The sequence below is a fragment of the Thalassophryne amazonica genome, chromosome 19 (genome assembly GCF_902500255.1).
Source record: "Thalassophryne amazonica chromosome 19, fThaAma1.1, whole genome shotgun sequence".
Classification (NCBI taxonomy): Eukaryota; Metazoa; Chordata; class Actinopteri; order Batrachoidiformes; family Batrachoididae; genus Thalassophryne; species Thalassophryne amazonica.
Window position 1 is genome coordinate 45,616,952 of NC_047121.1, and position 288,358 is coordinate 45,905,309.

The following is a 288,358-nucleotide window of genomic DNA, read 5'->3' on the forward strand; positions in this document are numbered from 1 at the left end:
GGCTGTCCCTGATTTGCTGTTAACCACACAGATTATGGTTAGAGTTGGAGTAATATAAATTATCTTACTAATGAGCACAAAACACTGAGCTTCAGCTGCCTGGGTGAAACAAAACACGCAAGCAAGAAACCTTAAACGTTTTTTTAAATCCATATTCTGTTTTCACATTGTAGCAGTGGCTTTATGAGACACTTAGTTGTTGCTTACCTGTGCCTCTGCAGAATGAGCAGTTAAAAATAAAACAAACAAAAAAACAGGATTAAGGCCAAAAGAATTATTTTGCAGTATATTGAATTATTAGTGGCGTTGCCAAATGTCAGTTGCAGTGAAGAAGCAGATATATTTTAATCAGGCAGGGTAGTCAAGCTGTGACTTTAGAAGAAAGAGGTCAGCTAATTGTAGAGTTTGACGTCATGTTTGGTTTCTCTATCCCTATTTGATGCAACTGCCTTGCAGTTTCTTTTATCTCTTGCTTTTCTCTCTCTCACTTGCTAAAATGGAAAAAAAAATACTGAAAGATCTTGGAATTCTCAGTGTTCTAAATTTTTCTTTGACTTCCTCGTAGTTGTTCCTTCAACAACAGCCTCCAGTGTCACACAGTACTCATCACTCATATTCCAGCAAGTCTGCACAGACTTCAGTACTGAAATTCAGTGACCTTATTCATTATTACGCCAACATGTGCATATTATTGTATGGACACGAGAGTATGTCGGTCTGTGATTCATATCTCAATCAGCTTTGTAAAATATGACTAGCAAGAAGCACAGTAACGTCCCACCCACATGTGACGGGGTCAGGTTGCAAACACAGAGCCAAATTTCTTTTGGTTCTTCTAATTACGGTTTTAACAGCAACGGGGGGGGGGGGGGGGGGGATTGAGGATATACATTGTAAATTATGTTTGACAAGGTGGGGTTTGCGGTTTTGTCGTGGCTTGTCTTTAGTTATTACTCATACTTCCTTCTGCCGTAGATAAGGCCTGCTGGTGAACATACTATGGTGAGCGCTGGCGCAGGGCCCTTATCGCCAGCATTGATTTAGGGCAAGAACCCAGTGACAGAGGTCATTGTGCAGTAAAGCTATCCATCACTCAGGTTTGATTTCTGCTCAGACCTGTCTCCAGGTTGTCTGCACACAGGTAGGTGGTTCACAAGAAGTAGAGGCCACAGGAGGGTGGCAGTAGCAGCAGTGGACTATGATGTGGACAGTGTTTTGAGGAGCACCGGATAACACTAACAGTGTCCGGGTGTTGTTTTGTTTTTATTTTTATTTTATTTTTTATTTATTTTTATTTTTTTATGAGAGATTAAACCTTAGTGGATATTCATAGTGATCCATTTTTTACAGCCAGACTGATCTAATTTTCCAGGAAATGTCTATGGCTGCAGCCATTTTTATCATTTTATTTGGCTCATTTGACTGAGCAATAGACAACGTGTCACGAAATCCTCCCACTTTTGTAGGAAATCTGGTTGGGAATGTACTGTTTGTCACGTTTGTGGCGTAAAAGTTTCCCAACCTGATGTTTTGTCTTCTGTCGTAGAGTTTTCAACATGTTTAAAACCCAGCGTCATTGTAGCATGATGAAAAAGCTAATCTTGTAGAGGCTGCATTCAACATCAAGCAACATTGGCAAACATTTTTATCCCCTGCAGTGAGACACTCGTCCAAAAATGTTTGTCATTGTCAGCATGTGAGAGTAAACGTTTAACATTACTGCAGACCTTACTACTGCTAAGTGGCATGACATTGCCATCATCACCGTCTTGTAACTTTAATGGTGACTGTTGAATGTGTTGGTGTATCACTGCCACCAGCTTGTCAGGAAAACTTCTGCAATAAAAATATTATTCAAGTAAAACTACAAAAGTCTTATCAAAATCAATCAAAATATACTTAACATATAAGATCAGTGGCATAGTGAAATGCAACCATTTTAATCTAATAATGCCAGTCTAATAATGTTTCATATTTATCACATTTAGTATAATTTCTATGTTTGTATTGTTCAGAAACTAGATATGATTGGACTGCTAGAGTACACCAGAATGCACCTCAGAGCTTGTAGAACTTCAGAGTTCCTTGCAGGATGTCCTCCAGCCCCCTATTGTTTGCTTTGGGCTTTCGTTCCTTGCAAACGCTTTCTGGTCACCGCTTTGGTCTCACTTATTTACCCCAGTTTCATCACTGTTTATTCTAACAGTGTGCTGTGGGACATTAAAACTAATGACAGGATTCTTTGTGCATTTTATAATAATGTAATTTAAAATTGTTGAAACACTGTTTCCTATATTTGGTTATATAATTAATGAATGCTGTAATTAAATGAGTCATACTGCATTTAAAAGTGTGACACACTTCTCAAAAAGAAAAAAAAAAAGCTGACAAGCTGTCCTTGGGAATTTTATTTATTATTTTGTTTGTGGGTGAGTGGGGGTGTTTATTTGAGACTGTCACATTTTCCGCTCTTTAAATTCAAGGTACATCTGAACCTGTGGTAAATAAATTTACAGTCAGAAACACAGAAGGTGAGTGTTTTCCCCTTTGGGAGTGTAGCCCCCTGATGTTAGAAGATGAGTATTTATTGCTTTTAAATGTTGTTCATAGCCTCCGTGGTTAGACTTGTAACTTTTGGCTTAAATGTTCTGTTTATCCTGGGAAGAAATTAGAGAATGTATACTTTCAAATGTGCTATGAGTCATATTATTGATTTGACAAGCAGATAATTTATTGGGCTTTTTTTCTCTAGCTTCTGCAAAAGTTGGAATCTGTTAGCGATTCTCTTGGAACGGTGGTGTGTAAATGGCGGCGAACTGGCAGTGCTGAATCCTGAGGGGGGAAGTATGCCTGACCAAATGCAAAGGTCCCTTTTTGGTTTTGCTGAAACACGTAGCGGTATTCTAGCGGTGTTAAACTCCAACCCTCTGGAGGAAAGCCTAAGTAGCTCATTACACTTCAGTCTGTAATCAAACCCATGTCAGGTTGTTTGAGAACCTGGATTTGTGTGGTGGATTTCAGTTAAATGCAAGGGCGGCTTAAACTTTTTTATGGTTTTCTTCTTAAATTAAAGGGTTTTTCCCCCCCACCCATTCCATTCAAAAATGTGTCATATCCTTTTACGCAAATTTTGATGCGGTAAATTAGTAAGGAGAGTTCTTACACTGTGAATATGTTGATTTATAATTTAAGGTTATCTTGTTGGGGATTGTGGGTGTCTTTGACTCTTTAAAAAAAAAAAAAAAAAAGTTGTCTGGAATCCCCCCTCCCCCCATTCGTAAGATGATGTGTTTTTGCAATTCAAATATTTGCTCATTCTCTTCTCCATTGCAAAGCTCCCTTTGAAGCAGAAGAGTTCTATCAGGACCGATGACAGCGTGAGTGTGCAGCGTGACAGCACAAGAGGCAGTGCTGGACTATTTCTAACTGCATATTTAAATACCAAGGAAATCCAAAATCAAAAATGCATGCAAATGATGGCATGTTTTGCATGCTGATATTTTTGTGATTTGGTTCTTGCATATTCAGGTGGTGTTCAGAACATGCCTGGCTTTAGCAACATTAATAAGAATTACTTCACGTCTTCACCAAATCCTTGATCTTCTTCTGGGGGTGGAAGGCCTGCAAATTGGTAGATTTACTTTTAATGAAAGCTTTAACATTTTTTATGGACTGTTTTTAAGTAGAGTGTCATATTTTAAGTCCAAAGCATGAATATTTCCCTTTTAATATAGTTTTCTGTTTGTCATTATGGAAGTAACTGACCTGTTTCTAGATTCATCAGTAATGCATGAATACACAGCTATTCTTTCATTTAGTTAATATATATATATATATATATATATATATATATATATATATATATATATATATATGATGACTAACTGCACTCTCAACTTCAATGTGCAATATTCATAGTGCACAGCATTGTGCAATACAATGAATTTCAATAATTCAGCTGTTGATTTAAAAAAAACTCTTATGTCCTTATGCATATGTTGTCACCTTAATTAGTATGGTTTGTAGTTTGTTTTTTTGTTTTGTTTTTACGTTATCTCTTGTTTAACTGTACCACTTGGGCTGCTACTAATTTTGTTGCGCTCTGTGTAATGACAATAGAGAAATCTATCTGGATGCAATAATTATATTAGCCATAAAGTACTGTATGACCCATATTTGTTTGGGCGCGTTGGGAAATGCATGTGGAGTCATTTACACAAACAACACATGAAGACGAAGCCCTCCAAATTGTCTTAAGGCCAGTCTACACTCCTTAAAGTATAAAAAATACAGTATGAAATAATTAATTGAATTGTCATCTGTATGAGTAGCTCTTGCTCCTTGCACCCTATAATTCCATCCTCTCTACCCTCCCCCCCTCCTCTCACCACATTTTTCCTTTTTTTCTCCTAAACAGCAATTAATCTCATTTTTAGTCCAATTTCCAGCCCTCTGCTGGAGTCAGAGCGAGTCCCCTGTTTTGTTCCTATTTGGCTTGGTTCCTCTGCATAGTCATTAAGGGCCCAATTAATGTCACCCTTTAGCTGAAGAGTGCTCATTTTTTATTGGGGAGCTGACAGTCACCGCCATGAGTGCCGCAGTGTAATATGCATTAATTGCCCCGTAACACTGGTAATTACCAGTTCTTCAAGCCTCTCAGTAAACTGTCATGTCCAGACACGACTGCTTTGAAATAGATTACTCATTAGGGAGACCTGCCCTGTTTTCCAATGGGGCTTGCTGGCTTGGCATAAAAAAAAAAAAAAAAAAAAAAAAAAAATCTAGTGCCTGAACAAATAGTTGCCAAGAGCAATTTCCTATTACAACTTCCCAGTGATGGCTTTTCTCTTTCTTTCCTTTTTTTTTTTGTTTGTTTTTTTGTTTCCAGCTTCAGATGGCATTCCAGGTGACACCTGAGGTAAAGATCCTATGTAGAGTCCCGTGGCATTTCTTGCTCATTGTAATTTTTATTTATTTATTTATTACCTCCCTAGTTTTAAGAGATGAATGAATGCACACATTTGAAATTCACTTTTGGCTATTTTAGCTGATTGAATTTTAATAATGTTAATGATTTTATTTCTGTTGAATCGCAATAATTCACAACCGAGTGCTTCATGGCATCGGTAACAAATTTAAAAATTCACTTGGAAAAACTGACATTGGAAGCAGCAGTGGAAAGAGACATTAATAAAATAGACATCATTAAACAGAATCACACTCATGAAGTCATTAAAAACAGGATCCTAGATTAGAATAATAATAGTAAGAGTCACAACAATTTGAAGTGAAAGGATCAGAAGGCTGATCACTCTACACACTGAGATATAAGCTTACTATATTATAAATGTTTATTCTCAGCTACACATGCAGTGAACTTTGAGGGACAATACATACTCGGCTAAAGTGTTGGGTTTTTTGTTAGTTTTTTTTTGTTTTTTTTACTACAGAGCAGTTAAAATAATTATTGAACCATCATCATTTTTCTCAATAAATATATTTTTGAATGAATGAATGAATAAGTTTTATTCAGCACATGCATAAACAAAGTACCAACATAACAGTTTTCTTACTAACAAAACAAAACAAAAAAAAATACAATAAAGAAAACAGGAGAAAATACAACAATAACTCAGTTTCCCAATTGGGTGCTGCTGAAAGGGCGTGGGCTGAAGCAAAAGCTTATAAACGCTCACCCCCTACATCAGTTACTATACACATTTAAATACACTCAGAACAAGGTAACAATCAGAAAAATAACGTAACTGAACAGAACAAAATAATCAATAATATGATGTGCAAATGACCAAAAAGAACCACAAAAACAGTTAGCCTAATATAGCCTACTATAGTAAGAAATTACATTGTTTTTATAGTCTTTTGACACCTACCAATGTACCAGATGATACTATCAGAACAATTATTCCAGATTCTAACACCTTTTACAGAAATACAATGACTTTTAGCAGTAGTTCAAATCTTTCTTCTCTCAAATATCAGTGTTACTCGCAAATGATAACTGGACACCCTCATTTTAACAACTCCTGAACGTGTAGAAGCAAAAGTTTAATTTTAACTTTTTACATGGTCTGTATCGTAAATAATCCACCAAATCTTGAAATTTCAAAATACACAGACAAGCAAACAATTGCTTTGTTGGTTCGTAATATGTTTTTTTTTTTTTTTTACTTATAACTCTTATAGCTTTCTTTTGTAACAAGTGCTTCATGGCTTTTAAAGGTGCTGTTGACATGAAATTTTCACCAGATGTCAGTAACAACCAAAGTAATCCATAGATGCAAAGAAACCAAACAATTAAGTACAGAAATTAAGTTATGTGTAATAAAATGGAAGGACACAGGAAAAAATATTGAACACGCTTATTGAAATTTATTTAATACTTCATACAAAAGCCTTTGTTGGTAATGACAGCTTCAAGACACCTCCTGTATGGAGAAACTAATCATGTATTGCTCAGGTGTGACTTTGGCCCATTCTTCCACACAGTCTTCAAATACTGAATTAGCTGATATTAATTTGCAGTGACAAGGGACAGGGGTGCTTTCTAATTACTGTTAGATTTCAGCTGGTGTTTTAGCTTTCTTTTCATGTCCTTTCTTTCTTCATGTGTTAAATACTTTTTTCCTGTCATTTGACATTATTACACATAACTTAGTTTCTGTATTTGTTTGGTTTCTTTGTATGTATGAATTATTTTGGCTATTAACATCTTGTGAAAATTTCAGAATAGCACCTTTAGAAATGTTTACTGTGTTCGGTACTTAATTTGCCCACTGTATATGACTTTATTATGACTTCTTTGTGACTTGAAGATATGAAGTCATTTTGTCCCTCAATCAATCGCAAATATTTACTTAAGAACATTGTATCTCAGGTATATCTTTTGCCTGAACTTGATCATTGACCAATCCATTCCAGCTTGTTTGTCTGTTAGTAGGATACTTCAAAAGGTAATGAATGTATTTCAAAGAAATTTGGTGAGCAGATAGATAATGGTCCGTAAAACAAGTGGCTAAATGTTGGAGGAGGTCCTTCATATAATGACGGACTGAGATCCAGAAGAATGTTTGACACATAGCACCATTTTACTCAAAAGTTGTGAGAGCATGTTGATTAAATTTTGAGCAAATGGATAATGTCTTAAACAGAGGGATTTAATTTAAGCCAGAGCATATGTGGCCTTGGTGAAGGTGTGTGCTCTCCGAGTGCCTTCTAGTTAATTGTTTTGCACTCTCACACACGTACGCACACACAGATTGTGTGACATGTAGGGCAATGAAGAGTATACTGATAACTCCAAACCAGATAATGTATGTAAAGAGGGGAAAAACATAAATATGAATATATGTTGCACCTTTTTCTGTATTATAAACTCTTTAATGTGGGATTTTTGTGCAGTGTTGGAATGTACTTTTTATTATTGACACCTATTCTTGTTTATTTTGTTTTTGTGCAGGAAACCTATATTCTGGAAAGTCCTGTACTTATAGCAAAACATTATTTTTACCTGCTTTAATGCAGCATTGCCCATAGGGTGTGTTTGTCCTCTACTCAGTGTGTCATAATTTTTTTTTTTTTTTTTTTTTTTGCATTTCACGGCCCCTATACAAAGTTCAGCACAGTGTTCTTGTTCAAATATTGATGCTGCCTTTGTTCGAATCTGCCCGTTTGCAAACTGCAGAATCTTGGTTTTAAACATTTGCTTCCTCAGAACATGTCTTGCGTACACAGAGAAACAGCAATTGATAGTGAATGCAAATGAATTTAAAGAAACCGTTTTAAGAGGACAAAAGCAGGGGATGGAGGTGAGTGTTATTCACAGCTGCTCTGTGATAAGATCTGATAAAGGAGTGACCAAATCAAACAGCGTGAGCAATCACACATCCTCTGCACAGAAAGGTGTTGGCCTGCTCAGTCATGCTCAAAACAATATTTGGATTTCACCACAGCTTTCTAAACGCTGAAAATTCACACCAGGTTCTACTTTTGTCACCCCCCCTTTCTGTACTACTTTTTTGTGCCATTATGCATGTGCTACGGCTGGGAAGAGAACATACTGTAAAGACAGTCATAGAAAATGTACAGCGCACACACGGAGGGCTTCACGAAGGTGCTGCTTTTGTTTTATCTTCCTTATAGCACCTGCTCCAGGCAATCTGCTCACACTTGTCTCAAATGAATATTGTCACGGCCTTTCAGATTCTCAGCCAGCGATGTGCTAATGAAAGGAGATGGTACAATTTGAACTGACCAGGTAGCAGCCAGCAGTGCACAGCTGAGAGAGCGAGGGATGGGGACACACCCCGCCTTGAAACAAAAGACAAGCCAACCGTCGGCTGATAAACCCATTACCCTTCTCATTAATACCCCGCAGACCTCCACATGTGTGCATTTGTGTGTGCGTTTATCTGTTTGTCTTGGTCGAGCACTTATCGAATTGTTTATGACAGGCCTAATTGGGCTAATGAAGACATTAAGATTACCTGTCAGCTGTGTGTATCCAGACTCCCGATCTGTCTGACAACTCCTGACAAGTGAGGCACCCCGTAGCATCCGTCATGATGGAGCATTCCCAGGCCGTAATGGGGACAATAGGGGCCACTCTAATTTGATGTGGACAGCCTTAACTGTGTGCATCAGCCTCCCTCTGCGTGTGTGCGCGCCTTAAGTATAACAGAGGGTTGGGGGCTGTGTGCTTGGCCAGGCTAATGGAGTCCCCTTTGGCAGTCTGACAAAGCGATGAGGCTGTTTGAGGAGAAAAGTGAAAGCGCCTCCAAGAGTTTAAGAACATGAGAGGAGGTGCTCAGGGTGACGGCCTTGGCAGATTGAGTGACAAGAGAGGAGCACTGACATCTGTATGTTCATAGATGGTCACCATGCTGCTTTATCAGGCTCACACAAACTATGTAACACAGGGAGGGACTAAAATATTGCTTCTGGGCTATTTTATATAAATTAGAAAGCATTTTCAGACATACTAAATTGTAAAAATAAGAAATGATTATAGGCACATTAATATATTAAGGATAAGTTTGTTTTAATCAAAATTTCCCGTCTCTGGAGTGCTGCCTTCACCTTTGGTGATTTTGTCTATTGTTTTTTGAAAAATTACTTTAGGAAGGAGTGGACAAGTGCAAATGGGGCAGCCGCCGTAGGAGTTAAAAAAAAAAAAAAAAGTCCACCGTATGTTCAAAATGGCAACAAAATAATACTAGCAGCTGTAATCGTCAGCTGTTTAGTGGTACAACACTGTTTGAAGAAATATGGCCAACTATTTGTTTTCTTCCCAATATGCCGTTTATACGGACCTTGGTCTAGAGGTTAGAGAGCTACCTATCGAAGTTGGTGCTGGTGAGTTTACTGCAGCTGTCACACATGTTAAATAATCCCTATAGAATTTTAATAATATCACCAGCAAAATAAGTTGTAACTATTCCAAACATGCAAGAATGTCTTAAAAACCACACTATGCAGCTTTAAGGTTGGGGGAAAAACTATTATTTTGGCAGAAGCAGCAGTTGTCCTTTTGAAAACCCACATATTTCCTTTTCAACAATTTGTATAGTCAACAATTGTCAATTGTCAAAGATGAGTAGGACACTCATGCTTGATTGCTACCAGTGTTCTAAGATGAGAATGGTTGAAAAAGTGTGAAATTATCCTTTTATACCATGTTTCTGGACTATAAGTCTGTTTTATTTTTTTACTTGTTTGGCTGGTCCCACAGATTTTATTTCAAAGCAGTGTGTATATGGAAAAAAAAACTGCGTTATCATCGATGACCACAAGAGTGTGCCATCTCACAAGCTGCTCCTGTATACTGATCTGAAAGAGGTACTGTCTGTTCCACAGTCCACTGGCAGTGACGGTACTGCTAGCTTTGCGGTACTGCACCATTAATATGGATGCCAACCTCTGTAAAATAAAATGTGGCTGAGGACGTGCTGGCACACATTCTTAATTTCACCTCAGAGTAAAATTAATAAATCATGCTCTCAAACTGAAAGACCACTCTCTTGAATAAGAAGTAGAAATAATTTTTGTACTCTAGAATAAAGACTGAATAACCTTATTGCCACTCTGCGCTGCACTTGTTTTAACTTTGTGGGACAGCCATAAACAGTAACAATTGAAGATTGCTAAGCAAACTGTATGTTGGAAAGTGTATAGGAGTTTTAAAAAGTTTAATTACATTAATGAGGTAAACATGCACATTTAACTTTTTCTTGTCATTTTCATCTATTCAGTGTTGACAAGCTTACTCTTGCATTTCAATAACATAATTAGCTTCTGCTCTGTAATGCAGTGTTCATGGTATAAATAAGTAATGCGCGTAACACCAATGTGTGTGTGTGTGTATATTCCTCTTCTGACGCTTTTTTTGGATAGATTGTGACTAATATTGTGGTGCAGCATAGGCTAGAAATACAATAGTCTTTATGTTGCTTTTAAATTCACTTATGTCATTTATTAAGCTATTTGTTGTTTTGCTTTTTTCTTTTAGGTACATTGATTTTTGTGTATTGTACGATTTTTAGCAGCATGATACTGTCTTAAAGACTGTGCTTCTGCATATCTGTATCAAGCCACCCTGCTCTTCTCTCCTGTGTGGGCATTGTGTGGGGCTTTGCAGTGTCATCGCTATGACAGATCAACGCTGTCAGCCCAGGAGATCTCTCTGTTTGTTTGTTCTACTCCAAAAGGGGTTAAACTGTCAAGTTGACAACTCGCGAGACCCTTCGACTCAGCCCTGCTGCTTTCTTGCACGTCTCTCTCTCTCTCTCTCTCTCTCTCTCTCTCTCTCCTCTGCCCCCCCTAACTCTCTCCACCTTCATCCCCAAACAAGTGGAAATCAATATCACATTGCCTGAGGATCACTGTTTGGTGTGGGCCTGACCCCTAGATGTCCCCCATTCTGCTTCTTTCATTACATGTAGCCCAGTATTTAGCTTCCATCCTGATCTCTCGCCTAATTAGTTTCGATAAGCTCCAACTCCCCTCTCTCTTCCCCCCCTCTCCCCCACGTCTTCCCCTCTCTCTTACATGTGCACTTATACAAACTCCACCGGCGCACCACCGTTTACTTTCTTACCCTGTGCAGGGACACTCTGGGCTGGGAGTAATAAAAAGACAAATCCCAACATGCGCACAGAAGCCCTTAGTGATTCTTGATCTTGGATTATTGTTTTGTTTGCACAGCAAATTTTTAAAAATGACAATGAAATTAGATTTGCACTCCAGATGATCAGTGAAAACACTGGGGATATCCCACTGGATACAAAACTAAACGGTGCTCTGTGGTGGGCGTGCTGCTGAGGCTACATTCTCTATTCCGTAGTTTTCCACTTGGCCTCCACAGTGGCCAGTGTCTGTTCAGTTGTCCAGCTTCCAGTGCAGACACTGACAGAGATGCCTTTGATAATAATATTTTTAATATATTTAAGTTGCCATCCATTTAATTCCTGGCTTTTTTTTTTTGTTTTGTTTTTTTGCTTTCTAAGGCTTAACCTTGGGAGTGTATTAAAAACACACGTAACATGTAGTTCCAGTGACTTGTCGGCTAGAGGTTTTTCTCTCTCTGTATGTGTGTTTCTGTATGTGCCACCCACATGTCCAGGTGCCGCCACCACGCCGGCTGGCCCATCGACCACTGACAAGCCCCAACGACATGTCGGCCCCCCGCTCTGCTCCCCCCCGGGGCTAAAATTACCCTCAGGAATGTAACACTGCCGAATAAGGCCGAGATTTTCTGTAACCTTTAGTTTCTATCCATCTGAAAGAGAAAAAAAAATGCGCCTCCCCAAAATGAGACTGCGCCATATTATTTTTTTGGGGGGGGGGCTCACAAGCCAAGCTTGATAACAGGGATACTGTTAGTTGACATCAATATTTCTGTTCACATCAACAAGCCCAACATTGTTTCTTTTCTTTCTCTCGCTCTTTCTTTCTTTCTTTTTGTGTGTCTGGTGATGATCGCAATGGCAAACTACAAATAATCGATGCAACAGCTGAAAAATCCCCCCCACCGCCCAAATTTCTCGTTATGTCTCTTATTTTTGGTTTAAGCAGACAGATGGGCATTCACAATAATTCATTAGGTGTGTGGAGTAGTTCTAAGCAGTGGAGTCTGGGTGAAGAAGTTCACTGGGCCGGGTGCTGACATGTTGATTTAGTGGTGGTAACACAACTGCACTTCCAAAGGTGCTGACTTGGACGAAAGCCAGGCCCCCTTTTTCTCCCAGAGAGACATTAGAGGCCACACTCTAATTTTGGGGCAGGGTTCTACTCATGGATGCAGAGGTCAGAAGGTCTTGCACAACAAACATTCACACCTGCTGCTCCATTCCCAGCGTTTGATTCAGCAGTTACTGAAGTGGGAGCAAAATTTAAGCTATTTCACTAATTTATGAACTTGATGTTACAAGCATATGGCTGTATGGTGTTTCCCCTGGAAAACAAACAGCAATGAAGTGTGACTATAAAAATAAGAAATGTACTTTGTGTAAATAAGAAATGTATGAAATTTGTGTAAAGTTTTATGCATAGCAACTAGATTTAGCACTGTTTTGTACAGGGAAGTTAGGCTTTTGCTGTTTTATACACTGTCTTAAAGTAAGTTTAATGTGGTTCAGCTTGAGACGTTATTATTGGTGTTGAGTCAGAGTGTTTGGGTTTGTGATTGTCCTCGATGAAGATCCAAAGTTTCAATGATTTTCTGGACTTAGCCTTCAGAAGTGTATCTGACGTAATGTTCATGTATCTGGGTCCTCGACCTTTGAGACCTGGGAAGAACGCGTAGTCATGAGGTTGCTGGACAAATGTGTTTAGTGATGCCAGAGTTTTGCAAGAGAATGAAGGTTTGAGTCTTTAGGGTCCTGCTGTTTCCTGTCTTAAATTATGGTTTTGATACTTAGGATACGAACCAGTGACCTAAGGCATCCACAGGATCTCCTTGGTGCTAGGTCCCTGTGGATGATACCTCTGGACTGACTTTATGTCGAACAAAGGGTCACTTAGGGAGATTCAGATGAGGAATATGACTTGAGTTGTGAGGTGTGGTCAAGTAGTGCGTTTCTGTGGACATGATCCATCACACAGGTGTCTCAGTGATGAGCACCCCAGTAACTGGAAAAGGGGTTTCCACACTTTTTACCTAGCTGTGGCAGATAGATGGCTCCTTTCAAGAGGAAGGGATGAATGGGTTGTCTACCTGCATGATTTTCATCGAGGTTCCAAGGAGGCTCCATAGTGAATGAGGAGATGAGCAGCACCAGCACATGCTCCTAGATTTGCACTGAGACCTAGTATAGAACTGTTGTAAACTGATAGTTAGCTAAACTAATCACTAGCTTTACTGGATAGAAACTAGCTGAACATGAGAAACTGTTTTTGTTTTTTTTTGCTGGTTGTCAGAAGCCACCTGTGTATCATTGGGTTTCTGACAGAAACAAGATAATTTAAAGACATATCATGGATTGTTACCTTCGCCAAGGAGGTTGTGTTTTCGGTCACGTTTGTTTGTTTGTCTGTCTGTCAGCAGGATAACTCAAAAAGTTTGAATGGATTTTGATGAAATTTTGTGGCTAAATGACAAGAGGAACAAGTGATTAAATTTTAGTGGTGATCCGGATCACGATCCGGATCCCGATGCTAACGGGTTAGCATGTCTATGGCATTTTCAATGTGAAAAGTTAGCATTAAGCATTTGCAGCTGTCATCACGTTCGGGTGCATTTGTTTTCAAAATTGTAATATTTCTTACATTTATTTTGTTTATATATTAATAATCTAATGATATTATATACAATTTTAGAGAAAAGAGTCAAAAAGAAATAGATCACTGTGCCAAGGAGGGAATCTCTTTAGGGTCAGTGACCCTATGGCCTTGTTTAGAGAAGTGTTTCATAATGTTAAAAAATTCTATATTTGCAGTTTAGTTGAATAATAAATTGAATTTTTTCTCTTATTTGATTTTGTCTATAAGCACATGCAATATCAATATCAGTGCTCAGATGACGGTAGCTTCTGGGAAAGGTGCAAGTTGCAATAAACTGCGATGCCAAGCGCTAAGGATACATGCTATCCAGTCACAGCAGATGAACTTTTTTACTACTGAGCAAACATCATTGTTAGACTTTTTTAGGTTCAATGATTCCACGGCGTGTAGATGTTATGGCATCAGTGACCCCTGGCCTTGGCGGAGGTTTGCACTCTCTGAGTGCTTCTAGTTATGAATTATAATGGACATATCCTAACTTTTTTGTGTCATTTATAAATTAAATAATAATTTAATCATTAAAAATCTATTTGATATTGAAAAGTTGGTTTCAGTCTGAGATTATTAACTTGTAATATGGCAGCACTTTGCGCTACTCAAGCATGTTTATTTCCACAACTTTACATGAGAAAACAATGCATGTGTATTTTAGACTTGCATCAAATGACCTTGCACATAACATGATATCGCACATGTACGAGTACCTGCCGTCCCCCTTTGGAACATGAGGCTTACAGGCGCCTGGTCAGGCTGAGGTTGTACTAGCAAGCGCAGATAAGGTTACACTACAAACTGTTGTTGATTAAGGCCGGGTTGTAGCGAGGGATCATCCTAAATTGAAAACACATTAGCCAGCAGGGTTAAGGGCAGGATTAGGACCAGTGCTACATGGGGTGAGGAGCACAACAGACACAAAGGGCCGTCCCTCTGCCCGCCTTTGAATGTGTTCCCCCAGAGACAGGTGGCAATTATCGGCCAGAGCTGCTGGGAGTTCAAAATAACAGGTTAAAGAGCATGTATCCCCACGGAGGTGGTCCTCTGTCTATAGATCCTCACAGCCCCCAGCCCTGCTCGCCTGCCACCACCACATGGATCTTCCTGTCTCCAAGCGAGACCATGGGGACTCGTCAAAGACCAAAGGGCCCTCTGGACAGATCTCCAAATTAGCACTGTAGCCAGCATTTTGTTTTGGACCCTAATAAGCTTCATCTGAGAACAGTGTTGCCTTTCTTGTGATCAGATACCCAGTCGGGCCACGGAGACGTAATACTTATGACATTTAATCAGTGCTGATAGTGACATTGTAGAACTTGTGTAGTTTTTGAAAATGAGCATTATAAAAATTGATGCGGGGATGCATTGTGAACCACAAAAATGAAATTGATGTAAACTGTGCTGATAAGGTGTTATATGGGCTTTTGCTTTCATTTTATAGACAATTTTGTTAAATTCGGCTGAAGTTAAAATACAATGGGAGATTATTTTCTGTTTTGGAGCAGCGTGATTTCATTGATCGGAATGGGCAGGTGATCATGCACAGTGGTCCACGTAGCTGTGCGTTAGGAGAGCATGGTACATGAGCACTGTGCACCACGACGAGGTGCACAGATCTGCTCACATTCTGGCAAAGCCACCACAGAGAGTCGCACATATACTATGTGGAGTATTTCTTGTGTACGGACCACACCCCACATCATACATCTTATTTTTGCATTTTATTTTCATTACATTTACTTTGTATTATTTTAACAGATGTCTTTGCGATTATTTCATCAGTGGTCTCTTGAAATAATTGTCCACTTGAATCTGCATTGGGAAGCTCGGGTATTTGGATGCTCGACTGCAGTGTAAACTAAAAATTAAAATACAATGCAGATTGTTTTAGTGTTTGCTGACCTCTTTAAAATTCCATCTGGAAATATGATATGCATTCATAATCCAATGAAAGCATACTGTATTCTTCAGCAGAACACAGTTTTCAGATGTTAATAGATACATTGTAGCTTTGTGTGAGTGATCTTATTATAACTATAGACTTTCGCAAATTGACTGCACACAGTATCATAGTGAGCATACCCAGTAGCTCCCTTGTCATGTTGCTTGCAACTGACAGTGACCTGGTGGAAAATTGTGTATAATACTCTAACACACACCTTTAGACTACTGAATACCTAATCTTTGGAATCAGGATCACCAGTCTGCAAATTGGAGACCTGCTACCAGACACGAGGAAAAATAAATGCAGACCGCAAGAATTTTTGATGGACATCAGATCCAATTTTCACCTTGAGGACTTAAAAAAAAATTATCCAAGCTAGCAAGAAGATATAGTCTGCATTGTCTTATACTGCTTAAAGAGACATTACACAACCCTAATGCAAAATATTTTTACCACGTTTTATACAGCCAAAATCTGGGACTGTGAAAGATTTTGGAAGGCAGCAATTTACTTCAAAACGTTTATCAAATATGCAATACGGTTCTCCTGAAAAAGTGCATTCGTTAGCCTTTTCCCATGGTCATGTTACAAAAATTGCAATATATTGTAATGTCTAATTGCAGTACTTGTAGAATTGCATTTCTTAAGTGTTGTGGTGCGTATCAAATCCACCAAATTATAATGATGCCTATCGTATCTGCATAACTGAAGCTGTCGGCCCGTTTTTGTCATTTATAATACCGTTTAAGAGGCTGGGGAGTCGATATAGGCACGTTTCTAAATGTTAACCCTTATGTTGGTTATGTATGTTATGCTGTTCAGACCAGTTTCTGAACAAAAAACAGACTAAACCAAGAGCAGATCACATCTTGTTTAGTTTTGCTCCACATACAAAGCAGGCAAGACTGTGTCAAAGAGTGCTGAACCGTGAAGCTGTAGATCTTTGAGGGAACCAGCAGGCAACACAAGTCGCCCACTTGTTCCTCAGGTATGTGTTGCTAATGTAGCCACATGCTCAGTAAACTGACTTAACTAATTCCACGCCCAGAGTAAAATCCTCTCTCCGGCTGGAGGATGTTTGGTCAGGTAAATTGTACAAACAGGTCTGAACGAGCCACATATTTTTCAGCAGTACTATAGGTTGTGATTTTTTAATTAGTACTATAATTCGTTTGTTGCTTGCAGCACGTGTGCTTATTCAGTAGATTTGAATGACACAGAATTGACTTGTCGGGTTGTGATTGTTAAAGGATGAGATTTGGGTTAATGTGAGAAGGGAGCAGGGCTGATGGGTCTGTAGACTGCAAAAACAGTGGGAGATTTAAAAAAAGAGTGTGTTTTTTGTGTATTGCTTTTCTAAAGACTGGTATAGTGGAGATGCTTTTGGGCATTTTTTTGTTTTTTGGAATATATAATTATACACTTATTTTTTCAAATTTGCTTAATAAATAGGTAAACCTACAATTAGTATTTGAAATGTCATTAAATTGCAGGTTTTCTGATTTTACATATCTGTAAATTGTGCCTGTAAACTCTATTGAATAATCTATGATGGTAAAGTGATGCAATTTTCTAACTTAATTTACTCCCCCTTCTTCTCCTCCTGCCTTGTGGCTCCATCCTCGGCATCCTTCTCCCTACATACCCTGGGTCCCTCCTCTGCACATGTCCAAACCATCTCAATCTCACCTCTCTGACTTTGTCTCCAAACTGTCCCATCTGAGTTGTCCCTCTGATATGTTCATTCCTAATTCTGTCCATCCTCGTCACTCCCAAAGAGAATCACAACTTCAACTCTGCTACCTCCAACTTTGCCTCCTGTCTTTTTGCTAGTGCCACCACCTGTAAGCCATACAACATAGCTGGTCTTGCTACTGTCTTGTAGACTTTTCCCTTCACTGTTGCAGATACTATACAGTGGTACGCAGTATAAAGGACAGATATACGCAATGGAATTTTACGTTCTTTTCACAAATTGCTACAACTGTTATTCTGGTTCGGAATGACATTTATGCCATTTATACTATGCAAGGGCAGGGGTGGTGGCTGAGTGGTTAGTGCGCTTGCTTCCAGTGCGGAAAGTTACATTCTCCCTGTCATGTGAAGTTGCGTCAGGAAGGACATCATAAAACTTGTGCCAAATCAATGTGCAGATGCACGTTGGGTCTGCGACCCAGAGTGAAAACAAGGGAGAAGCCAAAGGGACTTACTTTATACTATGCTAACAACAGCTGGCTTCTTCCTTTGGGTTTCTTTCTATGCTGCGCTTTGTGCTGTATGTGCTGCTGCTCCCAGTGGTGAACAAAATATGAGCAGAGGCAGTGTCAGTGTGCTGTAGCACCGTAAAAATGTATATTTAAAAAAATCTGAAGAGGATTTGTGGTTTTTCATGAAATATTTCTCTGTGCATGATATAGCGTGCAGGAGCCTTAAACCCCCGTCACACATATGCCAATTGAGGGGGAATTGCGACAGAATGACGCATCCAGCCACAATCGGCAAATATTGACTTGCGGTCCGAAGACTTGCGGATGGCAGTCTGTGAGCATCTACATTTGGTCCAATTTACTTAGCTGTCCCAAGTGCGTTGCACATGTTCAAAACATTCTTGGCACCATCGAGATGGAATGCACATCTGATGGTGGTCTATATGAAGTTTTGCATCATGTGATCACAGTCTGCGTATTCTGAGAGCATCAGAACAGTATCTGAAACAATTACGGTTGATTGAGCTCTAAGATCAATCGGTCACAGCAAAGCCTTCCAGTGTGTTGTGGGATCTCCGCCTCCACTGGACCCCTACCCAGGAAATGTTGATATGTAATAACATGTACAGTAGTGTTCAGAATAATAGTAGTGCTATGTGACTAAAAAGTAATCCAGTTTTGAGTATATTTCTTATTGTTACATGGGAAACAAGGTACCAGTAGATTCAGTAGCTTCTCACAAATCCAACAAGACCAAGCATTCATGATATGCACACTCTTAAGGCTATGAAATTGGGCTATTATTAAAAAAAAAAAAAAGAAGTAGAAAAGGGATGTTCACAATAATAGTAGTGTGGCATTCAGTCAGTGAGTTTGTCAATTTTGTGGAACAAACAGGTGTGAATCAGGTGTCCCCTATTTAAGGATGAAGCCAGCACCTGTTGAACATGCTTTTCTCTTTAAAAGCCTGAGGAAAATGGGACGTTCAAGACATTGTTCAGAAGAACAGTGTAGTTTGATTAAAAAGTTGATTGGAGAGGGGGAAACTTATACGCAGGTGCAAAAAATTATAGGCTGTTCATCTACAATGATCTCCAATGCTGTAAAATGGACAAAAAAAAAAAACCAGAGACGCATGGAAGAAAACAGAAAACAACCATCAAAATCGATAGAAGAATAACCAGAATGGCAAAGGCTCACCCATTGATCAGCTCCAGGATGATCAAAGACAGTCTGGAGTTACCTGTAAGTGCTTTGACAGTTAGAAGACGCCTGTGTGAAGCTAATTTATTTGCAAGAATCCCCCGCAAAGTCCCTCTGTTAAATAAAAGGCATGCGCAGAAGAGGTTACAATTTGCCAAAGAACACATCATCTGGCCAAAGGAGAAATGGAGGAATATTTTGTGGACTGATGAGAGTAAAATTGTACTTTTTGGGTCCAAGGGCCACAGACAGTTTGTGAGATGACCCCCAAACTCTGAATTCAAGCCACAGTTCACAGTGAAAACAGTGAAGCATGGTGGTGCAAGCATCATGATATGGGCATGTTTCTCCTACTATGGTGTTGGGCCTATATATCGCATACCAGGTATCATGGATCAGTTTGGATATGTCAAAATACTTGAAGAGGTCATGTTGCCTTATGCTGAAGAGGACATGCCCTTGAAATGGGTGTTTCAACAAGACAATGACCCTAAGCACACTAGTAAATGAGCCAAATCTTGGTTCCAAATCAACAAGATTAATGCCTCGCAGATGTGAAAAATCATGAAAAACTGTGGTTATACAACTAAATACTAGTTTAGTGATTCACAGGATTGCTAAAAAAGCAGTTTGAACATAATAGTTTTGAGTTTGTAGCGTCAACAGCAGATGCTACTATTATTGTGAACCCCCCCTTTTCTAGTTTTTTTTTTTTTTTTACTAATAGCCCAATTTCATAGCCTTAAGAGTGTGCATATCATGAATGCTTGGTCTTGTTGGATTTGTGAGAATCTACTGAATCTACTGGTACCTTGTTTCCCATGTAACAATAAGAAATATACTCAAAACCTGGATTAATCTTTTAGTCACATAGCACTACTGCTATTCTGAACACTACTGTATGTGGCACACATTCATCAGATACAGTGAATGTGAACAGCGCACAATCAAACTGAAAGGACATGTGCAGCTGCAACTCTCCGTGGTCTCATGCGCAGTAATGCGTCACAGCAATGTGGGTCCACTTAATGTAGGAGCATTTGGATAGGATAAGCATCAGTAATGTCACCGCAGAGACTGTGCCCAGAGGCCGTAGTGGCTCCTGATTCAATGAGGCCGGACATTAGGATAACCGTCCATGAGGACATGTGCTTGTGCCTTTTGGTTATGATGGTGTGTCCAGCACTTGTACCCTGCCATACCTCAACTCACCTTCCTGTCAGAAATGTACACAACAAAGAAAGTCACATAAAAAGTACCTAGGCAGGAATATCATTTTTTAAAATATATTATCATAATTGGTAAGAAAGCAATGTACAGTAGACTATCTGAGTTTTGTTGTTGTTTGTTCACTGTTATCAACCATGACCAAAGGCATCTCACACCTGCATCTGTATATCTAGAATGTACTTAATGTTGGTTAGTAAATACAACCCAACCGTTACTGTGGTAGTAAAAGTAAGAGAGTCAGTAGTTTGGACACGGCACCATCTTACCTGTTTTCTGACCCTTATGTTCACAAAGAAGCACATACCCAATTGTGCCACGGAAATTTTTATTTTGCAGTGGCAGACTTTTTCTAACAGGCTGTTTCTTCAGTTACCTGAGTCCAGCTGCATCATGGGATAGCACATTGTTGTCCATTTTCACGCTATGGCATAGATCAGTCAGGTACTGTTTGACTACTAGTGAAAATGCATACCGATGCATTCAGATACCCTGCAGATTGTGACTTACTGCTTCTTGACTACTATATGGTACGCAACTACGCATGTTTGGATGTAGACAGAGTATCATATAGAAGAGGACGTCACATTGAAGACAACTGTTTATAATGAGTGTGACTGGCTGATTGTTTGGAAAACTTGGATGCTAGTCTGGCACAAGTGGTCCGGTGGGACAGAAAACAAGGAGGTAGTCGTGGATGTGCAAAGCTCACTTTCTTCTGGGCTTCTGCAGTCCTGTACTGCTCATAGAACTTAGCACCCTTGCTGATGGAGCTTAGCGTCGTGGAGGCACTATAGTTTCGTAGATGTCTGGATAGATATTGAAACTCTTGAATGAGGCCTTGTGGATGCCCTTAAAAGTGTAAATGCCTCTTATTAGAATTGGACAACTTGATTTTAACACTATAATAGACTGTAAAGTCGGTTTGGACTGGGATAAATTGTAGTCCAGGTAGGGTCTGTTTTCGGTGTGTTTAGTTTCAACTTTTTTTTAGTTTCAAGGATGCAGGGTTTTAAGGTCGTGGAATTTAACTTATGCCAAAAAAAAAACCTTTAGTTCTTAGTTTTCTTGAAATCAAACCCAGATACGAGGTCTGTTAGAAAAGTATCCGACCTTTTTATTTTTTCAAAAACCATATGGATTTGAATCACGTGTGATTGCATCAGCCAAGCTTGAACCTTCGTGCGCATGCGTGAGTTTTTCACGCTTGTCGGTTGCGTCATTCGCCTGTGAGCAGGGTTTGTGTGAGCAGTGGTCCACCCCTCTCGTCGGATTTTTATTGCAAATAAATGTCTGAACGATTTGGAGCTTTGCTGCATCAGTTTTTTCCAAAACTGTGAGACCTCCAGGTGGACACCATTCGGAAAATTCTGTTGGCTTTCAGGGATGATTTTATGGGGATTACACAGATTAAGGAGTGCTCCAGCCGGTTTAAAGCCCGCCCACAGCTGCTGAGAGCGCTGTACACTCAGAGCGGCGATCGACAGGCTGAATCAACCAGGTCATTTCCAACGTGAAGGCTTTGTTGATCCGGGACGTCGTCTGACTTACACAAAAATGGCAGGAGACGTGGACATCAGTACTTTTTCGGCACATTCCACTGTTACAGGAGTTTTTTTCATGGAAAGAAAAGCAGACGGATGCGCCACCGTGCCGCTCATGGCGTGGCACAAAACCACGTCCGTGTTGGTCTCACAGGACGGCTTTGAGATGGCTTTCAGATGGCTGTCGGGGGTTTTCGTCGTGTGACTAACCGAGAAATTGTGGATGAGCTGGACATGCCAGAACATGTCCTGTGAGGCTTCATCACAGCGTTGCTTTGCACCATGCAGCACCGCCGCAACGCGTGGAAAAAACTCACGCATGCGCACGAAGGTTCAAGCTTGGCTGATGCAATCACACGTAATTCAAATCCATATGGTTTTTGAAAAAAATTAAAAGGTCGGATACTTTCTAACAGACCTCGTAAATATTTACTTATTTAGTTCTGGTGAAATGTCAGAGCTCCTGACATCTTCTTCGTCCTATTTATAGTCATAGATAACCCATGCGGTGTAGAAATGTGGCCTCTTTTTATTGTTTCCTTTGTTTTGGGATCCTTTTTTTTTTTTTTTGTCAAATATGCCACAGCTAGAAAAATAGCTGTGCACAACGGTAGTTCCTTTAGGGCTTTGCAAGTGTTTGTTTTAGGACACATCAACACAGAGAAGTGTGATGCCGGCCCCCAAAGCACAAGAAACATAGAATATTAATGGCAAATGACAAGTCGGCTCTGATGCTTCAAGGATTTCATGCTTTCACGGATGCGCATTTGGGTGTATTGTTTAAGGCGTCTGGGGTGTAATCCGCACTCTCAGGTCTGCAGCAGCAGCCTCAGGATTTAGCTCTAGTTAAGCCTCCATGTGTGCTATTTATTTTAGATTGGGTTATATGTGTGCATTATCCAAATTTGTTCTTTACCATTGAGTGTGAGAGAAGCTTGACACGGCCCCTGTTATAAACGAGGAGCGGGACACAAAGCGGCACCTCAGCGATTATATATCCCTTCTCCTGTCTTTCTGCTTTCCTGTGACACTGTGAGATGGAGAAGAAAGCCTCGAGTAAAATGAGGTGCGAGCATGTCTACCCTGTGAATTCCTGTTTTGCTATGGAACTTTTTTGAAAGATGAACTTTTTTGTCAGCTTTCATGGTGTATGTCATCAGAGTTGATGTTCTCTCTAGCTCTCTCTCTCTCTCTCTCTCTCTCCCTCCCCCCCCCATTTCCCCCCTTCTTTTTTGGTCTACAGTGACCTTCTGGGTTTCATTTTTGGAAGAAGTCAGCAGCAGCAAAGAGAATAGTGCGTACATCTCAGAAAAACAGTAGAAAACTTATTCTAACATGATTGCTGCCTGCCTGCACAAGGTTTTTTTGGCTGACATTATCTCGTATGAGACATGTAGTGAGATAGATACGGAAGATGGGTATAGGAAATTTAAGAATTAATTTTTTTTTTTTTTGCATATTCTGCTCTATATACAGTGTAATTGCATATTAAATCTGCAGTCAAAAACAGACCGTTATTAATCACATCCAAAAATTTATTGCATTTATTAATTTGATTTGGATGAAATACCAGTATAGAACCTTTTTTTCTGTAGACATGAATATCAGATACACTTTTGATTTAGCTAACCCTTTAGGAGCTACATGTTTCTATACCTTTGCTATCCCTGGTACAAATGATTGGCAGGGGTTATCCACTAGTAATGTACTTCCTGTTCTGGTAATGGTGTAGGGCTCATATAGCAAAAATGTAGGTGAGTGAATTGTAATGTGCATGAATTGGTCCATAGCTTGTATAAGCAGTGACTATGCTATCCTCTTTTAACTTGCCAAATTAAAAGAGCACATAACGACGACTTGATTAATCCATATTTTGGTTTGCTGCACTAGTAAGGCCCTTCGGCTACTCCCTTGTTTGTACTCGGGGTCGCCACAGCAAATCCAAGGTGGATCTGCATGTTGAATTGGCACAGGTTTTACGCCGAATGCCCTTCCTGACGCAACTCCACATTACATGGAGAAATGTGGCAGGGGGTGTGATTTGAACCCGGAGCTTTCTGAACTGAAACCAAGTGCATTAACCACTTGGCCACCACCCTGCTGGTTTGCTGCACTAAATCAAGGCAATTTTGGTTTGCCTATGTAATACCACGCGGACATGTCTGATACCTGCTACATGAATTAAGTAAAATTACAAACTGGTGTGGTTAAAATCAGATGTGGTTTGTCTGCCACCTGCTGAATACTGGGTATGTTGTGCGCTAATTTGTTTGGGCTGTCTACCAGCAAATACCTTTATATTAGAGCCAGCTACCAACTTAAGCTAGAAACTGCAGGAAAAAATATGATGGCCGCTGTTTGGGCAAATGTGATAATATATACACCAGAATGGGAAGGAAAACCTGAATTAAAAAAAGGATAGAATGTGCAGCTGTGGTTAATACTAAAACTTTTCATTGGTGTTGCAAATTAGTGTTGCTAAGTTCCAAATGTTTCAAACATTTACCAGACCCATACTTCAAAACATTGTTCCATAGTCTGTATCAAAAGGAAGCCATCAGGCACTGTGCTAAATGGGGTCTAATTTCATATGCAACTGTTTTGAAAGAAATGTTTCAAAATGTTCCACTTGATTTGCCTCCTTTTGTGTAGGAAAATAATAAAACAGAAGTGAATGAATGGCTACAGTTGGCACAGGGTCTGTACATGCACCATTATATCCTTCCTCGTTGGCTTTTTCTTGGGGGTGAATACTGTATACAGTCTGTCTCTTTCAGACCGGCGAGCAAACAGAGATTTTTGCCAAATGACAGCCAAGGAAACAATACTTCATATTTCTGCCTTTGTGTTTAAAGAGCAGCTCTGTGTGTTCCAGATAAAGCGTTGGTACTCGTGGTCTGCAGAGGCCCATCAGTCACCGTGGTGCTGGTGGCTTGTGATAAGTGGTTCCTTATAGATAACCTAGACAGTAGGCTTCTTTTTATAGGTTCACTGTCCCTCACATAACCTTGTTTTTTTCACCCCAGCACTATTTATTTTCTTTCACTTAGTACTGTCACCTTCAGCTTTCAAATTCCTTCCTACACTTGGACATCTTTTAGCCGTTTTCCAATTCCAAAATGGCAATAAATGCATTTCCATGTTGGTGATGGTCATCAGGGTCAAATTTGGTCATCACAGAGATAAAGTGACTTGTAAAACGTACACAGTACGGGTTTATACAGCATTGTCAGCTCTAATGCATTTGGGTTATTGAACACTGTCCTGGTTTAGTATGACCTCTGTTCTTACAAAGTGCAGAATAATCCTGATAAAAGAATTTTGCTGATTTTTATTTGGAACTAAGCTTTTTATTCTGTGACACTAATGGGCAAAGTCCTTCTGTGTTCCCCTTTCCGTGCGTTTCCTGGATGGTGTGCTAAATAATAGCTCATGTTGCAAAATCGCTAAATTATTATAAGCAAAACTGCAGACATAAATGGTACTTTCACATTAAAAGTACTGAATCACTTCCCACTATGTGTATTATCTCCTGTTATCTGTTAATTTTGGCTTAACAAAGGTTTCCCAGTGGAACCACCCTGCCTTACCAGCGTAGTATCTCTTATTTGTCTATTTTACTGCTGGTTTTGTTCAATGTATTAGTACCCATAAGTCACCTGTAAATCATACTGACTTTGCAAACACGAAGGATGCTACTGGTTGTAAAACACCCACTGGAAGCTATATAAGACAGTGGAAAAGTCTAAAATAAAGTGTTAATAAACAAAAGAAGGCATTGCATTCCAAGAGGAATAAAACTAGACTAGCGCTTGGAGGGGAATATGAACTTTGGTGAACATTGAATATGGAGCTTTAGCTCCATTGAATATGGAGCTAAAGGGCCCATCACACAACATCATGCAGAGAAGCCCATCACACACATCACACTCATCATGCAGGTGGATATAAGCCTAGTAACCGTGAAAACCTTGGGGAATCCACCTGGCAGATCTATGTGCAAGCATTCTGGGGTGTGCCATGAATCATATGAATGCAGTGTGTGCACACAATTAAAATGAAATTGTCATTTCAGCACTAGAAATACATTCACGAGTGCACAAATTAGCCATAATTGGATGCTTAAATTAACCAAGAAGGAGTTTTATAAAAGGCCATATTTATAACACAAAGTAGATATCAATACCTTCAAAATGGAATCAGTTTGAAGAGTTTTATTTACTGCCCACATGACCTTTTCTTCTAATAAAATTCAACCACAAAATGCTTTTTTGAGATTTCAAAGGTTTCTCCCACAATAACTGTTTACCACAGATATGCCAAATTTACATATTTCATAGCCAGTATAGCTGGCATTAAGGTGCCAAGAAATGGAAAGGCTTCTTTGAGTGTAATGGTATGCTTCAGTGTCTCAAACATGGATGCTCACAGTAGTCATTGTAATATTTTCCATAGTTTGAGCATACATAAACTTCACAGTTTAGTGTCAGTGTCTGTTGTTTGACTATAGTCCACATCTGGGTGTCCATGACTGCCACAGAAAATTTCAGGCCTCTAAGTCCATTATTTGCTGAGATATTCTACCTTGAACATGGCTCCAGAAATGATGGCCATAATTTTTGCCTAAAAAAACGGCAGACCCCATGCACACTAAATTGGCCATATCTCAGAAACTACTTGGCCTACAGGCCTCAAACTTCAGATTCGTTGTCTGGGAATATTTTATTAAAATTTAAAGAAAATCTGAGACAAAGTGCGTGAGGTCCTCGTTGAATTGACATGGAATGAACCTTATTTGTTATGGTTTTTACAGACTAATGAATAATAATTACATTGTGTACTTATGTAATTTTTATAGGCTTGGTTGAGCAAGGAAATGGTACCTATACAACTGATCATGCTCAGAGGAGTGATCAACTTTTATTAATGTATTTATTTATTTTTAATTACTGGTATTGATTGCGTGGTGAATTAATTGAACCACTTGAAAAAAAAATACACTTGAAACTGCTCCTGCAGTGTACCCATGACCATAAATTTATTGCATTGTAATTTTTACAAGTATGTTTGCAGTTACTCTTTTTATATCAACAAGAAATATGTTGCATCTTTCATTCATGTTTACTTAGTTATCACTTTAATAGCACACCTTGAATCACAAATGTCTTTTTTTCATGATGTTTCACTGCTCACCTCATTCGTGTCTGTTGTACAGCAGCAACAGCACCAGATGACAAGTATGCTGTTTGTTCTCATTGGTCACGCACAGGAAACAGTTTCAGAACAAAATCTTGCCAAGTATCATATTTCCTGGAGAAAACACTGTATTTTATGTATACTTACTATCAGCAATTTGCCTCCATATCTGACATTAACAGCATGATACTGTTTTAATCTTCAATCAACTCAGTGGGATTATTTATGACTCAAGCCGTATATTCATAAGTGCCATTGTTACATCTTTAATTGGAAAAATGTTTGCCGTCATGAATTTGTCAACCTACTTCTCCTATACATTTCCATAGATTTTTGAATTGGCCCATTGGTGTGGCAGTGATAATGGAAATCTGTGTGGGGTCATTTGTGAACCCAGAAAGTATATACTTTTAAACATTATAGACTATGATTTTATTGTAATGTTTCACTTCTAATCACTATATTGTAATTATTTGCAGTAAATCATGGCTAGCATATGTGGAACAGTAAGATTTACTGCTACAGATGCGTTAAGGCAGATAGTTAATGCCCAAAGTGAGGTGATAGACTGAATGATGGTAAAGCCAGAGCTTGTGGACGAGCCTGGGGAAGAACCAGAGGCCAAGAACTGCCCCAGTCAGCCGACCACATGATCAATGTGTAGGAAACAATGGACCTCCTAACCAGGATAGGATTTGCAGGCCATGCACAGGAAAAAATGAAACATGGGAAAGAAATTGTCATCCTTTAGATCAGTGTCTTTAGTCAGTCTTTTTTACATTACTAAATGGCTAAAAACCATAATTGATTACATTACAGCATTTTAAAATATCTGTCACACATAAAGGAAATAGTTTAAGTATGGTAAACAAACAAAGCCACTGGAGAAAAAACAACTCTAACCCTTTGTAAAATATAATTGGGTCATAAATGACCCCACTTGGTCATTTTATTCACTAAAATACCTTGGTTGCACAATGGTTAACTTTATACTATCAGTCACCTTTTATTGATTTGGTTTTTCCCCAGTAAAAAAGTTTAAACAGTTTGGTTCAGTATGTAAGACTTCTGCATGGTTGTATATCACAGTATGCTTTGTGATTATGTACTTCAAGTGTCTGAATTTTAATACCAGATGAAGAGGTATTTGCTTTTGTGAACTTTGCTTTGTATTTCACTCTTAATTCACTTCTGAGTACTGTTGCCAGAAACGCTGAAAGAGATACAAGTACATCAGAGTCTTTCCTCACTGGCCTGGTATTTGTTAGCGAACTTCGTCAGGACTCTGTCCCCTCGTATCTTTGTTCCCAAGCAGCTCTCTCCTCTACTACTCCTGTCTGGTTTGAGTTTCACATTTCTTGGCTGTCTGATTGCCTGATAGCTTAAACATCTCTGCCTGCCTGTCCCTTAGTGGGAGTGTGTAATCAAAGACACATGAGGAGCACTGCGTCTGACCTCCCGAATTTTGCTCATCAATTCCGCGGGTTAATGTGCAAGATCTTTTGGGGCAACAGATTTGTCTTTTCAAGCTCTGTCAGGTTTATAAATGATTAGGGAAGAAAAATGCATTGCGTACTAACCACTTTTAAAACTTTGAAGAAAAAATTTGCACTCGACAACTAATAATATTATTTCTCCTGTTTATATTTGTTTTTTCTTCTTCTATTATGATTTTTTTTAATGAACTCGACCTTTGTGACAAGGGTTCAAAGAGTTACCAGGGTAATAACATGATCCAAATTCCACCTCCATCTGCTGTCGATGTTTCGTTTCATCACACGTGGGAAGTTAAAACGAAGGATACCCAATCCTTTCCTTTGGGCTGATGCACGATAACGGGCTAACATTTCTAAACCACTGAAATAAACTCTGTGCAGACTTTAGGCCGCTGAGCCGCCCTCTTTGATTGGCCGCCACAGAGATGTCAGAAAAATCTATTTCTCATTGTGAGCAATATCTCTATCAGCTGACATGTTTGTTGCCACATGAATGTCCCCATGTTAAACCCAGTATCTGTCTCTTCAATGACGGCAGTTTGTTTTAAATGACCACTCTTATTTTTTGTAATGGTCGTCTCTGTGTCATAGAGGTTACAAGTGAAAGGGCAGAATAGAGCTGTCTGGCGAAAGGCCTCTGATAGAAAGTGCCACTTCAATTTGAGCGCAGCTGCAGCTAAGCCTCGGCTGGCTCACTGTCCGGCCCGACACTTCACATTCCTATCTTCTCCGACTGGAATGGATGTGAAAACTGTTAACTTTAAACAGTTTTGGTTTGACTTTTTCTGATCCCTTCTCCTTTTTCTTTTATTTTAATGTTTTCTTACCGACATAAACATCATTCACATGCCATTTTAAATTCACAGCTTTTATTATTATTATTATTTAAGCTTGTCCAAATCAAACCTGTGAATGTTGAGGTCATACAAAATGTCTTGAATTAAGATTATTAAATCTAGAAATAGACATATCGAATACTTAAGAAATTAACCATTAAAACACGGTAAATTATCTAATAGTTGTAAATCTAAAGTTTTTTTATCTTTGTACACTGCAAATTATTTGGGTCTTACCAAGATTAAAAAAAACTTTAGATTTAGAAGTGTTAGATAATTTAGCTTGTTTTAAAGGTTAATTTTATTTTAAGTGTTTATCATGCTTATTTTAATTCAAGACATCTTGTCAAGTGAAATTATCCATGCAGCAAGATAATTTCCCTCAGATTTAGTGTTTTTATCTTGTTTTTAGACACCCTTTTTTTGCAGTGTCAATTTACATACATCTTTATTTCCATATAAAGTTTGAAAATAATAGTCACAAAATAGATTTTGGGTTCTTAGTTGCTATTTCACATATTCAGATGGTCAACAGTTTATAGATGCCAAGTTTACTGGGTTTTTGTTATTGTTTGTTTGTTTTTTACAGGTTGGAAGATTCCAGAACATTCCAAAAATTGATAGAATTACTTTAGTAAACTTTTAGACTTGCTAATTGGCAGAATTACATGTTAATTGGGACATCTTTGGCTGTATTTAAGGGCCTACCTGCAGAACCAGCACTTTCTTGTGTTTAAGAGCAAGATAAGAATTAAGCCAAGGCACCTGAAACAACATTTTGAATGTCAACGAGTCATTTTACCTCTCAGGAACTATCTCTAAAGATTTGTGGTATTACAAGCAACGGTACAATATATTATACAAAAAATAAGAGATTTGGTTCCATGCAGTCTTTGGGAAAGGACACAATCACAACCTGAATTAATGACCCTTTTTCTTCAAGCTCAAGGAATCATTTACATCACTGTCAACAAAACGGATAATGAACAACAAAAATTAAACTAGTCAATTATTGTAAAACTTTAAAAAAAAAAATTATAAAACATTGTCAACAAATGTTGTCATCACCTTTTTGTTTCTTTCTCTTTTTAATTTTATTTTAAGGTGGAAAAATATCATGATTTCTTTTTGGTGGTCTCCTGCAGTTTTTAAGCATTTTATTATTCAAATAATCATTAGAAATTGTGATGCTACTGTATTTACCACTTAAAACTACTTTAGTTTTAATGTTTTATAATGGGTTTGTAACTTGATAATTGATCATTTGACTAGTCTCTTTAATAAAACTGGGAAAAAAGTAATTTTGTTTAGACTTTTCCCCCCCCATGTTGGCAAAATGTAGACCAAAAAACAAACAAACAAACTTGAGCACTCCAGTGCTGTCAAAATTGTGAAATGCCTGATTTTTGTTCATTTAATTTTTTTTTCCTTCTTGCTGTATGCAAGATTTTTGAAGCTGGTTCCACTGGGCTGCACTGGTCTAAACCTGCGCCTTGGGTAAATTGATGATGAGACATTTTATCAGGTTTTCCCTTCATCCTTTGAGCTGCTGACAGTTCTCGGCTGTCCCTGATTTGCTGTTACCACACAGATTATGGTTAGAGTTGGAGTAATATAAATTATCTTACTAATGAGCACAAAACACTGAGCTTCAGCTGCCTGGGTGAAACAAAACACGCAAGCAAGAAACCTTAAACGTTTTTTTAAATCCATATTCTGTTTTCACATTGTAGCAGTGGCTTTATGAGACACTTAGTTGTTGCTTACCTGTGCCTCTGCAGAATGAGCAGTTAAAAATAAACAAACAAAAAACAGGATTAAGGCCAAAGAATTATTTTGCAGTATATTGAATTATTAGTGGCGTTGCCAAATGTCAGTTGCAGTGAAGAAGCAGATATATTTTAATCAGGCAGGGTAGTCAAGCTGTGACTTTAGAAGAAAGAGGTCAGCTAATTGTAGAGTTTGACGTCATGTTTGGTTTCTCTATCCCTATTTGATGCAACTGCCTTGCAGTTTCTTTTATCTCTTGCTTTTCTCTCTCTCCACTTGCTAAAATGGAAAAAAAAATACTGAAAGATCTTGGAATTCTCAGTGTTCTAAATTTTTCTTTGACTTCCTCGTAGTTGTTCCTTCAACAACAGCCTCCAGTGTCACACAGTACTCATCACTCATATTCCAGCAAGTCTGCACAGACTTCAGTACTGAAATTCAGTGACCTTATTCATTATTACGCCAACATGTGCATATTATTGTATGGACACGAGAGTATGTCGGTCTGTGATTCATATCTCAATCAGCTTTGTAAAATATGACTACAAGAAGCACAGTAACGTCCCACCCACATGTGACGGGTCAGGTTGCAAACACAGAGCCAAATTTCTTTTGGTTCTTCTAATTACGGTTTTAACAGCAACGGGGGGGGGGGGGGGGGGGGGGATTGATTGAGGATATACATTGTAAATTATGTTTGACAAGGTGGGGTTTGCGGTTTTGTCGTGGCTTGTCTTTAGTTATTACTCATACTTCCTTCTGCCGTAGATAAGGCCTGCTGGTGAACATACTATGGTGAGCGCTGGCGCAGGGCCCTTATCGCCAGCATTGATTTAGGGCAAGAACCCAGTGACAGAGGTCATTGTGCAGTAAAGCTATCCATCACTCAGGTTTGATTTCTGCTCAGACCTGTCTCCAGGTTGTCTGCACACAGGTAGGTGGTTCACAAGAAGTAGAGGCCACAGGAGGGTGGCAGTAGCAGCAGTGGACTATGATGTGGACAGTGTTTTGAGGAGCACCGGATAACACTAACAGTGTCCGGGTGTTGTTTTGTTTTTATTTTTATTTTATTTTTATTTATTTTTATTTTTTATGAGAGATTAAACCTTAGTGGATATTCATAGTGATCCATTTTTTACAGCCAGACTGATCTAATTTTCCAGGAAATGTCTATGGCTGCAGCCATTTTTATCATTTTATTTGGCTCATTTGACTGAGCAATAGACAACGTGTCACGAAATCCTCCCACTTTTGTAGGAAATCTGGTTGGGAATGTACTGTTTGTCACGTTTGTGGCGTAAAAGTTTCCCAACCTGATGTTTTGTCTTCTGTCGTAGAGTTTTCAACATGTTTAAAACCCAGCGTCATTGTAGCATGATGAAAAAGCTAATCTTGTAGAGGCTGCATTCAACATCAAGCAACATTGGCAAACATTTTATCCCCTGCAGTGAGACACTCGTCCAAAAATGTTTGTCATTGTCAGCATGTGAGAGTAAACGTTTAACATTACTGCAGACCTTACTATGCTAAGTGGCATGACATTGCCATCATCCGTCTTGTAACTTTAATGGTGACTGTTGAATGTGTTGGTGTATCACTGCCACCAGCTTGTCAGGAAAACTTCTGCAATAAAAATATTATTCAAGTAAAACTACAAAAGTCTTATCAAAATCAATCAAAATATACTTAACATATAAGATCAGTGGCATAGTGAAATGCAACCATTTTAATCTAATAATGCCAGTCTAATAATGTTTCATATTTATCACATTTAGTATAATTTCTATGTTTGTATTGTTCAGAAACTAGATATGATTGGACTGCTAGAGTACACCAGAATGCACCTCAGAGCTTGTAGAACTTCAGAGTTCCTTGCAGGATGTCCTCCAGCCCCTATTGTTTGCTTTGGGCTTTCGTTCCTTGCAAACGCTTTCTGGTCACCGCTTTGGTCTCACTTATTTACCCCAGTTTCATCACTGTTTATTCTAACAGTGTGCTGTGGGACATTAAAACTAATGACAGGATTCTTTGTGCATTTTATAATAATGTAATTTAAAATTGTTGAAACACTGTTTCCTATATTTGGTTATATAATTAATGAATGCTGTAATTAAATGAGTCATACTGCATTTAAAAGTGTGACACACTTCTCAAAAAGAAAAAAAAAAAGCTGACAAGCTGTCCTTGGGAATTTTATTTATTATTTGTTTGTGGGTGAGTGGGGGTGTTTATTTGAGACTGTCACATTTTCCGCTCTTTAAATTCAAGGTACATCTGAACCTGTGGTAAATAAATTTACAGTCAGAAAACAGAAGGTGAGTGTTTTCCCCTTTGGGAGTGTAGCCCCTGATGTTAGAAGATGAGTATTTAGCTTTTAAATTGTTCATAGCCTCCGTGGTTAGACTTGTAACTTTTGGCTTAAATGTTCTGTTTATCCTGGGAAGAAATTAGAGAATGTATACTTTCAAATGTGCTATGAGTCATATTATTGATTTGACAAGCAGATAATTTATTGGGCTTTTTTCTCTAGCTTCTGCAAAAGTTGGAATCTGTTAGCGATTCTCTTGGAACGGTGGTGTGTAAATGGCGGCGAACTGGCAGTGCTGAATCCTGAGGGGGGAAGTATGCCTGACCAAATGCAAAGGTCCCTTTTTGGTTTTGCTGAAACACGTAGCGGTATTCTAGCGGTGTTAAACTCCAACCCTCTGGAGGAAAGCCTAAGTAGCTCATTACACTTCAGTCTGTAATCAAACCCATGTCAGGTTGTTTGAGAACCTGGATTTGTGTGGTGGATTTCAGTTAAATGCAAGGGCGGCTTAAACTTTTTTATGGTTTTCTTCTTAAATTAAAGGGTTTTTCCCCCCACCCATTCCATTCAAAAATGTGTCATATCCTTTTACGCAAATTTTGATGCGGTAAATTAGTAAGGAGAGTTCTTACACTGTGAATATGTTGATTTATAATTTAAGGTTATCTTGTTGGGGATTGTGGTGTCTTTGACTCTTTAAAAAAAAAAAAAAAAGTTGTCTGGAATCCCCCCTCCCCCCATTCGTAAGATGATGTGTTTTTGCAATTCAAATATTTGCTCATTCTCTTCTCCATTGCAAAGCTCCCTTTGAAGCAGAAGAGTTCTATCAGGACCGATGACAGCGTGAGTGTGCAGCGTGACAGCACAAGAGGCAGTGCTGGACTATTTCTAACTGCATATTTAAATACCAAGGAAATCCAAAATCAAAAATGCATGCAAATGATGGCATGTTTTGCATGCTGATATTTTTGTGATTTGGTTCTTGCATAATTCAGGTGGTGTTCAGACATGCCTGGCTTTAGCAACATTAATAAGAATTACGTCACGTCTTCACCAATCCTTGATCTTCTTCTGGGGGTGGAGGCCTGCAAATTGGTAGATTTACTTTTAATGAAAGCTTTAACATTTTTTATGGACTGTTTTTATAAGTAGAGTGTCATATTTTAAGTCCAAAGCATGAATATTTCCCTTTTATATAGTTTTCTGTTGTCATTATGGAAGTAACTGACTGTTTCTAGATTCATCCGTAATGCATGAATACACAGCTATTCTTTCATTTAGTTAATATATATATATATATAATATATATATATATATATATATATATATATATATATATATATATGATGACCTAACTGCACTCTCAACTTCAATGTGCAATATTCATAGTGCACAGCATTGTGCAATACAATGAATTTCAATAATTCAGCTGTTGATTTAAAAAAAACTCTTATGTCCTTATGCATATGTTGTCACCTTAATTAGTATGGTTTGTAGTTTGTTTTTTTGTTTTGTTTTTACGTATCTCCTTGTTTAACTGTACCACTTGGGCTGCTACTAATTTTGTTGCGCTCTGTGTAATGACAATAGAGAAATCTATCTGGATGCAATAATTATATTAGCCATAAAGTACTGTAATGACCCATTTTGTTTGGGCGCGTTGGGAAATGCATGTGGAGCATTTACACAAACAACACATGAAGCGAAGCCCTCCAAATTGTCTTAAGGCCAGTCTACACTCCTTAAAGTATAAAAAATACAGTATGAAATTAATTAATTGATTGTCCTCTGTATGAGTAGCTCTTGCTCCTTGCACCCTATAATTCCATCCTCTCTACCTCCCCCCCTCCTCTCACCACAATTTTTCCTTTTTTTCTCCTAAACAGCAATTTAATCTCATTTTTAGTCCAATTTCCAGCCCTCTGCTGGAGTCAGAGCGAGTCCCCTGTTTTGTTCCTATTTGGCTTGGTTCCTCTGCATAGTCATTAAGGGCCCAATTAATGTCACCCTTAGCTGAAGAGTGCTCATTTTTATTGGGGAGCCTGACAGTCACCGCCCCATGAGTGCCGCAGTGTAATATGCATTAATTGCCCGTAACACTGGTAATTACCAGTTCTTCAAGCCTCTCAGTAAACTGTCATGTCCAGACACGACTGCTTGAAATAGATTACTCATTAGGGAGACCTGCCCTGTTTTCCAATGGGGCTTGCTGGCTTGGCATAAAAAAAAAAAAAAAAAAAAAAAAAAAAAATCTAGTGCCTGAAACAATAGTTGCCAAGAGCAATTTCCTATTACAACTTCCCAGTGATGGCTTTTCTCTTTCTTTCCTTTTTTTTTTTGTTTGTTTTTTTGTTTCCAGCTTCAGATGGCATTCCAGGTGACACCTGAGGTAAAGATCCTATGTAGAGCTCCCGTGGCATTTCTTGCCATTGTAATTTTTATTTATTTATTTATTACATCCCTAGTTTTAAGAGATGAATGATGCACCATTTGAAATTCACTTTTGGCTATTTAGCTGATTGAATTTTAATAATGTTAATGATTTTATTTCTGTGAATCGCAATAATTCACAACCGAGTGCTTCATGGCATCGGTAACAAATTTAAAAATTCACTTGGAAAAACTGACATTGGAAGCAGCAGTGGAAAGAGACATTAATAAAATAGACATCATTAAACAGAATCACACTCATGAAGTCATTAAAAACAGGATCCTAGATTAGAATAATAATAGTAAGAGTCACAACAATTTGAAGTGAAAGGATCAGAAGGCTGATCACTCTACACACTGAGATATAAGCTTACTATATTATAAATGTTTATTCTCAGCTACACATGCAGTGAACTTTGAGGGACAATACATACTCGGCTAAAGTGTTGGGTTTTTTGTTAGTTTTTTTTTGTTTTTTTTACTACAGAGCAGTTAAAATAATTATTGAACCATCATCATTTTTCTCAATAAATATATTTTTGAATGAATGAATGAATAAGTTTTATTCAGCACATGCATAAACAAAGTACCAACATAACAGTTTTCTTACTAACAAAACAAAACAAAAAAAAAATACAATAAAGAAAACAGGAGAAAATACAACAATAACTCAGTTTCCCAATTGGGTGCTGCTGAAAGGGCGTGGGCTGAAGCAAAAGCTTATAACGCTCACCCCCTACATCAGTTACTATACACATTTAAATACACTCAGAACAAGGTAACAATCAGAAAATAACGTAACTGAACAGAACAAAATAATCAAATATGATGTGCAAATGACCAAAAAGAACCACAAAAACAGTTAGCCTAATATAGCCTACTATAGTAAGAAATTACATTGTTTTATAGTCTTTTGACACCTACCAATGTACCAGATGATACTATCAGAACAATTATTCCAGATTCTAACACCTTTTACAGAATACAATGACTTTTAGCAGTAGTTCAAATCTTTCTTCTCTCAAATATCAGTGTTACTCGCAAATGATAACTGGACACCCTCATTTTAACAACTCCTGAACGTGTAGAGCAAAAGTTTAATTTTAACTTTTTACATGGTCTGTATCGTAAAATAATCCACCAAATCTTGAAATTTCAAAATACACAGACAAGCAAACAATTGCTTTGTTGGTTCGTAATATGTTTTTTTTTTTTTTTACTTATAACTCTTATAGCTTTCTTTTGTAACAAGTGCTTCATGGCTTTTAAAGGTGCTGTGACATGAAATTTCACCAGATGTCAGTAACAACCAAAGTAATCCATAGATGCAAAGAAACCAAACAATTAAGTACAGAAATTAGTTATGTGTAATAAAATGGAAGGACACAGGAAAAAAATATTGAACACGCTTATTGAAATTTATTTAATACTTCATACAAAAGCCTTTGTTGGTAATGACAGCTTCAAGACACCTCCTGTATGGAGAAACTAATCATGTATTGCTCAGGTGTGACTTTGGCCCATTCTTCCACACAGTCTTCAAATACTGAATTAGCTGATATTAATTTGCAGTGACAGGGACAGGGGTGCTTTCTAATTACTGTTAGATTTCAGCTGTGTTTTAGCTTTCTTTCATGTCCTTTCTTTCTTCATGTGTAATACTTTTTTCCTGTCATTTTGACATTATTACACATAACTTAGTTTCTGTATTTGTTTTGGTTTCTTTGTATGTATGAATTATTTTGGCTATTAACATCTTGTGAAATTCAGAATAGCACCTTTAGAAATGTTACTGTGTTCGGTACTTAATTGCCCACTGTATATGACTTTATTATGACTCTCTTGGTGACCTGAAGATATGAAGGTCATTTTGTCCCTCAATCAATCGCAAATATTTTACTTAAGAACATTGTATCTCAGGTATATCTTTTGCCTGAACTTGATCATTGACCAATCCATTCCAGCTTGTTTGTCTGTTAGTAGGATACTTCAAAAGGTAATGAATGTATTTCAAAGAAATTTGGTGAGCAGATAGATAATGGTCCGTAAAACAAGTGGCTAATGTTGGAGGAGGTCCTTCATATAATGACGGACTGAGATCCAGAAGAATGTTTGACCACATAGCCACCATTTTACTCAAAAAGTTGTGAGAGCATGTTGATTAAATTTTGAGCAAATGGATAAGTCCTTTAAACAGAGGGAGTTAATTTAAGCCAGAGCATATGTGGCCTTGGTGAAGGTGTGTGCTCTCCGAGTGCCTTCTAGTTAATTGTTTTGCACTCTCCACACGTACGCACACACAGATTGTGTGACATGTAGGGCAATGAAGAGTATACTGATAACTCCAAACCAGATAATGTATGTAAAGAGGGGAAAAACATAAATATGAATATATGTTGCACCTTTTTCTGTATTATAAACTCTTTAATGTGGGATTTTTGTGCAGTGTTGGAATGTACTTTTTATTATTGACACTATTCTTGTTTATTTTGTTTTTGTGCAGGAAACCTATATTCTGGAAAGTCCTGTACTTATAGCAAAACATTATTTTTACCTGCTTTAATGCAGCATTGCCCATAGGGTGTGTTTGTCCTCTACTCAGTGTGTCATAATTTTTTTTTTTTTTTTTTTTTTTTGCATTTCACGGCCCCTATACAAAGTTCAGCACAGTGTTCTTGTTCAAATATTGATGCTGCCTTTGTTCGAATCTGCCCGTTTGCAAACTGCAGAATCTTGGTTTTAAACATTTGCTTCCTCAGAACATGTCTTGCGTACACAGAGAAACAGCAATTGATAGTGAATGCAAATGAATTTAAAGAAACCGTTTAAGAGGACAAAAGCAGGGGATGGAGTGAGTGTTATTCACAGCTGCTCTGTGATAAGATCTGATAAAGGAGTGACCAAATCAAACAGCGTGAGCAATCACACATCCTCTGCACAGAAAGGTGTTGGCCTGCTCAGTCATGCTCAAAACAATATTTGGATTTCACCACAGCTTTCTAAACGCTGAAAATTCACACCAGGTTCTACTTTGTCACCCCCCCTTTCTGTACTACTTTTTTGTGCCATTATGCATGTGCTACGGCTGGGAAGAGAACATACTGTAAGACAGTCATAGAAAATGTACAGCGCACACACGGAGGCTTCACGAAGGTGCTGCTTTTGTTTTATTCTTCCTTATAGCACCTGCTCCAGGCAATCTGCTCACACTTGTCTCAATGAATATTGTCACGGCCTTTCAGATTCTCAGCCAGCGATGTGCTAATGAAAGGAGATGGTACAATTTGAACTGACCAGGTAGCAGCCAGCAGTGCACAGCTGAGAGAGCGAGGGATGGGGACAACCCCCGCCTATGAAACAAAAGACAAGCCAACCGTCGGCTGATAAACCCATTACCCTTCTCATTAATACCCCGCAGACCTCCACATGTGTGCATTTGTGTGTGCGTTTATCTGTTTGTCTTGGTCGAGCACTTATCGAATTGTTTATGACAGGCCTAATTGGGCTAATTGAAGACATTAAGATTACCTGTCAGCTGTGTGTATCCAGACTCCCGATCTGTCTGACAACTCCTGACAAGTGAGGCACCCCGTAGCATCCGTCATGATGGAGCATTCCCAGGCCGTAATGGGGACAATAGGGGCCACTCTAATTTGATGTGGACAGCCTTAACTGTGTGCATCAGCCTCCCTCTGCGTGTGTGCGCGCCTTAAGTATAACAGAGGGTTGGGGGCTGTGTGCTTGGCCAGGCTAATGGAGTCCCCTTTGGCAGTCTGACAAAGCGATGAGGCTGTTTGAGGAGAAAAGTGAAAGCGCCTCCAAGAGTTTAAGAACATGAGAGGAGGTGCTCAGGGTGACGGCCTTGGCAGATTGAGTGACAAGAGAGGAGCACTGACATCTGTAGTTCATAGATGGTCACCATGCTGCTTTATCAGGCTCACACAAACTATGTAACACAGGGGAGTGGACTAAAATATTGCTTCTGGGCTATTTATAATAAATTAGAAAGCATTTTCAGACATACTAAATTGTAAAAATAAGAAATGATTATAGGCACATTAATATATTAAGGATAAGTTTGTTTTAATCAAAATTTCCCGTCTCTGAGATGCTGCCTTCACCTTTGGTGATTTTGTCTATTGTTTTTTGAAAAAATTACTTTAGGAAGGAGTGGAACAAGTGCAAATGGGGCAGCCGCCGTAGGAGTTAAAAAAAAAAAAAAAGTCCACCGTATGTTCAAAATGGCAACAAAATAATACTAGCAGCTGTAATCGTCAGCTGTTTAGTGGTACAACACTGTTTGAAGAAATATGGCCAACTATTTGTTTTCTTCCCAATATGCCGTTTATACGGGACCTTGGTCTAGAGTGTTAGAGAGCTACCTATCGAAGTTGGTGGCTGGTGAGTTTACTGCAGCTGTCACACATGTTAAATAATCCCTATAGAATTTTAATAATATCACCAGCAAAATAAGTTGTCAACTATTCCAAACATGCAAGAATGTCTAAAAACCACACTATGCAGCTTTAAGGTTGGGGAGAAAAACTATTATTTTGGCAGAAAGCAGCAGTTGTCCTTTTGGAAACCCACATATTCCTTTTCAACAATTGTATAGTTCAACAATTGTCAATTGTCAAAGATGAGTAGGACACTCATGCTTGATTGCTACCAGTGTCTAAGATGAGAATGGTTGAAAAAGTGTGAAATTATCCTTTTATACCATGTTTTCTGGACTATAAGTCTGTTTTATTTTTTACTTGTTTGGCTGGTCCCACAGATTTTATTTCAAAGCAGTGTGTATATGGAAAAAAAAACTGCGTTATCATCGATGACCACAAGAGTGTGCCATCTCACAAGCTGCTCCTGTATACTGATCTGAAAGAGGTACTGTCTGTTCCACAGTCCACTGGCAGTGACGGTACTGCTAGCTTTGCGGTACTGCACCATTAATATGGATGCCAACCTCTGTAAAATAAAATGTGGCTGAGGACGTGCTGGCACACATTCTTAATTTCACCTCAGAGTAAAATTAATAAATCATGCTCTCAAACTGAAAGACCACTCTCTTGAATAAGAAGTAGAAATAATTTTTGTACTCTAGAATAAAGACTGAATAACCTTATTGCCACTCTGCGCTGCACTTGTTTTAACTTTGTGGGACAGCCATAAACAGTAACAATTGAAGATGGCTAAGCAAACTGTAATGTTGGAAAAGTGTATAGGAGTTTTAAAAAGTTTAATTACATTTAATGAGGTAAACATGCACATTTAACTTTTTCTTGTCATTTTCATCTATTCAGTGTTGACAAAGCTTACTCTTGCATTTCAATAACATAAATTAGCTTCTGCTCTGTAATGCAGTGTTCATGGTATAAATAAGTAATGCGGTAACACCAAGTGTGTGTGTGTATATTCCTCTTCTGACGCTTTTTTGGATAGATGTGACTAATATTGTGGTGCAGCATAGGCTAGAAAATACAATAGTCTTTATGTTGCTTTTAAATTCACTTATGTCATTTATTAAGCTATTTGTTGTTTTGCTTTTTTCTTTTAGGTACATTGATTTTTGTGTATTGTACGATTTTTAGCAGCATGATACTGTCTTAAAGACTGTGCTTCTGCATATCTGTATCAAGCCACCCTGCTCTTCTCTCCTGTGTGGGCATTGTGTGGGGCTTTGCAGTGTCATCGCTATGACAGATCAACGCTGTCAGCCCAGGAGATCTCTCTGTTTGTTTGTTCTACTCCAAAAGGGGTTAAACTGTCAAGTTGACAACTCGCGAGACCCTTCGACTCAGCCCTGCTGCTTTCTTGCACGTCTCTCTCTCTCTCTCTCTCTCTCTCTCTCTCTCTCTCCTCTGCCCCCCCTAACTCTCTCCACCTTCATCCCCAAACAAGTGGAAATCAATATCACATTGCCTGAGGATCACTGTTTGGTGTGGGCCTGACCCCTAGATGTCCCCCATTCTGCTTCTTTCATTACATGTAGCCCAGTATTTAGCTTCCATCCTGATCTCTCGCCTAATTAGTTTCGATAAGCTCCAACTCCCTCTCTCTTCCCCCCCTCTCCCCCACGTCTTCCCCTCTCTCTTACATGTGCACTTATACAAACTCCACCGGCGCACCACCGTTTACTTTCTTACCCTGTGCAGGGACACTCTGGGCTGGGAGTAATAAAAGACAAATCCCAACATGCGCACAGAAGCCCTTAGTGATTCTTGATCTTGGATTATTGTTTTGTTTGCACAGCAAATTTTTAAAAATGACAATGAAATTAGATTTGCACTCCAGATGATCAGTGAAAACACTGGGGATATCCACTGGATACAAAACTAAACGGTGCTCTGTGGTGGGCGTGCTGCTGAGGCTACATTCTCTATTCCGTAGTTTTCCACTTGGCCTCCACAGTGGCCAGTGTCTGTTCAGTTGTCCAGCTTCCAGTGCAGACACTGACAGAGAATGCCTTTGATAATAATATTTTTAATATATTTAAGTTGCCATCCATTAATTCCTGGCTTTTTTTTTTTGTTTTGTTTTTTTTGCTTTCTAAGGCTTAACCTTGGGAGTGTATTAAAAACACACGTAACATGTAGTTCCAGTGACTTGTCGCTAGAGGTTTTTCTCTCTCTGTATGTGTGTTTCTGTATGTGCCACCCACATGTCCAGGTGCCGCCACCACGCCGGCTGGCCCATCGACCACTGACAAGCCCCAACGACATGTCGGCCCCCCGCTCTGCTCCCCCCGGGGCTAAAATTACCCTCAGGAATGTAAACACTGCCGAATAAGGCCGAGATTTTCTGTAACCTTTAGTTTCTATCCATCTGAAAGAGAAAAAAAAATGCGCCTCCCCAAAATGAGACTGCGCCATATTATTTTTTTGGGGGGGGGGGGCTCACAAGCCAAGCTTGATAACAGGGATACTGTTAGTTGACATCAATATTTCTGTTCACATCAACAAGCCCAACATTGTTTCTTTTCTTTCTCTCGCTCTTTCTTTCTTTCTTTTTGTGTGTCTGGTGATGATCGCAATGGCAAACTACAAATAATCGATGCAACAGCTGAAAAATCCCCCCCACCGCCCAAATTTCTCGTTATGTCTCTTATTTTTGGTTTAAGCAGACAGATGGGCATTCACAATAATTCATTAGGTGTGTGGAGTAGTTCTAAGCAGTGGAGTCTGGGTGAAGAAGTTCACTGGGCCGGGTGCTGACATGTTGATTTAGTGGTGGTAACACAACTGCACTTCCAAAGGTGCTGACTTGGACGAAAGCCAGGCCCCCTTTTTCTCCCAGAGAGACATTAGAGGCCACACTCTAATTTTGGGGCAGGGTTCTACTCATGGATGCAGAGGTCAGAAGGTCTTGCACAACAAACATTCACACCTGCTGCTCCATTCCCAGCGTTTGATTCAGCAGTTACTGAAGTGGGAGCAAAATTTAAGCTATTTCACTAATTTATGAACTTGATGTTACAAGCATATGGCTGTATGGTGTTTCCCCTGGAAAAACAAACAGCAATGAAGTGTGACTATAAAAATAAGAAATGTACTTTGTGTAAATAAGAAATGTATGAAATTTGTGTAAAGTTTTATGCATAGCAACTAGATTTAGCACTGTTTTGTACAGGGGAAGTTAGGCTTTTGCTGTTTTATACACTGTCTTAAAGTAAGTTTAATGTGGTTCAGCTTGAGACGTTATTATTGGTGTTGAGTCAGAGTGTTTGGGTTTGTGATTGTCCTCGATGAAGATCCAAAGTTTCAATGATTTTCTGGACTTAGCCTTCAGAAGTGTATCTGACGTAATGTTCATGTATCTGGGTCCTCGACCTTTGAGACCTGGGAAGAACGCGTAGTCATGAGGTTGCTGGACAAATGTGTTTAGTGATGCCAGAGTTTTGCAAGAGAATGAAGGTTTGAGTCTTTAGGGTCCTGCTGTTTCCTGTCTTAAATTATGGTTTTGATACTTAGGATACGAACCAGTGACCTAAGGCATCCACAGGATCTCCTTGGTGCTAGGTCCCTGTGGATGATACCTCTGGACTGACTTTATGTCGAACAAAGGGTCACTTAGGGAGATTCAGATGAGGAATATGACTTGAGTTGTGAGGTGTGGTCAAGTAGTGCGTTTCTGTGGACATGATCCATCACACAGGTGTCTCAGTGATGAGCACCCCAGTAACTGGAAAAGGGGTTTCCACACTTTTTACCTAGCTGTGGCAGATAGATGGCTCCTTTCAAGAGGAAGGGATGAATGGTTGTCTACCTGCCATGATTTTCATCTGAGGTTCCAAGGAGGCTCCATAGTGAATGAGGAGATGAGCAGCACCAGCACATGCTCCTAGATTTGCACTGAGACCTAGCTATAGAAACTGTTGTAACTGATAGTTAGCTAAACTAATCACCTAGCTTTACTGGATAGAAACTAGCTGAACATGAGAAACTGTTTTTGTTTTTTTGTGCTGGTTGTCAGAAGCCACCTGTGTATCATTGGGTTTCTGACAGAAAACAAGATAATTTAAAGACATATCATGGATTGTTACCTTCGCCAAGGAGGTTGTGTTTTCGGGTCACGTTGTTTGTTTGTCTGTCTGTCAGCAGGATACTCAAAAGTTTGAATGGATTTTGATTGAAATTTTGTGGCTAAAATGACAAGAGGAACAAGTGGATTAAATTTTAGTGGTGTGATCCGGATCCGATCCGGATCCCGATGCTAACGGGTTAGCATGTCTATGGCATTTTCAATGTGAAAGTTAGCATTAAGCATTTGCAGCTGTCATCACGTTCGGGTTGCATTGTTTTCAATTGTAATATTTCTTACATTTATTTTGTTTATATATTAATAATCTAATGATTATTATATACAATTTTAGAGAAAGAGTCAAAAGAAATAGATCACTGTGCCAAGGAGGGAATCTCTTTAGGGTCAGTGACCCTATGGCCTTGTTTAGAGAAGTGTTTCATAAATGTTAAAAAATTCATATATTTGCAGTTTAGTGAATAATAAATTGAATTTTTCTCTTATTTGATTTTGTCTATAAGCACATGCAATATCAATATCAGTGCTCAGATGACGGTAGCTTCTGGGAAAGGTGCAAGTTGCAATAAACTGCGATGCCAAGCGCTAAGGATACATGCTATCCAGTCACAGCAGATGAAACTTTTTTTACTACTGAGCAAACATCATTGTTAGACTTTTTTAGGTTCAATGATTCCACGGCGTGTAGATGTTATGGCATCAGTGACCCCATGGCCTTGGCGGAGGTTTGCACTCTCTGAGTGCTTCTAGTTATGAATTATAATGGACATATCCTAACTTTTTTGTGTCATTTATAAATTAAATAATAATTTAATCATTAAAAATCTATTTGGATATGAAAGTTGGTTTCAGTCTGAGATTATTAACTTGTAATATGGCAGCACTTTGCGCTACTCAAGCATGTTTATTTCCACAACTTTACATGAGAAAACAATGCATGTGTATTTTAGACTTGCATCAAATGACCTTGCACATAAACATGATATCGCACATGTACGAGTACTGCCGTCCCCCTTTGGAACATGAGGCTTACAGGCGCCTGGTCAGGCTGAGGTTGTACTAGCAAGCGCAGATAAGGTTACACTACAAACTGTTGTTGATTAAGGCCGTGGTTGTAGCGAGGGATCATCCTAAATTGAAAACACATTAGCCAGCAGGGTTAAGGGCAGGATTAGGACCAGTGCTACATGGGGTGAGGAGCACAACAGACACAAAATGGCCGTCCCTCTGCCAGCCTTTGAATGTGTTTCCCCCAGAGACAGGTGGCAATTATCGGCCAGAGCTGCTGGGAGTTCAAAATAACAGGTTAAAGAAGCATGTATCCCCCGACGAGGTGGTCCTCTGTCTATAGATCCTCCCAGCCCCCTAGCCTGCTCGCCTGCCACCACCACATGGAGCTTCCTGTCTCCAAGCAGAGACATGGGGACTCGTCAAAGACCAAAGGGCCCTCTGGACAGATCTCCAAATTAGCACTGTAGCCAGCATTTTGTTTTGGACCCTAATAAGCTTCATCTGAGAACAGTGTTGCCTTTCTTGTGATCAGATACCCAGTCGGGCCACGGAGACGTAATACTTATGACATTTAATCAGTGCTGATAGTGACATTGTAGAACTTGGTGTAGTTTTTGAAAATGAGCATTAAAAAATTGATGCGGGGATGCATTGTGAACCACAAAAATGAATAATCTGATGTAAACTGTGCTGATAAGGTGTTATATGGGTCTTTTGCTTTCATTTTATAGACAATTTTGTTATAAATTAGGCTGAAGTTAAAATACAATGGAGATTATTTTCTGTTTTGGAGCAGCGTGATTTCATTGATCGGAATGGGCAGTGATCATGCACAGTGGTCCACAGTAGCTGTGCGTTAGGAGAGCATGGGTACATGAGCACTGTGGCACCACGACGAGGTGCACAGATCTGCTCATCATTCTGGCAAAAGCACCACAGAGTCGCACATATACTATGTGGAGTATTTCTTGTGTACTGGACCACACCCACATCATACATCTTATTTTTGCATTTTATTTTCATTACATTTACTTTGTATTATTTTAACAGATGTCTTTGCGATTATTTCATCAGTGTCTCTTGAAATAATGTCCACTTGAATCTGCATTGGGAAGCTCGGTTATTTTGATGCTCGACTGCAGTGTAAACTAAAATTAAAATACAATGCAGATTGTTTTAGTGTTTGCTGACCTCTTTAAATTCCATCTGGAAATATGATATGCATTCATAATCCAATGAAAAGCATACTGTATTCTTCAGCAGAACACAGTTTTCAGATGTTAATAGATACATTGTAGCTTTGTAGTGATATCTTATTATAACTATAGACTTTCGCAAATTGACTGCACACAGTATCATAGTGAGCATACCCAGTAGCTCCCTTGTCATGTTGCTTGCAACTGACAGTGACCTGGTGGAAAATTGTGTATAATACTCTAACACACACCTTTAGACTACTGAATACCTAATCTTTGGAATCAGGATCACAGTCTGCAAATTGGAGACCTGCTACACAGACACGAGGAAAAAATAAATGCAGACCGCAAGAATTTTTGATGGACATCAGATCCAATTTTCACCTTGAGGACTTAAAAAAAAAATTATCCAAGCTAGCAAGAAGATATAGTCTGCATTGTCTTATACTGCTTAAAGAGACATTACACAACCCTAATGCAAAATATTTTTACCACGTTTTATACAGCCAAAATCTGGGACTGTGAAAGATTTTGGAAGGCAGCAATTTACTTCAAAACGTTTATCAAATATGCAATACGGTTCTCCTGAAAAAGTGCATTCGTTAGCCTTTTCCCATGGTCATGTTACAAAAATTGCAATATATTGTAATGTCTAATTGCAGTACTTGTAGAATTGCATTTCTTAAGTGTTGTGGTGCGTATCAAATCCACCAAATTATAATGATGCCTATCGTATCTGCATAACTGAAGCTGTCGGCCCGTTTTTGTCATTTATAATACCGTTTAAGAGGCTGGGGGTCGATATAGGGCACGTTTCTAAATGTTAACCCTTATGTTGGTTATGTATGTTATGCTGTTCAGACCAGTTTTCTGAACAAAAAACAGACTAAACCAAGAGCAGATCACATCTTGTTTAGTTTTGCTCCACATTACAAAGCAGGCAAGACTGTGTCAAAGAGTGCTGAACCGTGAAAGCTGTAGATCTTTGAGGGAACCAGCAGGCAACACAAGTCGCCCACTTGTTCCTCAGGTATGTGTTGCTAATGTAGCCACATGCTCAGTAAACTGACTTAACTAATTCCACGCCCAGAGTAAAATCCTCTCTCCGGCTGGAGGATGTTTGGTCAGGTAAATTGTACAAACAGGTCTGAACGAGCCACATATTTTTCAGCAGTACTATAGGTTGTGATTTTTTTTAATTAGTACTATAATTCGTTTGTTGCTTGCAGCACGTGTGCTTATTCAGTAGATTTGAATGACACAGAATTGACTTGTCGGGTTGTGATTGTTAAAGGATGAGATTTGGGTTAATGTGAGAAGGGAGCAGGGCTGATGGGGTCTGTAGACCTGCAAAAACAGTGGGAGATTTAAAAAAAAAGTGTGTTTTTTGTGTATTGCTTTTCTAAAGACTGGTATAGTGGAGATGCTTTTGGGCATTTTTTTGTTTTTTGGAATATATAATATACACTTATTTTTTCAAATTTGCTTAATAAATAGGTAAACCTACAATTAGTATTTGAAATGTCATTAAATTGCAGGTTTTCTGATTTTACATATCTGTAAATTGTGCCTGTAAACTCTATTGAATAATCTATGATGGTAAAGTGATGCAATTTTCTAACTTAATTTACTCCCCCTTCTTCTCCTCCTGCCTTGTGGCTCCATCCTCGGCATCCTTCTCCCTACATACCCTGGGTCCCTCCTCTGCACATGTCCAAACCATCTCAATCTCACCTCTCTGACTTTGTCTCCAAACTGTCCCATCTGAGTTGTCCCTCTGATATGTTCATTCCTAATTCTGTCCATCCTCGTCACTCCCAAAGAGAATCACAACTTCAACTCTGCCACCTCCAACTTTGCCTCCTGTCTTTTTGCTAGTGCCACCACCTGTAAGCCATACAACATAGCTGGTCTTGCTACTGTCTTGTAGACTTTTCCCTTCACTGTTGCAGATACTATACAGTGGTACGCAGTATAAAGGACAGATATACGCAATGGAATTTTACGTTCTTTCACAAATTGCTACAACTGTTATTCTGGTTCGGAATGACATTTATGCCATTTATACTATGCAAGGGCAGGGGTGGTGGCTGAGTGGTTAGTGCGCTTGCTTCCAGTGCGGAAAGTTACATTCTCCCTGTCATGTGAAGTTGCGTCAGGAAGGACATCATAAAACTTGTGCCAAATCAATGTGCAGATGCACGTTGGGTCTGCGACCCAGAGTGAAAACAAGGGAGAAGCCAAAGGGACTTACTTTATACTATGCTAACAACAGCTGGCTTCTTCCTTTGGGTTTCTTTCTATGCTGCGCTTTGTGCTGTATGTGCTGCTGCTCCCAGTGGTGAACAAAATATGAGCAGAGGCAGTGTCAGTGTGCTGTAGCACCGTAAAAATGTATATTTAAAAAATCTGAAGAGGATTTGTGGTTTTTCATGAAATATTTCTCTGTGCATGATATAGCGTGCAGGAGCCTTAAACCCCCGTCACACATATGCCAATTGAGGGGGAATTGCGACAGAATGACGCATCCAGCCACAATCGGCAAATATTGACTTGCGGTCCGAAGACTTGCGGATGGCAGTCTGTGAGCATCTACATATTTGGTCCAATTTACTTAGCTGTCCCAAGTGCGTTGCACATGTTCAAAACATTCTTGGCACCATCGAGATGGAATGCACATCTGATGGTGGTCTATATGAAGTTTTTGCATCATGTGATCACAGTCTGCGTATTCTGAGAGCATCAGAACAGTATCTGAAACAATTACGGTTGATTGAGCTCTAAGATCAATCGGTCACAGCAAAGCCTTCCAGTGTGTTGTGGGATCTCCGCCTCCACTGGACCCCTACCCAGGAAATGTTGATATGTAATAACATGTACAGTAGTGTTCAGAATAATAGTAGTGCTATGTGACTAAAAAGATTAATCCAGGTTTTGAGTATATTTCTTATTGTTACATGGGAAACAAGGTACCAGTAGATTCAGTAGCTTCTCACAAATCCAACAAGACCAAGCATTCATGATATGCACACTCTTAAGGCTATGAAATTGGGCTATTATTAAAAAAAAAAAAAAGAAGTAGAAAAGGGATGTTCACAATAATAGTAGTGTGGCATTCAGTCAGTGAGTTTGTCAATTTTGTGGAACAAACAGGTGTGAATCAGGTGTCCCCTATTTAAGGATGAAGCCAGCACCTGTTGAACATGCTTTTCTCTTTAAAAGCCTGAGGAAAATGGGACGTTCAAGACATTGTTCAGAAGAACAGTGTAGTTTGATTAAAAAGTTGATTGGAGAGGGGGAAACTTATACGCAGGTGCAAAAAAATTATAGGCTGTTCATCTACAATGATCTCCAATGCTGTAAAATGGACAAAAAAAAAAAAAACCAGAGACGCATGGAAGAAAACAGAAAACAACCATCAAAATCGATAGAAGAATAACCAGAATGGCAAAGGCTCACCCATTGATCAGCTCCAGGATGATCAAAGACAGTCTGGAGTTACCTGTAAGTGCTTTGACAGTTAGAAGACACCTGTGTGAAGCTAATTTATTTGCAAGAATCCCCCGCAAAGTCCCTCTGTTAAATAAAAGGCATGCGCAGAAGAGGTTACAATTTGCCAAAGAACACATCATCTGGCCAAAGGAGAAATGGAGGAATATTTTGTGGACTGATGAGAGTAAAATTGTACTTTTTGGGTCCAAGGGCCACAGACAGTTTGTGAGATGACCCCCAAACTCTGAATTCAAGCCACAGTTCACAGTGAAAACAGTGAAGCATGGTGGTGCAAGCATCATGATATGGGCATGTTTCTCCTACTATGGTGTTGGGCCTATATATCGCATACCAGGTATCATGGATCAGTTTGGATATGTCAAAATACTTGAAGAGGTCATGTTGCCTTATGCTGAAGAGGACATGCCCTTGAAATGGGTGTTTCAACAAGACAATGACCCTAAGCACACTAGTAAATGAGCCAAATCTTGGTTCCAAATCAACAAGATTAATGCCTCGCAGATGTGAAGAAATCATGAAAAACTGTGGTTATACAACTAAATACTAGTTTAGTGATTCACAGGATTGCTAAAAAAGCAGTTTGAACATAATAGTTTTGAGTTTGTAGCGTCAACAGCAGATGCTACTATTATTGTGAACACCCCCTTTTCTACTTTTTTTTTTTTTTTTTTTACTAATAGCCCAATTTCATAGCCTTAAGAGTGTGCATATCATGAATGCTTGGTCTTGTTGGATTTGTGAGAATCTACTGAATCTACTGGTACCTTGTTTCCCATGTAACAATAAGAAATATACTCAAAACCTGGATTAATCTTTTTAGTCACATAGCACTACTGCTATTCTGAACACTACTGTATGTGGCACACATTCATCAGATACAGTGAATGTGAACAGCGCACAATCAAACTGAAAGGACCATGTGCAGCTGCAACTCTCCGTGGTCTCATGCGCAGTAATGCGTCACAGCACACATCAGGCACTGAGATGAACGGATCTCACCGCTGTAATATGCATATTATGATCTGATCACCATCTGATCACCTGATCACCATCTAAACTCTGTAGGAGGTGTGATGTGGAACTGTGTCCAGCACAGAACCACGATCACAGCGCAGAGCACATAGGAACCATACCACAGGCTGTGGTGAAAAGCCTCTTAACCTGGCTGCAAAAATAAAATCCCATGTGAGAATCCAACTGACATCATGGTGTACAGAGTTGTGTTGTGCTCCTGAAGTGAGCAAAAAAGAAAAAAGAAGTTGAAGTTCGCTGGGAAGGCTGCGTCTGATGCATGGTGTGACTGCCAGCAAACTTTCAGCAAAGGTGTCCAGTGGCTCGCGCATGCGCGTTTAGTGGCTCATGCAGCCTTTATGAACACACAGACACAGCTGGGTGATAATTTCAGCCCCACGTGTGTGCACGTGAGGAGCACAGCGCTGCCTCCCAGTCCGGTCCCGTGTTTGCCATCCAGAAGTGTGGACATTGAGTGGTCTTCAGTGCCTTTTATGGCCATCTGACAGCAGTCTGTCTCATCTAAACTGTTGTCTACATGCGCTTTGGATGCCATCATGCAGGTATGGGTGAGGTAGTCTGGATGCGTTCTGACACTGCTGACCACTCCTTGTTTCCTCACAGCTGCGTCCGATTATGACAATATTTGCCATTTCGGCCTAGTTTCTGCTCATTCTTGCTATGTGTGACAGGGGCTTTAGTGTTGTGGACTGCAACACCAGGAAGAGGCCAAGGGGATTCCCATGTATCACCTGGCTGTGACACATAGATGATTAGTTTTGGGAGGTGGGGCTGGACGTGTAGTCAGGACCAAGGATAGTTCCTTAGTATGGTGCTTATGCGGCCATATGACACCAATGCATGCTGCCGCAGCTGACCTGATCTTTATCAAGGAAAAAAAATTCCAGATTTTGATTGGTTTACTTCACAAATATGTATTTCTCATTTTCTTAACAGTCAGTATTGATGTGTGTGTGTACTAATGTGCCACATCGAACATTCCCCTGTTTTCAGTGATTCTACTGTCATTCAATGATAAAATTAATGTTTTGTGTGTTGGAATTTCTAAATTGGTGGAACAAATTAGCTAATGAAATAATTTTATTTCAAAATTTCAGCCTTCAGGTGGAGCCGTTTGGTCCAAATAAGTTTAAAAGTTGTTAATGACTATGTCTAATGTAGTCTAGATAATGCTTGCAGCTTTACCTTTGTAGCATCTAGCTGTTATAGCCATTGATAATTGTAAAGTTATTTTAAAAACCTAAATAAAAATATTTTTTGACCAATATGCAGTCTGTTTTTTCTGCTATAAGGTGTACACAAGCCCTGGCGGTGGTGGTTGTAGCTATCAGATAAACCAAAGTTGTTCTCTTGCTAATTTCATGCTTATATTGGCATCCTGCCACATTAAATTACCTCCTGCCACAACAGCCACAATAAAACTCGCACATGCTCAAGCAACCTGCCCTCCATCACTCGTGTTTAACTCTTTCTCGTGATCTCACCCAACACCATGCAACAGACACTTGCACACATAAAAGTCAGTCCCTGCCTCCAGTGGTGACAAAAGAAGACAAACCACATCCATATCGCATTCCATTTCCATACCCCATTCAAATAAAACATAAAAGTGTCATTCAGAATTATACTTGGAGGAGGATGTTTTACTGTTTATTGCCCCAGTTCCCCCCTTAATTATGGTGCTGGTGTAGATTTGGGCAACTCATTTAACAAATGATTGTCTGCTGCAGCTGCCTTGTATTTGTGCTTTACATATCTAAGTGGAAGGAATTGAACTTATCTGTGATTGCTATTAGGAAGTGATTGTGGGGAGAGGTGGCGTTCCCTTTTCTTAGCTGCTGTCATGTTAATTACTTGTATGATGGCGGTTGATTCTTCCATTCAACCCCTATTACTTACAGACAGAGTGATTGGCCTCAAAATTGGCATTAAATTTTTTTATAGCAAAGGTAAAGGTTGAGGAGTTTTATTTTCAACACTATTTGGGGCATATGTGACATACACTTTGACAGATCCCAGAATTGCCCTGGCAAGATCGACCATAGGTCATTGTTGAGATCAGTCGGTCCAAATGTCAAATTTCTATAGTATTACAACCTTCATTATCAAAGGTACTATTCACCAGAATTTTTAAAGTACTCACACTGGATGCATAGTGACTATCTGGGGACTGTTTCAGCTTTGCAGAACCTGGGTTGGTGCTAGAAATGGATTAAAGTGACTTTACGTGCCTTGCCTGCACTTGTCTTTGGGCCCTTAAAATACCATCGTAATCATAATGTAGACGGATTGTAGACTGTTAGAATACAGCAATTACTGTCATATTGAGTCCTCCTTTTGTCTGTTTTTTTATTATATTACAAATATCTGAAAATATCTGTTTTGATGAAAGGAGAACCCATAAACTATTTACATGATTTTAAATTTTTGCTTGACTAATCTTGACAGTACTAGTACTTTCATTTGTCATTTCCCACTATGCCATGGGACAGCATTCTGTTAGCAAACATGGTCATTTACTGCCAGTGATGGCATTTATTCTGATAGAGTGTGTGTGTGTTCTTATAATGCGTATTCCCCACAATATTTTTGTGATGTAAAATGTGTTGACCCATATGACTTGGGGCCCCTGGCGTTAAACCCAGACAAGCCTGTTCATTAATCCGCCTCTGGGCACTGCCCTTTCCAGCTCTTCATGTGCACAAACATTACACAACTCTTTCCTCATTTTATGTATAAATTCTTACATGGCAGCTGTCTGTACTGTGCAGGCGAACCATGAAAGAATAGTCTATATGTCACAAGCACAAAACCGTTCTGTCTTTTCCCAGTTTGCACAGTTCATTTGTCTCCTACAGACAATTTTCCTTCTTAACGTCTCAACCAAATGCTGTCTATGTTTTCCTTCTTTAGAGAAGTTGAGCAGGTTCCATACCTGCATTTCAGGCAGAAGACTGACTAAACCTAATGTTTGGCAGTGCTTCAGTTGTCCTGCGTTTTGACCTGATGTATGGGTGCTGAAAACAAAGAGGCCTTTGTGGAGGGACCTTAGAGACACAGAGTTCACCCTCAGGTGCAGGCTTATGCTGTCTAAATCATTTGAGGCATTTGTTTGAAATAGGTTTGTGAGGAATGTCAAAAGAATTGAGGGTATGTTAAAGTTGAGCATGCAGTGCTTGTGGAAAGTATTCACAGCGCTTTGCTTTTTCCACATTTTGTTATGTTACAGCCTTATTCCAAAATGGAGTGAATTCATTTTGTACCTCAAAATTCTCCTCACAACACCCCATAATGACAAAATGAAAAAAAAAATCTCTATTAACTAATAAATCACATGTATATAAGAATTCACATCCTTTGCTCAATACCTTGTTGATGCACCTTTGGCAGCAATTACAGCCTCAGGCTTGGCGCACCTATCTTTGGGTAGTTTTGTCCATTCCTCTTTGCAGCACCTCTCAAGCTCCGTCAGGTTGAATGGGTTGCGTCGGTGCACAGCCATTTTCAGACCTCTCCAGAGATGTTCAATCGGATTCAGGTGTGGGCTCTGGCTGGGTCGCTCAAGGACATTCACAGAGTTGTCCTGAAACCACACCTTTGATATCTTTGCTGTGTGCTTAGGGTCATTGTCCTGCTGAAAGATGAACTGCTGCCTCAGTCTGAGGTCAAGAGCGCACTGGAGCAGGTTTTCCATCCAGGATATCTCTGTATGTTGCTGCATTCATCTTTCCCACTGGAAAGATGAATGGTGGATGCACCTGAACTCAATTTTGAGCTTCATGCCAAAGACTGTGAATACTTATGTACATGTGATTTCTTTTTTTTTTTTTTTTTTTTTAATAAATTTCCAAAAATTTCAAGAAAATGTTTTTCCACATTGTCATTATGGTGTATTATGTGTAGAATTTTGGGTGAAAAAATTTATTTCATCCATTTTGGAATAAGGCTGTAAGCATAACAAAATGTAGAAAAAGTGAAGTGCTGTGAATACTTTCCAGATCCTGTACTTTCATCTTGGTCTCATCTCATGTCGTGTGTTGGCAGGACTGCACGGCCTGTAATTTCAGTAATGCTTTTCTCATAAAACGTGGCAGATGAAATTATGTTCAGTGGGAATCTTAAATCTACTATCTGACCGCTAGCAACATGTGGTGTAGAAGTGAAATTAAGGAAGTGTTTTTTTGTACATTTTCTTACTTTAATGAATAATGTTTAATTGCATTTTTAAGTCTAAAAACCAGAGTATGTGCGTTCATGACTTTTGTGTGTGTGTGTCTGTGTGTGTATGTTTGTTGAGAATCATCAGGCTCCGTTTTGGCCTCTGAACTTTTCCCATCCCCCTCACTGTTATTGTATCTATTCCTAGTCTCTGATTTTTTTTTTTTTTTTTTTAACCTCAAGGTCCCTGCACTATTGACTTGTATTAATTCTGAGTAGGATTCAGAGTCCATTTATTTTCTTGACCGTATGGAAAGGCCATGGTGACATGGCTCCCCTGTGTTTATAATTTTGCGTGTTTCAATTTGTGCCTAGTCTCCCTAGACAGACCCGGGACATGATGTATCGCATACCGCTGCCTTATCTGTTGATGTACAGTTTTAACCTTTTCAGAAGGTTGCCTCTACACTGAAGATCGCTCGCCGCTTTACAACTTCGTCTCGCCGTCCAGACCACAGGAAATAGATACAGCGCATCGGCTGAATAAAAAGAAGAGCGTAACCCCTTTTCCAAAGTCATCTAATGTAAATGTTTAGGTTTTGTTTCCATAACATTTCCATATTAAGAGTTGGCGGCCATGTGGAGCAGTGGACCATGGGTGTATTGGGGAGGGGCTTGATTTTTGTGTAGTGCTGAGAGGTTGAGCTATGCGAGTGACTTTGTGGTGAACTTGCAGTGCATCTGTGGATTTTCTGCAGGGCTGTTAGCTTTGGCCTGTTTGCTCACAGATAGAGCACCGTAAATCATACACAGTAAAATGTAGAATGCAGGATGGGGCGCAGAAGCATGTACTGCTTTAAGGGCCTCTTGGTGGGTGATGTGTGTGTGTGTAGTCATATTTTTTTTTCTTGCTTGCATCTGACTGTCTGTCTCCATAAAAGTACTGTATGTAGAACATAGACTGCCTCAAGGCCCAGACACCACAGTACATGCACAAGTAATGATGTCACCACAGCCAGTTCTTGCACAAGCATTAACCTTTTACCCAAGTGCCCCTTTGAGGGCGATTTTGGCCATGTTGCAGTGGTTATCATTTTACCTTCCTTTATATAATGTTTAGGTGGGTGGCACTGTATCTCAGTGGTCAACACTGTTGCCTCAAAAAGATGTTGAGGGATTTGAACCCCCACTTATGTGTAGTTTGTAAGTTCTTCCTGAGTCTCCGTTGGTTCCTGTGGGGTATCCCAGGGTTTCCCCTACTGTTGTATATTCCTGCTGGGCCAAAGCGGGGGGGGGGGGCTATAATTTTAGGCCTGACCATCAGGCCAGCGACAGACAGTCTTCCTCCTGTGGTCCAGTTCTAAATGACTACAGGTATATCTGTCTTTTGATGTCATAACTGGAGAAAATTAAAATTTTGTGGCGAGATTGGCCTCGAGTCAAGGAAGTATTGAGTGAAGTGGATCCTTATGTAGATATGTAGAGCTCAGTTGGATAACACCTTTGGTTGATTTCTAGTCATGCTACCTGTTTGTGACCTTGGACAAGATACTTCATTAGTATTGTCTGAGTCCACCAGGTTCCAGGTGTTGTACTGGTGCCCTATCAAGGACTTGAAAACTTTCATCCAGGGATACACATGGGCACCATTGGGCCTCAGGGCTGTTAAGACTGATGACATGAAGTTCCAAGATCTAGAAATATATTTATATGTATCTCATAGGTTTCATTGTTACCTGTAGTTTATTAGAACAGTAGCTGGGTTTCGATCAAAGATTAGCTCAATAGTTTAGCAACATTTTGAAAATGTTGCCAAACAGAATTGTGAAAAAGTGTTTCCACTAACTGATGGAATGTGACTGCTGGGTTCTGTGTTCTCACAATAACTATCATTTCAGCGAGGCTCTCACAAAAACTTTAAATCCAGTAGTCACAATGACGGAACAGTAAGTCCAGCAAAATATTGCCATGTTTTGTTTTTGTTTGTTTTTGTAAAATCAAGTGTGGCTGTAATGTTTAACCATCTGTCCATCTCTTACTTTGTCCACATATACTGCGTTGTATATTTTTAACATCACCGTGTGATATTTTCTATGCGTCATGTGACTTGTATTAATAAAAAAAAGTGTTTCATGCCTCTTTACTTCACTTAGTATAGTTGAAAACAGAAAACTGGTCTGTTGGGATTTGGCAGTGATGTGACTGCTCTTTATCACAAGTGTGTCTTTGGTGCGGAGAATGCTGTGAACCGCAGCGTTAAGCATGGCTAATTGACATTACATTTAAACTTACTTTGTGCAAATGACATTAGGAGTTATTCTTGATGCAGTTTTTAACACAAATGTTACAAAGAGCTTCACAAATAAAATAAAGGGATAATGAGATTTTTTTTTATGCACATTAAAACAGTATCTCTATCACACCACTTGGACAATAATGAAGCAGTGGAGCATGTAAAATGTCTTTTCCCACAATAACACCTTTAGCAGTGTGATAGAGTAGTGTCCTGTCCTAGATGTCCTCATTTCTCACCTAGAGTGCTGAGATCATCTCCAGTCCTCACAGTGTCATTTTCTGACATTTTAATCTCAAATAAAATGATTGTAATAATAAAACCATTGTGTTTTGAATCTGTATTTCAACAGGGAGTGATTGATTGCAACTTAAGGTTTTATGCACTTTACCTTGGAGTTGAACTTCTGCTGCTCTCTGTGGCTCCTTAGCTAGCTTCCTGCACAAACCTCCGGAGACCCCGCAATGTTGTTAACTGTCTGAGGATTAAGTGTCTGGACCAGAGCACCGTCAGCCCCCTGAAACTGGTTTTACATGTGGGCGGCTAAGGTGTAACTGTGACGTCTTTATGCATGGCAGCTAATGTTCAAAGAATATGTATGATATATATGAGGCACAGAGAGACTACAGTGGCTCTTTGAGTTATAATAAATAGCTTGAAAGATGATTTATTGCTTTTGTGAGGCGAAGCGCTGAGATACTCCCAGTGAGGAGCTTCATTTTAATTGTTTCTGCACCTTTCAGCAAACCTTGGGCTGTACAGCGGTGTCTGTAACACGCAATACCAACAAACAGATGAGAAGGAGCGAACAACAAGAAAAAGGACAGGGGAAAAAAACATTTAAATTGCCTGAACTTGACTTCTCAGTTGCTTGTCAAGTTGTTATTTATAGCCCTTTGGAAACTGCAGTGCTCGCCAACTAAGGCAAAGTTGCTTTGGCTTTCAAAGTGGATGTGAATGCAACAGCTGGACACTGCTGGACCAGTTAATATTCACAAACAGATGCAGTGTTTAAGATTTAAACTTTGTCTTGAACTCCATGTGCTCTGCCATAATTCTGATGAAAGGTTCCGGATGCCTTGGTGGAGCTTTGTTATTTTGCAGATTATTGTTATTTCAGTGCTGTTGTAATGAGATCGAGTGTGTGTCACGCTCTTCCAGGGGGCTTTTTGTTTCCTGGAAGTTAACAGAAGGAATATATAGTTATGTTCAGTATTAATCTTTTCATCTCTTCACGTCTTATTCCAATATGCGTCATTAGTATAGAGGTTATTGGGGGTGTACCAGTTCACCTATATGAACCAGACATTGAGTTTAAAGTAAAAGATGCAAATGCACCGATACAGACGCCTGAGTCAACCTAAATGCACTATGAACTGTTTGATGGCTCAGTTTTTAATACTATGAACCAGTTATTACACTGCTATTTATGCGTCTTCAAAGTCTCGTAAAGGTTCAAAGCTCAGTGTGACCCTCATGATACTGGTCACACTAATGTTAACTTTGCCTGCCAGCTAAAAACTAAAACATGTCAGATAGTGGTCGTTTGAACTTGCGCGCAGTTCAGTTTATTATTGTCCTACCGATTCAGAGCAGGAATTTTTCCATGCTATGCTTTTTATGGTGGTGCTCCCCCCAGTGGCAACACAAACATGCTACAACACGCTAGGTCTATGATCCTTAATGAAATAATGTATTTGAAGGTGAGCAAAGTCACTTTTGGCTTATTCTGATGTCTGTGTTAAATGCAGACTTGTATCACACCAAATCAAGTAATAAAAAGTGTTGTCCCTGTAGCGCATCGTCACCCATGTATCTGGATGCGTATCAGATTGTCTTATAAGGGAGAGGTGCACATCTCTAGAGGTTTCATGTTCTGCTTAGCAGATGTCAAACAAACATCTGCATGCATTTGGTAAATCTGAGCGTTTAAAATATTTATCTACAAGTGGTGGAACTGATCACAGTTGATCTGTAATCCATACGTACTCCCACCCAATCACCCACCCAATCGTCCGGGAATGCATGTGAGCCACAGATTAATTCTGCAGTTTGTGTTATTTTGAGTCATGGTGACTTTAGTCCATGAGCCAGTCAAGAATTTTGACCTAATCTGTACCACTTAAGGGGGAAAAAAAAAAAAAGAAACAACACTTAGAATCTAGCCTCAGTGTATCATGGTCTACACAAAAATGTATGATCGCCATCCCAGGGTAGTAGCTGTAGCCAGGTAAGGGTCAATGAAGAATTACACAGAGGTCAAACTTTAAAATGCTCCAATCATTGAAATCATTGAAAACTATATCACATTATTTGTCTGATCATAACAATTCCAAAAAGGTATAGTTTGGCCATCTCTATGATGGAATGTTCTGGCATTGAGTAAAAACAGCAAAAATTGTGACAAAGGTCAATTTCAGTTTGTACATGGGTCAAAAGTTGCTCCAATTTCAGCAAAAAAAATGATGCAAATTATTGGTTGAAATAAAAGGATTAAAAAAATGGAACAGTTTTTACTGTATTGAATGCTTTGTCTCCAAAGTAAAGGTCAAACAAGGTCAACATCCATTGGATTGTATGACATGTGACATATGTTACCCTGTAACATAAGTAAACATGACAGATGGTGCGAACTATTCTTTTTTTTTTTTTTTTTTTTTTTAGAGCTCTATTAACCCAAACAATAATTTGCATAATTTTTTACTGAAATTGGAGCAGCTTTAATATTTGACCCCTGTACAAATTGAAATTGACCATTGTCACCATTTTTTTCTGTTTTGACCCCATAACTCCAGAACATTCGTCATAGATAGTCCAAACTATACCTTTTTGGAATCGTTGTGAACAGACAAGTAATGTGATATAGTTTTCAACATGATTGGAGCATTTTTAAAGTTTGACCTCTGTGTAATTCTTCATTGATCCCTACCTGGCTACAGCTACCACCCTGGGATGGCTATCATAGATTTTTGTGTAGGCCATGATACACAGAGGCTGGATTCTAAGTGTTGTTGTTTTTTTTCCCCTTAAGTGGTACCGAAAACCTGCTTGGCCCATGGACTACTTGTTTTTAAATGTGATAACATCAGACAATATCTATATTGGCTGATAAGAAGGTGAGGTGTCTACATCCTCATCACTTGCTGGGAAAAAAGAAGTTGAAGTTATAAACTCAGATCTTTTTTTTTTTTTTTTTTGTCCTTTTTCATACTTTTTACAGACTTTTTATTCACTGATACTGTTGATTGCAATTTAATACAACAATTTATTTTATTTTTTTTGCATTGGATACCTTGTTTTCATTCTGGACCACAGGTGAAAGATCCTTATCTTCATTACTCATTAAGTTATATTTTAAAAGAAAGTAAGTAGCATTTGTCTTTTTTTTTTATTTATTTTTTGCTGATCTGAAAAATCATCTGATGCGTGGCTTAAAGAACCGTATCCAATCCAAACTGTAGCTTTTGTGATCCATGACACATTTACCTACCTAGGAGTGTAAAACTCATCACTTCCAAGCTGTTTGAAATCACAAAATATTCTTTTTTTGTTTCATATGTGCAGGTTTGGCCCCGGCCTTGTTATTTACTGGTACGGCTTTATCAGCGAGCTGGACTGCCAGAGAGACCGAGGTATTCTGCTCAAAGACTGCTTCCCGACAGACATCGTCACGCTATGCCACGCCAAGGAACAGGAATCAGAATGAGAACAAAGTGATTAAAAAGTTATGCAGTAGGTAGAAAAGAAAATTCCAGATGGGAGAATGAAGAAAATGAAGGGAGAGGAAAGCAATGAGGCGGGAAGGATGGGAGAGGTAACACAAAGCAAGAGTGGATACAGAGAACGGGAAGTAATTTGGCTTTCCTGCCGTCTGAGACTACTGGCAAAAATTTGTCCTGAACTCCAAATGACCCCATTTCTCTGCATGTATGTACACACGAACATTCTGTGACGGCTTCGGGTCAGGCTCGTACCCATGTGTGAAAACACACTGCGCTGGATGCTTTTCCTGCTTGTGGACAACTCCTGGTCCCTATGCGGCCTCTTGAAATGGACAGTCGAGGAGAACGCTTGGGGCCAACGCAGGACATCAGGCCCTTCCTTATCACACCCAAAGCCCTGGCCTTTGTCACTTCTCCCTCGTCCATTTCACGAGCAGATAAGAGAAGTGCGGCCTGGGGTCTGGGTGGACGCCTGTCTCACCTGCGTCACTCGGTGCCCATCAATCACTCTCCGAGGGGTAAACAGGATCATTTCTGATTACAACTTAGTCCAAAATGAACTCCTTTACTTCACATTTGCTGTTTATTTAAGGTGAAGAGGACTCACACCCCCACTTCCCCTCACAATATATTGTATTCAATAAGCTAGTCCAGTCAGGCAGATCATAAAAAGTTCACGCTGCAGTCAATCATTTTATCATAGCAGGATGACACTGACTACACATTTTCACAACTTACTACCTGTAATTACAATTTGGATTATTGTGGATTCATTTTAGAAGTCACTCTGTGCCTACTGCCCTCCAAATTTGGTTAAAATTGCACAACAGAAAAATGTTGTAATCCTCTGAGTTAGCACATGCATATTACGTTTCACTATCATAATGTACACTGTGCATAATATGTTGTGTAAATAGGTCATAAATTAAGTCACACCAGCTAGGCACATGTTTAACCTCATTGAATGTGAATTAAAGCAATCATTTGTATACATGCATTCATTATTAATAAACATGGTTTCATTCAACACTTTGAATATTTTCTTGTTGTGACGTAAATCATTAATTTACAATGTGCTTCATGTGTTTGACCCACTTGTGCACCTGTGGTGACGCAGGCGAACGTGAATTCCAGAGAAGAGTGCGAATGTGCAATCACGCAACAGCTGTGTTGCACATCTTTACAACTGCAACTGTTGTTATGAGCAGATACTAATGGAAGAAACACAGCCAGGCTTGGGGAAACCAGAAGTGAGCATAAAGTTGAGTGATGCTTTTAGAGGCAGATGTGAACTGTCTGTAGGGGGTCCTTGTCCTGTCCTCTTCTTTATGGCACTCAAAACGGTAAGAGGAAAGGGGAACGTGAAGAACCTGCCACCAGCTCATAGAATACATCTTATATTGAGGTAATAATTTTATACTGTAGCTCCTAACTGTTGTGCTATTAAAATTGAGAAAAGAAGGGAATTTTTTTTTTTCTTTCTTTTTCTCTGTCCTAGAATAAGTAGGCTCAGTGGGATAGGAGTAGGACTACCAATATGTAGACATGGGTTTGATTAACACTCATTCCCTACCTGTCTGTGTGCTTGGACAAGACCCTTCATTTGGATTGTCCCAGTACACCCAGCCATAAATGGATATCAGCCTTAGCTGAAGAAGTAACTTGTTTTGGACCAGCGGCCCATCCACAGGGAGTTGTAAAATCTCATCCGCTGCACATTACTGAATCCAGAGGTAAGCACCGGCATCAATGGGCCTCAGGACCTGTATGTATACAGAATTTATTTCTTCTAACTGTTGCACTATTAAAAGCAAGTAAAAAACAGTTTCTATTTCCTGTCAATATTGTACAGCAGGTAGATCATTCGAATAAGAGTTGAGCTACCAGTAAGCAGACCTGAATTCAATTCCTGGTCATACTGTGTGTGTGTGTGTGTGTGTGTCCGTGTCCTTGGACAGTACACTGAATTTGCATTGTCTCAGTCTAAGCAGCTGTACGGTGCACCTGGAAATTATTCACAATGCTTCACCTTTTCCACATTTTATGTTACAGCCTCATTCCAAAATGTATTTTTTTCATCCCTCAAAATTCTACACACAATACCCCATAATGACTATGTGAAAAAAAGTTTTATTGAAATTTTTCCAAATTTATTTTTAAAAAAAATACTAAGAAATTGACATATGGAGAAGTATTCACAGCCTTTGCCATGAAGCTTAAACTTGAGCTCAAGTGCATCCTGTTTCCACTGATCATCTTTGAGATGTTTCTGCAGCTTAATTGGAGTCCACCTGGTGTAAATTTGGTTGATTGGGCATGATTTGGAAAGACACACACCTGTCTACATATAAGGTCCCACAGTTGACAGTGCATGTCAGAGTACAGATCAAGCATGAAGTCAAAGGAATTGTCTGTTGACCTCTGAGACAGGATTGTCTCGAGGCACAAATCTGGCAAAGGGTACAGAAACATTTCTGCTGCTTTAAAGGACCCAATGAGCACAGTGGCCTCCATCATCCATAATGGAAAAAGTTCAGATCCACCAGGACTCTTCCTAGAGCTGGCCGCCCATCTAAACTGAGCAATCAGGGGAGAAGGACCTTAATCAGGGAAGTGACCAAGAACCCGATGGTCACTATATCAGAGGTCCAGCATTCCTCTGTGGAGAGAGGAGAACCTTCCACAAGGACAGCCATCTCTGCAGCAATCCACCAATCAGGCCTGTGTGGTTGAGTGGCCAGATGGAATCCACTCCTTAGTAAAAGGCACATGGCAGCCCACCTGAGTTTGCCAAAAGGCACCTGAAGAACTCTTGTTCTTCTGTCTTGACCCTTGACGAGAAGACCCTTGTTCTTCTCTACAAGGGTCAAGACAGACGTCACTACCAGAGCAAGAATTTTAGCTGAGGAAGCTTCTGCAATTTGAAGCAAAACGTCCTTGTGTCAAGCAACCCAGTTCAGTCGAAGATTCAAGTTTCTCTACTATGACCATGAGAAACGAAAAATTTCTGGTCTGATGAGACAAAGATTAAACTATTTGGCACGAATGCCAGGCATCATGTTTGGCAGAAACCAGGGACCATCCCTAGGATGAAGCATGGTGGTGGCAGCATCATGCTGTGGGGACCTGCTCCAGAGCACTTTTGACCTCAGACTGAGGTGACTGTTCATCTTTCAGCAGGACAATGGCCCTAAGCACACAGCCAATATAACAAAGGCTTCAGGACAACTCTGTGAATGCTCTTGAATGGCCCAGCCAGAGCCCAGACCTGAATCAGATTGAACATCTCTGGAGAGATTTGAAAATGGCTGTGCACCGACACTCCCCATCCAACCTGATGGAGCTTGAGAGGTGCTGCAAAGAGGAATGGACAAAACTGCCCAAAGATAGGTGCGCCAAGCTTGTGGCATCATATTCAAGAAGACTTGAGGCTGTAATTGCTGCCAAAGGTGCATCAACAAAAGTATTGATCAAAGGGTGTAAATACTTATGTACATGTCATTTCTTAGTTTTTTATTTTTAATAAATTTGCAAAAATTTAAAAAAAAAAAACTTTCATGTTGTCATTATGGGGTGTTGTGAGGAGAATTTTGAGGGACAAAATGAATTCCCTCCATTTTGAAATAAGGCTGTAACATAACAAAATGTAGAAAAACTGAAGTGCTGTGAATAGTTTTCAGATGCACTGTTGTAAATGGGGACCGGTGTAGGCTGTGGAAGTTACCTGTGATGGATGTTGACGTGGAGTCTCCTTCGTTAAACGCTGCGGTATCTTGGGATAAGCCCCGGCACCAGTGGTCCTTAGGGCCTGTATAAGACTTACTTCTACTTTCTGTGTCAGTATTATTTGTGTCCTCTGTATGTCAGTGTCAGAGAATAATGAAAGCATAACTTGATTCACTGCAACAATAATTTCCAAAACTGGCACTGTCCTGTTCTGTTATTAAGGACAGACACCCCTCCCCCATTTAGAATAAAAATAACTGTTAATGTGTTTGTTCTGCTGTGCACATGCACATTTCGAGAGAGATGGCATGTGAGGGTTAAATACCACGAAAGTGTTGCTTGATTTGTTACTCTTAAACCTGTAACCCTAAGCTGGTGCACATCTAGGCCTTGATCCTTCCATGAGCAGGCCAGTGGGTCACCGAGGGGTCGCTAGGCGGCCATGGCTTCCTCTGTCATCTCCCCCACCCCCAACACCACCAGCTCCATGTGGTACAAAACAACTGTCCCCATGTGTCCTGTTAAACTCGGCCCTATTCCCTGCTTGTGGAATGCTTAGACATCAGTTTATGGCTCCTGTTGGACTCAAAAACAGGGCTGTTTTACTCGGGGAAAAGACAATTCTCTGTTGAATAAGAACAGAAGAAAAGAACGGGGAAAACAGCAGATTCAGTTCCTCCCATGTTTCAAGCCTTCCTGTCATTGTTGTCCAAGATGGCTGTCTCACAAGAGGAGCTGGGGTCAGCACCTATAAATTAGTTTCTGTATACAATGCAAACAAAATAAACTTCTTTTTAAAAACCTACTTCAAAGGAGAAGGCTCGCCCTTACCAAAAAGTAGTACATGCAAGTATGTTTCAAGTATACTTCCAGTTTACTTTTTATATACTTATCAGTACTTATCAGCGTCACTTGACAAACTCTCCATGATGCAAGTGGAAATCTCAAAAAAGGTTAAATCCGATTTTTTTTAAATTGCGCCCCTCTCTTTTTATATTCATTGTTCTTGCTGCAAGAATGGTGTGCTCCAAATAAGGCCAGTTTGGAGAGTTAGCATCCTGGACCAGAACACCAGCGTTCTGGAGGTATTTGATCCTCAGAAGGTGCACAGCATCCATCTAGTATGTCGGCAATTGAGATGCACGCCATTTACCATAAAGTGTTTTTCCACCCCTCAAAGCGCTTTACAGTGATGACTTACAAATGCACACAGAGGCTACACAAGATGCTACACATTGGTAGGTTCAAGGATATCTTCATGGGTTTCTTCTTGCTTTGAGTTTCAATCAGCTGGACACGAGCCCACCTCTCTAACCTCCATCACTTTGCCTTTTTTTTCCATTTTATATGTATACACTAGCAGATGATGTACAACACTACGCTACACTTTGTGCAAAAGAAAGAAGCCTGTTAGTACCGTCAAAAAAAACATTTGTGTTTTAGTCAGTATTGAAATATTGGTTCTGCAACTCCCATGTGTCAGATTATCTTGATTCCATTCACAGCAGCCGCTCTGGCCCCGGCCCACAGGTTATTCAGAGTCCACTATCCACTTAGATGTACATCTTGGCCCAATCATCTAGATCCTGCTGTTTTATGCGTCTTAATCCAAGCTGCGAGCTTAAACACCGAAATGTAGAATAAGAAAGATGGACAGAACCAGAGAGACTGAAAGGTAAGTTCTAGCCCTCCAGCAGACCACCAAACAGACTTCCTCCACGTTTCTGTTATTTATGTAGTGAGAGCTCTGGCCTGCATCGCCTGCTCCAGGCAGCATAAAGCTTTTAGGAGAGATCCTCTCGCACTCTCTCCCTGAGCCAGCGCGACATCACGGGCTGGAAATAAATAAAAGTTCTCCTGTAAATCAGAGGAACCTGTTTGAAATTATGAAACGTTTTAGTTTTTAACGTGGGCTTGAATAACAGCACTGAGGAAATGCCGTCTGTTTTAAGTTTGTTTTGATGTAATTTTTACGGAAATGTTAACTCTTCACCTTCGCAACTTTAAGGCAAATAGGTGCTTCCTGTTTGACTGTATGGTTGTGAGAGATGGATGTTAATCACTGACCTAAGATCCTGGTTCTAAATCTGGGATCTGAGTCCCAAAGATCACAGGGGGTGCATGAGGTTTTGTCTACTTAGACTGTTTCAGATATAAGGGGAGGAGGCGGGTGCCTCCAAGGAAAAAAGTAGGGTACCACTTACCTAAGTTAACAACTGGACATTTTCGGTACAAGGTCTCTTCAGAGTAGACTTGTATCCATTGGAATGGCTTTGTGTTAACAACAAGCAAACTGTTACAAAAGGAGACACTGATGATGTGTACCACTTGTACTGTGAGGCAACATCAACTATGACAATTTGGACATGTGGTGCACTTGTCTGGACAGTAACTTCCCATTTGGTCTACTTTCATTTCATCTACACCCGATTTTGATAGTTTTCACTTTTCGTCTACCTTTGTCTAAAAGTACAGTTTTTATTATTTTATTATGTTTATGCAGAACAAAGGTGTGAAAGCTTTCATCCTTTGATTAAGCTTTGAGTAATAATTAGATTAAACACATACAGTAGTGTTCAGAATAATAGTAGTGCTATGTGACTATAAAGATTAATCCAGGTTGTGAGTATATTTCTTATTGTTACATGGGAAACAAGGTACCAGTAGATTCAGTAGATTCTCACAAATCCAACAAGACCAAGCATTCATGATATGCACACTCTTAAGGCTATGAAATTGGGCTATTAGTAAAAAAAAGTAGCAAAGGGGGTGTTCACAATAATAGTAGCATCTGCTGTTGACGCTACAAACTCAAAACTATGTTCAAACTGCTTTTTTAGCAATCCTGTGAATCACTAAACTAGTATTTAGTTGTATAACCACAGTTTTTCATGATTTCTTCACATCTGTGAGGCATTAATTTTGGTGGCTTGGAACCAAGATTTTCTCATTTACTAGTGTGCTTAGGGTCATTGTCTTGTTGAAACACCCATTTCAAGGGCATGTCCTCTTCAGCATAAGGCAACATGACCTCTTCAATTATTCTGACATCCAAACTGATCCATGATACCTGGTATGCGATATATAGGCCCAACACCATAGTAGGAGAAACATGCCCATATCATGATGCTTGCACCACCATGCTTCACTGTCTTCATTGTGAACTGTGGCTTGAATTCAGAGTTTGGGGGTCGTCTCATAAACTGTCTGCGGCCCTTGGACCCAAAAAGAACAATTTTACTCTCATCAGTCCACAAAATATTCCTCCATTTCTCTTTAGGCCAGTTGATGTGTTCTTTGGCAAATTGTAACCTCTTCTGCACGTCTTTTATTTAACAGAGGAACTTTGCGGGGATTCTTGCAAATAAATTAGCTTCACACAGGCGTCTTCTAACTGTCACAGCACTTACAGGTAACTCCAGACTGTCTTTGATCATCCTGGAGCTGATCAATGGGTGAGCCTTTGCCATTCTGGTTATTCTTCTATCCATTTTGATGGTTGTTTTCCGTTTTTTCCACGCGTCTCTGTTTTTTTTGTTTGTTTGTTTTTGTCCATTTTAAAGCATTGGTGATCATTGTAGATGAACAGCCTATAATTTTTTGCATCTGCGTATACGTTTTCCCCTCTCCAATCAACTTTTTAATCAAACTACGCTGTTCTTCTGAACAATGTCTTGAACGTCCTTTCAAAGAGAAAAGCATGTTCAACAGGTGCTGGCTTCATCCTTAAATAGGGGAAACCTGATTCACACCTGTTTGTTCCACAAAATTGACAAACTCACTGACTGAATGCCACACTACTATTATTGTGAACACCCCCTTTTCTACTTTTTTTTTTTTCCAATAGCCCAGTTTCATAGCCTTAAGAGTGTGCATATCATGAATGCTTGGTCTTGGTGGATTTGTGAGAATCTACTGAATCTACTGGTACCTTGTTTCCATGTAACAATAAGAAATATACTCAAAACCTGGATTTATCATTTTAGTCACATAGCACTACTATTATTCTGAACACTACTGTATGTGTGACTGATAATTATCACACCTTAGCAAATCACTTTACATATCCAACATGTTATTACAAAATTCCATATGGCAGTATCACTACTCTTTGATTTATTTACAAGTTCAACACTTTTGGGTAGTAGACAAACTAGGAGTAGACGATAGAGGAACAAAATGAGTGTAGATGAAATGGTCGTAGACCAAATGGAAGAGTTGACTAGGACAAAATGGGAATTTCAGTGTAGACCAAATGGGAATAAACTGTCTGGACATGATCCAGGACACAGGCATTTCAGTAGTGAGGAACCCAGCAGATAGAAAAGGCTAACGAGACACCCACGTGACACTTGACTGCAACAGGTTTTAGATAACCCCAAGTGTTTCCTTCATGTGTTAAATGAGGAAACAGGTCTCACCAAACCTGACCAGTTTGCCACTTTAAATAGGTAAGTGAGTATTTGTTTGACAGGATGCGGATCAGATTGACAGAAATGCTGAAATTATATTAAAGCACTAACTTTAGTCGGGGTGTTGTGTTGTCTTTACTTGGCCATGGCTAACTCTACAACAGACAAATGCTACGCCATTCATTGGTTATCACCGTGGACTCTACCTCATATTATGTGGATTCAGTTCTTTTGCAGGGTTTGTTTTCCAACTGAACCGAGACCTTTTTTGTCCTGCAGGAAAAAAAATAAAATAAACAGAATTATAACACTGATGCAAAAACCAGTTTTGGTTTAAGATTACGTTTGGGTTCCAGTCTGTGTAGTCGTCTAACATTATTCACTTTTGAGTCTCACGTTGGAGAAGTACAGTATTCTCTCAGTTTGTGATCTGATGGTTGGCTAACTTGGGTGGTCATATGATGCCCATCTCAGAACATTGAAACAGGAGTGGCATGTAGCAGCACAGAAGTAAAAACCATCTTTTAGTCCTGGTGGGATTAATTTAGTAATGTGAGTCACTGACTGTGAGTGAAAGAGAGACAGCCAAGAGCTGTGAACAAGAAAGAAAAAGTCCAAAGTCGCCCCGAAAAATCATTCCTGACAATGACGTGACATGGGATCACTCAGGGCCTGACCAGTGAAATATGCCCATTTTTGACAGTCGTAAATGAGTTGCTCGGAAAAGCAGCCAAAGACTGTTCTTGCAGCTGGAGCCAGTTTCTGTCAAAAGGAACAGCTTGGCAGTGGAAACCTACATATCTGTGAGAGGATACGATGTTACAGTGAAAGGTGTTGACTGGGCTTGTTGCTAATTGAGGTATTCCATTTAGAGCCAAGCATCCATTCGTAAAAAACTGAGGCGCTTGCTGTGTAACCCCCGTCTTCAAATAAACTCAGGAAGCATTTGTGAAGTTCCTTCCAGTGAGACCTGATCCACCATGTGTCTGTGATTACTGCTGGTGCCTGAGTCAGTCCTGACTTTAGCCAAGATGTCATACATCAGGCGTGTTTTCAGTAAGTATATTTGCATGCCAGCTTTGATTTGTCCTTCTCGTTTTAACGTGTATTGTCGGCGAGGAAAAGGAGGAGGGGTACCGCAGAGGACTGTGGGGAGTTTTGGAGGGAGTGTGCACTTGTGGTTTGAACCACAGGGGTGACAGCCTGCACAGAGGTTGCCTGCTCTGGCGTCGGCCACCGGAAAGGTCAGCCCTCCTGAGGGGCGGTAGGACTGAGATAGAGGTGACCCAGAAACTGTCATCCTGTATTCTCAGCAAGAGTCCCGAACAGGTCCGGTAACCTCCCCCAGGTACGGGCCGGTGTGAGGAGAACAGCGGGGTGCCACTAAACACACAGGACGAATTGTGCCAACGACATTCTTAAAGATTAGAGCTGTGTGGTAGGAAAAACTCTGGAGCTAGACTCACTCTTTCCCTTGTCCTCTGTTTCTGAGCACGATGGCCTGATGAGAGCTGTCACGCGCTTTTTATAAAGTAAGCACGCTGAGCGAGAGAGGGAGGCGGGGCTACTTTACAGTGGCGAGCTGAGTGTAGTTATTGTGGGACGCATCGACCGCAAGCTTCGATTGGTGCGGAGAGGAAGCCTTGACTCCAGGACGTAATCAGACCCACTAATCCCCTTGATAACGGCAGGTCTGGCCTCGCGCTCGCATAAGGATCCTTGCGTTTGTCCAAACAAGCCTTCTCAGCGTTTATCACAACCCCAATAAGTCCTGGCCAGAAATTGCAGCGTGACATGAGACGACTCCTCCGTTATGTTCAGCTTAATTCTGGAAATATTTGAAAGCGCACATGTGATTGGTTATTTTATTGAATTGTTGCCCCTGGCAACATAATATTTTTGTGCGAGGAAATAGTGAAGGGCAGGGATGGGGGCGCTGACTAGCTGCAGGAGTTCTGAAAAAGGAATAAACAGTGAGGAGGAAGAGTCTGAGTGAAGGGGTTATTTTTTTTGGGGGGGGGGGAGTGCTTTATGAGTATTTTGTTGGGTCTTCGCTGAGCTGAGCAATTAAGTGTTTGGATGAAAGCACAGTGTTAGCTCCAGCACTGCTCCACCGGACAGATGTGGACCATTTATCACTTTTACAACTCAGTCTCACCCCAAAACACTCCACGCCGGGGCAGATACGACCACGCTGCTGCCATGTCCTTGAGCTTCTGGTGACAAGTACATATACACTTCCATCCAAACACATGAGGGCAGTGAAGGATCCATGTAGCACTTCATTTTAATAGTACTGATGGTGTCCTCTTCACGGTGGGGAGGGTCACTTTAAAAGTGTATTCCAGCTACGGTACCTAATCTGCAACCTAATATTAGTATCATAAAATTAAAACATCATGTAGTCAGGTTATATGTTACTTGTGGATTATTTATGTACCAGATGCCTGTATGCAAATGGTGTAATGTCACCAATATCATCAGTGTTGGTAGAAAAAAAGAAAAAAAAGATTAATTCCATTGTGATGTTTCCCTTTCAATGTAAGCATGGACTGTAACAACTTTAATGATAATCATATGATAAATGGGTTGTATTTATGTGTGATTATATATATATATATATATATATATATATATATATATATATATATATATATATATATATATATATATATATATATATATATATATACCATATTTGCCCATCAGAGAGCCCAGGGCCAAGCATCAGCCCACCTCCATTTTTAGAAGAAAGTTGGTTAAATTTCAACTTGAAATTAAATTAAATTACATGGAATACGTTTTATGAATTAGAAAAGGCCAAAAATAGACACAGTCAGAGGGGTTATTTGTAATGGAATTAGATATTTTATTGAAATTGGCATTCCGATGTACATGATCTTGTCCATGCTTGTGCATCAGCCCACCCCCTCTATACTGGCCTGCCTGCAGTCCAGACCTGTCGCCCACTGAAAATTTGTGGCGCATTATGAAGCGCAAAATATGACAACAAAGACCCCGGAGTGTTGAACAACCGTTGTCGTACATCAAGCAAGAATGGGAAAAAATTCCACCTACGAAGCTTCAACAATTAGTGTCCTCAGTTCCCAAATGCTTATTGAGTGTTGTTAGAAGGAAAGGTGATGTAACACATTGGTAAACATATCACTGTCCCAGCTTTTTTGAAACATGTTGCAGGCATCCATTTCAAAATTAGCAAATATTTGCACAAAAACAATAAAGTTTATCAGTTTGAACATTAAATATCTTGTCTTTGTGGTGTATTCAATTGAATATAGGTTGAAGAGGATTTGCAAATCACTGTATTCTGTAATTATTTACATTTTACACAGCTGTGTTTGTGTCGTATTGTACTGGCCAGTACACTTGCAAAGAAATTATTATTGTGGAATTAAAAAATATACAGTGCCTCTGGAAAGTATTCACAGCGCTTCACTTTTTCCACATTTTATGTTACAGCCTTATTCCAAAATGGAATAAATTCATTTCTGTTCCCTCAAAATTCTACTCACAACACCCCATAATGAAAAAATGAAAAAAGGTTTTTGTTTGTTTTGTTTTTTTTTAATTTTTGCAAATTTATTAAAAATAAAAAACTAAGAAATCACGTTTACTTAAGTATTCACACCCTTTGCTCATTACTTTCTTGATGCATCTCTAGCAGCAATTATAGCCGCACCTATCTTTGGGCAGTTTGTCCATTCCTTTTTGCAGCACCTCACAAGCTCCATTTGGTTGGATGGGAAGTGTCGGTACACAGCCTTTTTCAGATCTCTCCAGTGATGTTCAATCAATTTCAGGTCTGGGCTCTGGCTGGAAAACTCAAGAACATTCACAGAGTTGTCCTGAAGCCACTCCTTTGATATCTTGGCTGTGTGCTTAGGGTCATTGTCCTGCTGAAAGATGAACTTCTGCCTCAGTCTGAGGTCAAGAGCGCTCTGGAGCAGGTTTTCATCCAGGATGTCTCTGTACATTTCTGCATTCATCTTTCCCTCAATCATGACTAGTCTCCCAGTTCCTGCTGCTGACAAACATGCCCACAGCATGATGCTGCCACCACCATGCTTCACTGTAGGGATGGTGCCTGGTTTCCTAGTCTTCCTAGTGTCTTTCCTAGTGCCTGGTTTTCTTAGTCTTGATCCAGGATAACTGCAAACTCAGGTGCTCCGATTCCTCACTCAAATTCCCTCATATTGCAAGTCTGCAATTTGAAAGGCATATAGAGCTCTGAAGCGATGACATCACTTCCGCTCAACAACCACTCAGCTAGTTCTACACAAACAGTTGCGAGGGAGAAAAAAATGCCATCGCAATAGCCTTGGTAGTATTGTTTCTTTTAAGTTAAAATGACTACAGCAAGGCAAAAACCATGACAAATCTGATCGTGTGGAAAGCTGTAATTATTTTCTGGGAGACTGAGGAATTGTGCGAGTATACATGAAAGAAGTTATATCATTGTGGTAAGTGTGGCTGTTTTACATTCTGTTTTATCATTGTGGGTGCTGGAGTCCTCTGCCGTCATCTGTACTGCTCAATGCTGAGACAGACACGACTAGATCTACATCTGGCTGCAGCATGGTGTTTAATTCTTCATAATTTTATTGATTTAAATATTTCTGTAGATATATTTATGATCTGTAATGAGCGAGTCGACCGATTGGATGATAAAGCTTGCTGTAAAATTGGTGCCCTTCAAACGATTAACCCTGGCGAAGGAAGCTTTGTAGATACAGGTGTGTTTGCAAGCGCAAGAAGGTCATAGGATTGAGTCCCACCAGTGGCCTTTCTGTGTGCATTTTGCATGTTCTTCCCATATCTGTGTGGCTTCCTCCCACAAGACATGCAGGTTAGGTGGATTGGAAAATTTAAATCTGGCGTACCCAATCAGTCGGTCGATCGCAGGCTGAGTTTCAGTCGATCGCAATGGCAGCAATGCACCAATAAGGATGCCAGCTGCCGTTAAATGCCAGAGAAGAAGAAGAGCTCTTCTTTTATGGTGGAGTAGAAAAAAATTTATAATTTTCATCATGGATTATTTTTTCATTTATTCGATTGGCAAATCCATCTGTCTTATCTGTAGTGTAAATCTGGCTTTACTGAAGAAAGGGAATTTGAAACGGCATTTCAAGACTGTTCACAAGAAACATGATGCTAACCTCTAATGCTAAATGCTAACTCTGCTAAATACCCTCTGCTTGCCCAAAAAGTTAAGGAATTAAAAAGTCTGCTTGCAGCACAACGCTCCATAAATATGGAAGCGTGATTAATGTGGCGAACAAGATTGCAGTGTTCTGTTCAGGCCAGGAGTCTGAAGATGCATTTATTCTGTGCGCAGTTGGAGGAGACACACCAGAGCACACAGATGTTAGGAGGCTCAGCAGAGGTACATTTCTGGAATGGTTTTTTGAGTTGTTGCCCAAAATGAAAAGATTTCTGAAAGATTCAAGCCATGCTTAATATGCACAGTTTTGGGATTTGAAAGCAAGTTTAAAAGCAAGTTACACCGATCAAACAGGTGGCAACAGTGTGACCTGCAGAACTTTCCACACATGGACACAGAACTTTAGCAGCAGGACTAAAACTGGGCAGAGCGTAAGAGTGCACATTATGATGATCATGTGCAGAGCATCTTGTCAGAATTTGACAGTCTCTTTACTGACTTTGCATCCATTGAGCCTGTTGTCATTTTTCTCTGTTTTCCATTTGGGGACAATGTATACTCAACAAAAATATAAATGCAACACTTTTGGTTTTGCTCCCATTTTGTATGAGATGAACTCAAAGATCTAAAACTTTTTCCACATACACAATATCACCATTTCCCTCAAATATTGTTCACATACCAGTTGAAATCTGTGATAGTGAGCACTTCTCCTTTGCTGAGATTATCCATCCCACCTCACAGCTGTGCCATACCAAGATGCTGATTAGACACCATGATTACTGCACAGGTGTGCCTTAGACTGCCCACAATAAAAGGCCACTCTGAAAGGAGCAGTTTTGTTTTATTGGGGGGGGGACACCAGTCAGTATCTGGTGTGACCACCATTTGCCTCATGCAGTGCAACACATCTCCTTCGCATCATCCGTGAAGAGAACACCTCTCCAACGTGCCAAACACCAGCGAATGTGAGCATTTGCCCACTCAAGTCGGTTACGACGACGAACTGGAGTCAGGTCGAGACCCCGATGAGGATGACGAGCATGCAGATGAGCTTCCCTGAGACGGTTTCTGACAGTTTGTGCAGAAATTCTTTGGTTATGCAAACCAATTGTTTCAGCAGCTGTCCGAGTGGCTGGTCTCAGACGATCTTGGAGGTGAACATGCTGGATGTGGAGGTCCTGGGCTGGTGTGGTTACACGTGGTCTGCGGTTGTGAGGCTGGTTGGATGTACTGCCAAATTCTCTGAAACGACTTTGGAGATGGCTTATGGTAGAGACATGAACATTCAATACACGAGCAACAGCTCTGGTTGACATTCCTGCTGTCAGCATGCCAACTGCACGCTCCCTCAAATCTTGTGACATCTGTGGCATTGTGCTGTGTGATAAAAATGCACCTTTCAGAGTGGCCTTTTATTGTGGGCAGTCTAAGGCACACCTGTGCACTAATCATGGTGTCTAATCAACATCTTGGTATGGCACACCTGTGAGGTGGGATGGATTATCTCAGCAAAGGAGAAGTGCTCACTATCACAGATTTAGACTGGTTTGTGAACAATATTTGAGAGAAATGGTGATATTGTGTATGTGGAAAAAGTTTTAGATCTTTGAGTTCATCTCATACAAAATGGGAGCAAAACCAAAAGTGTTGCGTTTATATTTTTGTTGAGTTAGATATGGACTGGATAATGTCCAAAGTGGCGTCACTCTTCAACCTGGATAGCTGTGCTATTGAGAATGAGATGCTCATACTGAAAAATGACATTAAACTCAAATCCAGAGCAACACCTGGAATCTAATGCAGAAAGAGAGTGACTGAGTGCCTGCTTACGGCTACACTCAGCTTCTACTGTCCGGACTATGAGAGACCAGCTTCCTCCTCTCGGTGCCAGAAGACCCACTAAGGTAGGGAACAACTTTTCCAACTTGAGGCCAGTCCTGGGCCTACTTGTGTTTATTCTTTTCACCATTCACATTTACGTCAATAATGCATTAGTAATGTTAAAACGTTTTGCCAGAAAATTGTGTTATTATATTGATGCACAATAAATTGTGGCTACGATGTGGCGTTCGATATGGCTTGGTAGATCTCGATACACTGTCGACTTTAAAAATAGATCTTGGTTCAAAGTTGTCCGTAGGTGTGAATGTGTTTGTCTATTTGTGGCTCTGCAACAGACTGGCATCCTGTCCAGGGTGTACCCCGCCTCACACCCTATGGCTGCTGTGATGGGCTCCAGCCACCCATGACTCAATCTTGGATAAGTGGTTCAAGACGTGTGTGTGTGTGTGTGTGTGTGTGTGTGTGTGTGTGTGTGCGGCACCTGTTGAACACTGCCATCTTATCATTACATGCATGATTCAAATTAACTTGTATATTATTGGACTTACTTGCTATTGGGTTCTTTCATTTCCAAAGCTTGGGTCCAGTGGCCAATGAGGCCGCCGCTGCTTGAATCATAAAAAGAAGCGGTTCCCTGCTCTCATGTGCTGATATTTTGTCTGTTTTTCTATGTTTGATGTTGACATTGAGCTCTTCCATCTGCTTATTTTAAAGTGGTCCAACTCTATCGCCAGACAGCCGCATTAAATTTAACCAATCAGCTTCTTTCAATGTGCAGCAGAGACAGTGCATTTCTGAGGGTCGGAAGAGTTGCATCATAAAGCGTCTGTGTTGTTTGATTACCCATAATTCCTTGCACTAGCCAGAGCTCCTGCAGCTGTGCAGGGCCACAGATGGAAAACATAGGCTTTACTTAGCAACAGCAGAGTGGTGACAGGTTGTGTCCTTGTGCAGAAAATCATGCGTTTCTTAAAATGCTCTCCATTTTTGCTTTTTGCTCAATCCTTAATTTACTTTAAAAAAAATCATAAAAATTAAAATTGCATGCGCTGGGTGTAATGTCATGCACTGTGTGTCTGTGAACCTGTTGCTGCACAGCTAAGCAGCAGATGCACAAAACATGCAGCAGCGACTTTTCTGCAAACTTTCTATAAGTCGGAGCGCGCGCACACTGCAGATGAGTCGTCTGGTATCTTCCCAATCCCGCAGGGACGATCGCCAGGTCACACACACGAGGGAAGCTTGAATGGGCCGATGTGATGTTGTCATTCAAATGCAATGGATCACTTGAACTGCGCTGCACTGTTGTAATGACCCTGTGTAAAGGACCTGTAATGCGCTTTTCCCATTGGGTTTGGAGGGAAACCCAATGCCGGTCCATTCAGGTGCGCAATAAAGTGCTTTTCACTTTCTGAGGACTTCCTGTCTCCAGTGGCGTTCTCCATTAACTCCTCGCAGACAGACAAGAGCCTTTCTATTGGCCCAGGCGCTCTTTATCGCAGCAGTTATTCCCCGTAGGTGCAGCGCTACCTGGCCCGTAGATAAGATAGCACAACCGGCTGCCTGTCATTATTGGCAGATGAAGGCTATCGGAATATTGACAAGAGTTATCACTCTGTGTTGGGAAACAACAAGCTTGGACTTGTGAGACAGTCGTGCACAGGGCTTTTATTGTGTAGGGGAGACATGAAAAGCTTGCTGCTTCCTTGTGGTCACACACCCAGAGAGCCGGTGTCACAGCCTCTCCCTCCTCCTCCTCCTGCTCGGTCACTATTTACTCCCCCCAGCTGCAGTGATGTGCTAAAAAACTTCTCGACACCAGATATTGCTTTCATCACCACAGCTACTGGCTGCTAACAGGGCCGTGCTAACAGTCTGCCCGCCTGCTGTGGACTCATGGTCATACTTGGACATGACTTTTGCAGTAATTTGGCATGACAATAACCAAAGAGTTGAACCTGAATACATTTATGCTCTGAAAAGAAAAAAAAAGTTTAATATTTGTGATTTTTTTTTTGTGCATTTAATTTGATAATTCTCTGAAATTGTACACTACAAAAATTTGAAATGTTTATAAAATAAATACAACTAATCTTAAACAAATTCAAAGTATATGCATTGAATTTGTTTAAGATTACTTATATTTGTTTTATAAAAATGTATTTTTTTTTTAAATATAACTAATCTCTCATCTTAAATAAATTCAAGGTGTCTTCAAGTTTTACTTGTCAAAAATATTTGTTCGTCAAGATGTCATCATATGCTACTTCTTTCAAGGCATCTTAAGTTAAGAAATGCTTATTTTGTTAAAATAATTTTTGCTTGATTAGATCATTTTTGTCTTATTTTTGAGCCCTGATGTTTTTTGCAGTGCATCAGGCTGTAGATTTTCCAAACTGTATCAGAATAAATCATACAAATTATTTCATTTTGTGTGCATTTAAAGTTTTTTTTTTTTTCCTATTTTAAAATCGATTTAAACACCTGTGAATCTGCTTTTTACAGTATAGGCAAACATAGTGATTAGAGTAATTAACTTAGAATCTTGTTTTTATTTATTTTTGTATTTATGAGTATTTTCTGAAGATTAAACATATATAACATGTCTCTTTTTCAACTTCTCTGTCATCAGAGTATTTTGAAAAATAAGTAGAAATTTGAGCTCCTGTGTGAGACGATAATGTTACAGGTTGTGTCATTTCAGTCTCGATCTTCAGGTGGGTCGTGATTAGTGATGTCCGTGTTCCTCCGACTGCACGACTTCTTCTCGAACCCTCTGGATGTGCCTCTTCTGACTGTCTCTGTCTCTCTATCATACGTGTTGCATATTTTGAATTACTGAGTTTTGTTTCGTTCTCTCTCTCACTGTTTGTGTCTGTCTTTGTGTGTCTCTGTTTCTCTTATACATGCTGTGGTTCCATGTTTTGAATTACTCAGATTTGTCTCTCTTTTTGTTGTCTCTGTCTCCCCACCTCCCAGAGTCTCTCTGTCTCTTCCTCTTTGTGTGTCTCTGAGTGTCTGTCTCTGTCTCTCTCCCCAAGTCTCTGTCTTGGTCTGTATGTCTCTCACTTTCTGAGCCGATGACCCGTTGCTCTGAGTTTCTGTCTCTTTGTGTGTTTGTCTCTCTCTCTCTCTCTCTCTGTCTCTTGCTCTGAGCCTGTCTTTCTCTCTCTAAGCCTCTCATTCTGTATGTCTCTGTCTCTCCCTTAACTAGACCGCCTCTGTGTCTCACTGTCTTTAAGTCTCTGACATTCTGTCTCTCTCTCTCTTTGTGCCTCTGTGTTGCTGTGTTTGCATCTCTGTCTCTGTCTCTCTCTCTCTGTTTATCTGTCTCTAACTTTCTGTCTCATTCTGTGTGTCTCTGTCTGTCTGTCTCGCGCAAACTTTCTGTCTCACTCTGTCTCTCCGTCTCTCTCACATGTTGCAGTTGCAGTTGAGTTTTGCTCATGTCTTCAGGACCGGGAACCCATCCACAGGTCTCCTGATGCAGAGTGCGGTACTTTCTGTGTTTTACTGTGTGGACATGGCCACCTGATAGCTTCATGAAGACATTTAAACCTGTGAGGACAGTGTGGAGGTCACAGCTTTACCTGAAATTCTGCAGGATGGACTACGGGAACAACATTGGGCATTTTTTTTATTATAAAGAAGAAGATGTGATGAGCACTTTGAATATTTGTCACAAAAAAACAAAACAAAACAAAACAAAAACGAGTGAAAGCACAAACACCACAGACGTGAAGCGTTTTCTACTCCAGATTGTCTATAGCACAGTTACTTTGGCTTCCAGAAGGGGTCGCCAGTGTGCGTAAAAGTACGTCTGGAGAGGAGATCACCATTTCTCTCTCTCTCTCTCTCTCTCTCTCTCTCTCTCTCTCTCTCTCTCTCTCTCTCTCTCTCTCTCTCTCTCTCTCTCTCTCTCTCTCCAGCGCACATTTTTGGCAAATACACATTTAGGATTGTTAATAGATTTAAAAGTATTCGTTTCCTGTGCGTAATTATCAGCAGAGCGATTAAATTAAATTAAATCAGACCCTTTCTGTCTTATTTACAGTTCTGGTGAAATGTCTCACTTTTCCGCCCTCAGATACCCGCAACATATTTCTATAACCCCCTTAAAAAAAGAAAAGAAAAAAAGTCGCAAATAATAAAGAAATTACTGTGAGGGGGAATAATAAATTAAGACAATCGGTGCTTTCCGGGGCTGAGTGCTCTGCCTCCTTATAATGAAATAATGGCAGATTTATTTGCGGATCATTTGGGGTTTTCGAGCCATAAACTGTGATTATTTCAGTGGAGAAAAAAAAATAAAAAATAAGCGGTCAAACGCTGATAACCTGCGGGCAGCACTGAAGAAGGCAACATAATGAGGAAAAAAGACGGTTGGGCCTCAGGCTTGCCTAATTAAATCTTAACTGATTGAAATAAAGGTTTGAATACCTCAAGGCTTGACTAAACTCCGGCTATTTCCCTTTTTATTGCGCTTTATTTATTCTGCCTCCTCCATGCTTCACGCAGCAGCTTCCCAAACTGGCCATCGCAATTTGTCCTCCTCCCAAGCCCCTGTAGCCATCTGATCTGACTCATTACCATTTTTTAAAACTCCTTCTGATTTATTTTTATGGTGTGTGTTTGTGTGTGTGTGTGCGTGTGTGTGTTGCTCACTTTTAAGAAGACGAGCACCGCTAAAGTGCGCGCATAAAAAATAAAATAAAATATAAAATCTCCTGTAATAATTCACCCTCAAAGTGTGAAAATTCGTTTTCCCATCAAGAAAATCCAAATTTCCTCAATTCCCTGTTTGATATCTCTGCGCCTTCTGTGGAAATAATTCACGGTTGTAAAATATAAAATAAAAAACATTAATGGCGAAGGTTTCCTTTTTAACATTATCTTAGTTTTATATTAAGGCTTTATTTTCAGGTAACAACACTGAATATATATATATATATATATATATATATATATATATATATATATATATATATATATATATATATATATATATATATATATATATATATATATATAAAAGCAACCAATCACTGCGCGCTTCTGTAATGGCACTGTGCGTAAAGATCGCGTTTGCGCCTCTTTTGTCCGCGGAAATGTCTCCATAAATGATAAATAGATGAGCAGTAAAAGTGTTTGTAACGTTCCTGCAGGGGCATGTTGTCAGCATCAACAGAACACAGACAGGGAAGACAAAAGTCTACATTTCTGTTTTTGTCTGTGGCTTATTTTTAATACTAAATCTTAAAAGCAAATAGTAACAATTCGCTGTTTTTATATACGTAGATTTTGATGAATTTTAATATTTTTATTTTTAATCTATTAATTTTTGCTCACTAGATCACTTCTTTTGCTTTCTAGAAGAAATTATGAAGCGTCTAAATATGTATTGTATTTATATACCATGGTGATGTTTTAAAGATTCCAACAAGACATAAAATTGTTTTAGTTTGTTGTTGTTGTTGTTGTTATGCGTAAAATTGTGTGGCTGCAAGTGGAGTTGTAAAGGAAATATTTGCGTCAAGCAAAAGCAAAAACATAATCCACATATTCCATCCTAAATCACAGCATTAAAGAAAGGATTAAGTTTGGCCTCCTATCTGTGCGGAATTTAGATCATCCTTGACTTTTATTTATTTTTATTTATTTATTACTGTTTTTTAAGGACCAGCCCAGCGTTCCAGAAAGCCTTTCGGTGGTGCTATAATAAACCATTTTCCCTGGGCTTTATTGATCAGTCACTCTGAGCTAATGTAATTATCCTCATCAATAGGGGGACTGCAGGGAGAATCATTATGCGCTTGACATTGATAAATGATCAGCCAAATACGGCCCTTTTTCTCCCAGGGACCCCCGCCTCTAACCCGCTCACAAGGCCTACATAACGTCGTCATAGAAACACCTTATGGCAAGAGGAGGAGAAAAAAAAATGCTGAAATGTTAAAAAAAAAAAAAAACACAACTTGTCTCCCAGAGCAGACCATTTTGGGGAGAGCCAGCTGCAAAGCGAAGGACGCGTCCATTTTTATGAGGACTGTCCAAATCAGCAATTTGAAAGCAAAACAAAAGAGGAACGTCAACTTTTTTCATGCATCCCCTCCTCGCCGCCTTTCTGTACCTAAAATTACACATTTGCGCGTTATTCTGTCGTGCACTTTGCAGGAAAATCGCCAATATCATCAGCGTGGTGAACGCGTATGCATACGGCCTTTTTTTTTCTCTTTTCTTTTCTTTCTTTTTTTTTTTTTTTAATATTGTTGCACGGCTGAAGTGTCTTTCGGAGGAGCGGGCCGTATTGTGCGCCAGCGCACAGGGAATATATTCCTTATTTTATTCGTGGAGCAGCAGCCCGGACTGGCTTTGACAGGGAGGAGATGAAGGGGAGGAGTTGTTTAGCTCGGCTGGATCATCCATCATCCCTGTCACACCGAATCGGCAAAAGGAAAGCAGCACAGGCAATCTACCTTCTGTCTCATCGGGGGAGGGGAAGGAGAAAAGAAAAGAAGAGAGGGAGAGAGAGAGAGAGAGAGAGAGAGAAACTATTAATATTAAAATCCTCTCCAACCACAGTAATCCTCACGTTTTCTCTTTTTCATCTGATAATCTCCGCACAAAAAACGGAAGGCTTCTTCCTTCCGTTCTATCCGCAGAATAATAGACTACAGGAAAAAAAAAAACACTTTTAGGTATTAAATAGTTGCGAGAAGATGATGCAGAACCAACAGGCCTACATGTGTCGGATTTTGGAGGTGCAGAAGGCCCGTGCAGTCTTCATCTGACCAAAGAGGATTTCTACAGAAAAAAAAAAGAAAAAACTTCTTCCTGCAACCTGCATCAAATCAAAATGAAATATTAAATTTGAACAAGGAAGCAATTTAAACACCACGTGGTCAGCAAATAAGCTAAATAAAATACAAATAAACATGAAAAATTGTTCATCTCGATTTTAAAATTCAAAATTGCACTGACAAACTAAACAAAACGCGACTGCAAGCTTGTGAAAATTGTTTGGAAATATTTAGCGTGAATTAAATAACATTTAATAATAATAATAATAATAATAACAATAATAATAATAAGAATTAATAGTACGTTTAATGAAAAATTAAATAGGCACAAAAACCAGCAGTAAACGAAAAACAGATAAATTAAAACTTAATTATAAAATAAACCCATTGATTCCAAATGTCGAGAATTTGTTCGTATAAAATACAATTTAAATAATAGTTTAGGCCAGAGTAACTGCAAAATAATATGTAAAATAAATAAATAAATAAATAAATTAATTAATTAATTAAATAAATCGGATCGTGATGTATTTAGACACTTAGAAATAAACAAGTTGTTGCTGAAATAAAAAATTTCCCCCCGTGGAAGGCAAATCACGATAATAAAATTTTCAGGTGTATTTCTAATTTGTCTAAAAATCTCAACCTGGCCTTTTTAAAAACGCCGCTTTATAATGTTATTCATTCATGTAACTATACATTTTACAAATATAACATTAATAATATTAAAAGTTTTGCTATGAATATAATTAATTATTGTTGTCGCCGTTATTATTATTGTTGTTGTTGTTGTTGTGTTCCTGTTACTTTGTAAATACACAAAGTAGAATACACAGATTCAGTAGTGTGTATTTTCTAATATAAAGAAGAAAAGTATAAGAAAATAAACTATAATAATAACAATATTATGAATTTTTATAAAGATAACTGTTTTATATCACGTAATTTGCAAGTCATGGAGGAGGCAGAAGTTTCTATATATAAGCAGAATTGATGTCATTTTTGGACTGAGGCTACGGTTGGATGGCCGCGGGCACACGTGCACACAGAGGAAAATATCAAAGCCCATCTGTGGAAGACTAAAGCGCAGGACCATATTAGGCCGACAGGCGGCGCTGCTAAACGCTAAAAATCAGCACACACAAACACTAGGATTTATTAAAAAAAATCCTCTATTTTTTAAAACCCAGGAATGGAGTGCAAGGTGAATCTATTTAAAATAATCATACATATATATATATATATATATTTATTATTAATTAATTTTTTTCACTGCATATTCTTATCACTTTTTGTAAATTCATATTTATTACTGTAAATTATGCAACACTTGAGAATGGCTGTATCCAATAAATTCACAAAAAATGTATTGTTTTGTAACTGTCAACTTTTTTTTATCCATTTAATGCAAATTATGTCACATGCAATTTTTTTCTTATATGCCACATGACAGCTGATAGTTTATCTTTTGGGCCAAACTAAAATGGGTCATCAGTGACGTTGCTCTGTAATTCAACATTGCCGTTTGATTTGGTTATTTGTCATTTGGATGACATATTTGTGTGCCTCAATACATTGCTATGGCAACAGATATTTGAAGCATAATTTGTGAATGTCTTTTTAAGATGCTCAATAAGTGACAAGTAAAAAAAAAAAGGGGGGGGGGATTTAAATTAAGATATTTTTTTTATCACTAAAGGCAAAAAATGAAACAAAAACCCAAAATAAGACCATGTTAACAGAAATTCAAGCACCTAAAACATGTTTTTATAATAATGATGATGATGATGATGATGATGTCAGTGAATATGATTACAGCTAAAATGGCAACAAACTGTTTATAACACAGTTAATCACACAAAAATCTACCAAAAATCAAAAATGAAATATTTATTACAGCATTTGTGACTGAACACCTTTTAAACATTACGTCACAGTCCTCATACAAGTATTTAATGTATTTTTGACAAAGCTTAAGGGAGACGGCATCTTATCATCTAGTGAGGAACACGTGCTGAAAAAGGAAGGAATTCATGGACATACAATATCAATGCCACAGCAGATCTGAAACTAGCAAAAACATTCTTTTTCAATTGAGGTAAACACATAGAATATCGAACATGAAACAATTAATAGACTGAACTCTGTACGAAGTTTGTTACAATATTCTCTCAGCTTTTATCCCCCACCCCCCAAAAAGCTTTGAGTTCATAATTTAAGTTTTTTTTTAACCTTTTTTTATTATTATTTTAGGTTTTTTGGTGCATCAACCATCAAATGCTTCTCCAGTGCCACAGAATCAACTTTTATCAGTATATATATTGTCCATATGGCAACAATGTTGATCCGTAGGTTTAAAAAAAAAAAAAAAAGAAGCGCTGCAGGATGTTGCTTTTCCATTTTGAAGCTTCCTTCAGTCTGCTCTAACTGACGAGAGTCCAGGGAACAAAAATAAAAAAAAAATAATATTAAAATAAAAATGTATAAAACCAACACGATCCAGTGCTTGGGCGATTCAAACAAATTTTTTTCCTGTTAAAACCTACAGGGCAACATTCATTCATGAAAAAAAAGTGGGGCATGACAAATGTTCATACTGAATCTTCTGGAGAGATCCGGTGTCATTTAACAGCCTTCCCCCCCATCATGCCCCGTTCTTACAGGGGACAGGACCAGATTGCCCTCTGTGGTGTGGAGCCTTTTTGAGATGTTCCATCTTCTTCTTCTTTATTTTTTCTCCTTTTCTTTTATAGTGCTGTGCTGCGAGACAGTTTCTCCTCCAGGAAGGAGCACACACAGTGTGAGAGAGAGAAGAAAGGTTAACCTTTAATTCTAAACCTAGCTCAGGAAACAAACAATGTGACCCCCCCCCCACCCCCCCAAAAAAACAAAACAAAAAAGAACGCACAAGTTTTAACTTATTTATCTATACTTTTTATACTACAGTAGTTATAACTCTTGGAGTCTTTCTGTTGTTTCTTTTTTTTTTTTAAATCTTCCAGAGTGATTTTATTTTGAAGTGTTTGAGCTCATCACATGAAAGTGTATAGAACATGTCCATGATGGTGCACGTGTGTGTATATATGTATGTGTGTGTGTGCTTCTTGTCCTTGCGTTGCACACGTGTGCGTGTCAAAGCATCCTGTGTGCTGATCTTTTTTTTTTTTTTTTTTTTACCAAAAGCCCCCAAGACTTTTACAAAGTGTTCTTGTCAGCTTGGTCCTCTGTTTGGATGAAAGTAACAAAATTGACAAGTTAAAAAAAATTTATCAGCTCATCTGGAATTCTGTTTCTTTTAGTGTCAAATTCTGGTCAAAAGAGTTTGCTTTTTATTCTTAAAAATAGTCTCAAAATAGGATTTATTGTGGGCTGCTGCTGCTTTCTTTTCTTTTTCATCTTTTTAAAATGTTTTTTTTTTTCTTCCTCATAGTAGTTGCTGTTTCTGTGGTAGAAAAAGTTCCCTTATGCTATTTGGGCGTGGACGTCCAGGCCTTGTCCTCCAATACTGGGGTCAAAGGTCATGAGCAAAGGGGGTCTCTGTGCAGACATGGTCATTCCCGTGTGTGACGGAGGTCCTCCGTGCATCAGCATGGCAGGGTGAGGGTGGTGGGCGTGGTGATGATCGGGCAGGTACGGGTGCAGAGGGTGTCCGTGTCGGAGCTGAGAGGGGTGACAGGTCATCTGATGAGGAGGGGGGTAAGTGGGCGGGGCCATGCTCATGCCCACAGGACCGCTCTGAGGTACGTACTCCCCTGGCATGCCTGGCAGACCTGGAAAAAAAGGAGAAAGAAACGTATTTATGGAGACAATAAAACACGTTCTTTCCCCATTAACGCAGCTTAATTCAATTTAGACCCAAAGACCTCGACAGATTTTATGACAGCCAGTCCGTGAGTGGAGCTTCTGCAAGTAAAGAGAGATGTTAGTGTGCCGGGGCTATTTTTGGGCTATGGTGAGTGGTTTACAATGCTCAGTAGCGTTGTGGTCTGGTCTCAGGTTGGAACGTGATCCTCATAGGCGCTGGAGTCCTGGAGGATGTGAGGAAAACCAAGCGGCAGTATTGATGTGGAAAAGTGCTAATACTTTTACAAGTGGAACAGTCAATTCCCCAGCTGGATGTTGAGACAATCCAAACAGACGTTCTCTCCTGGGGAAGTGTCTCTGTGAACATATTTGATTTAGAGTCCTTTAAAGAAGTTATTAAATAATTTAAGACTCGCAGCTATCAGTAAGGTGTTGAAGGTTTGTTATATCCCTGAAAGACAATATTTTAACACTTTGTGACCTATTGGAGATTTGGAGCAATTTCCACCTAAATGAGGGAATCAAAAGTATAGATTTGTTACTCCTGAATACACGAGAAAGCAGATATTTACTCTAATTTGTACCAGCGGACAGAAAACCTTTTAAAATCTTGACTTCATACATTCTTATGGACCTGTCACTCCTTGGTCATTTAGCCAATGTATGCCGACGTATGATAAATTTGGCAAATACGCTGGCTATGTTGAATAAGTTATGCAGCTGTCACACCTTGACGATTTAGCCAGTGTATGATGACAGCCCCGTTTCCACCGAGCAGTCTGGGTCGGTATGGTACAGGTCCCAATGGTTAAGTCTGGCTTGGCTTGCGTTTCCACTGCCGGCAGCACCCTTTTGTTTGGTAAGTGGAGCATGTAGATGTTGACATGCACATCATCGAGTGCGCGTATGCTGTCGTGTGGCCTCACCCCTCCACATGGAAGCCAAACAGAATAATTTAAGATTTTTAAAAATTTTTTTTTAAAATTTAATGGGATTTATTTTCATCGCGTGCATAATGCTGAAGAGTCAACCGATGTCTGTGGTAAACGCTGGCGTGAATAAATGAGGCACTGTGACTCTTTCAACTTTTAAAATAAGTTAATTGTCTTGTGGAACAAAGCGCCGGCATTCTCTGGTTCAGGCTGTGAAACACACTCGGAGCAGACAAACACAGACTGACTTCTTTTAAAACGCTGCATTTCTTCAACTACGACAAGGAACTAAAGCATTTTCAGGTGCAGTTTTCTAAAATAAGGGCGTTTTATGTGGATAAATTTTCATCAGGCTGTGATGATGAATCCAAGTGAAACGATGTAACGGGTAAGATTAAGACTTTATATTTACTCAGTGTGTGAATGGTTTTAATATTTGAAACAGTTTGAACTGTTCGTATGAGTACTGCAGCTTTCAGTTGTTGAGCCAATCAGTGCACAGCAATGAGTTAGCACCTCCCTTTTGTAACTGGTCCATAATTTTGGGACCCCACCCGGAGGGTGCTGTAAAAAATGGTACAGCATGGGTTAGTTATTTTGGTACCTGTAGTGGAAATGCACAATACGTCATTATACGGTAGCTGACTTGTTCAGTGAGTTGTCACATCAAATGCGTCTACATATGTCAATATGCATTGGAAATAAGTTAAACATAGGCTCAAAACAAGTTACTCATGTTTGTGAACACTAGGCATTATCTCGATGTAGTTCAACTTTTGAGTAACTTTCAAGTAATGTGTGTCAACAATCGTATAACTTACTACAACTTATGACCCACGTATGAGCCATACACTGGAATGCGTCAAAAATATTGTGCCTTCACTAAATTATTCGATGAACTCGCCGTACAACGATGTATACCAGCGTGCTTCAATGTCCTTTTAACTTATACAAAACTTACTGATAACTTATTAGATGTACCCCAGCGTATTCGGCATGTTTTTAATACGGTAGCATACGCAGGCTAAATTCTCAAGGTGTGACTGGGCCTTTAGCTTCAACTTCCTCTTTCAGCTGCTCCTGTTAGGGATCGCTACATGTCCACGCTGTCCCCTGTATCTTCTTCTGTCACACCAACCACTTGCATGTTCTCCTTCACCCCACCCATAAACCTCCTCTTTGGCCTTCCTCTTCTCCTCCTGCCTGGAAACTCCATCCTCAGCATCCTTCTCTCTATATACTCTCCATCCCTCCTATGCACGCATCCAAATCGCCTCAAACTGTCCTCACTCACTTTCCACTGTCCCGTCCACATTTTCAAGTCCATTAATGATTTAAAAACTTGAAAGTGTTTAGAGGAGCAAAGGGTTTTATTTCAGGTTACACATTTTTTGAAATCTTTATTTTGTGAATTTTTGTGATGCTGCTTAAAATGAAGTAAAAAGTGTTGGGTAAACTGAAAACAAAAATTATGGCTACTGTGCTGAAACTGATTTTTGCATGCCCCCCCCCCCCCAAAAAAAAAATGCCAGTTCACTTTTTTTCCCCCAACATGGCCTTTTATTGTGGCCAGCCCAAGGTACGCCTGTGCAATAATCATGCTGTCTAATCAGCGTCTTCATATGTCACACCTGTGAGGTAGGATGGATTATCTCGGCAAAGGAGAAGTGCTCACTAACACAGATTTAGACAGATTTGTGAACAATACTTGAGAGAAATAGGTTTTTTCTATATATAAAAAATGTTTTAGATCTTTGAGTTCAGGTCATGAAAAATGGGAGCAAAAAAAAAGTTTTGCTTTTATAGTTTTGTTCAGCGTATAATATTCACTTGCAATTTAAGAAAAGGACATGTGTTGTTTTGCAAAGTTTATACAAATGCAATGTCTGCAAAAAAAGAAGATGAAATCATATTGTGCACTCAGAATCATGAATCATATCAAATTGTGAGTTGAGTGAATCAGTACATCACTACTAGTCTGCTGTTAAATTAGAGAAGGACTTTAAAAGTAAAGCCCTCCCAGAAATGACGTCATCTGGAGGCACGGAAGCTACACTTTAGCTCTGCGTCTAGCTTGTACATTTGTTGGATTTATCGTAGGATTGTGTGGTAATAAAATATCATGCTTAGGCTCTTACAAAAAAAATTCTTGCGAAACAAGTAAAAAACATCAGAAACAATACTTCCAGACCACTGGGCTCACCCCTGGGCCGCTGCTGGTTTAAGGAGGTAAGTAAAACAAGTGCTGCTCTTTGATACACGGGAGCTGAAGTGTAACAAAGATGAAAGGAAATGGAGACAGAAAGGACAGGAAGGGAGGGCAGGCTCTGTTGATGGCTCCTATGATGGAGTCCAGTTCATATGTTTAGAGACCTCAGCATGCCAGTATCTCCCACACTGAGACACAACCCAGGACACAGAGACGGCTCCACAGTGCCACTGTTTGGCCCAGCCTGAGACTGGAGTGTGGGGACGTGGCTGGTCTGGGACTGGACCTTGGGGAGAGGGACACGTCAGAGCAGGGGGTCCCGCTGGAGCCAGGGGGTCCAGGTCTGGGCCGGCCTGCTTTGTAATGTGAACCTCTGGGGATTAGAAGCTGTAATGGAAGGGGAGAGGTCGCTGCAAGGTCACAAGGCATGCTCACTCTCCGCATTCCTCCACCTTCGTACACTGCAATTAAGAAATTACACCAGTGGGGCCACAGTGAGAAGAGAGAGAGAGAGAAAGAAACAGGATAGCAAAGGCCAAGATTAATGAGCGGTCTCATTGGCTGAAAGGTGTGCCGTCTTCTGACACTCCCCCTTTTTAACGTGTCACTTCATTTGAAATGCACATGTTTGTCAGAGGCGCTCTCTTAAAACCTCACTACAGGAGTCATAAAGTAAATAAATCACGCTGTGTGCAGGGTGGGTATGACGGGTGCCCTCACCTCTGCATAACCTAGAGCCGCTCCTGCAGGACGACGCTCCTGATGTTTTTGACGCCATACGACGGTAATCTCCGGATTTGTAAGATGTAGTCATTCCGTTAAGTAGATGTGACTCCCCCCCCACTGCTTCTTTATTAACGAGAGTGGTAAAACCATCTGAAGACAATAACCGCGCACAGACCGGGCCTCTCTCGCGCTCTCCATGGCTGGTTTTGGCGCGGCGGTCCTGCTCAGTGGCTGGCTGTAATTAAGTACCAAATATACCATATTGTGTGGCTGTGTAATCAAATCAAGAGAGGATAATATTCCTCTGTATTAAGCTATTAATGTAATTGGTCATGAAGCATAAAGTATGTTACGTAATTAAATCCTCTCAAAATTATATAGCCCCTTTATTAAGAATTAGCCAACCTGAGCAAATGTTGTCTCTGTGTGGCTGTTTTAGGGAACATTGCTTCCTGATTTTCTTTTTTCTTTTTTTTTTTTTTGCTCCCCCCCTCATCCTTTTGCTGCCATTAGCAGAATGAGATGAGAGATGAGGAGCGAGAGACACAGAGAAACACAGGAGGAGAGAGAGAGAGAGGAAGGAAGGACTGGAGGGGTGAAATGATGTCTGTCGGTAGAACTGCCGCTGTGACCCTCTGAAAAATCCTGTCTCCATTTACATATATAGGGTTCTTTTAATCAAGGTAAGTGTTATTATATTATGCCTCATTGGGTAAGGGAGTTAAGGTGTTAAATAAAATCTCTCCTGCCCCGCCGCCTTTGGGATGTGATACGTCTTGATTCTTCAAATGTCAGCAGTGTGGCGCTATAGCGGGAATGGCCTGCTTCATCAGGCTGCAGCCATTTAGCCATGGCGGCGATTGTGCATGCGAGACGGTACGTGTGAGTGAGATCTACCTTTTTTTTATTATTATTTTATTTTAGCGCTGACATGCTAATGTCTACACCCTTATAAATTTACCTCCACGTCTCCCCGCTCTTGTCTGTGAATCTCAGGTCAGGCGAAGGCTCCCGCCCCCCCTTAAATCGTCTCCCTCCAGTAAAAAATAATCAAAACACATAGCACCCCCCCATGCTCCCTCCACTCATTCCTCCCTTCACACGGTTCAAACCAAAATCCCAGTGAAGGATCGGCCGTGTCACCCATGGCCCGTATATCTCGCTCGGGGACTGTAATGTACTGCGGTGTTCCCGTCTTTGCATATAAGATAATTTGGGCATCAATCCTTCCCCAGACAGATTTATGTCACTCGGAGGACAGTTTCACTTCTCCTTCTTTATCGCTTCACTGGAGCCTGCTTAATTTCTCCCTGTCAGCCCCTTCCCCAGGAGATGTTATTTTTTCCCTAAATGTCCAACATTTGCATTGGCTGTCCAGGATGGGGAGAGTGATGGCGCTGTTGTGATAAATAAATTTGTGCATGCCATGCCAGCTTGTTTCTTCCCCTCCTTCTTCTGTTGTCTCTCTCGCTGTCTGGCGCCACAAGTCGGCCCCTCTCTCCCCCAGGATGGGTCCCCTGTTTCCCAAGTTCTCCATTCAGCCCTGTATCCTAGCTGGTAACTGTTTAAAGGTGTCGTCGCTTTTGATCTTTTTTTGTTGTTGTTGTTCTTACCATTTAAGTCATGAGAGAAAATTTCTTCTGCACCACTATCTTTTGATTTCTAAGTATTCTTGTATCTTGTACTGCCAGTATTATGAAATTTTGTCTTATCTGGAAAATATTTAGGATTTTGTTCAGGGCTTTGAACCAGAATTTTTTTGTTTCTGGTTCGTTCCAAACAGAAACAGTGTTTTAACTTTTTTGGTTTTGGGTTTGACCCCAAAATTGATGTTCCCTTACTGGTTAGGACAAAAAAATATCATTCCTGAACCAGTTGATAACGTTCCACTGAAAATGCTGTATATGCCAGACCTGTATGTGGCGCTGTAATGCTACCACGAAAAACGGAAGAGACAATAGAGTGTGCTGTAGCAGGCAGCAGAAGCTAGAACTTGAGTAAACAATGAGTAAAATAAAGCCTTTTAAAAGAAAGAGGGTCCACGCTGATCAGCTATTGTGTATTTAAAGTGAAGCAGTGTGTTTCTAGTGTGTGTCTAGGCTGGACTATTGTAATTCATTATTATCAGGTTGTCCTAAAAGTTCCCTAAAAAGCCTTCAGTTAATTCAAAATGCTGCAGCTAGAGTACTGACGGGGACTAGAAGGAGAGAGCATATCTCACCCATATTGGCCTCTCTTCATTGGCTTCCTGTTAATTCTAGAATAGAATTTAAAATTCTTCTTCTTACTTATAAGGTTTTGAATAATCAGGTCCCATCTTATCTTAGGGACCTCGTAGTACCATATCACCCCAATAGAGCGCTTCGCTCTCAGACTGCAGGCTTACTTGTAGTTCCTAGGGTTTGTAAGAGTAGAATGGGAGGCAGAGCCTTCAGCTTTCAGACTCCTCTCCTGTGGAACCAGCTCCCAATTCAGATCAGGGAGACAGATACCCTCTCTACTTTTAAGATTAGGCTTAAAACTTTCCTTTTTGCTAAAGCTTATAGTTAGGGCTGGATCAGGTGACCCTGAACCATCCCTTAGTTATGCTGCTATAGACGTAGACTGCTGGGGGGTTCCCATGATGCACTGTTTCTTTCTCTTTTTGCTCTGTATGCACCACTCTGCATTTAATCATTAGTGATCGATCTCCGCTCCCCTCCACAGCATGTCTTTTTCCTGGTTCTCTCCCTCAGCCCCAACCAGTCCCAGCAGAAGACTGCCCCTCCCTGAGCCTGGTTCTGCTGGAGGTTTCTTCCTGTTAAAAGGGAGTTTTTCCTTCCCACTGTAGCCAAGTGCTTGCTCACAGGGGGTCGTTTTGACCGTTGGGGTTTTACATAATTATTGTATGGCCTTGCCTTACAATATAAAGCGCCTTGGGGCAACTGTTTGTTGTGATTTGGCGCTATATAAAAAAAAATTGATTGAAATTGATTGAATTGTTTCTTATGTTTTTAAAAGACACGGTGTGTTGCTCTCCGCCTCGCAGTCTGAGGTACCTACCCATTGATTGGCTAAGCAGCTAAAGCTACAGTCCTCACGCGACCATTCATACAGTTCCGACTGTTTAAAATATTAAAACCATTCATACACTGACTAAATATAAAGTCTTAATCTGACCTGTTACGTCGTTTCAGTCGGATTCATCATCACAGCCTGACGAGAAGACATTTTTATTTTGGAAGACAACATCTGAGAAATACTTTAATTCCTTTTTGTGTAAATTAATGAAGAAATGCAGGATTGTTAAAGAAGTCCCTCAGTGTTTGTCTGCCCCGGGTGAGTTTCTCAGCCCGAACCAGAGAACTCCAGTCTTTGTCCCGTCAACAACAAGAAAAATAAATTATTTTAAAAGTTGAAATATATTCCTGCCAGTGTTCAGCCATCTGACGTACTTCAGCGTTGTGCTTGCAACAAAAATAAATCCCATTTGATCCACCAAGACAAAAAAAAACAAACAAAAAAAAAAAACAAAAAAGCATAATTATGACCCCAAAAAATGCAGTGTTTTTAAAGAAGTCCCTCCATGTTTGTCTATTCTAGGTGCATTTCTCTTCATGAAACTTGGGATGGCAGTGTTTTGTCCCGCCAACAACATCCAAAATAAATGACAGGCGGAACTGAACCTCACTGGGTCTTCTTCTTCTTCTTCTGTCGAGTTTATTGGCGGTTTGCAAACTTACACAGTGCATTACCACCACCAACTGTTTGGGTGTGGAGCATTAATGTAGCCAGCCGTCCTCACCGGGTCATTGTAAACGGAAATCTTTTCAAGAACTAACTAAATAATGGTATTAACCGGTTACCATTATTTCAAATAAATGGTTCTGTTCCTGAACATACAAAAATATAAAGTTTCTGGTTTCATTTTTGTTCGTAGCAAAATACCAGAAGTTTCTGGTTTTCGTTTTCATTCCACCAACTGGTTCAAAGGCTTGATTTTGATCCACGCGGGGTAAAATACAGCAATAAGAAGCCTTGACACACCTTCTGTGGCCATGTGATGTGGCACTTTTACATTGGATGATACCTGCTTGATCCAACACAGTTTGACTCGACTCTACCCTACCCAGCTTTTTCAGTTTTCCATTGGTCAAACCTCATATCCAGTAGCTGGTGCTGTTATCACAGTTTCAAGCAAACTGAAGCAATACCAAATGTTGATTTGAAATCACTGCAGTTAGAATCGTGAGATGGGATACAAAAAAATGTCCTGTACAAACCCGCCAACTTAAAAATATTGTTAGGCAAGTAGCATTGTCTGTACTGTATCATAATACAAAAGCTAAACAATTCATTTTTTAGTGTGTGTTGTATTCTTCTTCTTTTGTGTCACATAGAAGATGATGTCACAGTAGCTTCATGTGGCGTTGGTATGACGAGTTAGCGGTACTACAATCAGCAGTGGAAAAGGAAGCACCCGGTACCAAAAGCAATAAGAGTTGAGTTGAGTTGGTACCTCCGGTAAAAAAAAAAAAAAAAAAAACCCAACCATTGACTGGCAATGCTACACTACATATGCTAGTGTTAGCATCACAGAGCTGTAGACATGCAGTAGACCTTCAACTGGGAATGAAAGTACCCCCCCCCCCCCCAAATAAAAAAAAAACCCAAACAAAATTGGAGCAGAAAGACCGCGACAGGAACAGCTAGTAAACAAAAGTGGCCAGAGAACCCACTGGGAAGAACGCAGGACAAAATCTGGAAATATACCCCACAGATATCTGTTGGACAGGATAGACGACGCTCACACAGGTGTGCAGTGTCAGTTGTCAGTACTTGGTTTGCCGAAACAAGTTAGCAGGGAGGCTCATGTTTTATCAAAGTGTTATTAGATGTATTTTTTGTAGTTGGATGTCAGAAATACCAACTCCATGTTCCTGTTTCCACTGAATGCACATGAACTTTGAACTTTGCACACGTTTTCTCTAGCTGTAATTCTGGGATATACCACAGAAATAACTGTACTTTTTAATAACTAATTTTCAGTGTGATGTAAATTGTGTCTGTTCTGTAGAAACTCGAAAGGAACTACACCTTGAATTTGGAACCTGCTCATTATGTATGGTCAGGGTGGGAGTGATGGTGAGGTGAAAAGGAATTGCTAGGCAGAATTAAACCCACATTCCCAAAGAGAAATCAGGAAAAGAGCCCAGTACTTACTTCCCTTTTTCTTTTCTTTTTTGCTTTACAAGATGGAGGTTACATGTAGTGCCATTGCCCATCCATGCCCATATTCATCCCCATTCCACTCATAGGCCCTAAAAAGAGGAGATAAAAGCCAGAAAAGGGTCAGCGTGAGTTTGAATCACAGAGGGTGAAGTTGGTTAGATTGATTAAATGGAAGATACGATGAAGCGGCACTGATTTTCGCCTCCCACAAATCACTTTTTATGATTATTTGTCAGGGATTTTTCAAAGATGCAAGAGGAAATAAGCAAGCAGCAGACAAAGGTGAGCAATGGTGGGGTGGTGGTGGGGGGCGAGGGGTTTACTGTGGTTTTTAGTTTTATGTTCAGTGTGACCAAGTGGGGGAGCTACTCCATGCTGAGGTGACTAAATTTCATGCCACAAACAAGAGAGTCAGCGTTGATCACATGCAGAGTAACTGACGGTGATAGTGGAGACTGGTGTAGCAAGCATGAGGGAGGGAGGAGGGACGAAGAGGTGGCGCGGCGCTTACCAGCTGGTCGGATCCCCATGTGCTGCTGACCGTCCAGTACGAAGCTGCCCATCGGCTGGCCCTCTGGACTGTACGCTGCTCCTTGGCTCACTGAAGGATCAAGAAGAAAACCTGATTGTAGTCAAAACGTGGACATGAAAAGGGAGGAGGGAAGAAGAAGAGAAAACACACCAGACAATCAGCAATTGTCCCAGCTTCAGCCCAAACATACTGTAAGACATTGTGCTCGTGTTTGCGGACTGCAGTGACTGACGCGTGGCATGCGAACACGCATACAGTGGGGCCTCACGCAAATCTGCACTCACACACACACACACACACACACACTAGTGTCATTCAAAACCACATCGACTGGATATGCATTGTTCTCCGGAGGGAAGAAAGCATGCAGTTTGACAGGACGTGAAGAATTTCTGCAGAGGCAGGCGATGCATCCAGTCAGTCAGCGTGCACACAGGTTTCACTTCTTACATGGAGCAGAAATGTTTGTAATTCTGAACACAAGCACAATTATGATGCCGCCACATAATTTAATAATGTGCACGATTTACCTGATTATCTGCCGTCATCGTAAATATAACGAACACCGAGCGGTAATCAGTTTGCTCGGCTCAGCGTCTCGCGTTGTTTGATATTAGCTCTAATGAAGTCTGTTTGGAGACTGTAGAAATGTGTGTATACCAGGATAATAACATATTATCTTGGATAATCTGTATTTTTTTTTTAAAGATTAGCGGAGGGTGTTAGTCATGCCGTCTTTACGGAGGTTGCAGATTGGCACACACTGTGAAGCAAACGGAGAAAGATTTTCTTACATTTGAAAGTGTGTCTCAGTTTAATCAAGGTTTATGCTCACTTGAACCCTGCCATGGGAGTTTTTTTGTGTGTTGGGGTGTTTTTCAAAGAGATGAACAAATATATTCTTTTTTTCTGACTGAAATAAGTTGAGTAATCGACTTGGCTGCAAACCGCTGAGCCAAGATGATGATTGACTGTCTGGTATGAAGTTAAAGAAACTAAAAATTCAAGGCAACCACTTCTTGAATGAACTCAACTTAAGTGCATTAGGTGAGATATGTATGTTGTGTTTGACTAAATTGAAATTGTTTGTTTTTAAATCAACTCGCAGTCACACGTTCATAGTACTTAACATAATAAAATCAGTAAAAATTGCAAGTAACTGCTGATGGAAAGTGAAAAATAAGCTCTGACATAATTACATATTGTTTTAAGCATCCCCTCACTTTGAGCTGTCTTTAACTTTAATCTGGTGGGTTTTAATATTTTGCTGAAGAGCATTTTGCATACAGGAGTCGTGAATAATCCACCAACCTTTTGGTTTAAGGACAACCTGCTCTACCATTTTAAATACAACCTGATCTCACAGCAAGTTCGTGATGGCGTCATGAAAAGTGATTTAATCTATTATCTTGTGATACCGTCACACAATGTGTTACATTTTCGTGAAGGTATCTTAAAATTATTTTGTGACCTAACATGAAATTTGGGGTAACGGGGGATAGGGGCAGTTTATGGTTAGGATTACGGTTTCTTATTTATTTATTTAAACTTTATTTAACCAGGTAGGTCAATTGAGAACTGGTTCTTATTTACGCCGATGATCTGGTTAAAAATATTGACTGAAACTTGACTATGTCATGAAAATGTGGTGCATTTTGTGACGGAATCACAAAAAAGTGTGTGACTGGGCTGTTAAATAGTCAGCTAATCCATCCATCCATCCATCCATCCATCCATCCATCCATCCATCCATCCATCCATCCATCCATCCATCCATCCATCCATCCATCCATCCATCCATCCATCCATCCATCCATCCATCCATCCATCCATCTCCTACTGTTTATCCGTTGCAGTGGGGGTGGAGCCTATACTGAAAAAAGGACTCCTGACTTGAATATGTAAACCCAACAGACTTTTTTTCAGGGTATCCCAGCATACAAATAATAATGTAATTATTTGCATCAATAAAAGAAGTTAGATTCACAACGTTAAATGAGATTATATAAAGAAAATACTGTACAGTAATTGTCATCTGTGCAAAGGTTGTAGAGAGGCTCGTCCAAACATAAAGGTTGTTGGATTAAAAGGCCAAGTATTCCTTTTTATCAGTGATGGCGAGTCACCGAGCCACCAACCTAGATTAGTGTTACAAGAAGGAGTTACAATCTGCAATCCTGTCAAAGTTTATTTTTCAGCAACTTTTTTTATTTTAAGTACCCCGAACTTGAGATAATTAATTACTTTTAACCATAAAATTTAAGTTAGTTAAACTTAATGTAGAATTTGTGAACCTCAGTTGATCCAACAACAGTGTTGCCACGGTTACTTTGAAAAGTTACTTTAGTAGTTACTTTTTCGTTACTTTATACAGTTTCTTACAAGTTACAAGTTGTTGGCAGCTGCTGAATGTAAGCGATAAGCACTAATACTAATAGCTACTTTGCTGATTGCTCAATCTTAAAAACAACCAAGTTAGATTACTAGTTACTTTATTAGTTACATTCAGCAGCAAGTTGTCCACAGCTGCTAATGAAGTAACTGTATAAAGTAACTAGTAAAGCAACTTTTCAAAGTAACTGTGGCAACACTTTCCAACAAACATCTTTAAATTGAGTAATCTCAAATACTCAGTGCTGCTGGTTTGCTTAAATTTTTTAAGTTGTCTCAGATTTATTATTATTATTTTATGGTTAAATGTGTACTCTGATTGAATCATTCAGCAGGATTATTATCATGATCAATGCTTTTTTTAAAACCTAATGGGCAGGCAGTTATTTGCGATACACAATATAAACTCATTTAATCCTCTTTAACAGTTTTTGTAACCAAAAATGATTTAACCCGTATTGTTAAATGATTAAAATGGACCTATGAGCTAAGTGTCTGTTGATACTTCACAGTAACCGTGTTGAGTGACTTTTGAAGACAAAAAATATTGAGGGAATAAAACGTTCAAGCACCAGAAGAGGTAGGGGATCACCCCTAACCCTGGAGCGGCAAAAATTAAAAACAACCTTTGAGGAAAAAAAAAAGAAAAAGAAAAAGGGGGATACATAAATTGCTGCTAGCATTCCTGGCGCTCCTCTTGTGTCCAATTAGTAATTCACAGAGAGAGTGTGAATATACCTCTCTCCCCACTTAGACTGGGAAATCTCCAATTAGAGTCAATCAGCAAGCGGCTTGTACCGCCGCCGAACGCATCTCATTGAGAAAACTGGAAAGGGGATGAAGAGAGGGAGAGGATGAGGATGCTTTATTGTTGGGGAGGAGTGGAGGTAGGTTGCTCTTTTAAAAAATCTGGGCTCCTGGCATGATGTGCGTGCCAGGAAAAAGGATTTAGAAACAATGTACAAGTGGGGGGAAAACACACACACACATACACACACAAAAGTAGAACTCTACTGTACGGAGAAGACGTTTGGAGGGTTTTTGTTTTTTGTTTTTTACCTGCTCGATTTGACTGGTCAATCATGGGCTGTACTATTCTTCTCCTGGCGTTAATGAACCTGGCAGAGAGGAGGAGAAACAAACATTAAATCACCCGGCATTCACACGGGGAAAGATACATCACAAGCCACCACAAAGACAAAACAGTTTTGCATGACTTAATGGCGACATTAGCCTCCGGGACCTTGAGAAATGCGCTCGCAACAAAAAAAGCAACAAACAAAAGGGCAATTGTTTGCCGACTTGGGAACCCAGTGAGGGATACTTTTAATGTTCCTTATGATCTATTCCCCCCTCTTTTAATAAAGCTTTTGATTATGTTCGGTTGCTATGGGCACCTGGGAGACATTCCTCAAGTATTAAGTGCAGCTTGGGCACAGAGGAACCCTCGTGGCACATCCCTCTCTCCTATAGTTTCACTCGACACCATCTCGCAGAAACGCGGGCGCACACCCCGCCTTGATGCGTACGGCACCCTGTCTGCAGGTGCTCCTCAAAAAGGTACTTCTGCAGGGTTATCACATGTAGGAATTTTAATGCAAGCCTTAAAGTTGGCAACAGAACGCACGGTACAAATGGTTCCTTTCATGACTCCCCACCACTCTGCTCCCACTCCTCCCCTCAGTGGGACCCCCGCTCTGGCTGCATTGTAGGGGTTTCTGCTCCCCTTCCAGCTGTCTAGAAATGAGGACCAGGCACAAGGTATTGTTATGTCAGCGAGCCCATCAATTAGGTTGTCTGAGGTTTTATCACCACCACAGCGGCGAATAAGAGCAGCTCCACAAAGCCTCCCCGGCCGGCCTCACTCCTGCAGCTTTTCCAGTGTAAAGTCGGAGGTCATTCAGAGGTGACCGCCAGCCAGGGGCGACCTTTTTAAACTTCGAAATGGAAGCCTTGGGTGATGTTGACCACTCTGGCTGTGCAAGCCCTCCACCGTTGTCTCTTTCTTCTTCTTTTTTTCTATTATTGCATCTCTCTTTCGCTCACTCATGTTCAGAAATGAAACCTGTAACTCGGGTTTTACACTAGAGGTACCACCATGTGGTTGATATTAAAGACGGGTCTCAAATCACAGTGGAGCTGTCCAGCATGCTGGTTCCAAAAAAAAAAAAAACGTGGAGCCTTACAACCTTCTTCTAACGTTCGGGCCACGGCACCATCAGTATGACTAAAGAACTGGTCATTAGAAGGAAGGCAGAGCTGGAACCAATTTGGACTCCTAATCCCCCATGAAGCCCTGATACCTGCCCTTACCTTCTCCAATGAACTTAAACGCCTGTAATCTTCCCTGCTCAAAGTGACATGGTTAACCATACAAAATGCAAGGTTGGTGGGGGGGCACGCCATGCTCATTTGCCAGGGGGCATCCAGAGTGCAGGTACGCAGGGGTGCTGCGCACCCCTGAGAGGGAGCAAAAAAAAAAAAAAGATGAAACACATACGCTGGAGAATAAAAGAGAACGAGAGAGGAGAAAGGGGAAGTTGAGCGAAGAAATTAAAGAGTCGGACTGGAAACGGCATGACGGCGACGCTTGATTTGCGATTTAAGAGAGGAATAATGATTCCGTTTTATTATCTGTGAAAGCATATTTTTGGAGTAGAACAAAGGGGACAAAGCATCCTTAGGCTACGCTGTCAGAAATTCCTGCGGTGCTTAAAAGTGAAAGAAGCTTCTAGCATCAAAACCAGCTGAGCAAGTAAACGACGAGACATTCCTGGTATTGTACTTCCTCTTCCAGCTCAAGCTGCAAAATATGCGTCATTCTTTCTCCTTCTGTAAAATCACAAAGGGGCTTAAAAATCACAACCACGTGCACGCTTACCTATGCTGGGACATAACCATAAACACATAGTATTAGGAACGTGTTAAACTTGCCCGTACGGATCTGAGGGCCTGGAAAGGAATTCATCTACACAGCGATCCTCATCTTGTGTTTTCTCTCCATCTTTGAGGAAGTGTAACACATAAATTAAGCTCTCCGGCTCTGACTGAAATGGTCATTTTGAGTGCGGAAGCACCTCGTTGCAGTGTAGACAAACAAATATTTTGCTCCTGAGTCCGACCTGCTTCTTGTCATCACTTCCTTTTGGTTAACCGCCGCAGCCACCGCCAGTGCCGGCCCACACAAAGACTTTGTTTTTGTTTGTGGAACAAGAGGCCGCAGTGACACGGAGGCGATTTGGTATGCTGGACTGAACGGGGGGCAACCAAGGTCCCCTCTGGTGGCCTTAGAGCACCTTTTATCAGTCTGAGTAAAGCCAATTGAGATGATCAGAACCAGGCCTGATAAGACTGTTTTCCCTCGACCCGTGAGCTGCTAATGGTGTGTGCTTAGAACAACACAACCGAGAATCCCCTGGAGATGAAGTCTAATCAGCCCAGAAGGATAGATTGATGAATGAATGGATGGACGAATACTCGGACAGGTCTACAGACCCTACGAGGGACACCGAGGTTGGCCATAGGGACACGGAATTCCCAACCGGTCGCTAAAACATACGTGCGCGCTGTAAATCTACACATCATCGCTGCGTACATGACCACAACCACTGCCAGTGTGTCAGTAGGCTATCCAGAACACAGGAGGCTCACAGGGGACGCGGGCTTAAAACCTCCAGTCCAAAGCCCGTGTTTTATGATCTACATCTGGTGGTCGAGCTTATTATGACCTGCCTCTGCTCAGTGTTAGCGCACAGAAACGCCAACACACACATTACACAGAGTACCTCTCAGCATGGGAACGCCATGCTGTCTTCAAACAAATAATTAAAGGCAAGGTTATGGGGTCGTACGGAGGTCATTCCTCTGGATATAGCAGAGAATGTACACGTTAGGCCAACAGAGGGAGAGCTGGGAGAGCAGCGGTCCACTGATCCTTAATGTGGCCAAATGGCTTCTACTAGCCATTAAACCTTAAACACATTTTCAAGTTGAATATGAAAAACTGCATTTAAAGAGCTAAGTATGCTTTAGTTCAGTGCCCCCAACCTGCCCTGACACTGGAAAATAATTCTGCTCTGATCTTTATGGTCATGTTGCTAGACTTCATACTTTAATGAGGCTCAGCTTCACTTCAGGCTTCTCACTTCTTCTCTAACACTGAAGGCTAAACATGGCACAGTGATGTTTCTCCTCAGATTAGCATCGCATATTCAAGTCCATTTCACTCGAGCAGACAAAATTTCACAAAAAGTGACTTCAGAATGAGTCACAGTGACTTTGACGTTTTATTTCGTGTCCCCATCATGAAAAGTGCCCGATTTTCATGACACGGTTTTTTATTCTGTTTACAATCCTCCCCTTCTCTTAACTCTAACCATAACCATAGTGTGCCTACCCGCCCTTAACCCTAACCATAACCCTCCAAAACCCACCCCCATCACCTCACATTTCGTGCCCCATCACGAAAAGAATTTGTGCCCCGTCATGAAAAACGGCCCCTTTTCGTGCTCCTGTCACAAACCCATAGATTAATGTACTTTTCTTAATGCCGCCACAAACTGCCATGAGACTGGGATGGATGCAAGACACTGATGTTAAGATAAATTAAATGCTGCTGGTCCAGAGTACAAGCAACCAGCAGATTTTTGGAAGGTCAGTGCCAAGAAATATGCACAAACTAAAAACGTCCATCATAATCCCACAATCCTGGTTATGTCTCTGTTGACGTCTTTCTTTTATATTTACCCAATGTCATCAAATATGGCCATCGGTTATTGCAAAGACTTTGCATCTATCCGTCCGTCCGTCTGTCTTGGACAAGTTCAAAGATGGCTCACCTTGACCTATTTTAAGAGGTTATAAAGTCAAATACTGTTTCATTCGTTTTTTTGGTGTGTGTGTGTGGGGGGGGGGGGGGGTGACAGCCAGTCAGAATAGGGTGGTACTGTGACGTCAATGGCTGGTCTAGTTAGCTGCAAATTCCCTTTTGTTTGCTTGTATATATGACCTCTTTGTCATATTATGTGAAATCTAGTAAGAAATAAAGACTTCTAAAACTGAAAACACTGTTTTTGGAACCTGATAGTTTTTGGTACCTGGAGTGATCTACAAGACATTTCACGAACGTTAGCGTGATGAGGTCACAGGCTGGTCTTGTTAGCTGCAAACTCTGTTTTGTTTGTATAAATATAACCTCTTTGTCATATATTATGTAAAAGCTAGCCAGAAATAAACACTTCTAAAGCTGAAAACACTGTTTTTGGAAAGTGATAACACCTTTTGAGTGATTTATAAGACACTTCGCGGATGTCAATGTGCACACTAACTTCAGCTAACTCAAAGCTAACTTCCGCTCTTGTCAAAAGGTCATGTATCCGTACATGCACGCCTTCCTGCAGACGCCGTTTAAACGTAAATAAAATCTTGTTTATGGTAGAATGATTGATAGAGGGGATTTATTGAACATGTATAAATTGTATGTAAGACAATAGGAGCGTAATAATTAATGTAAATAACAACAAATGTGTACACGCACGCACATACACACACACACACAAACATATATATATATATATATATATATATATATATATACACTGAAAAAAGAGAATGTTTGAACCAACTTAAAAAAGTGTTACAATTTGTAAAAAACCTGAATGAATTAAGTTGTTTGAACTTAAGTTTGTAAGTTAGAGTTGATTTAACTTTCAAACTTAAGTTCAAACAACTTAATTCATTCAGGTTTTTTACAAATCGTAACACTTTTAAGTTGGTTCAAACATTCTCTTTTTTCAGTGTGTATCTCAACAAAAATATAAACGCAACACTTTTGGTTTTGCTCCCATTTTGTATGAGATGAACTCAAAGATCTAAAACGTTTTCCACATACACAATATCACCATTTCCCTAAAATATTGTTCACAAACCAGTCTAAATCTGTGATAGTGAGCACTTCTCCTTTGCTGAGATAATCCATCCCACCTCACAGGTGTGCCATACCAAGATGCTGATTAGACACCATGATTAGTGCACAGGTGTGCCTTAGACTGCCCACAGTAAAAGGCCACTCTGAAAGGTGCAGTTTTATCACACAGCACAATGCCACAGATGTCGCAAGATTTGAGGGAGCGTGGCAATTGGCATGCTGACAGCAGGAATGTCAACCAGAGCTGTTGCTCGTGTATTGAATGTTCATTTCTCTACCATAAGCCGTCTCCAAAGGCGTGTCAGAGAATTTGGCAGTACATCCAACCAGCCTCACAACCGCAGACCACGTGTAACCACACCAGCCCAGGACCTCCACATCCAGCATGTTCACCTCCAAGATCGTCTGAGACCAGCCACTCGGACAGCTGCTGAAACAATCGGTTTGCATAACCACAGAATTTCTGCACAAACTGTCAGAAAATGTCTCAGGGAAGCTCATCTGCATGCTCGTCGTCCTCATCGGGGTCTCGACCTGACTCCAGTTCGTCGTCGTAACCGACTTGAGTGGGCAAATGCTCACATTCGCTGGCGTTTGGCACGTTGGAGAGGTGTTCTCTTCACGAATGAATCCGGGTTCACACTGTTCAGGGCAGATGGCAGACAGTGTGTGTGGCGTTGTGTGGGTGAGCGGTTTTCTGATGTTAATGTTGTGGATCGAGTGGCCCATGGTGGCGGTGGGGTTATGGTATGGGCAGGCGTCTGTTATGGACGAAGAACACAGGTGCATTTTATTGATGGCATTTTGAATGCACAGAGATACCGTGATGAGATCCTGAGGCCCATTGTTGTGCCATACATCCAAGAACATCACCTCATGTTGCAGCAGGATAATGCACGGCCCCATGTTGCAAGGATCTGTACACAATTCTTGGAAGCTGAAAATGTCCCAGTTCTTGCATACTCACCGGACATGTCACCCATTGAGCATGTTTGGGATGCTCTGGACCGGCGTATACGACAGCGTGTACCAGTTCCTGCCAATATCCAGCAACTTCGCACAGCCATTGAAGAGGAGTGGACCAACATTCCACAGGCCACAATTGACAACCTGATCAACTCTATGCGAAGGAGATGTGTTGCACTGCATGAGGCAAATGGTGGTCACACCAGATACTGACTGGTATCCCCCCCAAAAAAAACAAAACTGCACCTTTCAGAGTGGCCTTTTATTGTGGACAGTCTAAGGCACACCTGTGCACTAATCATGGTGTCTAATCAGCATCTTGGTATGGCACACCTGTGAGGTGGGATGGATTATCTCAGCAAAGGAGAAGTGCTCACTATCACAGATTTAGACTGGTTTGTGAACAGTATTTGAGGGAAATGGTGATATTGTGTATGTGGAAAAAGTTTTAGATCTTTGAGTTCATCTCATACAAAATGGGAGCAAAACCAAAAGTGTTGCGTTTATATTTTTGTTGAGTGTATATATATATATATATATATATATATATATATATATATATATATATATATATATATATATATATATATGTGTGTGTGTGTGTGTGTGTGTGTGTGTGTGTGTGTGTATAAAAAGTATAAAGAAGGCAATGGTCATATGGCCAAGGGTATTTTATCATTGCTCTATTTTTTGCTTTTTTCTTTCTGAGACAGCTATTAGTTTCATTGCTCCTGTAACATTGTTAGATCCTGATTACTGATCCACTATCCAGATCTTGGTTCCTGATCACTCATATGTGATTGCAGAGCTTTGATCCTGACCACTGACTTTAATCCTGGGCAACTCATATTTATTCATGCTGAACTTTGATTCTGAGCTTTGATCCTGGTAACGCTTCTTTGATTATGATTGTGCATCTCTGAATCTCACAAAGGAGTTTGTGTTTTCATTGCTTTTTATCTAATTGTCTACCTTTGATCCTGTAATCAGGATCAAAAGAACCAGAATCAAGGATTGGCTCTTAAACTTTCAACCTGATCACTGAGCTCATCAGCAATCCCATTAGTAAGATCAAAGGAAACTGGCTTTAGGTTCAAAGGCAGTGTTAATGCCAATGTAATCTGAAGCAAAGATCAATGATCAACAGTTAAAGACAAGATCCACCCCTTGATCTGAATCCACACCAAAAATTTAATCAGCTCTTTCTTCTCTTGAGATCTAGCCCTACACAAAGTTATGTTGAAATCTGTTGATATCCTTTTGCGATTTCCTAGAAGTATACTATGTATATTGCTAATTTAGTGAAATATCTGGGAAGCAGATTTGTTTTGTTTCATCAGTGCTACACCTATATAATAGACTGTACGACAAACATCTTTACGGTTACAGCAAAGTAAGCTAACATGCTAACATGATGCTAACAAATAAAGATAACATCCATTTTCATTCAGATGCCTCAGTCATGAACTGCAAATATAAATCTTCTTTCAAGTAACGTCAAAGTAATATACCTCCTAGAAAGTCACAGTTTGAAACCTCGGTATTACCTCGGAAAACCTTAGCGGGTTTGGGAGTGGGTCCACCATAAACCAGGATATTCTGTCATCGTGCCATGGTCGTTTTAACCATGGCTGAATTTTCAACATGTTCAAAAATGTATTGTTTTCCCTCACAAGTTTCGATGTCGCTTGCATTTTCATGGAGCTCGCAATTTTGACACATGTGCCATAAAATCACTAGGACATTTCCCAGAAGTGCCACGTTTGTACTAGATATACTGTGGGTGTGCTACTGTGTCTGTGGTTATACTGTGGTTGTTTTTGCACACACCCAATGGTACAAGCTCAGGCTGTCACATCACCACACTACTCCCTTGGCTGACACATTACGTCATCAACCCATGTGTTGCTTTACAGTAGTGGACAACCATGACTTTCACACGCCAGTTTGTAACAGTTATTGACAGTGAGATTCCAGGTTTTCCTCATCAGGTCATTGTAAGGATGTCTGGTTTGTGCCACCAATGAATATCATGTGGATTCAACTGTACCATGACTAGAATTTGTGTCAAGATGATGCAAGCTGGTATTTAATGTGGGCTGCACTCTAGCTATTCATTCATTCATTATTTCTGGAACCCATTTCAATTGAGGGTCACGGGGTGTTGGAGCTGGTCCACTGTTCATTGGGTGGGAGGCGAGTTACAGTCTTGACAGGGTACATCCTGGACAGGGTTGCACCCTGGACAGGCTGCCAATCTATCGCAAGGCCAACACTCATTCACACTCCCCTCACTTCTACTGTCAATTTAAACTTTCCAGGACACCTAACCTACATGTTACTGAGAGGAAGCCATAGTACCTGGAAGTGAACCCATGCAAACACAAGGAGAACATACAAGAACTCCACACAGAAGGGACCAGATGGGAAGCAAAACTGCAGCCTTCTCGCTGTGTGGCAACATTGCTAACCACTGCTGCCTATTCCTGCTTATTATTCATCAATTCTAAAAAGGAGTGACAAAACTGAGCAACCCAGTAAATTGTCCAAAACATACAAGAACTACTTCGTGGACACAAAAAGACACGTTTTTAAGACTTTTACCAATACCCGCTGAAGGAATTGCTTCATGATGTACTGTTGCTTTTGCTGCTGAATTGGACGTTTGCTCCATATATTTATTATTCTGCCGCGTGACCAGAAGTAGCACTAAGCTTCCTTGAGCTTTAGCTGGGCAAGATGAAAAAGATAAATAACAGGCAGATATGAATGATGGAGCCGAGCAGCGGGAGTCCGCTTCACGCAAGGTCTCGGCAAAGCTGTAAGCAACACGGCATCTCTACAAATATCCCCTCGCTCGCACAGGCAGGGTGTCCGCCTGCTTACGTGGTTAAATACCCTGGCTTGCATACAATGTTATGCTATACCTAGTGCGTGTGCGAGGGATTGTGGGTGATCAGATCGGTCTTGGGACTTACATATCCTACACGCGTGTCCTGCTTTAAATTTAGCCTGACCTACTTAACCCCCTTTTACCACCTGCCCACTGTACCGTGCTGCAAGTACTCTACAACAAGATCAGGTTTACTATGAAATCACCGCATACCAGTCCATCTGTGTCTGTGCTCATTTTGTTCTTTTTTTTGCTTCCTCATCTCAATCTGTCAGAAAAAGCCTTGTTTCTGGTTAACTCGCAGCCACACCTGGTAACTCACTCCTGTGTCAGCATTCCTTCCCTGAGAAATTGTCATGCCAAACCACCCTAGCCTGGAGCGCAGCCAACGGAGAGAGAGAGAGAGAGAGAACAAGAGAGAGAAGAAGGAGGGAGATGGCAGGGAAGCATCACTAGTTTGTCTGGCCAATCGCCGTGGAGATACCAGGGAACCCAGCCAATCAGGAGTGGGGTCACTTGTTTGTCAAGTTGGTGATGAAAGGAAGAAACTGATCCAGAGCTAGCGGAGAGAACAGAGAAATGCTAAACATATCTCTTTGAAAATGAGTGTCGGTGCACTCCAAATGTAGCCCTGCAGAGCGGGCGGAGAGAAGACATCGTCGGCACAGAAATCGTTGATAGATTATTGCCTCCACGGCCGAGCTGAGCAACCTTGATTTGAGGGCGTGTGGTACCAAGAAAGTTGGGGTAGAGTTCTGTGTGTCAGTCAGATTCCTTTGGCCCCTATCTATATTTGCAGTAAGATTAGACGCCGTCTGAACGGGATCGTGCTGAATCCAAATCGCTGCTCGTGAACACGACTGTCCTCTGGTTCCTATTAAACCTCATTGCTTCCATACTTCCGCTTCAGACAGAAGTAAAGATTCCAAACACCCAGCGATTGAGTCACAACTCGGTGGAATCAAAGGAGGAAGACTTTAGTTTGATGCTCCTCTCCACCAAATTAACCCCATGAGGAGCATGTATTTAGTATAAGCAAACAATAATTATGGTCCAGTCAGGCCGCGGGGCCGTCCGACGCTACTGAACCGTCAACACTGATCTATGGTAGTGTCAACAACCCTGATTCAATCAGTTCACGTGGCCCCAACAGGCCGCCGTACGCACTGCGTGCATCACTCATCACCCGACCGAACTTACAGTTATCTGCACCTTTATCGTAAACTACCACAAAAGGAGCTTCTCGCCGCCTTTGCCAGCGACAATAAAGGTAGGAACAAAAACGCTTCCTGTAGCTCATCCTGACAAAGGACAAGAATTTCCCTCTTCTCACTCCCTTTTTCCCCTTCTTTAAGTTAAAACAGAAGTCAAGAGACATAAACTGGATGAACATTACCTCACCCCCGACTTTGATTTAGTGCAGATGTGAAGCGGAGCGAGGCGGTGTGGTTTTTTTTGTGTAGGAACGTCAGAGTGGGCCGAGAGGGCCTGCATTTAGAGCGGCTGCTGTGTTTACATAGTTCTACCTCTCTCTCTCTCTCTCTCTCTCTCTCTCATCCATAGTCGCTCATGCCCCCTCCACACTCTTTTGTCTGACTCTCAAAGGGGGACTGTTTCACCTCTTCTCAATGGACTTTCACTGACCTGTTTTTCTTTCCCGTTTTATTACTTCGCTCATTGCCCTTTTGTGGCAGCCCCCCCCACCGCCGCCCTGCTCCCACCGACACCCCCCCACCCCCCATCCCTATACTAGTAACATTTACATTGCTCCGTCAGTGTAGCTGCACAAGTCATTCCTCTCCGAAACCCGGGGAGTCATTACGACTCGACTGGAAAATCAGACCAAGAATTATATATTTGTGTTGCAAACTGACACGATTTAACGAGCAGCTAATTAAAATAAATCAATAGCACTGCGGCATGCTCGCGCTTTCTGTCTGTCTCTTTTTTTTTCTCCTTTCCTCACTGAGTTCTGTCAGCGTGCTGCAGTGTGCAGCACAAAGCTGCCTGGTTTTACCCTTAAAACAGGCTTCTTAGTTGCCGAGTGCATGTTATCTCGGGGAAACGCGTTACCTCACCGTTACGAGTCCTTTCTCATATTAAATGATATTTGAGGGAGCACGATAGCGAGACAAATGGAACATACAAACATAGACATCTCTCCTGTTTACCCTCAGATTTAACACCTCCTCCCCCCCTGTCCAATGAGGAGCTGTCACCCCTTGGGCCCTGCAGTCCAGTGGCATGACCCCGACATGGCGGGCTGTGTGGCCCCAGCTGCTGACTGTCCGTCAACACCTCCAGAGTAGCATTGGGCCAGGAAGTATCACGCTGTTGCCCTTTGATCCGGCAAGCAGCAGCTGCTGCTCTACACAGCAGCACTTTGTTCCTCTGTCTCCTCTCCATGCTCTGTCCTACGGCACAAAACCACTGAATCCAGCACCGAAGTGGAAGAAGAGTAAGGGAGCGGATGGTGAAAAAAATGCAAAGGGGTAAGAAAGAGGGGGGAGTTTTTTTTTTTTTTCCTCGTGCACGCATCAACAAGCTCTGACACGGCAGCAGGGGTTTTCTTGGCCCCGACAAAACTCTCAGGCATCTCCTTTTTGACGCGTCACCCTCCCCCTTTTTTCTCCCCTTTCCAGAGATACGATAGTTATTGTTCAAATCAGCCGGGGTGAATGGAATGGACCGAGGCCAACCTGCCCCAGGCGTCAACACACCTGTATGAAAGAGACCTTATTGTAGCAACTCAGCGTGGCTAACCTACCCTAGCTCTACCAGTTTTCAGTCATTCTGAGAGAGAGCGTCTCTTCTTTCTCTCTCTCCTTCCTAATATTTCCCTTCATTAGCCTCTTGTTCCTCAGTGGTTGGCGCCTCTGCCCTGGAACGTTTTTACTAATGCTGCTATTTCTCAATAACTCCACCAGACAGGAAACAGTTGGTCCACCTCTCTCTTCTTAGCGAGGCCTCTGTCCCTTAAGACAACACCTTATTAACGTGCATAGGTGCACGCAAGGTATTCTCTGACTGCATAAGAACCAAGGGACCCACAGCTGTGTTTCTCCTTGTTTGAAGAGCATTCTGCAAGCATCCACTGTATGTCAATATTAGCCCTTGTCGACGGTTATGGCGCATCGCGCGTGACAGGGGTCGTCAGCGCTGGAAGGTAACGCTCATTCCTCATAATATAGCTTCTCACCTTTTTTGGGGGGTGAGCGAGGAGCTTACTGCTTTCATGCACGGCCAGAAAGAAATAGCTCAGACAGGCTGGCACACATACAGAGAGGCAGAATCCCGCACCATCACCGCCCATCGGCCCTCTTGAGATGAGCTTACTTGCCAGATTTCCCTTTCTCCCACAATGCCCGGCTCCTTTGTGAGTCTGCGTGGAGAGGGCAGGTATAATCTCTTCCTGCGACTTTTTCCCACCTCTCCCTCACTATCGTTCCATCTCCAGCTCTTGTCTCTCACTCCATCCTCTTCTGCTGCCTTTCATTCACAACCTCCTTTTTTCCCCGTCCGCCTGGTAATCGAGTGAGAGATTCCCAACTCTGCGACTCCCCCTTATTGTCAGATATCAAACAGGGCGGTTCTGTGGATTACCAGGGGAAGCTGATAATGACATGATAAAGGCGTGATATTTCAAACAAAATTGAGTGTCAATTGCCTGCATCGTCTCACCAACACGAGTGTCTGCGATGCAGCAGCCAGGCAGGAAATAAGGCCAATCTATTTCCTTTGCGTGGTATCAAACGTCTCTCTTCTCCCTCCTTTACAAGCTTATAATAGGTTGAGCTCGCTGCTGTAAAGAGAAGCAGAAGAGGGGGGCCAGCTAAGAGGGTTCAACAGCACCATCCTTTGGAACGCACACGTATGCTCGTGAGTGTGCACCCACACGTATGTCTTGCAAACTCACACATAAGGCTTCAGAATTTCAAATGCAGTGGTAGCAGACACAAAGCAGAGACAATGGCAGGGCACACAGGGAAGGTGCCCCCATTTACCACCCTGCCCCCCAAAAAGATGTATACGTATGCACCCGCTCTCTCAGCTCGTTGTCAATTTTTACTGCTGGTACTGCTGCAGTATTCAGAATCCAGGGCATTAAATATGCAGAGCAGTTTGAGCAACGATAAATCTGGAGGATGAGACTATGGGAATACCGTAATGCCTGAGTTTAGGCGCTGCCGCTCTCAGGGTCTTTAGTCGTCTATCTGTTTGGGTTGCCATAACCTTCTCAGTCACTGAACAGGTTTCAACCATGAACCTTACGCACACATCACTGACCGCGAGAGTCGGTCAAATGTTTGTCACCCTGCATCTTGCTTCCCTGTTGAATAATTCATCCGAGATTCAATTGCACTAATCACTTTGACATACGTAAGCATGAACACACAAGGACACGTGCGTGCACGCTCAGAAGCAGAGTTTAGGGTGAAAAGCTGAGCAGCAGGCGACTGATATAAATAGCTGTTGTTTGTGGAGGGGACTGCTGGCAGAAGCAGCACTGACACTGTGAAGCAGACCACAGGGACTGTGATGTGCCTGGTGGCCTGAAGCGAGCCCTCTGCCTCTCACATCAGCTCTACCGCTGACTGTGCGCAGCTCTGACTGGCCTCCTTCATATGTGACAGCCTGAAATAAACACAACACTTTCAGTATAGTACAAAAGCCTGTAGAGTGTTGGCCATCAATATAAGGGTCTTGTGTTACACCTTTACATCAAACTTAAATAAGTCCACACAATCAGAGTCCCTAGTCTGCAAATCAGAGTTCCCATGATCCGAGACCAAGTAAATGGGGACAATTGGAAACAAGTTGTCATTGATTCTTTTGTCTGAATTATTGCATATTAGACAGAATCAGGATAAAATACACAAAGATCACAGACCTCTGCGTTAGGGTTCAATTCCAGGTGTGCACCTAATGCTACCTGTCTGTGTCCTCAAACAAGACACTTCGTGTGTGTTGTCCTAGTCCATCCAGCTGTAAATAGGTGCCTGAGAAATTAACCCGCAATGGACTGGGGTCCTATCTATGAGGATTCACAGACTCTGATCTGCCTCACACTGTGGTATCCAGGGAGAAGCATCAGTCAAATGGGCTCCAGGGCCTGTTTAAGACATACACAAAGGTCCCACATAGATTAGGGTGACCATATTTTGATCACCGAAAACCAGGAGATTGGCCCGGCAATGAGATACTCAAATGATACTCAAAGTTTACTCAAAGATTCTCAAAGATGGAAAAACAATGAAAAACACAACATTTTCATCACTTTCTAAAAAACCCAGGATGGCCAGGACAGGACGTGAAAAACAAGACATGTCCTGGAAAAACAGGATGTTTGGTCACCCTAACATAGATGCTGAGGAGGTCGTGGTGTGAAGATTTGAGAGGCGAGCTTGGGACAACAGCATCCTCTGTTCAAATCCCCATCAGATAACAAACTCACTGAGAGCAAGTTCCTTAGTCTAAGTTGCAAAGTCTGATAATCTGAAACAAACGTGGTCGGCGTGAGATCAGTGTAAGTATGTCTCGTTTCTAAGCGTGCCGCTTTAAATAGAGCTACACCTCCTCATCAAGTGGAGGAGGACCAGGAGTATCCTGCTCCCAGTACCAGACTTCACCATGTCCACCACAGAATGGCAACTGGCCCACCTCTCCAAAGTAACCATCTGTCTACCACAGCCAGGTGAAACTTGGGCGTTGCCTTGGCCTTTTCCAGCCACTGTGGTCCTCAACACTGAGACACCTGTGAAGAATCATGCCCAGGGAAATGCACCTAATGAACAAAATGCCACAGCTGATGTCCCCTCACCATGCAAATGACGTTTGCAGTAACCAGGCTATCTCCAAGGGAAGACATGGTGCATTTTAGAGTCTGTGACACCTTTGAAAGGTGATTTTTGAGGGCTTTTTTGTGTGCAATATAAATCCCTGCTTTGGGGTAGGTGTTTCTGAGCAGCCCTGAACAAAAAACCCCATGACAGTGATTGGTCAATAATCCATGCAGGAGAAGACAACAAGCAACAAGCCAGAGATGTGAAATGGGAGCAGGAACAGAAGAACTGAAACTGTTGCAGAATTATTACGTGACTACACTGCCTTCCCTGCAACGAGGCAAAATGGCTGAGAGCAGTTCCTCTAAATCAGGGGTGGCCAAGTTCGGTCCTCGAGAGCCACCTTCCTGACAAACGAGTCTTTCATTGGATTCAGGTGTGTTTGAGCAGGGAGACAACTAAGAGTGTCAGTAAGGTGGCTCTCGAGGACCAAACTTGGCCACCCCTGCTCTAAATGTTCGCGACAAGTAGGTCTAGGTCTAGTAGTGGAAATGCACCTATTTGTTCGGTATCACAAATGGTAAATGGACTGCATTTATATAGCGCTTGCCCCTCTGCATCAGATGCTCAAAGCACTTTATAATAATGCCTCACATTCACCCCAGTGTCAGGGTGCTGCCAGACAAGGTACTCACTACACACCGGGAGCAACTAGGGGATTAAGGACCTTGCCCAAGGGCCCTTAGTGATTTTCCAGTCAGGTTGGGATTTGACCAAGGATCCTCTGGTCTCTCTACCCAGCTTACAAAACAAGCAGGAACCCGGAGATGGACTAAAACAAGTCAGTCAGACACGAACAAATCAAACTATATTTAGCACATCATGACCCCTTTAAAACGTATCATACTGTTCCTGTGAGAGATCAAGGGAGAAAAAAAAAAATCTCAGTAATGTTTCAATCCATAACTGAGCATTTGAAATATCAAATTTAAAATGATAACTGCTGTGAATCTGGAGGAAGATCTTTTAATCATACGGCTAACACGTCATTTAGCTCACTTCCTGTGAAATAACATCAGAGACCAACGAGAAGAAGGAGAAAATCTAACAGATATAAGTCTTAGGGGGGCTACAGACACATGCTCCCTGCTCCCCCACTGGGGAAAAGCCCTTCACACCTCCCTCCTTCCCCGCCGTACACGCTCACAGCGACTCCCAATTGAAACATCATCTTTGGTAATGGGATGAGATAAATATTCATCAGTCTGCATAGAGAAAAACCTTAGATTAGGGTAATATGCTCCTCATTTTGCTCCCCCTTTCCCTCCCCACGTCTCCTCTCTATCTCTGCATCTTGTTATGCACGTAATAGCGTTGGCTAATAGTGGCTAATTCCTCCAGCTCCCTCTGATAACTTCATCAAAGTGCACGCTTGTGTGTTTGCATGTTCTCGTGCACGGAGAAAAAGCAGCAAGCTGCACCGTTAACTTATCACCTCTCCCAAATCGCAAATTACCCAATTTGATATTTGCAGGATTTTGAGCCACGTTCCAATTAAGATTAGGTTGTTTTTGTGTAGAGGCCCCATGACTCGCTCTCTCTTTCTCTCTCGCTGTCTCTCCTGCTCCCTTGTTGCCTTTTTTTGTTTTGTTTTTGGCACACACTCTGCTGATATCTCATCCATAACAGGACCAGGCTGGGACGCAGCACAGCTTAAACAAACAAAAGGATATATTGATTTATAGGGTCTTCCATGATGGGATTATTGGCCTACACCTCAAAGCCACAAAGCGCACCAGTCCATGAACCACTACTTCAGGAAATACACACAAATCCACAAACACAGCAGGTAAGAATAATACATGAAAACACGGTTAAGGATGTGATTGTAACTCTCCGTCCTCCTCTCATGGAAATAATCAGAGCTTTTAAAGGCGAGAGGCGGATCGCTGGAGGTAACCTCATTTTGAAGACATGGCACAAGTGCACAGCATAAGATATTTACACATCGATCCTGTTTATCTAAACAGTGAGAGAGGAAGAAAAGAGAAGGAAGGCTGAGGGAGGGAAAAGAGAACGAGAACAAGCATGCCTGGACAGAGAGAAAATACCTTGTTGAGGTTCACAGAGTTCAAGAGCTCAGTCAAAAGAAGGAGTTCCTGTCCTCAGACACACACCATAACCGCAGGGACTCAAGGCCATTCTGTTACACCTGGTCAGTGTCATCCTATTTTAGCGCCCCTGAACCCGTACGTGCAGACACGAGCATGGAAACAAATGGTAAATGGATGGCATTTATATAGCGCTTTTCCATCTGCATCAGACCCTCACAGCGCTTTACAATGCCTCACATTCACCCATTCACACAAACACACTCTCACACCGATGTCATGCATGCACTACACACCAGGAGCAACTAGGGGATTATGGACCTTGCCCAAGAGCCCTTAGTGATTTTCCAGTCAGGGTGGGATTTGAACCAAGCATCCTCTGGTCTCAAGCCCAACGCTTAACCACTAGACCATCACCTCCCCAAGCACACATCACGGAAACACGTCACGTCTGGAAACATATCATGGCCAACACGCAACTTTGGCTACCTACTGTACATCTGCAGATACTACTAATTATTTCCCCATGACTGTGTGCCTCACGGATGGATCAGTTGTCTGCCTGGGTGATTGCCATCCAGGACCCGGGCCAGTTCCATGGTGTGGTAGATGTGGCAACACACGGCACCAGCGCATGCTCCCACACTTGATTCTTTCTCTCTTAATCATGAGACATTCAGATCGCTGCTATCTGACTTCTAGAGCAGTGATTCCCAAGATGTGGGCTGCAACCCCCTGTTGGGCTGTGTGATGTCATTAAAAGTAAATAAACATCTCTGTAAGTCCTTTCGGCTGCTCCCTTGTTTTCACTCAGGGTCATCCCAGCAGATCAAAGGTGAATCTACATGTTGATTTGGCACGTTTTAAGCCGGGTGCATTTTGCAGGGGTGGGGTTTGAACCGGAAACCTTCCGCACTGAAACCAAGCACACTAACCACTTGGCCACCATCACTGAAGAGGGTTCATTTATAAAAGAAATCTGGCTGCAAAAGTGATGGTTTGTATGAACAGTAATACTTGTGTGTACTTTTGCAGCCAGGCTGCTCAGTGTGAGCCTGATTTTGTCAAATCTCAGACGCTAAGCAAAGTGGGTCCTGGTTAGTACTTGGATGCGAGACCTCTTCAAAGGGGCTGCGTCAGAAACGGCATCCGGTGTAAAACGTGTCAAATCACCATGTGGATCTGCTGTGGCAACCCCGCTCAAAACGAAAGTAGCCAAAAGGACAACAACTCACTTAAATTTGTTCAAGTACTCATGGGTTTTTCAAACATGGACTACAAGCACGTGTTTCATTGTAATTCCATTGTGGTGATGCACAGAGGGGCAAACTTACACTGTACAGCACTGCAGCAGTCGAACCACATTTCATTGAGAAAACAGCATCCCAAACAAGAGCAACGTTTAAAAATCACAGTCATTTTGACATCACCCAGGTTACAATTCACAAGACTCATCCACCTTTTTTAAAACAAAATTGCTCTCCTGTTGGCATGTGACGTTGGCGTACACACGAGGCGTTCGAGCGAAATCTTTCCAGCTGCACATGCAGAACCTTCATGGAGAAACCATTCATCCCAATGAGCTCTGAAGGCAAATGGAAGCTCATAAACACAGACTCCACTGTATAGACTTTGCATTTTATCTTTCAGCTGTATGGATTTGCATTTTATCTTTCAGCAGTTTCCCTTTTTTTTATGAGCCAGGGACCCCTATAACAGGAGAGGGAGGGATGAGCAAGACGGCACGCTGGCAGACAGAGTGAGCGAGAGAGAGAATTTTAAGAAAGAATGCAGAAAGAGAGGAATAAGAATGAGACACAGGTTAAGAGACGGAGGAGAGTCCAGGTCACAAATCTTGCTGCTATTCTAGTATGTGACATCTTTGCTCGTTTGCGGCTGCTCATTAACAAACAATACTGCTGTGAAATTGGTTTAATGACAAAGTAATAAAATTGCTATTCTGCTCACAGATGGCCTCGGGCGCATGGAGAAGTCTGGCAGGCTTACTGTGGCTGCCCGTGCACTTTAAGCTGCTTGTTCATGAAAACAGCATCCTACGCTTTCTTTCGCACCATCACCTTTTTTTCTTTCCTCTTTTCAAGTTTTTCCCTCTTTCCGCAAATGAAATAAATTAACCTACTTTTCTCCCTTGTATTCTCCTTGAATTCTGTCTCTCCCACACTCTCACCCCCCTCTCTCTCTCTCTCTCTCTCTCTCCGGTGGATTCAGTTCTCACCCCGAGTACAGAAATTACCATCTTAAAATAAGAAGAAGAAGAAAAAAAAAGAGAGAGTAGGCTCGCCCACGCAAATGCAGCTCAACTTCATTTCAAACGTGGAGCCCTTGTTATTAAACGACCTACCAATAAAACCAAGCCGTTGAGGAATAAAAGAGCCAAAAAGAGCAGAGAAGTACAAAGACGTCCCTCCTCCCGTCAGCCTCTAATGCTTTTCTCTCTGCTCTCTCTATCTGGCTTCCTGCGCGCCTCCATTGCTGGGAGAATTCCACATCAGCCTTCAAGACTCTCAAGCTTGTAATGGGAAAGCAAGTTTTAGAAAGGAGAAAAGTGCAAGTACAACCTCTGGCAAAAATTATGGAATCACCGGCCTCGGAGGATGTTCATTCAGCTGTTTAATTTTGTAGAAAAAAAGCAGATCACAGACATGACACAAAACTAAAGTCCTTTCAATAGCAACTTTCTTGGCTTTAAGAAACACTATAAGAAATCAGGAAAAATAATTGTGGCAGTCAGTAACGGTTACTTTTTTAGACCAGCAGAGGGAAAAAAAATATGGAATCACTCAGTTCTGAGGAAAAAATTATGGAATCATGAAAAACAAAAGAATGCTCCAACACATCACTAGTATTTTGTTGCAACCACCTCTGGCTTTTATAACAGCTTGCAGTCTCTGAGGCATGGACTTAATGAGTGACAAACAGTACTCTTCATCAGTCTGGCTCCAACTTTCTCTGATTGCTGTTGCCAGATCAGCTTTGCAGGTTGGAGCCTTGTCATGGACCATTTTCTTCCACTTCCACCAAAGATTTTCAATTGGATTAAGATCCGGACTATTTGCAGGCCATGACATTGACCCTATGTGTCTTTTTGCAAGGAATGTTTTCACAGTTTTTGCTCTATGGCAAGATGCATTATCATCTTGAAAAATGATTTCATCATCCCCAAACATCCTTTCAATTGATGGGATAGAGAAAGTGTCCAAATATCAACGTAAACTTGTGCATTTATTGATGATGTAATGACAGCCATCTCCCCAGTGCCTTTACCTGACATGCAGCCCCATATATGACTGTGGAAATTTACGTGTTCCCTTCAGGCAGTCATCTTTATAAATCTCATTGGAACGGCACCAAACAAAAGTTCCAGCATCATCACCTTGCCCAATGCAGATTCGAGATTCATCACTGAATATGACTTTCATCCAGTCATCCACAGTCCACGATTTCTTTTCCTTAGCCCATTGTAACCTTGTTTTTTTTCTGTTTAGGTGTTATGATGGCTTTCGTTTAGCTTTTCTGTATGTTAATCCCATTTCCTTTAGGCGGTTTTCTTACAGTTCGGTCACAGACGTGACTCCAGTTTCCTCCCATTCGTTCCTCATTTGTTTTGTTGTGCATTTTGATTTTTGAGACATATTGCTTTAAGTTTCTGTCTTGACGCTTGATGTCTTCCTTGGTCTACCAGTATGTTTGCCTTTAACAACCTTCCCATGTTGTTTGTATTGGTCCAGAGTTTAGACACAGCTGACTGTGAACAACCAACATCTTTTGCAACATTGTGTGATGATTTTCCCTCTTTAAGAGTTTGATAATCCTCTCCTTTGTTTCAATTGACATCTCTCATGTTGGAGCCATGATTCATGTCAGTCCACTTGGTGCAACAGCTCTCCAAGGTGTGATCACTCCTTTTTAGATTGCAGACTAACGAGCAGATCTGATTTGATGCAGGTGTTAGTTTTGGGGATGAAAATATATAGGGTGATTCCATAATTTATCCTCAGAATCGAGTGATTCATATTTTTTTTCCCTCTGCTTGGTCTAAAAAAGTAACCGTTACTGACTGCCACAATTTTTTTTCCTGATTCTTATAGTGTTTCTTAAAGCCAGAGAGTTTCCATTTGAAATGACTTTAGTTTTGTGTCATGTCTGTGATCTGCTTTTTTTCTACAAAATTAAACAACTGAATGAACATCCTCCGAGGCCGGTTGATTCCATAATTATTGCCAGGGTTGTATTTTCTTTTCTCTTTTTCCCTGATTGCCCAAAAGTGCCCATTTATGAAAGCACCCTCCTGGTTTTCATACAACCTGCACAGAAGGTGGGCCACAGGTCTGCTACATGACCACAGAGGGTGTCTGTGCCAGGCTCATAACCTGGTGAGTTGAAAAATTAAGTAGGCACTGGCGGCTCTAGGGCAGGGCTTGATAGGGCTGTGCCCCCTCAGGACCCACAACATGTTGTTTATCTGTATGATGTTCTCGTCTGTCGAGCCACTTCATGCCACCCATGTATCTGAACATGGCCACAAATCATATCCCTTTAAGATAACTCAGGAACCAGCACCTGGTGAATTTGAGGAATGGGAGGATGACAGTATGAAAGAGTGAAGAGAACAGCTCTGCCTAAAGGATGGCTGTCTCCACCCTGTTGTTTGTTGTTTTCTGTGTAGTTTCCATCCATCATTTCCAAATTTGGACTTGTGATTTTTAAACAATTGCTATGAACAATATATGATAATGCAGTGAGTGAACAGGCACTTGTACCTTGAGTTCAAGTACCTCGAGTGAGGGGGACAATGGGGTGTGAGATTTGACTGGAGAATCGGCGCAGCAGGGACAGTGTTGCATTTGCTCTACCGTACTGTTGTGATGAAAAGGGAGCTGAGCCAAAAGGCGAAGCTCTCGATCTACTGGTCAATCTTCGTTCCTACTCTTACCTATGGTCATGAGGTTGGGTCATGACCGAAAGAACTAGATTGTGGGTACAAGCGGCTGAAATGGGCTTCCTTAGGAGGGGTGGCTGGTGTCTCCCTTATGCCGTGTTCACACCGGACGCCACGCGAGCGACGGTGGCAACAGGTTGCCATGTAATCCCTATGGAAGGATGCGTTGTGGCGCCACAAAAGTTCAAGCCACGCAATGCGACGTGATGGACACGAATCAAACAACATGAATAAAGCGATTTTGAGTGATTGGCGCGTTTGTGGCGCGATATCGTGTTGCATCGCGTCGCCCTCTTCCCAAGTTGAAAAATCTGAACGTTTTCGTCTTGTCGCGCCACAATGACCAATCAGGGACTGGATATGTAGTGACGTGGAGATGTCTGGAGTTTATACTTGATGTGGACATGTCCTGCCTCTGGCAATCAGCCTGTGAGCAGGACTTATGTCCCTTTTGTCCTTTATTTCACAATTATGACAGAGTTTGAGGGGAGAGCGAGCAGCAGCACTGCAGCAGCAGCAGCCCATTTTTTTTCACATGTGTGCGTGCAAACGAATTGTCCATGAGGATAATTTTATTAACTACACAGATGTATAATAAAACAAATGGTGACTGGTTTATAACACAATTATGACATAGTTGGAGAGGACAGCGAGGGAACTGCAGCAGCAGCCAGTTTTTTTTCTTTGTCACATGTGCATGCGTGAATGGGACAAGGGGGGTCCTCAAACTGGGTCCTGGAGAGGCAGAAGTACCGCTGAAAGCGGCCGTCATCCAGACGCAACTCCTGCAGCAAATGATTAATTTGTGGTGTCGCGTGGCATCCGGTGTGAACACGGCATTAGAGATAAGGTGAGAAGCTTGGTCATCCATGAGGACCTTGGAGCAGAGCCACTGCTCTGTCACATTGCGAGGAGCCAGCTGATGTGGCTCGGGCATCTGGTAAGGATGCCCCCTTGGTGCCTCTCTAGGGAGGTGTTCCAGGCATGTCCAAATGGGAGGAGACCCCAGGGAAGACCCAGGACCAGGTAGAGAGATTATATCTCCACAATGGCCTGGGAACACCTCGGTATCCCCCAGTCAGAGGTGGTTAATGTGGCCCGCGAAAAGGAAATTTGGGGTCCCCTGCTGCAGCTGTTGCCCCCGTGACCTGGTTCTGGATGAGCAGTTGAAGATGAGTGGGAGGGAGGGAGTGAACAGGCAGGTACAAGTTCATCCATTGCAGTTTGTTAACACAATAACTCAAAATAATAAATGATATAACCTTGGGGCAACTTGTGGATTAGTGGTTAGCACTGTTGCCTCACAGGGAGAAGGTCATAGGATCGATTCCCTTCTGTGGCCTTTCTGTGTGGAGTTTGCATGTTCTCCTGTGTTTGCATGGGTTCCCTCCAGGTGCTCTGGCTTCCTCCCACATCCAAAGACATGCAGGTTAGGTGGATTGGAAACTTTAAAAATTGTCCATAGGTGTGCATGCGGGTTGGAAAGTGTTTGTTTGTCTATACGTGGCCCTTTGACAGACTGCCGTCCTGTCCAGGGTGTACCCCGCCTCACGCCCTATGACTACTGGGATAGGCTCCAGCTCCCCCGTAACCCTTAACTGGAATAAGCGGTTGAAGATGAGCGATTGATGCACCAGATCAAGTCAAAAATCAAGTTTGTTTTGTGGAGGTAAAATGCCTGTTTGCCACCAGCTGGATATGTCTCAGCTTGTTGCAGGGAATAATACGACCATCACGTGCATGATGAATATTGGCAGCAGGTGTGGTTGAAGTTACACATAGCTTGAAATAAGATGATTTATCAATTTATTTAACTTCCAAAGCTGCTCATGTGTGCTCTTTGTGTGAGTTAATAACGGCTACGTTGTCAGCTCTTGTACTTTAACATGCATACTTGCATGTTTACTGTTTCTGTCGCAGTACTACTAAATAATCGCAGCCCCACAAAAAAACAACAAAAAGTTCTCAAGCCGCCACTGTAAGTACGCCCTCGCCAATCATTTGTACAGTGGGACACGCTAATGCATTCACACGTGAGTGTGGACATAAACACAGCGGCACACATAAGCATCAGCTGTTTAAGACTCCCACGGCTTATCCTGTGAGTACCGCGTGTGTCTAGACTGCGCTATGAACAGATATTTGGATCGCTAACAACAGGCGCACATAATGAAAACTCAAATGAAACCAACTGCAACGGGGAGTCTGTTCTATTCTGCCCTGCCAATAAAGAAAATATGCCTCTGCAAATGTGTTTCTCCCGCCAAAACAGATAAAATGGGATTATTATTACCGCACTAAGACAGGAGCCAGATCAAATGAACTTAGCGGGTAGGGGGGCCGGCACTTGGGATCTGACAACAGAGTCAATTCTGCTAATTAACTGCCAATTAGCGGCCCCTAAATGAGAGGGATCATGATGCTTGTGTTGGCAGCTCCCCCGAAAGTCAGACGCATATAAACACTTGTGCTGGCACGCACACACGCAAACACACTTAGCAGCAACATCTCTGAACTCTGGCTTTATATTTAGAAAGCCAGGGGCAGAAGACGGCCATCGCCGGGAGTCCCAGGCCGCAGCCAAAAAAAGGCTTGACATTTCCATCTGGGTCAAAGTTAGAGAGATAACCGGCAACTTCAGTCAACGAGCACAGAAATGCTATAGGAAGAGGGAGAGAACGAGACGCAATGTAGAGGGGAAGGAGGCAGGAGGGGCTCAAAAGACTCAAATACTTATAAAGAATGAAAGAAAGAAAAAAAATGATGCAGCTGGACCAGTTTCACAGCTTAATGTTACATTTGGAAAATATTACTTATTATTTTGCATCTCATAATGGGCTCACCCGCCAAAGCAGAGGGTCATAAAAAATAAAAATCATAAAAAAAAAAAATCATAAAAGTCTGTGTTGGTAAGTGTGTCGTTGGACGGAGAAAGAGGTTTGGAAAGAGCAGGAGCAAATTTGGCTTCGGCTTTTCCATTTCCCGTTCTCAGATGCAAACAAATGTGTTTTTAACCACAACTGCATTTTGAATGTGAACCTGTTACGCTGCTTCCACAGACCACTGTGGGTGATTTTAGTTCGGGGACATTTGGAAGGGGGGGGGGGTGTGCTGAGCAGGTCAGACTATATGTAATTTTGAGTCTGTGTGCTGCAGCAGGAGTTCTTCCAGGAGGAGAATCTGGATTCTAGGCTAAAACTGTACTGTGTGAAAGGTCCTCTCTTAGCTTCTGCATTTATGTCAGTAGTGATCTCTCTGGATCCTCTGCCTTTGAGCACAAGAGACGCCTGGGAAGAGCTCATGGAGTCATGAGGTAGCTGGACAGAGGTGTTTAGCTTCGTCGATACCTTTGCAGAAGAACGACCGGTTGTGAGACTTGGATGTTAACCAGCGACTTAAAGTGACAAATGGATGTCTTTGGCATCAGGCCACTTTGGAGGATCCTTGGGTACTGCTGGACAGATGCTGTGTAAAACAAATACTTGCTTGAGATGAACCACTTGGATTTTTAGAGAACATCACAGACATTTTGCCCATGTAGTGCACTTCTCCAGACATTATCAAGTACAGTGCTCCAGAAAGTATTCACCGTGTTTCACTTTTTCCACATTTTGTTATGTTACAGCCTTATTCCAAAATGGAGTACATTTATTTTTCCCCTCAAAATTATACACACAACACCTCATAATGACAACATGAAAAAAGTGATGGTTCATCTTTCAACAGGACAATGACCCTAAACACATGGACAAGATATCAAAGGAGTGACTTCAGGACAACTCTGTGAATGTCCTTGAGTGGTCCAGCCAGAGCCCAGACCTGAATCCAAATGAGCATCTCTGGCGAGATCTAAAAATGGCTGTGCACCAATACTCCCCATCCAACCTGATGGAGCTTGAGAGGTGCCACCAAGAGGAAAGGGCAAAACTGTCCAAAGATAGGTGCACCAAGCTTGTGGCATCATATTCAAGAAGACTTAAGGCTGTAGTTTCTACCAAAGGTGCATCAACAAAGTATTGCGCAAAGGGTCTGAATATTTATGTACATGTGATTTCTTAGTTTTTATTTTTAATATATTTGCAAAAATTTCAAAAAACATTTTTTCATGATGTCATTATGGGGTGCTGGAGTGGAATTTTGCAGGGAAAAATGAATTTACTCAATTTTGGAATGAACATAAAGTGCTCTAAAAGTGAAGTGCTGTGAATTCTTTCCAGATACATTGTACAATAACAATATTAGACATGAAGCTGATACGATCAAACTATTGTCATATCCTGAAAAAGTTCAATATGCTAAGTTTTTGAGATGGGCATTAGAAATTAGCATTAGCTCTGAATGTTGTGATACCCTGCATTGGATAATTGTTATTCAGTTCTCTATGTTAACTGCATCTGTCCCTATCCAATAAATAATAAGTGAAATGAAATGAAATCCTCCTGCAGAACCGAGAACCTGACCCCTGACCCCTTAGCTGCAAACCGTAATTTCAGAGATACTTTTAAAAAATGAAAATCGACTTTAATAAACAACAGAACAAAAGCTTCCATAAGTAAAACCACTTCAGAAAGTGACATTTGTGCTTCTGTCAGTGTTACCAACTCCAGATATCATAAACTAATTTGAGCTTGTTTCTTTGTAAAGTTGCAGCTTCTTATTGCTTTGGGTCTTTAAAATTTTTTTCCAAAGTGTAGCTATGTAATTTGGGTTTGTTGCCTTCTTCTAAATAGTAAAGATAAATACCCCCACTCAGGCCCTGTATTAAAACCTTTATTAATTATTATTACGATTATCTACACATTTATCCACCCATAACCTGAACTTTGCATGGTGCAACAACTTGCCAGAATCAGTGGCGCACTGAGCTAAACACAACAAAACATAAAACACAAAAACGTTATAAAAATAAATACATATAAACAAGAATAAGAAATTATTCGTGATTATTGCTGCAACAATGGAAAATGAATAGTCCAAAGAATTAAGGAATATATACAAGAAATCATATTTACATTGATTTCTTAAAAGTGTGGCTCTATATCATGATTACAACCTTGTCTTGTAAAAGAAATTAATAAATAGATATGAAATTATTAGGATTAGAGTTACAGCGATTTGTTGTTTGCTTAAAATTTCTTTGAGTTGCAACAGTGCACATTATTGGAGGGACAATCAAGTCATTTTTCTTCTTCTTGATTCGCCCCCCATCTTTGAGACCTCCTTCTCAAGAGTTGAACACAACAGATTGGTGACAATTATACGTTTTTGTTTATGACCATCAGAGGGCGCAGTGGAAACTGTGACGCAGTTGCTGTGCAAGAAAAGCTTTGACAAAAGCTGCCAGGATCTGAGTTGTCTCTGTTTTAAATCGTACTAGTATTTGGTGTTGGTGTCTTGCTTTATCAATGGCCAAAATTATGTGTCACCGCCAAAGTCACCCTGCTGGTGTAACAACACGCTCAAGATCATGACACAGTAGTTCTCAGCCAATGAGCGGCATTGTCAGATATGGACCAAGATGGCGCTCAAACCGCCTCATGGATGATAAATGTGTTTGGATACAGCCCCTCTTTTTAGTGGGTGGAGTTAAAAAGAGGGGCTCGAAGCTCAAAATTGTCTTCTTCAGCTTCACCTTCTTTCATCCCTTTGTCTTACATGCAGTAAAAAAGGTAAGTTGAATAATTTTAGAAGGTTCCACATTCATGGACGCTTGTTCCTCTCTGGCAATCTGGCAACAACACTGCTCCTGGCGAGGACAGCGCTCCAGTTCGCCCTATTGAGGTTTCAAATCCTGCAAAATCTCGCGAAACCTCGGCGAGGTCGCCGCGCTGTGAGATGTCATTAACGTTGAAAACTGCATTGAGACGCGCTGATCAGGCTACACTTTAACCGCTGCACACGGACAACAGCATGAACATCGCAACATAAAACTCTTGTGCCTAAAACTGTTGTGAATATATTCTCTGGGTTTATAGTCGTTGTTGTTGTGTTTGTTTTACGTAAACATGCCAGAAGCTCGGGTTGTCTCTCTGTTATTTTCAGTGGGAGGTGCTGTGAGCTGCGATCGCTTCCTGTTCATGTCGTTCTGGGGGAAAGTGAAGTTTGCTCTTTAACGTCCTGATTATTGTACGTTACAACACTGTTTGTCCTGTTTGTTCCAGACGAATATATATAAAATGTCTGAAATTTAATTTGCGTTGATGAAATTCCACGCAGATTAAACATAGCAGACACAGATTATTTGGAATATTTGTTTTAGCAAATTTTCAGTGTCTTAATAACGTGATGAAAAGCATCAAAACTTTACATCTTGGTTGTATAATGTTCATTTGCAATTGCCGCCATGTGGATCCTCTATGTTGTTTAGACCGCAGTAACTCTCTGGCGCGCAAAGGATTATGGGATATCTCAATAGGGTGAATACAAAGAAAGCCAAAAGAAGAGAGACAGAGAGAGAGAGAAAATCAGTGCGCCGAGCCCTGCCCTGCACGGCCAAAGATTTCGTCTCCTCAGTGGGCACAGGCTGCTTGGCGCCATCGTCTGCCGGAAACGCTTCCCTTATCATGTGACCTGTGCTCCGACAGGGGCCAAAGGTTGGCCGAGATCCGCCCCTGTGTCTTAATAACTCACTCATTGTATTCCTTTCTGCCACTAATTAGAGCTTCTCCCCTGTGCACTTGCGTCTGTCTGTGCGCATATTCCCCTCTGGGCTGGAGAGATGAGGCAGGAAAGTAAAAATAGAGAGCGGCTTAGTGCCCTCTTTATTGTTATTAGTGCTCCGGTGGCACAGCACTCAGTCGTCAAAGATGCCAAGAAGCGACATGCGCTCTCCCCCCCTTTTCCATGGAAATAACCAACTGGCTCCCTGTAAACTGAGGGAATAATGACGGGACAATTTCCTTCCTTTGTATTATTTTTTCTCTCTCTGAGTCACCTTTCATCGGCCTCGTCCCGCCGGCCTGTGTAACAGCCCCGCGTGCACGTGCACATGCTTAAAAGTACGTACAGTAGATGCGTGCTTTGCAGCAGTTGTAAATAACGGCAGCGGTGTCGGTGTGTGTTTACGGCGTGGCGTGAGCGTGAGCGTGCGCATCATGCTGGCTCTAACGCTGAGACATGAAGGGATTCAGTCAGGCCCCATTTAGCCCAGACTGATAGCGGGACACCAGGAGCTGCTGAGACAAGCAAATATACAGCCAGATAGCAGGAACCCCAACCCAGTGGATATTCACCTGAGTCCGGATTTGCCGTGTCACCCGTCCCAGAATGCAATGCCCGACTTAGGCCCTGGAATCTTCTGGACAATGCAATTGCACGTCATACAGTGACACTCCCTGCAGCAGGATGTCGGGAGTCTCAAAGGAAAGCAGAGCAGCGCGTGGGCTAATGGCGGCTAATGCTAACACCCACACATGCACACGCACACACACATATGTGTTTACATGCACAGAGGAGAATATTAACAGGATAATCAAGTCATCCTTCATATTCACTCACCGCCAGCTCAATGAGATTGTGGACTTTGACCTTTTCCTTTGTTCCTTATTAGCATCAGACGGCTAATGGGGTGTGGGCGCGGCTGCTGACTAATGACATCAAGCAGACTTGGAAACAGGTCAAGTCTGAAGCGGTTTTGCTTTAGAACAGGTGAGCCGCAGGTAACGCAACGTCCGTTTGACCACGAGGGTCGGGGAGGCTCGACGGGGCAAAAGGGGGAGCGAGAGAGTGAGACACACTGTCTATTGACAATCACACAGAGCACCCTTGTGCCCTCAGTCGGCTGCGATTGTGCTGCTGGACAAAGCCCTGATTCAGCACATCCTTTCCCCGAGGGAGATCTCTGGAAACTGAAGACGGCGACCATCCCCTCCTGCCCCCCCCCCCCCCACTCATCCTTTGCCTAGTCCTCTCCCTCTGTCTCTCCTTTCCTCTGCCTGTGTCTGTCTCTCTGGCATGTAGCATGGCAGTGGACATGCATCAAAGGGAGCTGCAGAACAATGCAAGGGGCCAGCCAGGAATTTGAAGAGCTTTTTGGCGGGGAGGGGGGCAGGAATTTCATACGGTGGACTTGTGTCATGAGCTGGGTGGACCATCTCAGTGACACAAATCGAAGAGAAGAACAGCGTGCATGATCCAAACAAAGACACACCTAACTGTAACGCACTGTCCTGACTGAAAAGGGGGGGAAGAAAAACCTATGTTTCCTCTCATGTTTCCTTCACTGTAAAATAATCAATAAAAAACACACAAATCGCCTCCAGCCACCATGACGGAACCTAATGACCTTAATTAATTGATGGTGTGTTCATGCTAATTCCGCTCCAGAATCATCTGTGCACAAGCAGGCGCTGGGAGGGTTCAAAATGTAGTCCGTTAGGGATGTCGATGATGATCAACTGGGATGATGATCCAGTGTCTTTTCTAATTTTTTTATTTATTTATTTTGACTGATTAGAATAGGTGTCATTAAACATGAGTTTCACCCCATTTTAGACATAATGTTGTAATGGAACTGACAGTCATGCCTCCATCCAGTGCTCGGTAGAACACCAGCACCATCACAGTACATTTCAGAAGTGTTTTTATAAACATATCTATGCTCTGCTTTGCTTCAAATGCAGACCAAGTCACCATTTATTTATTGGCATGATATTTTTATTGGGTGTGTCATTAATAAAAAAAAAAATTAATCAAAGTCTCCATGCAAGGACTTCCTCCATGGAGTTTCACGCATCTTATGAGTGTAATTCTGCTTTATTTGATTAATAATTTCACATCAGTTCAGCCTGTTCAGTGCTACATATATTATTAAATATGTTATTAAATTGTATTTGTTTATTTTGTTGGGCAACGTGGCATTTGTAAAAGATTTAGATTGTACAATAGATTTTTCACAGATCCATCCATCCATTTTCTAATTCCGCTTATTCCAGATAACGGTCATTGGGGGGCTGGAGCCTATCCTAAACAATCACTGGGTAAGAGGTGGGGTGCACCCATGGAGCTGTGCACCCTAGACAGTCCGTCAGTCTGTTGCAGGGCTACATATAGACAAACACCCCCACACTATTACTCACACCTACGGCAAATTTTTACTCACTAGTTCACCTAACCTACATGTCTTTGGAAGTGGGAGGAAGCTGAAAAACCTGGAGGGAACCAGTGCAACCACATGGAGAGCATGCAAACTCTGCGCAGAAAGGACTAGGTCGGAAGCAAACCTGGGATCTTGTCACTGTGAATTTACCTTGATTCTAGTTGCTGGGGCATGCAGTCATCATTGTCATATTTGTAGATCACCCTCTGTGTATTTGCAAGTATTTATGAGACAAATTTAACTCCATATGACGTTAGCTTTGAGTTAGCAGACGTTAGCGTGCACACTGACAGAAATGTCTTATAAATCAGTCCAGAGGTGTTATTAGGTTCCAAAACAGTGTGTTAAATTTTAGAAATGTTTATTTCTCGCTAGCTTTTACATAATATATTAGAAAGAGGTTATATTTACACATAAACGAAACAGAGTTTTGCAGCTCGCTAAACCAGGCTGTGATGCCATCATGCTAATGTCCGCAAATTGTCTTGTAAATGTCCGCAAATTGTCTTGTAAATCACTTCAGAGGTGTTACTAGGTTCCAAAAACAGCATTTTCAGTTTTAGAAGTGTTTATTTCTCAATAGCTTTTACAGAATATATGACAAAGGTGTTATTTCTAGCCAAAAACGAAGTGAATTTAGCAGCTAGCGACACCAGGAAAGTGAGGTCACCATGCTCACGTCCGCTAAATATTTTGTAAATCCTTCCAGAGGTGTTATTTGGTTCCATAAACAGCGTTTTCAGTTTTAGAAGTGTTTATTTCTCGCTCGCATTTACACAATATGAGAAAGGTGTTATTTCTAGCCAAAACTGAAGCAAAGTTAATAGCTAGCGACACGAGGAAGTAGCGTCACCATGCTAACGTCTGCAAGATCATATCATAAAAATAGGAACAGAATGTGACTTTTTAACCTCTTAAAATACCTCTTAAAATAGGTCAAGCTTAGCCATCTTTGACCTTGTCCAAGGTCTGTGTCCCAAGAATGTTTCCTGTGAATTTGAAGACAGTAATAGGACAGGAAATTATTCTGGGCACAGACAGACGGACGGATGGACGGATGTACAAAAAGCCTTTGCAATATTTGATGGCCATTGGGTAAAGAGTAATACATCCACCTATGGAACAGATGAAACAGCTTCAGAAAAGGGAGCACTCACAGGACTCCAGTCTCTACTCAACATCATACTAGTGAGACTGATCTGCTATGTTAAGAAAATAAACCTCATTTTTACAAAATGTAATTGTAATCATACTACATTTCCCCTTTCTGCAGTTATCATGGAATACACTTGTGTATTTCGTAGCATCACACTGCAATCTATTACTCCCAAAGCTTGTGTGTGCGCGTGTTGTTTGTGTGTGGAAATTTGGTTCACAAGGGTGCGCCCCAGCGAGACATGCTTTCGTTACAAAAAGATCTGAGGAATTTCACTGCTGTGCTTGGATTACATGGCCGCTGAGAAAGGAGGGACTCTTCTTGTACCTGTCTATGTCTCTGTCTGTTTCTCTCTCGCACGTTAGCAGACTATTCCTGCATTAATCACCATGACACAGTCAAGGCAACTCAATTTTCTGCTCCTGTAGGTAAGGTGCGTGGCGTCCTGAAACGGCAGCACAAGGCATGAAACAGACAAGCGGGGGCTAATCTTTGGTTACTGGTGTAATTGAAATGCTATCCACACTGTAGGGTGCATTAAAGTCTGATAACAGCGGTTCCTGTGGCCAATTTAAGTAGCTTGACTTCCCTTGGCTGGAAGGAGGAAAAGCAAAGGGAGAGCGAGAGAATGAGAGAGAAAGTCATAGAGAGAGGATGGGGGAGGAGAGAGAGAGAGGGCTGATAGATAAGGCCGACAAACCACGCTAATTCTCCAGGCATGTTTCTCATTGTGATCCAGGCAAAATGAGAAAAAAAAAAATGAATCACGGAACCAAAAAAAAATCAATTGACCCTCGGGTGGCTTGTCAGGCTGGGAGTCTGATAAACCTAAAAGCTTCGTTAATGTCGGCCTGCCTGTACCCAACAGATAGAGCACTTTGTAAATGAACCTGGTTTGATAAATATATTAAGGAAAGCTGTGAATAAAAGGCACAGACTTGTCATTTGTAAATAGAACCCCCGCTACATGGAATTAGAATGATAAAATGGGGTTCCATATAATTAAGTTTGTGTAAGACCTGAAATCCGTGCAAATACCTTCCCGGAATTTTGAAAGGAAGCTGTCAGTTCAATTAATCTGAACATCACCCTGAGAATGTACGGAACAAAATTAAGCCGTAGATAAAACCTGGGCTAGTATTTTGATAAGTAATTCCTGTATCATATCTTTGCTTCTGTGATCATTTTATTTAATCCACCACCCCCAGTTATGTGCTAAGCCATCTACAAAAGCCCTGCTGGCCAGGCCACCAGAACCTTAATCCACCCTATAGACGATGTAAAATGAGGAGGGGGCGGAAGACAGTTTGCCTTTTTTTTTTGTGGGGGCACCAGTGGCAGAGTGAGGCATGTTTTGGGAAGAATGGGTGGGGGCACTTTGGGTACCTTGGTTATATCCCTCTGAACGCATCAAACCACAAAGCCGCAGAGCATTTCGCCGATAACACCGGAACATCCCGGTAGCTTACGCGTAATAATGCCACAAAGGCTGTCTGTGTGTAATGCACCTCTGTTTGTGCACATAAACGGTTTTCACACTTTAGGCGTATTAGCACTGTTGGCTGCTGGGTAGGAGGGAGGCGAAGGATTTTTTTTTAAAGAAAGGGCTCGGCGATGCTGGCGGTGGAGATACGGCGAGCGGAAATCTTGACTCACCAGTTGTTTACTTGTAAGATGGTGAGGCCTGTGTCTTGGGCTAGTTGCTTCTTCTGCTCTTCAGAAGGGTAAGGATGCTGGAGGAGCAAACAGAGAGGAAAAGACATGCACGTGAGCTTCTCGGACACACACACACACACACAACAAAACAAATATTCAAGTAAGAGCGCGTAAGGAGAAGCAGCACATGTTCACAGTCAGTGACATCACAGTTCATCTACGCCACCACAGTGAAGTTGGCATGAAACAAGACGTTCTTGTAGTGTCGCTTGTCCGCGTTAATTTAGGGGGTTTAACAAAAATATTGCTTTAATTGATAAAAAATTTTGGCCATTTGTATGCATGGTGCCTCTGTTTTCAGAGTGCATATGTAACTGGACAAGCTGTAGGTTTTTTAAGAGTGAAGTCATAAAAATAATTTTCTTTGGCACCACTACAATTTTATACCTTAGCATTTAGATAAGGGATTCATAATATGATGTTGCCAATATGATCAAAATTCATGTGGTCTGGAAACAATTTAGAATTTCAACCCCTGTGGGGGAGAAATTCAAGGTATCAGATGCTATGACCAACATTTGGTAGATTTGGAAGTGATTTGCAAGAAATCGTATGGATGTCAACCTAACATGGTCACAGATAATGTCGAAACATCGCACATATGCACACGCACTTCCTCCTGTAGTTAGTCTGCATGACGGCGATGAAGGAAAACACAATATTCACTATGGAATTTCTCCCTGATAAATATGTCCTCTTCATTAAAATGAGCTGTAATTTTGTGATGTTAAAAAAAAATAAACCTACAGTATAATGCTTGGATTTTGATAGAAACTAAATTTTCTCAGTTTTGTGAAATTTGAAAGGCCATATAGCTTTATTATTGTTCATACAAGACATTGCTTTTACAGCCAATTTCTTTAGACAAGTCAGGAAGTGGGTACTGGAACATTTCAAGTTACTGAATATGATGTCTTGAATTTCATTTACATCAATCATTAAGAAATACAAACAGTATGGTACTGTATTAACCAAGTCAGACTGGGAATAACAATGTAATCACCATATTTGTATCAGGTATCAACGGGATGGATCATGCCAGTCGTCATTGGGAGAGTGAGATATTTTCCATCGACTGAGAAGAATTAAACATCCCTCAAACATTGATCCATTCTTGGTTGAGAAAAACCTGAATATGAAGCTGTTTATATGGTGTCGAAATATAGAGGGACTGTGTATAAAAACCGCTGTAATCCCTAAATGGTTAATGTGATATTTTCAGCCATCTCCTTTTTTTTCCTTTTTGTGACAGTGTCAAGAAAATTGTCACATTTTCGTCACACGGTCAGGTTTCAGTCACTGTTTTTAACCCTACCCATAAATCCAATGGCCCCCGTGCCACCCCATATTTCATTTATACCATCACAAAATAATTTTGTGATACCGACACAAAATGTGTTAGATTTTTGTGGCGGTATCACAAACTAATAGATTAAATCAGTTTGCATGACGCCCTCACGAACGGGTTAAATATTTTTTGTTGGGTTGGTGTTGAATTCAAGATGAAAGTCTACACTAAAAGCACATCCTCACTCCTCACTCAGGGGGAGGAGGAGCAACAGGAAGACAGGGGTCAGGAATGAGAGGAACAGTAGTAGCCAGTAAACCAGTATTGATCATTATTATCACTTTACCGGGGCGTTGCTAGGCCGGTATCGTAGATTTACGTCGACGGTATCTGGCTATACCCGCCCGCTGTGCGTAAACAAATGACGTCATAGCGCGCAGCCCAAGAACTGTCCACAGAGGGGAAAAAAAAACTGTCCGCAGAGGAAAAGATTAAAAGGCGAGAAGTGTGTTTTGGTCCCAATATGGATATTCCGGATGATTTTCTCATGGATAGGTTGACAATGAAAAGCAGCTAAAGCAGCCAGCTTGATGAGGACGCACTGCTGAATTTCAACAGCAGCGCGCGCCAGGCGGCAGAAGTTTAAGTGAGCCAACTTTTTATGTACGCGTTACGTGTTGTGTATCTCAGTAAAAAGTGATAATAATGCAAATAACATGCTGTTGTCGTGCGGCATGCATTTTCTGCGTCCCTCCGTTCACTGCCAGTCGCCCAAAATGACAGCTATTTGCCCTCATCTAACTCGGGCGAATAGCTGTCATTTTGGGCGACTGGGCGTGAACGTCAGGCCTCTGAAAATGCATACCGCCCTCCAAAAGCATGTTATTGTATTAGTATGTCTGGTATTTATATTGTGTATTTATATTTGCAAGCTGTTTCTCGTTTTTACTTTCACTTTTGATACTCTGTATGCTTCTTACCCTGTGTGCTGCAATGCAATGCTGCTGGAACCTCAATTTCCCTGAGGGAGTCTTCCCAAGGGATCAATAAAGTTCTAGCTAATCTAATCCATCCTGATTGTTTCAGTTCAGCTCCACACGGCAACACACACACATGCACGCGTGTGTGCGCGCGCACGTCACACCTCGCCAAACAAGTTTGTCAACACCCCCTTCCCCACAAGCATTCACGCCCACGTGCAACATATGCAACAATGCACGCACAGAAACGCAGGAACATGCATGCACTGATAAACCGCGACTTGCACAGACACCGCGGTGGCGGCGGCATGTGTGAATCCCTTTATAATACAGGCAACAGAATGAGTGGGTGCAGATTTTCAGCAAAATACATTCATCTTTCCTTGAATGTCTGTCATTGCGTCCTGGCGGCGGCTCCTTCAAACAGAGCGGCTGAATTACAGACTAAAAGAACAGACTGCTGTAAAAATCTCATCCGCAGCCTTGCCAAGAGTTTTTACCTGAAAATGTAATTCGGCGACCACGGCTGCAATGATACTATTTGTGTCAGGTCCAATCTGGGGAGCACGGGCTGATATAGATGGCAGACCTTGGGCTGCCTTGCTCCCCCTGGGCTTGCTATGAAGCATGACAAAACAACAGTGATCGCTGGTGACAGATGTCTTTAAGGGCCAGATTAGGAGTCAGGGCGCACGCAAACGAAACAAATGAGACACTATGTGCTTCATTCAGCCGCAGCAGACAGGCAGGGAGCGTGCGTACATGCACACGTACAGAGAGGCATGCACACACACACACATATGCAGATATGTATTCATATGCATGACACCTACAGATCACAACACACGTGGTTCCTTTCGAAAAGTGATGCATTAACCCCCCCGCCGTTCGTCTCTCGCACACATTCTTCCCCTTCAAGCAAACCACATTTATGCTCCACAACTTATGCTTCCTCTGACAATTTTTTTTTTTTTTTTTTGCGGAGGTGGTAATTTCTGCCTGGCTTCTCTTAATTGTATTCAATTTGAAGCTGAAATGATAACAGCCTCTCCATAACTCCTTTCTCATTTACTGGTGAAACAACTGATATAACTGAGGTTTCATGTCGGCAGCGAGGAGCGTTTGTCCTGTCAGAGCCATCTAAGTGCCGTCTATTTTAATTAAAGGAGAGATGGCAAAAAGGGGGTTTGCGGAATGCGCTCAATTAATAACAAACAAGGCTAAGATTGAACAAATAATGAATGCCAGCCACAGAGAGGGATTAATTTGATTTGTACTTGTGTATACAATCCCTTTTAATATTCCAAAAATCATTAACAAAGGAAAGATGATAATGCCTGCATAGAAATACATATTTTGATTGCCAGGTGCTGACATTTCCTTGGCTCGGACAAACAAGCCAGTTTCTGTGTACACCACGTGCATGTGCATGTTGCATGTGCACAATGTCCACCTCAGTCTCAAAGACTTTTCCCCTGTTCCAACTGTTGGCATTTCAACCAGCAGACCATGAGAGAATGTGCTACACTCAAAAAATGGCTCTCTGGGTGAACTCAGTTCAGTTATGTTCAGGATTTCCATCTAATATATGTAGCCCCAACTCAAATAAAACACATCCATGAATGATAATGTAATTTAATTGAGTTGAGACTACATATATTTATTAGATGGAATCCAATCCAGTGACTCAGTTTTTGAGTGTATCACTCAAACAAATGACTCATTGGATGAACTCAATTCAATTATGGGCAGGATTTCCATATAATAAATATATGTAGTCCCAACTAAATTAAATTATCTAGCATGGATGTGCTTTATTTGAGTTGGGGCTACATATATTTATTAGATGGAAATCCTGAAATCCTGAAAATCCTGTCAGTTTTTTTGAGTGTATGTTCAGGATTTCCATCTAATATATGTAGCCCCAACTCAAATAAAACACATCCATGAAAGATAATGCAATTTAATTGAGTTGGGACTACATATATTTATTAGATGGAATCCAATCCAATGAGTCAGTTTTTTGAGTGTATCACACAAACAAATGACACATTGGATGAACTCAGTTCAGTTATGTTCAGGATTTCCATCTAATATAGGTAGCCTCAACTCAAATAAAACACATCCATGAAAGATAATGTAATTTAATTGAGTTGGGACTACATATATTTATTAGATGGAATCCAATCCAATGAGTCATTTTTTTTGAGTGTATCACACAAACAAATGAGTCATTAGATGAACTCAATTCAGTTATGTTCAGGATTTCCATCTAATATATGTAGCCCCAACTCAAATAAAACACATCCATGAAAGATAATGTAATTTAATTGAGTTGGGACTACATATATTTATTAGATGGAATCCAATCCAGTGACTCAGTTTTTGAGTGTATCACTCAAACAAATGACTCATTGGATGAACTCAATTCAATTATGGGCAGGATTTCCATCTAATAAATATATGTAGTCCCAACTAAATTAAATTATCTAGCACGGATGTGCTTTATTTGCGTTGGGGCTACATATATTTATTAGATGGAAATCCTGCTCATGATCGAATTGAGTTCATCCAATGCATCAGTTTTTTTAGTGTAACTGAATTGAGTTCATCCAATGAGTCATTTGTTTGTGTGATACACTCAAAAAACTGACTCATTGGATTGGATTCCATCTAATAAATATATATGTCGTCCCTACTCAATTAAATTACATTATCTTTCATGGATGTGTTTTATTTGAGTTGAGGCTACATATACTAGATGGAAATCCTGAACATAACTGAACTGAGTTCATCCAATGTGTCATTTGTTTGTGTGATACACTCAAAAAAAACTGACTCATTGGATTGGATTCCATCTAATAAATATATGCAGTCCCAACTCAATTAAATTACATTATCTTTCATGGATGTGTTTTATTTGAGTTGAGGCTACATATATTAGATGGAAATCCTGAACATAACTGAACTGAGTTCATCCAATGAGTCATTTGTTTGTGTGATACACTCAAAAAACTGACTCACTGGATTGGATTCCATCTAATAAATATATGTAGTCCCAACTCAATTAAATTACATTATCTTTCATGGATGTGTTTTATTTGAGTTGAGGCTACATATATTAGATGGAAATCCTGAACATAACTGAACTGAGTTCATCCAGTGTGTCGTTTGTTTGTGTGATATATCACACAAATGCGGTGCGGTGATGCAGTGCTCTGTGAAACCATGGTTTCACAGAGCACCGCATCCACGACAAGACTGAATATGCTTGGGTCCTGGATGGCAACCACCCAGAGAGACAACCAGGTCCTTCCCCACATCTGTGATGTAACCTTCTGTCTACGGCAGTCAGGTTTTCTCCAGCTATTGAGGTCCTCAACACTGAGCCACCTACATGCTGGATCATGCACAGAGAAACAGGCCACATGGATAAAATCTCAAAGCAGATGCTGCTTCACAATGCAACTGATACTTCTCATCTGTGTCTGCCTTACTAGTCACTCATCTGACACAACTTATTCCAGCGCAGTGATTAAAAAAAAAGTTGGACTGCCACCCGAAAGATCAATTCCAGCTGAAGCAACTACTTTGTGTCCTTGGACAAGACATTTCTTCTGCATCGTTCCAGTCCACCCAGCTGTAAATGGGTACTGGCCTCAGCTGGGGAAGTAACCTGTGACAAAGTCCTACATCAAATATGTTATGCGTGCATGACGGCTGAGCTGCTGAGCTGCTGCAGCTCATGCATGTGCATGTATTTACACTGGGGAGCGTTTCTTCTGCTGCAGCCAGCTCAATCTTTCCACATCATTTGTCTTTGATAATAGCTTCCCCCACATTCTCTATCCTCTGTGAAGGCACTGTGATTTGGACATGATTTTACAGGGCACGAATCTGCTTTTTTTTTTTTTTGAAAAACCAGTACATGCAGCCAAACTTAAAGCGCATGTCGTATTGAACATTTTATAATATTTAAACTTAAAAATATAAATGCATGCAGATTGCCATCTGAACCAACAGTTTTTCCCTGTATTTGACTGATTTGGATCCTGTGGGTCATTGAGCTATTTGTGGGTGTAGTTGTTTGTCTTTCAGCAGGTGATTTCACTGATTAACATCCCTTTGAGCAGGTGGGATGAGTTCATCAGTGAAATCACCTGCTGGAGTCAGGAGTCTGTCCTAAGAGGACCCCCATCCAAGTACTAACCAGGAACCATTCTGTTGAGTTTATGAGACCTGATGGGATCGGGCTGACACAGAGCAGGCTGGCTGCTTTTAAGTGCTAAAATGTTTTTTAAAAATAATATTCATAGTTTTTATGTCTGTGACGTCTTCCCCAGACATAGAAACTCCAGTACAAGTAAGATCCTTCACTCCTCCCTTCTTCTCACGCGTGGTCACCACAGCAGATCCAAGGTGGATCGGCATGTCAATTTGGCACAGGTTTCACGCCGGATGCCCTTCCTGATGCAACTCCACATTACATGGAGAAATGTGGCAGGGGTGAGGTTTGAACCGGGAGCCTTCCGCACCGAAACCAAGCGCACTAATCACTGAGCCACCACCCCTGCTACATAGAAACTCCAGTAAAGTATGTTAATGATTTAATGTTGCAGTATGATGTAAACATGCCTAAAGGTAATTTTTTTCTGTCTATTTGTGCTGCATGCTGCTTGAGTCACTTGTGAAAAATAGGCACCCAACCCAAATCTCCAGCAATAACTCAACATGCATATGTGGGACACTTCTACAGGTGGTGTGCATGCCGTAACCTGTTAACGCGGTCAGTGAACTAAAAATCAGCACACTCCACTGTTGCCATGCACATCTTTTGTGTTTCAGGACTCTTATCCATTTTACGCCACGATAGCTGATGATAAGCCCCAGCGTGATGGACCCCCAGGGCTTGTATAGGACTTAGCAGCCAAAATTGGAAATGAGAGTTGGGGTTATTTACATTGCATTAAGTCTTCCTTATCCTCTCAGGCACACACCAGGTCATCAATTGGCCAGTGGCAGCCAGGGCGCGCTGTAGCACGGTGATAAACACGCTGACCTGCAGCGGCACAGCTCGTCCGGCAGCGACCGCGTAATGAATGGTTTGAACAAACAAGAAGGATGTCTCATCAAGGAGAAGTAGGGATGATAAAGCCCCCACTCTTGCACAAAACCCCCTTAGCCGCATAGACACAACACCTTAAAAAAGATTCTATTTTGCACCCATCACATCCCTTCTGGCCTATAGGCTCACATGAGATTGGCCCCCCTCAAAACCCAACACAGGCATGCAGCTGCGCACAGCAAATTACAGAAACAAGCACGCGTGCATGCACGATTTTTTTCGAGCACGCCTGTGTATAACTTCCCCTCATTCCATCTTTCACACATTCGCATCCACAAACCCACCCAGACTTTTTATGGATGTGACCTGCGGGCCACCCACACTTTACACTGCAGCGGCTTTTCTTAAAGCTCTGAAAATTCAGCGGCAGCAAATAGTGCACAGTGCCAGCATTGGCGCATAAACATGCGTGTGAGCAGGCATGACGAAAAAGACCACTCTTTGGGGCGAGTGGTTACAAAGCGGCAGCAGCCGTGAAATTGGAGAATGGCTATTTAGACCTCTGACTAACCTCTTAACATTAATCGCCTCAGTAAAAAAAAAAATACAGTGCATGTCTGTAAATCACCCAATCAGGACCCCCCCCCCCCCCCCCCCCCCATAAACAGAGATGAAGAATGGATTAAAGTAATAGTCAGAGTTGTAAACGGGTAATATGACATCCCATTTCAGCAAGCTAATATAAGTCACTAAGTGTCTTAAAATGTATTAAAGTATAACTTCATGTTTTTTACAAATCCTGTCATATTAAAATCAGTGTTAGTGATCAATCAACTGAGTGCTTTACTCACTTTCTGCCAAAACCTTATAAAGTTTTTAAAAAGTATTAAAAAAAAAAAAAAACAGCATGCTAAAAACAGTAACAAAGTAACACAAGCCTGTTTCCATCGTCAACATGTAACTGGCGCAAAACATCTGCAGAAATATGAAAAACTCGCATATTTTTATTGTGACATACTTGCTGATGCCTGTTGCTTTAAATAGAAAGGAGCTGTTGGTGACCACGCCCCCTTTGTGTTAATACAATGGCTGTCTCCCAATTCAGGGGCTGCATCCTTCAAAGGCAGCATTCTGTGAAGATCTGACTTTATGAGACCATGGAAGCCACAATGAGAAGGTTTAGCCCACTGAGCAGCTTGCAGTCACGTCATTAGCTTATCGCACCGCTACCCTCTGTCACTTAGCTACCTTGACAGCTGCACAAGTCAAGCTAGCGTAGTGGGCATAACCCGTGTTTAATGATCATTTTTCAATACTTATATTTTACTCAGAAACATTACCTATTTATAATTATACATATAGAGCCCAAAATTGCCTTTTTGTTTTTAGAAATTTCCAACTTTTTTTGTTGTTGTTGTTAAAACAATGTGTTTCTGTGTCTGTAACCCTCCTGGTCCTGTGCACCAGCAACATTTTCTGTATATTTGTTTTGTGAATTGTTTTGTAATTTTTGTCCATAGCATGGCCCAAGCAGAGGGTCACCCCTTTGAGTCTGGTCTGCCTGAGGTTTCTTCCTCAGAAGGAGTTTTTCCTTACCACTGTCACGTGTGTGCTTGCTCTGGGGGTTGGTAACGTTAGACCTTACTTGTGTGAAGTGCCTTGAGGCAAATTTGTTGTGATTTGGTGCTATATAAATGAAAATAAATTGAAAAAAAATGTGCTTGGGGTTGTGTGGAGTGCAAGACAAACAACAGGTGTAGCCTTCGCTTTCAAGGAAAGGAGGCTGCAGTCAGCGATCACATTCCAAGGAAAACCTTCCAGATGAGATCGCCTGGATGCGCCGCTATGACGCATCCAGTCAGTGAATGCAGCCTTCAAAGATTGTGGCCCATGAACTGAGACACAACCAATTCTCTCTATCCCTCCAGGAGATCAGATATGGACCTACGTGATCATGGCTATCTAAAACAAACTGACTGGGGATTGTCGAGTGGTTAAGCGTTGTGCTTAAGACCAGAGAATGCTCGGTTGAAACCCCTGCCAAACCAAACAGTCACAATGGACCCTTGGGCAAGGTCCTTAATCCCTGAGTTGCTTCTGGTGTGTAGTGACCACCTTGCATTGTAGCACTCTGACACCTATGGGTGAATGCAAGGGATCATTGTAAAGCACTTTGAGCTTCTGATTCGGATGGAAAAGCGCAATTTAAATACAGTCTATCAATAGTTTCTCCATCAACACACACACACAGTCTGGAATGTTAAGTATCTTTAACATAAAACATGGAATAAATCCCATTTTGCACAAAAATAACCCCTTTAAATCATTGTCTTATCTTCCTGTTGTCCGCGGAGACCATCTATAACATGGTTATTTAATGGGTGAAAAACAAACATGCAGCAAGATCAGACGTAGTATTGACAGTCTCTCTCACTTGCTTTGAATCTGCTCAATATATTCAGTTACAAACACCACAGCCAATATCCTTAAAAGAGGATCGACTGCAAAAAAAAAAAAAAAATCGTAAAAGAGCCGGTCTATAAATAATTACAGGCCAAAATGAGCAGCTTCAATTAGCTGTCCGGGCGGCGCAGGCCTCCGATCGAAACGGCTCTGTTAATTATGCTAAAGTCTGTTAATGGCACTGAACATGCACTCGCCTGACAAAAAACGTTGCACTTCCTACAATCTGACGTGAAAGTGCACAGTCAGACATCAACACAAACAAATAAACACAGGTGAGCTGCATTCTGCCGGTAATTGAGAATCGAGCTGTGTGTATGCGTGCATCTGCGAGTGTACGTGTACGCGTACGCGTGCATGTGTGAGCGACTGCTGGCTAAATTGCAGGGTGTGATGTCCTCGGTGCTCTCTGATAGTGCTGGATGTAATGGCCCCTGTGGTTACTGAACATCACAAGCCGAGGTGCTCCATCATCCTCCGCGTAAGGTCCTTGTGCCCCCTCCCCGAGCTCATCGCCGCATTTTGCCGTACATGCACCGCGATGACGTGCACGGCTCAGCCGCTATTGCTCCGCACTATGCTTTTTGTCCAATATGCTCTCACTTATTCATTCGAAATTCAGCACTTTCTGACTCGGCTGGTGCCTGTTTGCAGCCGTCATCAAATCCCACAGCTGGATTCAACCTGTAACCCCCCCCCCGACTGCACCGCTGCCGGACCACATTGATGAATGACATCATCAGTGTGTGACATGAGTTATAGAGTCGGGTCACAAGGTTGCGGCGGCTTGCAAACCTATTCCATGCTAATGACTCCCAGGAAATCACATGCTGCTGGTTGTTTATCACCAGCACCATGGCAACACCAAGGATTTGTTGCAGGTGATTGGTGTGATTTAACCCCACCCACCTCTCAGAGACTCTTCCCATGTATATTTTCTCATTTCATGCATTAACTTGTTTGGTTTGAATATATGACTTTCTCACATTGATTGGAATCTTATTTGGAGGATAACAATAAGATTCTCTGTCAGAAATATATGCAATCAAATACAGGCATGACATTTTAATATGGATTCTGCATTGAGCCTGGGAAAGATTGGCACTTTTTAAATATCAACATGCCGTTATTAATAAAAGTACATTCGGCTCCTTTGACAAATGACGATGAGACTGAACGCGTATCAGCATTACCGAGAGATGAAGATATGACAAATAAATCAATTTGGGCTTTTTGAAGCCATCATGAGTCTTTACCATGCCCAGAGTAATATCTGTCTATGGCGGCGCACAAAATGTGTTTGCTGACAGATTTTTGTGGGTAAAATGAAAGCTACGGTTAATTACACGTGTCTTAAAATATTACACAGATTGACGATTGACAATGAATCAAAGAAACTGCCTTTTAAAAGATGAGATGTTTTATTTTGAACCATAAAAAAAGTGATCACATGCATAAAATTTGAATATTTATGACCTAAAATGGTATAATAAAGTCATAGAGCTTTGAGATTTCAGCATTTTGTCAAATATGAACAGATTAACATAAAATTGAATTTGCAGCAATTTTTGTTGAACAGTGTGCATTTGGTAAGTCTGGAATTTTATGTTTGTTCAGTTTTTTTAGGGAATTATATAAAAAATATACACTTAAAAAAATCTTCATAGATTAACAAATTGGAAAATGCATTATTAAATTTCACTAAAAGTCATTATTGCAGACTTTTTAATAATGGAAATCTTTAAATACTTATGTCTCAATATATTTATGCCTAGTTGACCTACTGTATGATTCCAGTGTAAAAATGTACATGTCTGGGAGCACAGAATCCACTTGTGCTAATTAGAAATCAGTATAACTGATCAGTGACTACAGTATATATGGCCACACTGAAATTTTCATGCCAATAACAAAATTTCAAAAAATGTGTTTATCAGTCTGGTGACCAAAAGGAAGGAACCTTAGTATTACAACCTGTATTAGATTACTACCAGATCATACTAGATATGGGACAGATGACACCCAGCTTGGATGATGCAAACTGTGTTGAAATACAAAAGCCATTCAAGGGCATCAAAACAGAAATAATATTTGAAGAGCAAGAATTTGTTATCTAAGAAATTAAGTCTTGAATATAATGGTTTAAAGTCCTGATCATCTGAGATCACCTGCTGACGTGAGCGGAAGCAAAGAAAACCTGTACCAGCTTTGCTTTTTATGGCACACTGATCCACTGTCCAGCTCTCCACAATTTCACTGATACTTACTGGACTGGTAAGCATTGAAAGCCGAGATAGACATGTCCAAACTTGTCCTCTGACACGCCGAAACGGAGGTGTTCCTTTGTCTAGCTTCCAAAGCGAATCGGTTGGGACGCGCGAAGCCTCTGCGCGGCTTTCCATGACAAACTCTCTTGTTAAAAGTGAAATCTGCCGGAAAATGGCTGATGTCCAGCTCTTGTGATAACTAGAGAAAGAGCACACGACGGTCTCGTATCCACAGAGCCATCAGCTCAGAAATGGTCCGGTGGCTTGTGCCGTGTCGTCGCAGTTCGGAGTGCGGCACGCTGAGTGTCCTTAAAGGGGTCCTTAGAGCTGTACTAACAGACCTTATTCTCTGTGAAGCCCATAAAATTTTCACAGAAAGCCAGATAAATTTTTCGAATAGTTTCCAGGTGCCAGTCTCTAACAGCTTCTGAAAAAATTCTGATGGACAAAAACCAAAATCATTCCGCCATTTCCAGACAATGAAAATCCAACGACGGGGCGGGACCACTCCTTCCACAAGGCGTGCTCACAGGCGAATGACGTCACCGACAGGCGTGGAAAAACTCACGAATGCGCACAAGGGTTCAAGCTTGTCTGACGTGAAAACATATGAATCAAATCCATATAGTTTAAAAAAAAAATAAAAAGGTACAATACTTTATGGACAGACCTCGTAGATGTTGGTCTACAACGCCCTCTGGATGGAACACTAGTCCGTCGCTGGTTATTGCACCAGGACAGACCAGTAGACATTTACAGGTGGATGGACTGAGACATGCAGATGAAGTGTCTTGTCCAAGAACACAAACAGGAAGCATGACTTGGACTTGAACCCAGGTCCACATATTGGTAGCCCAACTCTTTTTTCCTATGACGAACCTTCTCTATGTGATGATATTAACTCAAAAATTCAGTTATATGTCTAAAAATATCAAACTTGGTCACCCGGAAATGTGTCATTGACTGTCTATGTATGTACAACTGTTGAATTTGTAGTCCGCCAAAATGTAGATTTAGCCACTGGAATCATGGTCTACTACTGTACGTAATAGTAGGGACATTGAGAAATCGTCATTTTAAAGTCACCTATTTAAACAAATTTAAGACGGACATTAGAAAGACATATGAGAAAATCCTTTTACAATAACCAAACTCATACTGTAAAGTGGGTTTTGAAAATATGGAGGTTTCATATTTCCCCCAAAACCATCAGAAATTAAACAAGGAACCCGACTAACGGATTGCCAAACTCTGTGCTCGTCTTAATCTCTGTTGCTCTCTCTTTCCACCCCTTGTCGTATTTTGTAGTGGGTGTAAAAGACAGTGAGCAAAGGGGGGTTTGCTGTTTGTTTTCTTGTACAGGGAACTAGACTGCTTCCTGACAACAGTCTGAAAATGGGCAAGAATGCCACATGACTCAGTACCTCAGCCCAGCTGTTCCCCCTCTCCCTCTCCCACATGCTGTACACCAACTTATAAACACAACTCACATGATGCCAACCAACACACTGCACACAGTACATGCCAACCTCTGATAGCAGGAAATCAAAGTACATCCATATCTCCACCTCTCACACTCACTCTCTCGCTCTCGCTCCAGACTCTGCAGACTTCCACAGTAAGTATAAGAGCTCTCAGCGGACTGGCCTTTGACAGTAAGACAGTGATGATTGCAGATATAAGGCGGACTGGTGAGGCCCGGGGCATCTATTATAGAGCAAAAGGGCCCCCAGTCTGTCTGTCTGCCTCTCTCTGACTGGCTGGCTGGTTGGAAATGCATCAGTACTACTAATGCCATTTCTGCCACGGCCCCCCCACAACAATCGCTGGCTGGGCTCCTGAAGTCAACATCTGGACCCCAGCCAGCAGCCTGTTTGCTCTACACCATTAATTTATGTTCACTGGTGATGGTGCAAGGTTGAAGAGAAGCTCCGCAGTATAACTGCCCTGCTAGTCTGCCAAGCTACAGTAACAGCAAAGTGGGTGAGTGGGAAGGGAGAGAGGAAGAGAAGCTGCGTGGAAGGAAAGGGTGATCTGGGGGGGTAGGAGCCCTGGAGGATATGCAAGATACAGGCATCTGATTGTACCAAGCTTCGGGAGGCTAAATAGCAATCACTCCCACACAATCCCAATGCACCTCCAGACGTCAGTGATCGAATAGCGAAAACAAGGAGGTGTTTATAGGGCTCCTTTCCCAATATTATCATGCATAATGAAGTGATACCAGTTTGATCCAATAAAGAAATAAGAGGTGAAAAGCTGCTTATTATCCACACGTAATGTTGGAAAGCCTCAAAAACTTGGTTTAAACAAGCACCTGGTTTCATTTGTGGCTTCCAGCTATAGAGATTCGCCTATTTAATCGTTAGATGAAGTTCACAGCTTCTTTCTCCACCACACAATCCATCCATACTACTTGCTGTCCTTTCACGGTTTCCCTTGCGTTCAGTCTGCAAGCGGCTATCTCCTTCATAATATAGTAGTGTTCAGAATAATAGTAGTGCTATGTGACTAAAAGGATTAATCCAGGTTTTGAGTATATTTCTTATAGTTACATGGGAAACAAGGTACCAGTAGATTCAGTAGATTCTCACAAATCCAACAAGACCAAGCATTCATGATATGCACACTCTTAAGACTATGAAACTGGGCTATTAGTAAAAAAAAGTAGAAAAGGGGGTGTTCACAATAATAGAAGCATCTGCTGTTGACGCTACAAACTCAAAACTATTATGTTCAAACTGCTTTTTTAGCGAACCTGTGAATCACTAAACTAGTATTTAGTTGTATAACCACAGTTTTTCATGATTTCTTCACATCTGCGAGGCATTAATTTTGATGGTTTGGCACCAAGATTTTGCTTGTTTACTAGTGTGCTCGGGGTCATTGTCTTGTTGAAACACCCATTTCAAGGGCATGTTCTCTTCAGCATAAGGCAACATGACCTCTTCAAGTATTTTGACATATCCAAACTGATCCATGATACCTGGTATGCGATATATAGGCCCAACACCATAGTAGGAGAAACATGCCCATATCATGATGCTTGCACCACCATGCTTCACTGTCTTCACTGTGAACTGTGGCTTGAATTCAGAGTTTGGGGGTCGTCTCACAAACTGTCTGCAGCTCTTGGACCCAAAAAGAACAGTTTTACTTTCATCAGTCCACAAAATATTCCTCCATTTCTCTTTAGGCCAGTTGATGTGTTCTTTGGCAAATTGTAACCTCTTCTGCACATGTCTTTTATTTAACAGAGGGACTTTGCGGGGGATTCTTGCAAATAAATTAGCTTCACACAGGCGTCTTCTAACTGTCACAGCACTTACAGGTAACTTCAGACTGTCTTTGATCATCCTGGAGCTGATCAATGGGTGAGCCTTTGCCATTCTGGTTATTCTTCTATCCATTTTGATGGTTGTTTTCTGTTTTCTTCCACGCGTCTCTGTTTTTTTTTTTTTTTTGTCCATTTTAAAGCATTGGACATCATTGTAGATGAACAGCCTATAATCTTTTGCACTGCGTATAAGTTTTCCCCTCTCCAATAAACTTTTTAATCAAACTACGCTGTTCTTCTGAACAATGTCTTGAACGTCCCATTTTCCTCAGGCTTTCAAAGAGAAAAGCATGTTCAACAGGTGCTGGCTTCATCCTTAAATAGGGGACACCTGATTCACACCTGTTTGTAAAAGAAAATTGACGAACTCACTGACTGAATGCCACACTACTATTATTGTGAACACCCCATTTTCTACTTTTTTTTTTACTAATAGACCAATTTCATAGCCTTAAGAGTGTGCATATCATGAATGCTTGGTCTTGTTGGATTTGTGAGAATCTACTGAATCTACTGGTACCTTGTTTCCCATGTAACAATAAGAAATATACTCAAAACCTGGATTAATCTTTTTAGTCACATAGCACTACTATTATTCTGAACACTACTGTATGTACAAACTCATCTGGCCTCATCTTCTATCTTTTTCCTCACACTATCCCTCCCGTCCACTCATCTCGTCTCGTCGCCCTCTTTCAAAGTTTGCGCTGAAGCTCAGAGCCCAGTCCTGGAGGGCAGGAATTTGGCCTGTTTTTTCAGGCTGCTCTGTTGGCTTTGTTGTGGTAACTGCCCGCTCAGGGGCACCCAGCTTCATTCTGCTCTGCTTTCTGAATTGAGTGATGTCAACACACAGACAAGCTCACTACTCGCCCACAACAAGTCTTTTTTAAACATGGTGCTGTAAGATAGGATTACAAAGATCAGACTAATTTATCAAGTCATCACTCAAAGATGGGGATTTTATAAGTCTATCTCTGAGTTAGTGCTTTTGGGGCAGACAAAGCATTTGGTGTTATTGTTTTTCATTAGAGTCTTGGTGAGGCAGAGGACACGCCCACTTTGCAAGCAGAGGGCATCCACATATGCCAACCACTTGTCACTGTTGCCAGTCATAAAGTCGCTGGAAGAACATGCTGTACGTCTAAAGTGTCATGTCTGCACAAAGCCTCTGAATAAACATTAGTACTAGTTTAATCTTGTAAGCAGACACTGTAAAGAAGTACGGACTTTCTACACAAACCTGCAGACTCAGACATGGTCTTAGATCATAGACTGCATCTTATGCATACTTTGTTTAACTTACACCTGTCGTCCTAATGGTTGGACAGTGGTTAGCACTCCCACCAAGATGGCCTTGAGTTCAAAACCCATCATGCCCATTCTATTGCTTTGCATCAGGAAGGGCACCCAGTGAAGCACTTGTGACAAATCAACATGCAGATCCATATCAAATCTACTGTGGTGACACTAAGCAAATGGGCGTCTAGTCAAGTCTGGGAGCATAAAGTACACACATTACACCATTCCTTCGCCATGGGTTCTGGATGGCAATCATCTGGGCATACCAACTGGTTCATTCCCAACTTTGGCAAATACCCATCCATCTGCCACAGCCAGGTGAACTGCAGTCATCCTGTTGACCTTCTTCAGCCCCTGGTAGTTTTCAACACCTGAATGACCTTTATGCTGGATCACACCCAAAGAAATGGGCCACAAGACAAAAATAACACATCTGATGCCTGTCAAAATGCAAGCGATACCCCTCATCTGAGTCTCAGCACATTTGACACAAAGTCACTCCAGCAGCACACAAGTAACTCCAAAGCAGTGATGAATCTATAGGGGGTAGCTGAGGGGCTTGCACCCTTCTCCCCAAGCTGCTGATCAAAGTTATGATAAAATATGAGAAAGGTCTTGCATAATCTAAGGCTGACTGATAAATGTTGCTGCATGCAAACAGTGCACAGCTCAGCTCATCTGACTGAAATCAGAGGTCTCAGAAGCTCTCCAACATTTAAAATGAAAAACTGTCTTAAAACATTGACTAGAGAGACAGTATTTAGCTTCCCAAATTGCCTTAGAATGTAGGAAAAAGGTTAGAAATATGCCCTCGGACCTCTCTAGTAGTGGTGTGCCGAAAGCATACCCATCCAAGTCACAACCTCCCTCCTTCCATTCACTTGAAGCTAGATCTGCCCCTGGAAGTACTAAAGACATCCAGTCATCATGTGACTAGCCTCAACAACCATACAGTAAAAGACAGGAGGTCTTGGACCAAATCAGGAAGACTTCGACCTCCTGTTATCTGCAAAGATATTGGCATCACTGTCCAACAACCTCATGACTCCACAAAGGTGAGAAGAAATGACTAGTTTTCATAACATAGCAGATGTTAGTCTGCTGGAATTAAATATCCATACAAATGTAGATAAATCAAATCTTGGATGTTGGCAAATTAATGGCCTCTATGAAATGAAATGCCTTTATTGACATAGTACATATAGTATACATATACTATACAACGAAATTTGTCCACAGCATTACAGCTCATTACAGTTAGACACAATCCAACCACTAGGAGCACTGGGCAACCAGACTCTGGCACCCGGGGAAAAACTCCAGATGGAGAGACATTGCCTTGGTCAGGGGCAGAAAGGGGCAAGCCCAAAATAAGTATGTTTTTGATTTGATTTCTACAGACAAGCTGTGAAAGCAAAACCAACTGACAAGACAGTAAAGGACCAACACTTAAAACGAAGAGGTTGTTGATAAAGTCTGTTGGAAGAAAAGGGGCTTAATATTAACATACAAGGGCTCTTTGAACTTATCCATTGTGTCCTTATGAGTTTGTTTAACCTCCCAAGTCAAAATTAAAGAGGGGCTGATCTTCATCTGAAATAAAAACAGATTAATTTGTGTGTAGATTGGCAGCGACCGAGAGAGAAATGGGGTTTGTTCCCTCTTCAAACACAAGCCTCTGAGAGTTTCCACTTGACAGTTCTCCCTTTCATCCTGCATTAACGTAATGAGCATAAGTATTCAAATACACAACCAGGACCCCTTTTAGCCAGCGCTCTCTTGCTCTCTAGTCTGTCACTTTAAGACAGGGCCGGTATGTTCTAATGTTGAGCCCGAGAACACGGCAACGAGAACACAACCACTTACAAAGGACAAACAAGAAAGCCCCGGGGCCGGCGGCGGAATGTCAGGCCAATTTGGAAGATATCAGAGAACATTTGTAATGTCAATTTTTGTTTTCAGGTCAAAAATCAAAGGCAAACATAGTGGGTAACATTTGTCCATTACAGAGCAGGCAGGAACACCCCCTCCCCCGCCGAAAAACAGCTGCAGGGGACACTTCCTGTTTGCTAATGATGCTAAATGCGTTCAAGTTGACCATGTCAAATTTTCTCTCCCTCTGAATGGACAGCTGGGGTGGAAAGACTTTTCCCTCCCCTATACTCTTGCTGGTGTCCTCTGCCAGTGAGAGAAGTTCTTCCCCTCTGACAGACGCAAACTTCAGATCACCGTCACCAAGACAGAAGTACGGCGCTGATGGTTGCCAACGGTGCAGTCATCTGAGATCACAAGTATTTCCATGAAACAAAGCCAGCAAAGAGCTGATCAGTCATCAGGCCGTCAGTACCTGTTGTGTCTGTTCTCTTCTAACGTTTTTTTCCTTCCCCCTTCTTTGAGAAATGCACATCTCCTGAGCTCGCCTTCCTTTCATCTACGAGTGTATTAGTCAAGGTGAGCTAACGTTGCTCAACGCCCAGAGGCGATTGACTGTATGGGGCCGCGCGGACTGACAGACACCCTCAGGATCTTTCATTTTCTTATTGTTCCTCAGAGGATCGTCGGCATGTGAAGGGAGTTTCAAGAAGAGAAGAAAAGAGAGGTAAGACTTTATAGCTTTTAGGCCTGGTTAATAGTGGCCGATCTTTAAGTGCATTCTTCCACTCTCTCTCCTTGTAGTGCTCTTAGGCTCAATCCTGCCCGGGGGCCGAGGTGACTTTTGACCTGGCTGGCCTGCCTAGCTACAGCCCTCCTGTTTGTTAGGGGCTTTATCCACTGACAAAGCAGGCAGGAAGTTGGCAGCCACCCAGCAACCCCATGGGAGGATGACCATCAGCTAGCTCAGCTTACGGCTTATTACAGGATGGTGTGTGTTTGTGTGTGCGCGCGCATGTGCGTATCCACCATGCTAGTGCATGGGTGCAAACGGCAGGCACGATGGCCGCGTCCTCATGTGCGCATGCACACGTGGACAAAATCAACAGTGTGGCTGACCTTTTTTCACCGCGATTTTTTACCACGCTAGCTAATGACACGCAAAGAATAAGCCTGGAAGCTACAAACGTCCCTGTCTACAAGCTAACCCGATCAGCTATGCATGTTAGCGACAATCAGGCAACCTTCCAGCCGCTGGACTCAGGGGACCTCAGCACACTTCAGCCTCTCGCCTCTCTTTCTCTCTCTCTCTCTCTTTTCCTCTCTTTCTCTTATCCTCTCTGCAGGCTGCTCATCAGAGCGCTCAGAACAGCTCACTAAAACATTATATCATAAGACACTCCAGTTTCATTCTCGCCACTCCATAAAAGTCAGGTAATTCATACTTCATTTATATACCTTCCCATTAATAAAGCTGATGAACTTTTACTCCTTAAATCTAATGGGCCATTTTTCCATGACTGCCAGCGATTGTCGTTTTCTCTCTCTCTCCCCGCCTGTGTCTCCTCTGCGTTCCACTTCGCTATCACTGTCACTAATCCGCCACCACACATGTACAGTACTTTATGGGTGAAGAGAAAAAAGAGGGATTTGGGGTTTTTTGAGGCTTCTGACTGACCTCTGCCACAGACAAGCAGTGACACGTAGCGTATAGTGGCTTTACTTTTGATGCTTCTCTCTCTCTCGCTCTCCTTTTTTCTACCTCTCTCTATCTCAGAGTAACAGGGTTATTGACCTCTGGGCCTAAAGCGAGGCACGATGGCTCCCCAGCTCGGAGGCTGTTGACAAGCGTCTGTGTTCTTTTCAACAACTCGTTGAACCAGTACCCCTCCTGTCCAACCCCACTCCACCGACGCTGCCCCTTCCCTTCTCAGGAATGTAACACAACCACTCACTGAGGTAACCTAAGCCCCTCCCCTTTCGCAGCCTTCATTTACAGAATGATAACGAGATGAAGCGAGAACGAGCGATAGACCAAGTGGGGGTGTTGGACAGCTGTCCACCATCTCAGCTCCTTCTCTATTTGTCTTCCTCGCTTTAGATTTGCTTCTAGCGCCGCTGCCTTTGAGATAATTAATGACACAATTGAGTAAGAGGAGAGGTTCTCTGACCAGCAGGAGCAGTTCCTGAATACCTCGGTAGCCCTTTTTACGTAGGACAGGAAAATAGACAGAGAGAAAGACATAAAACAGTCAGACAGTGAGAGAATGAGAGATTGTTAATAGTCTGTTCCCCAACACACTTAAACTCGGTTCCTTTCTGTTTTCGTCCCCTCTAGTCTAATGCTCCGTCCCCATCCCCCTCTCCCTCTCCTCTCCTCCATCCTGATGGCAGGATTGGGGGGCCTGACCTGTCTGGTGATTGATGGTAATGTCTCAGGAAGTCATTTTCCCCGACAGCACCCCACCGCCTTTCACCAGGCCTGGCGAAGAGGTGAGCCCATCTCACGGAGACTTTTAACTCTTTGCTCACTCTCAGCCCAGGTCTCCTTGAGCCATCCATCTCACACGTCCCTCTACCTCCTCACAGTGCCCTACGCCAACGATCTCTCCAAGGATCCGTGCTTCCAATTCCTGGAATGTCTGGGGGTACTAACACCAGAAGAGACAAAAAACAAACAAAAAAAACTGGAGGACCTCGACAAAACAACACAGGCCATCTTGAAGTGGATCTGCCAAGTGGCCCCTAATTCAGGTTGCTGGGGATGGATCCCCACGACTCAATTACTGTCAGCGCTTACCACCTCCATTATGGCAATTAGGATGCAGTTCCAACACTAGGAATGCTTTGCTATGCTCTAGAATTGCTAACATCTGCCGCATCTCCGGTCCATGTGTCGGAGAAGAGTTGTCTTTTCTTAAACACACATCTTTTTACAGTCACAGTTTCTCCTCTCTCCTCTTTATTTCCTCGGGTTTCTTCGATGCTGCGCCCTGCATTTATTTTCTTAATTTGACTCAAACTGTGCCTTAAAGAGATCCCTCTCTGTTTGAATCCAAATAACCGAAAATGATCCGTGAAGAGCCTTGCGGTTCCCCTTTTCAATAGGCTTCATTAGTTTTTAATATCTAGCCAAGGAAAGGAGGGGAAAATGGCATGGAGATAATCAATGGAAAGGGGCTGGTAGCCTATTAATCTCCCCCAAAGGATTGTGGGTTAATAGACACTCCTGCATAGGCAAACATGGCTGTGTGGTGAACACATCTGTCTGCCTGGATGGGCTACTTAATGAAAGAGCCAGCGTTTGGCTGCTGAGATGGATGTCGTTTCCCCGGTGAAAAATGAGTTCTCTCTCCTGCTACGCCGCGGCAGAGCCACACATGATAGGGCATCATTCAATCCACCGGAGACCTGACTGTGTCCCCGCGTGAGAGCAGCTTAAACAATGAGGGTGCCGGGCAGGACAGGTAATGCATGGCCACCAGAGCAAATCATCATGGAGATCATATCAGGAAGTCCTAATACGAACAAGAGATTGACTGATCTGGGAACGAGACGGAGAAAGACTAGAAGCAGAGACGTACAGTAAGGAGATAAAGAAGTGGAGATGAATGCCCAGCCACCTGGGAGAGATAAGCAGGCTCAGTGCGGGCGCTCTTGCTCATCTCTTGCCAGGTCATGTGTGAGTATATTCTGACAGTGTCGGAGGTGACGGCTGGTCAGGGAGTCCTGTAACAGGAGCTCACCTCCGGTTCTGCAAGCTCTCCTCTTAGTGTGCTAAACAGCCACCTGAAGACAGGATTAGCCATTGTGACCCAGCCCCAGAGGTAACTGTGATACACCTCCGGGACAGACATGAAACACACACTGTCACATGTTGCAGGAACATGTCTGGGTGAACGGGGGAAAAGTGAGGCTTTTCATTTAAAGCTGACATATTGTTCAGACATAATTCCACACTAGTACTGTTGAAACTATCATCTGGTAAACTAAATTTCGGGGCTTGCTTTAGAATTCTGTGATGTATGACACGGAAATCGGTATTTGGACTCGTGCTTGAGCTGCATTAAGAGTTGTTTTTGTTGAGTTCCTAGTCTAACTGTACAAGTAAATCACATGAGATGTAAATCCAAAGCTGACATTTTTGTACTCACACTGTACAGTACGACGGTCACTGCAAGTTGAGCGTTCACCCTGTATGTGTGAAATAAACACGCCATTGGCCATTGGTACCATGCTGTTTGCAGACACGGAAAAAAAAAAAGCCACAGGATGGCTATTGCATTTTTTGTGAACAGAATATACAACCCACTTTTTGCATATCTGTGACAAATGTATCATCTCTTCTGTAAAAACTCAGTTTTATGCAACCTGACCTCACGGCAGTTTGTGATGGTATCACAAAATTTGGAGTGGTCATCGTTAGGTTTAGGGTTAAGGGTAGGGGTAGGGCTAAAACTATTCAACGCAACTTTATTGTGTCAAGAAAATGTGACGCATTTCATGACGGTATCACAAACAAATACTTGGTCACCAAGTGTTGACCACCAATAGTTTTAAAGGTGTATACTTTTCTTAGAATTCTATTAATGAATTTTTTTTAATGATATATCATATTAGAATTAATAGTGGAGGTTTTTGTTTATTAACTTTAGGATAATTAACTAATTGAACATCCTCTCTGTTTCCACTTTTCTTACATCTGTTCACAGTCACAGTTCACATAAAAAGTTGTATATCCTCTAAGAAATCCAACATGATAAAATGAGAAATATGAAGGGTGAGGTCAGTTTTATGTTTTTTTTTTTTTTTACAACCCTCGTCATATCAAAACATTGTTAGCAATCAAATCTCTGAGTGCTATAATCACATTTGACAACTGCGTGGTTTGCAAGAAATCCTTTTTTTTTTTTTTCGAAAAATCTGTTTAGAAAGCTAATCTGTAAGATTCAACAGGACAGCTGTCACTGTTGTTGAAAATCCACTGTATGCTGAAAATAGCCACAAAATAACAATGACCTACTTTTAAAAATCATCTGAAAAACTGTGTCCGAAGAAATATGGCCTTTCATCAGACACGGGGCTTTATGAAACCTGCATCCGTTAGCCGCTTAGCCTGTTTACTGCAACTGTATCACCCAGTCAGTAGTCCTTATATTAATGAACAATATAACCAGCAATATGTGCTTGTAAAAAAAAGAGAAAAATATACTACACAGCTTTAAGGCTTATAAAACATTGAGTTATTCTCTTTTCAGCATTTTTTGTGGATGTCCTGATCTGTTCTGAAAGATCAGTACTGGCTCTGGCCAAGACATTTTTGGTTTTATGAAACATAAGTCTCACTTAAACACACACCGGATTTCGTACACGTCATGTGGACAAAGTTGATAGCCACCGATATATATTGCTCGCTCAACAGCAGCATCGCAGTGTGTTGCACAAACATTTCAAAAGCATATTGATGCTCTGTTTCTCTTCAAATATGCACCAAGTCTACTTGTAAAAAACACTGTATCTATGTTTAAATGTGGTCCTTTAATTGCTTCTTTAAAATGTGCCAATTGCTATCAAAATTTGCTGTTGGCTTTCGTCTGTACATTGGCTTCAAAGCATCCATTATCATGTCGATTTCATAATTTGCTTCACACCTTGTAGTTTGCGGACTCAGATTTTTTTTTGTTTGTACCCTCCAGTCTTGTCTTCTTCTGCTACTTTCGCTTCTATCATAACACACAAACATTCCTGGCACCTAGTGGTAAAAAGTGAAACACTATAATCATCACATCTGCCTTGAAGGGAAAATACTATGATGCTGCACAAAGTGGGATTGATAAGAGCCATATAAAAATATTTTGTTTATTTTGTTGTTGTGCTAAAAAAACATTAAAGACCAACTTGGATTGTAGGTGTTTTAGTTGAGCCCCCACAGGTGTTTGTGAGACTATCTTAGTCACTTTGTCTGTTTGTCTGTTTCTTGTGTTTGTGTGTGCATTCATGTGTCCCTGAAATATCTCAGGAATCACTTAGTCGATTTCATTCATCATACACATGTCAATTCCTTGTGATAACATCTGGATGAAGGTCAAGGTTGATTGAATAGTCTTAAAAAAATCAGATTTTTCACAACAACTTTGAAACTAAGAGAGCAAGAAGAATTATTTCAAGTACATGTGAATCAGTTGACTACCGTCTGCTGATATTGGTGTGTGATGTCATTATGAGGTCATCAATGTCATCTGGCATCAAATGACTTAAAAAATATCACTTTTTTAGCAGTAATTTCAAAACAAAGAGAGCTAGAAGGATGATTTCACGTGCATGAGTCCTCAAGCAGACTGACATATGCTGATTTGTGTGTGATGTCATGATAAAAAGCAGAATACATCTGTCAATGTTGTTTTTTTTTTAGTGGATTGTAGAGCTGTTTAAATGCAAAGCAGATGAATTGGAATTACATTGGAATGTATGTCCGCTGTGCCCTTTGCAAGTGTATTATCTAAGAAAACACAAATATACACAACATTAAATTACTTGGATTGGGATCAGAGTAAAAAAGGTGATTGGGACGTCCCTAATTTTAATATAAATGATGTCTTAATGAGCTTCTCCTTTAAGCTCTACTATTTGAACTAAAGCCACTGGATTCTAAACGCTTAGTGCAAATCTATCACTGTGTTTAAAGGAAAAACTCTTGCTTTAAGTCAGAAGAAATGTGTGTAGAATGCATAGACAGTGTAAACCTTAAGAAGCTCTGTGACCTATTAAAGAAAAGCTCCGTACTGTGACCTCTTTAAAGCAGAAAAGGATAGAAAATGGATGCAGACAAGGGACAGGTGGCGGCAGGGATTGTAAGTACAAACAGGACACCTGTAAGAGGATGAACGCAAGCAGGACACAGCGTAACGTCGAAGACGAAGATGTCTGCGGTGTTTGCCGTTGTTAAGTGAAAACAAAGCACCAGAGTATAAGAGGATTGAACGACCTAACCCAGAGCCTTGAGCTAGCTGAGATTTGTGCATCTACAGAAAGTGGTGGCTGTCAGCCCGACTGTGACTCACCCGTCTACGATGGTGCGAGCGCACGTGCTGCGCTGTGTGAATGAGCGATGCTTAATTTGTGACTGATTATGCGGGATGCGGGTCCCCTAAACCCCTTTGAACTTGTAATTGCCCCCTGGTTTCAGTAATGAACATTAAGGAGGATTCAGAAATCTGTGGATAATTGCACATTTTGCTCCCCTATTTTCTTTATTTTTCATTGCTGCATCTTCATGCTGGATGTGGAAATGAGGTGCTGGAGGAGGATGAGGAGGTTCAGGATTGGGAAAGCGTGCATTTCTGTTGTCACCCTCTTTATCAAAATAATTGTGCAAAGTGATTTACGGGCTTCAGAAGGGCGCTTTGTGTGTCATTCGCTGCAGCCTTGAGAAGAGAAGGTGCTGGCTCTCCTGATGATCAATAATCTGCGAGATTCACATCTGGTGCCAAGGTTTAGTCTGGGTAGATTTCAACGTATTTATTTATTTGATTTCTTTGTTCTATTCTTTTGCTATCCAACTGCTTTCTCTTATCAGATTTTTTTTATATATAACGTGCTCAGATGTAGCCACTGAGAGCTTTGAACTACTTCTGCTCTGCGCAGCTCGATATATATGCAAGGCAGAACCACTTGAGCGATGGAGCATTCTGGGTAAATGGTTGCGGTGGAGGGAGGGTCCATGGAGGCTACAGCAAAGGGGGAAGAGTTGGGGAAAAGGAGCAACAAATTGACCTGTTCTGGCTCAGCCTTTGATGTGGACTGGGTGCTCGACTTTAAAACCGGTCCATATGTTTGGATGGGCGGCGGTGGGGGTTGACGGGGAGGGTGGAATCAATGGGAGGAAAAAATGAAAAGGTGAGGAAGTGGGGAGGAAGAAGTGAGAACAAGAGACACTGCTCCCAGTTATAAGGACCCCACTGTGCAGGAATCCCACTGCCCGCTCCTGGAAGGAGTGCGGGGCAAAAACAAAAGCATTTGAGAGGAGTAGGAAGAGGCGTGCGGGGGGGATCACCCAAAAAAAAAAGAAAAATCACAGGAGTGGGATTTGATGCAGTCAGGGTCCCATGACAAACCAAACAGTGGAATACAAGGTCTGTTTTTGATTTCTCCTCCATGCCTCAACCTTTTCCCTTTCTTTGCCTCCCTTCCTTCTTGAGCCTGTTTTCCCTTTCTAGGCCTGTGCTCTTCCCCCCCCCTTTGGAAATTTTCTCCTCTTGGTGTGAGATGAATATCAAAGCAACACTGGTGCAGCTTGGAGGCCTGCAGCAGAATCTCATTGGCCTCCACAGTTCCAGGCACACAGCACAGCACAGCCACCGTTGGAGCAGCTCTTGCCACAACCCTGCAATCAATGCATGGAGGGGGGCGACCAGGGGGGAAATGAGGCTAGCCTGGAAGGGTAAGGGGTAATTTAAGGAAACGAGCTCCAAAATGTGAAACCAAAATCCTCTATTGCATTTTGTCGTGAGTAAGATAACCCCAAAAGTGTAGAAAAGGGAAAACGGCACACAATCAGCCGCTACGATCTTAATACACCCGATTCTGCACCAGGAGCAACTGAGCTGTCACAAATGACCTCACGGGCTCCTCGTTAGGACATATGACATCACTCAGGCGTGTTTCTCTTGGAGTCTACAGCAGCTGAAGGAGTCACTTGCTGTTTGCAACTATGACTTTATAATTCAGACTCCTCTGCACCGACCGTGCTCAGTTTGCAGCGGTCAGGACACGCAACAGCCCCTTGCAGGATCCACTCGAACTCACGCAGCTCCTTGCTCGACCACGAAGCCTCATTTAAAGAAATGCACGTTCCATTTCCGAGGATACTCCACGCCAAGGACATGTTGCGGGATGCGCTTTTTTCCGTCTTCTTCTTTTTGGCAGTCACTGTGGAGTTTCACACAGTTTAATCACCTCTGTGCTGCAGGAACGTGTTCTAAACAGTCCCGTGGTGAAAGAACTCATTTCTGCTACTTCATTAAACAAGCTGCATTAAGATGCAAACAGCAGGGATGAAAATTAGCAGGGAGGAGGAGTTGTGGTGTGCAGGTAAAAGTGTATGTATGATAACATCATTTCTACCAAGTGGTTAAAAAGGAACCAGCCTATGGGAATGATTCAGAAATATAGCAAACATCCCAGCTCATCTCATAATCAAATGCATGCCACATAGTGTGTGCAAACGTAATGTGCTGTGCTGTGTTATGTCAGTGGATTCCATGTGGGAAGTGAAACTACAACCGTTCTGGAATAGGGAGCAAAGTGTAAAGGTCTAATGTTGGAGCTTGGAACAAATTAGCTCTTATTACATTATCATGCAGTACTAAAGCTCTGGAACAATTTCCAACTAGAGCACCACGCTTGTATAGCACAAACCTCCGCCAACATTAGTTTCCAATTCCACAAATTTTTACCTTGGAAAATTTTCAAGGTCAAAGTCCTGTTAGAAGTGACTTTTCATAAGCTAAACTAGATGTGATCAAATGTCAGGAGTATGTAGTTAGTTCATGCACTTGAATCTTTTTTTTTTTTTGTGGTGTTGTCAGACTTTTTTTCAGTTTCTGAATTCTTTTTCAGATAATTTTCACAGAGCATTGGTTATCTCTGCTATGCAGAATTTGTCATCGCTTTTTGGCACTTACTTTCCAACTGATAAGTGGAAGATAGACAAACAGGCATAAAATTGGAACCTCCATCCAATTTTGGTGGTGTAGGCAAATCCAGAACAGAATAATGAGAGTGACTGAGGCACTTTTGATTGTGATATAATGCAAAATGTAAAACAAATGGGCTTTTTAATATTAAATTCAAATGTCCACAAAATCCACAATTCTGATGAGATCTGGATCAAACTTTGTCAGGTGATAGTGAGTGCCAGTCTGCACCTCACTTTCAAATATGAGAATGATGGGGCAGATATAATGTAAAATATACATAAAATGTGGTTTCCAATGTTAAATGTCCATAAAATCTGTAATCTGGATCAGATCCGGATCAAACTTTTAGTCAGTAAAGGATACCATCCTACATGACGCTCTCAAATATGAAAGAAATTCCATCTTTTTTTGACCGTTATGAATTTTTGAAAATTTGTTCAGTGTTAAGGGCCCCTTCACACACAGTGTGTTCTTGGTCGATTTGTGCATAAAGTGCGCATGAAGCAGGAATCGTGTGCAAAACATGTAAAATCACAGCTGCCTCATACACCTGTTGCTACAACTATTTGCGCACACCAGCGGCTGAAAGACAAAGTGTGCACTGTGTGAGCCCATCGAACCCTCTTGCGGCAGGTGTCGGCCAAATTCCAGGTGACACGCACGAACATCTAACACCGCTCGCATGGCACTTAGAAAATGTGTGGCCATTCATACTATCATCACGAAAACAGTCTGCAGACAATCACTGTCGAGCTGGATGTGAAATTTGTCTAAATGCCCCCTACAAGTGTGGCTTTGCAAACACACACACTGACACATTGGTGTGTGCGCTGAACTGACAGGAGGTGTGGCCACCGACAGAAGCAGCTGTGGGGAGCTGTGGATCTGGACGTCCCAGCTGGACAACATGTACTGTGTTTGGACAGACATGAACTAACAACTGCCCACTGTGATGCATGTGTGTCTGCTTGCTGTCCTCATGTGGACATAAATAAATGGCTTGTTTTATCCTTCTGGGATGTACATCACAGAAGGCTTTATCTGGACTCTGCATGCATAGTGAGAAACACCCACTAATAGGGTGGGCGCTCTGTGTGATACACCCTCACATTCTTCAAACCCGCAGCTGTAGTAATGATTGGGTTATTTGTTCTTGTTATTTGTTTAGAAAGTTGGCTGATTTCCATCCATCCCCCAGGTGTCTGGGTGGTTTCCATCCAGGAGCCGAGGCAGTTCCAAGGTATGCATGCTCCCAGACCTGACTTGTAATATGCATTATTATTATTATTAGTTATTGTTATTATTATGGTATTACTCCCATCAGAAACAACTTCAAGTGCAATGCGCAAGAGTAGCTCCAATTCACCAAATAAATGACCTTGTTCCACAAAAATTGTGTTATCACTGAAAATAAAGTACAAGAGTGCAAATAATTCAGCCAGCTGCTGTAATTCTATTTTGGGAGAGACCAGTATAGTGAGTGATGACATCCTGCTTCGCTGGAACTTCCTGTAATGAGTCTGAAAGTCTGAATCACTCACAAGCATAATTTCACACGATAAATTAACTAAGCTGTGGTAAAACGTGATCCAGACTGACTCCACCTCCTTTAGTAGGGTCATAAATCATTTGTTTCTTCCGGAGACATGTCACAACACTCAGAACTTTAAAAGTGATTAGAATTTTTTTTAGAAAAATTGATTAAAATTAATGTAACGGACAAAGATCAAAGTTTTGGGTCAGTGTGTATGTGTAGGTGTAACAACATACAGACTGGGGTTTGAGTCCAGGTCTGTGTTTCATGCTACCAGTCTGTGCTCTTGGACAAGACACTTCATCTGTCCCAGTCCACCCAGCTGTCAATGGCAGTTCGTGGCAGCGTTACAAAAAATACATTAATTTATGGATTTGTGACGGGGGTATGAAAATGGGGCACTTTTCGTAAAGGGGGCACGAAATGTGGGGTGAAGGGGGGTTGGTCTGGGGGGTTATGGTTAACGTTTGGGGCGGGTAGACACTTACGCTATGGTTATGGTTAGTGTTAGGAGAAGGGGAAGATTATAAATAGCAAAATAAAAAAACCATGTCACGAAAATGGGTACTTTTGTTGACGTTGACACGAAAAAAAAAAAAAAACATGAGACTGGGCTGATGGGTACCATCCTTGGACGGGGAAGTAACCTGTGACAGACTGGAGAAATTGCAGACTCTCATCTGTTTCACATTATGGAATCAAGAGACAAGCACTGGCCCGGTGTCCCTCAGGGCCTGTATAGGACTTCTTTACTAAAGGGTATTTCTACAGTTCTTTTTGTTTCTGGTTTATCCTCTCTTAATTCCTCTTTTTAAAGACAAGTGAGGCCTTTTCATGAAATAAAGAATTTCTACAGTATCATGTATCTGCAATGTCTCTGTGTTTATGTGCGTGTGTGCGTCCACGGTGTCCGGTCTCAGTAAGAACAGATGGTGGACTGAGGAGGCTTGCGTAGTTTTGCGCGGTCGCTGAGGAGCCCACACTAGAACACAATGACTAGACAATAGCACAGCAGCAAACCTCAACAGCCCCAAAGTCCTCAGCAGTCATTATCACTGACTCCTGCCATAAACCCTGCCGTCCTGTCAAACTGTCACTAATGTCTGTTTAGGAAACACAAACCTATAGGTACTGTCCCAAAAGCAATGTGATGACTTTTTTTTTCCCAGCCTTTGCCACACATTTCGGGCAGCGGCAGTGAACCAGACTGTCGCCTCAGTTGCTACGGGTGACTGAAGAGCTGACTTTTGGGCACCGAGGCCAACGAGCACATGACAGATTAGTGTGCGGGCCTCCTTCAGGCTTCCACCTCTATGACCCTTTGGATCTCCATCTTTACCCCCCTCCTCACCCCTGCTCCAAGCCTGTCCCTCCTTCGCTCTCCTTCTCATTTGTCTCCACCCTTTTGCACCCAGAGTCTTGCAGCAATGTGAGGTAACGAACATATGTGAGCAAACGCTGCTAAAAATGCAAAAGGTTTACACCCTAGATATGCCTGCAAAGAACGGACGCAGCAGCAAACGAGGGAAAAACAGCACTTGATGCAAAAGGAGAAAAAGGTTTCAAACTACTTGCAGATGTGACTTCACAAGATAAATGCTGCTTGCATGGAACAACAGAGAAGGATTAGAAGGAGCAGAGGAGCTTAAACAAAACTGGTGATATTACAGGGCCGAGTGTTTAGTCTCTTCCAACAGCATGCCCTCTTTTTTTTTTTGTTAGAGGTCCAGACTTGTACACTTTTGTTTATCGTATAGGGGACAAACATCCGTTGCCAGGTTTGGCCTTCCCTGCGCCCGTGTCTTGTGAATGACCCGAGCTGGCTCTTTTATGTGCGTCTATAAAGGGCGGTCGAGAGAGTAGCTCCCACAGGAGGGCTCGACCTGACGATGACATCCTGTTGTCATGGTGACTAATGCCACGTTGGGATGCAGTAGCGATGGGAGATGGTGGTGGTGTTTTTTGGGGGGGATTGAAGCTGTCACTAGTGTATCTAATGATGTTCGCAGGGCAATATGTTCACCTTATCACAAAGCAGTGACGTGCGGTCGTGGGAGGTTGTGCCTCACCTGTCATCATGGAAAGAAAAAAAATTAAAATGAAAAATAAATTAAATGATTATATTTATCCAGTGATTTGTACTATAAAGTTATTTTCCTTTTAATTTCACCAGTTTTAGATTATTTTTTAATCAAATTAGCTGAATTTTCACATTTACTGTTCAAATACAGAGAAGAGACATGAGGTGAGGCAGCAGACAGCCGTGCCTCACCTTGGATTGCGCAATCGCTGGGCTAACTGCGGGCATGCTGTGCAGTCAGGCTGTCTCTGTATGTCACTATTAAAGTGGTCAAACACTTTGGTTATATGAACTTAAATTCCATAGCTTAGCTGATGTACATTATGTACAGTGTTTTTTGTCAACAGCTATATGTGTGTGTAACGTGTTTCGTGCACTAAGCTATCATAAAACGGCTGCAAAAAGGCACAAAATGTAGTTCTTTCTGCCTCATGGTAGGGGGCACCAGTGATCCCAGGGATTCTTCTTGCAGCAACTCCTCAGCTGCAGAATAAGTAACAGCAGGCAACAAGAGCAGCCATTCATTTATTTTATTTTTTTCTCCTGCCTGGTCTTTAGTTTCAGAATGGAGGATTACATATACAAACTGAAACAGTTTTCTAAACTGCACTTTCAATCAAAGCAGGAGATAATAATTAAAGGATGACCAACACGGAGCAAAAAGGTTTGCTTCAGACTACGTGACAGAAGAGTCGCTCTTTTCAAATGGAGGACACGCAAAAAGTCTGGCTGTATGGACGTCCACCAAGAAACTGCCTTTTTCTGCTTTTCCTGCCTTCTTTTCTCAACATGTGACAATGTCTGGACACAGATGAGATATTGTGACCTGAAGAATTTGCAAAGAAGTCTGATCAATCACGAGCAGTTGCCCGTGCACATTCAAAGCCAGAAAAGGCTCAAAACATACAGTCGCAAGAGGACTGATCAAGGATGACTTTCTTTCCTGGCAGTGATCTCCACTGAGACAGAGAGACTTTTAAAACTGACGTCTAGACTTCTTCAAACAAGTCATTGATGCTTTTGTTCAGAAGGAGTGGCGCATGGACTTAATTAATAAGTAAAGGTAAGACCATAATAACGTTTTTATTTTTAAATGTGTTTTTTTTGTGTGCTACAGTTTGTGTGTGTCAAGAATGCTATGACATTTTAGACATAACCCGTTAACTGCTGCTAATCAAATGGTGAATAAGTTACTCTGTGGGGTTCGTTGTTGTGTGGGCCGCTGAAGAGGAGGTACTGCTGGCCCACCACCACAAGATGGCGCCCTGCTTGAAGTGCGGGCTTCAAGCACGAGAGGGCGTGGGCTTTGCTGGAGGTGACAGCTGTCATCAATCAACACAAGCTGTCACCCATCACCACCACTACAAAGACCGGACTGCAACTCCACCTCCTCGCCGAGAAATCAACTACCATTCAGGTAATTTCTCTGCTGACTGACACTTTGTGTGTAATAACCTGAACTTCTGTTGCAGCCGTTTTCCTGGAGTGTGTCCTTATCTGAGGGATTGGCGTTTGGTGTGACAGCGACGGCTTCGCCTCACACCCCAACCCAGATAAGTGGTTGACCAGGAGCTGCACGAGTGTGTGTGATTGGAGGTGGAGGTTTTCCCTCCTTTACTTAATACAGACTGTGGGATTACTGAGTGTGTGAACTCACACTCATCTGGACTGTCTCTGTTCTCTGCCAGCAGTACCGGGTCTGACTGCTGAAGACAGCGGCCACCTGGGGCGCAGGGCTTGGCGGCTCCGGTGTTCTTCAGCTCCGTTGGTGTTGGAAGCTGTGTGGGGATCCAGCTCTTCTCTCTCCAGGCGTCTTCTATCGTCGAGCCTGCCCACACGTCACCTGGTGTATGATTGACAGTCCACCATATTGTTATTGTCTGTACGTTGTTGTGCGATTCACAACATTAAATTGTTACTTTTTGGCTTATCCATTGTCCGTTCATTAACGCCCCCTGTTGTGGGTCCGTGTCACGACACTTTCACAACATTCGTATGTTTGTAAATCTGATTGTGATGAAGTCAGTGCCTCACCAGCCATAAACCTCACCACGTGTCACTGCCACAAAGTGTGACATGTCCTCACTGATTAGTGCTTGTATTAAAGGGGTCGTATTATACAGCTTTTCTGCTAGCTAATATAGGCTGCTAGGTGTCATATAACATTTAATAAAGTTTGCAGCCCAAAACATCCCATGAACAGAGAATCGATGCATCCTATAAAGATATTTACACACCTCTAATAAACAACCTGTGTCTGTGCCTGCTGCTTTAACAGGCCACGCCCTCTCTTCATTCAGGTAAGGGATAACTTTCACTCATAAGGTGCATAGGAGCATAGTCGGAGCGCTTTTGCTTCCCAACAAAAACATTCCTGCTTCAAGGCTACCAGTGCCCCAATCTCTATCTTCATCTGGAGGTTAGTAAAGAAAAAGTCATTCATCAGAAGAACTGTGGTGACCTTGAGCCAAAATGGAAGTAACCAAAGAAATAATAGATAAAAAAAAGGCTTCTGCTGCTCAAAAAGAAAACAAATGGGCATATTTCTCAAAGAAAGCATTAATAAATTCTCGCAGAGCTTTAAATTTGAAAGCCCTTCTCTGTAATTCTGCAGTAGAGTAGTAGCTTGTCATGGAAGGTCTTATCTAGTCAAACTGGTTACAATGGTAACAGTCCACTGGCAAATTGGTACAGTGGACTGAACGATTTGCCCTTGCCAGGTTTTGTTTAGCCATGACAACAAGTATAGTTTTCCATGTGAAAACATGTGTAAAATGACAATTCCAATTGGAAAGGATGAATTGGTGATGGAGAAGGCATTTTTTACTGACCTCGCACTTGCCTAAAAAGAAACCCCCAAATAAAAATAAGTGCAAAATTACAATTAAAAAACTGCAGTAACTTGAAATAAAATTCATCCATCCATACATACGATTTCTAAACCAACTTATTCCAGTTAAGGGTCACAAGGGACTAAAGCCTATCCCTGCAGTCACTGGGTGAGATCTAGAGGTTGCAGTGATGACACATATAGACAAACACATTCCCATTCTCACTCAAACCTTCAGTCAATTTAGAGTCACCAATTCACCTAATTTGAATGTCTGTGTGGAAGTGAGTGGAAGCCGGAACACCAGACGTCTCCATGTATTACATCTGGAGTTGTATCGGGAAGGGCATCTGGCAAAAAACTCATGCCGAGTCATCATGCGAGTTGATACCTGGTGACCCTAAGCAAAAACAGGAGCAGCCAAAAGAAAAAATATTGAACTTGAGAATGTGCAAACCCGAAGACTGACAACTGATTTTCCTGAAAATGTTAAAGGTTTTCTGTGAAGGTGCCACAAATTAATGACTCATACAGTATACCATATGTTTAAGAGTAATAAGCCTCTGTTTTATTTGGGTGGAAATTGTTCAAGAACATCCACAGGTCACCAAAGATTTTTTTTTTAAGTTTTAAAAGTTCCACACTTGTAATTATGTTTATTTATTTTATTTTTTTTCATTACACCTTTATGTGAACACATTTACAACACTTGCAGTCCAAGAAGTTTCCAAAATGACCAAGGGATATATCACTTCCCTTTCAGGGAGCCCAGGGGACCAATACACCTGGCTTAGCAGCTTAACAGCATTTCCCCAAACAGGCGGGCCAAAGGGTAGCACAGCACAAAACCTGAGATGGTTGATGCGTGAGAGGGCTACTGACTTACTCATCTGACTGACCACTTTCCCTCTCACGCACATTCTCTGCCTCCATCTCACACTTTTTCCACAGATGTGCGCAAACTCTACCGGACCTATTTATTTTCATTGGTGTTTGAGGCTTTACACGAGTCAAAACATAAGGCCAAAACCCAGCGTGTTACCTTTGTATCGGAGTGCTTCCTGTTTTCACTGCAAAGCTGACCCTTGTCTTTACAGGGGTGAGTAAAGGAATAGCAGGAGGCGAGGGGGAAGGAAGGTCGCTGGTCGGTGCCAAAAGGGCTAACTGTTGATTTTAGAGTTTGGCTTGTGACAAACAAAAGGGCATCACCTTGACCAATAATGCAGGAAACCCACAACAAATGTATCACTTTCAAAGTGAATAGAGATCCTTTACATCCATAATTATGGTAATTAATGTTCTTATTGTTCTTATCTGTAAGCTCCCTCAAACAAGCAAACAAACAACAACAACACATATCTGTTGTGCCACTGTGGAAGGAGAGCTTCAATTTTCTCAAAGCTCACTTCCACCGCTACAGGAGCAACAAGCTAATATGCTAGCACTAGCACTAGCTAATCTTATTTTTGTCGACAAAACTTCAGTGTCTTACCTCAAACGTGGCAGCTATCATGTACCACTAATTGTTGGAGCAGGAAGGAAGGAGAACTTTGCAGCGGGACCAGAATAATCCAATTGGAGATGTTTACGGACGTCAAGGCCGGGAGCGCTTCGGCGGACTCTGCCATGTTTGTAGCAAACGACCAACCCGGAAGTAAAGCAAACTCTTGGCGTTTCTTGGCAACAACACTGGCAAGGTCGCTTATGGCTGTGAAAATCTTCGACTAACGTTAGACAGCTAATCTACAAGTTTAGCCATCGATGTGAAATGGAGATTAGACGGCTTATGTTAGGCAAGTAAACTTAGTCCAGGTTTAGCAGATTAAAGATAAGACTGCTTTACGAAACAAGGACCAGGAGGTGTGCTACCAATATAAAGAACAGGGTTTAATTCCTGGTCACACATCTGGTCTTTGCCATTGGCCAAGACACTTCAGTTGCATTGTCCCAGTCCACCCAGCTGTAAATGGGTACCAGCCTTGGCTGGGGAAGAAATATGTGTCAGACAGTCATAGTCTCTCATCCACTTCATGCTACATAATCCAGGCATAAGCACGGACACCAACGGGCCTCACGGCCTGCATTGGACGGACATATACTTCTTCAAATTATGCAAGCAGATATAACTGCTGAAAGCTTTCCTTTCAGCTTTCTCCATCATCATACCTGCTCTTCCATGTTTTTTTTTTTTTGTGCCACTACAAGTTGCTGAAACTTGACAACTGATGCTACGTACTGTTGTGGAATGGCATAAACAGAATCTACAACCTGTTCGTTCAGACTTTTTTGGCTTACATCTTCTCAGGTTGTCTTGCTTTTGTCCTTCCTTGTGACTGCCCTCTTGAAGAAGAGAAGAATATTTTGCCCCTAACAGTGAAGTTTACCTTTCTGATAACATAATCTCCCTCTACTACTGAAAAGCTTATACCAACAGTCTAGGATTTCCCTTCCCCTAATGTGGCTGGAAAACATCCAAGCTCTCACAGTGAGCAAGAGGGCAGTAGAGAGAGGACAGACACAGAGGGAGGGAGGACAGAAGAAGGGAGTGGAGAGGCAGCCTGAACCTCTTCTGCCAGTTAATGCGTGCAGATCTGTCCAGCCGTTTGCCAATTACATATGGGGCATTTAAGGTTGACAGCTCACATGCTCTCACGTGTGTAAGGGCTCATAAAAGAGGTCAGGCTTATCACAGTGTCGAATAGTGCCATATATTGTGAACCCTTTATGAACTAGATGGGTGTTTTCCAGCAGTTTCCACCTAAAGGGCATTTGCAAAAGTAACAACCTATTACTTTTGGACCTATGATAAATTACTATGTACCAACAAATCTTTTAATAATGTAGGAAAATGAGATAGTATGAACTTTAGACATTCTCAGGTTAAGCAATGATGATTAAAACACTAAAACGTTTAAACACAGGATTAAATTTCAATTTAGACATCTTCAATATGATTCGTTCTAGAAATGCAACAAGCACCTTCCTTTGTTGCTCAGACTTCCGACTATAACTGCAGAAAGAAGTCATAGTGTTTTCCACACATTGCAAAAAAAAAAAAATTCAACTTCACCTTTTTCATGATCAAGCTGTCTGTCTCGTAGAGGGACCCATCATTTGTTGGGTGTTTTACACAAGGGAAGCTGTGCCTGCTGTCATGGCTAAACAAAAGCCAATAAGGCAACCGACCCATGAATGAAATCCTCTGATAGTCTACTGTTGAGTGTCAGTGAAGGACTTGAAAAATTAAAGCTCTTGAAGTGTTGTCATTAGGAGGTGAAGGAGCAAGAGGCTCCTTCAACACTCAAGTTCGTATTTTGACCCCAACCAGGAAGTGCAGTTCCTTGACTGGCCGCTTGAGTTTGGCTCCAAAACAGAGCACGTTCCCATAGAAGCCCATTTTAAAACATCCAACATTTAGAATACAAATAAACATGTTTACAGCCTGGCACAAAAACGGTTTTTGGTCTCTATAGATAGATTCCTCCTCCGTGACAACTGGATGGGGGGTGAATTTTTTTCTAACTTCTTTGTTTAAGACATTTTAATTAATAAATTTCTGTATAATTGTGGGTGTGGTTGCTTAGCGTGTCCAGCAACTCCTTCTCGTAGTCTCCGACGGCAAGGGAGCCGCTCGCTTTTATGTCTGTTTGGAGTATTTTATTACAAACACCTGGAATAATACAGCTTGTTGTGCGGTGAAACATCCTAACGGATCATCTAAGACATCCTTGTTGTAATATTCATGCTGAGTGAAACTCTCATCTTATTTAATATTGTATGCTAATGGTGTTAGCACTTCTAACATCTGTCGGTAGGTCCACTTAATGCATGATTGCAGAGGAAATATACGGCGGATAACTTTTACTGTCCACATCAAAGTAAACCGTTATGAGAACCACTGCACAGTCCTGAAAAATATGATTTAATAAACACCCAAACCACGGTTAGCTGTTAGCTTGTGCTTGGGACTCAGGAGGGGGCGCGTGTTCTGACTTTTTCCGTCACACATGGAGCCACCCATGCTCCACCCCTTTATGGATTAATGAGATCATCGTGAATCAGTGTGGGCAGGACTCTCAACATGGTGACACCAAGAAAAGGGGGTCATTTCGGTTGTTCTGTGTCTCTGAAGAAAACCAATGGGTGACGTCATGCAGGCTCTGTCCAGTATATATACAGTCTATGTGAAGGAAGTACAGATGCCATGTTGTTGTTGCGAGACAGCAGTGTCATAAAATGCCATGTTCGGACTCTTTTATTCCCCCCAAACCAGGTAAGCTTTAAATCTATATACTTATATTACAATTTTGTTGATACATTTTGATTCTAAAACACTGCAAATGTCAAGTATGGAGTGATGGCCCCACCCCGATGTACTATTTATGGTACCAAGAGACATATCTTCCCTCAAATCAGAATTCTGGGTGCATTAGTCATGCTGTTCTTGGCACACCTTATGGGTGTTTCACACTGTGACACATAGAGCAAATGGATTAGTTACGTATTTAAATATTTTGTCCAATGGCAAAATCGCATAATTCGTTGGTCTCCCATGGATTTGGGGCTCTGAGGGACAGATGACATCACATACTCACTTGCAACACAAAGTAAAAAACATTCAGCAGAGTGATTTTCCCAGTTTCAAGATATATATGTGCGCTAGGGATCTAGCTAGGGTGCTAGCTTGCTTATGGATACTTCGTCACTACGTTTGTGCGCTGACAGCGTCTTCTCATTGTGCCACCGTTAGGTGCTGCTGCGATGGCGAGGACATCAAACAACTCTGCAGCACCTTCTCACTAAGAATAATCTACTGGACGCCCTGAGGTCCAGATAAAAAAAGCACACAGCTGCATTTTTCCTTTAGTGACCTTCGATAAATGAACAGCCATGCTGCATGTTGCTGTGTCAGGATCTGTCCTATTTCCGCTCATGTAAAATTCACACCCTGCACCGAAGCTTTGGCTAATCAGAAGCCCAGCGTGAAGCATCGGACATAAATGCATGAGTATAATAAAAGTAAAAAACAAGTAGAGAATGAAACAGTAAAGAAGCATACAGCTACCGTGAAAGCTCTCCACCTCATGTCCACTCAAAGTTTTGAGTAAGCACAAAACTTACCGATGGACTTGGCGTTTACGGTTAGGGTTAGGATTAGCTGACAAGGAATGCAATTAGTGAATGGGAAGAGGACAAATCGAACATCCAAAATTCATATCAGTTCCTCATATGTTTCCTTGATCTGTCATGGTGTGACAGGACATTTATCCAGTCAGGTCTCAGAAGTGGCACACAGTAGGCCCTGAGTAGCATTTGGCTGGGAGACCACTTGGGAACACTTGGGAGTTGTGTCAGGAAGGGCATCCAGCATAAAACTTATGCCATATCCCAATGGGGATCTGTACTGGATTCACTGTGGTGACCCCAAGCAACAGGGGGCAGCCAAAAGAGCCCTCCCCACATTTTCTTATAACCATTGACATGGTGAGATTGACGGCATCTATCACTTAAATTGTGTTTCATATTCACGTGCAACTATCTTGGACAAAAAAAAAAGCCATTGTATGATTCCTCCCAAGCAAGTGTGAGGTCAGAATCCACCAGGAAAAGGTTTGGGGATGGGGTTGAAGCAAATTTGTTATACTGAATCCAAAAGCTAACAGTTGTTACTATTGGCCTGTGTTGTTTTTCTGCATGTGAAGGGGGGTCCTGTGCTTTTGAGCCTTTCAGAATAACCGACAATGGCTAGATGTTGAGAACATATGTAGGGAGACCCCTGTGGCTCATGGAAGAGGAGCTCCATGCTGGCCCCGCCGTTTGAGAAAATACAAGGCCGCTCCATTCACTCCTCACCCCTCAGTTAATAAATGCGTGAATAGCAGAATCCACTATAGGCCATTCAGGGGCCAAAGTCCCCAAGAATTCACCCCTTGCACAAACGCATCCAGCAATGGGCAAATACATTTGCTTAACAAATTAAAAGAAAGAAGAATGGTTAATGGGTGTGAGCGAGTGCGGCGCATGAGTGAGAGAGTTTATGGGTGGGAGAATTGGACGGTGAGAAGTGCAGGGGGATAATTCAATTAGTTCTCTTCCTCGGTAGAGAAATGAAGGCAGGTCAAAAGGGAGGGATTATTATTTATACAAGACTGGTCGGAGTTTTACACAAAAGAAACAAAGATTGTAGAGAACATCTACAAGCAGGCGATGTGATAAAGGAGAGAGGGGACAGAGGAAAAAGAGCGCCCTGAAAGCTCTGATCTGTCTGAATGAACCAGCTCCCACCACTGAGCCTTTGCACCCTCCTCTTCTTTCTTTCAATCCAATTTTAAAACAATTCTAAAGAAAGTTGCCGGCGATTCGTCCGGATGTTCCGTGTGCGTCATTCAGTCTTTGGCGGCTTTGTGTGGCCTTCCACCTGGAAAGCTGCCAAAACGATGGAGACGTTTCCAGCAATAACTCGAGCGGGTTTACGTGTTTTGTGCGGAGAATCTAAACGGTAAAGATTTTACAAGCGAAAACTAGAACAGCCTCGAACTCTGAAGTCTGGCCTGCTTCGTGGTGAGAGATTTGCAGTTGGGGAGTGATGGAGCTGTGAACAGCTGTGAAGTCATTTTGATAATGATGAGAATAATAAGCACGCGGGGCTGCTACGGCGAAGCCGCTAAGGCCTGCGAGGAGTGGGGCTTTGCTGTTGCAGCTTCACTGCTTCTGAATAGATAAAAGTGATTAAAGCACTCCTGATTATCCCGGACCAATATGTAATGGATTTACAGCCCTTTCAATTAGGCTGCATTTGTGGGCCACTCATTACTTGGGCTTTTGGGTCCAGGGGCTTTGGTCTGGGAGTGGGCACTGGTGGGGGGGCACCTGACCCTCTGATCCATAAGGCTGATCTGCTAAACTAAGTCCCTCCTACTCTCTCTTCTCCCATCTCCCCTAACATTGTCCCTCCATCTCTGGGCCAGTGGCCATGTGCTCAGGGAGCAGCTTATGTGTCCTGCTGGGGCCACATCCTCCTGAAATCTGACCTTCGCTGCAAAATCAATACAGACCAATGTTCTGATAATGTTCTGACATCGGAGGAGGGTGGGGTAATATGCGCCCCATCCCTCTGCCCCAAACAGGGGGCAGGTCTTAACAAAACCAGACTGCCAAGCAAAGAATATTCTATTCTTGACCAAGTATATCTGAATGAATGTCACATTTGAATATTTCATCCAAGTCATGCAGCAGCGCTGTGCTTACTGAAGTGCATGAACCATTTTCAGATGCAGTCTGACTGCACTGCTTGGCAAACACTTTCCTCTCCTTTACGGAGGAAAAAGGCATTAACATTTGCCATCGTTGCCTCAAACATAAGATGAAGTCAACTGCATTTAAAAATCTGAAACGGATCAAGGGGAAGAATGGACAGCCAATACTCATTCCGCTATGAAAACTGCATTTATAAAGGCATGCCCCATGTAAAAGAAAAAAAAAAAAAAACTTTATCTATTCTATCCTCCTTTTTTACTGTCATTGTCCTGCATGTTTCATGAGTTCCTCACCAAAATCTTTCACCTTCAAGCCAAACAAACATCTCCATACCACATAAACATCACCGATAGTTTTTTTTTTTTAATCTACAGTTAAAAAAGAAAAAGTTTAGAAAACTTAAAAAAACAAGGCAAACACCTGCGCAGATGTTATGAATTTATATTATGGTTTGATCACTTTAGATTAGAAGATTCCCCAAAATGTTATGTTACATTTGACCAACTTAAAATTTTGGGATCAACTCACAATTACTAGTTCATTAAACTTCAAGTAATATGTTTTGTTGGAAAATAAGCTTTTGTAGTATTGATTGATGATTGATTACTTGATTGATTGATTGATTTTAGCAAACATTCATGAAAATTCAGTAAGGTATATCTTATATATTATATTCCAATTCTAAGGTGGAACTATGCCAGTATATAAAGGTATATCTAAATATCTAAAAAGGAAGAGTAAAATAGAAGAGTAGAAAAGAGAACCAGGGATGGTAGGTTGAAAAGCTTTTTTATGCCATGGGAACTCTCCCTACCCACCCAAGCAGCTCAAGAAAAAGGTATATATAATATAATAAATAATAAGACATAAGAAGGATAAGACATCACAGGAGAAGATTGTAGTATAGGTAACTTAGTATGTAGACTAGTAGTAAAATTAAATATAGTTAGTAGGCTAAGCTATAAATCTGGTATTTTATTATAGAAACAGAAGCTATGAGTGTGTGAGTGTACTCGTATCTATCTAAAGTAACTCTGTTAGCATACTATAGGAAAATAAAAAGTATAATCATTATGCTATCAAATGGAAACCTAAGAACTTAGGTACTATATGTTGATATCTTTAAAGGAACACATAAACTGATGAATCATTAAAAATCAACACCATGTAAAATAAAACTGTAAATAGCGAAAATAAGCTAGTTATAGTAGAAGAGCTAAATTAGCCGTTAATAAGCCAACCATACCCAGCAAGCTAACACGATAAACAAAAACGGTAATTAGTGTATAAAGTATAATAGCGTAGTTAAACCTACAGTAATGGTATTAACAAATACATATAAAATAAATGTGGACAAAAGTATGAATTAATGTGGGTTATCAAACACAAAAGAACCAACTATTGTGTAAGCTACGATGAACGTGTACACTGAAAAAAGAGAATAGTTCAATCAACTTAAATTAATTGTTCCAATTGCTAACATCTAAATGAATTAAGTTGCATGAACTTAATTTTTTAAGTTACAGTTGATCTAACTTGCTAAGTTAAGTTCATACAACTTCATTCATTCAGGTGTTACTAATTGAAACAACTTTTTAAGTTGGTTTGTTTTTTCAGTGTACCAAAGTACATATACATAAGCAGGGATGTTATAAAACAGGTATCAATGCCTTATTTTCATTGTGCTCCCCCCCCATTTCAGTCTATAATTTCACTTTTATACAGGTATAGGCTCCACCCCACCACAACCATTAAAGGGGTAATCCATTGAATGGGTATTCTGTCTGTTTGTCAGGCTCAAACAGTAAAATTGGTTACCCATGAATTAAAAGGTTGGTGACCAGACTTGTGCTTGAAAATATAGTTGAGCAACATGCTAAACCCCAAAGTGCTGCTGATCTAAACCTTTTAAACATCAGGCTAAGTTAGCATCACTAACTGATTAATACAGTCTGTGATACTATAAAAGCTTATGTTTCAACAAACATTTTTAAGTTAATTGAACTAGCAATTGTGAGTTGGTCTGAATAAAAAAACTGAAGGTGGTCAAACATAACACAGCAGTTTGAGCAAACATTTTAATCTGCATTGATGCAACTAATATCCCTAAGTTGAGAAAATTCAAAATTTGTATGCCTCACACTAGAAAAGAAGAAATGTTACTTCAGTTGGCAAGACTCAAATCAGTTAAGTTTGTCTAAATTAAGTTAACAAATTGGCATAAAAATGACTTGTTAAATTAATTTAGATCAACCAGTTGAAGCCCTTTTTAAGTTGGTCTAACAGTTCTTTTTGCCAGTGCAAGTTTTCATGATTTTGTTTTTTTTTTTTACAGTGTGTACGCATGCTGACTAGTGTGAACAGTCTGAACGAATTGCGTTGACCTCTGCTCTTTATGGATGTCTGACAGGTGAACATCACAGAGCTGCTGTCACTCACTCACCCCATCAGCAGTGATGTTTGTGTGACAGTCTTGCATGCTTCTAAAAAAAAAAAAAAAAAAAAAAAAATCTGTTCTTACTGTGAGATGCTGGAAGAGCCACGCCCTCATGATGTTTGTGGCCACTTTGGGGAAAATGCCGCGCTTTTTCTGCCTCTTCTTATCCTTGTCGGGATCGTCGTCGTCCCCTGTGCCGGGCGATGCGACGCTGTTGTCTAAGCCATCTCCTGGACGGAAACCAAACCCTGGGTTAAATAACATCCCAAACCATAGCAGAGAATCAAAAAAACTCCTCGACTGAAAATATGCTGCAAGCAGAAACACAAGTACAGGCACACAAAGCTGAGTTTAAGGTCTATGAAAGATGGATAAATGGACAAATACCACAGATATCTGAGCATGAATTCAAAAGCTGAGGTCTAAAGAGCAAAGCCGATGTTGTGTGAAAAAGAAACGGCGGTAAGGGGATTTAGTGTGCCTCAGATGGCGTGTACAGTGTGAGGGGGTTTAGAGGCCGAACTGAGCGGTTGTAACCCCAGAGCACGGGAAAATGTTTGGATGCTAAATCACTAACTTCCTCACTGCAGTTTCACCAGAGGATGAGGAGGGGAAAAAAATAGAACGATGGCCAAAAAAAGAAGGGATAAGAAGCCTTCAAGTCAAGTTCAGTCATGGACTCGTCATTAATTCAATTAAATTTGCATGCTTGACATAATGTAGAGCACTTCTCTTTTTTTTTTCATCTTTTGAAGAGAGCCAAAGGGGACAGCGAGGAGTTATGCAGACGTATTGCACGCAGACAGTTGTGCACGCCCGTCCGTGTATTCCCGTCGCATGCACGCACACGGTCACATACAAGCAAAACTCACAAGAGTTGATCATTTAGGGCATCCAGCTGAGAAGCATGCGTATTGAAGTGGGGATGTGATTTTGGGTAGCTCATTGTTGCACTTCGATGCACATAATGGACCCCCCCCCCCCCCTTCACCCCCACCCAAATCTAACTCTCGCTTCCCTCTCCCTGCCAGGACCCCACCACCACCACCTTTTTTTTTATTTTCATCCATGAGATTAGCATGACAGGCCAGTGGCGGCTTCATCTGCATTAATGTCCATCAGTGTTTGATTTCAAGAAGAAAACATGCACATATTCATGCACGGGCTCTCCTTTTAAATTGAAGCTTCCATCTTTGTCCCTCGCCTTTTTTCTTGTTTCTCCTCTTCGGCATTAATTGTGCATTAGCAAAAATGATTTACTTTTAACAGTCATAGTTATTTTTTCTTGCCCCCGGGCACAAATGCCTTGAAAGCCTTCCTTGAGGGCATCTAAATTATGTATCTGAAAAACTCCTCCACTACTGCTGAGGAAGGACCCTGACGTTCTCAAAATTCAGACTTGCATGTCCTCCTGTTTTTGGGGAGGCATCAATCACAACCGCCGACATAAGCCCTAATCTCGCATAAATATTTGAACTAATAACATTAAAAAAAAAAGGGGGGGGGGGGGATCAGACTGGTGGCGTAATCAAATGCAAAATAAATGAAACCTACAAGGACAGCAGGGGCCCTCACTTGGAACTACTTTTCCCACTTTCTTTTTCTCGGCCATGTTTTCGCCTCTCTCTTTTCCCCCCTTCTCTCGCCGCCTTTCTGCTCTGTCTGTGCACAGTGTTTTCCTTCCACATCATTAGCACCGAGCCACACGAAAAAGGAAAACAGAGAAGTGCCGACTTTGCAGTCCGTGCCTAAAGTGAAAGAAGCAACAGCTCCTCTGAAGGACATAAGGGAACAGAGGACACAGGCGAGGCATGTTGTAATTTTAGAATACCCATTCGTTAGTAGAAAATGCCGTAAATCCCAGGCTAAGCACAAATCCTTGTTCAGGAAAGCCTAAAACAATAAACTTTGGTCTGGTCATAGACCTTGTAGCCCTACCCTGACTATGAGGAGCTTCCTGAGAAATGCAACCCAGACGGAAGTCAAGTCGGACTCCTTTAGTCGTCTTGCAACCTCAACAACAACAACGACTGCGCTGTGAACTTTACCCGCTCTTCACTTCTGGACTTCTCTGAATGATATTGATGCACAGTCTGGTTATTTGTTTATGTGTTACGAGGTTTTATGTTGATTTTCAAGCTCTTTTCCAAATCCCACCCCTGCTGTGAGCGCTCAGGCTCATCCAGTGGAACCACACGGTGGCCAAAAGGCTGGCAGATTAATTTTATTGACATTTCCATTTTCACTGCAATGCGATAGCCTCCTCCTGGCCAGGGCCAGAGCGACCCGTGCGTATTTACAGACTGACCTGTCACTTCATTACCCAGCATGCTTGCTGCCTCCTGCCCTAGCCCGCGAGCGTGAAACCAGACTCCCAAGGTTTTCAGATCCTGTCTTCCTCTCTGTGTCTTTCTCTCTACCCGCCTGCATACGGACACTGTGTGCACGCCAGGCAAGCACATTCGGCATCCTGTATTAACCAGCAGTATGTAAACAGACATGCGTGCAATCTAAATAGAGAGTGAAGTTAAAAACGGGTGGAACTATCCAAACAAAACTGTGGACAGAAAGAAGGCGCGGGACAAGAAGGAGGAGGAAGAAAAGAGGACAAAGAATAAAGAAGACCCAACTTGCACAACCTCATTACATCTAAAGGAGAGCTGGTGCTTTGCATCCACCCCCACTCCTTTCTTACGAGCGAGAGAAGGAACGCTGCAGGGCAAATTGTCCCAAACACTAATGGCTTCTGACTGTTCCCTGGCAACTCTGCCATTCTAACCTGTGCGGATGTGCAGTGTGGAAAAAATAGGGAAGGAAAAAAAAGTGCAGGGCAGAGCCGGGGGAGCGTCCCATCATCTGCCCATGTGACACAGATGGGGGTTGGCTATTAGGAGGCAGCCGAAAGGCCTAAGGGAGCCGAGGTGCTGGAGTGTAGCCCCAGGCACTTTTGGAAAAGCAGCGCCCTCGGAGACGGAAAAAAAGACAGCCCCGCTCTCCCCGTTTTCTTCCCGTCTTCCCTCACTCTTCCCTTTCTGTCTCCTTCTGCCTCACCCACTTTATCAGTACCTGGACTTAGAGCGCTCACGGTGAAGGTTTGCACACGTTTTTCATATAACGCGGAAAGGTGCAATCAGGCAGGATGGAAAACGACGGACCTGATGCAATGATGGGGTGGGGGGGGGGGGGGGGGTACGCAAACAGACAAACAACACAAGTCCAAGAGCGCATTACGCTCACATGCATTCTCTTTCTCACTCATCACCAGTGGGTAGTTATTAAAAATGCATTCAGATATTTCTCCCTGTGAGTAAATTGGTCTCAGGGCTGAGCTCATTAACGAGTTGGGAAAGGATTGTAAACACGCTGCAGTGCTGCTCATCTCACGTTGCCACATTCCAGGACGCTTTAGGATTTCTTGCACGGATTTTGCACAAATAATTGCTTTTGCACAAAGTGTCCGACAGTCTGGTAACAGCCAGGAGGGCTGCAGACGAGGCCTAATGACTTCGGAGATCATGACAAAGACGCACCCTGCTCCTCGGGGGGCCGCTATAATCTAGTCTGCATCAGGAGCATGACAACCGATTCAGTGTACCAACACACAATCAGATATATTACAAAACCTAAAAATCTACTTCAAATCAATCAGTTTGAGAACATGATTTATGTTTAGTTCACTCATTATGAGCTACAGGTGTTTTGGAGTAATTTCTGACAACTAATTCAGTGTACCAACACACGATCAGATATATTACAAAACCTAAAAATCTACTTCAAATCAATCAGTTTGAGGACATGATTTATGTTTAGTTCACTCATTATGAGCTACAGGTGTTTTGGAGTAATTTCTGACAACTAATTCAGTGTACCAACACACGATCAGATATATTACAAAACCTAAAAATCTACTTCAAATCAATCAGTTTGAGGACATGATTTATGTTTAGTTCACTCATTATGAGCTACAGGTGTTTTGGAGTAATTTCTGACAACTAATTCAGTGTACCAACACACGATCAGATATATTACAAAACCTAAAAATCTACTTCAAATCAATCAGTTTGAGGACATGATTTATGTTTAGTTCACTCATTATGAGCTACAGGTGTTTTGGAGTAATTTCTGACAACTAATTCAGTGTACCAACACACGATCAGATATATTACAAAACCTAAAAATCTACTTCAAATCAATCAGTTTGAGGACATGATTTATGTTTAGTTAACTCATTATGAGCTACAGGTGTTTTGGAGTAATTTCTGACAACTAATTCAGTGTACCAACACACGATCAGGTATATTACAAAACCTAAAAATCTACTTCAAATCAATCAGTTTGAGGACATGATTTATGTTTAGTTCACTCATTATGAGCTACGGGTGTTTTGGAGTAATTTCTGACTAAATGACATGCCTGGTTACTTCAGATCGCCTGATAGAGGAGTAACGTCTATGTACCAACTGGCAGAAAACTGTCTAAAATTTCAAGAAACTTAGTTGGGATATTCTCAGATTCAAAAATGATTGAATGTATTACACAAACAGAGGCTTTTATTTCAAGTTATGTGTTCTCAACATGATTATTTTGGGAGCACAATAAGCCAGCTCCTTGGATGAAGTTTTGTGACCTTGCTAAATATTCAAGCTTTAAAAAGTTCTGGTTACTGTGCCATTGTTGTCCCTGTTTGCACGCACGCATGCACAAAATCATTTTATATATCTGCCCCACTATTTGTCATTCACACACAAATGAAGTGTTTTCTATGTTTTATTACACACTGAATCCATTCCAACCACAATTACATCACTTAAGAAAAATGAGCTTGGCATGGTATCTTTTTTATTGTAGCAAACAAAGTCTGTGCAAAATGTGGTGCTTTTACCATAAGAAGTGCAATCGTAGTGATATTTTACACGTATCTGCCCCGCGACCCTGCTCGTCTACTGTTGAATTGCACAGAAGGCCTTTAAAATTTAAAGCCTTTCCAGAAGTGACATTACGTAGGATGTATTCCTAACTATCATTATTCTCGCAGTAAACTGCAGCCAAAATATCTTGCCCTTATATAGTGAAATACATCATTAGAAACTGAAAGAAATTTCTGGTATGAAATTGAACTTTAGAAGTCAAAGCCAGTATATCTCATAATAGAAAATGTAAGAAACCTGCTTTAAATCTGACACAATCTGCTGAAAAGGCCAAACGGAGTATAGAGAAGTACTGATTAGGGCATGCGCACGTGTCAATATCAACCTCATGTGACTGGGATAGCCACTTTATTAGGTACACCTGTTCAGTTGCTTGTTAATACAAACACCAAATCAGAAAATTTGCATTTGCTTTCCAGAGTTCTACTGTATGTTTTCTGGCTCAGTTTGTCACCACCACCATTATTCTCTGACTGATTTCTTTCTGTATCACCCCCAGTTTCTATATCACCTATGACAGACACTCACCGGCCACTTTATTCGGTACACCTATTCAATTGTTTAACACAAACAGCTAATCAGAAAATTTGCATTTGCTTTCCAGAGTTCTACTGTATATTTTCTAGCACACTTTGTCACCACCACTATTATTCTCTGACTGATTTCTTTCTATATCACCCCCAGTTTCTATATCATCTATGACAGACACTCACTGGCCACTTTATTAGGTACACCTGTTCAATTGCTTGTTAACAGAAATAGCTAATCAGAAAATTTGCATGGCAGCATTGCAATGCATTTAGGAATCTAGACATGGTGAAGACAATTTGTTGAAGTTCAACCCAAGCATCAGAATGGAGAAGAAAGGGGATTTAAGTGACTTTGAATGTAGCATGGTTGTTGCCGCCAGACGGGCTGATCTGAGTATTTCAGAAGCTGCTGAACTACTGGGATTTTCATGCACAACCATCTCTATGGTTTCCAGAGAATGGTCCAAAAAAGAGAAGATATCCAGTGAGCGGAAGATGTGTGGCCGAAAATGCCTTGTTGATGATGCCTGGATGATGCTATCATGTCAATATGGACCAACATCTTTAAGGACTGTTTCCAACACCTTGTTGAATCTATGTCACAAAGAATTAAAGCAATTCTAACAACATAAGGGCGTCCAGCCCAGCGTCGCAGACCGAACGGTCCCCCTAAAAATCAGACCCCCGATAAATGCGGTTCACTGATTATCACTTTCTTTTTGCTTCAAACTGCACTCCAGTCGTCATCTATCTCAGCAACAGATATCTGACACTTTTGTACATCATTTCCACATGAATTTAAGTTATTTCATCATAAAAGCTGGTGGAAGCGATCAGAGCGCCGTGGCTAAAACGAGCTGCTAGCTGATGTGTTCACTGTGCATCGGACATTTCAAAGTGTCACGGTATTTCACCTCGTTTGTGCTTAAAATGGCCTAATTTCTGCTTAAAACTGACTTTAGAATGATTTAAGAGATTTTACCTTTATCATCTGATGGTTAATAATCCCATTAATCCATTTGATCGCTTTGGGTGAAGAGACTCTGTCTCAGACATGCTGCTGTGGTCCGAAATGACGCATGCGCAGATGCAAAAGGCGGACCGATTTTTTTAGGGGTGGAACGTTTGGTCTGCGACACCGGTACTAGCAAGGTGTACCTAATAAAGTGGCTAATGAATGCACACGTGACAGTGGACAAATTTCTCTGCATAATGATTTGCGTAAGTGCCCGACCTTCTCGTTCTATGAAAGTGTGACTCAGCACAAATGTATAATAGATACATATACAGAGAACACAAAGGTTCTAATTTATGTAACCATGGAAACCAAATTATGAACACTACCCCTATAGTAACCTGGGGCTCAAAATACACGTGTCAACCCGAAATTTACTGATGATATCTTCATCAGCCTTGCAGGAGATACCAAAATAAACCAAGTTTATTTTACTTAATAAAAGCAATTATAGATGTGTGAGTTATTTGAGTTACTAGTAACTTAATTGGTTTCCTCAAACAGTTTGAACTGTAGGTTTTACAGTGAAATCAATAGTTGGAAAATATGCTGACTGGCCATTTCATTAGGTAGACCTTGCTAGTTTCTGGTTGGACCAGCTTTCTGAATAATTTGGTTGTAATGACCGGTAAAGACTGGTGTCTCAGTTTGAACCAGTACATTTTTCGCCGACCTTTACCATCAACACAGCATTTGCAACCACACCACATTATTCTGATGCTCTGAACTTCAGTAGATCCTCTCGACCATGTCTTCATGCCTAAACGCAGTGAGCTTCTGCCACGTGATTGGTCGGTTCGCATGTGAAGTCCATGCGGTGATTTTGCACTTGGGGGCCCCTGCGTTTGTTTCAGGGTAATGAAGCACGAGTGTCGAGGCAGTGGCTTATGGAAGCTGTGGTGAAAGTGACTAATTACAACAGACCCCCCACGCCCCCTGTCAGCCCGAACCAGTCAGGCATGTTCACCCATGCTCACCCGCAGGAGGACCAGGGAGCAAGAGAGAGAAATAAGGAGTTACAAGGCGAGAGGAGGAGATGGAGGGCAGGAGCTGTGGTGCAGCAGGCGCTCTTTCGGCCTCCTCTGTGTTTGCCCTCCAACTTTTCCTACAACATGTTCCTATTAGAGCACCTCTAGCCCCGCAGGCTTGGCTGCAGAGAAAGAAGAGAAAAGAAGAGGGGGATTTAGAGCCTCCTTTTTTTCCCTCAACCTTTCAGCCAATATAAGTGGCGTTTAGCACATTCAGTCCCCCAAATGGCTGCGAATGAGAGAAGCAGTGGGAGCTCCTCTTTTGTCCTCCTGGTTGCCTCTTTTATTTACTCTGGATTTATGAAGGGGTCTTTGCCAGCTCTGGGACCACAAGCTCCTTGATGTACACACATTCTCTCTGTCTCATACAAACACATCCACGCTCTATTCACACTTGTGGAACGGCAGTGCACGCTGGGGATTACAGGCCTACTGTACGGTGGCCAGTAGGGTTCACAACACTTCCAAATTAAGACAACACCAGCAAACTCTACAACTCCTCCATCGGGGGGAGGAGGAGTAACAGGAAGACAGAGGACGGGAAGGAGAGGAACAGTAGTAGCCAGTAAACCAGTAGTGAGGAGGGTTTATTCCCGGTTGGTCTACTCCCATTTTGTCTACTCTTAGGAAAGTACATAAATCCCATTTCATCTACTCCCATTTTGTTTTAGATTTTTATGCAAATGAAACTTAAAATTCAACTTTTAGTTGATAGTTTTTATTTTTTGCATGAAATTAAGGAAACTAATTTCTACAATATCCTAAAACCCAGCTTTCTAAATAAACTAAAAGAGTAATATTAATGACTTATTTTTGTCTTTAAATATAGCAACTGATACAAATACAAAAGAAACTCCAGGCTAACCCTAACCCTAAATAAAAATGCTGAAATTTTTTTTTGAAAATTTGGGGTATTTTTGGTTTATCTAATCATTACAACCTCTTTTAATTCAAAATCTTGTAAATAATTAAGAAAAAATATCAGGAAAATATGAGAGTAGACAAAATGGGACTACTCTACATTTCTGAGAGTAGACAAAATGAGAGTAGATGAACTGGGAGTAGACCAAATGGGAAGTAGACAAAATGGGAGTAGACCAATCGGGAAGTTACGGTGAGCAGTATACTCTGTGTGCTTCTTACCCTCTGTGCTGCTATACAATGTTGCTGGAACCTCAGTTTCCCTGAGGGAGTCTTCCCCAAAGGATTAATAAAGTTCTATCTAATCCAAGATAATCTAATCTAATCTAATCTAAATCAGAAAACTCAAATACAGAAAACATCGACATCAATTCAACAACAGGCAGTAGTATCACAAAAAACAAAAACAAATTGCAAATTGAAAAAGCTTGCAAACAGAGAACAGAAATATAACCTGCAGCACATGAAGTAATTTAATTTGATAACGTGTCCGCTGAAAATTCACGCAATGCGCCCAAACACAGAAATGCTTAGCTACACAACACAATGGAAGTAGTAACAACACAATGGATGTACTCAGAGGTTTCTGGACCAGAGGACTTTAACTGACACACTGTTCAGCGCACCACAGTGCTCAACTCTATCTCTACCCCGACAGCACAGCTGAGTATGTTTATTTATTTACCTTCTTCATAATTTTGTGATTTTATTTGCAATGCACTGAAGAGTAGAAGTCAGTTGAAGTCTCCAGGCAAAAATGTCTGGTTGTATTGTGAAATTTAGTAAAGTCTTTGTGAGTGTTTGAATTTGCAGCAGACACTTCACCAAATTCAATTCAATTGAAATGATTGAATTTATATAGCGGAAAATCACAACAAAGCTGCTTCAAGGTGCTTCACACAAGTAAGATCTAACCTTACCAACCCCTAGAGCCAGGGGCGTAGGTTTCATATGGACCATAGGGACAAGTCACAACCAATATTTTGGGATGGCAAAATAGTCCCTACCAATATTTAGCATTAGTCGTCACGTTTTGTGTTTTCGACGTGCCAGAGTGACAGGGTTACCCATGTTGCAATTTCATTAGCTCACGTTCTTGTCACATGGACGTAAACAAAGCACATCTTGTGGCAGGCAGTGCTTAATTTATAAAGTGGGAGGTCCCGGAGCGCAGAGGATGGGTGGCTCCGGTGCAGTGTTGCCAGATGTACGATAATTATTGTATCTGTACGATAGTTTTGCCCTCTGTACGATGTACGATCAATAAATGTACGATCAATAATGGGAAAAAATCCAATATGTACGATAATTTCAGTTGGTTGCCCAAACACGCATCTCTCTCTGACACCCAAGAATCATTTTGCAGGCGTTGCACTCAGGCGGCATCAAAGACACACCACACACAGGGCTGCTGCTGGCTTTGGGCGACCAGGTCAACGTCATTTGAAAGCCCGCCCCCTCTCCATACAAAGTAATGAGTTCCCATCCAATCTCTGCCGTGACAGGAAGATTCCCCAACCAACAACATCGTTTTTTTTTTTCGAAACTTTATTTCAACAAATGCAATAACAAACGAACAAAACACAAGTGCAAAGAGATATACAAGAAAAATAAAAAAAGTTCAAGTTCCTTATGGAGGTGTCAACATTTTTTCTGTGTTCAACAAAATCTGCACAAGTGGCATCGGATGACGACAGTGACCTCGAGGTTGATTTCGACTCTTTCTAGTCTGGTAATTAACACGTTTGTGTCCCTTCACAGAAAAAAAAAAAAAATTTCTAGTCTGGTAATTAACACGTTTGTGTCCCTTCACAGAAAAAAAAAAATCTTTCTAGTCTGGTAGTGCATTTGCTTGTGCATTTGCGTTCTTTTTGTGCCATAGTTTCCCCATTACTATAATTACTGACATAAAATTCTTTGTAAATTTAAAAAAAAAAAAAAACGCTAAAATAGCTACGTTGTATGCGTTTTGTTTGTGTACGATAATTTCTCCCAAAATACGATAATTTTGAGGTTTTGATACGATAGTTTCATATTTCATATCTGGCAACACTGCTCCGGTGCAGAAAAACAAGAGGGGGGCTTGCGAACAATGCTGTGCGCCACACTTAAAATAAACTGCACACCCACACAAACACACACACACCTTCACAAATGACACTAATACCCTGCCTTTTCCTCAAAAATTACTACATTTATGTTTGCTGTCTGTCTATGTACTTGTCTGTCACTTTTGCGCTCTTTTTCATACTTTTCCCTCGTTTCAAAAGTCACCAAACGCACTTTACCATAATATATGCAACATATAGCATACTGTTGGAAAGCTTGGGTTCTTGGCTTGCTGTCAGTGTTGAATTTTTTCAGAGTGAGGGCTTACATGAGAACTTACGCTAATGAGAATCAGCGGCGCACTAGTGTGAAACTTCCATGTTTTTCCTCTGCGTTATGACATCACAGGCTTACGTTTACCGTAATACACCATATATCATTGTAAAACCCTTTTTTTTTTTGGCAAATTGGTTGCCAGATACCTACAACTGCATTATTGATGAAGATAATAGATTATACATCTTGGTTGCAAAAACTTTTTTTTTTTGTTAGCTCCACAAGTATTTTTTTTTTGTTGTTGTCTTGTTCTCTCAGGTGTAGGCCTACAGAATAGATTTGTGATTTTGGGTGCAATTTTGTTATTTAAGCTATTTGTTTGTTTGCCTACACACTTAATAATGTAAATAAAGTGTTAAATTATTCAGCATTATGTCATCATATGTTATGTATTATGCTGTACTTGTGCATCTAATGGTATGAGTGGGTTAGGGGGTGGTGGTGGTGGGCAGGGGGGCGGGGGGGGTGGTATTGTCCCTACCAAAGCTGAGACCAAACCTATGCCCTTGCCTAGAGCAAGCACTCAGGCGACAGTGGTAAGAAAAAAACTCCCTCTGGTGATATTGAGGAAGAAACCTCAAGCAGACCAGACTCAAAGGGGTGACCCTCTGCTTAGGCCATTCTACAGCACATATAACCAAATGAAATTGTTACATGTGCTGTAGGTAATTTTGTGTTCTCTGTGTTTGCAGGCTTGCAAGCGTTTTTCAATTTGCATGCCGTTTTGTGATGCAACTACCTACTGTTGGATTGATGCAGGCTTTTTTTCTATGTGTAGCTTTTCTGTATTTGCTAGTGTTGTCGTTATGTCGAAGTGTTGTGGCCCCTATCAGCCACCGTACTACTAGCAAAATCCACATGCTTGCAATCTGCTGTGCACTCATGTAACACAGCACATGAGGATCACCTAATCCCTTTGATGATAAAAGGTGCATATGCACATCCAGTTTCTAACAGCAACACAAACAAGTCATCAGTGTCGTGAGTCCTCGTCCATATGGTTCAAACACTCGCTATGAACCATACAGTAAGCAGATGAGGGCTCCAAAACGGAACTGTTTCAGCACGGCTGCAGCCAGTGCTTTACGCTGATTATTTCCTGATCTGTGCTTAAACAAGCAGCAGCCCCTCGCACTGGACCATAAAACAACAGCTTAGTAAACAGCAAGCATGCTGACAAATTTGTAGCGCTCAGGCCTGAGCCATTAATAGTCCTAAAACCTGTCAAAGCAATTACGACAAACTCTCCTGTAAGTCCCCCAAACCTAGCCATCACTACCCGCCTCCTCTTTACCACCAGGGCACGGGCTCAAGGTTAAGGCAGGATGGCCGTATTTTCTCTCTAGCTGACCAACTGCTTTGACACCCCTGAGGACAAACCTCCACTTCAAACACAGCTGTATCTGCATCCTCGCTGACACGACTGAGTGGATCCTTTTGCATGAGAAGTAATGTGCAGTTGTCTCCCCCCCTCCCCAAAAACACATCATTAAGTGTTCCCTTAAATGAAGTGGAATAAGAGCTTCTAATTAGATGGGTTTTTCTACGTGTGGAGAAGCGAGGCAGTCAGGCAGTAAGAAAGACAGGGAGGGAGATCGGGAGGGAGTTAGTTGCTCAACAACTCCTGTACCTCCTTTCCTCCCTCCCTTCTTCACCCCTTCCCAAAACCCCCTAACCCTGCCACCAGGCAGATATCGCTCTGTCATCCCTGGAATGCTGGAGATAACTATCGCCCTTCCACCAGTATAGGGCCTCGCTTCTCTCCCAGGCTTAACTTTGACCCTACTCTGCACATCCCTACCACTCTGGAAGGCAAAGAAGTAGAGGGAGAGGAGCAACAGAGAGGGGAGGTGCAAGAATGGAGGGTTGGAGGTAAAACTTGTTTTTAACAGTCGGTTGGGCTATTTTACCTTTTAACCCAAAATATGGGCTGGAGCAAAGCCATCCTTCTCTTTCAGCTTCTCCCTTGGAGCAAAAGAAGTGTAGTTCATCCAGAAGGGAGAGGGAGAAAAGGGGGTAAGTTGCTTGGCTATTGCTTTTTCTCCTGGGTTCATGCTCTCTCATGAGATGTCCATTTGCCAAGAATGTAAAATGCAGGAAGAATTCAGATTATCAAAGGTAGCAGTTCATCTGCTATGTGTTCTAATTTGTTATAACCCACACATGAGACTGCACACGCCTCCTGTCATCTAATAGTTTAGTCATTCCGTGATGTACATGTGCAGAGAAGGTAGCTCACTGGATAAGGAGTTGGATTACCAATTTGTAGACCAGAGTTTGGTTCCAGGTCCTTCTACTTGATTGTTTCCTTGGGGAACGCACTTCATCTGCATTGACCCAGTCTACATGACTGTCAACTGGGAAAGTAACCTGCATAGTTGTAGATTTAGTAGACGATCAACTTATCCGTGCTATGGAAACTGGAGATAAGCTGCTGCAGAAAAGGGTCTCCTGGCCTATATAGGACTTACTTCTTCTGTGACATGCACATGGACACAGGCACAGAAGTACTACCATTTAGTGCATTCTAAACAGTGCACTATTTGAGGAAGGACTCAAAGATCCCACGAAAAGAAACAGGATAAAGATGTGGCAGCAGTCTGTTAAAGATGTCACGACCCAATTTAGATGAATGGCAAAGGACTAAATTGCAGGGGATGGGGGAATAACCCTCCACCCATCACAACTCCCTTTTTTTTTGGTGATGGGTGGGTGGAGGGTTGTGATGCCCATGGCTGCCCCTCACTTGGCAGGGATCAGTGTTTAATGAAGGGCTTTGGGTCTCCACCACACATTTTACACTTTCTACCTCCCTGACAGTTCCACCCTGCTCTCCCTGTACTCCAACATAGGGCAGCCACACCCCCTTCAACTCCAAAACGAATGGAACTAATTGGTCTTGTAGGCAATTTGCTTTTTTTTTCCGTAAAGAAATTTCCAAATCTGCCAGTGTCGCTCTCTAAAGTCCAAAGATGGTAAAGAGGAGCCTCTTGATCTTACCAGTTAAAACTGTATCACCACTTGATCCTCTATAATTTATTACTACTATGAAAACACACACAAAAAAAGCAAAAAACATGGATCAGTGCCGACTGAGTAGCATACCTCAACGCTAAGGTTTGATACTCCATTAAATATTGAAGAAAATGTATTTCCCACAAGCAGTGGGTCTATGTTGAAGTGAAACAAGCTTGATTATTAGTAAAACAAGCTGCATTCCCACTTACTGCTTCCTTTATTTTGGTAATTATTATGCAGCAAAAGCAAGGAATAAAGACACAAGAGAGAATGTAAGAAAACAAAACGCAAGAGAGCAGGCAGATGCGTCGTATGGATCTATTCGCTGGCAAGGAGATGGCTTTATAATCCTCACTAGGAACTGTTGTATATCAAAGTCTTCCATCTAAACCACCAGAAAGTGCACATCAGATGCAGGTTGCCAGTTTTAACAGTGCGGTTTTGTGATTCAGAACAGCTAACACTGTTTGAGGCATTGCACAATAACAGCATCAGCAGCCATTCTCTTCCCTCAATTACAGTTTGGATCCAAACAAACAAACCCGCTGTTTGTTATGTTGAGGAAGGAGGACAACTTGGATTTATTTCAAACATCTTTACTGCACCTGATGGACACTGGCATCAAAGTGGAGTTTAACAGCAATGGGGTTGCTCCTTAGAGTTGGGGGGATGGTAACGTAAATGGATTAAAAGGTTTATAAATCAACAAGTCAACCATCAGATTGTAGCCTCTGCTCGGCAGCCCTCTCATCAGCCAAATGCCATGAAAGGTTTTTTTTTTCGTCTCTCTCTTTTTTTTTCACACAAATGTCCTGGAGGCAGGGAACAAAGCGAGCAGAACTGATTACTGCGCTGTTGCCCCGCTCCGCCAGTCTAAACTCTGTTTGACTTCCTAATGAGCTCACTAAAAACCCAATTCATCACCCATAACCCCTTCTCAACCTGCCTTGAAATCCCCCCATTATGGGCAGTGAAGGACAGTCCGTTTACCAGCTTTGGGCTAAGGTCAAGGGGCTGTGTCGATGGCACTGGTCATGGTGACCGCGTGGACAAGCCAAACTTATGTTCCTTTTCTATCCACTCATGTCTACATATGCACTCACAACTCTTCAACTTTCCTCTGGGGCAACACAGTGCATCTTTGATTTGCAAAATTTACACCAAGTGCAGTTCCTAATGCAACTCCAGATGTTAAAAAAAAAAACAAGAATGGGGCAAGAGTGACATTGAACTGGGGACTTTGTTGTTGGGAGATGAACTGTTTGTGCGATCGTGCTACTTTAAATAAACTATAAATGTAGGTTTTGATAAATAATTATTTTATAAATAATTGACACAATCTGTAACATAACATTATGAAGTAAGTCAGGTAGCTAGCCAAAGAAGATTGCACTAGCTCATTTTAATGTTAAACCTAAAAGTGAAACACATGATACACAATGAGCATTAGAAATTAGCTTAAAAAACACTGGGCCCAAGAAAGAATTTGGATGCATCTGACGGTGATATTTCCAGAAAAGACAATGCACTAGCCCAAATGCTAATATTACAGTTAAAATTAGCAGGCCAAGATAGCAATGCTGGTACCAATGGTAAATGGTAAATGGACTGCATTTATATAGTGCTTTTCCATCTGCATTAGACGCTCAAAGGGCGTTACAATTATGCCTCACATTCACCCCGATGTCAGGGTGCTGCCATACAAGGATTAAGGACCTTGCCCAAGGGGCCTTGGTGATTTTCCAGTAAGGGGGGATTTGAACCGAGGATCTCCTGGTCTCAAGCCCAACACCTTAACCACTAGACCATCACCTCCCCCAATGTTAGCAGCTCAGCAGAATCACCATTAACTAGCAAAGCTAGCAATTAAAGGCAGCTGAAGGTGACTCTTTGAAGCTCAACAGCTATGTGCGAGAAACCTTTTTCAACTTGGAAGCAAATTTTCTGTGCAACAAAATCATCTTAAATGAAAGATGCCTTTGATAAAATTAACATTTGAACAAGACCTAACTCACAGATGCACCATTGAATGGAAAGAGAAATTTAATGATGGTTAGTCTTTAATATTTCATATGCATCATTCATTCTAAATGTAGACATTGGGCATTGGACTTTTGGTGGGTCAGATCTTTTAGGGTCACTCCACCATGGACCTAAACTTTTGCACTTGTTTGCTTTGTAATCTATGCTGACTGGTGTAGCATCATGTGTGACAAAAAGTCTCAGTACTGTTTGGTTGCAAATTGCTTGCCCCCAACCCCACCTACCTCTCTACCCCCCCCACCCCCACCACCTCTCCATATATTGATGCTGGCCTTACCATAGGTGTCAACCTGACTCCAGAAAGGGCAAAGAGGGTGCAGATTTCTTTGTAACCACCAACTCCATCAGGTGATTTCATTGACGAACTCATCCCATCTGCTGTTAATCAGTGAAATCACCTAGTGCAGTTGGTGGGTACAAGGAAACCTGCACCATCTTTGCACTTTCTGGAGTCAGGTTGACACCTATACCTGATACCAGGCTTGGCTAACTCTCTTATAGCAGGGACCGGCTCCCAAATTGGGCTGGTTTTCTTCCATGATTGCTAGATTCAAAACATCAAACTAGTTGGGTGCTACTTTTTACACATGTAGCCCATCCCTCATGCTCTTGTCCTTTCAACACTAGCCTGAGTTGAAGAGGAATGTGCAGGAATGTTGCATTCCCATTGGTTTTTGCATCAGAGGTTTCAGCCTTAATATTGCTTCAAGGATAGTAATTTGGTGGGAAGGGAATGCAGTAGGATGGGAGGGTTGGGAGCATGGAGTACAGTTAGCCTGTTATAGATGGAGGGAAATGTATAACAGAAACAAGGCCAATTTTGCACATGACATTTGAAGATGGGACAATCAAAAAGAAATGAAGGGAATAAAACAGAGGAGGACCGGGAGAGGAGCTTGTTGGATGAAGGAGCCAGAAATGAGGTGGGGATGGAGCACAGAGGAGGGTTGGAGCAAACTCCCACAGTTCCTCATTACATGGGGCTGTTGTTATCCTCCTGATACCTGAGCTGTAACCAAGAGATTACAGATTTGATTAATCCTTGGTTTAAAATGCAGCTGTTTTATTCTGCTTTAGCAAATTAATTCTTTTTCCAATAGTGTATTGATTAAGCGTAGGCCCTGATAAAGTTCAAACTGAGCGAAATAGCTCCAGGGCTTTGGCTCGGCCTGCTCTGGAGAGTCAATAAAAACTTCCTCCCTCCACCTGCATCTCTCCTCCTCTCACAGTTTACCCTCATAAATTAGTCAGATCTTTTGAGGAGTGAAGATCTTGCATCGTTGCTATTGGCTTTGTGATATTTTTTTTTCATATTATGACACATACACAAATGCAGATCCCTCTATTGATGATTCCATCTGGCAGTACTCGCCCAAACATCCATTACGCAAGCATTTTGCATAGATACCATTATCACTTACAGCTCGCAAATGCTTTGCCTCATTCCCCCACAACCCTCCTCACTCACCCGAACACAGAACGGGAACATCTCCTTTCACAAAGCTACTCTTTCATTCTTTTTATCGCACAACTGCGAGCGGGAGTGTGATCAACAGAGGGTCGAGAAGGTCTCACTGGGGAGCCAACTAGCAGAGAAATCAGATCCTGCTTTACAAGAGAGTCAACCACTCATGTCTTGTCAAGACCCCTCACCTACTGAATCCTTTACAAGTCAATAATCAGGTCCCGCTGTCGTCCACTGGGTCTTGGCACACATTCACCTCCTTCTATAGGAAGCAGAGGTGGGATGGGGGGGTGGGAGGTCTGGATTGTGGTATGTAAACCTTGCCGCTTCATTATACTGCATGATATTATGGAAAGTGTTTTGTCCAGTATGCCAGCCGTGCCAGCAGTACACACACAAAATTAAATGTATTTCCCACAGTCCTACGCTATATTTAGCCCAATAATATAACATTACATATTATAGTAATACATCGTGACAGATGCTGGTGACATACCACCAGCGCTACCACAACTGCTGCCGACATGAAGACAGAGGAAGGGAAGGAAGCCTTTTCAATATACAGAACTAATGAATGAGTGAATGGATTATGAAGGGAGGGGGGGAATATAATTATAAGGTGGAAGTTGTGCTTAATACATTTACTCCAGACCATTTCCTTTCGTTAATGGGACTGCATCATGCAGAGACGACTTTGACGAAGCTTGTATCGACTGTCCGCTCTGCACCTGAAGCTAAATCCGGCAGGTCATTTCATTAAGGCTCCATTCCACAGCACTAATTTTGATTTTAGGGGCCTCGACAGCTGTTGGCAGTGGAAATTATTATGTCAGGAACGGTGAGAGAGGAGCTTATTGCTGCTGAGACAAATACAAATTGTAAAGCCTTGATTCATATTATTGCCACTCTACCTCCCTAACTGAGGAAAATATGTAACTTGTCACATCTTGTACCTTCATTTTGAGTAGCTGGGTGAACAACTGGGGAGAGAATTCACAGATGCGCCCTAATTTATTTATTTATTTAAAGTAATGAAGGTATTGCACTAAATCAAGTGTGTGTGGGAGGAAGGGGAGATAGGCTGCAAGGGGGCACTAGAGTGCACTCAAGGGTGAGAAAATTAATAGACTTTCGTGTCTGATTAAGATATTGAACTAGCTGCCCTGTTGGATCAGTCCATCACTGCCCCTTAAAAATGCTGCCCTCAGCACTTCTCTACAAGATAACTGTTTGGAAGTTAGATGCATTTATCATAACAAGCCCTCAGGTTCTGAATGATTGATGTTTCTAAGGGTGCTATCACTCCTACCTTATTTGGTACACACCTTTAGACTTTTCAGTTTGGTCCAAACCAAACTAGCAGGTGTGAAATCTGACTCCGACCATGGTTCAGACCAAATGACGACAATTTGGTCCAAGCGAAAAAGGGGGTATGAAAGAACCTTATGAAAGGTTCTATCATCCAACCTCAATACTGCAGTATGAAATCAAACTAAAGTCCTTCTCACACAGAAGACGTGTGTGGGTCATGTTAGTGGCAATCACTGGCATGCTGTACTTGCTGGTACTCATGCGGCGCTGTCACCAAAGCATGTTTGTGGCGTGTGACTACTGAGTGTGTGTGTGTGTGTGGCATTTGGTGATGTTTAATGTAGCGTGTAAAACCTGAGCATCACCTGATGCTCTCTGGGCAGTGTTTCATCAACTCTGTCTCTGCTTTTTTCCCCCCCATTTTATCAAAGATTCTGAGTTTCTCAACAACCTGGTGCTTTCCAGCCTCTCAAACAGATGGCGCGTGTGTGGTGTGTAAGAGGTGACTGTGCGACAAGTGAAACTGAGTGTTGAGTGTTTTGACCATGACCAAAACACTCAACAAACCCAGGAGAGTGCTGGCAGTTGTGTGGCATGGTATGACATGGTTTGGGCGAGTAGTGGCGTGCTTGTGCCGAATAGTGGTGAGTTGGGTGGGGAGTGCTAGATGCGCCTCTAAACACTACATACATACCTTTTGTGTGAAAGAAGCTTAACCAGGTCAAAAGTATACAAAGACAAATATTGGTTCAGGCCTAGTTCTGGACACCCTAAGAAATGCCTTCTTAGGGTGTCCCTTGTATTAGGGAGGGGTGTTATTTCAAAAAATGTTGAAATCTATAAATGTTTGCATGGAATATGGAAATATACACAGAATAAACCATAGCAGGATAAATTTTGGGTCATTTGGTTCCAAAAACCCATATGGACAGAGCCAGTGAAGATATCGGGTTCAAAAATCACCAAAAATATCGACGAAAATGTCATATCTTGAGAACCGCTGCACCTAGAGACTTGAAATTTGGCTCCAAATGTTGCTTTACCCCAAGTTTATATTCATTGTCTATAGTAACAATAAGCCTATCTGGTGTTTTTTTTTAAGAGCAATTGACAAAAAAACCTAATTTCAGTGCATATGTTACAATCAATTGTAACAAACAAAATCTATGTAGTTTTATTTCAGGAACATCATTTGAGTATAATCATCACATGTAAAGAATGACATGGCCACAATGAACTAATTATAAGCAACAAAGTGGTTTTCTACATCAACAGCACATATACGACACACGTGCTACTTGAAATTTTCAAACGCTCCGTCCATATGGGTTTTTGGAACCAAATGACCCATAATTTATCCTGCTATGGTTTATTCTGTGTATTTTTCCATATTCCATGCAAACATTTATAGATTTCCAATTTTTTTGAAATAACACCCCCCCTCCCTACTTGTTTGAATTGATGTGACTACCATCTAGTTTTTAAAAAATTTCCATCCATCCATCCATCCATCCATCCATCCATCCATCCATCCATCCATCCATCCATCCATCCATCCATCCATCCATCCATCCATTTTCTATACCCGCTCCACTTACTCCAATTAAGGGTGTTGAAGGTGACCCATCCTATCTTGGTTTTAGAAGACCATATTGATCCACTCATTATTATCACCTATTTGTTGTCTTTATGGAATTATGCATCAGGCTGTAAACTTAGCCTTTCTCTAATGTGCCACATTAGTCAATATAATAAACCCAATTGTAAATAACAATTGTTGTTTTTCTTTTAATGACATGTTAATAAAGTAAAATATCAAAAACCATGTTTATACAAAACTATAGGATCTTTATCATTTTTGTGCTGTATGGCATATCCAGGATGGTCTTCACATGTCTATATGACATCACAAAGTGTGTTCTCTGTTTTGAGAATCTTTCTCCAAAAAAAGTGTGTAAAGCCATTGGAGGCAATAAAAAATTAATTCATAAAATTCAAAGTGGGGGGGGGGGGGGGGGCTGCTCAATAACTCATCAATGCTCACACCTACGGTCAATTTAAAGTTTCCAGTTCACTTAACCCTATTCAGTCACCTGCATATAAAATGACTGCTCCAGAAAAATACACTCTTTTTTGATGTTGTCTGAAAGTACTGTATGCTACAACAATGTAAGGTTAAAAAAAAAATCACAGTTCTTTGCAAAGTTTGAGAATTAGTACAGTCACGATTGCAGTATAAACTGCATCATACAGACAAGTATGTCTAATAATTTGTCCACCTTATTTCCATATATTAGGTAAGAGCGTACGTCTATAATCCAGCAGACATACTGACTCTGTCAAAAATGATAACCGTTAGTTATGGGACCATAAAGTTGAGTAAAAAAAAATGCTAGCCTTAATATTTTTCTGGTCACTCAACATTTTTCAAGTTTTTAATTTTCTAACTGAGGCATTAATAATCGTAGCTGTCGTCTGGGCCGGCAGTATGATGACCAGACTGATGTGAGCTCTTCATTGCCTTCCCTTGCAAGTTAATATTCACCATTAAAGTTCCAGAAAGAAGAAAAAAGCTCTTTCTCTGACACCATTAATTACTAGTGTGACATTGCTCTCAGCTTTTTGAAGCTTTTGTTTCTTCTTTTTTGTGCGGTCTTTGGTATTGACTTTTCAATTTTCTCTTCACATCCACCCCCTGTGCTCGCTGTAGCGCTAGCCCTAGCCCCTCTGCAACGGTGCCCGGCCCGGTGATAGCCTCGAGCCCATTCTCCGAGACGCCAGCTAGGGAGCTGTGATAGCTGGGCCGGCGCTACAGCTCCCAGCAGCCCACCACTCACTCCCCCATGAGACCAAAATCAAAGCGATAGGCCCTTAAAATACAACCATGGGTATAATAAGGGTGCTGCAAAGAACAATAATACAATAATACACCACAGAAGAAAGGAAAGTACAAAAGAACGCGAGCGAAAACTGCAAGAATGTTGGCCCGAAAGTGTTCTTGAGATGTGAACAACAGAGACGGGATCGGGGCGATGGCGGAGGGGATTGGGGGTGGGGTGGGAGGTGCTGTGGCAGCGAGGGCAAAGGGCCACAGCCAGAGGTGATGGTAGCTGGGGCCACGCATCTAACCAGCCACGTATCTGAACCCAAAACAACAAGGGGGTCTGCCGCATGCCTGTGAGGCTGAAGGGAGCACGACTAATTTCTGCACAACAATGGGCCTGGATGGGCGCCCACACAATGGCAGGTGCTTTGAATAGCAGCAGGGCCCTTGCAGCGGGGATCTTCTCCTCTCTCGCTCTGAGGGCTCGGGCTCTGGCTTGTGTAACCTTTCATTTTCAACCGGGCTTCCTTTTGACTCATAAAGGATGAAAATGATCTCATGGGGGTGGTGCAGGGGGGGCAAAGGAGTAAAAGACAGTCAGGCCTCTGAGGCACAATTCACACCAACATCCCTCTGTGTTTTCCATTTGTTTCTCCAACCCTCTTTATTTTTATCTGCCGCCTTTTGAGTAATCATTCGCCTCTTACATTCACAAGATCTCTTCACTCATTCAACCCCCCCCCCCCACAACCTCCACAGCTAACTGTTTGTTGGGTTATTTTCTGTTGTTCTTCTGCTGGCCCATCCTGTAGGCCATGATGCAGTAGAAAAGGCAATCCACTCCCCCCCCCAACCACTAGCACCTTAAGAGCATTCTTTCCGGGGTCATGGGGTCACGCTTCACAGATGTCTCCAGCAGACACTCGGTTGTCGAAGGACTGCATCCCTGGGAGTAAGCCTTCGTACTAAACAATGCAGCTTTCCCCCTCACTTTTGGAAAATAAATGCTTTTTTTTATTATCGTCTCACTCTTTTTTATATACATCTCTCTTTTTTTTTGCTTTTGAATGAAGCAAGAGTGAGAGATATTTTTTTTCCAAGGTGGAGGTTTTGGTGTTTAGATAATGAAATAAAGTGCTGGTTATCAAAGGATAGCAGCGTTTTCTTGCTGCTTTCATTCTTTTCAAGCGCGCTGCCCGTCTCCCCAAGTTTCCTGCAATTGTTCTAATAAGGCCTTAGTCATCTTTGCCTGGTGGCGGAGGGAATGATGCTTTAAAAGGTCTTTTTCTTCTCTCCGTATGCGTTGCCAGGATAGGAAAATGAAAACATGAAGTAACTGTCCTGAAATCCACACCGAGACTGATCCAAAAAGAAGAAGAAGAACAAGGGAAAAAAAGCATGAATAAGCAGGGCAAAGCCGAACAAAGAGCGATCCGAAATGAACAGAGAGATAATATTTGAAGTAGACCATCTTTGTGTAGCATCCATGTTTTTTTTTTTTGTTTTTTTTTAAAGGAGCCAAATGGCTTTCATTAAAGGGAAATCAGCTTGTGCTTTTCTTGGGTGGGAGGGGGGAGTGTGACACTGGCAAAAGCGAGATTGCAGCATTTAACATGCAAGTTCTGCCTCAGAACTTGCACGTGTGTAATTGGAAACACCATTCTGCAAAAGCCAGCGCTGAGCTATCCTTGAATATCCGCCTCCTTTTCATCTCGCCTTGTTCCCTTGTTCTCATCTTTCATTTGCTATGGTGCTCTTGCTTCCCCCTCCAAACATACCCTCTGCATTCTGCAAATTGATAACCCTCTAAATGAATTATGGTAAATGCATAATGAAGGTTTTCTGAGCTTCAGCCCTGCAGCCAGCCACGATGGAGCATCTCGTTTGGCATGTTTGATTTGTTTTGTTGCGCATTTAGCCCCAGTATTCCTTAAGAGTGTTCACTGCTTGGGGCGTGTAAATAAGAAATTATCCTTGCTGACTAACATGGCTAATACCTCCTCTGGGGTAATCAAAAATTATTAGATGCTTGCTTCCAATAAACACTGGGGCTCGTGGCGTTAACCGCCGCCGAATCACTCACCTCCCTCTTGCTCCCCAATAGCCATAAAATGAGTGAACAAAAGTGATCAGGTGTGGAAAAAGCACTCTGGCTATGTAGAAACTGAGACTACAGGACTTCTATTATGCCTAAAAAAGCAGCCGTTGGCTTTAAGAGTCATTAAAGCATGTACCAGAGCGGGAATCGGACTAGAAAATAAGCTTATCTTGCATAATGCCCTCAAAAGCTTTGCATAAACGTGAAAGAAGTGCGCGTGAAAATCAGCACCAGAGAGGAAGAACTGGGATTGTAACTGACTTCCTTTGCCACCCTCCCATTCTCTTGGATGGTGGCGGTGCGGTAAAAGCGCTACCTGTAGGGTATAGCTGCGCCGCTCGCGTCCAAACGAGCTTTTTGTGTGTAAATCCTCATTTACACGCAAGCAAGCCACACAGAAAGCGAACAAGCTACAGCCGACCCCGCTAAGCCACTCCGCTCCATCGCTCGCTGCCTTTTGGGAGGGACGGTCGCTGTGAAGTGGGGTTCGGACATTAGGGGGAGGAGAATTGGGAGGGTGGGAGTGGTGGTGGAGATTAAAGAGCCAAGGGAGAGGGAAGAAAGGAAAGAAAGTGAAAGAGTGCAAGGCCCATTGGTCAAATACAAAGGTGGAGAGAGGGAAGGGACATTTGAAGTCAGGGTTAAACTTCAAGTAAGCGCACCTTAGACGGGCCAAAGCTGACAGTCGGGGATATTTAGGTGGGGGGGCTGCAGGTGCGCCTTTGAGAAGCTTCGCCTCCACAAACTCTCTCTGATCTTAAATACAACTCGGGGTCAGATGCAAAACAAACCGGTGTCATCTTGCTGCCTCTGTGTTGCATCCTCTGTCTATTAAACACGCATGCTTACCCTCACCGGAAAACCCCCCCAACACACACAAATACACACACGCACTGCCTGACAAAGAGCAAACAAATCTGGTGAAGACGAGAGCAATTGGATTATCACCTCTTAAGGGTGATTCCTTGGCTGACCCTGCCTTCAGGCGAGCCGGCCTGCTGAAACAAGACAGAAAACTTCCCAGGAAAAAAAAACACACTCTGCCTTTAAAGTACAACGGCGTTAATGGACGTGGAAATACCCTTTGGGGCACATGCTCAAATCCCTTTTAGCCATATTACATCAGACCCTGTGTGCACTCATCATCGCCACATGCGCTGGAATAATCCACCCGGGAAGGTGGGTGTGTAAACGTCTAATCAGGTGAGACGACAACACTGCTGTCCGGGTTTATTTCTGTTCCACTTTAATGACGATTTCAGATTCCTTTCTTTTTCCTCAGTTTGTTCGAAGATAACCTTCTTCAATTACTACTCAGTTAGAGACAGAAAAAGAAAGTACCTCCATTAAAGGGGTCATATTATACTGAACCATTTCTACCGTTTACATTTAAGTACAGTTCAAGTTTAATATTAAGCATCCTTAAAGGGATCTATGTGTCTATCTATCTATCTATAGACAGAAGCCCTTGGGTTTTGGCCTTCTTGTTAGAGCATCTGCCTCCTATGGCTAAGGTCATGTGATCCAGTCCAGTGAGCAACAGTTGCAACTCACTTACACTCAGTGGATTCCAGTACATTACATATAAAATACACTCATCTGCCACTTTATTAGGTACACCTTGGTAGTACCGGGTTGAGCCCTCAGAGCTGTCTTAATGTTTTGTGGCATAGATTCAACAAGGTGTTAGGAGCAGTCCTCAGAGATGTTGGTCCATAATGACATGATAGCATGGCACAGTCGTCTATTCAACCAGTCCGCCCATTATCTTCTGACCTCTGACATCACCATGCCATTTTCGTCCATACAACTGTCACTCACTGGATATCTTCTCTTTTTTGGATGATTTTCTCTAAAGCCTAGAGATGGTTGTGCATGAAAATCCCAGTAGATTGGCAGTTGCTGAAATACTCAGACCAGCCCGTCTGGCACCAACAACCATGCCATGTTCAAAGATACTTAAATCCCCTTTCTTCCCTATTCTGATGCTTGGTTTGAACTTCGCCAAGTCATCTTCACCATGTCTAGATACTTAAATACATTGAGTTGCTGCCATGTGTTTGGCTGATTAGCTGTTTGTGTTAACATGTTATGGGACACATGTACCTAATAAAGTAGCCAGTGAGTGTATGTCATAAATGACATGGAAACTGGGGGTGGTATAGAATGAAATCAGTCAGAGAATAATGGTAGTGGTGACAAACTGAGCCAGAAAACATGCGGAAGGACACTGGAAAGCAAATGTTAATTTTCTAGTGGGGTTATGTTCAGGCTACAGGGGGCTAAAGCACAATAGCCCCTATGTTCGAGCCACTTTTGTCACAAAGGCACACAAAAAACTTTTAGTAAGCAGGCAATAGTATGATTTTAAACAAGCCTTATTTGCATGTCAATAATTTTATATTTAACAAAGATAGAAAACGGTGCAGCCACAATGCCCTGTGCACACCTGATCCCATCAACTCTCAGAGGTTAAGTAGAGTGAGTCCTGATTAAAGGTATAGTGCCACTGGAATTTTTTAAGATTTAAGTCATAAAAGGAATTTTCTTTGGCACCACTATCATTTTATTCCTTAGCATTTAGATAAGAGATTCATAATATGATATTGCAATATGATAAAAATTCATGCTATCTGGAAAAAAATTGAATTTCAACCCCTGAGGTACATAAATTCAAGGTATCAGATGCTATGACCAACATTTGGTAGATTTGGAACTGATTTACAGGAAATCTTATGAATATTAACATAAGATGGATCATAGGTAATCTCAAAACCTCATGCATGCGCACACGCGCTTCCTCCTGTAGTTAGTCTGCATGACGGCGACTATATGGACATTTACACTGAAAAAAGAGAATGTTTGAACCAAAAAGTGTTACAATTTGTAAAAACCTGAATGAATTAAGTTGTTTGAACTTAAGTTTGTAAGTTAGAGTTGATTTAACTTTCAAACTTAAGTTCAAACAACTTAATTCATTCAGGTTTTTACAAACTGTAACACTTTTTTAAGTTGGTTCAAACATTCTCTTTTTTCAGTGTACTATTAAAATGAGCTGTAATTTTGCAACATGTTACAAAAATAAACCAACACTGTAATACTTTAATTTCCATAGAAACTAAAATTTCTCAGTTTTGTGAAATTTGAAAGGCCCTTTGGCTTTAATACTTGGCCAGAACATTATTTAGGAATATCAGGACCTGAACATGTGTTTCTCCATGTATGACTGGACTGGACTACAGGGTCCGCTGTGTTGACACAGAGCAACTGGGGGCATCTAAAAGAATAAAAATACAAATATCAAAAGATAGTGGAATATAAATCAATCCTGAGGTTGTAATCTTAGACAGATCATGTTTTTGGAACCTTCAATTACTTTATTTTATTTATTTATTTATTTTATTTTACAAATGGTGTTTTTCAGACACATGACTTATATTATCTGGCTGAAAACAAATGACCCCTTTGAGCTTTGAATTAATGGTACCAAAAAAAGTCTCCTGAGCTGCTGTCAGAATAATCAAGGTAATTTTTTCCCCATGTTCTCCAAACATTAGTTTGCACATTAAGCTGATCCAGTTAACGTGCCTTTTCTCCTGTGTTGGACTCTTGAACCAGAGTGTCTGGACTGGGTTTGGTTGTAACGGGGACCTGTTCTTGATTATGAACCAGAGGGACCAGACCTGAGCCAAAGTCCAGGAAGAAGGGAGAAGGAGATTGAGAAAGCGGGAGAACATGCAGCATTAGAGCAGGAGTGGGAAAGAGGAGAATGGAGTGCAGTGTGAATGGAAGGGCACTGAGTGGTGTTGATATTGTGGGTAGAGGACAATGTTCCTGGAAGCGCAGTTGAATTTACTGGCAGCTGTCAAACCTTTTACAGCACTTTTTCCTTACACCGTTTTCATTTGTTTTCCTCCCATGAACTACAGAGTTGAAGAACATAACATGGGGACAGAGGAAAGACAGAGTGACAGAAAAAAGAAAAGAGGGCCAGATGGAAGCAAGCAAGCAAGGAAGGAAGGAAGGAAGGAAGGAAGGATGAATGGAAGGAGCTGTGGGAGCTGATCATTCTCTTTAATCACATTTTGGATGAGGGCCAGGTTGTCTGTAATACTGAGACAGACAGGGGTGAAGGAGGGAGGAAGACAGGGGTACAGAGAGGAGAGAAATGGAGAAATAAATGGAAAGAGAGAAAGAGAGGATGAGTTTGAGGGCAGAGCCCCTTGAACCAAGTTGAAGTGCAGCAGCGCTTAAGCAAGTGTACATGTATGCCCACGTGTGTGTGTGTGTGTGTGTGCGCGCGCACGAGAGCGAGAGTGACAGCCATTCCCGTAAATGCCCGCAAATGCTGAATCCAGCAAGAATCTAGTGTTAGAGCAGAGCCAGTGAGAGATCCATTTTAAAACTATGTGCATTAACTATACTTTTCCCCATAGATTAAGCACTCCACATGAATAATTTAGCCTCTCTTATGCTAATGGGATCATGAAAGTACCCCCTCCGTACCGTGTTTGCTCCCTTCCACAGCAACTCTTCTCAGCTTTCAACAAAGGCCCTGCCCCTTCCCAACAAACCACTACACACACACACACACACACACACACACACACACACACACACACACACACACACACACACACACACACACGTCATCATTCATCTGTTTTCATAACAGACACCTGACTACCTGACTATCATTGGGCTGACATGTAGTAACAGGGCTAAAATTGCACATCAACTTACTGAGAAATATTGTAAAGTAGTTGTTTAAACTGGTACAAAGTTGTTTTGTTTTCTGCTTAAATGTGAATCACATATCCTGGACTGAACATACATGACAGCTTCACTCAGTTTGAGGAAGTGATTTGTGACTCCTGACCCAGACTACTACTCTTGAAATAAATATATTTCACTGACTACGTTTACATGGCGTTAATATTCGGGTTAAGGTCAATATTCCGGTTTCTGAATCATTAGGAATAACCCGTTTACATGCTTAAGCAGACAGAGTTACTCCTGTATACATGGTCACTGGTATCATTTGGAATATCCCCATCTAAACAGCAACACATGGACAACGTCGAGACGCACGGAGAACTTCAAGACGCAAATATGCGTCATTTCCGTTTCTTCTTCCTCTTTCTACCATCAATAAAAGACATTATATTCATGTCTTTCACGATACTAATGAAGTATTTGGTTTCCTCCTCGCTCCAAAAGTGTGGTGCTGTGCTGCCGCGTCTGGATTTCCCCGTGCTTGTTTACCTCTGCTTCTGTGGTGTCCGGTGGGTTGCACGCGCTGCATACAAGTAGTTGCCGTACTCAAAAGACCAAGATTCCTTGCAGATAGGACATGCGCAGAACACAAAATAATGTTCCTTTCTATGGGGATATTCCGATGCGCGTTTATATGACCTGATATTCGGGTTAGAAAAGGAGTAACCCAGGGGTCATATTCGGGTTTTTAAAAACCCGAATATGAGCATATTCGGGTTTTTGCAGGTGTTTACATGGCCGTGCGCAACCAGGTTATTGCTAATATTCTGGTTATGAAAGGGTTATTGGCTGCATGTAAATGTAGTCACTGTTTCACAAGCCAATATATGTCATGACGTGTCTCAAAAACAGATATTATCTGCAAAAGATTAAAAAAATAAATGATTTTCCAGAGTATGACCCCTTAAGAGCTGGCTACACTTGCATTTTTGCAGCTAAATTTTAGAACAGATTACGAACCCGGATTAAATAGTCAGTAATGTAATAAGTATTTAGCATTAGTGACTTTTGACACATTTGTGTGAATGTCTGAACACAAGCTTGTTTCTTGTTGTTGTCGTCTCACGCGACTGAAGTAATCTATGGCTAAAATGGAGAGGCTATTTTATCAACTAGCCATGTCATATAGCCAAATAGAGTTGTTCTGCCTGAATCTACTTTCTTCAAAAAACAGATTGTTGTGTTTTGTCATCAGTTCTGAGACAAGACTGGATTTTGAATTTATGTATAACTGGTAACTTCTTATCCAGATAGCAATTGAGATAGCTACCGAGCCTTGCTTCTCCCTAAAATAGCTCACAAACTAGCTAACTTGGTTAGTTAGCATGTAACTGAAGCTTTTGTTTGGTCAAATAATGTATTCCGCAGAAATGTGTTTATAGGTACAGTCGGACATCCGGGTCCCTGATGCGCGCGCACATAGCAACACGCATAGTAACTAGCGAGCCACTGAAAAGAAACTGCTGTCATGCTCAATTCCTACTTGACGACCATCACACTCGCAGCGTTCTGCCGTGGCTTTTTCTACTTAATATCCACCAGTTTTCATGGAGAATACCACGATCGTGTGTTGCAGTTGGCTGTACCAACCATGATATGTTAAAAGATCAAAAAGTGGGTTTTTTTCGAGCTCCCAAAGCACCACATTCTGCTTCTCTCCTCATTCTGTTCGGCTCGCAGTAACGCATTCTTTCTTCAGCTGTGAGTTCTCCGCTCTCAGGTGTTCCAACTCTTCCTTTTAGGACCTGTTCCATGTTAACGTAATCATGTGACATTGGACAAGGTGAGTCCTCATGGTCACTCAGGTCAGCTGGAGGCAGGAACTCTCTGGGTGAGGTTACTGCTGTAGCAGGTTCACCAAGAAGGGCAGCTGCAGGAGGTGAGCCAAAATAAAGCTTTGACTTCACCCTTAATGGCCTGGGGCGTGGCTGGTCGAGATGCTTCACATTTCTGCTTTGGCTGCGGCCGTGGCGTTCCACGGCCTTTGAAGCACTATTCCTGCGTCCTTCCTCCATTCTCTGTGAAAACTAGTGTACGCGTATATTAAGTAGAAAAAAATGTGGCAGAATGATGCGAACGCGATGGACATCAAGTAGGAAATGAACGCGACAGCGGTTTGTTTTCAGCGGCTCGCTGGTTAATATGCGTGTTGCTATCTGCGTGCACATCAGGGACCCGGATGTCCAACCGTACCTATGCCATTTGGCATGACCAAATCGGCAGGCATTTGCGAATAAACAGCAGTAAAGACGACTATATCAACAATGGTTGTGAGTGTGTGTACAGTTTGTTTTCAGCGGCGACCCAAAATGGCAACCGTAACTACGTGGAAGTGACGTAAGCCCGACCGTACCTATTAGGTAAGAAACAGACTACCACCCAGTTAAACATTTTAATAAAAACTATAAATTTAGCTACACACTGGTAATACAATAACCCTTGAAACCCAAGTTTCTTGTTCTACTAAAACAAAAATGTTTGCTCAAGTATTACGTGAAGATATTTTGCCATTGTGAACGCTAACAAAATTGGCTGACCACAGGCTGTCTTGCTGTTCTTGACATTTCTGGCATTAGACATAAACAGTTTGAAAAATGGAGAGGCTATCTCATTAGCTAGTCAAAGCGCAGAACTCTAAATACAGTATTGCTCTGCTGAATGCAAGAAGTTAAAAAACAGTTTGATGCAATTTGCAGTCAGTAACTTGTGACACAAAACTCAAATGTGTGTATTCGTCAAGTAGTCGTAAACATATTTTCCAGATAGCAATTTAACTACGTACATAGCCAAACCGTTTTGCTAGAATAGCTCACGAAGTGAGAAGGGTCTGGCTATAGAGCGTGGAGATAGTGAAGCTCAAATGTAGACTTTCAACACGTGACCTACTGTATAGTAACCCAAGCCTAAACTGTAACCTGATTAACTGTTGGAACAAACAAAAAACAATCTGGCTCAGTGTGTAGCATGAGTGAAAGTCATATTTTTCCATAATCGATTCCTAACAGTAACCCAGTTCAATGGTGTTACAAGAAAAAAACACCTTTAAGGTTACGTGTTTTTGGTCTAAAGTGGAGCTCGAAGTTCACTGTCAGGGCTAGTTAGCATGTAGTTAGCATGTTAGCAGCTGAGCCAGCTACGTAACCAAGCCTTCTTTCTATAATAGTTCACAAAGTGAGAAAGACCTGGCTGTAGAAAGTGGAAATAATGGAGCTCCATGCTAGACCATAAACGTGATCACCAATAGCCCCAACCCAAACTGTAACCCAATTAATCGGTGAAAAACAAACAAACAAAAAACCTTGAATGTGGCTCAGAGTAGAAGTCACATTTTTCCATAACCAAATCCTAACCGTAACCCAATTCACTGCTACTAAAAAAAAAAAAAAAAAAAAAATCTGAAAAACACACTCAAGGTCATGTGTTTCAGGTCTAGAGTGGAGTGGCAATTCGGCTATCATGGCTAGTTAGCATGTACCTCAAGCTTGTTTTCAAGCAAAGAGTGCATTTTGCTAATATTCGTTATGTATATCAGGTACCAACAGGGCACTACACAGATAGTGATTAAAAATACAACTGAGCATTGCATTGCTTAAACCTCTGACATTAGCTGTTTTTCCTTTGAGGATTAGCTCCACAATAGCTATCGATACAACTGAAAACCATTGCTACATATCCAAAGTTATCGTTCTGCCAATTCTGATGGACTACTCTAATAAAATTTGCTTTACTGATCCCATTTGCTTCACGTTTGTTTATCTCTTTGTTTTCCTTTCAGAAATGAAGCAGACATATCCTTCTTTAGCCATTTTACTATGCTTACTGCATTCCCCAGAAAAAAAAACAAAAAACAAGCGTGCACAGACATTAAGTACACACTTGCTGTTGCCGTGTGTTGTGGCGAGGCGGGGGCACTGTGTAAAAATTATCAGTTCTCCAACAGCTGGGAGTGAGAGCCATGAAACAGCAGGGCTTGGGTCTGCTTTATTGTTTATCTGTTGTTTATGGGCCAGTGTTCAGCTTTAATTACTACACTAAATTAAACTCTAACAGGCACTTAGAGGAAAGCGGCTAACACACAGCCACGCACATGCATGCCCACTCACACAAACACAGTATATTTTCAGTGCACAGACACATCTCACTGGTCACTCCAGAAGTGGCAAATAGGCTACAAATAAGCAACAAGACTTCTGTCTCCTGTTGTGGATAAGTTGCTTTTTTACTCTTTAATTTTAGTGTCTTCTTGAGCCTCAAGTGGAGCCTTATCCATCTACACTACAAACTTGAAAAAGTTAGCAGAACTAAAAAGAAAGAAAGAAAAAAGATTTAACTGTTTTTTTTTTTTTTAAAGGCTTATGTACTCAAAAAAGTAAACATATGAGTAATTATACATATTTATATACAGACAGATTTATGACAGATGATCTAGGCTTTTTGGTTTTGGTTTGGATCATCTAGGCTTTTTGGCTGTTGAGAAATAAAATTAAAGAGGTGTTTTTCTGGCCATGTTTTCCTTGACCTTGGCTTGTGAAGAAACCGCTCCAAAATCCTATCACCTCTACACATCTATTCAAGTAATAGTCCTATTAAATTTGAGGGAACTCTGTCCAGCTGATTTTGAGTTATCTTGTCCACAGTCACACACACGCCACTCAAAACAATAGTCTGCTTCACCAAAGCACAGGGTACTAAAATTAGTTATTAAATTAGCTATAAATTTACAGTTAATTCAACATACAGTATTCAAATTAATAGAACCCACCAGTTTTAGGTATAAAAATAACACAATTTTCAAACAATACTAAAGGCAGAACAGCAAATTCAAGAGCACAGTGGGGTTTAGTGACTTTTTTTGCAGACATTTTGACAAACAGAGCAGTACAGTGGATTAGTGGTTAGCACTGTTGCCTCACAGCAAGAAAGTCACTGGGTCGATTCCCACCTGTGGGCTTTCTTTGTGGAGTTTCCATGTTGACCCTGTGTTTGCGTGGGTTCCCTCCATGGGCTCGGGCTTCTTCCCACATCCAAAGACATGCAGGTTGAGTGGATTGAAAACTTTAAATTGTCCGTAGATGGCCTTCAGACCAGAGGATCCTCGGTTCAAACCCCAGCCAGACCGGAAAATCACTAAGGACCCTTGGGCAAGGTCCTTAATCCCCTAGTTGCTCCCAGTGTGTAGTGAGCGCCTTGCATGGCGATGTGTGAATGTGAATGGGTGAATGTGAGGCATAATTGTAAAGCGTTTTGAGCTTCTGATGCAGATGGAAAAGCACTACAGTCCATTTATGTGCGTATGAGTGTGAATGTTTTGTCTGTCTATATGTGGCCCTGTGCCAGACCTGTGTCCTGTTCAGGGTGTACCCCGCCTCACGCCCTATGACTGCTGCGATAGGCTTCAGCCCCCGTGACCCTTAATTGGAGTAAGCGGGTAGAGAAAATGGATGGAGGGACTTTGACAAACATCAGTACCTGTATAGTTTCAGAATAACACACTGTGCCATCTGGACTTGCTATCCCAAACCAGTGTCATTTCTTCCCACTGTCCTATTTGTCGTTTGTTTCTAGCATATACACCAACCTGAGTTTGCCTCAACAAACCAAAAAAGAAATTAACATGTAATGAAGTCCTTAATTAAGAGCCAGGTATTGACAGACATTCAATAATTACGTTTTAACCTGGGCCAGTTTGGTGACAGACTGGGTCAGTCGCTGACTCAGTACCTGACTGCTTCCTTGTTTGTGCAACATACTTCAATATTTTTGACATTACATTATTATGCTCATTTAAGTTCAGTCAGTTATGACGCAGGCAACAAAAATCTGCTCAGACTCCACTCACCCACCGTCCTCAGAGTATGAACTTCTCCCTTCAGGAAGAAGATTTCGTATACCAAAGTGTAAAACAAATCATCTCAAATTATCATTTGTTCCAGTTTCTATCAAACTGCTAAACAATGCAAGTAACTAGTGCAATAAACTTCAGCACTTTAGCATCTGGCACTTTTCTCAACACTTTAAATAGTTGAATGTCTCTGTGTTGTCATTGTAATGTATTTCCTGATTTTAGTCTAGATTTTAATTCTTGTGTTTTATGTGATTTGTGTCCTTTTGTAAATTGTTCTCTGCCCTGTGTAGCGATAATGTAGTACAACACCTAAGACAAATTTCCCTCATGGGACAATAAAGTTGACCTTGACCTAAGTTGATTTAAATCAAATTAACCAAGCTCATTTATTTAAAGTAAGTTTGGAGAGCTGAGAGAATTTAAGTTCTAAAAACTTATTTTTCAGTACATGGGCTCAAGATATTCAGTCACCTTTTCAATTTTGCAATCTGTGTTCTATTTTGATACGTAGAAATGGTGTGGTCCATCTTTTTTTTTTATCTGAGATAAAAACACATTTAACTGGTACAGTATTGACTTGGAATGCAAACACCGTTAAGGGCTAACTGGCTCAGCCCAGTCTCATGCTTTTTTTTAAATGATACCATCATGAAATGCATCACATTTTTGTGACATGGTCAGCTTTCATTCACTATTTGTAACTATAACCATAATCCCAACACCCACCATGTCACCCTAAATTTAATGATACATCACGAAAAAAAAAAAAATTCTTGATACCGAAACAGTATCACAAAGTAATAGATTAAATCGCTCCATAATTTCTAAAAATATAGAGCACAGGGTGAAAAGTGATGAATATTCCCTTTAACTGACTACTTCAGTTTTTAAGCTCATAACTCAAAAAACATAACGCAATGCTAAAATACCCTCGGCCGTATGAGCATTGTGTTCTTTATAATTTGCAGATGTTTAATTAATTATTAAGATCTTATTATCTTACATACAATTTGTACATGTTCAATAAAGCCCCCCATCAATCCATCACTCAAAAACAATATTTACATTTTAACGGCATCTGCAGGAGGTCTTGCGTGTGCATGTACGTGAGCTTTTGACAAGAGTGAAAGTTGTAGATCACCCCCTGTGCATTTGCATGTATTAATGAGACAAATTCAACTCCATTTACAGTTTTAGAGTATCCCAGAATTCTTTGCACTCTGTGGAGGGAGGCTTGATAATGGCTCAACTTAATGCTAACTTTAACATTGAAAATGCCATAGACATGCTAACACATTAGCATCGGCCCGGTTTTTAAGTTATAAAATACATCTATCAACTGTTTCAGAAGACCATAACAGGTCGGTTTAACATAAAAAAGGTCAATGTTACTCACAAACATATGCTCTTTAGGGTTTTAGCAGGGAAAAATTAAGATCAAGTGAAATAAAACAAAGAACCAACGAAACAGCAGATCAAAGATCGAAGCACTGCTTCATTGGTTCAAGGTTCAAAACGGTTGATTATACAGACCCGCTGCAGGGTCTGTAATCAATGTTGAGAAATTCTCATTTTCCTGACAAACACCCCCAAAAACAACAGCCACTCGGAAGGACCGATAAGGGGATCGTTAAGCAAAAAGGCTATTGATGTCGATGGATTGAATCATTTCTTAAGGATACCCGAAAAAGTGTTCCCGACACGCAACCCTAACAGCAACACGCTTTTTTTTTAATTATAAAACTCACATTAAAGACTCACTATTATCTTAGTTAAACACCTAAATACATATTTTGGTTGAACTCACCTCCATAATGACGCAATGTTGCAAACAAGTTGCCACAAAGGCTTGTTTACACTGACAACAAAATCTTGGCCTCCCCAGTGAGAGCGTGATTACGCGAGAGATTTGACACCGTAAAGGCGTCAATAGGAAGTTAGCTTTGAGTTAGCGAAAATTAGCGTGCACGCTAATGCTGCAAAATGTCTTGTAAATTACTCCAGAGGTGTTATCAGGTTACAAAAAAGCATTTTCAGTTTTAGAAGTGTTTATTTTACATAATATATGACAAAGAGCAAACAAAACTGAGTTTTGCAGCTATCTGCCAGCCTGTGACGTCACCAAGCTAATGTTCACGAAATGTCTTGTAAATAAGTTCAGAGGTGTTATTAGTTTCCAAAAACAGTGTTTTCAGTCTTAGAAGTGATTTTTTTAACACTAGCTTTTACGTAATATATAAAAAGAGACATGTATATGAACACACAAAACAAAGCGGTTTTGGAGAGGCCAGCCTCTGACATCGCGGTGCGGCTCTACTCTGATTGGCTGTCACTCCCACCACTCAAAAACAAAGCATTGAAACAGAATGTGACTTTTAACCTCTTAAAATACGTCAAGGTTGGCCATCTTTGAACTTGTCCAAGCTCTGTGTCCCAAGAATGTTCTCTGTGAATTTCAAGACTGTGGCAGTAATAGGACTGGAGTTATGCTGAGCACAGACAGATGGACAAAGGGACAGACGGACGCAAAGCCTTCGCAATACCAGATGGCCATATTTGATGGCCTCGGATAATAACAAAAAATGTCAAATTTAACTGTGTGTTTTTCTTTGTTCTGCCAACTTATTCCAGTTTATATAAGAGAACTTTAGTGTGTATTACAAAACATCTAAAAATAAGCAAAGATAAATGTCCAGAAAATGCCAGACGTGGTGCACAATGGGAGTTGCTACAGTGTAGGGAGTCGTGTCCTCATCCCCCGCAGTGATTTCAACCACAGAGTGGGCCCCTTGGTCAGGGCCGTGGAGGCTCACCACAACCCTGCACATGCTCACGCACACTCACACACTCACACACACAGATGCACCATAACACCATCGAGCACAGCGCGCTCCCTTGGAGCCGAACACTCAATCGCTCCCTCTCTGTCTCTCCATCTCCGCCTCTCTGGGTCTCTCTGGGGAGTCTCTCTATCCGCAGAGCATGGCGATTGTTCAATTGCTGAGAAAATGTACAAAATGCTTCTCCACTCTTCTGTTGAGCCTTTTCCATCTACAGTTGAATGGGGGGAACAGTGCGCTCACTACTCAACATGTCAACGTGGATTTGGTCTTCATGCATAACTAATAATTACAAGTGCGGACTGAAGCCGAGACATGGCCCACACACACACACGCGCATGCATGCACGCACATTCAGTCAAAAACCCAAAACATTATCTACCATGCTGAATAAGTGTTGCGGATTTATTCTACCAGAATGCGTGCGTTTGACTGCGCCGTGTGCTGGTGTGGGTAAATGCGTCGTGCATTTCATCACACTGCTCCATCACACTTTGGATATTTAATATATTACAGACACCTGCTTGGAAACGAGCGTTGTCTTAGGGCATGCACATTCATCAAGTTTAACTCCCTGCAACTGATGTGTCTGATGTTTCTAGATAAGCTTGGGAGCCTTCCAAAGGCCTGTTAATCATAATGATGTGCGGGCAGAGCCAATGAAGTTATTGTGTGTTACCTTGTGAACCGTCTCCCTTTAATCGCTGATATTTGTTTATCAAGCCAGAACACGGGGAGTCGCTGCCTCGGTGTCAGCAGGTGAGAGTGCAGAATTTGACCCGAGGTTGATTCTTATTCATACATTTATTTTAAACCGACTCTTAGGAAAGAAGGATCTTTTACTGAAATCCTTGGCTTTTGCGTCAAAAACTTCCTGGCAATTTTTACTGACAGCTACGAGCACATTTCACCTTGCTTTACTGCTTAACAATAAATTATTCTGCAGGAGGGGCAACACATATTTGCTCACTTGTTAAATTGTTTTTTGGCCCGGGTTCAAAGCAACGCTCAGTGCAGAGATGCCAGCTCGAGACTGTGGATATGAATTCTGCTTGTTTTACTATTTGAGTCCTGTATATCAACATACACAGAGCCATGAGCAAGTGTTTAATTTATTATCTCACAAGGAATGAACTTTTAAATTTTTGTGGGGTTTATTTGCTGTTATAACAGCTTCTCTGTTATCTTAAAACACATAATCAATGCAGTGGCCCTATTTCAAATAAATGTTTTTGGGCTGAAAGCTACATGCTGGCGAAGTGGCTGTACTGCACTTGCTTCCAAAACAGAAGGTTCCCAGTACAGTACCACCCCTGCCAATTCTCTATATGATGTTGAGTTGTGACAGGAAGTGCGTCCTGGCATAAAACGCCAAATTAAAATACAGATCCATATTGGATCCACTTGACACAGGGACAAAAGAAATTACTTAATTTTTTGGGACGAAAGAGACACACCTTTCAAAATGTTTTTTCTTCTTGGCATGCGATGCGAAAAAATGCTCCCGCTCTCCCTCTCTGTCTCACTCTCACTCTGCGGGCATCTCACTCCTTCTTTCTCTTCTTTACCCTTCTCAGCTGATCCACATCTTCACCCCTTTTAACAGGGGCCAAGCTGTTAAAGACCCCATTACTGAAGTGAAGCGCACATTTCACATTTTCTCTGTGGACTTGAGACTGTGGACTACAAATTTCATGTGGAAATGTATTGAGATAGGAGGTGAGTTCATGCGTGGAGTGAAGTAGAGGAGGGAAGGCTGGGTAGGTGGGGGGTGGGGGGGTGGGGGTGAGGGTCGGGGAGGGTAGGCTCTGTCAGAATAGAAGGGCTAGAGTCGGGAGTCAGCGAACGCTTCAAGCGTTAACGTAATTGCAAGAATGTGAAAAATGAGGCGACGGGGCTCCAGAGCGGAGCGAAAGGTCAGAGCATGCCTCACACAAAACAACTGGCTGGAGGACGGCCTCATTAGACCATTAAATCAGCAGCCCTCGCTCTCTTTTCCTTTTGCTGTTTTCTCGCTCTGCCTGTTCCATCACTTCGGCTGCTCATCGACTTTTCCCTTGTGTTTTTTTTTTCTTTGAAATCTTTGTCTCTCACTCTCTCCTAAATTGTCTATTTGTTTATTTATTTACTGCAGCAGAACCTCTATCTAGCCGACCTCGACTCAGGTCCAGCCCTGGCCTTGATCTGGACCGGGTCTGTGTTGGCCCAGTGCACGATGTTGTACCGTAACTCTCTTTGGCCCGTATTGATCGGCTGTTACTGGATACGGTGGGGAGAGGAGTCGATAAGTGCTCTGTGGATTACAGGTCACTTGTACTTATGTGTGTAAGATAATCAATAAGCAGTGCATTTCTTTCTCTCTCACCCCCCCATCCATCGTTTACTCTTCCAATCTTTGCCTCAAATGCTACTCACCGCTGTGAGGATGCTGCAAAACTCTATCAGTGCTCTTTTCAAATCCACCATGATGGTATTTTTTTTTCTTCCATACTCTGAAGCAGAAAATCTAACACATTTTCAGATCACTTTTTGTAACTGTACTTCTAATCTGAAAGGGCAACAAAAAAAGGGCATTAACCGTACAGAATAAGGGTTCTACAGAAAGTTCTCAGCCTCATCAACAGAATGCCACAGAAGGATGATAGTTATTAAACTGTCTTTCTGCACAGTTCTCTCTAACTTGAATGCACTTGGTTCACAGAGGTTCATGCATTGATATCTCTCTCATTGCATTCCGAGCTTCCAATTATGTCTGAACTGAAATTGGTTCTACAAGTAAGACTTTTAGTTTGGGAAACAAACAGAAGTCAGGCATTTCCAAGAGCTCAAACAGCTCAAAACAACAGTTGGTAGCTTTTGGCGCCTTTGCTGTGGTGGACTGGAGCTTTAGCCCCATTTACATCATGTAAATTTTTACAACCCTCAGTCTGGAGAGAGCACAGTTTGGTGCAAACATGCTCAGTGCAAATGGTTTGAATGCAATCAGCATGTTGCCAAATCCAAATGAGCTGTAACTCCTCAATGTGATGATGCTTTGTCCTGGAAAAAAATGTGTCATGGGTGAAAACATAGTACCAGAAATTAAACCAATCAAATTTGGCACGCCTCCTGAGAGTGCTGTGTTTCTGCAAATTTGTAATATGGATCTTGCACTGTGGAAATGCATTTGGACATGCTGCTGGGAATCTCACAAGGGTGGCACATCTGGAGTAAGTTGATGAAACATCCTCCTAAGGTCATGTGACTACCAAAGGGACTTACATTGGTTGGATTAGGTTAGTTGTAGGGCTGTACCTTAATCAAGCACAAAATATATCAAGGAAAATTCCTTCATGCGTCTCCTGCTTCATGGTTTCAGCACTAACAATATTATTAGCTTACTAAATTGTCACCACATTGAACATAATTGTGAGCCAACATGGTTTGGTGAGGAGACTTGTGCCCTGATTAAGATCATATGGTGAACAGAACCTGTGCAGCGACACCATCCTTACTGTTATGCACATGCACATTGTCTCCCCACAAACCCGCAAAGTTGCCACCATGGCAATTAGCACGCTCAGGTCACTTCATCCACCACATACTGTAAATGCACTTATGCCACTTGCATTCCAGATGGGCTCAGCCCGCATCAAGCATGAAACATTTACAGCAAGTCTTGTCTTTTGAAGAGCCTCAATGAAAAATAAATAATGACAAACATTTGAATTCTTATGAGGATGTCCATATATCATCAGGTTAGGTCAGGTATGGGAGCATGCACTTGTGCTGCAAATCACTGCATCAACTAGATTACGGAACCCTCTTGAGTCCTGGATGGCAATCACGCAGGCACTCGCCTCTCAAAAGCATCATTTATGTGCTATGGCCAGGTGAACATGGACATTCCCTTGGCCTTCTCCAGCTGCTGGGATCCTCAACACTGAGACCCCCGTGTGCTTGGTCATGCACAGAGAAATTTGCCACATGGGTAAATGCAAGTGATACTCCTCATCCAAGTCTCAATAAGCAACTGCTTACTTGACAAAAAAAGTCATCCCAACAGTACCCAAGGATCCTGCAAAGACACCTAGCGCCAAAGACATCCAATCTTTGCCTTAGGTCGTCCAAGTCTTACAGTCATACTCTAAGACAGGAACCACCAGGATGCTAAAGACTGAGCCCTTCATTCTCCTGCAAAGAGATCAGCATCACGAAACATCTCTCATTCTCAAATGCTGAAGACCCAGAGACATGAACCCCATGACTGAGGTAAGTGAACATCTCTGCGAGTTCAATACTTTCACTGCATACACATAAACATCTGATGGCCAAGTCTATGAAGTCATTGAAAGCCTGAGTCTTAGTCTAGATCCAGGAAAATCACAAACCCATTTCTCACTTAACTCTTCCAATGCTGCAATCAGAGTATCAATAGATGCCATTCAGTTACTTTAAATATATGTTTGACTATACAGTCAAACCTGCAAATATAAGTTTTTCCCTTTTAGTCCATGGGCCAAGCAGGTTTTTGGCACCACTTAAGGTGACTAAACAACACTTAGAATCCAGCCTCTGTGTATCATGGCCTACACAAAATTGTATGATAGCAATCTCAGGGTGGTAGCTGTAGCCAGGTAGGGGTCAGTGAAGAATTACACAGAGGTCAAACTTTAAAAATGCTCCAATCATGTTGAAAACTATATCATTCATATTACTTGTCTGGTCATAACGGTTCCAAAAAGGTATAGTTTGGACTATCTGTGATTGAGTGTTTTGGAGTTCTGGGGTAAAAACAGCAAAAATTGTGACAAAGGTCAGTTTCAGTTTGTACAGGGGTCAAAAGTTAAAGTTGCTCCAATTTCAATACAGAATGATGCAAATTATCGGTTGAAATAAAAGGATTAATAAATGGAATAGTTTTGACTGTGTTGAATGTTTGGTCTCCAAGGTAAAGGTCAAACAAGGTCAACATCTATTGGATTTTATGACATGTGACATATATTACCCTGTAACATGATAACTAAGCATGACAGATGGTGCAAACTATTCCTTTTTAGAACTCTATTAACCCAAACAATAATTTGCATCATTTTTTTACTGAATTTTAGCAACTTTAACTTTTGACCCCTGTACAAACTGAAACTGACCTTTGTCACCATTTTTGCTGTTTTTCCCCATAACCCCAGAACATTCCATCATAGATACTACAAACTATGCTTTTTTGGAATTGTTATGATCAGACAAATAATATGATATTTTTTTCAATGTGATTGGAGCATTTTAAAATTTTGACCTCTATGTAATTCTTCATTGACCCCAACCTGGCTACAGCTCCCACCCTGGGATGGCTATCATACATTTTTGTGTAGGCCATGGTACACTGAGGCTGGATTCTAAGTGTCGTTTAGTCACCTTCAGTGGTACAGATTAGGTCAAAATTGATGACTAGCTCATGGACTATCTGTTTGTAGGCGAGGCTGTGAACCTTCTGAAGGCTCCTCATATGTCACATTATAATAATATATTACGCCGTTAGACTCATACAGTCAGGCAGACACATCTTATAGTTATGCTGTGGCCTAGCTGTCATTGTTTTCTCTTTCCCAGCTGGCCTGAGAACAGTCTGTGATCCAAATCGTCCTGACAAAGCCAACCACAGATCCGCCGCGGCCCTCAGTCTGTGGTTGGTAATGGGTGAGAAGCTACAAATGCTGTTTCTGACTGGAGATGATTTAAAGAGCCCCACCACAGAGCACACACATCCCATCGACATATTTGATCACATATTGGCAAAACGATAGTCATGAATGAACACAACAAGCAGCTCCAGTTGAGTGCACGCACATGCGAGCGCGCGCGCGCGTGTGTGTGTAGGCAGCGTGATGAAATTTCATGCAAAACCCTGGACACTGCCAAAGGGTGTGCACGGATACACAAACAAACACTGCTGCCATTGAAGGGAAGTATCAGCGCATTCAAAACAAGAGAAAAACGTACAAGAAAAGGCCTACAGCCCATTTTATGCTCTGCTAATTCACGCAGCAGTTGTAAATATTAAGCTGTTTCTTTTTTTTTCCCCTCCTCATAATGTACAGATGTATAGGCTCACAACTAAATTAAAATAAGAGCATCTGCTTTTGATTACTTACACGTCAAAATTGATGTGGAATATGACAATAATAGAAGGAAGACAGCTGTGACTTGCACACACTATCTGTAATAAATGCAAATACGTCTATTTTGAAATGCATTATTTCTGTTTGGCAGGTGGAAGATGAGATGACACAAGACTCACTGAAGCATAATTCAGGGCAAACTTAATATGGTTTAAATGCAAGCAAGAACTGGCACGAATATGCTATTAATCACCAGGTTTTGCTCGGGTCTCTAAATAGCTGCATTTTAGAAACCGCTTTGATAGGTTTGTGGGTTTTTTTTTTCAGTGATTGCGTGTGTATTTATGAGCATAACAGAGGATAAGCATGTTCATTTTTAGGTGTGACTATATCTTTATATGGATGCCACTCAAAAAAATGGGATAAGCCAATGTGCAAAAGGAAAGATGCATGAATATATGGAGATAAGACATCTATTCACTGTAGATCTCACATTAGACAGGGTTAAAGCGGAGTGATGCCAACTCATGCATAATGATTGATGTGTTCCGCATGGATCTGTGCCTGTGTCTATGTATATTTATGCACCAGTGCTTCAGTGCACATGCATGCATGTGGCCGTTTCTGTGCTGGCTCACCTTGTTCACTACTGTTGTCACCACTTTGCGAAGCGTGACCCCCGCTGGAGGGCCCTGGCGTGCCGGCTGAATGTGTGGAGGTGGCATCGTCGTGGTCTCTCCAGGAAGCTGGGTTCTGAGGTTTGAAAAGACAGAACGCCAGCGTGGGATCCATCCAGCCGCCAGTGCATCCATCCAAACCACAAACCGAGAGCAAGGCGGAGGAAAAGAGAGAAAGAGAAGGGAAAAAAAAAAACAATAAGCACGGAGGAAATGTGAGTGACACCTCTAAGAGCATAGGCACTGCAAGGGTCCTCGGCCTGCTTACATTCTCCTGCCAAGGCAAAGAGCTTCCATGTCCATTTCCTAGCTAGCACACAATCAGCTACGCCACTTTAATCACAGACGAGCAAAAAAGAAAGCACTAAAGCAGCTGGCAAAAAGTCAAAACACAGTAATCAAAGTGTTTCATTAATGCATGAGAGCAAAACGACACAGTCTTAATGTGGCATTTGATTTTGACCGCTGCAAGGAGAGCACTCTTGCGTAATTGTCTAAACACATATGGAAGTGCCCGGCAGAGTTCGTTTATACCATAACCAATTGAAACTTCCACGTGAAGTGAGAAATATTGAGGTAAGAAGTCCAAACACACCAGAGCCGCCATTAATCATTACCACTGTCAGAAATGAGTATAAGACATGACAGTGATTCTCTGTCTAATATGTCAACAAATGGGTCCACGCCCGTACTTACATGTACAGACAAGGTAATAATACAAGACTGGGAACATGCACATGCTCACGTTTATATACAAACACACTCTGATAAAGAAAAAGTTATGTCTCAATTAGTGAACTTCAAAGACGTGTCCATAAACACACTCAGGGTTTCTTTCTCTGTTACTTCCCTCTTTCTCAGCCATCGCTGGGAAACAGGATTTTCTATGGTACAGGAAAGGCTTTATCGGTGCCACATGAAGTCAGACTGGAGGTGGAATTTCCTCTGCCATTCAACCTAAACAGGGACGGACGGATCACGTCATTTGTTGAAAACAAACAAGTACTCCAAACCACCTCTTACACACAGCCGGCAGTGTCACGGCTCCACAAGAAGTGTTGCTGGTCGTACCCAGTTTAGCGTGTCACCTAATCCTGATGACAAAATATTGGCTAAAATGTACTGCGAGTCCAACATCGTCTGGGGCCTGGGAGAAGCAGCGCCTTGAGCGGAACCCAAGCCAAACAAACACAGGCCTGCACCAAGGCTTCCCACAAACCTCAACCCACTTTTCAGGTCCCGCTTTGGGCTTCTTCTCCCTCAAGCGCACACAAAAACACACACATTCGAAAGCAAGAAGGAATACGAACACAGCACAGAATATTCCAAGAGAGACACTTTTACCATTTTGTCTAATTTCAGTAGCGTTCCTGATGACTTTCGTTTGCCTCAGCTCAGCCAGAGAGGAGCCTGCCCTGCCTGTTTTGGTGCCCCAGTCAGAGTGAGCTGTACAGTGGAGGACAGACAGGATAGCGCCTGGAGACCGGTGGAGGGTTGCGGGGAAACAGAGGCTATAAGACGAGCGGTTGCCGAGCTCCCCCGGGTGCGCCGTCCTGATGTGCTGCTGCTTGTTCTGCTGCGGAAGCGAGGCTGTGCCTGCGAGCAAGGCCCTTTTATCTGCTAAGTTTTTTGGGGAAGGAGGGCTGTTTTCTCAAACAGCTCGGAGCTGAAAACAGCAGACAGAAACACACAAGGCCCTTCAGACCCTCCGCTCCACTCAAGGCCCTCTCAGCGTCAGCTGTTCACCGGATGGCAATCAGATAAAGAGCTCGGAGAATGGCTCAAAAGAGGGGTAAGGAGGAGGGCGAACAAAAGCCCACGCGTGGGCTTCGGTCGTCCAGATTGAGAGAAGTGTCTCTGTTTTGAGAGACTGATCAACACATGGTGCACTTAACTCAACTATTAGTTGTCCCTTCAGTGCATCATCCCTATTAAAACATATGTTTTGTCTCCCAGAGTGCATCATGTGTTTAGGTAGATGGAGATTTGATGCACAGCCAACAAGCGGGCTTCCTCACAGAGAGATGCCCACTGCCGACAAGACAGAAAAACCATGTCGCTGCTCCAACTCTCTCTTCTTCTCTCTCCCACTCTCTCTATCACTTGCCAGCTATATGACCACTGTGCGGTTTTAATGCAACAGCTGAATCAATAGGACTTAATTCAGCTATCATTGCAGAGTAATGTGTCATTTTTAATGGTGCTGGTACTAAATTAAATTCAAAGACACCTTCAACTAATGGTGGAAAAGGCAATGATATTTCGCTGTGATTTGCTGCCGGGGTGTGCCTGCATGCAGGTGTACAGATAAAGCTTTGCAGGTTTGGCTCTTAAAAGGCAAACAAAGCAATTATCTGCACCGCATTTGGTATAATGGTGGCAATAACATGGCGGTCACAGCGCCTGTGCATAATGCAATGAGCGCCTCTGATGAAGCCTCTTGTTTTTAGCACCTGCGATTCACCTCTCATCCATAACCCTTCCTGCAAAGCACGACAGCAGATATCACAACAACAGCATTAACTTTCCATACTCAACAAGGCGGCAAAAGCAACAGCCTTTCCTCCGTATGAATAATTTAGCGGGGCTCTCCGAGCTGCGGCGGGTGCATCATCAGACACCATGCAACACAAACACACACCATTTTGTCACAACCCCCGTGGGTGTGATAAAGTTCAAACAAGTTGTAAAAAAAAAGGGGGGGGGGACAAGAGAAAGAAGGAAAAGAGACCCCAAAAATAAATAAATAAATAAAGCCCCATGCGACTAGTCCCTAAAGCTGGGCGTAATTAGGAGTCAAACATGGTTCACTTCGTGCTCTTGACTAATTGTGTTAAAGAGCAGTGTTACCAAGAGGAGCAGGAGGATGCCAGCGAGCAAACGTACACACAAACACATTACGATGAGATGGAGAAGAAGACAAAAGAAACCATGTCTCTAGGGGGTGGCCGGTCTATTTGCTGGGTTAGCAACTGGCGGCTGATAATACAAGTTGTAATTAATATAAAAGCCAGAGACAATATGGGGAGGAAGGCTGGCAGTGCAGCCAGGCCACAAGAGAGCAGGAGAACACTGCCGACTTCTCTGCTCCTGTCCCCTGTTTCTCATTTACAAACACCTGCCTCACACGGTCTCGCTTCCCTCACCGCACTCTGCCTACATCCCTAGGAATTTCAAATAAAATTGATTTAGCGGCATCATTGAATTTCCCTTAAATTCCCCTGGAACCTGGAGGGGAAGAAATCTGTTGGTGTTGTACGCGCTGTCGGAAGGATGGGAACGACCGGCCTGGTTTGTGTCGGTGTGCTGAACGAGTGCAGAACTGCTGACATGCCAGAAAATACACACGCGCGCACACACACACACACACACACACACACAGAGGACTGTAAATCAGAAAAGCCAGCTGACATTTTGAGACATGTGTTGCCACCCGGCGTAAACAGGGTAAAGCTCTTCATGTTTTTGTTTTGTTTTTTTTGGGGGGGGGGGGGGGGGGGGTTGGCCTGTAATTATATACAACTGCTTTAGAAAAGTAAGTGTACTTTAAGTTACTGAAAACCTCACACCCTCAATTATCCCCCCAAAATAAAGAGGCCTTAATTTAGCCGCTAATAATTCACCACAACATGTTCCAACAGACGTGAGGATTAATTCACTGTATTTATGTGTCAAAACTTTCTCCCAGGCAAAAACAACCTTTTCCACTGAACTGAGTGCCACATTACATGATGAAATATGCTTTCCTAAAGATGACTGTTCTTGTATTTTAGCAGTTTGGCTTGTGTCATATAACATAATAAGAAAATGTCACATACAGCATGTAAGACTGACAAGCCAATTCATTTTTTAGTTGTTTATTGTGACAAATAGATGGTGGCAAGTGAAAAAAGAATGTCTGCACTATGATTTAATACATTTAAAAGGGTGATATTATAGACATTTTCAGCAAGCTAATATAGGTATGAGAGACCAGGTGTAGTAAAAACTGTGGTAATGCATTATTTAAAAAATAATAAATCAGGTTTCTAAGAAATTACATGTTTGTGTACCTGTTGCTTTAAATGGAAAGGAGCTAGTCCTGGCCATGCCCCTTTTCTCATCAAAGAACAGGCATCAACTTCACCCCAATTTATTCTCACAAAATATTTCTACCAAAATATGCAAAAAAGTAATGCACAAAATTTGTACATATTTATAGAGATTTTCAGCCGACTTTGCACATTTCGAACATATTCCTCCACCAAGTGGCCATGATGACATCACCAACGACAACGTGGCAGATAATCTGTGCAAAAAATAAGCAACAAGTCATCTTCAAATTATTATTGTAATTATAATCCTAAACCTAACCATAACGCTGATGTGCATTTCTGAATGATAAATACAAAATGTGCATTGCACATATATGTAGAAATTCATATGCATATGCACAAAATATCTCACACACAGAGCAGCTCATGCCATTGGATACGTCTCAAAAAGCAATCAGGAGTCCAGATATGGACTTCTGTTACATATGTCAGAAAAGATTAAAATGAACGATTTCATTTGGATTGTTTTTTTTTTTCTTTCCTTTCATAGTAGGAAAATTTCTACATGCATAGTCACAGAATTGTGGGATGCAGGGAAAAGTTTAACATGGAAGCAGAATTGTGTTTGAGAAGTTGAATTTTTTTTAAGTCTTTGCAGAAAATGACCCCTTTAAATATATCAGAAGCTTAGCCAGAAACATATTTTGAGCAAAGTTCATGAGATCTTGCTGCCGTATAGTGACTCAAGTACTGAATTGTATTTCTTTTTGTTTCTTTGTTTTTAATTTAGTGTTCTGCACATTTTAAAGCTGAGAATGACTTTCTGAAGCAATGGGTTCATTTGGTGTTTGAAGCAGCTTTTCCATCTGATGCAACAGTGCCTCATATTCATTCACACACACCGATGTCACGGTGCAGCTGTGCAACGTGCTCATTGCTCACCAAGAGTAATTTGAGGATTAAGAATCTCGCTTAACCTGTCTGGTCATGAAATTGAACCCATGACCCCCTGGTTGCCTGCACAGGTTAACACCCCCCCCTCCCCCCATGCATTTTAAACATGCATGTGCTTGATTATCTTAAAATGTGTTGTCCAATTATTTACACTTCATATTGAAAGGTTCTTGAAACAGAGAGAATTGTGGGATATACAACAAGTGAGCTTAGTCTCTCTCCAGTGGTAGTGATGATTAGATATGCCTGCCAGCATGGCCCAGCCTCTAAACACTAATCAAATGAAAGGAAATGTATCGCCAGACATCCCACCATCACAAAACGATCATGCAGAACAGACAGAGCGGCCCAAATAAACCATGCACTGTTTTCACGAGCAGGAGAAACCCAAACGTAGACTGTCCCTAAGGAGAACAAAGCTAGTTGAATTAGAGCACCTTCAAAATGGAGAAATTCCACGGATCAGCAGCACTGGCTCTGCCCGAGGGCTCACTGCCCACAGGGTTGTGTACACTCTACGCTATGCATAGTGATATACACAAAGAGGGCATTACTGAGCACCATTTCCCCTGGTACACACAGTAAATCACTGCTCACAACTGTTAACTCGCACAACCTGTGACATCACTGCAGCTGACCTATAGTCTACAACGCAGAAAGAATCAAAAGTAAACAAAAGGCTCCCTTGCCTCTTTCCCCCCGTCTTTTCCAACCTTGCACACTCATGATAAGCTGCACCGTAACCTCCATGGGACCCACCATCATGAGCTCCCTCCAAAAAATAAAGAAAATCCTGCAAGAATTTCTGCAAAACAAATGAGGAAATTTGCAGAAATTAGGGAATGTGTCAAAAGTGCAATGCATATGCATGAAGGGAATGAAGAGCTGAGTGCTAATATGTGAATGTGCGTGAAAGAGCACCACAATAGCACAGAAAGACACAAAGGCTATTTCATTTGAACAGATAATATTCAGACGCCGTTAATTCTATTTGCCTCTCTAATTGGATGGAGCTCAGGAGAGACAGTGATTTTATTCATTAATTAAAAGACAAGAGAGGGAAAAGCACTGACAAGCACACGCTATGCAAAGACTTCCTCTCAGTTTGTCCAACACACAACACATTCAGGAGGAATAGGACTTTTTTCATTTCTTTATGGGGCTGATTTGAAGAGGAGCAATGAGTTAAAGAAGGCTTGGGTGGGCTGTGAGTTCAAAAAGGACAAACCACAATGTCAGCAAGGCCGCTTACTATACCATAATCCAATCACGGCTAAGACAATACTGCATTCAAGTGTAAATAAAACTGTGCTTATTTTGCTGCAATATCAGGGAGGGAGAGACACTCAACGGACTGCCTCCTTCACAATGAAGAGCCTCATCAGCTCCACAAAAATCCAACTTTCTCCAAATGAGATGTAGCCAGGGGCTATATATTAAAAATGCATATCAAAGCAAAGAAAAGTGGATGTAAGAGAGTCAAACTAAATAAATTAGCATATCAAACAATCAGCTCGCCTCCCTCTCTTCAGTGATGAGCGAAGGATAGAAATGAATAATAAACCAGGGAGCAAACACAGGTGAATAAATAAAATGAATCATGAGAGTTTGGGGACTTAAAGCACGCTTCCATGCTCACTTCTGCAGCTGAATACATTATTGTGCATCATTTCTGACAGTCAGAAACACAATTCAGACAAAGCTGGACACCTTTTGCTGAAGGAGTTAACTATTTACTACAAGGCTGTCAGGTGGTGATTGCACCAAACCTGAACAACAGTGGAGTCAGAGTGCCATTTTCATCTCAGCGGTTTCTCCAAATACAATTTCCACTAAAGCTTCATGAGCTGTGCACAGATCAGGCTGCAGCTCTGAAGGCAAACAAGCAGGGGGGGGGGGGGGGGGGAAGTCTTCCTAGTCAAATTCAGCCCAGCAGTTGGCTGTAATAAAAATTTCATTGGTGCCACAAAAGTAAAATAAATCCCCTCAAAAGCTAAATACCTAATGAGGTGACCAGTCCAAACCACTCCAAGATAAATGACTTGTCATGCACCTTCTTTATTTATTACTGCTTCTCATTTGTTTTATTGGCATATCTCATTTTCTAATTATCAAAATATTTCTCACAAGTGGACTGATGGAAACGCGTGTCTGAGCACTGGAGGCACAGTTGGAAATTGGCTTGAGTATCAACCATCTGCCATGAAACTAAACAGGCTAGTTTATCTAATCTCTGCAGCGTAAACAACAGCATGCCTCATTTCTACACTTGTGCTGCACAACCACAATATTGTCATTTTTGACTGTTTCCCTGCGCCCTCTCCTCCTTATGGTTTAATTCACCCTTTTACGCACTGCGTAAAAAAAAAAAAATAATAATAATAATAATACAAATTCGTGTGTTAATGCGGGGGGGGGGGGGGGTGGCGGGTGGGGGAGAGGGGACGCGGGGGTGGTGGTGGTGGTGGTGGGGGTTTGCCCACTGCCAGACCCAACAGATGCAGCGCGTAACACTTAAATCTGCTTTAATTCCAAATAGGCTTGGCCTCGTGCTGCACAGATATTAACTGGCCACTTTGATGCACCAAAACATTATCACAGGCAATAATTCACAAATATCAACTCAATAACAGGCTGCAAAAAAAGAGAGCGTGTGTGTGCTTTTATTACGCCGAAAACGCACGATTTAAAACCAGGGAATCGATTTGTAAATTTAAAGCTACTGTACTTCAGGTGCATATAATTGAATTCAGCGTTATGGAGCCTCCAGCTATAAAATGGGGTGGGAAGGAGGAGGGGGGGGAAGGAGAGGAGGAAAGCGGCTGCAGAGCAAACCGCGCGGCGATCAATACGCAACAATTAAACACATTAACATCAACAGCGACGGACGGGCCTCCAGACGAACCATCATATGCCTCGTGAACTTGACATTGACGCTATAAGCCTTCAGCTCTGAGATCCGTGTCAATAGGCTACCACTTTCTCCACCTCTGCTGCAAAATCCACAGCTTTACGCACGGGCCGTATCCAGCTCCCACAGCCCCAAATATAAAGAAAGCGCTTTTCTTTTCCAATATTGGCCTAAAGCTACAGCTTAATGCTGATACCCTGCTTTAATGTTAAACCTGCGGAACACATAATTGCTTTTTTTTTTTTCCTCCTCACCTCTCTCCATAACGCACGGCAGCAATTTTACGCACACATCCAAGCCACTCTACACAAACATAACCGGCTCTATAATCAAAAAGCGAAAACAACCACTTAAATCGCATCTAGCTTTTGACACCAGACCATAGATTGACAGGTTTTTCCACGCAGAACAGAGCATGCGCAATTTTACCGGTGGCGCAAACGCCTCAAACTTTCTGAGAACAGTCACAGTATTTTTAAAACACAACTTTTCCACTATAGCTGAGTATCCACGATGGTACGCGCATTAAAGAACAACAAGGGCAGAATATTATCGAATAAAAAGTGTTACTCACGTGATCTGCGAGGTTGGTCGATGATCCCGAGAGTTCTTCATGATCTGATTTAGAGCTGCCGTCCCGTTCGTCAATAACTAGATCTATTGGCATTTTTCCTTTCAAACAACTGATGTACCGATGGCAAAAATTATCACAGAGCTCATGCACCTAAAAAAAAAAAAAAAAAAAGGAAAACAAATCAGGATGGGGAAACGCTTCAGCCAGTCCAAGAATAACTCCAATTAAGAGGCATAATCGGCTGCAAGGAAACAATAGTGAAATTGTTACAGTGCTTATTATTCTCCTGAGACTGTAAGAGCAACAAGTTAAAGGACAAATAATAATAATAATAATAATAATAATAGTAATAATACTAATAATAAATAAACACAACGCCGTGAGATGGTTCCAATACTGAAACTGAATCCACAAGCTTTTAGAATATTTTTAGCGATATTTACGTCAGTTCCGAAATATGCATTCACCATGAAATATTTGCTGAAATAAACGTTTTAAAAATTGACATGTGCAAAAAAAAAAACTATGAAGATTTAAAAGCATTACCTTTTCTAATTCCAAGAGGTGAAACCGTAATACTTGTATGGCTTGTATCATCTAGGAGGGGAAAAAAGAAGAAGAAAAATTACATTTATAGGAAGAATATTTTTTATAATGACGTCATGACGGAGTGCGCACCAACCAGCGTGCGTAAAATGATATTTAAATTGTATAAATGACAACCGCTTCTTGTAATTTCATAAGTCAAACTGGGCAGCCAGAAGGGGTGAGAGAAGAATGACAGCATTTATTTATGAACACAGCACAGCAACACAGAAGTCTTACCAAATTGTCCAACTCTGGATTTGATGAAAATAAAGGTTTTTCTGCTCGGACCTAAAATAATACACGAAATGCCAAAGTTAGTTGAGTGTGAAATGCGCGTAATATGTGCCATTTTTTAATCTCTGTGTGTAACCTGATAACACTACAAATCTGAATAATGAGACAACTTGTGCGTCAAGTGGGAGGAAAAAAGTAATATTCAACAGAAAAATAATATAAAACAGCATGAATGGAACTAGTCGTGACGCAGCCATGACATACATTATTTTGATAATATTTTAAAATTGACCTGTTTGGCAAAAACTGCAATGTCCTCATTGAAGGAGTCTGAGGAGCAGACATCGCCGCCCGCTACGCCGGGCTCCCTCGGAGTACACGTCGCCAACTCGCACTTCTCAAAAACCAGTGCGAGCAGTGGGAATAAAGGGTGACTGCAAAGAGGAAACACAGCCTGAGAACAGCAGCACACAGTGCACACTGCAAAAAAAAAAAAAAAAAAAGTCCTGACCATCTGCACTTCAGCCGGTTATCAGACCCTCAAATGTCAATTTTCTTTAAATAAAGTGTGCACATGGATGACATAATTGGACTTTTACGCGCAGTATAGATTCATAAATAGATTGGAGTAATAGATTATATATTTAAAAAAACATGCTTCTGCGTTTATGTGGATTTGAGAAAAGTATAAATGCGTAAAATACGCAAATCGTGTCTTTTTTGTTTTTCCTTTTTGTTCCATTTTTGGGAAAGTTTCAGGCAGCTTTAATAGTGCAAGATGAAAATGGCAGAACTCAACAAATCACGAAAACAAACAGAACAGCGTCACTGTCTATTAAAGTTTTAAATGTATATATATATATATATATATATATATATATATATATATATGTATATATATAATTTTGTGCATTTACACACTTCCAAAAACACTTACTTGACTTTATCTATTTTAAGGCCTGTACCGTTTTGGTTTTAGTTTTGGTGAATTTAAAAAAAAAAAAAAAAAAGAGGGGAAAAAAGAAAAGAAAGGAGAGGCAGTCACCAAAATATTTTAAAACTTAATTTTAATCTTTAAATATGTAAATCACTTTCTTATTACATCAATTAGTGGCGCCATAACGTATGAATCTGTGATATTGTAATTTGTGACAATACAAACAAAATAAAATAAAATAAAGGCAACATGTCAAATTAACCCTGCAAGATTATAACTAGAATACGTCACGTCGAAACTTATTTTTAAAATTTTAAAATAATCAACGAGACGTCAGTCGCTAAAATTTGGGAATTATTAGTTCATAACTGGGACGCAGCTGTTTACAGGTGTTACTGCAAACAACAACTCAAACGTTTCACAAGTTTTTACAGCTAAAATCAAGAAGTTGTCTTCAGGAGTGTCTCGTGATTCTTGAGACTTTTTCTTATGTTTCTTTGTAACGTTTAAAGTTGAGTCTAAAGATAGAAATATTATTGTATTAATTAAAATTCGAGGTTGGAGAAAGTGTAGGGGGAACAAAATCCACCCGGACTAATAACAGGAGCTTTCATCGTGCACACAAATCTGTTTTAATCCAGCTGTTGGAGAGAAAATTACGCAGCAACAACTTTTGGAAAAGGAAAAAAGTTGAAGAAAATTCCTATTTGCGCCTTACCCGTATATTTGATCTTTATCCCGCTTTAAAACGTCGTTGACAGCGGAGCCCATGCTGGTGGGCATAACGTTCGGATGGGGAGCGTGGGCTCCGTAGTGCTGACTCGCGTGGAGCGGCGGTCCGTGGTTCAGGTGGTGGACCTGCGGAAGCGGTCGGGGCGCGTGAGGGTCTCCGTACATGGACGTCGGGACTCCGTCCATCCCACCGTAATGGGCCAGTTCATCGTACTGGGTAAAAAAAAAAATTAAAAAAGAGAGCAAAAGTGAACGCAGTGCTTCTTAAACAAACGTGAAAAGTAGAAAAAAGCATGCCGCCTCGTTGTGAACTCCAGAAAATGTACAACAGCTAAGCTAAAAATGCGCCGACAGCCCCGCTCCCGTGTTGGCGCAGAAAGTTTTAAACATAAATGAGATAAAATCTGTATCATTACCAAAAACATTTTAACTTTTGGTGCTGCCTGAAAGCGAGATGAGTGGATGGAAAAAGGCGATATTCTCTTGTAAAAACCGCTCCACGACAGCCGCAGAGGCTGTGCGTTAAAGCAGAGGCGGTCGCTGCAAAAAATAAAATTAAAAAATAATTTAAAAAAAGTTAAATGTGGCAGGAATACTTTGCGAATTTGCCACCAGCTCGACACGAGCTTGTAACGACACGAGTGGCCTCCCTACAGTGGATCTGAGCAGGTAAGAGTGGAGGAGATTTAAAACCTACCCTTTGCGCCATCAGGCTGCGCTCCACTAAACTCCTGAATCTGTCGTATATTTAATATCCCAGTCCCGGTTACAAAGTGATTTAGTGACAAGATTCCTTTTTCAACCAACTTTGCGAATTCTCCTATTCGCCAGTGTGGCTCAGCTGGAAGCGTTGCATCGGGGACTTTTGCAATTTTTCTTGCTTTCCTCTGAAAAAAAGGAAAAAATGCGCCAAAGTGAAGGTTACAATCGGCCCATCAACAACCTGCATGTAACTAAACTGTCGTGTCTCATGGCTTTTTGCCACTCCAGCTGTCAATCAAAGCCAGAGGATGTCAAGGTAATGAATGAATGACGGTCGGTGATGATGTTCAAGAGAAGGACGAATCTTTTTTAGTCCGTTTTCATCCTGCAAGTCCGCGTCTCCTTTAATGCGTCCAGATCGCTATCTTGTTTTATTATCGCCGTGGAGAGGGAAAAAAGGAGAAAAAAAGCCGAAGAAATTAAGAGATTGCGAGTCGGATCTTTCCTCTCTTTCCCCCGTAGGTATTTCGTCTATCTGGCGAGAGTGAGATGAGTGAGTGTCAGCGAGTGTTGGCAGGTTGGCTGCTAGCTTGCTTATAGAAACAGAGTCAGTTCGCAGCGCTGAGCGGTGGGCGAGTGAAATGACGGATCCCGGAAGTAGTGGTGGCCATAGCCAGTCCTACAGCAGCTCCACAGAAGAGAGAGGAGAGACCAAATCTTTGTGATATGCAGAGTGTATGCGAGGCGCAGAGACGGCTTCAACTCCACACTGGGGGTAGGAAAAAGGCGAAGCGTCGCAGATCCAACTCCCACCCAAATCCTTTGCGCCGGGAAGAGTCCTAAAGGAAAGCAGAGAGAGGCTGTGTGAGGACGGTTACGCAGCTGCTGCGCAGCCAAACACAACACGGCTCGACTTACACTGTGTAACCTGTGATACGTAGTCAAAGAGTTCATCTTAATCCACAATTACGCATGAGGCGTCCAAACTTTTACGCACGAGATTAACGTCACCAAACGTGACTTTTACGCGCTTTGCTCAAAAGATACGAGACCGAAACATCTTCAGTTAAAATTATATCTCGTGTGCGCCATGTTTTATCTATTTTTGTTGTTATAACCCGTCGTGACGCCGTAATATCGCAGCAATATCTTCTAATCTCGCTGCTAATTATTTGCTCTGTTCTTTTTTAGCAAATTAAACGACACAGAGCACCCCTCTCAGCACAGAATGAACTTTACCAAGAAAGGGGGAGGGAAAAAAAGGGGTTAAAAAAAGAAAAGCTTTTGTGGAGAAAGTAATTGTGTATGTTTCTTTCGTCCAATCCCCTCTCCTGATGGAAATCCGTGCCTTAGCTCGGAGTAGTCAATTATCAAAGCTCCCCAAGATCATCAATCATGTGAGGAGATTGAAGTTTAGAGGAGGAGCAACGCTTCGGCCATCGATTGTATAGCGGAGTCCGTTTTGGAGCTTTTACGCACCAAACAGAAGCAGACCCTTTAATATTTAGGTCCATCAGTGCTAATATGGCATTATGGCTGTACTGATAGTTTTCACATAAAAATTGCATTTATGGCTCCTGACGTTTTTCTTGTTTTTTTGTGGGGGGGGGGGGGGGGGGGGGGGGGTAGGTGGGAATTAATTATTCACAGGTTAGGAGGAAAAGGAGATGGGCAATTGTTGGGGAGTCGGTAAACTCTCCCAGCAAACAAAATACCCAACAGAGCCGCAGAAATAGCTCTTTAGGCAAAAAAGGAAAAAAGAGTTAATAAATGAAGCCGTGACAACAGTTATGTTTGTTGGCATAAAGGGGGGTGGGAAGTGCAGGGCTGCAGTTTGACAAACGGCTGTGTGGACATTTCAACGTGCAATACCCCGGGAAGGAGCTGCAGAGCGGTGCGCACAGAGCCAGGGCACTCACCGCCTCCATAAACACAACCAGACCGACAGAGTCTGCCTACTGAAGACTTTCATAAGCTAAATACTGTCGTTCGCATTGATTTGTGCACTTTTTCCCTCTCCATCCTCCTTTTTTCCCCCCTTTTTTTGGGACGAGTACGGTAAGTAAAAAAAACAACCTTATACTATATTATACATCTTTGATGTGAACGCGCGGCCGCCCCGCGGTACACTTGAGCCAAAGTCGAGTATTTAGACAGACTGGGGTTCTTTTTTATTGCGATTTTAAATTCGCTGTGAGACAGTCTCTGGTCAAATCAAATCCAAATATTTAAGCGATTTTTAGATATACACCAGGACATTTACATTTGCAGTGATTTTTCCTCTTTTTAGCATTTATTGTGGAAATATGTGATTTGCCCCCGAGGAGAGTGATGCAAACACCCGAAGAGCGTGTGAAAACAGCGGAGGCTAATTATGCGTGTCCAATGCGCCGCTCCACACAAACGCATCCTTCCAGCGTCGACTCCGAACGGCTTGAAATTTGGAATTCATTCATTTGTGAACCATTTATTTGATTAATTCACGGAAATTATGAACATAAACCGCCACCGCCGCCCTAAAACAACAGTATTTACCTTAATTTTGCTTTTACGCGCAGGTTTTTTTTTTTAATGTTTTTGAGTCTCTGTTGATTCATTTATAATTCAAATTATATAGCCCCTGAGTACGATTTGCGTCAAATTAAACTCTTACAAGTGAGATGATACAAAGAGACAGACGATTAGCCGTTTTATTATAATGTTTTCCAGGTGCCTACTGCTTTTACGCACATGAAAATATCAGTGGATGGCATTAACAGACGCTAAAATTTCATCTGGTGGTGTCAAATTGAGGTCAGTTTAGGGTTAAAGCTCTCGGTGTCCGTGTGGGACACAACCAGCTGCGTTTGGATTCATTAGGGGGGGTCTAGAGAGGATCCATTTCAAGGAAAACACTGCCGGGACAGTCCAGACTAAAGATCCACTGCGTGTCACATCCTTAAGGTGCACCGCGGATAGCCTGCGTGCGCTGAACTTCCACTCCTCTGTTTACTCTTTGCGGGATTTAACAATCTCTCTCCCCCACCTCTTCATCCTCCTTCTCCTCCTCCTCCTCCTCCTGTGGCCCTGCAGGGCTCGAGCTGTTCGCGCACACAAGCTAAATATGGACAGAAACGCATTGTTGATTTAATTCCCTCAAAAAGATCGCTGATATGAAACGAGCTTCAAATCCTCTTAGTGACCTTAAACACTCCTGGAGAAACAATTGGCGCTCAACCGCAGGGATAAATAACATGGCGCTAATCTTGTTTGTAACTTTGTTCTTCTTTGGCCCTCTTCAGTGTTTGAGATTATGTAAATGAGCATAAAGCGAAGGCTGAGATAAGACTGGATCATAGACTGACTGCTCGAGAGGTTCACCACAGTTCCAAATCATAAAAGAAACTCAACTGCCAGTGCGTAAAATCTTTTTTTTTTCTCCCTTAAAAGAAAGAAAAAAAGGAAAAAAGTTTGCACTCAAGTAATGCACTTTGCGTCATAAAGCTTGTTTGATTCGTCACACTTTTGGCACATTTGTTTGTATTATTTTCTTTATGTTTTATTAATAATTATCCTCGCTGCAGAAGCGCTTGAACTCTTTTTGACCCCGACGGGTGAAATGTGACTGTATGGTCTCAAAAAAAAAAAAAAAAGTCCAGCAAGCAACTCAAATACGAAACTTTCGCAACTAACTGTAAATTCTTCAGCTGCAAAGCCTCATTTTCTCCTCCACCGACTCTCAGAGTCTGGTGTCGCACAGTTGGTGAGAGACGAGAGAGAGAGAGAGAGAGAGAGAGAGAGAGAGAGAGAGAGAGAGAGAGAGAGAGAGAGAGAGAGAGAGAGAGAGAGAGAGAGAGAGAGGGGAAATGTAACTGTGGCAAAAATATGCGGCCCTACAGTGACACCTGGCGGTCACAGCGTGAACAATCACACCTCCCCCAATGCCCCAATGTGGAGCGCCTTGGGGCAACTGTTTGTTGTGATTTGGCGCTATACAAGAAAAAAGTTGATTGGTTGATTGATTGACCTCCCGAGAAGGCCCATAAAATAAAGAAAATCCCGATTAACTGAATTTACCCCACAAATATCAACAGTGACGTATTTACAAAAAAAAATATCACAATAATTCGCTTTAACTCTTAACATCAAATAAATAATTGCGCATTTTAACGACTTATTTATTGTATCTTTTTCGAGTTTGCGCTTCTCTCGTGCGTTTTGTTTGTTATAAATTACCGGCAAAGCTTCGACCATAAATTGACTTCATGTGTTTACGCCCCGCTGTTACGACACTCACTTTGTCACCTAAAAGTGGGAACAACGTTGGCCTTTATTAAAGCGCGAATAATTCACGTGCAAATGATTGATTTGGAATCTATTCCACTTTTTTTAAATTATTTGCATCTGCAGGAAAATATTTAGAATAGCGTAAAGAATATTTTAAACCTCAAAATCGACGATCAAACACTTCGATTGTCACGTGATCAGTGCGGTGTTTGCGTAATGTCGTGTTTTTAACGTGCGTAAAAATGTGTAATATAATGGGAGAACAGCCTAAACTGTTTGTAATCTCTGTGTGTATATTTTTTGTATTCCAAATGGGATGAAATATCATTTTCCAAACGAATTTCAAAGCAGCACGTATTCTGTTTTATTTTACACTTGCAGAAATGCTGAAGTGTCGGCGCTCGCTCTTTGCGCACAGCTGTGACACACTTTGTGCAGGTCACCGCCGAGATTAGAGCCCGTCGTTAACGCCTGTGCGCCTGCACCAAATGCTGATTTAATGAGCTTGCATTGGTGTTTGTCTCAGAATACCTGGTGTGCATGTGTTACTAATCCCCGTTTCCTCCAATACGTAGCTTCGGGGGCGTGAGGCTCCCAAAGCGCGCATCAGATTTGGGTCCGATTTCTTTTTTGATTTGCGTTAGATCGCAGATCGGAGCCCGTGAGGCCCGCATCCAGCCGCATCACCTGGTGTAATTGAGAGAAGTTTAAGTGGAGGCCGGGAGAGAGAGGAGTTAATAGTGTTGACCCTCTCGCTGTGCTTCTGTCGCTCATCATTTATCAGGCTTAAGGGGCTTAAACAGGCAGCGCAGGCCCACCTTTTATTACATATCAAACCCTCTCTCCCTTATCTACATTACAGGAGATACACGCACCGGCGCCTGTTATGCGGATTTGGAAATAGAAACATGTCCAATAAAATCGTCCTCCTCCGCTGATCACAGGAAATATGACTTTACGCGCAGCACAGGCAAACCCGGCGCTTTAATCCGTTATTAAATTCTCGTAATTCTCCTTCTCCTCTTTGAAATCAACACATATTTTCACTCTTGTGTTGTCTGTTCAATGAGAAAGTGCAGAACTAAGTGTTGAGGTGTTTTTTTTTATGATGGCACTGTAATTAGGATGTGGATAAAATTGCATCACCATGAATCCGTGACAAAAACATAATGCATTAAACTTCTAGGAGGTGGGGGAAGATTTGCACACTTTAAAAGCAAAAATACTCGTGCGCCAATTAATTAAAGGTGAGGAAAAAGTGTGAAAACATACTTGTGAAAGCCCCATGACCACTCCTCTTTATTTATAGGATGTCTTAATTAATCATTACATTAAAAAAAAAGTGCCTTAAAGTTAGTGCATAAACCTAAAAGTAGATTTTGTGTCACTTTTAACTTTTAACTTGTCTTATTATATTATATGTGCAGTAACCCCGCCAAAATTTTTCAATAAAAACAATTAGGCACAAATAAATAAACAAATAAAAGCATCTAAATATTAAATAGCCTACAGTAAATACATTAAAATAAAAATGTTGTGAACTTTACATTTAAAATAGATTTGTTTTTCTTCTTTTTTGTTTAGATCATGATAATTACTTTATTATTAATTGCTAATTATGTTCTGTTTGCTGCATTTGTGCAATCATACATTTGTCTGCAAACCTACAAAAATAGACAGCTTTTTAGCCATTCAGAAATAAATTTAGCTTTTAAAAAAATGCATTTAATTGAATAAAACAGACAATATTCTCTGCAAAATTTATTATTATTATTATTATTATTATTATTATTAATGGAAATGACCATTTAAATATCCTCATAAATACAAGACATTTAAAAATATTTTGCTGGAGGAAGGGCTCTATACTATATTTGCACATGCTGTGTGTATTTCTGTTAAAATGTTTTTTGTTTTGTTGTTGTTTTTTTAATTTTTTTTCGAAGGACAGGAATGGAAGATAAGATTTTTAAACATTCTGGCACAAAATTTCAATTTAAACTTCAGGGGAAGGAACAGAGTCATAAGTGTGAATGCAGCTGCATTCATGGAGTAACTTTTGATATTCTAGGCACACAACCGAGTAAACACTGCCATTCTGTTCAACTAGCACAAGGTTCCATATCTGTAATACTGAGTTTCCCTTAAACAGTTAGAGTGTGATTTTTTTTTTCCTTGATATATCTTATTATACACACACAGTTGTATATTGTCTTCTGCACACTTATTTTACATTTTGTTTTCTTGTTGATTTCCCAGAGTGCATTAAACTATTTTCCCATCATCATTTGGTTTGTTTTTCCTCTTGTATTTTTTAATGTGTGCTCAGATTTCTGAAGGTATCCAAATCTAGGAACCAAAATGTGGTGATCATAATGTTTCATTTAGTGGCCGACAAGAAAAAGAAGGGGGGTTGCATTTAAAAGCATACATACTCCTAGTGCAGCACAGCACACGTGTCCCTCCTGACTCTACTTGTTTGAAACACTTGCAGAAAACAATGCAGGTGAACAAATGCAGACGGCTGGTATCTGTTTGTGCTCCCATTTCTGTCTCCCCTCCTGCACCCACAGCTCAGCACCCACCCACCCCACCCCACCCCACCCCCCATTCCCTCCCTCCACGCCGGTTCTGCTGGAGTTCACATGATCAAGCAAGGTACCCAAGTAATTACCTGGCATTGTCAAATAAAGCGGCCACTGATTCAAATGAGGAGTGAAATATCAAAGAGCAGTTGCTTTTTCTTTTTTTTTTTGCAGCCACTATTTATCCATACAGGAGAGACAGAGAGATCTGAGAGCTCGGGGATCTGCAGAGAGGCAACAACAACATTCAGCCTTCCTTTCTCAGATAAATATCACCAATAGGAGCAACAGAGCCAAACATGCCCAAGTTCACCTACAACGACACATTTATTTGTATTACACATCCCGTTTGGCTATTATTTGTGCATATCCTTTATAGCAGGAGTATTTGCCGTCATCCTCGAGCCTTTGCTGATTTTAATCATTCAGGTGTTGCTATGTTACAATAATCACATGCAACGCTTCTCTTCTAATCACATCGCAAAGAAAACAATACCAAAAACTAAAGTGGCACTCACACATCTGTGCACAGATGTTGACAGAGTTTGAACTGCTGCCAAACGTATATGATCCCTTTCATTCTCATCCATCAGATGTGGATCCAGATCAGATGGCTCCCATACAATTTTATTCATGATGTGTGCATCAGTATTTGAATTGCTGACAAATATTACTCAAAAAGAAACAAGGCGATCTTGCATGTGCATGAAACGCATAGCCAGAAATCAAAGGGATCGTGTTGTGCAACTTTACATCAAGCGAATGTCAGTCATCAGGTGACTTTAAAATTTTTGGCCAAAATGCCATCTTGGCCTATTTCTTTAAATTGAAAGGAAAGGAGCTGCTGCACACCCTTCCATCTTCAGAGAGAAAAGGCTTTGTGCACATATTGTACAAGGCCAGTCCAATTTGTCATTCGGACCCCTTTGCTTACCCCTATCCATTCTACTACCGCTACACCTTGAAACCGAGTGCAAGGGGTAAAAATATTCCCCTAAGAAATGAGACACCACTACTGCACCGTTACATGCTACAATATGTTGTGTAAAAATAGAATAAAAGTCAAAACTAGCTGTAAAAATGCAAGACTGTCATCCAAATTTTGAAATAATGATAAAACGTTAATGTTAGCAAATTTGGCAAATTTTTAAAGAACTTTTGTATAAATATATATATATATGAGTTTTTTTGTTCTTTTGTGCGGCCATGTTGTCAGTGTGCTGACACCCTTTCATTTGAAGTCTGATCTGGAAGAATCTTCCTATGTGGCCGTATCCCGGCACCCAAAAAGAATCGGGGTACCCCTCCCTGTGATGCGAACATGCAAAACAGAGGGGTGTGGCTAAAAGGGAGAGGTAAGGGGTAGAAATGAGAGAAAAAATAGAAAGCTATAGTACTGGTGCTAGGTATGGACTTGTGTGACATATGTAACGGAATGGAAAATGAACCATTTCAAGCCAACACTGTGCTTACAGCAGGGTAGTTTTGACATGCAGACTCACATAATTGTGGGAATTTCAGGAAGTTTCACATAAAACTTCAACCACATTTAATGGTAAAAAGGAATTTAGCACAACCTGACCTCTTTAATTGCTTCTTCCCCTCTTAAGTTTTCTCTCAAGTGCTGTTTTTTGAGCAAAAAAAAAAAACTCCTGGGTCGAGGTAATCAAAGCAGAATAAAGCCTTCATGTCAAATCAGCTGTAATAACTGCAGCAATACTTTATAATCTGCAGAGATCTTTTTGTATGGGTTTTAAAGATGGAATGTACTCCGGCCGTACAAATGCACAAAATGATTGCGCATTTAATTTCAATATGTAATTGCATCAGCTCTGGACCGACACCTTGATTTGAGCAGAGCTGTCAACAAGACCTTTGACACTTTGACACTAAGTGGAAGGTAATCTCAACGAGCACTGTCACTCCTCGGGAAACAAAACCTAAGAAAGCTCATTTCTGCTCCCTCCACGTTGGAACGAGACAAGCGGTGTCCTGGGATTTCAGCTCGGCACTGAAAGAGCACCTGTAATTTGACTTGCCACGTCTAAATGGAAGTTGAATAGGTTACGTTGTGCAACAACAAATAAAATGCTCGCAATGCTTTAGTGAGTGTTGTTCATGCTTGGAGGCGAAATCGGGTCGGTGTTTGAGTGTTTAATGCTGTAAACACACAGACTTGCCTCCCTCTGGCATATGGAAGGCTTTCAGGGAAACTTTGCATGTAAATATTCATAGGGCGATGGGATGAGTTATTAATTATTAAGTGCGGTAAAGAAGTGCAACATGTCAGCATTTAAATCTTATATTTTATTTGCTGCACCCGAGGATGAACATTTTGAGGTGAAAAGACACATTTTTCACAAGACGATCCTCGCGTAAAGCCTGAAAAATTAAGGGCACACTCAAGAAAGGATTAAATAAAGCCCAATAATTCTTGTAGGCAAGGTAAAAATTGTATAAGTATACATAATTAACACATAGGCTGTAATAAAAAGTAACTTAAAATGCACTTTTCAAATATGTTCATTTTGTCTCCCACTTCTGAGATTTAAAATGTTGGCTTCCATCTGCTTAAAGGGGAATTTTTGACACTTTCATACGGGCAGTGTAACTTTCCAGGTGAACCGCACCGGCGCACATTCCTGCAGCTCTTTTCCACTTGCTCATGACAGACTGTCACAATGTGATGAAGCTCGAGTGGGGCCACCAGCACGCGGCGGTTAGAGGTCCATACTTGAGCGTCACACTCCAGATGTTTGACAAGTGAGGAAAGAACTGTTCCTGTACCGGAAAGTTTGAAAACTGCAAGCAAGCATGATTGCAATTATGGTTTTTCTGCAGATGCATCAATTAGTGCAGCACATAAGAGAATATTTAGAGCGGAATCCTGCAAATGGTGAAACAAGCATCAAATTCGGCATAAATATTCCTTAGACATTCCTCTGTTGAGAAAAAAAAACAATTGGCCACTTGAATTTTCAATAGGCAGACAGGTAGAAAGGAATAGTAAAAAAAAGACCATGTATCATGCTTTGTTATCATGTTACGGGGTAACATGTCACATGTCATAGAATCCAATGGAAGTTGACCTTGTTTGACCTTTACTTTGGAGACCAAGCATTCAACACTGTCAAAACTATTCCATTTATTAATCCTATTAGTTCAACCAATAATTTGCATCATTTTTTTACCAAAATTGGAGCAACTTTAACTTTTGACCTCTGTACAAACTGAAATTGACCTTTGTCATCATTCTTGCTGTTTTTACCCCATAACTCCAGAACATTCAGTCACAGATAGTCCAAACTATACCTTTTTGGAATTTTTATGATCAGACAAATAATGTGGTATAATTTTTGGTTTGACTGGAGCATTTTTAAATTTTGACCCCTGTGAAATTCTTCAATTTACTCCGACCTGGACGCCTATCGAAAATTCAAGTGTAGCCAGAGGTGTTTTTTTTTTTTTTTTTCAAAAGAATAATGTCTAATGTGTATTTGTGCCAAATTTGGTGCTTGTATCATCATTTGAAGAATTATTTCAGTTATCTGCTGCACTAAATATTAAAGCTGATGCATCTTTGGAATAAAACTATATATTTAAGTGTATAAAATCAATCAATTCAATCAATCAATTTTATTTATATAGCGCCAAATCACAACAAATAGTTGCCCCAAGGCGCTTTATATTGTAAGGCAAGGCCATACAATAATTACGTAAAAACCCCAACGGTCAAAACGACCCCCTGTGAGCAAGCACTTGGCGACAGTGGGAAGGAAAAACTCCCTTTTAACAGGAAGAAACCTCCAGCAGAACCAGGCTCAGGGAGGGGCAGTCTTCTGCTAGGACTGGTTGGGGCTGAGGGAGAGAACCAGGAAAAAGACATGCTGTGGAGGGGAGCAGAGATCCATCACTAATGATTAAATGCAGAGTGGTGCATACAGAGCAAAAAGAGAAAGAAACACTCAGTGCATCATGGGAACCCCCCAGCAGTCTAAATCTATAGCAGCATAACTAAGGGATGGTTCAGAGTCACCTGATCCAGCACTAACTATAAGCTTTAGCAAAAAGGAAAGTTTTAAGCCTAATCTTAAAAGTAGAGAGGGTGTCTGTCTCCCTGATCTGAATTGGGAGCTGGTTCCACAGGAGAGGAGCCTGAAAGCTGAAGGCTCTGCCTCCCATTCTACTCTTACAAACCCTAGGAACTACAAGTAAGCCTGCAGTCTGAGAGTGAAGCGCTCTATTGCGGTGATATGGTACTATGAGGTCCCTAAGATAAGATGGGACCTGATTATTCAAAACCTTCTAAGTAAGAAAAAGAATTTTAAATTCTATTCTAGAATTAACAGGGAGCCAATGAAGAGAGGCCAATATGGGTGAGATATATTCTCTCCTTCTAGTCCCCGTTAGTACTCTAGCTGCAGCATTTTGAATTAACTGAAGGCTTTTCAGGGAACTTTTAGGACAACCTGATAATAATGAATTACAATAGTCCAGCCTAGAGGAAATAAATGCATTAATTAGTTTTTCAGCATCACTCTGAGACAAGACCTTTCTAATTTTAGAGATATTGCGTAAATGCAAAAAAGCAGTCCTACATATTTGTTTAATATGCATATTGAATGACATATCCTGATCAAAAATGACTCCAAGATTTCTCACAGTATTACTAGAGGTCAGGGTAATGCCATCCAGAGTACGGATCTGGTTAGACACCATGTTTCTAAGATTTGTGGGGCCAAGTACAATAACTTCAGTTTTATCTGAGTTTAAAAGCAGGAAATTAGAGGTCATCCATGTCTTTATGTCTGTAAGACAATCCTGCAGTTTAGCTAATTGGTGTGTGTCCTCTGGCTTCATGGATAGATAAAGCTGGGTATCATCTGCGTAACAATGAAAATTTAAGCAATGCCATCTAATAATACTGCCTAAGGGAAGCATGTATAAAGTGAATAAAATTGGTCTTAGCACAGAACCTTGTGGAACTCCATAATTAACCTTAGTCTGTGAAGAAGATTCCCCATTTACATGAACAAATTGTAATCTATTAGATAAATATGATTCAAACCACCGCAGCGCAGTGCCTTTAATACCTATGGCATGCTCTAATCTCTGTAATAAAATTTTATGGTTAACAGTATCAAAAGCAGCACTGAGGTCTAACAGAACAAGCACAGAGATGAGTCCACTGTCTGAGGCCATAAGAAGATCATTTGTAACCTTCACTAATGCTGTTTCTGTACTATGATGAATTCTAAAACCTGACTGAAACTCTTCAAATAGACCATTCCTCTGCAGATGATCAGTTAGCTGTTTTACAACTACCCTTTCAAGAATTTTTGAGAGAAAAGGAAGGTTGGAGATTGGCCTATAATTAGCTAAGATAGCTGGGTCAAGTGATGGCTTTTTAAGTAATGGTTTAATTACTGCCACCTTAAAAGCCTGTGGTACATAGCCAACTAATAAAGATAGATTGATCATATTTAAGATCGAAGCATTAAATAATGGTAGGGCTTCCTTGAGCAGCCTGGTAGGAATGGGGTCTAATAGACATGTTGATGGTTTGGATGAAGTAACTAATGAAAATAACTCAGACAGAACAATCGGAGAGAAAGAGTCTAACAAAATACCGGCATCACTGAAAGCAGCCAAAGATAACGATACGTCTTTGGCATGGTTATGAGTAATTTTTTCTCTAATAGTTAAAATTTTATTAGCAAAGAAAATCATGAAGTCATTACTAGTTAAAGTTAAAGGAATACTCGGCTCAATAGAGCTCTGACTCTTTGTCAGCCTGGCTACAGTGCTGAAAAGAAACCTGGGGTTGTTCTTATTTTCTTCAATTAGTGATGAGTAGTAAGATGTCCTAGCTTTATGGAGGGCTTTTTTATAGAGCAACAGACTCTTTTTCCAGGCTAAGTGAAGATCTTCTAAATTAGTGAGACGCCATTTCCTCTCCAACTTACGGGTTATCTGCTTTAAGCTGCGAGTTTGTGAGTTATACCACGGAGTCAGGCACTTCTGATTTAAAGCTCTCTTTTTCAGAGGAGCTACAGCATCCAAAGTTGTCTTCAATGAGGATGTAAAACTATTGACGCGATACTCTATCTCACTTACAGAGTTTAGGTAGCTACTCTGCACTGTGTTGGTATATGGCATTAGAGAACATAAAGAAGGAATCATATCCTTAAACCTAGTTACAGCGCTTTCTGAAAGACTTCTACTGTAATGAAACGTATTCCCCACTGCTGGGTAGTCCTTCAGAGTAAATGTAAATGTTATTAAGAAATGATCAGACAGAAGGGAGTTTTCAGGGAATACTGTTAAGTCTTCAATTTCCATGCCATAAGTCAGAACAAGATCTAAGATATGATTAAAGTGGTGGGTGGACTCATTTACATTTTGAGCAAAGCCAATTGAGTCTAATAATAGATTAAATGCAGTGTTGAGGCTGTCATTCTTAGCATCTGTGTGGATGTTAAAATCGCCCACTATAATTATCTTATCTGAGCTAAGCACTAAGTCAGACAAAAGATCTGAAAATTCACAGAGAAACTCACAGTAACGACCAGGTGGACGATAGATAATAACAAATAAAACTGGTTTTTGGGACTTCCAATTTGGATGGACAAGACTAAGAGTCAAGCGTTCAAATGAATTAAAGCTCTGTCTGGGTTTTTGATTAATTAATAAGCTGGAATGGAAGATTGCTGCTAATCCTCCGCCTCGGCCCATGCTACGAGCGTTCTGGCAGTTAGTGTGACTCGGGGGTGTTGACTCATTTAAACTAACATATTCATCCTGCTGTAACCAGGTTTCTGTAAGGCAGAATAAATCAATATGTTGATCAATTATTATATCATTTACTAACAGGGACTTAGAAGAGAGAGACCTAATGTTTAATAGACCACATTTAACTGTTTTAGTCTGTGGTGCAGTTGAAGGTGCTATATTATTTTTTCTTTTTGAATTTTTATGCTTAAATAGATTTTTGCTGGTTATTGGTGGTCTGGGAGCAGGCACCGTCTCTACGGGGATGGGGTAATGAGGGGATGGCAGGGGGAGAGAAGCTGCAGAGAGGTGTGTAAGACTACAACTCTACTTCCTGGTCCCAACCCTGGATAGTCACGGTTTGGAGGATTTAAGAAAATTGGCCATATTTCTAGAAATGAGAGCTGCTCCATCCAAAGTGGGATGGATGCCGTCTCTCCTAACAAGACCTGGTTTTCCCCAGAAACTTTGCCAATTATCTATGAAGCCCACCTCATTTTTTGGACATCACTCAGACAGCCAGCAATTCAAGGAGAACATGCGGTTAAACATGTCACTCCTGGTCCGATTGGGGAGGGGCCCAGAGAAAACTACAGAGTCTGACATTGTTTTTGCAAAGTTACACACCGATTCAATGTTAATTTTAGTGACCTCCGATTGGCGTAACCGGGTGTCATTACTGCCGACGTGAATTACAATCTTACCAAATTTACGCTTAGCCTTAGCCAGCAGTTTCAAATTTCCTTCAATGTCGCCTGCTCTGGCCCCCAGAAGACAACTGACTATGGTTGCTGGTGTCGCTAACTTCACATTTCTCAAAACAGAGTCGCCAATAACCAGAGTTTGATCCTCGGCGGGTGTGTCGTCGAGTGGGGAAAACGGTTAGAAATGTGAACGGGTTGGCGGTGTACACAGGGCTTCTGTTTAGAACTACGCTTCCTCCTCACAGTCACCCAGTCGGCCTGCTTTCCCGGCTGCTCGGGATCTGCCAGAGGGAAATTAACGGCGGCTAAGCTACCTTGGTCCGCACCGACTATAGGGGCCTGGCTAGCTGTAGAATTTTCCACGGTGCGCAGCCGAGTCTCCAGTTCGCCCAGCCTGGCCTCCAAAGCTACGAATAAGCTACACTTATTACAAGTACCATTACTGCTAAAGGAGGCCGAGGAATAACTAAACATTTCACACCCAGAGCAGAAAAGTGCAGGAGAGACAGGAGAAGCTGCCATGCTAAATCGGCTAAGAGCTAGTAGCTGCGCTAAGCTAGCGGATTTCTAAAAACACACAAAGTGAATAATGTGTAAATAATTTAGAGGTGATTCAGCAAAGGGAGTGCTTTAGTTAAGGCACATGAAGATTACACTGTGAAACAAATCGTTATCTAGTTAACTAGATCAATCTAACTGCGCAGATTAAACAGCTAACAGATACAGAAAAACACCGCTGTGCTCCGGAACAGGAAGTGATACAATACCGCAGTGAGAGCCAACCACCAGTAGAGGCAAGCAAGAGCTCGCAATCAAATAATAATACAGTTGTTCATTTTTCACTTGCTTATGATGGAGTGTGGCCACCAGCAAGCAGCAGTTGGAGGTGCATACCTGAGCTTCACAATCCAGATGTTTGACAAGCAAAGAAAGAATTATTCTCATACTGAAAAGTTAGAAAGCTGCAAAAAAATGTGATTCTATGAGTAATTACAGATTTTTCTGCAGGTGAATCCATATGAAAGCTGATGCATCCTTTCCTTATCAGAATAAAAGCACATATTAAGTGTATAAAACATGACAGTTCATTTTTCTCTTGGAATAAAGACGTGTTGGATATGATATCAAGTGTTTTTCAATTACAAGCATAAGTATGGTGGCCAGGAGAGGCCACAACACTTTCCGATTAAGATGACACTAATGAATGCAGAAAACAAAAATATAAATCATACCTGCATCGATTCAACAGCAAGTAGTTACATAAAAAATCTTGCAAATTGAGAAAAACTTGAGAAAAAATATATTTCTGCTCAGATAAGTTTTACTGAGGGACTGCTCATTGCATCATGAATCAAATAATAAAATGTGAAAATATCTTAAAAGGAAAAAAAATAATAATAAAGAATAATAAATTATATTGTTAATAATAATAATAATAATAATAATAATAATAATAATAACAAAAAAATCTTACTCAGCTCTACTGACCAAGTAGACATAAAAATAATAGTGTTGTGATGCACTGAGCGGTCCATCACCAAAAATATCCCATTTTGTGTTGGTATTACTTCTGTGTTGTGATTACTTGAAAAGTGTCTTTTTTTTTTTTTGCATGCAGATGCATTATCAAATGAAAAGGTTGCATGTGCTGCTGGATATATTTCTGCTCGCTATGCTTGCACAAATTTTGATGCAACAACATGTTGAATAGATGAATAGACTTATTTGTAGGTGTTTTCTGCATTTGCTAGTGTTATGTTTGCTTGGATGTGTTGTGGCCTCTCTCGGCCACCAGACAGAACAGAATTACTTCGATCCTGTCAGGCCTTTTAGAGTCCAGATCCGCCTGCGTCACTGACAGACAGCAAGCAGTGATCTCCATCAGATTATATTATATTAGATAGAACTTTATTAATCCCTTGCAAAGACTCCCTCTGGGAAATTGAGGTTCCAGCAGCATTGTATAGCAGCACACAGGGTAAGAAGCAGACAGTGTCAAAAGTGAAAGTGAAAGTAAAAAATAATTTGCAAATATAAATACACAAATATAAATACCAGAAATATTGCTCACTCCTGGTTTACTGGCTACCACTGTTCCTCTCATTCCCCTCATCTGTCTTCCCGTTAGAGGTGGGCAGATCGATCCTAATATCGATAATATCGATACCAACGCTGGTATTGATATTGAACGATCCTCGTGTAAAAAGATTGATACTCAAGCTTTTTTTCTCTCCCGCACACACTGACTGCTGCGCAGCGCACCCTTGTATTGTGGTTTGTCAGCCCTCTACCTCAGAAGATTTTGTTTTAAGTTGTGTTGAATGATATTTTTTTAAACAAAAATGTTGATTGTGATAATAAAGTATTTTGTTGTTACGTACAATGTTTGGCAAAATTCTAGCCTAGATCTTTTGGATCCTTTGGATCTATGAAGCTTAAATATGAAAAAGTATCGGTATCGATATCGGCGATATTGGGCCTGTATTTACTTGGTATCGGATCAATACCAAAATTCCCGGTATCACCCACCTCTGCTTCCCGTTACTCCTCTTCCCCCCAAGTGTGGAGTTGTACAGTCTGATGGCCTGAGGGACAAAGGAGTTTTTCAGTCTGTTGGTCCTGCACTTGGGAAGGAGCAGTCTGTGCATTTACATGTGTCAAAATCAAAAACGGATGCTGCCTTTCTGTAAGATCTCCACATTTCATGTCATAATGTCCTGAATAACTCAGCATCATCTGAGAGGAATTGAATTAACAATTTCCCCAGTTGATCTGGTCTTTTAAAGCCCTCATTACACAGAAACATTGTATATATTATGGAATCCCTTTGAGGAATACGGGACGAGCAGTCTGCGCTCATCCTATCATTGCCAAGTTGTAATATTATAATCAATTAGCGTGGATGAACTAATTGTCCAATCTTTCACATGCTAATTAACCCCGGAAGTATAAATGAGACAAACTCATGCACCATTTTTCTCTTTGCAGGGGATGCACAAACTGAGCTCATGGTTTTCAGTATAACACAGTCGCTTTCTTCAGTGGGTCGTCAATATGTATGAGCCACATCAAAGAGCCCCAGACGAGAAACGGGGCCTGCACACATTTCGGATCCGTGGAATGCAAATGTACTGGTTCTTGTTGAACTCTGGTGTTTGCATAACATGGGTTGACACAGTCTGCACGAGTATTTTTGTGCCACTTGTGCACAGACGACAAAACACACTGTCCTCTGGGGTATTTTGTTTTAAACGGCACACAAGGAACTCAGCGTAAATGTGCTGAATTTCAATGCTTTTTCCCCTTCTCATGGTGCACGAGATCACGTTCTGTTTTATACATGTGTTGATGGTGATCGCTCAGTCACTTGATTGTCATACTGTTGCTGTGTTGAACTGCATTTTTTTAGAGGCTAAAACGGTGAGTAATACTGACAGCTATGCTGAACAATGGAGCGTATATTCATAATGAGACAATGGTCAAATTCTCAATGAGACAGTGTAGGAGAATATAAAACACTGCCTGTGTGACTAAAGTTTACAAATTATTGAGCTTAAATGTGATTTACAAAAAGACTCAGCGAAGGCATGGGCGGTGCAAAGGTGGGGCTCGAGCCCTGTCTGTAATTTCAGTAGTGCAACTGAAACATCACCAGAAAATTGACATATGCACTTCAAAATTCTGTTTTCGCCTCCACTCTTCATGTTTTCTGACAGATCGCATCCTATAGTGCGTCCAGTATCCACAGAGAGAGTAAGTCCTTTATAGAACCTGATACCCATGTGCATCCATCCTTCTGTCCCTCAGTTCATGTGTCAGTCACACGTTATTGTCCATATGATAAATTAAGCAAAACGTACCCAATTTTCAGCAAATTCCAAAAGAGCATACAGTGCATCCGTAAAGTATTCACAGCCCTTCACCTTTTCCACATTTTGTTATGTTACAGCCTTATTCCAAAATGGATGAAATTCATTTTTCCCATAAATTCTACACACAATACCCCATAATGACAACGTGATTTTTTTTTTAAATTTTTGCAAATTTATTAAAAATAAAAAACTAAGAAATCACATGTATATAAGAATTCACAGACTTTGCCATGGAGCTCATAACATAGCATCCTGTTTCCACTGATCATCTGTGAGATGTTTCTACAGCTTAATTGGAGTCCACTTGGGGTAAATTAAGTTAATTGGACATGATTTGGAAAGATACACACCTGTCTACATATAAGGTCCTACAGCTGACAGTGCATGTCAGAGCACAAACCAAGCATGAAGTCAAAGGAATTATCTGCAGACCTTTGAGACAGGATTGTCTCAAAAGGATTGACACAAATCTGTGGAAGGGTACAAAACATTACTGCTTGTTTGAAGGTCCCAATGAGCACAGTGGCCTCCATCATCTGTAAATGGAAGATGTTTGACTCCACCAGGACTCTTCCTAGAGCCATCAAAACTGAGCGATCGGGGGAGAAGGGCCTTAGTCAAGGAGGGGACCAAGAACCTGATGATCACTCTGTCAGAGCTCCAGCATTCCTCTGTGAAGAGAGGAGAACCTTCCAGAAGGACAACCATCTCTGCAGCAATCCACCAATCGGGCCTGTATGGTAGAGTGACCAGACAGAAGTCACTCCTTAGTAAAAGGCACATGGCAGCCCAAAAGGCACCTGAAGGACTCTCAGACAATGAGAAACAAAATTCTCTGGTCTGATAAGACAAAGATTGAACTCTTTGGTGTGAATACCAGGCATTGTGTTTGGAGGAAACCAGGCACCATCCCTACAGTGAAGCATGGTGGTGGCAGCATCATGCTGTGGGGCTTGAGGTAGCTTTGCAGTGATTTGGTTCTATATAAATAAAATAAATTGAAATTGAACTGGGGCTGTTATTTAGTGGCAGGAACTGGGAGACTAGTCAGGATTGAGGGAAAGATGAATGCAGCAATGTACAGAGGTATCCTGGATGAAAACCTGCTCCAGAGCGCTCTTGACCTCAGACTGAGGCGACGGTTCATCTTTCAGCAGGACAATGACCCTAAGCATACAGTCAAGATATCAAAGGAGTGGCTTTGGGCAACTCTGTGATTGTCCTTGAGTGGCCCAGCTAGAGCCCAGACCTGAATCTGATTGAACGTCTCTGGAGAGATCTGAAAATGCACCGAAGCTCCTCATCCAACCTGATGGAGCTTGAGAGGTGCTGCAAAGAGAAATGGGCAAAATTGCCCAAAAATAGGTGTGCCAAGCTTGTGGCATCATAGACTTAAGGCTGTAATTGCTGCCAAAAATGCATCAACAAAGTACTGAGTACTAAGGATGTGAAGACTTGCATTTTTTTTTTTCATTTGTAATACATTTGCAACAATTTCAAAAAAACTTTATTTCATGTTTTCATTATGGGGTGTTGTGAGTAGAACTTTGATGGAAAAATAAATTTCATCCCTTTTGGAATAAGGCTGTAACATAAAATGTGGAAAAAGTGGAGCGCAGTGAATATTTTCCGGATGCACCGTACCTCAAAAGAGCTCAAATTTGAGCGAAAGTAGGCTTCATGAAGAACTTCTAAGTCCTCTCTTTGTCAAAAAGAATATTGATTTCTTGTAAACAGTTGGCCCCTGGAAGCTGTTTTTTTCAGTATCACCTGCTGTTTTTCATATCCCAAACCAGTATTAAGCTCTGTATAACCCCTAAGGTCCATTAATGCCGGTGCTTGTACCTGGATTCTGTAGTATGAAGCAGAGGAACTTCATCAGTCCATTGCTGCTTACTTCACCATCTAAGGCCTGTACCCATTTACACCTGGGTGGAGTAGGAGAATGCAATTTAAGTATCTTGTCTAAAGACACTAATAGGTAGTGTGACTAGGACTCAAACCCAGATCTACATATTGATATCCCAACATTTTAGCTCAGTGAACTACCTGCTCTGCACCAAACCAGTAAGTCACAAAACACATCAAGGAATGGTTTACATAAAATACAATCTTTCCATTTTTAAATAATGACTCCCAATATTTTAGTCACCCAAATCCCAATGTGGTCATGTAAGTGAAAATCTCTGGAGAGATCTGAAAATGCACCGAAGCTCCCCATCCAACCTGTTGGAGCTTGAGCTTGTTGGATCTTTACTCTGTTTTCTATGAGTAAAGTGAGTCTTTACATTTTGTTTTCTTTAAAATAACTGTGAATGTACAGTATGGGCCTAAAGTTTTTTTTGTTGTTGTTGTTTTTAGATTAAAAAAATAGTTTTAAGTTTCTGTATTTGCACATTGTTTTCACAGTATATCTTTTATTAATGGGATTTTATGGCTGTTTGATTTTGTGTGTGTATTTTTTAAATGCGCTTATTGTTTTAAATTGTTTTTTTTTTTGTTATGCTGTACAACACTTTGTAATAACATTCAAAAGTGCATTTTTATTATTGTTGTTGTAAACACTCAAAAGTTACCTTAAAATGCACATTATCACATTTTTCCACAAAATTCTAAACAGTGATGACCTCCCCACCAAGAAAACTCTGGTGCCGCCAGTGCAAGAAACAATAAACCAGCATGCTTATGGCTGAAAGTCACTTAAATTTAAGAACTCGCCACCAGCAGTATAAAATACAATGTCATCACAGTACAATATATTAAAAATAAGTGTCATTCTCATCACGCCGCTTTTGTTTATGACATGAGTTCAAGTCAAGAAACTGGTCCTCCAAAAAATGGCAGCCAACTTTTTGTTTTCACACTGGCCTCCTTTGTTCTGTGCTGTTGTCACATTTGAAATTGAATGCTATTTTTCACCTGACTCCATCTGTAGAAAAGATATCCTGCATTCTCCTTTAATATTCACTGGTTGTTAATTATTAAAGGTATGTATTTGAATTATAAATATACTAGTTATACAGAAGTAGGCAAAGCAGGCATATAGCCCCGGGCTAAATTCCTCCATTACCCATTATTTTCCAGTCTGCCGTCTCCGAATGCTTGCCTCCTATTCCTGTGTCATCTCCGAAAACACGGAGGCATTCCTTTCTACTTACCTACCCCTCCCCACTTTGGCCACCCAAAAAAAAAAGTCCACCCCCTCCGTACATATGTGTGCTGCTTCCTTGAAGTCGGATGTCACACTTGTCTTAAATATAATGAATCACTATCTTCAAGGCATCCCTGGATCCCAAACACTCCCCACAGAAACCTGCCGCGTCCTCCCCCATTTCCAGCCTTCCTACATGTCACAAATCATCCGTTGTGGAGGGCTCTCCACTAAATCATTAACATTGTCAGAAATGACTGGGCCAAGAGCGGGAAGAGCCCAGAGATGCGGCAGAGGCGTGTGCACGTGTGATGGGAATATAGAACAGCAAACAAAAGAGACGCAGCCTTAAAGGCGCTCTTCCCCTTTTTCCTCACCGCTCCCCTTTGCCTCTCCTTTGTGCTTTTTATTTCCTCTTCCGTGGGATTTCTGAACAACAAGAAAGTCTGAAGTAAAGTAAAGAAACTGTCAAAGAAGTTTAACAACTCGCGTGAAAATCCGTAACCTCTGTTTTCTAAACTGCTCCTTCTTTTTCTTGCAGTTTTTTCATTTTTCCTAAAAGCCCTGGGTGTAAACACAGTATTGTGGAAAAAAAATTATACTGTGCAATATATGAAACTGTGTCTCTGGGCCATTTCGATAACATGTATTTATGGGGCCGCTGCTGAGAGGATAATCAAAAATATGACTTCTTCTCCTCACTCGGGTTGGATAAAAGTGGCTGTTTCTGCCATCTCTCGGCAATAACGTTCCTGTCATATGGCATTAGATTTGTTCCATATATGTGGTCTGTTCTAAAATAAAAACTCCTCATGTGATGCTACTCACGAGGCTATTCCCATTTCATATTATAGCCGCACTTTTGTCTTCCACATACACTCCAACCGACTCTACATCATCCATCAAAGGGAATACTAATTTTTCTTCTATTTCCGTTGCACTTTTAAGAATCTATAGGATGATTGATAACAGATGAAGAAAAAGCACAGCGGTACTGTTTTTAACCTTGTTCAAGTCATTAATCCGCTTTATACCCATGAAGGTAGTAAAGGAGACAATGAATTAGTCATTAAAGCACAGGTCAGTTTATTAGAATTCCTGATTGAACTGTAAAACGACTTCTCCCGGGCTGCCTGGGCGGACAGAGAAGTCTGAAGGACTGGGAAGACACAGTGGAAAAAAAAACACCGGAAGGAAGCAGACACAAAGATTCCTACACAAGAGCGTTTTTCTCTTGAAAAAAAATGACAAAAATTGATTGAGAAAATAATGGCCAATTAAGTGCACATTGTGGTGAAAATCCATACATCGTCAGGGAGCATTTGCATATCAAAGATCATCTGAAAATGAAACAAAACAGAGATATGATCCCAGTTTGGCTCATTTGAGCATTAAAGAAACAAAAAATAATCAGTGAAGTCCATTTCAATTGGCACATTTTTAAAATACCAGGGTCAGTGTGGTAGGTCGCTTGTGCGCATGCACCACCAACCTAGCAATGCACAACAAACCGTAACGCCATTTTGAATCTATTTAGCTAGTTGAAGTAATGCCATAGCCGAGAAACGGACGATTAAAAGCATCAGAGAGTATTTAAAAGACAGGAATGTTTTGACTACGGGTTACAGAAAGCAGGAGCTGTTAGATTTGGCAGAGAGAGCATGGACAAAATTGGTCTGCTGGCAAGAGAAGACAACAATCAGGAATGGGAATACCAACCAAATTGTAAGTTGGCTTTTTTTTTTTGTCTACCCTACGATACATCTTCACCCATTGAGATCTTAATTTATCTTGACAGGTTTTGTGTGGAAATGGATGAAATGTAACGAAAGCCATTTGTGCTTCAAGAGGTTTGTCTTCTTGTCAGTCGTTTTTGTGTCCTATTTGAAGTCAAATGCCCAACAGTCATAGCCAGGGATGTCTACAATGTAATTATTTTGAAAGATTTATCGGACTTCTGAGCTCAGGATAGCTAAAAATTGCCCGGGTCTCAACTTTTACAGACGCTTAAAGTGCACACCCCGATGTGCAGGTGCTGCCATACAAGGTACTCACACACCAGGAGCAACTAGGGGATTAAGGACCTTGCCAAGGGCTTTTAGTGATTTTCCAGTCAGGCTGGGATTTGAACCGAGGATCCTCTGGTATGACACTTGTCATGAGGGTACAAAACAGTACTCGCAGTGGACCAAACAGCTCATCCCGCACTTCCCTATCCTTGGCCAAGTCCTGTAGCTCTTCCTAGGGGATCCCACGGCATTCCTAAAACAGCTGGGAAAAATAATCCCTCCAGCATGTCTTCCCCAGGGCCTCCTCCCCGTTGGACATGCCTGGAATACCTCTCTAGGGAGAGAAAACCTAGGCTTTGTAACTGAAAGAAACTGAGAAACAAGCTGGTTTCAATCCACCTGCAATGTCAATCACAACTGCTCCTCATATCCAGAATGCATGTGATGACACTCCCAGACACGTCCAGCAGGTGGCAGTGTTCAGTGGGTGGCAGAGAGGTCTATGGTATATGCATAAACCAAATAAACTTGCTTTTTATATTGATGTGGTGCATCAAAGTAAATTAAATTTTGATCATATTTTCCTTAGTATATGCCATTTTAACCCGGGAATTCACTAGATGATAGCATTTATTGTTTCTCAGTTATCGTGCCAATAAACAGGGGATGGACTCATTAATTCACTCAATGCGTTTTACAGGGTACATGGCTGGGCATTTGTGTTGCGATCCTTTTAAAAAAATATATCAAAACATTTTATTGTCTTTCTGATGAACTATTAAACTAGAGCGTACATTCAAATATATAGTCTTCTGCAACTGCAGACAGCTTTGTGTGAGAAACTGTGAAAGTAAATGGACATATAAGACAAAATAATGATCAACAAGTTTGTTTTATGATCCATCAGTCAACACAGTGAAGCACTGCTCACTTTAATATTCTGAAATGACTTGACATACGCAAGTGTTACATTTAAGAGTTGTAGCTTATACACACAAAAACCAGAATATGACAGCTGAGATATGCCTTTATTATCCAGCACCAAGCAGAGTAAACATCTTCCTTCACTAAATGGTGATTCTGCGGCCTGTGTAAACGCTGTTGCCATGGCAGCATGCAGAATATTGTTTATTTATGTAAACAAGGGTGTTTGTGAATGGAGATATGAATCTCTTTATAAACATATCACCTAAACAGGGTGCTCACCACGATTTGGAAAGTATTTATTTTATATCGCGCTTCAATAGCGCTTGGAAGATATGATGTCACAGTCCCTTGACAACTACGTGGATGGTCACTAGGGGGGAAAAATGGCAGCATCACAGTCGTCTCATGAGCATTAAGTGGTGACCTCCAGTGTTGAAAAATTAAGCCAATACCAAAGTGCCAAAACAGTGTCCATGTAGCTCCTCAATTTGGAACCTAAAGGTGGCTCCTTAACAGTGTTCCCACAGTTAATTTTTTTACTTACTTTATACAGTTACTTTGTACAGTTACTTCATTAGCAGCTTTACGCAGTTACTTCATTAGCACCTGCTGACAACTTTAATAAGAAATGCAACTAATAAGGTAACTAGTAATCTAACTTGGTTATTTATAAGACTGAGTAATCAGTAAAGTAACTAATAGTTACTTTTCTGTGTACTCAATCTTAAAAATAACCAAGTTAGATTACTAGTTACTTTATTAGTTACATACAGCAGCTACCAACAAGTCACAGCTGCTAATGAAGCAACTGTATAAAGTAACTGTAGAATGCAACTGTATAAAGTAACTAATAAAGTAACTATTCAAAGTAACTGTGGTAACACTGCCCCTTAACCAGTCAATCCCCATTAATTTCTCCCAAATCCCCAAAATATGCAAATTTATAGCAGAAATAAACATGTTTACAACCTGGTATAAAAATGGTTTTGGTCACTATAGGTACTTGCCTGTCCATGACAACTGTACAGGCTTGAATTAATATAATAATATAATTAATATAATGCATTATTTTACACTGTTTCCCACTATAACTCTGCATATTTGGGGCATGCTCCTTGTGAGTGACATCTATCGACCAGGCAGCCAGCCCCTAACAAGCTGCGAGTGGCCATATGCTAATAGGCCTTTTTGAACATTTTAAGAAATATGAAAATATGAGGTTAGGGCTATGTGTTGTAAATTGTACTAACATACCATCTAAGAAGTCTGGGCTCCACTAATTTTGGTGAGTGAAATTTTAGTACAGTGGAACCTCAGTTTAAGAACAACTCGGCTTAAGAACATATTTTTTGAAAGAAAAATGTATCACTTTTCAAACAAAGTCTTGGTTCAGCTCCACGACAGTAGGTGGTGGTAATGCACTGTGTTGGGTTACAATCCACCAATAAACGGAAGAAGAAGAAGACGAAGACGTCGTCGTCGTCGTCTTTGGATGTTTATTAAATCATATTTTTGGGGCCTGTGCAGTGGTTCTCCTAAAAGGTTTACTTTGTTGTGGACATTAAAAGTTATGAGCTGTGTATTTTTTGTCCAGTAATCATGCATTAAGTAGAGCTAATGGGTGAAGTTACCGATAGCTAAAAGTGCTAATGCTGTTAGCATGCAACATTAAACCTGACCAGAGTTTCACTGAGGCCTCTGATCCATCCAGAAGTTGTTACCTGATGTTCATATGGTCTCTTCTGTACAGGTAAGGTGAAATTAAATGGTCTATTTTATTAGAATTACTGTACAGTAAGATACTATGCATATTCTTTGTAGTTTGTCTGTCTTATGCATAAAATGCTGTTAAAATGGTAAAAACTGTTCTTTTTGGGGCCAAGAACTAATTAATCCATTTTACATTGTTTCTTAAGGGAAAATGGGTGTCGGTTTAAGAACAGCTTGGTTTAAGAAGAACAAAAAAAAAAACAATTAAGTTCTAAAACTGAGGTTCCACTGTATTACTTAATTTGTTAGCACTGTTAGCACAAACGAGCAGTCTTTATGCCAGAGATAGGCTGCAATACCCTCACTAAAGCCACCTGTTATTAAAGTCATCACCCAGTCTAAAAAAAAATGCATTAATGAAATAATCACTCAAGTAAAGGTTATGGACACCATCATGGTGGCTTAGTGGGTAGCACTGTTGCCTCACAGCAAAAAGGTCATGGAATCGCTTCCCACCTGGTCTCTTCTGTGTGGAATTTGAATGCTCTCCCTTGTGTTCTTGTCCTCCCACTTACAAAGACACACAAGTTAGGTGACTTGGACACTTTGAATTGATCGTAGGTGCATCTGAATGTGTTTGTCTGTCTACATGTGGAACTGTGATAGATTGGTGGTCTGTCCAATGTGTAGCTCGCCTCTTGCAAAATAGTGCAGCAGATAAGAGAATATTTAGAACGGAATCGTTCAAATGGTGATACAATCATCAAATTTGGCACAAATACTCCTTAGACATTACTCTTTAGAAAAAAAAAACAGACCGGCCACTTGAATTTTCAATAGGCAGCCAGGTAGGGGTCATTTGAAGAATTACACAGGGGTCAAAATTAAAAGATGCGCCAATCAAATTGAAAACTACACATTATTTCTCTGATCATAAAAATTCCATAAAGATATAGTTTGGACTATCTATGCCTGAATGTTATGGAGTTATGTGATAAAAACAGCAAGAATGTCAACAATGATCAGTTTCAGTTTGTACAGGGGTCAAAAATTACAGTTGCTCCAATTTTGGGGAAATATTATGCAAATTATTGGTTGAGTTAATAGGGTTTTAAAAAGAAATAGTTTGGACCATGTATCATGCTTAGTTATCACGTTACGGGGTAACACATGTCACATGTCATAGAATCCAATGGATGTTTATCTTGTTTGACTGTGCTTTCTATACCACGCACTCAACACAGACGAAACTATTCTATTTATTAATCCCATTAGCTCAACCAATAATTTGCATCACTTTTTATCCAAATTGGAGCAACTTTAACTTTTGACCCCTGTACAAATTGAAACTGACCTTTGTCACCATTCTTGCTGTTTTTACTCCATAACGTTCAGTCACAGATTGTCCAAATTATACCTTTTCAGAACCTTTATGATCAGAAAAATAATGTGGTGTATTTTTCAATTTGACTGGAACATTTTAAAATTTTGGCCCTTGTGTAATTCTTCAATTGACCCCTACCTGGCTGCCTATTGAAAATTCAAGTGGCCAGTCAGTTTTTTTCAAAAGAGAAATGTCTAAGGTGCATTTGTGCCAAATTTGATGCTTGTATCACCATTTGAATGATTGTTTCAGTTATCTGCTGCACTAAAACAATGGCTAGGATAAGCTCCAGACCCTTATTTAGAAAAAGTCTGTATAGGATACGGGTTTGGGCTTGATAGCCTTAGCAACCATCATGGTAAATGTGCAGTTTCATTATTCATTCATCCCATCCAGATCACACTGGTTTTACCCATGCTCCACCCCTTTACCTTTTATAGATTGGCTAGGAATTAAGTGGAGTCAGGCACTGCCAAGATGGCAACATCCAAAATGGCAAATTTCAAAATGACCCACTTGACCTACAGCAGAGGTGTTCCACTACTCACTACAAATGTGATCACGTGGATGTGTTGAATCCATTACCTAGCCCAATACTGCACCATTTTCAGAACACAAAAGCTGCCATTTTGAAAAGATAGTGTGGAGCCAGCTTAATTGTTGTCATGGGAGCTCTACTGATTGATCGTTTTGTAACTAATCCAGAGCTGATCGTGACAGGAAAAGCCCATCTTAATGTTTTCTCTGAGATGCAGGAAGTGAACATTACAAAAATGTGTGAAGTAGCCACACCAGGTGCCATGAGCATGCGGGCGCACCACGCCGACTTACGCTGTTGTTTACACTGGTGTTGCCCCAGCCTGTCTCACTCCCTCACTAAATGGAACCTTCATTTCCTGGTTTGTAAATGAGCCTCTGCCGGTGCCTTTTGTTTGATGTTTATTTATTGAGTTTACGTGACAGGAACAATGCACATTAATCAACATCTCAGCTTTCACATCACTGTAAACGTGTCAGACCCTCTCTCCACCTCCTCCATGCCTCATCGTGTAGTAGCCTCAGCGTAACTCCAATCAGCAAATCAGCACCATAACTCTAATGACTGAAATTGCTTATGAGCGGAATCTGTTTCCAATGGTGGGCGCGGTGATTAATGCGCACTGACAACATGTCTTTCCTTGAGGAGCTTTGCTAGGCAATGGCAGCTGTGTGACGCCACCTCCTCCATAACACCCCCCACCACCAATTCCTCTTAAAGACAGATGTTGCACAGGAAAATGATAAACTGCAGGTGATTTAGAGGAAACCATGGATGCTCTAGGCTTCAACACATCGAAACCTTGAATATTGATATATCTAGAAGTTCACCCTACAGCAACTGCACTTCTTGTTGTACTTCAAGATATTTTGCCGATTGGTGACTTTTTTGGATTTGAAATGTAAGATGGTGTGATATGTCCAAAAATATACCATAAGGGAGACAAAGTCTACTGAACAACAAACAAGGTCAACCTGTTCAACAAAAGGCCCAATTTTAGCCCAGTTTGGACCAAATATAGCACACATCTTGATGATTTCCAGAATTGCTCTGGCAAAGTCAGCCAGAGGTCAATCATTTCGGTGAAGATCAAAGTCACTGAGCTCAAATGTCAGATTGCCATAACCGTTACTGTGTTCACCCCTGTAGGTACTGTTACACTGTTACCTAATTGTGACTAAGTGGAGGAAAAACTGAATCATTAATTTCAGCATGCCTTACTTCACAGTCCTGAGATTCATTCGAAATACGAAAAACTTGTAAAGTTTTGACTCGTAACATTTAGTTGTCACGAGCTGTGTGTAAAAGATTGATGTGTACTACTCGGGTTACAGTTGTTGGTGCTTTTTGTCCCATCACACATTGTTTCATTCAAGGGAATCTGGTGAGTGTACTTCATTTCTTGCCTCAGCTGTTCAGCTGCTAACATTTCATTGTGCTGTAGATGTCATCGCGGTCATGTTCACGCTGAGAGATTGCTCACAACTACCGCTCATTATGAATGTGTTTTCAAAGCAACATGAAATCAGCCATTGTTTGGATAATTACTTTAAATGTGTAACATGATTAAGCAGATAACTGCACTTTCTAGTAACCATGTAGCTTTACCAGCTGGACGAGTTACTTCTTGCATAACATATCGTCGATATATCTGTGTTGTGACTGTGTAACGTAATGAAACTGGATTAATATGAATCTCTTCTTGGTAATGCACACCTTAAAAGTACTTCTTCTGTGCCATAAGCATTCGATAAATGACATTACACAGACTGTGAAACACTTATCCTTGGTTTGTAAGGCCCTAATGTAACATGCACCATTATCAAAGAATTTCTACCTAACGACCCAACTAACCCGAACACTCCTTTCCTCATTCCGAGCTTGCAGATGAGATGAGACCCCGCTGAGCCAATGAGCTTCAACAAAACTGTCTTGATTGCCAAGGCTTTAGCGTCAATGATCCTAGAATAACAAGGAGCATATTGGCACCATCAGCGCCAGGCTGCTCAGCCAGGTCCGTTCCACAGTAACAGGCTCACAGACGCCCGGGCTCAATGATCGAAGTAATGACAATCTCATGATCCAGAAATGCCGGTGACAAGATAATCATATGGACAAGATACAGAAAACCGCTAAGCAGAACAAGTGGCCATTTCATACATTTGCATAATATTGTAAAATGACTATAGAAAGTAATTTGCTTGGATGGAAAAAAGTTTGGCTGTTAAAGGTTAAACTCTTCTGTGTGAGGTCAGTGCACGAGCCACAGTCTGTGATATGTAGCACATACGGTAAATACTTAAGCACTCAGTTGATGACGTCTCTTTTTCTGTGACAGGGTGAATGCACAGTTGCTTCAATCATATGCAACAATTGCAAATAAACAAAAAATGTCAATGTGGCATATGTAGAAAATCAGCCAGCAAGAGACTCATTATCACAGTGAGAGTGTGGCACATCTCTGTCAATATTTTGAGCAGAACTTCAGTACTTTGCGGCAGCTTGACACTCCCACTGAGTGTGACTGTTATCACGCACAGAAATCTCATTCTGTTTTTGTTATTTCTGCCATGGGTGGCACGATGTGCAAGAACGTCGTGGGATCGCATCCCACATGGTCCTTTCTGTGTGGAGTTTGTATGTTCACCAAGTGTTCATGTGTGAGCCCCCCATGTGCTTTGGCCTCCTCCCACTTCCAATGACTTGCAGGTTAGATGAATTGGTGACCTGAAATTAACCGTGTGAGTGTCAATGTGTTTGTCCATCTATATATGGCCCAGTGACAGACTGGCGTCCTGTCCAGGGTGTGTACCCGCCTCACATCCATGACTGCTGGGATAGTCTCCAGTCCCCCCTTGATTGGAGTAAGTGGGGACAGAAAATGAATGAATGAATTCCTGCAGCCCATCTGAATGAATTCCTGCAGCCCATTTGATTCCATCCCAAACCAGATGAGATGGAGACAGTTGGTTTGCTGTGGCAACAGGGAGCAGCTGTAGGAAAAATGACTGACGAAGTGACCAACCAAGGAACTTCAACTTTTTCTTGTTCGGGTGTGCCTCATTTTGGATATTTGAAGCTTACTGCTTGATGGCAAACACCTAGGCAGACAACTGATCTATCACAAAACTTAACATCTATCAACTTGGATAGGTAACTATGACAACATCCTGAATTAGACATCTTTCAGACAACACTGGCTCTAGATGATGCAAACCTTGGATGATGCTTACTAAGGCTGATGACACTGACATGGTTAAGACTAACAGGATTAGGTTCACCATTAGGTCAACTGACCTTCATGTTCTTTGGTGTAGAGCTGAAGAGTGACCCACCTCAAGTCTGGGAGCATGTGCTGATGCAGCTAATCACCTTGGATGGTAACCACCCAGGCAGACTCTGAAAAACTAACCACCTCTCTGTCACAATCAAGTGAAATGTGGTGTCCCCCTGACCTTCTCCAGCCACAGAGGACCTCAACACTGAGGCTGTTGTTTTCTGGATCATGCCTAGAGAAACGCACCACATGGTCAAAGGTTGTAGCTGACGTTTCCTAATAAAGCAAGTGATTCTCATCTGATTCTTCATCAGTAAACACTTATTTGACACAAGATCATTCCAGTGCTTCAGATGACAGATACATAATTACTTTTGAGAGTTGGGGATGGACCGGTTTTCTTCTTGGGTGGTGGTCATCCAGGACTCAAGGCAGTTCTGTAGTGTGATTGATGTGGCAATATGAAGCACCAGCACATGCTCCAAGGCCTGGCCCCAATTTTATGAATTTCCTGAAATTGTTCCATAACTTTACAAATTTGACTGAGAACAAATGAACAGATCAGGCCTCCAGTTTGTAACACATATCATTTGCACTCCTGCTTCCATCATTGCTTTTATAAAATGATGCACTAATGCTAATGCCACCACTTACAAGTAGTACATTCTTAAAATAATGTCTGACAGAATAAAGTATAAACATTTGAAATGTTGACATTAGGATTGGCCAATGTGGACTAAAAAGCTTATCAGGGTAGTTTCAGTTGCCTGGAAGGTACATTTTATAGCAGTATTTAGCATTTCCCATTTATTTCATTTAGGTGTTTTTCATGCACCAAAAAGCAGCCCTTCCAACTCTCAATGGTGTGTCCTCTGTGGTGCACGTTGAAATAAACTCAGTCACAACAAAATAACAGAGCGAATGGAAGAACTCAATAGTTGCTATAAATGTCATGAAACACTGATACATGTAAGCACATAAAGCCAGGGAAGTGGTTTATTTTACAATATTTTATCCTCCCCTTAAGAGATAACATACTATGCTATGCAAGGCTAAAAGGGTGAAAACTGTTTCCATTCCATGTTTCTTATCAATCTATAGCACTGCCCATATGGCGACATGTAAAGGCAAACAGCCACGCAACCATCACCAAACGTTTGTCAAGATGGCAACACTGTGTAGCATTATGCTAATGCAAGAAATGTTCTGCTGCGATAGCATGCGTCATTGTACTTTGGTGATTATCATATTGTGTAATTTATGTGTGGTGCCATAGCTGTGGGAATTTAACACCGATACGTAGTTCAGATGTACAGTAGCTGACGGTCATTTTGACCATACAAAAAAAGAGTTAGCGTTAGCCTGGCTTTACATTTCTGCCTGTCTCCTATTCGCCACTCATAAGCTTGGTCGCCATCGCTAACTGCCTTGGGAGTTCAGATAATGTTCCTTCACTGGCAGAAGACAGGTTGATAGCTGTCAGGGACAGAAACAGAATAAATGACAGGGTTTCACTGGGGTGCCTCTGAGGTGCATTAGGGACCTCAGGATCCCAATCCCTAAACACGGGATGAAGAATCATTTTGTCACAAAGGCACAGGGTCGCCCATCACTGTCTAATGCATGCCTTGATTAATCGTAGAGATGGATCAACATTATGTCCTATTCAGGGTGATGCTTAATTGCCTCCGCCATCCGACCCGTCATCCATTGCCATAATGAGTGTGTGTCTGCTTTGTTGGACACATGGTTAGTGCGGCCGTCTGGAGCTTAGTAGGACAGGACCCCCTTAAAGATCACCACCAGCTGAGAGCGTTCCCCTTCCAGACACCTTTACCTCCCCCTAACCGTGACTATGTGAATAAATGGTGCCAGCTTCATCGCCCATAGCTCCGTGTTTATATTCACAGCGGAACGTCTGAGAGCGTTAATGTATGTAGATTTCATTTCTGATGAGTGATTATTTGACTGCTCATTTTGTGTGAGATTTATGGCGCTCTCTCTATCTCCTGACTGCAGTGCCACTCTTATCTTTAATAAAAAGAGATGAGGACATTAATCAGGTTTTGTTGGCGGCCCTTACTAAGACATTAAATGTATTGTATGGGGTAAGTAAACACGCTTCACATCCTTCTCCCTCACAGGCGAGGGAGGGACGGAAAGAGAGGAGGAGGGAAAAAAACCCTCATTATATTTATCATAATTTCACATCTGCTGTTTTTGAAGCAATGTACCGTGAGCCCATAAAGTGTATTACAACTGTGCATAAATTCAACTGATTTGTGGCTGGAGTAGCTAATTCCTTGAGTACATTTTAGAAAAACAAGCACTGAGCCCTGAAATTGCAATTCCATAAAGGCTTTAAATTACTGAGTACAGAATCAAGAACTTGCCTGATGTGCTGCCCACGGTGACCGCGTTATTGAGAAAAGGAGCGCTTCCCGAGATAGAGACAATAAAACCTGAGATGAGTGAGTCATACACTCAAACAAAATAAAGGAAGAAGAAGCTTATAGGGAGGGACCCCTGTGCCTCATTTTATCCTTTTAACCATGAAGATGCATTTGAGAGGGTGTTTTTTCTGGTCTTATAGCCTCACCTTTTCTGTTTCATCCCAGTGGAAGAAATACTGGATGGATGCCAAATCCTCCTCATCAGAAGTAGTTAAAATGATCATCAGCACAAATGGGAGGATGTGTACTGCAGAATACTCCTTGCTGTGTTCCCCAATGTGCACACGCGCCATCAAGCGCTCCAGAAACAATACAACACGTGCTAAATAGCGGTGCAGCCATCAGTGCTGTTAACCAGTAACAGAAACTTAAATATAACTTATGTATTTATTTTTGTATAGTTTCTTTTACCTTGTTTTTATGAACAGCACATTTTATTTATGTATTTAGTTTTTATCCTTTGGCTTGGTATGATGTGTTTTTAGACTTTTTATCTATTGATGTTTTAACTCATCTTGCTTTTATTTTGTCTTGGGGCCATCCTTCTTGTTGTTTTAGCTTTTTAGCACTGTCGTCGCTTTGTCTTGTTCTGTGTTTCGCTGTGTATTTACCAAATGAGATGACTCACTCACTGTAAACCAGTTAAGGGCATAATAATAATAAATTGAATCTTGAATCTGCAATGTTAGCATTGTTAATCGCTAATCAGCTAACTGGAAAGCTAACTGTGATAATGTTTAACTAATAAACTGATAGATTCTGTGTCTGCTACTAACCACTAACTTTTTATGTTATGTGGACAATTGATAATCAAACACATTCCAATATGATCAGTTAGCATCATATAGTCAACATTTACTATTAAACATTAGTTCAGTAGTTTGTGTATAATGAGAAACCTGGCAAGCAAAGATGAGGCTGCTCATGCTAATGCAGGCTAATGTAGCACAAATACACGAAACGTCACTGTAAGTCTTTACGTCACAATTGCAAGATTACTAGCCAACAAAATGGGACACTTGGAATTTACCATATCTATGCAGAAAAAAATTACAGGACTACTGGGTTAAGATTAACAGGCTAACAGGCTCCAACTACAGAACACACCGCTAACTGCAAAGGCAATTTCTATAAAGATTAATTTGCGCACAAAAAAGAATGTTAGTGATAAATAGCTGAGCTCATTAGTGCATCTTCAACTGCTTATCCAGGATCAGATTGCGGGGGCAACAGCTCCAGCAGGGGACCCCAAACTTCCCTTTCTCGGGCCACATTGACCACCTCTGACTGGTGGATCCCGAGGCATTCCCAGGCCAGTGTGGAGATATAATCTCTAGACCTAGTCCTGGGTTTTCTCCGAGATCTCCTCCCAGCTGGATGTTACTGGAATACCTCCATAGGGAGGTGTCTAAGAGGCATCCTTACCAGATATCCAAAGAGAAGGAGCAGCTGCTCTACTCTGAGTTCCTCACGAATGACTGAGCTTCTCACACTATCTCTGAGACTCCAGCCCCCTCCTGAGGACACCCATTTCAGCTGCTTGTACCCGCAATCTAGTTATTTCAGTCATGACCCAACCCTCGTGATCATAGGTGAGAAGAGGAACGAAGATTGACCGGTAGATCGAGAGCTTCACCTTTTGGCTGAACTCCGTTTTCATCACAACAGTACTCCAGAGCGAATGCAACACCGTCCTTGCTGCGCCGATTCTCTGGCCAATCTCACCCTCCATTGTCACTCATGAACAAGACCCTGATGTACTTGAACTCCTTCACTTGGGACAAGACATCATTCCCTACCCGGAGTAGGCAGTCTATCGGTTTCCTGCTGAGAACCATGGCCTCATATTTAGAGGTGCTAATTCTCATCCCAGCAGCTCCACACTTGGCTGCGAACCAACTCAGTGAGTGCTAGAGGTCACAGGGCATGATGCTAACAGGACCACATCATCTGCAAAAAGCAGTGATGAGACCCTCAGCCCACCAAACTGAAGACCCTCCTCCCCCCGACTATGCCTCGATATCTTGTTCATTAATATCACAAACAGGATTGGTGACAACCCCACCAGAAATGAGTCTGACTTACTGTCGAGAACCTGAACACAGCTTTCACTTTGTGAGTACAGAGATTGGATGACCCTGAGAAGGGACTCCCTCACTCCATACTCCCGCAGCACCTCCCATAGCATCAACCTGGGGTAGCCGATCGTAGGCCTTCTCCAAATCCACAAACACATGTAAACTGGATGGGCATACTCCAGGCACCCTTCAGAATCCTTGTAAGAGTGAAGAACTGGTCGGTTGGTCCATGGCCAGGACGAAATCCGCGTTGTTCCTATAATAACTACTGCTATTAAATTATAATATTCTAATAATATAATATGTTATAACGCATAACACTGGATTAGTGTTTTAGCACTGTTGCCTCACAGCAAGAAGGTCATTGTTTGATACCCACCTGTGGCCTTTCTGTGTGGCGTTCGCATGTTCGCTCTGTGTTTGCGTGGGTTCCCTCTGGTTGCTCCGGCTTCCTCTCACATCCATGGACATGTAGGTTAGGTGGATTGGAAACTTTAAAATTGTCTGTCGGTGTGCGTGCCAATGGGATTCTTTTTCAATCAATCAATCAAACTTTTTTTATAGAGCACTTTATATACAATTAAATGCAACACAGTGCTTCACAAAGTAAAAACAGTACCGCTGAACTATGGACCCACGTAAAAACATCAACCCACAAAAATCCACGTCGTACACACCACCGCTCACCACACACACGCACATTAAAAGAATAAGAGAATAAAAGGCAATAACAATTTAAACAAGATAATAAAAATAAACATTAATTAAAAGCTAAACTAAAAAGATAAGTCTTGAGCCTATTTTTAAAAACCTGAACATTCTCTGCAGCCCTGAGCCCCTCCGGCAGACTATTCCAAAGACGAGGACCGTAAAACTGAAAAGACGCTTCGAGTGTGCGTTCTAACTTTTTGTCTGTCTATATGTGGCCCTGTAACAGACTGCCGTCCTGTCCAGGGTATATATCCCGCCTCCCGCCTTATTGCAGTAAGCGGGTGAGGATGAGTGAGTGGGATAATATTATAATATTTATCAATTAAATGTTCCACATGACAGCACAAATGGTTGATAAACCTCAACAACAATAAACATAATTTTAAGGTTTACAAATGTTTTTGTCAGTTCAACTTTATTAAAAAATGTTAGCTTACTTAAAACTTAGCACAACTAAATTTATTAGACGCTATTTGCTGAGGTAATGTTTTTCAAAGTTAGCTGAAAAGCTAATCAATTTCAATTTATTTTCATTTACATAGCACCAAATCACAACAAAGTTGCCTCATGGCGCTTTACACAAGTACCTTACCAACCCCCAGAGCAAGCACAGGTGACAGTGGTGAAGAAAAACTCCCTTTGATGAAGAAACCTCAAGCAGACCAGATTCAAAGGGGTGACCCTCTGCTTGGGCCATACTACTGACACAAATTACAAAACATTTCACAATACAATATCCAGGTAATGTTGCCGCTGCACATCAAAACATCAGGTTTCCCAAAGCAGACACCACACCCATCTCTGGATGGAGCCACACCTCAAACAGAGAGAAGGAAAACAGAATCAGGCATCAGAAAGACAACAAATACAGTATAATTTGTCAGCATTAAGTAAACAAGAAAAACAAAAGAAATACTAAGGTGATCACCGGCCACTAGCCCTAACCTTCACTAAAAGACCCAGAATTTTGATAAAGTTGAGGCCGTGGCGCGCTCCATTTCCTAATAAAATAAATTGAAAGAGTGAAAAACATCGTAACATACTATGCCAGTATGCTAGCCATACGAAAGGCAAAATAAGTGTGTCTTAAGTCTGGACTTGAAAGTCTCTACAGAATCTGACTGTTTTATTGACACAGGAAGATCATTCCACAAAATGGGCACGATAAGAGAAAGCTCAGTGGCCTGCAGACTTCTTATTCACCTTAGGGACACAAAGTAGTCCTGCATCCTGAGAACGCAGATCCCAGGCTGGTACGTAGGGTTTAATTAGGTCAGCTTGGTAAGAAGGTGCCAGTCCATGAATAATTTTATAGGTTAGTAGCAGAAGCTTAAAATCTGATCTCACGGGGACAGGAACCCAGTGAAGGGATGGCAGAATGGGTGTAATGTGGTCAAACTTTGCTTCATTTTTGAAAGTCTGGCTGCAGTATTTGGAACCAATTGGAGACCCATAATGATCGACTACGGTAAACTACAAAATAGAACATTGCAGTAGTCCAATCTAGAAGAGACAAATGCGTGAATCAGGGTCTCAGCATCAGCTATAGTCAGGATGGGACGAATCTTTGCAGTAGTTCGCAGGTGAAAGAAAGCAGTCCTTGTAATCAACTCATGATAGAGTTAGCCTCGCAAATTAGCGGTTTGTGGATTATCGGAACAGTGCCCACCGCTGGCGCTAAATACATGCAAACGAGTGGTTAATTTATGTGGTCTTCTTCACCTGACTTCCATGTCTTGGCAGTGGTTTCTCCTAAAGTCAATAAGAGCCTGGAGTCTTTTGCAAACCTCGTATTTTGCAGCCATGCAAACTTTGGGTATCACATCGGCTCGGATCATTTTAATATTTCATGTCATTCTTTCCAGCCGCTCTCCATTCCCTTGTGCGCTCTCATCCCATCAGCTCCACACTTTCTTGCTCTTCTGTCTGGAGTCATTTGGGATCAGCGTGAACAAGATTTTCATATCAGGTAAATGAATATCTTTATCACAGAGGCAGGAGGCGGGATGCTCTGGGAGCGGGAGAGAATAATCACACCGAGCAAACAGTCTCGGGGAAACAGAGAGCCACTCAGTCATAACAACCTCGCTCTGTCTCCCACACTGCTCTCTGTGTACGTCTAAATAGCCTGCTTACTACAGCAGATGCTGCCGGATCAATAGGCTTGCTGTGGCTGAATGGCAACCTTTGACCTTTGATGGGTCTTTAGGAAAAGAATGACACCAGTTTAGAACAACAAATGGGACAAAAGTAAATATAACATCTCCCTGACCTGACCTAGAAACAAAAGAATAAAAACATTCCCAACACTTGACAATTTGTACATAAGAAGTGAAGTCATGAATACAATTAACAATCTTTACTGTGTAATGATTTGCAAGAGAATTAATGCAATTACCCCTTAAAAAAAAAGTCAAATTCAACCAGCTGGGATTAACGAGATTTCTCAGCAAGTATTTTGCTAATTTTTACCTCCGCCAAGGAGGTTATGTTTTCAGTCGTGTCCATTTGTTGGTTGGTTGGTTGGTTAGTTGTTTGGTTGGTTGGTTAGCAGGATTACTCAAAAAAAAAAAAATGCTCAACGGATTTCAATGAAATTTTTACCAGGGGTGTATCTTGGCCTAACTTAGAAGTCATTTAATTTTGGTAATGATCCGGAACACGATCCGGATCCAATAATTTTTTTAAGGATTCTTTATCATTGCAGGATAGGGCCAATTTCAACATTTTTGCATCTAACGTCATTAAGACGGGTCACAAAGGATGAACAAAAATTAAGTTACGACACAACAATAATTTAGCATTTGTTTCTCCTCATTGAATAAACTTATTAGAAAATAAACAAAAAAACTTGTGTAGTTCATGCAGTTTCTCTTTCTAAATGCATTTGCTGAAGATCTAAGGGTTTAACCACTGAATCTGAAACATGACGGTAGATGCGTGAAACGACATGGAATAAGTCTCTTTGCCAAAGGATATTCAATGTGTCGTCAGTGACCCTATGGCCTTGGCGGAGGTTTGCGCTGTCTGAGTGCTTCTAGTTAGACAAGTGATCTGGATCATTCCAGATGGGGCAGATGCAGGAAAAGTTAAACTAAATTTGAATAATCTCACAACCTCTTTGATGTGCTACGTTTCATAACCCAATACTGGGCAACTGAAACTTCCAGTAAGGGATGGTAAATATTCTGCTCTCCATACAACCTTTAAAGGGAACACTAAATTTTAAATTCACAGCATGAAACTGATATTTTAAGCTCATAAAAGGTGACAGTGTCGGCTTTCAGAACATCTACATTTTAACCCCCATCACAGCATTAAAAGCCAGAATATTACAACATATAGAAAGGAATTCCACAAAACTGTTGATGTGATTTGAATTTTAGTGCTGGAATAGCCATGGTTTTAATGTCATCAATCCACATTTTGATTTGACGGATGTCAGACCCAGGTTTAGTAATAAGCGAAGTGCACATCTCGGGCCGCGCGGTGCATTTTGGGTACGCTAAATTTTTCGGCTACCAATCCCCATGCTATGACGGCGGAAAGCAGTGAGGACGAGGAGTGCTGTGATTTGGATCATTTCAGCCGCTGGAAAGTTGACTATTTAAAGCATTTTTGTAAGCTCCGCGGATTGCCTGTTACAACCAGGACTATGTACAGCAGTGGACAGAAACAGAAAGAAGAGCTGGCTGCGCTTGCGTATGCTGCATTGTTACAGAAACTACCGTTGGTGCCAACAAAGGAGGAAGAGAGAGCCGCTGTCGAGAATGACAACCAGTCCTTGTTGATAGTTGGAGACAAACAAATTTCTGACCCCTTGAAGGCAACTGATGGATGGTTAGACAAAGTCCAGAGTCTGAAACTGTGGATATTGCAAAATATTTGTTAAGCAGGGATGAGAAATCGCTATTCTGCCGGCGTCGTAATGACTACAAGGAAGGTGGATCTCGCATATAACCTCTGTGGTGTCACGTTTGTTTTGATAAGATGACAGACATACGATATGTGCATGCATGCAGCTCATTTATAGAACATGTCAATTTTACAATATTACGCGCCACGTCATTCATGCCGTGACATTACAGTCATAAGCCGATGCACGAAAACAGCATCATCAGCCACATTATAATTCTGCACAGTTTCAGGATATTGACAAAATAAATCTGTGCAAGAAACTTACAATTTTAGTCCATCTTTTACGTCTGTCTGGATCTTTCTTTTCTGTGGGGAAATTGTGTAGAGTGAACGGAGGTTTACAACCACATTTCTTCTTCTTTCTGTCTTTGTGTGGACTCGGCAGAGGAGCTTTGCAATCGTGTGTTTTCAGCCACCTTTCAAGCCTATAAATTCTGTTCGAGCATTTGAAAACAGCACAATGCGCACCTGTCATTATTGTATGCGTCGCTTAAGGCTTAAAGCCTTTGAAACAATCCCTGTGAGCCTTAATTTTACAGTCTGCTAATGCTACTGTATACAAAATTCAATAGGAGCGGTATGAGTTTGGTAGTTGGATTTTTTGCCCCCGTTTGACCCACGCATGCGCAGATGCGTTCCGCACGTCGCTTATAGTAGGACTGATGTTGGGTGCTTCTTCTTTCGGCTGCTCCTTTTTGAGGTCACCACAGTAGATTACTCATTTCCATCTCACCCTGTCCTATGTTTCTTCCTCTGTCACACCAGCCACCTATATGTCCTCCCTCAGCGCATCCATAAACCTCCTCTTTGGCCTCCCTCTTCTCCTCCTGCCTAATGGCTCCATCCTCATCATCCTCTTCCCTATGTACCCTGGGTTCCTTATCTGCACATCTGCAAACCATCTCAACCTCACCTTTCTGACTTTGTCTCCAAACCATTTCACCTGTGTTCTCCCTCTGATATGGCCTGTCATCCTCGTTACTCCCAAAGAAAATCGCAGCATCTTCAGTTCTGCCACCTCTAGCTCTTCCTCCTGTCTTTTTGTTTGACTCCTGTTGGATCTCGTCCATCAGGTTATCCCTCCATTGCAAACAAGAAAGGGCTCAGAGCAGATCCTTGATGTAATCCTCTCTTCCTACTGCTCATCTCACTGTTGTCACACTGTCTTTGTTCATATTCTGGACCACCATCGCATACTTCTCTGCAATTCCAGACTTCCTCAAACAATAATACAGCTCTTCTCTTGGCACACTATCAATCATTCTCCATCCACAAACATACAGTGTAACTCCTACCTTCTCTAGACTCCCCCACCAGTACTCTGAGTAAACATTGCATCTGCAGTGCTCTTTCTTGGCATGAAACCATATTGGTGCTCACAGATATTCACCTGTTTTCTAATCCTAGCTTCCACCCACACTTCTTCACTCCTTGGGCATCCTCTTATTTTCCAATATTTTATTTCACAATCTGGTTTAAAAACACTGCCATCTCTCCTAAACATTTTCATGCCTCCACTAGTATGTTGCATGTTCTTCTCTTGTTTGTGTGGGGTCCCTCCTGGTGCGCCGACTTCCTTCCATTTCCATGGACATACAGGTTAGGTGAACTGGTGACTCTAAATTTACTATAGGTGTGAGTGGGAATTAATATGTTTTTCTGTCTATATGTCTTGTTCCTGTGATAGACTGGAGACCTGCCTAGGGTGTTCCCCTGGTCACTAGGATAGACTCCAATCCCACCACCACCCCAAGATTGTTCTTCTTGTTCTTACTATTATAATTATTGTTAAAATTACTCTAAATATGAAACCTATCCACTGAGTGGTTAGTGAGATGTAGCTCTGGATGGACTGATACCAGCCTGTCCTCTGACAAATAAGGCATATTGAGATGTTTGTGATGTTTGCAAGTACCCTTCTAGTTATAAAACTTAAACTGTATAAAAAATAAACTACAGGAATTTATTCCCTTAGTTACCTTAATATTTCATTCATTTATTTCAACAACTTATTAATTTGTCAGGGAGCAGAACAAAATATAGTCATTGCACCTCATCACAATATCTAATATTATCTGATTTAATGGCTCTAAAAAGAGTTCATTAGAAGATTATAGTCAAAAAATATTGAAAGTATACCTAAAAGTGTCACTTTTATTGTAAATGAACAGCATAATATAATCTAAAAGTGTGTGATTATATTCATGTCTTGTCCTCCAGCATTATCTTGCAGCTCATAAAGAGATGAAATTTAATATGATGCTTTCAGTCAGTTTAATTGAATTTTAATTGCCACTTTGGACAGAAGGTTTAGATCTGATCAATAAAATATTAAACTTTTGGAGCTTGGATGTGGAATGGTCTCCCTGCCGCTGCCCCGCTGCAGTGCATCGTGGGCCGGTGAATATAAAATAACTGTTTACGAGCTAATGTAGCTGAGCCAATACCTTGCTGTTTTCTGTAGTGTTTCAACAAAATGTAGTGGATAAATAACATAAGGCGAACAAGCAGCGATTCCATTAATTACACTGGTGTGGAAGACTGGTCGGTCACCTTCAAAGGAAGGCCTTTAATGTGCCAGAGCTATAAATATTTTGAAATGTCACACCTTGGGAAGACTGCATCAGGCCAGAGCCAGGGTGATAAATCAGAGCCTGAGAAGAACCGGGAAAGAAAAGATGGGTCTTTGGTATTTTAGAAATAATTACTAATACAAAAGGGGTAATGAATGAAGCTATAAATTACATTTAAACAGACCATTAGGAGAGGATTAGTTTATAAAAGTCATTGCTGGTCCTTAAAAATTACCCTCTCAGAATATTGCATATTTTACTCCACCCATAACTCATGGAAATAAAAAACATATATGCACAATATCACTAACGCAGCTGATAAATGACAAATTAATTGATTTTGACTGCTTTTAAATGACAATATTGTTCTTACAAAGACATTATGTACCCATGAAGGCTGTCTCTCAATAAAAATATATCAGATGGAACTGGATCAGTGAGTTTATGGTTGTACTTTTATAATATGGTATTTATTTCATATATTTTATTTAAAGCTACAGTGTGTAGGATTTAGTGTCATCTACTGGTGAGGTTGCAGATTGCATTATGCCAACACCAGTCATGAGTTTGTTTCCCTTTGCAGTTGTGCTATTTTGGTGACGGTGATTTGTGCAGGGATTTGCGTGATTCTGCATTTCACAAAAATGAAGGTTGTCAAATGTGTTGGCCTAGGGTAGAGGAGCAACCACCGATGCCTGTTGTTTTTTGGCCGCGTATTCTCATAACATTGCGTGTGACATCATATGAAAAGTAAAACATGATGTTTCAATAGGGTTGGGGTTAGAATAACAATAAATTTAAGGTAAATTTCTGCTTATTTTGGGGGTGTTGGGTCCACCATCTTGCTTTCAATGACCACCTTCAGACTTACAAATACGTGGGATATGTGTGACTTTTTCAGCATTACATTTTTGTACCTTTTACTACTAATTTTTTTTAGGATAACCTGAAATACGACAGCAGGAATAAATATATCTTTTTTTGGGCTACTGTACTGTAGGGCAGTGCAACATGGCTGCCTCCATGAGGGGGCCCTCTCCAATGTAGATATGACGAGCTTATTCTCATCTTAGGAAAACGCATCAATTCATTGTTACAAATAATTATACATGAATGAACAGATGGTTATAAATGCAATATTCCATTTCTGCTGAGAAACGCCCCTAAATCTTACACACTGTAGCTTTAAGCTGGAGCCAGAACAGAGACCTGTGTGCCAGCTCTTCTATGGGCGCCACCAGCATCATTACCCGGTTCCACATACAGTTATAAATCTGAGAGTCGTGGTTAGAGCGCTGCACGGATGGGAGGAATTTATCCTCCATTCCTATAGAGAGGGGAAAAAATGACATGGCCCATCCTCTAAGGCTCATAAAAGTCTAAATTAAATATCAAATGGAACCACTGATGGATAGCATCCCCTCCATGGATCCCCAGCGCCGCCTCAGCCTCCATTCCCTGACACGACAGGTGCTGCTCACATGACTGGAGAGCAAGACAACTTTGTTAGCTGGATTGTTCTCAGTTCAGTGTAAAGCTGATGTGTATAAAATGAGAGATTCAAGTAAGAGAATATAACAAGGCGGCATTATTCCTCACTGGTTCCTGCTGTAGTTAGAGCCTCTCCTCCTTTCAAAGGGTTCTTAAATATTACAGTATGCATGTCGGGCTCAATGAGGATGATGACTTAAAAGTGGGATTTGTCACATATATGAATTCCAGTATATAAATTCTCCAAATCCATATTTATAAAATCGTGATTTTTCCCATCCTCAGCAAAACAACACTTCTGGAGACTGCTGTCATGCACGGTGTAATGTCAACACTGCCGCAATAGCCAGGCTAAAACTGTACATTATGAATCATCAATTGTCCGCCTGCTTTGTATTATCCCCAGAGAAAATCCCAATCTGGGCTTGAGCCTACGGCTGATGGACACCCCATTATTCACTCGCGCCTCTTCGGCTCTGAGACAGGAGTGGGGATAGGCAGTAAAATGACGGCCTTAAGATTAATCCTCCGCTCTTTCTCCCGCTTCCTGAATCAGAATGAAATAGAACACTCTCTTCCCTTAATCAAAAAGTTTTTATCACCCCTCCCTCCAGCCCCCAACCCAGGAAGTGGGGATAATGCCTTCCTTCGCTCATCCTGCGAACTGACTTTGGGGTGGGCGATGAGAGGGATTGACTCTTGGTCCCTTTTGTCCTGTAACAAGTGAGCGCCATTTATATGAACTGGTGGTAGTCCATCAATACGTGTATTATCTCTGGTACGATGCAAAAGTACAAGCCTTAATAACGGGGTTAGCAGTCATTACAAAGGCTCTACAGCACCCACATCACAGACGGGACTTCACCATTAAGATAACAGCACGGAGAAAGTCAGCGCACAAGGCCATTGTTTTACTTTGGAATGATGGAAAATAAAGGAGTTGTTAAAAAAGCCTTGTGCTTCACATCCACTGAAAGTGCTACACAAGAACTACAGTGCTTGAGATAGTAACTAAATAGAAATTTTCAATCATATCAAACCAAATTCAAATCATAAACGACATTATTTCACTGCATGCTACATAAATGGTAAATGGACTGCATTTATATAGCGCTTTTCCATCTGCATCAAACGCTCAAAGTGCTTTACAATTATGCCTCACATTCACCCCAATGTCAGGGTGCTGCCATACAAGGCGCTCACTACACACCGGGAGCAATAATCAATAAATAGCATAATAGCAATAAAGAGAAGTTATATAATGTATTCTGCATTAGATAACGTATAGACATCCCCACATTATTCAAAACATTACCTTAAACTGGGGAGTTATTAGAAATAAAATCACCCACCACCGTACAGTTGGAAAAATAGCTATAAAGAACAAAACCATTTTTTTCGTATCAGGCTGTAAACATGATTATTTTTCTTGTGAAGTTGAACAATTTAACATGGGCGTCTACGGGGGCTGAATTGCTTTTGAAGCCAGCTTCAAGCAGCCGTTCAAGCAACTGCAAATTTTTTCTCAGTGAGAAGAAAACCAACAATCTCACATCACACAGCTGGTTGGAGTATCACTTGAAAAACAGAAACAACAACTGAGAGGCCAAAGGGCATTCGGTGGTCTTTCAAATGCTTCACAACAAGAAAAATTAAGTTGTAATGTATACCAAGATTTGAGGTACTACCGATGCGCAGTGAACGCAACAGCTAGCAGCCCATGTGGCTCTGATCGCTTCCTCCGTCTTTTATTATGGAATAATGCTGAATTTATGTGGACATGATTGTTGCACAAAAGCTTGAGATATCTGTCGCTGAGATAGATGATGACTGGAGTGCAGTATTAAGCAGAAACGAGGTGATAATCCGTGAACTGCAGCTGATGATGCATGTGCAGTGAAGGCAGGGCAGACCGTTCGGTCTGTGACATCGGGTCAACGCAAGTGGTTTTACTCCAATAAGAGATGATTTTACACTGTGTTGAGTTGATTTAGCCCTGTGTTAACTCTATTTGGACTGGGATCAAATGTTATGCCAGCAGAGTAAATTTTACTCTGCAAAATTTACTGTGTACTGTGTACTGTGTATGTCCTATTCACCTTATTCAGAAAAGAAAGTCAGGGTGGGCGGCGTCATTTTGTCAAGCAACTTCTGGTTTGCCACTGCGTCAATGATTATCTGCGTAGGAACACAGTACGCTAGAAGTGTCCGAACATGAGCAGCATTAATTGTTCAGTTTGTAGGTGCCACAACAACTGGAAGAAGAGGAAACTTTCACTTTTAGAACGATGTTTTGAACATGGAAAGCAGAGATCTGAGTGCTGTGGACGAGCATTTAACTTGTTCCCTCCTCCATTGAAATAAGAGGATCTCCGGTGCTCGCTAAAGGCGCTGAATTTGAAAAATCCACCCAGACGTCCCTGTCTGTTCTTCTTAATTTATGGAGAAAAAACTCACACCACTGGATCTTTACCCAGAGAAATTACTGGACTATAACGCTCCATTGAAGAAGCCACGGTGGATGCTAGTGAGACAAACAGGTAAGCTGTGTTTGTAGCATTAGCTGCTATCTTATTTACTCATTTTCTGACGTTTGATACAACCAAACACTGCATGAAATAACACCATACGTTTATTAACGTTACATAATCTTGGCATTACGGTGATACTACTTGTCGGGTAGTATTTTAACTTGATTGTGCTTTTATACGAGCTTCAGCGGTGCTGTGCGGCACGGAGCTCGTAGTTCTTCATAGCCAAACTGTCCACGCTGAGTGACAACCCAAAGTAGTTAAAAATAATCGAGGGCCACTTTTTCATGTCATCTTCCCACTCTGTTATGACCCGTGGGTGAGTCAGAGTCGATCCCTTTGAGCTTTTCAAAAAGGTTTTTGTTTCTATCCATGTCATATGTTCCATTGTTCTGTATTGAAAACACCGCTCACCGGAAGTCCTAATCCAAAACGGAAATGCCTCTGCTATAAAAGTGGGCGGGGCTGAATAAGGTGAAAACGGGCTCTGAGGCTCATTGGGCCAGTGCTTATCCTGTGATAGTACAGCATATGAAGTGGATGAAAGTCTACAGTGCTCCCTGGATGGGATGCCAGTCTATCACAGGTTGATTCCACAGCCAAGAATTATACCTATTTACAGCTGGGTGGACTGGGACAGTGTAGATAAACTGTCTTGTCCAAAGACACAGATAGGTAACCCAGAGCACACACCTGGACTCAAACCTTGCTCTATATATTGATGGTCCAGTTGCTATCCCACAGATCCACCTGTTCTATATTGCATGGTGAGTGAGTGACAAAATAGTTTTGTGACAAATTGGTGGATATCTGGGTTGGTTCATTTGCAGGCAACTTGGTACCTGAGGAAAAAATGTGCCTTTTTTAAGCATTCGGATAAGATCTGCACTGATACCATGCATCATAGCATCTGCTACACTATGAAACTCTCTTGAGTCCTGGATGTAAACTACTTTAAGCAGACAGTCAGTTCATCCCTACCTCATGAAGGTAACCATGTATCTATGGCAGCTAGATAACACAAGCATACCTTTGGCCTTCTTCAGACACTGGGGTCTTCGATACCGAGACACCTGTGCACTTGATCATGGCACACATAAACCTGCCACATGGACAAAATGTCTGACAATTCTTTATAATTCTAATGATCAGATGGCTCAGATGGAGACTAAATAACTGCTTGTTAGACACAAAGTCATTCCAGCAGGACCCTAGGATCTTCCAAAGATACCGAGTGCCAAAGACTTCTAGTGCTGTCACCTTTGCATCCAAATCTCAATGCATTGACCTCAAAAATAAAGTGTGACGTTGTGGCTGCAGTCACCTGAACATCACTTCACACATCCAGCGTTGCTGAAGACTCGATGCCATCACGCCTGGTCCTGAATCACTTAAAACAATGGTGTGAATTTGTTTTCTTCCAGGTGTTAATGAACTGTGAGCTTCATGTGAGTGAGCCTATAGTGAGCAAGGTACCTGTGAGGATAGTAAAACCTTTTACAGACATATGCGCCATACAGTCAGTTTGCTCGTAATTTGACTTGAGTTTTCTGTTAAAGTCTCACTGGGAATTTTATTAGGTGAGACCTCCTAACACCTGTGCCAAGCTTGCTTTCCAGCTCAGGTGTGCGCAGCTGACAAAGGAATAAGATTGTCTGACAACAACATGTCCCTTTTTTGGATGACGTGAAAATGAGCAGAGCAGGTAGCTCAGTGTGATAAGGAGTTGGACTACCCATGTGTAGACCTCCCAATCACACTACCTGTCTGTGCCTTTGGAAAAGACACTTTATCTACATAGTCCCAGTCCACCCAGCTGTAAATGCTTACCAACCTTGGCTGTGGAAATAACCTGTGATGGACTGATGTCTCGTCCAAGAGGAGTTGTACACTCACCAGCTTCCTGCTACAGTATCTGGAGATAAGTATTGGCACCACTAGACCCCAGGGCCTGTATCGGACACGCAACATGGCAAAAATGTGAGCGGTAAAACCTTGTCAAACATTTCACAGTTGATTATAACACCAGTAAGGTCATTTTAACACTCTTATTACATCCGCCAAGGATATAATAAAATCATCAGCATTTATTTATTTGTCTGTCTGTCTGGCATTACACCAAAACTACTGCATGGATTTTGACAAAAGTTCCACCACAGATAGATATTAGGCCATGAAAGATGCCTTTAAATTGTGGAGGTGATCCGGATCTGGATTCTGGATCAAGATTTCACTTTATATAGGCTTTGAAGGATTATGTTAAAAAAAAAAAAAAACATGGATTCTCCCCAAATTTGCGCCACATACAGAAATAGTTTCTCAGAACTATTCATATCAGCTTTGAGTCAACTTTCTACAAGTGTAATTTAAGTCTTGGTGGGTGTTATTTCAGCTGTGACACTTTGACAAGGCTGTCGCCTCCTAACCAGAAGGTTGTGGGTTCAAACTCAACCTACGGCTTTTGTCAACGGTATTCCTTAAAAAAAAAGGCCCAAACAATTACTCTTTAAATCCAAGCACAACTGATTAGCTCTGCCTCGTAAGGCAATACCACAAGTGTCAGGAAGATAACACCATGAAAAGTTCATATTTGAACACTTCTGCAAGTGTAACTTTAACTCAAAACAAGTGCTAATTTCTACAAAGTAGAAACTGGAGTGTTGTTAACACTCTCAGTGCATTTGTAACATGTTGCCATTATTTCTATTTTGATTAGCATTGCTTCAGATCTTTACAAGTCCATTTTAACTCTACAAAGATGTCATGCGACTGCAGCCCATGAGTTGAGTGAGAAGTGAGAAAAAACAAAAATAAATGGTGTTTATTTTAATGACATAACCATAAAGTCGCTGGTTTAAATCCACTCTGCAGCATTTGTCTGTGGGATTCTTTTAAATAATGACCAAATAATTACAATTTAACTCCAAACAGTGTTAAATTACTCTTTCTATTGTGCAAATCTACACTGTTGGGATTTACAATCTGAACTCCGGTAGAGTGTTAAATGTTTAACTCTGGAATAGTGCTAATTTATTTCTTAAAATGTGAAGTTAAAAATCAACTAAATTGGACTTCATACTTTCCTCATCTGATTATAAAATTACAGAACTGCAGTACTTCTGCATCTATAATAACATTTAAAATGCAGCTATGGGGAGCTGAGGGAAAGTAGGTACACCCACCAGTCACTATATTAGGTTGACCTGTTCAATTGCTTCTTAACACAAATAGCTAAGTAGCCAATCGCATGGCAGCAACTCGGTCCATTTTGGCATCTAGATGTGGTGAAGACAACATGCTGAATTTCAAACTGCATTAAAATGGAGAAGAAAGTGGATTTAAGTGACTTTGAAAATGGCATGGTTGTTGGTGCCAGACAGGCTGGTCTGAGTATTTCAGAAACTGCAGATCTTCTGGGATTTTAACGCACAATCGTCTCTAGGGTTTCCAGAGAACAGTCCAAAAAAGGGAATGTATCCACTGAGTGGCAGTTGTGTGGATGAAAATGCCGTGTTGATATCAGAGGTCAGAGGAGAATGGGCAGACTGGTTGAATGGGTGACTGCAGCAATATGGACCAACATCTTTGAGGAATGTTTGCACAACCTTGCTTAATCTATGCCGTGAAGAATTCAGACAACTCTGAAGGCAAAAGGGGGTCCAACCCGGTACTTGTAAGGTGTACCCAGGGTTGGGTAGGATTACTTTGAAAGAATACATGTGGATTACATGTATGTACATACATTTGGATTACTTGTAATCTGATTACATTTCAAAGTAATCCTACCCAACCCTGGGTGTACCTAATACAGTGGCCGGTGAGTGTATCTAACAATACGAGGGCTGTCAATAAAGTTACGGTCCTTTTTATTTTTTTCAAAAACTATATGGATTTCATTCATATGTTTTTACGTCAGACATGCTTGAACCCTCGTGCGCATGCGTGAGTTTTTCCACGCCTGTCGGTGACGTCATTCGCCTGTGAGCACTCCTTGTGGGAGGAGTCGTCCAGCCCCTCGTCGGAATTCCTTTGTCTGAGAAGTTGCTGAGAGACTGGCGCGTTGTTTGATCAAAATTTTTTCTAAACCTGTGAGACACATCGAAGTGTACACGGTTCGAAAAATTAAGCTGGTTTTCAGTGAAAATTTTAACGGCTGATGAGAGATTTTGAGGTGATTCTGTCGCTTTAAGGACTTTTCACGGTGCGAGACGTCGCTCAGCGCTCTCAGGCAGCGTCATCAGCCTGTTCAAGCTGAAAACCTCCACATTTCAGGCTCTATTGATGCAGGACGTCGTGAGAGAACAGAGAAGTTTCAGAAGAAGTCGGTTTCAGCATTTTATCCGGATATTCCACTGTTAAAGGAGATTTTTTTAATGAAAGACGTGCGGACGGGTCCGCGCGTCGGGACGCAGCCGCTGCGACGCTCCGCCACAGGAAAAACACCTCTGTTGAAAGCCTTAAGGACAAGTTGGAACATGTCCTGCCTGTTAAACAATTTCTCATATACTCACTCCACTGAAAGCCATCAAAAGCCGCCTGGATTTTACAAATGGTTATCAACACGGAGGTGTTTTTCCTGTGCCGCCGCACCGCGTCGGCTGCGTCCCGACGCGCGGATCCGTCCGCACGTCTTTCATTAAAAAAATCTCCTTTAACAGTGGAATATCCGGATAAAATGCTGAAACCGACTTCTTCTGAAACTTCTCTGTTCTCTCACGACGTCCTGGATCAATAGAGCCTGAAATGTGGAGGTTTTCAGCTTGAACAGGCTGATGACGCTGCCTGAGAGCGCAGCGCGACGTCTCGCACCGTGAAAAGTCCTTAAAGCGACAGAATCACCTCAAAATCTCTCATCAGCTGTTAAAATTTTCACTGAAAACCAGCTTAATTTTTCGAACCGTGTCCACTTCGATGTGTCTCACAGGTTTAGAAAAAATTTTGATCAAACAACGCACCAGTCTCTCAGCAACTTCTCAGACAAAGGAATTCCGACGAGGGGCTGGACGACTCCTCCCACAAGGAGTGCTCACAGGCGAATGACGTCACCGACAGGCGTGGAAAAACTCACGCATGCGCACGAGAGTTCAAGCATGTCTGACGTAAAAACATATGAATGAAATCCATATAGTTTTTGAAAAAAATAAAAAGGACCGTTACTTTATTGACAGCCCTCGTATATGACCATGAATTCTCATTCTGACATGTTTTTGTCACATATGGTTGCAGTCATTAAGAAACTTTGTTGTTGGAAAGTTAAAATGAACCAATTTGGTGGTACGGCACTGGCGGCGTTGCAGGTTGCTTGTCTGGAAAAAGGATTAAGAGTCTTCCTTTCAATGTTTTGGGGGGGTGTTTACCATTGGAGTTGGTCTTGGAACTGCCAAATCAGTTGCACGAGGAAACGAGACTCCGAGAGTATTTGTACAGTTTTGTGCCACAGCATCTGGCTTCCAGCCAACTCCAAAGCGACTCGTTATAGTGTCCCAAAGACAAAGGCAGCTCCCCCTGTGCTCCGTGAAAGCAGTGCATGGAGGTGTGGGTGCTTATGCAGATCATTAATTGTACAAGCCAATGGGGAAAGACAGGCAGCCTCTCTGCAAGACACGGGAAGCAGGGGACAGACCAGTGCGAGCCTCCATCCCTTCTCTCTCTCCTTTTTTCACTCCCTCTACCCTAAATTGGCAGCTGGCAGGCAAATGAATGCGGTGTGAAGTGAGCCCACTGAAGTGCAGGGTCCTGCTGTTCGGGCAACAAAGGAGCTCCATGTGAGACATCTGCTGTTCAGTTATCAGAATACATTTAGTCACGTGCCTCCCTTCCCTCTCTCTCTCTCTCTCTCTCTCTCTCTCTCTCTCTCTCTCTCTCTCTCTCTCTCTCTCTCTCTCTCTCTCTCTCTCTCTCTCTCTCTCTCTCTCTCTCTCTCTCTCTCTCTCTCTCCATTCCTCCTCCAATGCAGCCATGGCAATATCTATTCTGTCAACTGAAAGCTGAGCTTTTCTCTCTCTCCACTTCTCTTCACTGGCATTCTTCTAAAGATCACTTCTCCATGGACCCTCCCCACCCACCCACCCCTCCGTCTTCTCATTCTCTCCTTTGCCACCTTAATCAGTTTCTCCAGCTCTTCTTTGGATGCCTTTATTTAAACACTTTAGGTTGGCTTGATAACCCCAGAGCACTTCCTATCTAGTCCAAAATGTGTGAACCCTAAGCGAATGATCACAGGACGGCCTGAGGAAATGGCAGGCAGTATGTTAATGAGCCACGCTCGCATGAGCAAAAGTAAATTGAGCTTACCAGCATGATAAATTAACCTAATGAATGCAATTGTTTTGTGGCACACTAGATTGGGCTGCAGCCAGCTGGTCAATACTTAGCAGAGTTCTGTGGCTTCTTCCTTTATTTTCCTCCTACTTTCTGATCTTAAGAAGGCATAAAAGGGAAAGATGTTTTTAACCCTTTATGACCCGTTGATCTTTCTAAGCAAGACCACACTCCAAAGTGCTCCCCCCTGCCACTCCTAGTTATATGATAACAAAAAAGCCATTTCCTTTGTACCAGTTAAGAGAAAACCTTTTAAGGTTTTAGAATTGTTTAACATCAAGTTGAGACATTCTATGATTCAACAGTGATGACACAAACAGAAATACTTAGGCAAACATCCATCCATTTTCTATACCCCCTTACTCTAATTAAGGGTCTTCTACACTACAGACAGGACGCCAGTCTGTCGCAGGGCACTTCCGCAAGCATTATTTCAATTCAAGTTATACGTTCCTCCGCACAAACTGGCTTGGATTAACTTTTACAATGTTGCTAAATTTGTAAACTGCAAAATGCAAAAACATCTCATCTTGTTGCTGCACTGTTTCACCTCAAGGAACTTTGGCGGCCGCAGCGTGCTTTGACAGGTTGGAGATAATCAGACTCGGTGCTAGACACAGATTTGTTGAAGGACCTTGCATTGCAGTGAGGGGGGCACATTTTATTTTATTTTATGTTTGTTTTTGGCCAGAAGTGTAATGTCCTATTTAATCAGGGGTTTCTCCCATGGGTATTTAATAATTTTAACTGTTGAATATGCTATTATAACATAGTTTGTTAAGGAAAGAGCAATCTTCTTCTGACTTACGTGAACAAAGCGCAGGCTAAACACGTGGGTGCAGTTTAAATGCACCTCTAATATTGGGCAACTGAACAGGATTTTAAAACTTCAAGCACCACTTTATGCACCAAATGCAAGTACAACCCCTTGCAAAAATGATGGACTCACCGGCCTCGGAGGATGTTCATTCAGTTGTTTAATTTTTAGAAAAAAAAAAACAGATCACAGACATGACACAAAACTAAAGTCATTTCAAATGGCAACTTTCTGGCTTTAAGAAACACTGTAAGAAATCAGGAAAAAAAATTGTGGCAGTCAGTAACGGTTACTTTTTTAGACCAAGCAGAGGGAAAAAAATATGGAATCACTCAATTCTGAGGAAAAAATTATGGAATCATGAAAAACAAAAGAATGCTCCAACACATCACTAGTATTTTGTTGCACCACCTCTGGCTTTTATAACAGCTTGCAGTCTCTGAGACATGGACTTAATGAGTGACAAAGTACTCTTCATCAATCTGGCTCCAACTTTCTCTGATTGCTGTTGCCAGATCAGCTTTGCAGGTTGGAGCCTTGTCATGGGCCATTTTCTTCAACTTCCACCAAAGATTTTCAATTGGATTAAGATCCGGACTATTTGC

General features: G+C 41.3%; 2 protein-coding genes and 2 long non-coding RNA genes across 13 annotated transcripts in view; 3 read left to right on the forward strand and 1 right to left on the reverse strand.

Annotated features, from left to right (window-relative positions):
* cdin1 (CDAN1 interacting nuclease 1) overlaps nt 1-62,442 on the forward strand; it is a 151,928-nt gene extending 89,486 nt beyond the window's left edge. The window contains 1 exon segment of the mRNA XM_034159540.1: nt 61,256-62,442. Within this exon segment, the coding sequence (XP_034015431.1) occupies nt 61,256-61,397 (142 nt within the window). The 3' untranslated portion in view covers nt 61,398-62,442.
* Nucleotides 62,443-85,253: 22,811 nt separating this feature from the next.
* On the reverse strand, nt 85,254-234,685 carry meis2a (Meis homeobox 2a). 10 transcript variants are annotated; one of them, XM_034195025.1, is made up of 13 exons: nt 233,662-234,681; nt 232,951-233,177; nt 231,588-231,729; nt 231,299-231,349; nt 231,020-231,070; nt 230,474-230,623; nt 221,962-222,076; nt 178,283-178,446; nt 133,732-133,808; nt 100,243-100,301; nt 96,772-96,882; nt 96,252-96,349; nt 85,254-87,148 (listed from the first exon to the last, which is right to left on the reverse strand). In XM_034195025.1, the coding sequence occupies exons 1-12, from the start codon at nt 233,671-233,673 to the stop codon at nt 96,291-96,293; spliced, it is 1,218 nt and encodes a 405-aa protein (XP_034050916.1). In that variant the 5' UTR covers nt 233,674-234,681; the 3' UTR covers nt 85,254-87,148; nt 96,252-96,290. The 10 variants fall into 10 exon arrangements, with proteins under 10 accessions (XP_034050916.1, XP_034050919.1, XP_034050920.1 ...); XM_034195028.1 differs by having other exon boundaries at nt 96,772-96,861; nt 233,662-234,677; XM_034195029.1 differs by having other exon boundaries at nt 178,283-178,425; nt 233,662-234,676.
* Nucleotides 222,071-234,308, forward strand: LOC117531849. Its single transcript, XR_004566749.1, has 2 exons — nt 222,071-222,215; nt 234,126-234,308. It is a non-coding gene; the product is annotated as an uncharacterized LOC117531849 (long non-coding RNA).
* Nucleotides 234,686-240,351: 5,666 nt separating the features above from the next.
* LOC117500958 lies at nt 240,352-252,424 on the forward strand. The gene is made up of 3 exons (XR_004557896.1): nt 240,352-241,397; nt 244,918-244,922; nt 252,414-252,424. It is a non-coding gene; the product is annotated as an uncharacterized LOC117500958 (long non-coding RNA).
* Nucleotides 252,425-288,358: the final 35,934 nt, after the last annotated feature.

Excerpts from the sequence above, each read along its gene's own strand:
- meis2a (XM_034195033.1), bottom strand. Across the intron at positions 178,429-221,961 it reads TGACAACAGTAGTGAACAAG|GAGATGGCTTAGACAACAGC; the intron begins GTGAGCCAGCAC and ends GTTTCCGTCCAG. Across the intron at positions 87,149-96,771 it reads CATGGGGATCCGACCAGCTG|GTCTGCCAGGCATGCCAGGG; the intron begins GTAAGCGCCGCG and ends CTTTTTTTCCAG.